Source organism: Pararge aegeria, chromosome 9 (genome assembly GCF_905163445.1).
Source record: "Pararge aegeria chromosome 9, ilParAegt1.1, whole genome shotgun sequence".
Lineage (NCBI taxonomy): Eukaryota > Metazoa > Arthropoda > Insecta > Lepidoptera > Nymphalidae > Pararge > Pararge aegeria.
In genome coordinates this window covers 15311652-15545406 of record NC_053188.1, presented here as the reverse complement: position 1 = coordinate 15545406, position 233755 = coordinate 15311652, and the positions used below count along the sequence as shown (strand labels likewise).

General features: G+C 36.0%; 4 protein-coding genes and 1 non-coding gene across 7 annotated transcripts; all 5 read right to left on the bottom strand.

Annotated features, from left to right (window-relative positions):
• Window positions 1-13949: 13949 nt before the first annotated feature.
• Window positions 13950-144653, bottom strand: LOC120626193. 3 transcript variants are annotated; one of them, XM_039893575.1, is made up of 7 exons: window positions 144367-144653; window positions 22178-22374; window positions 20085-20213; window positions 17266-17385; window positions 16693-16855; window positions 15857-15985; window positions 13950-15206 (listed from the first exon to the last, which is right to left on the bottom strand). In XM_039893575.1, exons 1-7 carry the CDS (start codon window positions 144435-144437, stop codon window positions 14978-14980), a joined length of 1038 nt encoding a protein of 345 aa, XP_039749509.1. In that variant the 5' UTR covers window positions 144438-144653; the 3' UTR covers window positions 13950-14977. The 3 variants fall into 3 exon arrangements, with proteins under 3 accessions (XP_039749509.1, XP_039749510.1, XP_039749511.1); XM_039893576.1 differs by having other exon boundaries at window positions 16693-16846; XM_039893577.1 differs by lacking the exon at window positions 144367-144653 and adding an exon at window positions 110762-110910.
• Window positions 144654-147244: 2591 nt separating this feature from the next.
• LOC120626492 lies at window positions 147245-149351 on the bottom strand. The gene is made up of 2 exons (XM_039894020.1): window positions 149175-149351; window positions 147245-147430 (listed from the first exon to the last, which is right to left on the bottom strand). The coding sequence occupies exons 1-2, from the start codon at window positions 149349-149351 to the stop codon at window positions 147245-147247; spliced, it is 363 nt and encodes a 120-aa protein (XP_039749954.1).
• A 4223-nt stretch (window positions 149352-153574) lies between these two features.
• On the bottom strand, window positions 153575-166066 carry LOC120626341 (sorting nexin-4-like). Its single transcript, XM_039893836.1, has 10 exons — window positions 165906-166066; window positions 165727-165833; window positions 163971-164109; window positions 162367-162544; window positions 160324-160462; window positions 159283-159410; window positions 158105-158267; window positions 157221-157382; window positions 156857-156971; window positions 153575-155828 (listed from the first exon to the last, which is right to left on the bottom strand). Exons 1-10 carry the CDS (start codon window positions 165981-165983, stop codon window positions 155778-155780), a joined length of 1260 nt encoding a protein of 419 aa, XP_039749770.1. The 5' UTR covers window positions 165984-166066; the 3' UTR covers window positions 153575-155777.
• Window positions 166067-215203: 49137 nt separating this feature from the next.
• Window positions 215204-215276, bottom strand: Trnak-cuu. Its single transcript has one exon. It is a non-coding gene; the product is annotated as a tRNA-Lys (tRNA).
• An 11666-nt stretch (window positions 215277-226942) lies between these two features.
• LOC120626491 (cytochrome P450 6B1-like) lies at window positions 226943-229233 on the bottom strand. The gene is made up of 2 exons (XM_039894019.1): window positions 227880-229233; window positions 226943-227139 (listed from the first exon to the last, which is right to left on the bottom strand). The coding sequence occupies exons 1-2, from the start codon at window positions 229231-229233 to the stop codon at window positions 226943-226945; spliced, it is 1551 nt and encodes a 516-aa protein (XP_039749953.1).
• Window positions 229234-233755: the final 4522 nt, after the last annotated feature.

The following is a 233755-nucleotide window of genomic DNA, read 5'->3' as shown; positions in this document are numbered from 1 at the left end:
GGAATTTAGAGCTGGACATTCTTAAAGCTGCAATGAGAATTTGCAAGCTTTATTATCCCATGTTAGTTTTTTATAATAAATGTGCTATACACGGCACAAGGGTGGATAACATCAATTTATTTACTCCGGAGAGGAATTTAGAGCTGGAAATTCTTGACGTTATCTACCTGGATGTAGTCCACCAATTCTCACTGGACCAGCGCTGTGGACTACGCCCTTAACACCTCCTCATTGTGGGAGGAGACCCGTGCTCTGTAGTGGGCCAGTAAATGGGTTGATGTGATGGTGATGATTCCTTTTACCACGTTAGTGATAATAATAAATGTGCTATCTACGGCAAAGCGGTGGACAAAAACAATTGCTTTACTCTGAAGAAGAATTTAAAGCTGGACATTCTTGATGCTGCAAAGACAATATCCCGATTCCAGGATCACAAGGCGGTTGAGCCGAATATATGCAACAAGCTAACAAATAAATAAACGGAAAAACTTTTGCAGTTATAGTTTTAGTTTAGTATAATAATATTCAATATCCTGTTCATTAGTCTAAATTTTGGGATATTGTAAACAGCGTTCATTCAACTCTGGATTACCAGATTTAGGGTTGCCTTGGTTTTACTTTATCTCTTGACAATTCGTCTAATATGTATCACGTTAAATGAGCTCTAGGACTCTTAACTATAGTAATTTGCAAATGAGAGTGGTGTGGCTTAGTTGTTATGGAAAATCAAAAGAGTTAAGTTAAGCAATATTGATCTAAGCTTAAAAAAAATCTCAGCTTATAGAAAATCCCATAAATAAATAAATAAATATAGTACGACAATACACACATCGCCATCTAGCCCCAAAGTAAGCGAAGCTTGTGTTATGGGTACTAAGACGCCTGATGAATATTTTTATGAATTATATACATAAATACTTAGAAAATACATATAAACACCCAGACACTGAAAAACGTTCATGCTCATCACACAAACATTTTCCAGTAGTGGGAATCGAACCCAAAGCTTTGGGCTCAGAAAGCAGGGTCGCTGCAAACTGCGCCAATCGGCCGTCTATTATAATATGAAGGATGACTAAAACGATAAATAATAATTGACTGGGAGATGGTGGTGGGCTCTTCTTAGACCAGGGCGCGTTTGAAACCCTCGTAGCTTTCAGAGAAGTTATCACTATAACCTCACAATTATGTAAACATGTTTGTATGAACGCTTCATAAGAACCTGTGATAGGCCTACATAAAAAAATAATATTTGAATTTGACGGTAACTTGACCGGTGGCCAAGTATGGAGGTCAGAATTCAGCCTTTATTTTGATCATCATTATCTAACCATTACAATCTACAGGCCCACTACAGGGCAAGATTTTCACATACCATGGGCTTGGGCCATAGTCAACCACGGTGACGAAGTGCGATTTGGTAGACTACACGTTTTTTGAGAATAATTTGGAGCACTCTGGGGCATGAAGGTTTCCTTACTATGTTTTCCTTCCCAATGCAATGATGCAAATGTTATTTAACAGCCTTAAAAAATTTCAAACGGGTAATGGGTTTGTGCCGGGGATCAAAGTTAGTGCCTCAGACAAGAAACAGAAGTACCAAACAGTAGACCATCTTCGTTGTTTTCCTACCGCATTTTGGTTAGCATAGGTTTCTGATAGAAAATCTAAGCACCAGCCCATAGTTACGAGTTTGACGGTGTCTACTCAGTGCTCCGTATTCCCGGTATTCCCTCTTGTTCAATATAATGTGTTCGAAAACATTGTTGAAACTTATACTATTGCTAGGTCCAAAACCTTAGGAATCCTAATAATATTATAAAAGAGATAGTTTGTATGGATGGATAGATGTTAAGTTTGTATGGATGGATGGATATTTGTTACTTTTTCACGAAAAAACTACTGAACCAATTTGACTGAGTTTTGGAATGGAGATAGATTATGGATTAACACATAGGCTGCTTTTTATCCCGGAAAAATGTACGGTTTTCCGCAGGATTCAAGGAAAACCAAAAAATAACGTACGATATGCGGATTTTAACCTTCAATAAAATTAATATGAACACGTTCATATTTTAACTTCAGCGCTCTTTTTACGAGACACGTAGTATTCAAGTGTAACTAATGTGTGACGCTGCGCCGGCTTTATCTTGATTCCAGACGCAGACACCGATGACTCGACGCTATAAGTAGGTATGCACTCACGTTTTACAGCGCGCGAGTCCATTGAAGATGGTGAAAACAAATTTCTTTTGTTTTGTATGAACTCCGTATACTCGCACAAAGCATATTAAGTTTATCGTGATTACTGGTGGGTTGGCGACTAGCAGTGTTCGGAGGCTCCCACCTCACATAAACCCTTTATTTAACTCCTTTTTTTTCCTTTTTTTTATACATATGTATTATCCACTTTTACATAATCCATCCATCTCTTCTTTGGTACTTCTCTAATTCTTCGTCGTTTCACAAAGATATTCTAACATTCTTACTTGTATAAAGACGTGTCAAAGTGCAAGTTTTAAATTGTATATCTCTCAACTGTATTTCATCTCTATTCCGAAGCAATCGGATGGCTTTTGTCCATCGGGAGAACGAAATGCTAAATACGTGTAAAATGTAGATTATACACAGCCACTTCAAACAAGAAATTACAATTGTTACGTCTCAGTTCCTGAGGTTATGTTATTTCAATGTTATAAAAACAGGAAAAGGAAGAAATTATTTGTATTATTCAATAACACCCTAATTAACTTTAACTTCCCTCCAATTATAATCATCATCATCATCATCATCAAATTCAAATTCAAATTCAAATTCAATATCTCTATATAGTCTCTCATAGGAGCGGCAAATACGCAACAAAACTTAGTATTGTGATACTGCAAAAATACAAAAAACAGAGCCGTTTTTACATGTAGGACATTATAAAAGATTACATAGGTAGCTAGCATGGGAGGTGTAGATACTTTACCGGGCTGAATTGCGAGCACCGTTGGTTTATACCATCATGTTGACAGCTTCTTTATATGCGTGACAATAAAGCATGGCTCATCTCTGACATGATTTAAAAAAAATTGTAGTGAAACTTCTTTAGGATCGTTGTGACTTGAAGCTCGATGTCATGAAAATGCTTCAGCAAGAAACAAGAAATCTCAGTGAAAGAAAGTTTATGGTTATTATGGAAACTGATCCATATTACATACTATGGTAGGATTTTAGATTAAAATATTAAAAAATTTTAAGCTTGATAATAACAATAAACAACGTTACATTTATCTTAATACTTCTGATACTCACGATCTCTCGATATACATGTCGCTCTTTTGTAGGCTACTTTAAAAAAGTTTCACGTCTGACGTGTTTGAATTGCTCACAGCATTTACTTTTTTTTTCTTCATAATATTAGAGCGGAGCGGAATAACGGGGACTTAACGTGCTCTCCGAGGCAAGGAGGTTAACACCGCCAATTTCCTAACTCCGGGCCTGTACGGAGAAGTAAGTTTTTTTTAACCCTAATTAGGTTTTTGTTCAGTAACGATATAAAATCTGATATTTCTATTTAATTTATTGAATTGCTTAGCAAAGTATAAAATATTTACAACAACTTTTGTTGTAGATTTCAGTTGGACATTTCTTGTTCTGGAAGAACACAGTACATCTCGGTTGCCTAGCAGAAATCGGTTTTAACGATAATGTCACGTGTTTATTTGTTAGTGTCTTGGTGTATCTAAACTCAAGTATATTTTCTTTATTTCAATGTTTGTTACAAATATACTCGAAACAACCATTAAATAAATGGTACCTTAGGTTGTAGGTATTTAGGTTGTAATTTTTTTAACCTAATATGTTAACACGTTTAACCTTTGTTATTATGCCTTATTAAACAATTTAGAAAATTTGTGACGTAGTATTTCATAAAAGGATTTGATTCAATTATAAGTTTTGTATACAATTGATGTTTAATTTGGTTATACAAATGATGTATTAAGATATTTTGAGTAGAAAGAATTAATATATTAATAATATATTTATATTAATAATATATTTATATTAATAATATATTATATTATTAGAATTATATATTATATATTAATAATGTATTATATTTTGAGTAGAAAGAATTAATAATATATTTAGTAAGTTAGTAGGTTTCGGCCATGGCCAGTTACCACCAAACAGACGAAGACGTGCCGCCTAACAGCCAACAGGTAAAAAATATATTTACATAATATATATTCTTAAAAAGTTCAAAGTTTGTATTAAACGTAAGCTTATAGAAAAGTCCTATTATAGTATAAAGGACTACGTAAACGATAAAAAGCTTGGGTGTAAATTATTGCTCTAACCAGGTTGCTCTTCTAATAATTTAAAATGACATTGTGAGATGGTAATAACAAAAAAAAACACCCGGCTAAGTTTGTTGTGGGCTTCTTCTTAGACCAGGACGCGTTTGGAACCCTCGTAGCTTTAGTTTTAAGTTTACGAATGTGGTTATGTGTAGGCCATCATCTCACTACCGTGTAATTCTTATGCACGCATAAAAAGTGCCACCTATGGCCCTACTTGAATAAAGATATTTTGACTTTTGACTTTGACTTTGACTATTCGACAGCCGATTGGCGCAGTGGGCGGCAACCCTGCTTTCTGAGTCCTAGGCCATGGGTTCGATTCCCACAGCTGGAAAATGCTTGTGTGATGAACATGAATGTTTTTCAGTGTCTGGATGTTTATCTGTATATTATAAGTATTTATGTGTATTATATTCATAAAAATATTCATCAGCTATCTCAGTACCCATAACACAAGCTACGCTTACTTTGGGGCTAGATGGCGATGTGTGTATTGTCGTAGTATATTTATTATTATTTATATATAATATAACACATAAAATATACACAAAATTGATGTTTATCTGTATATTGAAACTGAAAAACATTCAGTTTCATCACACAAACATTTTCCAGTTGAGGTTTTAAATTATAGTTCGTTGTTTAAAATAAAAATTACACGTAAATAGATATAATGGTTGTAGGAGCTGGTACTCCAGCTATTAAAAACAACATAGGTACATAACTATATACTACTTGATGTCAATAATTTTAGAACGTTGACGCGCAGCAGAAGTCCGATCCCACAAACAAGTACGTCTTGCCATAAATAAGACCTACCGGCAAATAAACCTGCACGAATTTAGTTATTTCGGAGGAAACATAAATTAAACATAGGTACATCCTGTAAAATCCGGTTGCATTCATTTGTTCTTTCAAACTGAATATATTCTAAAAATCGGAAAAATACCTTTTATGGACTGTAGAAACTAACTGTCTCATTGCATTGTTAAATGGTAATATTTTTTAAGAGATTTTATTTGTTCTGTTACAATTCCATTACAATGTCATATAGCCATAGATCCCTATTCTACTTATATATATTATTATTATTATCATTAATTATAATAATAATAATAAATATATATTACTATTTTTTTTTTTATAATTTTTTAATAGGATTTCTTAATTTATTTTTAAGCATTGTTAATAATAAAATATATAATAATTATGATTATAAATGACAATGTAAGTTTGTTTGTTACGCTTTCACGCAAAAACGACTTAACCGATCCTCATGAAACTTTGTACACATATTCTTGGAAGTGTTAGAAGTAATATAGGATACTTTTTATTCCGACGTTAAGCTCGGTTCCTTTGGGAGACGGTATGAAAGTGTTTGACGAATTTACACCATAACTCCGACAAATTATAACCGATTTAAATAATTATTTTTGAACTATAGAGGTTATAATATGCTTTTAATGTTGTCCAAACTTTGTGTAGATCTGCTGAATGTGGTTGGAGATAGAGGACAGAACTCCTCAGCGGACAACTAAATTGAATGCCTCATCAAAAAACAAAATCAAAAGCAGGCGACGTCGCGGGCAACAGCTAGTAGATAATAAGTTAAGTTGGCGAACTCTATTATTACAACTATGATAACTTTGAAAACACGTAAACCTACAGTGGCGCAGCTCAGTGGGCTCAAAATTCTCTAGTTTATGATAGAGGAGACCCAAGCCCTGTGTGACATTAACTTGCTATAACAAAAGTGCAATGCTACGACACGTACGTTTGTGTTTCTCACCGATTATCCCAACCTTAAACAGTCCACTGTTGTCCTAGAGGACTCTCCCAACGAGAGGGATTGCCACGTTTTCACCAGGTTGGGCAGACGGTTTGGTCATCCGTGTAGATGGTATTACATAGTTTACTGCTGGACTAAAGGCCTCTGTCTCCCAACGGTAGGGGTGCAGTAACAGCACAGAGGACTGTGCTGCCCGTTCTCCATTATATTCCACCAGCGTACCCATCCGCTTCGCCGGGCTAGATTTTGCTTTATTTTATTTAATCAATAAATTTACATCATCAAATTTTTAATTTAAGTCTCATAATATATTAAATCATTAATTTCTCTCCGTATTTTAAACTAAATAAAATCTAAAACGTCTTCGGAGCCACCGCAGCGTGGCACAGTTCCTAAGATGCTGGCGGCATTGCCCCTTTGGATGGCGAAACTAATTCTTTGGCCAAGGTAACTGCCCGCTCTAGGATCACCGGTAGACTCGATAACCCTTTTTGATAATTCTTGAAAAAGATCTCGTGCCTCCGGACCCCACGATCCCAAAGTCTCTATTACAAAAGGCACACTGCTATCCAGGTTTTCATATTTACGCCTCTTGGCCTGCTCGGCACTGGTAGCAGCCGCACCCACATTGCCGAGGTGGCCTGGATGTATGATGCAGCTAGGGTATCGACCACAAAAGGGACCTTCCCAGCCTCCAGGAAATGAGCATTATACCATCAGGTCTCTTGCCAGCGCTCCGCATCAAACCAATAGGTTCTAATACAGCTGCTTATTAAATATTTTAATTTAGAAAATTGTTTATTTTATAGTAAGCAAGTTCAGCAAGTAATGTTTTGACGATTTGTAAATATGTTTACATTTGTGCCACGGATATGGATGTGACGTTCTGGCAATACGATGTGTTCCGGCCTGAAGGACATGCCGGTGTAATTATAGGCCTATGAATCTTAATACCTTTGCTTCAGTATTTACTAGGCAGCACGTTGCGCAAAGAGTTCCTTGCATGTCCGCGAAGTGTTACTCTGTTTACCACGTATCATTTAATTGGCCATCTGATTGATTTTTGAAAATTCCTACCCTAATAGGGTTAAATGGGGTATGTAAGTTTGTATAAAATTCTTCATCTATCAATTTATTTTTCAAGTTACTGATGGATGTAACTTGAAAACTTTGATTTTAGGTGTTCGATTGAAAATAAAGAGCACGTTTTTCACAAATTTTAAAAATTCCAACTCCAAAGGCATCGCATAGGGGATGAAAATTTATATGAAGGTCTCTGTTTTTTTAAGTTATTTACATTCATATTTTTCTATTAGCAGCAAGACATTTTTGTAAGCCTTTGCAGTTAAAATGTACCAAATCAAAAATTGAATTTAACTTGAGCGAAGCCGCGGGCGAAATCTAGTAATAACTATATAAAACACTGCTGTAAGTACAGTAAGCCCCCTGGGCATACTGTCGATAAATTCTAATTTCGCAGGTCAGTTGTCATTCAATGCGCGTTCTAATTGATATTGGTAGTTTCTCAAATGTAGGTTACAATAATAAGCAGTCTCTGATTAAATAGAGCATTCTAGATACCAGAATTTATCTTTGGGTTTGCCTTAGCTCAGTTTATTTTCTTGTCAGCTTCTTCTCGGTAGAATCTGCCTCCAGAACCGGTTGTCGAGTCACTAGAAAACGATACCACAATCGTCGGATGTCTACAAAAGACATATGTCCAGCTGTGGACATCAATTGGGTGAAGTGACGATGATGCCTACTTTTAAAATATGAATTTAGAAATTGCACTAGCTCCATCGATTTATGCCCATTCACTTTTGTTAACCAAAATAATTTTTAGCGTCTTATCTGAGAAATAATCACACAGTAAGATGAAAAAAGATGGATACCTAAGTACGTGCCACAAAAATGATAATGCTTGCTCTATTTTATTTGTGTCGTACTTAACTTTATGGTATCTAGCTAAAATGAATAATAAGTTATACTAGGTATGCTGCCAGAGGTCATGAAGCGATGAGAGAAAAAAATGTTAGTTGGCTAACGACATCCGAAAAGACAAAAAAAGTCCTCTTTGTCATATCAACCCATTACCGAAAGAGCACGGTTCTCCCCCCACAATAAGATAGGTTTACGGCCGTAGTCCACCACGCTGGTCCAGTGGTGGACTTCACACAACTTGGAGAATATTACAGTGAACTCTCAGGCATGCAGGTTTCATCACGATGTTTTCCGTAACCGTTGCAGCAAATGATGTTTACATACATAATACCAAATATGCTTGTTTTTTTATTACAAAAGTAATAAATAAACAAGTATATTTAAAGATTTTCAAAAAACTTTGCAATTTAAAATATTTTGTTTAAAACTGTTGATTTTTTTTTCACTTTGCTATTTACAATTAATCCGTTTGAAAATGTTGGAAATAAATAATCCTTATTGATTATGATATTTGCTACTAGCTGGCGTATAAGTCAAGAAGCTTGGAGTATATGACATATTTATTATTTTTGACGGCCCATTGGCGCAGTGAGCAGCGACTCTGCTTTCTGGTTCTAAGGCCGTGGGTTCAATTCCCACAACTGGAAAATGTTTGTGTGATGAATATTAATGTTTTTGTCTGGGTGTTTATATGTATATTTTAAGTATTTGTGTATATTATTCATAAAAATATTCATCAGTCATCTTAGTACCCATAACACAAGCTACGCTTACTTTGGGGCTTTGGGGCTAGGCGACGCGTGTATTGTCGTAGTACATTTATATTTATTTATTTTAAATAGTGGAAACTAAGCAGACTATATAATAAGCTTTACTTCCGTCAGAAAAAAATTCTTCTTTAGAAGAAGTTCTACTTCAACAAAATAAATAAATTTAATTGTTGTTTATCACGGGCACTTTTTGACTGCTGACATCACTTCTTGTTGATCTATGAACTAAAGACAAGAGTGTAGCTATTTACGCATAGGTACTAGGTGTCTCTATGTGAGATACAGGATATTACATATATATTTTAATAATGATAAAGTAGGGTAGGTGTACCAATACATAAACACATTTTTAAACCAAATTTGTATTTTCATTTCGTTCTTACATCTATAACAATATTAAATAAGCTTAATGTATACAATTCAATAGATTACTTAGGCGTGGCACTTAACTATTTAATTATAAAAATTACGTACCTTAAATATTTTATCCAATAACTCGGCCAGTAAATGCCTTCATCACAAAACGAAAATTTTAATATCTAGCCTACAAAATTTCTAATTATTATATACAGGGAGTAACGGATGCTCTTGTGAGCAAATAATTCCATAACTGTTATAAAATTAATAAAAAATATATAATATAAATCAAATTATATCATAAAATATGTTTATAATATAAAATATCTCAGAAGTTCAGTACACTATCATACGAAAAGAAAACCAAAATTCCATTATTTTAATTTGCGAATGTTCCGCATATGTTACACGTAGAAATAAATGAATTCATTTCATCCCTGTATATACGGATGATCGTCTAACTCTACCTACCTACACACATTCTTATACGATTGTCTTTTCTGAGCACATTTTTTAATGAATAAGAAATAAAACACAAAAAGTACTCATGGACGTGATGAATCGTGCATTTTGGCAACATTTTTGGCTCCTTCCCCAAATTAAATTAGACAAGTGTTTTTCTAACACATACTTAAATTGTTAATATTGAAATATCTATTAATTACGTCATAAATTAAAACGATTCTTTACGATGACATAAACTTATGCAGTAAAGACATATCTCTAATCGGTATTTATGCACTAAGTCGATTGGTGATACGTCTATTTTAGGATATTAAAATTGTTACAGTATGAAACTTGTAACATTTACCCTACTTTCTCCTTATTTGACGTAATTAATCGATGTTTCCAAGTTAATGGATAAGAAAGTTAAAACATTTGAGAAGCAACAACATTGCAAAATTAACAAAAATATCACAATTCGGGTATATAACTATTTTGGAATGAAACACCCAGCATAATTCCTTAAAATCATCAAAAACGAGACAAATCTGTTCTGTGGTATTTATCGTCACCAAACACCCTTCAGCCCCCAGTTTCTTATGCCGAAGGTGATTTCCATCCACGGAACGAACGGATGGAATGATTTCAGACCGTCAGACCCTATGTCACCCAATCGAGTGAGAGAGAGAGTGAATATGTCGCATTCTGATGACATTTACTCCGATTACTTAGAGTTCTAGTGTTTACTTTCTGTCAAAGCATCATTGCTCAAACTAGGTGGGTAATATAGGTTGCAAAGGCGCCATACAAAATGCGTAATTTTATAACACCGGTTGTATTTATACTCAACGTCAATTTTGTATGGAGATGACAGGTCATCACCGGTTTCCAACTGTAGAGAGAGCTTTGTTCACTTAAAACAGTATTTTTTTAAACAGGAAGTTGTCGTATACGGTTTTACCACACAAATTTGTCTAGTTTTTTTTTTGGAATTTAGCAAATTAGGCATTCCTTGGAAATAGGCATTTCCGCAAAATTTTATGAAATTTAACATTGGATTACAATAATTTCCTATGGTAAGACAGACAATTTTATTAGTAATGTTGCCAGATTTCCTATCAATTAACCTTATTTATTACAAATAAAGTTTTCTGTGCACAATTGATTGATTGGTTAATACAACACTGTTTGATGGACAGCACTTTTACAACTCGAGTACGACCATTTTAATTGGCTACTTTTGATAGCGCTCTATGATTCATTTTATTACATGATTAATTAAACATAATTTAGATGAAAATATATTTTTAGAAAACAAAAATTTGCTTGATACGCTTCACAATAATAAACTTTTTTAAAGAAATTACTGAGGTAACTTCAAAATACTCTTTCCTGAATTAAGCATTTAGTTTAATGGTAAAACAATAGTCTGTTAGCTCACCAGACCAGACCAGAGAAAATTCTGAAATAATAAGTTCCCAAATTGTTTCTGCCGGGAATCGAACCCGGAACCTTTTACTTAAGTTCACAGCGCTCACCATTGTGCCAGGGAGGTCGCCAAATATTTTCGGATTTTAGTCCATCCTATCAACAGTTGAGCTATAATTAATATGCTTTGGTAGTATAGTAACTGTGTCTACAATTTTTAGTAAATTATAAAAATTATGCTTCAAGTGTATCCTTCTATACAATTCGTACTTTTGTATGAAAAACCAGACAATTAAATACAAAAACTCTATACTAAATTCTCATATTAAGGTTACTCTAACTGCCACGTAGGTTAGTTTAAAGTCAAAATTAAAAGTTAAAGTCATTGCGTATCAAAAGTGGCTGCCCATTAAAATGGTTAAACTAAGTGTACAAAAAGAGTGAATAAAAAGAAAAACACTAAATATTTACGCCAAATTAGGAGCAATATGTAAACTACTGAGCCAAAAATCGTAAAAGACCACTCGACAAACATTACAATTAACAGTTATAATGATGATTTTATTACACAATTTTACAATTAGATACACACTATGGACTAGATCGACAAATGTTCAATGAAAAATGTATTGTTATAAAAAATAATATATTTTCACTATAAAATTGTGATAATAGAATTAATCAGCACGCCTCAATGTGAGCTTGAATAACGTTTGTGTATCATTAGAAATAAACACACATTGAAAATAATATATAAAATTTGATTTATAAACAAAATAATATTATTATAATCATCGTTGAATTTCTATAAAGAGCACTGCAGTCTACATTCGGTGTTTTACATTCAAAAGGACTATACATGTCAGTCCAAACACCCCACCAGTCCCGACGTCACCCTGAGCAGAAATGCAAGGTGCCACAGTCCCACAATACCTATTTCCACCTGCTGTCTCAGGGACTATTATTAAATCAAACATCTTTTAAATCCAAAAGTCGCTCTAAGAATTTAGAACATACAGAACCCTCATTCAGCCGTTATTGCATGCAGAGCATTGTGTCCCAAAAGAGTGGAAATGCGCTGCGTACCTCTCACTACACAACCCCGGAATGTTGCTGGCTTACAAACTTTTTTCCATTTTCCCCAATTTATAGTAAACCTTTAGAACATTAGAGGTAAAATAATTACTGGCAACTGCTAAATGGTATGAAGTGACTTACCGCCTGTTCGAGAAACGCCACTAAAGTGGAGTGGTTTTTGATGCTTTAATATTAGTCTTGTACACGGTTTCTGTGTGTTCTTAATTCTGTGCGTTAGTATAATGCTGTTCTTTCTTGTAAAAGTTATTAAAGTTCATCAGTTTAATATTACTGTTGTGTTGTTGTGTGGATTTTCTTTTATATATTTGGTGGTATATTTTGTTGTATAAACATTTTATTTTTGAGGTCGGTTAAAATGCATTATCCTGCAACAAAGTTTGATCGACTGTTCCATATTATATTTCGACTAAAAGCCTCTTATGTATAGTTTTGAAAGTAATTATTTTATGATATTTGAATTATGTTGTGTTCACATTAAATTCAAATTCATTTGCAGTCAAATCATGATATTCATAGCCTTATTTAGTTTGCGGCTCATAAGAATGGCTGCAAATAGGTTTACACAGTGACGTCACAGTGTAACGATACTCAAAAACTTTGATTGCGATATCTCGATGGCTTATCCAAAACCTTTCTTCAGAGAGGCAAACTTGGGTGATGCAAAATGTAGTTAGTAATAGATCCATGCGTATATTGTGAATTTCTGAGTGCATATAGTGAGACTTTGTACCTTCGTCTACCATTTCTATCGGTTGAAAGTTTGTATGAAATCGATAAAGCGCCATCTAGTTATAATACCGTTGTTGTTGTGGAATCTTCTCGGCAGGCCGAAGACCGTCAGGGTGCGGTCGAGGCATTGCCTTCTTACCCGGGCTGATAATCAGGGGAAGATTGCTTCCCTGGTATTGGTGTTTAAGCCTAAAAGGCTAAGGCCGGCCATCTTGGGTAATGGTGGTGACAAAACACCTGTCGGTGTGTGGTCAAATCCGTGTTCCCTGCGGTGTGTGCGTAGTGCTCGTCGACACATTGCGAATTTGTTGTCTAATCTGTGTAATTCTCATGTAATGTACGCATCAAAAGTGAATTAAGATATTTTTGCCTATGACTTTGACATCCGCAAGTATTGCTCGCGTCGTCCTGTCGTCATCGCGTGCACCTACGGACTGCCGCGCTGGTGCTCTCGAGCCCCTACAGTCAGGGCGAGGTAGTAGACGCCCTTCCAGCACGGCTAGCATGTACCGGAGACATTTATCTACCCGTGGAATGGATATAAATTTATCTTCTATTAAAGCTTTATCAACTCTCAGAGTACTGGTACACAAGTGACAATAATTTCCAAATAATATATGTGTAATAATAAACTGGGGTGAACTTTCCACGTTCCCTTGCTTTAACAATTGGACACGTTAATTAGATCCCTTTTCATGGGATATAATCGGGGGATATAATTTTTATCTCCTGCCTGTGCTAGCCCTGCAGTGATCTGTTTAATTTCGGTGCTATACCGTGGAGGTGAGAGTGCTACTTTGCAGTATTGTACTATCTCCCAGTTTTATAACTAGATGGCGCTCTTTCGATTTAATACAAATCGTAGTAAACTTTCACACATAAGTAGACGTAGGTAGTAAAACTTACTCTAGTATTAATGTTTTTATGTTTATGTTCGTGCTTTTATATTATAGTAAATTAAAATAGTGTTCGCATTTGACTTGTTATGGTGCTAATTTCATGTTACATAGATCTTTGAACTACATAAAATGGACAGGTAACTAAAGATCAGTAATAAACAGATACGTTTACATACAGGCTTTAAACATAAATGCATGATTTTTATTTTGTAGGTCTATTTTAATAACGTGCAAGAGATAAAATATATTTTAAATTACAGTTTTCCATGTTTTGAGTGTGTAGAATAATAGAAGATAAATACAAAAACAGTTAAAAATTTTGAATTTCGATGTCGGAGTACTATTTTTAGTGTGTGAAGCAAAAGAAGCATAGCGGAAGACCAACGTGATTGAGCAGATTCGAAACGTTTTAGTCCTTTACAGATAATAATTATTATTTTTCTTACTGTAATTAATTATTGATGACAAATAAATATAATTTCATACAGGGTTATATCTTAAATACCGGTATAACAGAGTTTTTTTGGATTAAAATAATCAATTTTCGTTGTGAAACATTTCTGTTCTAAATAAATTTAATTTTTACTAGCAAAACTCTCTCGGTTTTTGATCTATAAGCCTATTAACAACGTCTGCGTGGTATAAAAAATGCGATATTTAAAAAAAAAAAAGCTTATTTCTTTCACAGGCGTAAATACGATTCTATGAAAATGGCGGTATTTCCAAAATAACCCTGTACCATTTCACATCCATGGAATGGTCGATTAGACGACCAGTCAAAATAAAGTCGTCAACACACTTCTTATAATATAATTTCAATACACACAGTAACATAAAAAAGTTCCATTCTATAAGTTGATAACAGACGAACCAATTTGGTCGGACCATGATGGATTATTATGGTAAAAGACCTGACTAAAGTTCGACGCCAACCTTAGTTATTGTAGACGAAATCTATTCTCCACATAAGTTGGATAAAAAATTATGGAATACATTTGTAGAAAGTCAATTATTTCCCAACTATAATTTCCATACTATATTTCCTTGATATACAATTTCAGTTTGTGTGGAAAATTGATTTTGTCAAAGACCTCTGTTAATACTAAAATACAAACAGCCATTCTGTATTTGAACACTGATTTTTATATCTATTATTTTTTGAAACCGACTTATTTAGCCTTTCCCTTCGTTCGGTATAGATATACACACTGTAGCAGGTCTCTGTATGTTATCTGTAAACACCGCAGATGACGGGGCGCTTCGGAATATTTCGTCTGTGGTGGTGAGCTTGCATTCCACCACGCGATAGTTGTAGGTCGTTGACCCGCAGTCGTAGTCCGAATGCGGGGGCACTGCGTTTGGGATGCTGTCGACTTTTGACTCATCCTTGAATGGTGGGCAACTGAAATATAATAAATATATATTTAAACATTTATATCACTATTAGTGATTAGCCCGCCATTTTACCGCCTTTACTTTTGGTGTGTTATAAAGAATTTTATTATAATTAGACCCAAACAAAAAAATATCGGTATTATGAATCATTTTGTTTCGCTGGAACTTTGCACACACAAAAAAGTCTTGAGAGATATTCTCTATAAGTGGTATAAGAATATAGGAATTTAAAGCTACAATGCCTTCTCGCAGTCTTATATTAAGCAAACATCGAGATATAAACAGATTCTCTTAATAGGCCTCAAGCAAAGATTGTTAAATACTTGAGAACCTGTTCTTAGATCGGTGTCGGCCTTAGATGTCCGCATGGTAGGTACATGCGCGAACGTTTAGGAGAGACAACTACAGGCCGAGTGACAACGTTCGGTTTGTAAGTAGAAATATTCTACTTTTTTATTCTGTTGTAGGTATGCTCTATACACTTTTCCACTGGAAGCATTCGTAAAAGGTAGCACCCCTTTAAGACGTGTCGTGTTTAGTTTATGATTTGTGGACAAATATAAAAATAATGCCGGGATCAAATTGCAGAAAGCGATCGGAAAATAAATATTAAATTAATTTAAAGCTTACTTACATAGTTTATTTTTTATCTCTTACCTCATTGGGGGCGGAGTCGGCGACCGAGACAAAGGAAAGCTGGCAACCTCTCTGGAGATTGCCAACGATTTGATCGATCCGAAAGTCTGTTCAGGGCTCAACGGCGCACCCAAAACTGACGCCATGCCTCTGGAAATTAAAAATATACAGGGTGATTCAGATGATCCAACATACTTGCACATAAAATTTATACGAAAGGTTAAACGGGAAAGCAATGACGAATTTCCAAGGAAGTAAAATTATAGAATGACTAAATACTATTAGGTAGTTCCAGAGGAGGGTTCTGCTTTTAATGAGGACAAAATTTAAGATGCCCCTTTGCTCTTTTGAAGTTATACTTTTTTTGGCGCATTAGGGAAAAATTATGAGAGTTAATTTTTACGATGCGCGCGCACATGGTCACAAAAAACCGACACCCTGAAGTTAGCTATAAGGTTTGACAGGTGGCTCATTCCAGTGATTTAATTGATTCAATTGTGCAAAAATCCCAAATTTTAATGTTGAGTAAAACCTGGTAGACTATAGGACACTACACTATATGAGGAGACTATAGACTCACTATAGGACACTATAGTGAGTCTATTAGTATTCCAAATTTAATTATGTTTAGTATGTCTATTTCTTTAATTATGTACGATGACCTACGTCGGTGATTATGCAGAGATATTTTTGTGATATTTAAATAAACTTTATTTAACTAGATAATATAATAAAACTTTCAATGTAAATAAATACCTTTTTTCTATTGCTGGCGTCGTTTTTTCTCTAACCGTAGACAGGTGAAAGATAAAATTTTCGAAAAGATTTTTATCTATAACACTCAAAAAGCCACTCACACAACAGAATCGCTCGGCACGAGAAAAGGTAAAGGAGGCGGACACGGCGCGTCGGCGCGTGCCGGTGAAGCTGGTTCCGTGGAACGCGGGCAACGCGGTGCTTCCCCCTCCTCGATCATGCCAAGCCAGCCACGCAGCCAGCGCCACAAGCCACCTGGGCTACCTGGAAAGTTCTCGAATTATTGAAGTTATATTTCTTTGGCGCGTTATGGAAAAATTATGAGAGGAAAGTACCGTCACAAAAAACCGACACCATGAAGTTAGCTATAAGGTTTGACAGTGTACACTTTCAATTGTTAAAGTCTGCGGACTCATTCCGGTAATTTCATTGATTCCATTGTACAAAATTCTCAAATTTTAATGTTGTGTGAAACATATATTAATATTATATATATTGATATTTGCACATGAAGAAACCTTCTATGATTATGTATTTCCACCGATATGTGTATATGACAAAATTTGTCGCATTTTAGTTTCCTTATCATGTTCTGCAAGGAATACGTCACCAGTGACCCTGTATTCAAGTACAAGGCATGGACTAGCCGAATCTTGGTGGTAAGCTGTACTCACGTGAATATTTTCTGGTGCTCTGCGGACTAAGCGGGTAGAAGTCCCCGTGTATGGGGCAGTGGAACGCTAGCCTGCGCTGGCGACGCTGGGCAGCGCGCATTAACATACATAGGACTATACCTGGAAAGTAAGAACAACCGGTTTTAAAATGTAATAATCCTTACTAAACAAAGCTTCTTAGGAAGTTATGATTGTCTAGTGGGCCGAGTTCAAATCCCAGCACAAACCTCTAACTTTTCCAAGGTATAGTTTAAGCAATTAAAATATTACTTGCTTTAACAGTGAAGGGAAGAAAACATTGCGAAAAAACCTGCATGCCTGAGAGTTCTCCATAATGTTCTCAATGGTGTGTTAGAGTCCATCAATTCACACTGGGCCAGTGTGATGGACTACGGCCTTAACCCTTTCTCTTTGCGGGAGGAAACCTGTGCCCTGAAGCGTAGGTACTATGCGCATGTCGGTCTTTTATCTTCAATAGGGTTGTCATAAGTAACTTAAAATATTTTGAATTAGTTTTTATGGAAAAATTAATATACTTCTTATTTATTTTTACAGGGCGATTTTTTACTAGATATACTTATGCATCCTTCAATATTATTTCTTAATTCAATAAAATCGATAATAGAAAAGAAATTTTTCATGTGATGTTAGGGCTGTATCTGATTTCTTTGGTTTACTCAAAAGCTATAAGCATGTCGGTCTCACAGATAAGTCTAAGTGACGGTAAATAATGCACCTCTGAAGCATGTGAAGTAATATTTCGGTTTTCATTTACACGTTGTGTATGTATATATTTAATCCTCAAGCTAGCCAATGACTGCAATCTCACCTGGTAGTAAGTGATTACCTGGAGTTAACCTGTTAGGGGAGTGGCAGTTTAACCCCCTAATAGGTTTCTACGCGACATCGTACTGGAACGCTAAATAACTTGGCGGCACGCCTTTTTCAGTATGGCGTTGACCACGACCAAAACTTTCACCAAACGAATGTACAAACTACAATGTCATGTGTATCTAATGTTGTTATTATAAAAGGCTGAAAGGCAAAGTTTCTATTATTCAGAAAAAAAAATATTGTGCAGTAAATCTGATGCTTTTGTATCAATTAATAGTAACATTAATGTCTAGGCTTGGCCCATTTTGTCAAAAACCAATCGACTCTTTGTTTCGTGACATAAACTAATTTCATGCGCTTATCTTTTGTTTTTGTTTTATACAGCAAGTTGGTACTTGATTTATATTTATTTCATTCGATCACGAACTATGTCTCTATTAAGAGTATTAACTGCTATGCATTTTTTGAAAAAAAAAAAGAGATCTTTGAGCTATTAAACCAAGTAAAAAACCCAAAAAATCTAGATTATTACGGGTTTTTCATTTATAGACCAATAAAAGCGTGCGATGGACAGAGCTATGCTGGGAGTATCTCTACGTGATCAAACCAGATATGAGGAGATCCGTAGAAGTTATCAATATATCTCAGCGAATCGCGAAGCTGAAGTGGCAATGGACAGGGTACATCGCTCGGAGTGTCGACCCTACACCGGTAAACGCGGCGTTGGACGGCCAAACGTGGCAACAACGTGGACAAACGTCATCAAACGAGTCGCTGGGTGCCGCTGGAATCAAGCGGCCCAGGACTGCGGAGTTTGAAACTCCCTACTAAAGACCTATGTCCAGCAGTAGACGTCAATCGGTGAGGTGATAGTGATATTTTTTTTTTTTTTTAAATGAAAAATATTATTTAGTGATAATGAAAAATAAAAATGTACCAAAAAACTATTACCTAAATTATCTACATTTCTAATCAAAGAAAAAAGTACGATATTACATATTTATATACCTACTCGTAAATCCCTATACCTGACCTTTTCACCCAAGTCATAAGACTACGGTAGCCATTCATCGGGATTTCCCCGGATTTGTCCTAATAAACCTCGGATACTGAAGCTTAAGCTACAAAATCCACGGTATTGGGTTTTCTTTTCCTGGATTTGTATTTTTTGTAGATATCATACGGTCCTTTATTATCTTTTATATATTCTGCGCCTTTACATTTTATTCTCTAGTTTTTGTGCTTTTACCACCATCACATAACATCTTAACATCCCCCTTTACCATCTTAGACTACACTTACGAGCAGGTGAGATTGCAGTCTAGGGCTAACTCGTAGTAGAAAAAAAAGTAAACCTTTATACAAACAAAAATTTATTTGACAGTGGTTTTAGGCGTGAAGCCGAGGTAGTTAATCTCCATTGCTTGATTTTTATACAGGCTATCACTTGACAACAATGCCTGTTGGAGTATTCATGAGGTCTAGGTTTGAGTACGCTCCTTTCTAGTCAGAAAATGCCTATTTAATCTTGCCTTGAAGGCAATCAAGTTATAGGTACATGGCAGGAAATACAGTAACTGGGAGAGCGTTCCACACCTTAGCGGTACGTATGAGAAATGTAGACAAAAAAGTTTCGTGCGAGTAGATTGGATTCCAACCACATAAGAACGAACGAAGAATGGCAACGAATGAACGAGATTGTGAAGTTCTTGAGCACACTTACCGAAGTAGATATTATAAAAACTTATATATAGGCAACATCACGACTTAGTTGGAAATTTGGTATTATTATGATGATAATTCCTTTGTGCATTTCTAGATATTTTGTTGTACACAAATATCTACTTAAACTTAATTAAATAGCCGTAAATTTTAAAAGCAATACTTTTTTAAATACTTCTTAAGACTTAGTTTAAGACCTGTTTATTAAGAGATTTGTTTGAAAGATAACAATCACCATTGTTGCCAAGCTAATTTGAACTTACCAGCTAATGTCATAAGAGCACCGGCAACGATGCACACAGGGCCGAGCACCCGCGAGTTTCCGGTGAAGGCGATCCTGGCCGCATAGTGGTCTGGCTCTTCGTTCTCACCGCAACCTCGGTACGACGCCGCTGGAAAGACAAACATTACGGTATTATGTTACTATCAACTTTATTACAGCGATACACATTAAAATAACAGTATAAAGAGAGATACAGTAAGTTCACCTTTCAGCTCGTGGTAAATGCTGACATCGCAACGACCGCAACAGGGGATCCTTTTTTTTCGGAATGTGTGTAACTGAGATTTTATTAGCGTAACGCGGACTTGATAGCAAGTCTCGGAATGAGGCTCGGCCACAAAGACGCTTCTTTGTCTTCGGACGGTTAATTATTACGCACGCCTCCAAGTCCGTGGTTTCCCGTATTAATGTTATTTACGCAGCAAATTGGCACCGTCTCGGCAGAATCGAAAAAGTTGCAAACCTTTACATTTAGAAAAAAACTACAGTGGAGATTAAACATAAAAGAACCTACATTGATCAACAGACATTTAATTAATATGATTCTATTTATGTTTAATCAGGAATGCTTTCAGAGATTAACGACTATTTTTAGACTGGAAATCAGTGACCCTATCTCAAATTTCAGCTCATAGGTCAACAGGCTTTTCAAATAAATTGGACCGATTTATATATTTCAAAGGAAAAGCTAATGGGCGGCCGGAAAGAGTTATTGGTTCACAAAATCCACATAGAACGAGATGACAAGAAAATTGCTATCGCCCAAAAGGATCTTTGAACGGATAAAGAGCCTTAAGGCTTTAAGCAATATTTCATGCGGCGATATAATATCGATGATCGTTCTTTTGGGGTTTATACCCCAATACGAGATATTTTGATTTATCTTCGTTATACGTGTTCTGTGGTTATTATAATGACCTCTGTCTAGTGACCCTTTACTTTTTAATTTTTTTTACAATCCATTTAAACAAAAAAAATCGCTGTTCAATTGCCACCTATTTGCTATTAGCAAATAGGTGTTTTTATGTGAACTTGATTGTTAGGTACAGAGGAATCGCTGCCAAAATCTAAAAATACTTCGGAAAATCTTTCGGATATCTCAGTTGTTTCCGACGGATATATCTTTCAATCGTTACATCTTATTGTATTTTCTTTTTTTCTTAAAAGTTTTTAAGCGTTTTGTAGATAAGCAGGTTCAACTAGAAATGCTTTAGATCTGTCATCAGTTATCACTGTTTATTTTCCATCATCCTATTACTCAATTAATTGCAGTGTCATACATGTTGTTACTTATTTCATTATTCTGATAATGCTATCTTGTTAGTCTAGTGGTACCAAAACCATTTTATTAAGTTTTTGACCCACCCTGGTAAGAAAGCCCAAGTATTAGCACTATAACACTATGGTGCTGATAGAACAAGGGAGTACCAGAGTGAGTCAAAATTAATTAATTTATTTATTTATTCACTTTATTTGTACACCACAAATAGGAATAAAAAACAATGGACACTACAAAAATAAACCTACAAAAAAGTAGGATACAAAGGGCGGCCTTATCGCTTAGTAGCGATCTCTTCCAGGCAACCTTAGGAAAATTTGGTTTTCCTGTAAAGAAATTCTTGGGCCTCGGAATAAGGTAAGTATTACTGATACGTGGCAATAACCTTTAGTCTCGAACCGTAATGAAAGCAGCGTGAAGCATGGGCGTAACCAGCTTCTGGTCTAGGGGGGGCAAGTGAGATGTTTTTTAGGTCAGAACGTTCCCGGCTGTTTTGTGAAAACTTTTTAAGAAGAGAGCTTAGAGCCCTCTATAATCGACACTGGAGCTAATACTTTTTTATTTTCGCCTGTCTGTCTGTATCTTGGCCGCCATAAATTTTTTAAGAGATTTCATACATTTTCTGAGAGATTTCCAGGAGGTGGGTAGGGTAGAGCAAGCTGGCGCCCATGTTGTGAAGGGTCTACTCCCCTAGACTAGTCTAGTCCCCTTTGCTATGGAAGAGGAGACCTGTGCCCAGTAGTGGGACTTTAATAGGCTGAGATTGATAATGATTACTTAGTTCAGGAGCTTACCTGTGAGAACACACCCAACGAGCATGAACAGAAATCCGAATATCGGCAATATGATCTGGCAGTTCGCCGCAACAACTACTCCTGCAACTGCTAGCCCGCCTTCCACTTTCTCCACTCTCAGCCGTGAGATAGCTGGAGGGCATCTCGGCTTGCCTACCGGAGCACGGACCAAAGGTTCACCAGGTGGAGACGTCGTCCTGTGAAAGAAGTGGCAAGCTTAGTATAGGAGTTGGAATTTATTTTCAATCCTATATGGATTGTAAATAAAAACAGGTCTTAATCAATTTTTTCCCCTTGCTATCTTCTGGCTGATTTTTCCCATTTTATATTTTATAGGACACGTACGTCCAAAGTAAACAGTAATGGAAGACTTTTTTAATTTGTAGATTTTTCCATAAACTTCAGTGCTATATAAAGGTGGAGTTGAAAAACATTTTTACCAAATTGACAGAAGAGCAAAATTAATATACAATGTTCAAAATAAAGATTCTCAATAAGTAACGAAGGAATTAGCGTTCGCAAAACTTCAAAATAGATTTACCTACTATATTTTAATTACTAGACGCATTTAAGTCGGTAAGATGATTCCCAATGCACATAAGAAGTCGTTTTATTACAAGTAGTTTTCACGACCAAATTTTTTGAAAAACCTTTCAAAATGTTTGGTTGTGAAAACTACTGTACCCTATGAATGAACACGGTGGTTGAAATTATAAAGAAAAATTAAAATTCAACAATAGCGCAAGTGATCGTCACAGACTGATAAAATTGACGTGCTTTGGTCACTTAGGTCATATTACCCGACGCCTACGCCTGGATAAGCTTATATTGGTAAGTAAGGCTAAAAAACTACGCGGCCGCACACTTCATCGCATCGCTGGTCTGACCAGGTAAAGTCCCTCACAGGCCGAGTATAGAACAGGAAGGATGGCTGTAATAAAAAACGCTGAATCTGGATACGACCTTTACTAATGGATAAAACGAAGAAGAGATAATATCTGTGGCTTCGGATATTTACTTTGAATAATTTAGCCATCGTGATGGCACTTTTATGTTTTCAAAATCTATAATGAAATAACAAAGTATAGAAAAGCAGAAGACAATTATTTTTGTTCACTGCAGTCGAATGGCAGTAATTACATAAACTACCTAGATACCTTAAAAGTGACAAATATAAGTCAAATCGCTGGGTTCCTTGAAGTAATTCGCAAATAATAAACTAAACAATGGTGTAATAATGCAAACACAATACCACTTATATTCGGTATCAAGCCAAAGTCAGTTCTTTTATCGTACCGCTGTATAACAATAATGTTGTGTTCACAGGATGTTGCATAAAGCGGTAACTGACGGACGGACAATGGCAATGGCGTTCAGACTTATGATAAATTTTAGAGAAACGCGGAAACGCTCATGAACTAAAAAAAACATTTTATACCATTCAATGCCAATTTATCAAACCGTTACGGATCATGTCATGACGTACATAATTACAATAGACAATTTAATTATTTTAATATAATTATTGCAAAATATTTTTAACTAAGATTTTCGTTGTTAATCAACATTTCTTAAATATAGGTCAACGGGTACATACCACGATAAGATTTTGAGATTTGTCGATATTTCGACCCAGTTGCATGGATCGTGTTCATAACGGGTCTATGGATCTCTTTTTGACTGATTCTCAATTCAGTGAAGTTTCAGTGTAGTATGTCGATCATTTCGTGAAATACCAACGAAAAGAACACGAAAGCGGGTAGTCAGATTCTGCCCGTGACATACAACTTGATATCTCGTACCTCCGCAGTCCCGTCGTGACCTCGATCCATGCAACTACCCATATCGACAGATCCCAAAATATTATTGAACTATATTTCAGGAACAATTATTGCCTTCATACATTCATGTTGTGCAATACCAATATAATATGGATGTTCCTATATACACAGCTTGCTGGTACATGCCTATCAACACCAAAAATAAGGACTCTATGAAGTTTTTCTATGTTTTCTGTCTATTTCATCTTTGAGCATGTTAATCTGAGAAACTCATTCCAGCTCAATTTAAAAATATTAAATTTGCGTGTGAGAGCTATACGTTTATCATCATGATTTTGAAAATATAAATTTCAAAATCCTAGGCTATATTTTCGTCTACCAAAAACTATACGCAATTTCGTTTACTTAGATGTAATTTTTTTAATAAATAATAATAATAAATAAATTGGAATAGTAATATTGAAATTAATATTGAAAACCAAAATGTTAAACATATTTGATTAACAGGTAAATCAACCAACCACATTTTTTAATAAAATATAAAGTATACTTACTACGTATTTATAAAATACGGTGTTTTGAGTTAACAATGACTAAAAAAATACAACCGAAGCGAGACCTTTCTCCTTTCTTGAAGATTGGTCAAACCGTGTTCAAATGGCAGCTAAATGATTTGGCACAGTCTCGGACATTCATCAGTGTAGGTGCCGGTATTTTCGTTTCTTCTCACATTGTTTCTTTGCGATTGACACTTTTGTGACTCTTATTTGTTTTGACCACATATTATTTACCCGACTGCGCGACGTAAACGACTGAATAATTCAAATTGATTCGAATTCAGATTCAAAGTTATTTTTTCGTATAGGCCACATTTGAAGCCATTACAGGCACTTATCAAGCGTTCTTACATGTATATTGTATAATGTATATTTCCGTTATTGTGAGGTGATGAAAACCACATTCGTTGACTTAAAACTAGCGCTAGGAGGCTTTCATAAGCACCTTTGTGAAAAATAGAGCCTATAAGAAACTTAACCGGGTATTTTTTTAAGCATCTTACAGACAATAAATATAATTAGCTATGAAGTAAGAGAGAGTATGAGAGATTCTTACCCAAGTTTTTACCGTTTAAGTAATCCTTTATAATAAAACAGAATTTTTCTCTAAGATTACGTGTTATATAAAACCTTTGATTTTTATATATAACCTTTGATTTAGAAGCAAGCATAAAATGAGTAATGCGGTAAAGAATGAATCAAACATTAAGATAATTAGATCAGTAAAGTTAATTGGGGATTATACAAAAAAAAAATAATGCTAAAAGCCCCTTCAAGATTTATTCTGAATGTTCATTGGTTACCCTACTGTTTAATAGTATTTCAGCTGTGGTTTACTACATATTTCAAGAACGTTGGTCTCTTTATACGCTTTGTGAAATAAATATGTACCTGTAAACAAACAATGGCATAATGTTGAGAAAGTATTCTCCTCACGCCGGCGTGTGGAAACCGTTCACGACGTAATTATATAAGTGAGCAATATTATATTATCTTTTGTTTGATAGAATTGTAGATACCTATTAGTTTTAGCTTATTAAGTAAAAGCCTTTCTTCAAAAGAAAATTTTCCTTAACTTGATAGCCGATCCTTGACGAAATTTATAGGCTATTCAAATTATATTTAAAATCACGCTACAAGAACTCAGAGTCAGGCAAACGTGCGCAAAGTGTGGGCGAGCCATGCGATGCGTTAGATCAGGGTTTTAGTAACGCAAAATATTTTCCTCGAAAGCGTAAACTTTTTGAGTACTATTTGTTCTAAACTTATATATAAGGAAGCATTAAACAGACAAATTTTGAAATTCCCTTACAAATCTACAAAGCGGTTTGGCTTCAAAGAAGATTTCAATAAAAAAAAGCATAATTACCTGTAGTTTATAATATTATTCTTTGTGGTATTTTTCACAAAATATGGGAATGTAAACTGATTGAGTGCTTGTTTACCTAAATCTTAATTCTAAATACAATAAATACGCAATAAAATATCAAAGAGATTTCGGCATTCACTTAAAATATATTCGCTTGCATTTAGCCATTCAATTCGGGTTGTTATTTTCTAAAACTATTTATGCCTTCGCTCGGCAACACTACTTTTTCTGGATAAAAGGACGATCCTATTCCTATTGTACTTATATTGCTATCCTTTGCTGTATTACCGAAATGACATGGCGCATAATTTTGATATCGGTTGAGTACCTACTAGAGGCGTGTAATCGTAACAAACGAACGAACTAACAATCTCATTTATATAATTAGTCAGGATTGCGAAAGTTATGTTACGCGATTTTTTTTTAAACAGCGATTGCCACTCTATCCCAGCTTATTATTATAAATGTCAAATGAAATGACGTCATCAAGTAGGAACCTATTGCGTAGCGGTAGGTGAAGTATAGAATGCGTCACAGGGGTGGATCCACGCCACGAAATCAGTCGAATGTATTGAATTTCCTTTTAAAAACCTTAGCTAAAAGGCACGATTAAAGTAAGAAAGAAACCCTAAAATATTGTATTTATCTAATGATATATTATATGATTTAGGTTCATATATTCGAAGTGAGTGCATAATCTTGCGTTACGCCATGACAATTGAAACGCTGAATTCAAATGATGACGTCACGTCTATATAAACATAAATCTTTTTTGTACCGCTTTAGCTTCGAAAATCTTTGCGTATATAATGTATTTTGTGATTTCAAACTATCAGTTGCTAAGTTATCATCAATTATCTTTATCAATGGAATAAGGAATGCCAAAAGCTCTGATTTCGTCAATCAGAATCTCATGTCTTCAAGAGTGCGGCCATGACACGCCGCGAGGGTTTTCGCAGGAAATATTTTTGTATATTATTTGTATTTTATATCAACAAACTTTTCATTATGTATATGGGAAATACATATTAATGATATGAACACATGAGTTAATCAAAGGTAAGGTTTAATTGCGTCGTTGATTTAGAACGTTGATGTTTAGCTAAAGAATTAATTAATATGCTTTTTTACATGCCGCGTGGTGACGACATTGCCGTATGGTTACCGCAGATCAGAATACAGTGGCCACCTAGTACCTAAATGTTGTCGTACGAGGCGACTAAGGTAATGACGTTGTAACAGCTCTTAAAGTGCTTATCAACTACGGTCCTTCCGAAATAAAAGCATATATTCGCATGAAACCACGTCACGAGACACGTCGGTCGTCAGACGTCACGGGGTGATACAAATCATAAGACAAGTTGATTTCACAATCAAATGAAAATCATTTACTCTTTATTGATACATATATTGCTAATTTTACAGTCAACAACAAAACTTACTGTCAATAAAACGTGATTTAACATTACGTAAAAATCTAATACCTAGGTTTATTTTATTTTCTCGTTATTTAATCAGTTCGTTTTTACCTGTCATCCACGCAATGCCATCTAGCATAGACAGAAGGTAAAAAATTTATCTCACGAATATATCCACTCGTGTATATATATATATATATAAGATAATATGCGGTATGGTCGTATATATAATATACGGTATGGATGCGGCAGGAATAAACATGATCCTAGTACTTTCCCAGACGAGCTCTGTCACGGAAATCTTTTCAATTCACTGAACACTTCACTGAACGTGGAAAGAACACTTCGTAGGTCAAGACAGATTAGGTGACAGTTTATTAATAAACAATGAAGATAGCCTATAGCAGTCCACTAAAGGTTTCTCCCAACGAGAGGTCTTGCCCCTAACCACCTGGGCGGACGGGTCAATGATCGCAGTAGTTGGTAGTAGTGGCAAAGAGAACGCAGCAGTCCGTTCCTTGTTACATTATCCGGACATCAGAGAGCGGAGGAGAGAGTTTATCAATGCTATGTAATAAATTCTACTACTAATTTCATTTTATCGTAAGTAGTTATAACATTTACTCTACTTTCCTTAATCATTGATTTTCATCGTTATCATCATATCAACCCATTACCGGCCCACTACAGAGCACGGTCTCCTCCCACAATGAGAAGGGGTTAAAGCCGTAGTCAACCACACCCCCGATTTCTTACGTCACCGGGACGTGGACTCAATCCACGGCCACGGGAACGTGCGGACTAATCACCGTCCGATCAGTCCTCCAAATTCCGACGTCCGCCTAAGCCGAGGTCCGAGTCTCGCCGGAGACGCCCCTAGGTAGACGTCACCCCGATATTTCTCGAGCCCTGGGGCTCAAAAACCTTCATCAGGCGACGCTTCGCGCTCGCCCCGACCCACCGGTGACGCTGTTGAAACCCGTAAGGTTCACAGCTAATAACATTTCGAATTCACACACACGCTGGCTTGCGCATTTTTGAACTCCTAACACATTCGAGAACATTATGGAGAACTCTCAGGAATGCTGGTTTCCTCACGATGTTTTCCTTCACCGTTAAAGCAATTATTACTTAAATTGCAATGAAAATTCTAAACACCAAACCAATGAGATTCTTCAGTCACGATTATACATTTAAGACTCTGCCACTGTTTACCCAGGCAACTACCTACCGAGTAATTATTTGTTAAGGCTCTTACAAAGTAATTTACGTTGCGTAAAGGTTAAGTTCAAGGTCGCCTATTAATTCGCTCGTATTATAATAATTAAGGTTATATTATACTTACGACATAAAAGCGTTATTTATTATTTCCACGCGTATCCAAATTGCGTAATGCAAAATTTAACCCGCGTATTGAAGCAATTTGAATAACACTTGCACAGAGACCTGCATGCTTGAGTCTCCTTATAGTGCTCTAAAAGGCGTGTGAAATCTACCATTCCGCACTGGGCCGACGTGGTGGTGGCTAACACCTTCTCATTGTGGGAGAAGACCCGTGCTTTAGTTGACTAGCGGACCCCCGCGACTTCGTCAGCGTATGAGTCAATCGAAAAGGTAGAATATATCTAATGCTAACATCATAATCGTCGTGGGTAGCTATGTACCTACCATTATTTTACGTGGTATTTTAGTTGATACATACAAACATACATCCATCCTCACAATCTTTCGCATTTATTATATTAGTAGGCATTCGATCGCTGTGCCATACGCCTTGCGACTGACAGTTATTTGTGAAGAATTATGTTCTTTATCTCCGACAATATATATCAGATCCTTATTAAAATAAGACCATACATACTTGATAGTATACACTTTCAAATAAAAAAAGAATGATTAAAATCGGTGCAAATTTAACAGAGATATTAAGTAACATTGATAAAAGTTTTATCCCGTTTCCCGGAGGAAACTTATTGTTTATCGGGATAAAAAGTAGCCTATATATTGACCAGGAAAATATCAACTACCACTATACCAAGTTTTATTTGAATCCGTTCAGTAGTTTTCACGTGATGCCCGGGCAGACAGACAGACGGACAAAAATTAAATAAAAATCTGTTTTGGACTCATTATCGATTAAATGTACAGAAATCTTTCAGTTACAGTTTTATTATAAGTATAGATAATGATGATGATATAAAATAATTGTGAAAGTAGGTAGGAATCCTTTAGAAGGGCATTTGACTTAGCTGTGAACTGCCCCCGTGTCAGGGAGAACACGATACCGGTCATTTAGACTTACATCCATACTACTTCGGCCGTGGCAAGCTATCCTACCGAAACAAAACCAGCCGTCAACGATTTTGAATTCCGCACAACACAGCGTAGAAACCGATGTATGTATAACCTAGGTATGGATATAACTGTCAAACTTTAATAAATAAACATAAATCAATAAACTACGACAATACACACATCGCCATATAGCCCCAAAGTAAACGTAGCTTGTATTATGAGTACCTAATAAGATGACTGATTAATATATTAATAAATTATATATATAAATACTTTTAATGTACATAATATATAAACACCCAGACACTGAAAAATGCAGGTATAATGCAGGGAACCGACTGCCTTGGACTCAGAAAGCAGGGTTGCCCACTACGCCAATCAGCCCTCAAAAAAGCAAAAATTATAGTAAAAAAAAAAAAACAATAATACTGTTTTTCGGAATAATTATGGTACGGGATCTTACTGATAATACATTAAGTTATATTATTTTGTCGTTACCGATGTCTATATATTTAAAAATTAATAAAAAAAACTACAGCTACAATAGAATCGTGCTAACAATTAAATAATATGTGTTGTAAATATTTTTATCGAGTAAAAACCATTAACTGAGGTATCGACACGAGTTTTTTTTAATTGCGAAAAATTGTGTCCCTTACATGATTTTCTCTCGGTATAATTTTGCATAGCTTGCATCCTTCTGACTGTGACATAGGATACTATTTATTTGACATTGTGACATAGTATACATTGTGACATTGTGACCTACAGGTTTACAGTTTACAGGGTTAAAAATAAATGGACATATTAACGTAACGCAAGAGCTTAAATCTCCCTGACGTCATATTGGCACGACTTCATTAAAGAACTGTGAACTTGTTACGTCACAAATTGCGATGACGAGTGTGACACGCAATCAATGTCATTGGGGTCAGCGCACAGGTGACACGTTTTATAATATAATACATGAACAACATACTGACAGCAGTGTAACATACACTGTTGTAACTAGATTCCTACTAAAGTAGAAGATTAACTTTAACTTTGTCACTAAAAAACGTATGATATGACATTTCATAAATTCAAATTCAAAATTTCAGTATCCATCACAGGCACTTAAAAAGCGTTCATACATATATGTTTACATAATAGTAAATGGATGGTGATAACTTCGTTCGCCAATTTAAACCTAAAGGTACGAGGGTTCTAAAAGCGCCCTGGTCTAAGAAGAGCCCACAACAAACTTAGCCGGGTTCATTTTTTTTTATCGCCATATATTATGTCGTTTGAATTAAATATATCTTTATCTTTATCTTTCTTTATTGCTAGATTGTAAGTATACAAGGTGTAGTATAGTCAATTTGAATTGTGCAATTTACAATCAGCCACACAATGGCATGCAATGGTTTACATTAAATTCCACCACAATAAACAATTTTTTTTGTCAAATTTATAACATATAGTCTAGGAATATACATAATCATAATATTTTAAATTTTTATGTCATTATTACCTAATTATACGTCATTATTAAGTTCTAATTCAAAAAATTCTTTGATGTCATAAAAATTGTACACATTAAGCCATTTAAATAATTTAGTTTTAAATTGCTAATGATTTCATATAATTAGATATTTAATGTAGTGTATTTATTAATATAGGTTGACATTATTATCTACTTGTCTTTTTTGAAAAGTCAATAATCAATTAAATATAATTTAATTACGGAATCTGCCCAACTATTAAATTGACTACGACGCAGTGTTAGGCGCTGTGCGTATCGTAAACGTGGGCGGTACAGGATAATTTCCGCAGCAAGGACAATTTAGGAGTTTATTAATTACAAAAATTTCTCTGTCTGGTCTAGTGGAAGGGTTTTGCCGTGGCTGGTCAGCATACAACCGTATGGTGCCTCGTACAAACCGATTACGGTTATGGGTCCAATATAACTGCCATACTCCCAACAAATTAGCCGGCTACCATCTCATACTGCATTACCACTTGCTATCAGGTGAGATTGCAGTCAAGGGCTAACTTGTAATGGAATAAAAAGAAAAAAAATAAAAAATAAAAAAACAGCCCAGACACCAGGCGACGAGTCGAGTTGGAATACCGTGGGATTTCAACCATGAGAATATAAATAAATTTAAAAAAAGTACCTAATAGAACTTCGTAAAACACATACGCTTCAGGTTGGACACAGGACTTTTTTCCATAGAGGTTTAATAATGATGTTTAAAATATTATATTAAGTAATAACAATCGATTAGTTTGCTATGTACCTAATTGTTTTGTTCCAGCTAAAAATAATGCCAGTAAAATCGTGGTTTATTTTTACGAATATGAGAAACATCGTTAGAAACATTAAGATCACTCTTCTTTTGACAGCTGTTTACTTTGTTTTTTGCGCGCAATATTAGTTTAAAATAGACTATGGGCTCCTCATTTCAAGTGGAATATTACAAGAACTGATCGCATATCTGTGAGCGTCAAACTAGTTAATGAAAACTAAAAGGGTTTTTCTCTCACACTCTCGCACGTTTGTATCCAACGGCTATTCGACTTCCTAGCCTCGTCTGTTAACCTAGTACCTAGTAAGTGAGGTCCACCAATCCGCACTAGGCCAGCGTGGTGGACTACGGCATAAACCCTTCTTATTGTCGCAAAGGGTTGATATGATGATGATGACAATGACGAGTGAGGTGAACCGACCTTATTTTTTACACTAAGTAATAATTGTCAGACACTTCACTTCGCAGGGCACATATGTGCTTTTAATTACACAGGCAACCACGCCCTTTGGATGGGAACACAGCAAAGATGCTTGGCGGTAGAAAATGGAGTAGGATAGTACTTCCTCGGACGAGCTCTGTCACAAAAAGCTCGGCTACTCTAAGCCTCTTAGCCTGTAGTCCTTAGAACTGTCTCTCGCCCATTGCCAGCCAATCCAGCTCACATATTCTTGAACTATGTCGATTATTTACATTAAGGGGTTCTCATCTTTAAAGGTGGACCTTTAAAGGCGAAGCTCTTAGTGACCCACTGAGCTATCCTCAGCTTCTCCCGCCCAATGCCTGTCATACCAGCTCACATATTCTTGAACTATGTCAAGAATGGTGGTTTGTTTTTTATTTTTTATTTACTTTAATACATTAAGGGGTTCTCATCTTTCAAGGTGGATCTTTATAGGTGGAGCTTTATAGGTGGAGCTCTTCGGAACCCACTGAGCTATCCTCAGCTTTATTAGGACCCGTTAAGACCAATTGTTTAGACCAATTAAGACAATTTGGTGCAGCTAGTAGTACTATAGCGGACTTTTATAAAAGTGAGAAACATGTGAATGCTCAGTTTTATTCTGTAAACCTAGCAACGGGTTTAGTACGTTTTTATGGGTAGAGATTATCTTATTTTCAGTGTAAAAGATTTATGCTATTCTGTTTTTCACGAGTTTTATGCGTATTGCAGCGACCTACTGCCTTTTTGGTCTAGTAGTTAGCATATTTAACTACGGGGTTGGGCATGGGTTCGCCTCCCGGGTCGGGCCAGATAATTTTTCTGTTAAGTAATTTACAGTACTAGCAGGAGTTAGGAAATCACCGTCATTAGGTATCAAACTATTATTATCACAGACTTGGTACAATAGTAGTTTAAGCCCACCAACCCGCATTGGAGCAGCGTGGTGGGTCTACAGTCTAAAACCACTGGGCCTATGCTCAACAGAGGGACGTTAATACGCTAAGGGATACGACTTCAGTTATATTTAAATGCTGTACCCCAGAAATGGGTGAATGAATGTTCATTTTTTGTCGACAATAAATTAATAAATAAAATATGTACCTACTATTAAGGCCACACGAGACTTCTGATATGTTAACTAACAGTTTAGCTGCTTTTTATAGATATGGTGTAATTCAGATAACAAAAGCTGATTAAAGTGGTCCGTTTGTGCTCATTTGTTTTTTTTTATCACATTTCTGATTACACATATTATTACAATAATGCTTATGAGTAGAATAGTAAAACCTCATTGCTGCAAAACATAAACGATACACAGGAAAAACAGAAATGAATCCCATTATAAAATTAAGGATTATATGATGGAGGATGAGCATGAAAAGATTGGGCGTGAATTCTTCTAACTTCATAGCTAAGTAATTATTCGACTGTGAGATAGTGATAGTGAAAAAAAACCTGCTTAAGTTTGTTGTGCTCTTCCTAGACCAGAATGCGCTTGGAACCCTCCCAACTTTAGTTTTTAACGAATGTAGTTATCACCGTCACCTACCTAGTGGTAACATGTTATATGTATGAACGCTTTATAAGTGCCTGTGATAAGGTCTACATGAATAAATAAATAAATATACTACGACAATACACACATCGCCATCTAGCCCCAAAGTAGATAGAGTTCATCACACAAACATTATCCAGTTGTGGGAATCGAACCCACGACCTTGGACTCAGAAAGCAGGGTCTCTGCCCACTGCACCACTCGGCCGTCAGAATAAAACGTTATTTAATTTGAATTTATCACTATTTTGTGACTAAATGTTTAAATAACGATTTTAAACCAGCGGATTTCCGGGATGATATTATAATTCATTTATTCTTTAAGTTTCGCTTATGACTATGATAGTATATTAGCTCATTAGTAGGGGAGGCGTAAACTCACTAACACAGAAGTGGGATAAAATTAAAATACAATGGCCATTCACATAATATATCGACGTATTAGATTCCATATTTAGCGTCTTAGCGGACGTAATATTTAATTAATGACGCCTTGTATTCCTTACTTAACCCTATTAAGTATTCCTTATTACGCTTATATACTATTTTTAAACTTATTATTAGCTTTTGCCCAATCCTGGACTTATCCATAGGCCGTATGGGCCGCGGCCCGGCACGAGCGTTCTAGGGGACGCAGACTTCAGAGGACGATTACTCGTTTAAAGCGATTAATTTGTTTCAAGCTAGGCCCATATAAATAAAAACCTAAAAAGTATAGGTCCCTGGATAAAAAGTATGTCACTCTACGGCTCTTCAAACTATCTTTTTCGCAAAATATAGCATAGATCCATTGCTTCATGCTGCATGACAGATGGTCAAACCAGCATAATAACTTGTGCATTTATAATGATATCAATATGTATCCCTATCCCTATCCCTACTAATATTATAAATGTGAATGTAAGTTTGTTTGTTACGCTTTCACGCGAAAACTACTGAACTGATCTTCATGAAACTTTTTATACATATTCTTGGAAGTGTTAGAAGTAATATAGGATACTTTTTATCCCGACATTAAGCTCGGTTCCTTTGGGAGAGGGGATGAAAGTGTTTGACGATTTTACACCATAACTCCGACAAATTATAACCGATTTAAATAATTATTTTTGTACTATAGAGTTTATAAGATGTGTTTAATTTTGCCCAAACTGTGTAAATCTGATGAATGTGGTTGGAGATAGAGGACAGAACTTCTCAGCGGACAGCAGCAAACAGGCTCAGCGATACTGAATACTTTAATTTTTTTTAGAACTACAACTAAATTGAATACCACTAAAAAAAACAAAATGAAACGCAGACGAAGTCGTGGGCAACAGCTAGTATAATATAATTTTCCGATAGGAACTTTGATGTTTAATTTTTTTTTTTAATTTATACAAGTGCTTGACTGCAATCACACGTGACGGTAAGTGAATGGTGCAGTCTAAGATGGAGCGCGCTTGCCTAGAAGATGCCTATTCACTCTTGATTTGTACTGAGATTATAGGTATCGGGAAAGACAGGATAATTGACTATTCTAACACAATTGTTTGACTGTTAATGTTGGACTTCGTTCTTTTTTTATTATCTATACTTATGCGATACTTGCATATTAAATCAATGTAATAGACAATATAAACGTCAAATCAAAGAATAGGAGGCCCAGAAAACTACCGCCAGAAAAAGAAAATTTGTGGCAATGTACAATAAACGTGTCGCGTGAAACCAATGTTTTCTGTGCTATAAATGGAAGCTGTGCGTCTACAATGTGACTATTTTAGTAACTAATCCTTTCACCCACTCGGTGTATCATATGTAGCAACATCAGAGCTTAATTCTTTAAGAACGGTAGCGACATTGTGTGGAAACCTTTCCTTTAGACAACGCTATTGTCTGTGATATTAACATAACCGTTAAATGGAACGCTTGAATCTTTGCAAGAAGCTTTTTTTTATATTGTTATTTAGTGGTAATAGTATTTTCTTATTCGACACCGAAGGTATTTAATTCACTCAAATCTATAAGCACGCCACGGGAAATTGTTGACGGTACATAAAACAAATAAAAGCGGCAAGTGCATACTAGCACACCGATGGTTCCAGACCTAGGAAGCAAGATCAGACTGTGTGAGGAAGAATTCGATCGCTTTTAACATACGAAATAATATTGAAGGATGCATAAGTAAGTATATTTCATAAGGACCACCCCGTTAAAATATTAAATCAAAACAAACAAACGAATGCGAAAAATTCTGAGTGTTTACTTATGACACTGAAGATAAAAGACCGACACGCGCATACCACCTACGCTACGCGACGCGTACCTAATAAAGTGCAAGGAGTGACATGATTTAATTTTGCATGTGATTTTAGGGCTCAATTCTTTCAGTAACTAAAATTGGTTGTCTGTAAAGTCGGCTTACTGACTATAGTTGAACATCGTAATAAAATACTGATGGAATGATTGCATTTTTCAAAATAAATTTTTTATTTTATTTGCTTGATAGATATTGTCGTTGCTATAAACAATTGACACCACATTCACTTTTCACTGCACTTCATCCTTGCCGACAACATGTAAATGTATTATTGTATAGAAGCTGTCCACGCGGACGCATCGCTCACTCAAGTAGGAGAGAGACAGATGTCGAACGCGGGGGCCGACTGTGCCTCTTTGTAGCTCGTTCCGCGCTCTCGCTTGCACTTTAAGCCTTGAATGGAATGCCTCAGGGCGAGGTAACGCCGCATACGTCATGTTTTTTCGTGCGTGCAGCCGGCTCCATCGAATTATAAGACGTAGTCACGTCAAAACTATAGCTGTGGTTTAATCAAAAACTATTAGGTTTTCAGTTTCACAGATAAGTCGCAGAAACTGTACATGATGTACCTCTAAAGCCTGAGAAATATTATTTCAGTTTTCATCTACACATTGTATACAACAGAATTTGCAGCACGGTACCTACATAGAGAAAACTTCGCTATGTTTGCAGCATAGCCGGATTCTGCCTTCCTAACGGGTTCTATTCGCACCGATACACCGTACAATTTCCGATCCAATGGCCGTGGCCAACAGTGGCGACCGTATTTTATTCTGTTCAACCTAATCTTGTGTCATTTGTGCGGAAGATGGTCAAGGCTTGAGGCCTGTTATTGTTGTTTGATTAAAGTAAAGAGCGTTAAAGTAAAGAGTTTTTTGAAGTAACACTTCTTTATGCGCAAGTAACTCAGATTTTTTTCTGACGCAAGTAACAATTGCGTCAGACATCTGTGTAGTTTCCGCTTATTTTAAAAATAATAATTTGGATTGGTCGTAAGTATATATGCCATATACTAGCCTGCTAGTGACAAATATCATAATAAATCAGGATTTTTTGTTATCCAATCACAAGTAGTATTTATAGTACTGCGATTTTTACCGATAAAAAATAAGATTTTAGCAGTGTTATATAGCTGTGGAAAGAACTACCGCCATGTTTATATTAAAAGCAAAGCAGCATTGCTGTGCTATGGTCTAAAGGACGTGGTTGCCGGTGTAATATACAGGCACATGGGGTTCAACGCTTCGCCTCAGGTTGATGGACACAGTACGGCACGTAGGCCACAGACAGAGTAGTTCCTTGCATGCCCTGCGAAGTGTTACGCTATTCAAAGGCGATGGTTTTCCGCTTGCTATCAACTTTCTTCGAGTATAGCAAAGTGAGTGAGTGAGTAAGTGAATCCTAGATCTCCAGATAGCAAATAACGTAAGCTTACAGAAAAATCCTATTATAATATTAAGTATTACTTAAACGATAAAAAAGCTTGGGTGTGAGTCGCTCTAGCTTCATAGCTCAATAAAAATTTACTGTGAGATGGGGATAGCAAAAGAAAAATTTACCCGGCTAAGTATGCCGTGGGCTCTCCTTAGACCAGGGCGCGTTTGGAACCCTCGTTTAGGTTTAAGTTGGTGAACGAAGTTATCACCGTCCCCTTACAATTATTTAAATATATATGTATGAACGCTTCATAAGTGCCTGACCTACATGAATAAAGAAATTTTGAATTTGAATTTGATTTAGAATTCTTTTCCAGCCATTCCCTTTAGATAGGATGGTATTCAATTCAATCTGTAATTCTAACAATTAGGATTAGTTTTGTTGTATAACTATAGGATTATTAGCTAAAACCATTAGCCAAGTCCTTCTTTTTCCTTTAGATAAATATAGGGCTACTAAATCTATCAACTTCTGGCGTAAGGCGGTAATTTAAAAGTGACCTGACACTACAATTTTTTAAATATTCGTAACGCTCCACCGTAACAAAATAAAAAGTTCCCAAACTACAGTTAAAGTTTCGTAATTATTCAAAATTACAATACTAACAAATCAATGTTTAAAATGATGTTCGAAAACAGTAACTGCTAATATACTTGCTATTCTTTCTTGTTGACTACTTTTCGGTAAAATCTGCCTTCCGGACTAGAGCTAGTCCCTAGTCTCAGATTTGATGTGTCACTGGATTTTTTTTAATTACGCGCGTACAATCTCAAAAATCTCTTATTTAAAACGCAACAAAACGTCCACCAATCCGCACTGGGCCAGCTAGGCGGACCACGGCCTAAGCCCATCTAATTTGTGGGTTGATATGATGAATAAACTGGCTGGCTACGTTCATTACATAACGGTAAACACATAAAAGATTTGAATATTTAACAGTTCATATTTGATCAACGCAATAATGATTTATAGACTCAAGGATCATGAATAATAAATAACGATTAAAAAGAGTTCAGTTAATATGTTAGCGGGTCCTGTCCAATTTACTAAAGTGCGTTGTTAATGTACCAATTTGTTAATAATTGAAACCTACGCGTTAGTTAGAGTATTAACCGTGACAAGTGTTCCAGAATAATCTATATAGTCGCCAAATAGACTGTAGGAACATGAATAATAAATAGTGACTGTGTGGATACGGTTCAATTCATTATGTCACTGGGTCCTAACCCAAATAACTACGGTGCGCTTAAGATCTATCAGTTATTTACACAACGTGTAAATGAAAACCGAAATATTACTTCAGATTCTTTAGAGATACGTTAATTACTGTTTCTGAGACTTATCTGTGAAACCGAATCGCTAATAGTTTTTGAGTTTACCACTGCCATAGTTTTTACTGAAAGAAAGCTTTTACAGATACATCCCTGTCATCACATTCAAAACTAAAATCAATTGACTCCTGTCTCTTTACTAGGAACGCATTGCGTAGCGTAGGCACTATGCGCGTGTCGGTCTTTTATCTTCAATAGGGTTGTCATAAATAAACACTTAGAATGTTTTGAATTAGTTTGTATGGAAAAATAAATATGCTTCTTTTGATTTAATACTTTTACAAGGTGATTTTTTTGTAAAATAAAACCCTTCAATAGTATTTTGTAATTCTTTGTATAAGAAGGCATTTCTGGATAATTTTTAGTAGGTACTTATTTTCATTTTCAGTAATGACGATATCTAGGCATCATAAAAAATTTGATTCTGAGTTAATTTTTGGAAAACGAGAGAAAAAATGCTTTGTGTGGTCTTGTAAGTTTTTGTGTTTAAAATCATGTAACATAATAATTATTTTGAACAATAACTATAAAAAGTAAGATAAGGTTTTTAAATTATTGATAATCCAACTTCCAACTTACTCGGGGAATCAAAATATCAAGTAAGGGATAGAATCAAGGCTTATTTGCTGTAGATTGACCGCCGAATGGGACAGTATACAGTGACCATGTTTTCTCAGTCCAAGGCTGTGGGTCAGATTCCTACAACTAGAAATTTTTAATTAGTAATCGGAAAATGAATTTTTTTCAGTGTCTGGGTGTTTATCTTTATATTATAAGTATTTACTTAAGTTTATTATTTACTTTGGGTCTAGATGGCGATGTTTATGATGTAGGATACCTACTTCTTGCTTGTCGGGATTAACGGAGCGGATCGTTATCTGAGTTCCACGGGAAATCAAAAATTCAACGCGGACGAAGTAACGGGTATCAGATATTTTTATTATGTAGTGAAAAGAAATCCTACTATTAGCATCACAGTACAATATCAAAGCTGGTGCGCGGATGAACGTGGTTGTTTTCGCAACGTAATTTAGCTTTTAATGCCAGTTCTGTGGCCGACTGAAGTTATATTTTCCAAATGGACAAACCACAAGTTTTACTCGTACAAATTTATAATATAGTGATTTTTTGAACTTGGCCATTTAATTACTATCATCATATCAACCCATTACCGGCCCACAGCTGGGCACGGGTCTCCTCCCACAATAAAAACGTTTAACGCCGCAGTCCACCACGCTGGCCCAGTGCGGAAGCAAGTGTTACAGTAAATTTATAAAGTGGCTAAATAATTAAACTTTTGATGACTATAAATTCATATTGGCTATATTGTTATTGAATTGTATAATATAAAGTAAAAAAAATATATTTGATTAACAACCTATTTTCATGACGTTGAGTTCGTGGGTATTTTGATATAAATACGACTGCATTATCGATACACTTCAGTCCTACATGGACTCGAACGATGCAAAGATACCGCCCGGTGTCGTTCATACTCGTTTATAGTGATATTTCAATTACTTAAAACGCATATAAGTTCGAAAAGTTAGACTTGCGTGTTGGGATTTGAACTCGGCCCCCCGAAAGTGCAGCAAATTTACCTACCGGGCTATCACCGCTTCAATTACAATACGAATGTATAAAGGTTATTCACCTCAGACCGCTTCGCAACGATGCGAGTTCTTTCATGTCGCTATTAAACTACAGTTTGAAGCACATCATTTTAATTAAGATCATCTCTTCGTAAAAAGACTGCACTATTGTAAGCGCAGTCTTCGTCACTCGTCATTGAATCACCCCAGCGCGGTGCTGCGGGAGCCACCTATTAGTTATTCCCGTCTCTGGGGGGACAATTTGCCGTCATTAGCGGGAGAGCAGACGGTACAGAAATAGCGTCCCCCCAATTGACGGTATCCTGTACCGCTGTATCGCTTACGGTGGCACTAGGGCTGGCAGAGTTTTTTTTTTTAATTTATTTTACTTATCATTCACTTCAGCCATTTATGTTACAGCACGGCTAGCATGGACAGTAGACACTTATCTCCCCGGTGAAAGGATAAAAATGTATCTTCTCACCCAGCTTTATCAACTCTCAGAGCACTGGCGCACAAGTGGAAATAATATACAAATAATAGATATATGTGTAATATGTTACAGTAATTTTATAAAGTGGGTAAATAATTAAACTTTTGATAACCATTCATATTGGCCATATATTTAAGGACTTTTACAAATAAGCTTATAATTATTATTTAACTAGCTGTTGCCCGCGACTTCGTCTGCGTTTGATTTTGTTTTTGGATGTGGCATTCCATTTAGTTGTACTTCTAAAAAAATTTAAAGTATTCAGTAACGCTGAGCCTTAAATGAGGGGTTTGCTGCTGTCCGCTGGGGAGTTCTGTCCTCTATCTCCAACCCCATTGGATCAACACAAAGTTTGGGGAAAATTAAATACATATTATAACCTCTATAGTACAAAAATAATTATTTAAATCGGTTATAATTTGTCGGAGTTATGGTGTAAAATCGTGTAACACTTTCATCCCCCTCCCAAAGGAACCGAGCTTAATGACGGGATAAAAAGTAGGTATCTTATATTACTTCTAACACTTCCAAGAATATGTATAAAAAGTTTCATGAAGATCGGTTCAGTAGTTTTCGCGTGAAAGCGTAACAAACAAACTTACATTCACATTTATAATGTCAGTAGGGATAGGGATAGGGATTAATAAAAAGTTTCCAAGAAACAATTAAAATTATATTTGCTTAGCAACCAATGTACATGACATTGAGTTGGTGGGTATTTTGATATGAATACGGGTGCGTTTTCGATACACTCCAGTCCTACATGACTCGAACGATGCAAAGATGGAGGTATCTTTTTATCTTTCATCTGGTGTCTTAGTTATCAAATAATAATGTTGATGAGATGATGATGATGATGATGAAGAGTCTTGACGCACGCTCCAGCCACGCTACTCATATGCGGAATGGCGGGCTTCAACTTTGGCCCATCGTGTCCAATATAACAATGTGCTTAAGGCTGTGTTGAAGAAGCGTCGGCGCTGCAGTGCGTCGGCTATGTTTGTGGATGCCCGTGTGTATGATGCAATGCTGATGATAAAATGCTGCATTTTTTTGTTGATTTAGATCCTATTTTAATCTATTTTAGATGATCAAAATACAAGGATTATATAGCTCTGTTTGAGAACATCGTAACTGGCACAAAGAGTTAACAACAAAAGTTGCAATTCTATTGGGGGCTTCATTATAGCCGCAGACGTACCTATTGGTAATTGTACTAGCCCTGATTCTATAGGGCATTGTAATCTAAACTGCGCACAAATGCATTTAATGACGTGAATATTGACATTTATTTAACAATTCAGCTTCCGTATGGTACTGTCCGCAAAACCGGTCTGCCTAGTTACATCTACGGTGATTCCACTATCACTAACAACGGTATATGTGAGAACGAGATCAAAATACACTGTGCAGTTATTACATCAGCAGTCGAAAAGCAATCGAAGTGTTGGAAAGACAAAAGAATCTAGAAAAATACGAAATTTCTTGTGTTTTCGATCTTTTTATACGAAGCTGACAGACGGATATATCAAAAGAAAATCGACGTTTTAGAGATGTGGGAACAGCATATCTATCTTTTAGGAATCAGATAGATACTCCATCGGACATATCTTTCCGTTGTCTAGGACCCTAAAATAGCAGACCCTAGTCGGTCCAACTGCGACTACTTAAGTACTTTAGCCACATCACAAAGAAGAAAGATATTATTGGACATCTAGTGGTTCCGGGTCCTGTAGAAGGCGTCCACGTGTTGGGCACCTTAAAAGATGGACTAATCCAATCAGATCTGCCATTTGTTCCTCAATACTGAATATTCTCACAATGCCACCAGTAGATGCCGTTTGAAGGGAATCCCAAGAGCCGCTATACGGGTCCGTACTGTCCGTACTGTCTCCGTTGTCAAGGAGTTTAAAATAGAGCAGATTCTCGCAATTTCGAATGCATAAGTTTTTTGGCCACATCACAAAGATACCATAGAATGTCTAGTAATAAGCAGAGCAAGATTGAACGATCTAATGAGTGAACGATTTGGAAGAAGAACGAACCCTGAATTTTTTTGGCACTGTAGATATGTAATATGCGAAAAATGCATTTAATGACGTTAGCTCAAAGAGTATCAATCCGTAAAACTCAAAAAGTACCAATGAATTTAATTAGGTAATCCTACTTAAATTTTTTAAACTACGTTGCTTTCTCTTTAGAAGTATTTGAATATAGCTATTATCTCTTTAGGGGTGTAAGGGGGAGGCTAGTACCAGTCAGCCTCCCAAAATGCCAACCTCACCTGCACGTGGTGCACCCTGCCGTCTAACCGACGAGGCTCTGGCGACCGACAAGTGGCGGTATAACGACTTCAAATTGGCTAGACTGAATAAATGGCACAGACCGGTGTCGGGCAGCAGCGACGCCGGTGCGATCAGTCTAGCCCTGCGATGACCAACCCGCCTGCCCAGCGTGGTCATTACCGGGCAAATCTTTGTACGAATGGAGAAAAGAAAGCCACAGCCCCTAGTCCCCGGCAGCCCCGCTATTCCTGGCTCTGGCAGCGGTTATGGTAACGGCGGGGCAAGGGGTGTCAAGAATCTCCGGAAGAGATTCCGCTGCCAAACCCGACGACTGGACCTGGCAACGTATAACGCACGCACGTTGAGGACCGATGAGAAGTTAGTCGAGCTGGAAGAAGCAGTGAGCAAGTTGCGCTGGAGTATCATGGGTTTATCTGAAGTCCGGCGAGAGGGGGAGGACACGATAATCCTAAAATCCGGCAACTTGTTCTACTACCGGGAGGGCGAACAACAGTCCCAAGGTGGTGTCGGATTCATCGTCCACAAATCCCTTGTAAACAACATTGTTCGAGTCGAAAGCGTGTCGAGCAGGGTAGCGTACCTTATACTCAGAATAACCAAACGGTATTCCCTGAAGGTTATACAGGTCTACGCACCCACAACTGCGCACTCCGACGAGGAAGTAGAGGCACTGTATGAGGATATTTCGAAAGCCATACATACCTCGAAAACCTACTACAGTGTTGTGATGGGGGATTTCAACGCGAGGCTGGGCAAGCGAAGCGGTGCAGAGCTGAGAGTGGGGCAATTTGGATATGGGCAACGGAACGAACGGTGCCAAATGCTGGCCGACTTTATGGAGAAGGAGGGCCTCTTTATGATGAACTCCTTCTTCGAAAAGCGGCCGCACAGGAAATGGACCTGGCTGAGCCCCGATGGTTCGACGAGAAATGAGATCGACTTTATCATGTCGACCAAACGGCATATATTCAATGATGTCTCTGTGATCAACAGGGTGAAAACCGGGAGCGATCACCGTATGGTAAGAGGCACATTGAATATAAATGTAAAGCTGGAAAGGGTCAGACTGGTAAAGTCTACGCTCCGGCCTACTCGTGCTCATATCCTAAACCACGAGAGCTTTCAACTGGAACTGCAAAACCGGTTTGATTGCCTGGACTGCGATTCTGTGGACGATCTTAACAACAGGCTCGTGGAAACTGTCCATACGGTTGGGTCCAAGTTCTTTAAGACCCACCGTAAACATAGAACCAAAAAGTTCTCGGCCCATACACTCGGGCTTATGGAGAAGAGACAAGAAATGAGACTACAGTCTTCAAAAGATGCGTCTGAATATCGGCGTATTAATAGACAGATCTCGAAGTTGCAGACGAAAGACTTGCGACACTTTAACACTGAGAAAATTAAAGTCGCCATTGAGCGCAACAAAGGCTCGAAAGTGTTCGCAAGAGATCTGTCTATCGGACAGAGCCTGTTGACTCGCCTGAAGACTGACAATGGTAGTCTCATTTCTTCTAAACCAGAGATCCTGAGTGAGGTTGAGAAATTCTATGGACAGTTATACACCTCAACACAAAAGCCTGTTGAAAGTTTGGCTAAAGACCCTAGAGCCAAATTGACCCGACACTTCACTGAAGATATCCCGGATGTCAGCCTTTACGAGATTAGTATGGCTCTCAAACAACTTAAGAACAACAAGGCACCGGGTGATGACGGAATTACAGCAGAACTCCTGAAAGCGGGTGGAAAACCGATACTTAAAGTCCTTCAGCGGTTGTTCAATTCCGTCATTCATCAAGGCACAACGCCAGAGGCATGGCACAGGAGCGTGGTGGTTCTGTTCTTCAAAAAAGGTGATAATACCTTGCTGAAGAACTACAGACCTATCTCGTTGTTGAGCCATGTCTACAAGTTGTTCTCGAGAGTCATTACGAATCGTCTCGCGAATAGGTTCGACGACTTCCAGCCTCCCGAACAAGCCGGTTTCCGAAAGGGCTTTAGTACCATAGACCACATACATACGCTGCGGCAGGTTATACAGAAGACTCAAGAGTATAACCGGCCACTTTGCTTAGCGTTTGTGGACTATGAGAAAGCCTTTGATTCGGTGGAAACCTGGGCTGTGTTAAGGTCACTACAGAGATGCCGAATTGACTACCGGTACATCGAAGTTTTGAAGTGTTTGTACAAAAACGCCACTATGTCAGTCCGTATACAGGACCAGACTACGAAACCGATCCAACTGCAGCGAGGAGTGCGACAGGGAGATGTTATCTCCCCGAAGCTGTTTACCGCTGCGTTGGAGGACGTTTTTAAGCTTCTGGATTGGAACGGGCTTGGCATCAACATTAACGGCGAGTACATCACTCAACTTCGGTTTGCCGACGATGTAGTCATAATGGCAGAGACTCTGGAAGACCTTAATGCGATGCTTAATGACCTCAGCAGAGTTTCTCAACAGGTGGGCCTTCGTATGAACATGAGCAACTTATGTCCAACGCTCATGTTCCGCTCCACCCAATAATTATTGGGAGCTCTGCACTCGAAATTGTAGACGAGTATATATACCTAGGACACACGATCCAGTTAGGTAGGTCCAATTTCGAGAAAGAGGTAAACCGCCGAATCCAACTCGGATGGGCAGCGTTCGGGAAACTTCGTGACATCTTCTCGTCCAAAATCCCCCAGTGCCTGAAGACTAAAGTCTTCGAACAGTGCGTGTTGCCAGTGATGACTTACGGATCAGAGACATGGTCGCTAACTATGGGCCTCATAAGAAGGCTCAGAGTCACTCAGCGGGCGATGGAGAGAGCTATGTTAGGAGTATCTCTACGTGATCAAATCAGAAATGAGGAGATCCGTAGAAGAACTAGAGTTACCGACATAGCTCAGCGAGTTGCGAAGCTGAAGTGGCAATGGGCGGGGCACATAGCTCGGAGAACCGATGGACGTTGGGGTCTTAAGGTGCTGGAATGGCGACCCCGCACCGGTAAACGCAGCGTAGGTCGGCCCCTAACGAGGTGGACAGATGACATCAGGCGAGTAGCTGGGAGCCGTTGGAGGCAAGCGGCCCAGGACCGTGCATTGTGGAACTCCCTACAAAAGACCTATGTCCAGCAGTGGACGTCCATTGGTTGAGATGATGATGATGATGATTATCTCTTTGTTTTACATCTAGTGAAGCGTATTTTATCCAACAAAGAAGACCTTACTCGCTTTGAAATTTTTTCTATGGAGAAAATTTTACTGATTAGTGTCAAACGCATCTGTTACGTTTGAAATATGGTCAGGCATCTTTTTTCGCTATGAAGATACCATCGATTGTAAATAGTTTATGTTCTTTCAATCTGACAGAGCAGCACTCAGCACATCCAAATAGGTCTATTAATCTATATATATAACAGAGTAAGTGTGTGGGTATGTTCCGTATAGGCTCCGAAACGGCTGGACCGATTTCAATGAAACTTTCAGGGAATCTCCGGATTGACCTGGCGATACTGTAAAGTTTGGTGACGATCGGAGCACTCCTATTTTTGAACTGTCAAACTGTCAAATACGGCTTTTATTTACTATGATGATATTCTATTGTTGGGTAAACATGGGTGTAGATAATGATCTTCACCCACTCGAGAAGAGAATAGAAGATAATGAATACGAATGTGGAGAGAAATAAATGATTTAATATATTATGAGACTTAAATTAAAAATTTAATGATGTAAGTTTATTGTTTAAATAAAATAAAGCAAAATCTAGCCCGGCGAAGCGGGCTGGGTACGCTAGTTACTAATAACAACACATGTATAGCGATTATAATGTCATAAAAGAAACAATACCCTAGTTACTCTCGTGGTAGCGTAAATGCGTCGCGTGGTGGCAGTTTAAAGCGCAGGCTGGCGTAATGGGAGCAATTCTATACTACTTGGATTGACATCCCTTGCTGAGTTTGCTACAAAAAATATAAGACTGTTGACACCTGATGACAGATTTTTGGCGGCCATTAGGTATATTTGCAATAAGTTAAAATTTAAACATATAGTTACGCCCTTGCCGTCATTATTTTACACTAGCTGTTGTTCGCGTTTATTACGGTTTTTCACAAATCCCGTGGAAACCACTTGTTTTCCAGAAATAAAAAGTAGGCCTAGATGACTCTCCGTCCTTTCAACTAAAATTATGCGTAAAAATTTAGTTGCTTGGTGAGGGCGCTAAGCTAGGATAAACAAACAAACATACACCCTTTCGCATTTATAATATTAGTAAGGATTAGAAAATGACATCATTATCTTGAGACCTTTGCCTTAAACATGAAAGTGTGACAGGTAGCAGATTATAAACGAAGCAATTAGAAACGAAACGATTAAAAACTACTTTTTTTAACAAATCTTTTTTTTTGCGGACTTTTAACCTCGAGGACATGCCAGTTTTTAACCTGGCATGTAGTAGAGTAGAGAGAAGTAAGTAGAATAAATAGAAGAAAAACAATATGGAACTCCCACGTTCTTAACTGACTTCAAAAATTCTGAGTGCGGTCATTTAAATTCTGAGAAGTAGCTATTCCTAAATCACCTCTGCCAAGGTTTAAACCAGAACCATCTCATACCTATGCCAACGAAGTCGTCAAAGAGTATACAATATTGTTTTATATAACAATATTGAAACAATATTGCTTTATGTTATGGTAAGAGTAAAGACAGGATATATTTCTCCCCGACGAAACGACACAATTTAATCTTCTCCTACAGTTTTTTAAGATCTCCGAACATTGGCATAAGTGGAAATAATATTATCCAAATGATAAACGTGTAATAAAAGGGGGTAAACTTCTCTTATTCCCTGTTGTCGTGCTTTGGTAGGTGAACACTTTTATTTTATCTCTTATCAGGGGGTATCATTATATCAACCAATTACCGGCCCACAACGAGAAGGGGTTAGGACTTTAGTCCACCACGCTGGCCCAGTAAGGATTGATGGACTTCACACACCTGTGAGAACATTACGGTGAAGTGTCCGGTATGCAGGTTACCTCACGATGTTTTCCTGCGCTGTTGAAGCAAGTGATATTTTAATTATCAATTATAATATTTGACGGCCGACTGGCGCAGTGGGCAGCGACCCTGCTTTCTGAGTCCAAGGCCGTGGGTTCGATTCCCACAACTGGAAAATGTTTGTGTGATGAGCATAAGTGTTTTTCAGTGTCTGGGTGTTTATATGTATTTTCTAAGTATTTATGTATATATAATTCATTAAAATATTCATCAGTCATCTTTAGTACCCATAACACAAGCTACGCTTACTTTGGGGTTAGGTGGCGATGTGTGTATTGTCGTAGGATATTTATTTATTTATTATAATTGCTTAAAACGCTCTTAAAAGATAGAGGGGCGTGCTGGGATTCCAACTCGCCCAACCAACAGTGAAGTGGGAGTTCTACCACTGGGTTATCACGGCTTCATCATCATCTTCTAGGCTATATGGGCTATCAGGGGATATAATGGAAAGATGAATTTCAATCTCTTGCACCGCATGGGCGGGAGGAAATCTCCCCGGGGAATGGCTAAAACTGTATCTTCGCTCACAGCTTTATCAACTCTCAGAGCACTGGCGATCAAATGGAAATAATATCCAAATAAATATACTTGTTATATTAAACGAGCGTAATCTTCTCCTGTTCATTATTCCCGTGCTTTTTCTCAGGTGGACATGTTAGTTATATTGTCAGGAGATATAATCGGGGGATATAATTTTTGTCTCCTGTTTTTGTTCCTTAACCGTTTGAAAGACTGTCTTTGTTATTACGTTTTTAGATGAAAGACCGTGCAAGCAGCCATTGCAATGTTCTATTATTGTGTCTAGATAAGATGCGTCTGTTCGCTGCAGATGTGGGCCATATGTCATCGTTAGTTTGCGTTGGCCCAATATTCAAATATTGGACAAATATAATTGTTCTGCTATACAGGATATTTTTTTTTCAGTGCGGATATTTTAATATGTCAAACATGAACCAAATTTATGAACATATATTTATTTTTTATTTTTTAGTTAATGATACAGAAAATAACGGTTACTAAAGATTAGTCCCCGTAAAAGATAATTATGGGCTACAATAGCTCTCCTCTGTTAACTTGCGATCAACGTTCTCGCACTCGGTCCTATCGTCGCAGCGGTAATTCCATAAAATAAAGCATAATAATAACTAAAACAATTAAAATTGAAAAATCCATTCCACCTATAGGTACATGCCACACATTACGATGTATTTTTTTTAATCCACTACAAGTTAACCCATGACTGCAATCTCACCTGGTGGTAAGTGATGATGCAGCCTAAGATGGTAGTGGGCTATTATTTATTTACGGAGATACCTATTACGAGTAACCATGATTTGCTTACTTTATGGTCATAAAAATATATGAAAAATTTAGTGGAAATATGTTCTATGACCGATACCGAGCCACCAAAAAAAATCCGCAGTGGTTTCAAAATTATCCTGTATTATTGCTCTTTTAACTATTATTCATGACCTTTATAGCGCAAATTTGGATGTTGCGGACCTTGTCAAAGTCAAAGTCTCTTGTCTCGGCACTTTTAATGCGTACATTACATGAGAAGTACACGGTAGTGAGATTGTGACGATAACCATATTCGTAAACCTAAAACTAAAGCTGCGAGGGTTCAAAACGCGTCCCGGTCTAAGAACATACCCACAACAAACTAAGTCGGGTATTTTTTTTGTTATCACCATCTCACGTTGTCATTTAGAATTATAAGAAGAGCAACCTGGTTAGAGCAATAATTTACACCCAAGCTTTGCAATAAAAGTATATTCATACATTCAATCATTAATTCAATCACTTGATATTCCACGTGTCGTCCGTGTGGTGCGGACATTGTCACTTTACTCAATAACTCGGCCATAATACCGACATTATACAAGTCGCATGATGACTGTAACAAACAACAATGGCCGCCCCATTAGTTGTCACCGTCAATTAGTTCCGCCTAGAGGGCGTTTGATGTTTACTTCTCTTGTTACAAACGAACTGTTAATCTCCTTACAATTTTTACTTTTTATTTAAAGTCAAAGTCGAAGTCAAAGTCAAAAATATCTTTATTCAAGTAGGCCCATAGGTGGCACTTTTGATGCGTACATAAGAATTACACGGCAGTGAGATGATGGCGAACATCACATTCGTAAACTTAAAACTAAAGCTACGAGGGTTCCAAACGCGTCCTGGTCTAAGAAGAAGCCCACAACAAACTTAGCCGGGTGTTTTTTTTTTTTGTTATCACCATCTCACAATGTCATTTTAAATTATTAGAAGAGCAACCTGGTTAGAGCAATAATTTACACCCAAGCCTTTTTATCCATTGCGTAGTCCTTTATACTATAATAGGACTTATAAGCTTACGTTTAATACAAACTTTGAACTTTTTAAGAGACATCTCCAAGATGTCATTTGGTAGTTTATTGTAGAATTGTATGCAATTTCCTTTAAACGAATTATGAATTTTATGTTACCTAGTATATTGCACTGTAAGTTTATTCTTACTTCTAATGTTTAAATTATTGCAGTCACATTTTTTCTTAAATTTAGAAATGTTTTTATGAACGTACATTAAATTTTCAAATATGTACTGACTATACACTGTCATTATCATTATTTTACTAGTATAATTAACGGGCAAAGCAGAAAGCCCACATGGCAAGCATGGACAGGAGACAATTATCTCTCCGGGGAAAGGATAAACATGTATCTTCTCATACAGCTTCATCAACTCTCAGAGCAATGGCGCACAAGTGGAAATAATATTCAAATAATAATGTATAATAATGTTCGATATATATGTGTATATATGTATCTTTATATTTTATTTGTATTTAAAAGTAATATATTTATTTTATTTATATATTTGTATAATTTTAAATCTTATTTATTGCACCACCTACCTCTTTTCTATGTTTTTTGCCTTTGGGTTGCCTGGAGGAAATCGCTATGTAGCGATAAGGCCACGAGTACACACTTGATATGTATTTATATCTCTGTAAATACTTTTTTTTCTTTGGTGTGCAATAAAAGTGTATTCATTCATTCATTCGATATATGAACTCGAGAAAATAGTTCTTTACATGTGTAATACTATACCGGAGTAAACTTCTCCTATTCCAATTTTCCCGTGCTTTAGCTAGTGGACAAGTTAATTATATCCCTTGTCAGGGGATATGATCGGGGGATATAATTTTTATCACCTGATAGTAAGCGGAAACCATCGGCTGCAAACAGAGCAACACTTCGCAGACATAGAATTAAAAACATAGAGAACCCTCATTCAGCCATTATTACGTAAAGCGCGTGTCCTAAAACAGTGAAAACGCCCCGCGCATGTCTGACTTCACACCCGCGTAATGCTGCGAGCTCACAAACTTTTCTCATATAAAAATCGAACGATGGTGTGCAATCTTCTTCAATTCCGAATAGTTATGTCCGGTCTCTTACATCGTCGAACCACTTCTTCCTTGGACTCCCAGGTGCTCTTTTCCCGTTGATTTTCCCTTCAAGGATCAACCTTGGAAACTCGAACAGGGAAACTCGAACAGGGATCCTCTCTGTGGGTGACCGAATACCGCTGCTTGGCGGCCTTAATAAAAAAACAAACTCTCTATTTTACATTGACATTAAATGCTTTTCTTTAGTTATACCGTAACACTAAACAAATTTTGTAGCAATTTATTTCCGTAGAGATACAACATAGTGAAATGCTATTATTATCAGCGTTCTACGTGACTTATCTGCATCTAGCGCTTTAATGCGCCTCGTTCAAAATTCATAGCCTTACCCCCAGTTCATGAAAGGATAATCAAATCAACGGTCAATAGGTTGGCAGGTGCATATCAGCGTACGAGAAATTTCATAATTTTAAAATTTCTGTTCTTTTTTCTAATATAAACGATTTACTATTCACCAAGCAATGTAGTATCAATAGCACAATGTTTTATAAAGTAAGTCGATTGTAAAGACAACATTCACTAAGGATGCTCCAATGTCGGGGTTAAACGTTGAGAGTACGTTTTGGAATATTTTTGTCTTAGTTCTTTATAACATAATATACATCTTTACACAAATACTATTTTAATGCCCTGAGGCATTTTCTTTCAGATGACCTGATATTTGTGGCAAAGGTATTGTGTGTACGTAGTAAGTGTGATGTCTTATGAAGATTGAAGAAAATATGAATTATACCGTGCAGATTCGCCTGGTTTCCGTCGCAAATTAAGCTTTATTTACAATCATTTCTTATTTATTTATTGCATCGCCTGATTACAATTCAACTTTGAAATGATAAACGATAACTAGACTAAATTGATTAATGATCAGTGTTTTAGGAACTGGTGGTTGGATGAGATATTCATGATTTTTGCAAACATGCTAAAAAATGCGCTATTTCGGAAGAATATATCACTGCAAACAACCTGCTTTGGTTTTTTTTTGGATTTCTCAGAAGGGGTGAACTATATTTCTAACAAAGGGCTATGAAAGTTATAAGCCCTCATTTGTGTTCAAAGTGAGTCTTTGTACAGTAAAATGTTCACGACATATTTTACTGTAACATCAAAGGGACTTTTAAATACAATAATGTCTAACCATTTTTATTGATTCACTTTATGAACCCTCATTATAATATTCTTCGTTTTAATAGATTTATTTAGAACTATATCATATCCCACCAAAAACATTGTTTAAAAAACTAGCCAAGTCTCATTGGAGCTGCTTGTTTATCTCTATAAAGTAATGAAGTCTAGACAAAGTCGTGCCAAGTCTAAGGTTCCTTACTGCGATTTCTTTATTATTATAGTTAATGTTGTGTGACTTGGCCGCTGAACGAGTCGCGAAGCTGAAGTGGCGATGGGCCGGGCACATAGTTCGGAGAACGATGGACGTTGGGATCCCAAGGTGCTGGAATGGCAGCCCCGAACTAATAAGCGCAGCGTTGGTCGACCCCTAACAAGGTGGACAGACGACATTAAGTGAGTCGCAGGTAGCCGCGGGATCTAAGCGGCACAGAACCGTGGAATTTGGAACTCCTTACAAAAGATTTTAATCTAAGATTTTCGTGGTTAATCGACTTTTCTTAAATATAGTACAACGGGTACATACCACGATAATATTTTTGATCCAGTTCAACTGGGTCGAAATATCGACAAATCCAAAAATATTATCCCTACAAAAGACAGAGGTCCAGCAGTAGAATTCTATAGGTTGATATGATTCAAATTTAGAACTAAATTGAAATATAACCTCAATTAATAATTAAAAAGTCATGCCTATGGGAAATGGTGCCAAGAATGCTGACTGTATTGCGCTGATCAGCCATGCCTTTTCCCATAAAATGAGGCAGCCCTTCTGTCACCAGATGAGGCAATCAACCGCAGTTTAATGCCTCGCTCATTATCTTGGACATAGACTTCATGACCCCAGTCTCCATGACAAACAGTTATTGTGGAGACATAGGGATTTTTTTAAAGTTTCTATTATATAACTACTATTACGCCAATGGAAAGATTTTGTGACGAAGTAACTTTTTACTTTTTTTTTGAAGTGGTTATAGCCCGGTGGGACTTCGACTTCACTTTCGGGGTGGCGAGTTCGAATCCCTTTAACCTTTAACTTTTATAAGTTACATGCGTTTTGAGCAATTGAAATATCACTTGCTTCACAGTGAAGGAAAACATCGTGAGGCAACCTGCATACCTGAGAGCTCTCCATAATATTCTCAAAGGTGCGTGAAGTCCACCAATCCGCACTGGGCCAGCGTGGCGGACTACGGCTTTAACCCCGTCTCATTGTGGGAGGAGACCCGTGCCCTGTAGTGGGCCGGTAATAGGTTGATATGATGATGATAATGATGTTTTATTGTATACATCTTTTGTTACAACTTACAAGTTGTGTGTATCGATTTATAGTTATTTTTAGCAAGAAAGTTTAAGCAACGAAAAACCGTCCAAGCTCGAGTCGGACTGGGGCACGAAGGGTTCAGTACCATTATGTAAAAAAGCGCCGCGGCGCGGCTGCGTCTACCTGTCACTGTTATCAATATTGAGAAAAAACTACCAAAAAATCACATTTGTGGTATGGGAGCCCTCTTAAATATTTATTTTATTGTTTTTTAGTATTGTTGTTATAGCGGCAACAGAATTACATCATGTGTGAAAGTTTTAACTGTGTAGCTATCGCGGCTTATGAGATACTGCCTGGTGACAGATGGACAAACAGGCATAGGCAGGCAAGCAGGTAGGCATACAGAGAGAGAAACCGAAGGTAGCACTGAGAAACTTAAAAAGGATTGATTTGCGCTCTTATATCCAGGCGTCAGCGTAATCTACAAGTAGGTCACACCACCCTCCACCATTTGGAAGTCGGGTAAAATATAACAGGCAAACTTGCACAAGTTTAAATAAGTTAGAAGGTATCCGTAGATTAAATGTGAAACTATAGGAACGCTTTTAATACAGAGGTTTAAAAAGGTCGTATATTTTGAATCCCGCTTCATTAAAGATAGTCTAAAACGAAGCGGTATTCAAAAGAGAGATAATGTTTTTAAAAGGTAAAGTTTGTGAGTTCGTATGTTTGGGGTAATATCCGCTAATACTGATCCGATTATAAAATTCCTTCACAGTTTGGAAGGTAGGTATCTTTGAGCTCAATAGGCTATATTTTTGTTCGGTAAATATATATTTTCAATAATGAATTGGGATAACTGTAATTGAAGTCGGAATTTTTTTCTATTATATGGATGATTTAACCGAGTTTTATTTTTAACATTCACATAGTAAGACCTCTACCGCATTTCATTGTGGCAGAAAACCCGTGGCCTGCAGTGGGCCGGTAATGGGTCGATATGATTCACATAGTACATGTGCTCTAAAAGTATGAATAGTTTGCAAAAACAGATTTAGAGATCGAAATCATGTAATTAGAGTGTATTATATAAATTAAGCATCAAAAAATGCATTTCACATTCAATGTAGACTAACGAGCCTGTACAATGAACTTGTCTTCTTTCCGCTCTATTGCGACCGTCCATTCTGCACGTTTCTGTCTGCCATGTACCACTCATTACTCTGTGAACGATACAATACAAGTACCAAAATTCAACTTTGTCTATATCCATGAATACAAGTTGACCTTGTTCTGAGATCACCTAAACGAACTAAGAGATAACCTTTGTTAATAGCGTCATAAATAAAAAAACCTAGGTTAAGACGGACACATGGACTTTTTTATTATGTCTTCAGATTTCATTGAATAAATCTAGCGTCACAAGAGTGCATTTCACATTTAACGTGAACGAACACGACCGTCCAATGAACTCGTTGCCTTTTTGTTCCTGTGTGAGCGTCCGTACTGCATTCTTCTGTTCGCCATGAACCACTCATTACTCTGTGAAAGATACAATAGGTACAAGCGAACTATTCATTGATAGTCCGAAGACTAATTGAGTCTTCAATTCATGTGATCTCACTACTAATTGATTTCCACAGATTATTTAGTTAACTGCGATATCAATATTTTGTTTTCAGATTGCGTCGAATAAATCTAGCGTCATAAAAGAGTGCATTTCACATTCAACGTGGACGAACGGGACCGTACAATGAACTCGTTCCCTTTCCGCTCCAGTGCGAGCGTCCGTTCCGCACGCTTTTGTCCGCCATGAACCACTCATTACTCTGTGAACGATACAATACAAAAGAAAACTCTTTGTTGTAAGGATTAACCTACTGAATTATTTATGGTAAAGTTTCCCTTTGAAACAATTATGTTTGTTATTGTATAATGATCGTTGTTCTAGTTTAAACTATAAAAGCGATCGAATTGTAGGGGAGGTTTATGAAGTAAGAGTATTTATATATAATTCACACTATTTTAAAACTGTGTGTGTGTGTGTGTGTGTGTGTGTGTCTGAGTGTGTTTTTTTATGTGTGTGTCAGTGATCAATGGCGATTTTTTTCCCAATTTTCTCAATCTGGGTATTTAATAAAAGGGCTGGATTAGTAGAATACTGTATGTACAATATGGAAAATTACAAATCCAAGACGGTCGCCACCAAAAGATGGCGAGTTACCTTTTTTTTCGCAATCTCTCCCTCCCTGAATATGGTTTTCAAATGAAAAAACTTGACAGTCGGGGGTGTTTTAAACTGCGTCGATTGGGACACAGAAGGATGTTTAATTATTTTAGAAATCGGAGATATTAGTGTTGCAAGCTTGGTATGTTGAAGACGGAAAAAAACTGGTAAACTGTCGCAAACTATTAAGAAACTGTCATATTGTAAAAGAAGAAAGAAGAAAATGAAAAAAGCCAATGGAAATTTTTCAAATAAACTGTTTGTTCCAGGCAGAAATTAAAACAATATAAGGATAACCAATAACTACAAATACATGGATGATTCAGTATAAACACAAAACGTGGGGCGTTGCATTACTTATATCCTTATATACTTATATATATAGGTATACATCCATTGATAATGTGGGAACTATCTCTCAGAGCGAACCAGATGTTTGACGTGACCTATAACCGGCATGCAGGCCGATTCTGCGTCATGGTGTCTGAACTTGCGTTTCTGGTATATCCATATTAAAATTATTAGCGCCAAAGTTTGTGTGTCTGATTATGACGACCTATTAAGACGACGATTGGCGCAGTTTGCAGCGACCCTGCTTTCTGAGTCCAAGGCCGTGGGTTCGATTCCCACTACTGGAAAACGTTTGTGTGATGAGCATAAATGTTTTTCAGCGTTTGGGTTTTTATATGTATATTCTAAGTATTTATGTATATTATTCATAAAAATATTCATCAGTCATCTTAGTACCCATAACACAAGATACGCTTACTTTGGGGATAGATGGTATTGTCGTAGTGTATATGTATTAACTCTCGACACAAAAACTATGGTTTGTTATGTGTGGTATATGTGTGTTCGTCTGTGGAATCGTCGTTTTTTCCGAATGAAACAATTAATTGTTTCATTTTGAAATTTTTTGTTTGAGAGGTGAATAAGTCGTGTGATTGACTATGTTTGATTAAAATCGGTCCAGGATGGCAATGACCATAAAATGGCAGATTATATATTTTTCAAAACTCCCTCTATATGGGTATCAAATGAAAGGGGTTGACTGGTAGACTGCAAGACACTGATCAATTTCACATCCAAGATGACTACCACGAATGGCGAATCACTTTTTTTTTGATGAAATTTTCCTTTATGTAGATTCCAGAACATGTAGTTAAAATTATCAGGTTCTATATAATACAGGTTCTGAATAAAGCCGTCAGGGTTTTTTTTAATATTAATTCAATTTGAATTTAAATTATGAAATACTAGTTATTTCATAAATTAATCTGCCCCGGCGAACTTCGTACCGCGGATCATTTATTTTTTTGATGAATGATATATTTTAATACTTATTATTCTATTCCGGTCTAAGAGGAATCCAAAAAAATCAATTATCATAAAAATTGGTCCAGCCGTTCTTGTGTTATAAATGGTGTAACTAACACAACTTTCTTTTAAATATATAGATTTATTTATTTCTTTGTTAGTTATCTATATTCAGCGTAATCATTTCACCCATCTTGCTGAATTTTGGCACAAATATATAATATGCTAACCTACTAATATTATAAATGCGAAAGTTTGTATGGATGGATGGTTGTTATTCAAGAAAAAACTACTGAACCAACTTGACTGAAATTTGGAATAGAAATTGAATATACCCTTGATTAACATATTATATGCTACTTTTTATCCCGGAAATCTTTATTTCCGAGATCGCCAGCGTTATAGGTATTTAGATATACACCGGCGAATGCAGTATCGTTTGCGAGGGGCTGCCAAGCGATAGATTGTCCAGTGTATGGGACCCTTATGGATTGCGCTGTAAACTAGAACCTACGTGGAACTGAGTAAACAGGCTTATTAAGATAATGATGCTGGCCCACATTCTACCCACATATATGAAACTTTAATTCAGGGCAATTTACTACAATGGCCGCACCGTAGTAATTACTACTTTGTTCTTTATGAAGTAATACGGGATAGGAATAATCCTATCATAGTATATTATACTTAACTAGAGCATGGGTTTTGCAGAAGGTAGTGATTTATTGATCCTTTTTTATCCCATATCAAGCTAGAGGTTGACTGCAATCTCACCTAATGCTAAATGATGATGACGATGAAAAATGGTAGCTAAATAACAATGACCCATCATCATCATGTCAACCAATGAACTCCCACCTCCTACTGCTAGATCTTTTCTAAGGGGCTAGGGTCCAGCGGTTTTCTGCGACTCGCTTAATGTCATCCGTCCAACTCATCGGAGGTCTGCCATCACTGCGTTTATCGATGCGAGAACCTTGGAACAGCCATTGGTTTTCCGTGTGCAGCTGAAGTGGCAATGGGCGGGTCAATTGCCACTTTAGCTTCGGGACTCGTTGAGCTATGTCGTTAACTCCGGCCCTTCTACGGATCTCCTCATCCCCGATTTGACCACGTAGCTATACTGCAACCACAGCTCTCAATTGCCAGCTGAGTGATTCTGAGCCTTCTTATGGGACATGATTAGCGACTACATTTAAAAAAGAAAATCAATAAAAAAAATCAAAATTCATTTATTTCAAGTGGGCCTAATATAAGAACTTTTAAAACGTCAAGTCTGTCTGTTTGTAGTGACTCTACCACCAGTTCGGAAGGCAGACTCTACCGAGAAGAAGCTGGCAAGGAACTCAGCAGTTGCTCTTTTTCAACAGAGTCAAAATTCTCGATCATCGTCGTAAGGTAGCCGGTTTGTTCGTGTTTTATAGGATATATTTTGAGGAGTCTGCTCAGGAACTATTCTATCTTGTTCCCTCCTCATTAGAAAGAAAGAAAGAAAAACTTTATTTGGATATACACACACTAGAATTAAAATAAAACTTAATAGTCTACACAACAATTATTATAGGAACGGTGTGATCCCAAAATGGTCTTCACTCAGCATGTTTGCAGTGCCTGTTAAGACACAGCGCTGATCTTCCGTGAAGCCAGACGTGACGTTTGGACGGTAGGCACTGTCAGAGCGACGCTTAAAAACTATGGGTACAATAATACAATTTAAAAGTAATATAAAATTAAAAAAATAAGAAGTGTAATAATAAATAAAAAATAATATAAAAGATTTGTATACATATATAATATTTTGCGATCGAACCGATAAAAAAAATAAAAAATAAAAATAATAAACACACTTAGGCACCCTTGTTCAAATGTTTTGTTGTTGGAAAAGATATTCTCTTAATTTCTTTTTAAAAGAGAGTTTAGACATGCTAATATCTCTTAATGGCGGAGGTAGGTCGTTCCAACATTTAGTAGCCTTAGTAGCATTAGTGTACCATTGCACAAAGAAAACCGGGCGGGTTTACATCTATTTCGAGTTCTGTGTTTCCTAATTCTTACAACTTGGGTGTATTTAAAACAAGACTGAATAGGCATCTTCTAGGCAAGCACGTCCCATCTTAGGCCACATATGCACTTTCCATCAGGTGTGGTCAAGCGCTATTCAATTACCAGTTTAAAAAAAATAAAAAATTCGTCACTAGCAACACGCACTGTTCGAGGACTTTGGTCTTCAGCTTATTTGTCTTTAGCTCAAACATATTAAAATTAGCTTTGCTTTTTTAGTATGACTCACTTTTCTTTGTCCTATAGCTAGTTTGTAGAGGCGGTCGTATCGCATTCATCATCATCATCATCATCATCATCTCAACCAATGGACGTCCACTGCTGGGCATAGGTCTTTTGTAGGGAGTTCCACAATGCACGGTCCTGGGCCGCTTGCCTTCAACGGCTCCCAGCTACTCGCCTGATGTCATCTGTCCACCTCGTTAGGGGCCGACCTACGCTGCGTTTACCGGTGCGGGGTCGCCATTCCAGCACCTTAAGACCCCAACGTCCATCGGTTCTCCGAGCTATGTGCCCCGCCCATTGCCACTTCAGCTTCGCAACTCGCTTAGCTATGTCGGTAACTCTAGTTCTTCTACGGATCTCCTCATTTCTGATTTGATCACGTAGAGATACTCCTAACATAGCTCTCTCCATCGCCCGCTGAGTGACTCTGAGCCTTCTTATGAGGCCCATAGTTAGCGACCATGTCTCTGATCCGTATCGCATTCGTCACCTTTAAAATCTAGCTCACGTTAAACACGAAAGCCTAGGTCGTGTCACTCTTTTAAAACAATACCCGCTCGTTTTGTCATTCCCGGTGGCATAAAAAGAAATAGGCCACTTTTTGCTCAACTACGACGAGGTAAATGCAGGGTAGTGTATTCAACAGAATTCGTATTTTTGGAGATTATGGAACACATGTAAGGAGTTTGTCAACATAATAACTTATTTAACTGGGTAATAAAATGGTAGAGCTCTTGGTCGTATCAAGACTAATACAAAAAAAAAATACTTTGGGATTTCCCTCGATTCTCGTGGGATCCTTTCATCACATCCTAACGAGGTGATAATGGGACTGATTAAATGTTATATTTCAAACAATTGACGAAGAAATCGAAATAAAATAAAAATGCATACCTACAGACAAACAGAACTTTGTCCTCCTTTGAAGAAGGAAAAAGTATTACCTCGTATATACCTACCTTTTGTTCCAGTTACATATTTCTTTCTATGCGTTGGACACTTACCTGAAAAAAAGAAAGAAAAAAAAAACGTTAGTAACAGTCAACAGTAATGGCTCAATAACGTTATTTAAGAAAACACGTTTTTTTTTCGCACGGTTCTTTTTTGTTTCAACTGTTCCGATGACACCAAATATCCCTGTCCCTACTAATATTATAAATGTGAATGTAAGTTTGTTTGTTACGCTTTCACGCAAAAACTAAATAACCGATCCTCATGAAAATTTGTACACTTATTTTTGGAAGTGTTAGAAGTAATTAAGAATAATTTTTACCCCGACATTAAGCTCGGTTCCTTTGGAAGAGGGGATGAGTGTTTGACGATTTTACACCATAAATCCGACAAATTAAAACCGATTAAAATAATTATTTCTGTACTATAGAGGTTATAATATGGGTTTAATTTTGCCCAAACTGTGGCTGGAGATAGAGGACAGAACTCCTCAGCGGACAGCAGCAAACCCCTCATTTAAGGCTTAGCGATACTACATACTTTAAATTTTTTTAGATCTACAACTCAATTTAATGCCACATCAGAAAACAAAATCAAACGCAGACGAAGTCGCGGGCAACAGCGATAGCGATAATATTTTTTTAAATGTTTAAGTTAATATTTAATAAAATAAAAAATCATTTTGTTGCCGTTATACCGTAACGGCCGCGCGGAAACCTATTTACGGCCTCGAATAAAAATTATAAATACCTCTTTTTTTTTTAATTTTAGAATTATTTACGGAAAATTTCTTCTTCAACAATCTTTTTTCAAATACCTTAAATATTAATAATCTTTGAGATTTTAACAACAACCTAAATAGGTGTCATTCACTAACTTTAATCTTAATTTGTTAATAGAAATTTCATTTTTTTATGTACGAATATATACTTTCGGTACACCTAACCTAACTCGTTTTTGAATAGATTTACAACTACACCATACATCTATGCAAATCATGGATGCTTTGCATAGATGTACTACAACGTGAAAAATGTAATATGTGTTTTGCTTCTGTCAAGTATAGGAACGCTCGCGAATTTATTTCTTGTTCAGTGTTCTATTTTACACTGACACAACTTTCATCTATTCTAATAGGTAAGGATATAGTATATTCAATGTTTTTTTGAAATCACATTATCACATAAGTATTCTGTAATAAGAATATAAATAAATAAAACTGCTATACTCCTAACATGTTAGCCCGCTACCGTCTCATCTACATTGCTCACCACCAGGTAAGATGGCAGTAAAGGTCTAACTTATGATGGAATTTAGTAAAAAGAATGCTTGGTTTGTCAGTTTTTACAATTTTGCAAGTAACGTCCCCAATCGAGTTTCTCCTTAAAGTCACGAAGGGGGTATCGTAATAAAAGTTATAAGTATTTCATAGCGATTGGACTTATCAACGTGGTAAGCTATTGTCGAAAGTTCGACGAGTTCTGAAACTTAGAACAATTCAATCATGCACTAAGATTTATGAACTTTGGGAACAAAATATAGCAAGTTCAGGAAGGACATGTTCAGGAATACAGGAAGTGATAATTTTGTAAAAGAAAGCTTCAACTGTTAAAGTATGTAGACAAAAACCCCATTCATCGAATTATTAATAAATAATAAATAAATAATATACTACGACAATACACACATCGCCTTCTAGCCCCAAAGTAAGCGTAGCTTGTGTTATGGGTACTAAGATGACTGATGAATAGTTTTATTAATAATATACATAAATACTTAGAATATACGTATAAACACCCAGACACTGAAAAACATTCATGCTCATCACACAAACATTTTCCAGTAGTGGGAATCGAACCCACGGCCTTGGGCTCAGAAAGCAGGGTCGCTGCAAACTGCGCCAATCGGCCGTCAAAACTTAATACAGTCAAAGAAAATCAGTTTCCAAAATTACTGAAATTCAAGCTGCTCGAATGCATTATAGAAAAAAAATAGTATTTTCAAAAACCCCGAGCAGAAAATAAACACACTTAATTAAGAACCTCTGCTTTTCTTAGATATTGAATTCAATATTTCCCTTATCCACGTTACAAAGGGTCAGCACAATATGTCATCTTTAAACTTGAAGTGAAGTTGTTTTTGTTTTGGCATATTTTTTACGGCCCGGTCGATCGTGATGCCTCTGACGTGAACCCTCCTAAGCTTTTTGACATGTATATATGCAATAGGTATTTACTATAATTTAAGTTTACAGTTTTGCACTACTTCCTATCGGCGTGTATTAAATTATTAATTAAAGATTAGAGTACACATCATCTTAGTTTACCGGACTAAAGTCATAGACGTTTCCGCAGACTATGACGGGATAGCTTAGCATCCTGGAAATGGACATAGAGTAATTACACTGGAAAATCGTTCGGAGGCGGTCCCCGTGGTGTTCCAAAAAACTGTGTATGCAGCAGCAAACCCAATCTTGACACAATTTTATAGAGTTATATACACCTCGTAGATGGGCATAGGATATTATTCAGCTCGGGAAAATAAACGGTTCCCGTGGTATTCTTAAATGACCCGAAACAAATATGGGCATAGTTGCAACAGTTGGTTGAAATCTAAGAGCATGAAAAGTGAAATTTTATTAAGACCGTATTTTTTTATAGTTTTCAGTGCACCTCTACTTACTATGGAGAGCGAGGACTCGACCCTGGTTTAGAATGTCGCAGGGCGTCACACACGTGCTCACGTGTTGCTAACGGGATTATAGTGAGACACTGCGTAGTACACTTGTAATCCTCGTGACAGAAAGAAAATCGCACCAACAAAACGTGACGAGAAGAGAATACATTTAAATAGGTTTTGTTCTCAATTTATCAACGTCTATGGCGCAGCAAATAAATAAATATACTACGACAATACACACATCGCCATCTAGCCCCAAAGTAAGCGTAGCTTGTGTTATGGGTACTGAGATAGCTGATGAATATTTTTTTATGCAGATAAACACCCAGACACTGAAAAACATTCATGTTCATCACACAAACATTTTCCAGTTGTGGGAATCGAACCCACGACCTTGGACTCAGAAAGCAGGGTCGCTGCTGAATTCAATTCAATTCAAATCGTTTATTTGCAGATTGGTTTAACATTGTTGGTACACAAGATATAGGGACAAACCGCCCTAGATGGCATGCAAAAATATATACGTTCGTACACTAATTGCTACTTACCGTAATAATACTATCCTAAATCAATCGACATTAATAAAATAAGTGGTGGGGCGTGTAAATAGCTCCTCCAGGGGGGTTTGGGTGCGGAAGACAAATTTGAATATGGCGGAGCGATGACGAACGCAATAGAAAGATGCCCAAGTATTTATCTATACCAATTACACACGATAAGTAACGTTGACAGCCACTTACGACTTAACTTATTTACTCGTTCTCGGGGTGATCTTTCTTCAGGGCGAATCACAGCACTAACACCTTCAAAGATTGTCGCGGCGCGGGGTCGTTCTCCTTAATTAGAGAGGGCAGCAATATCAAAGTCAACTGAATTGCCTAAAATGGCGATGCGTAGACGCATAGATCACGGGCATAGTGAGGACCCGTAATTAGCGAAAATGAGTCTTATAAAGTAAGCCGTAAGTACTTATCAAAATTACAAAGCGTTTACGTGTAAATTGCATACAGACAAAATACGAGGGAAACTCGCTGTAACAATAAGAATAAAATTTAAGACTGATATCAAAATTACAAATATCTAATCAATTATTATTCATGTCAAATTATAATCACTGTACATCATTTCGGTAGTACTAAATAAGTAGTGGTAGTTTAACCTAATAAATAATAACATATCCTTACTATTATAAATGCCAACGTGATTTTGTTTGTTTGCCCAACGCTTTAACTAAGCAACCAATTAACTTGGTTTTGGGCATAGAGTTAGCAGAAATAACGGAGAGTAGGTAGGTTACTTTTTATCCCAGGAAAACCACTGTACTGTTTTTTTTTTGTTATTCCATTTTAAGTGACCGCAATCTTTCCTGGTATTAATTAATGATGCAGTCTATGGTAGCGGGTTTACCTGTCGGGGATGTGAAAGTTACGATGAACTGACACCTAATCGGTTTCTACACTGCATCGCTGAATCGCTTACCGGCACGTCTTTGTCGGTAGGCTGGTAACTAGCCACGACCGAAGCATCCCACCAGACAAGAGAAATTTCAGATATTATTCAGAAGTTAGGCCCTGCTCGAGATTGAAACCAGGACCTCCATTTATAAGACCGCAACGCTCGCCATTACGCCAAGGAGTTCGTCAAAATCTTCGTTGATTTCAGTATGCAGGCGCAGTCAAATAAACAGTGTCCTATTCTAAGTATAGGCTTATTATAGGTAAAATAAGCGTTAGTAATACTCGTCGTTTTTAAAGTCGGTTCAGGGTTTCCGATTCAAAAATAGCATCACATCTCATAATGTCAGCTCATCTCGCTTAATGGACGCTTCCGGATCATTAAAATGGACGCGGCGTGTGATGAACATTTACTCTGGTCGTTTAGGATAATCATTGAGAATTGCTGCCGTTTACCTGAATTGGTAACTGACTTATGATCGTTTCACTAAATCTAGGAATCACCTTAATCGGATGTCTAGCGATAGTGGATTTTGACGGCCCCCCTGGCGGAATGAGGAGCGCTGTGAATGTCACTAACGACGGACAAGGCAATGCTAAAGTAATTAACGACCAAACAAAGATGATTCCTAGCCACACATTACCTTACACTAATCCATTTTCACTAGGCAACTCATATAACATAACTTGTCTATGGTTCTTACCAAGTTAGACCGATTCGTGCCCATATCATTTATGCAATCCATTGTGTGATAATAGGACACTTAAGCGCATGTTTTACAAAAAATTTAAGCAATAGCTTAAAACCCAAAACCTGCAGTGCAATAGTATGAAACAGTAGCAGCAAAAAAGCAGCCGCATCCCAGCCCAGCTGTGGGAAACTAAAGAGACTAAGGATTGTGGCATTTTGTGTTTGTATTATCATAATTTTTATTTTTCGGATGTATTTAAAGTTACAAAAAACAAAGACCCAAATTTGTATTTTTTATCTGTCAAGTGTCAGTATACAAGCCATCTAAACATTACGATCCGCCGAATTGGAGTCGTAACGTTAGACGGCGGCTAACGTCGTAAGAAATTTATTCTAATACAAATGAGCCCTTGACTGCAATCTCACCTAGTGGCAAGTGATGATGCAGTCTAAGGTGGTAGCGGGCTAACCTGTTAGGGAGTATGGTAGTACCCCTAATCGGTTTCTGTGCGACATTGGAACACTAAATCGCTTAGCTTTGTCAGTAGGGTGGTAAACCACGGCCAAAGCCTCCCAGACCAGATCAGAGAAAATTTAGAAATTATAAATTCCCAAATTACCTCCTACTTATAGTATAAGTGGAGAGCAGATTTTATTTATTAAATAAACTGCCCCAAAATCATAAAAAAATAGGTCAAGCGTTAAAAAGTTATTAACCCAAATATCTTAGCGAAGTCTCGTCCCATAAGGGATTTTTTTCATCTCGTAAATGTTTTTGCTTTGAAATCGCTTATTTTCCTTTCGAAGGGTCTGTTAATATAATGACCGGTAATCATGGTTTGAATTAAGCGTTTTGGGACTTGATTTAAAATAAATGTACGCTTCTTTCCATTCAACACCGACTCGTTAGGGTTCCAAACCTCATGACGGAAACGGAACTCTTATTGGATCACTTTGGTGTCTATCTGTCTGTTCTTCCATCAAGGCCCAATTTTGAGTTTGTTTAAGATACTATCATATGATTAGATGAGATATTTGGTTTATATATATAAAGAAACCTCTGCTTATGCCGGCTTTTTAGTTGAGTATACATGACAATATGAAGTGGTGATGATGGCGCATTGGTAGGAGCTCGACTTCACGTTCGGGGGGCCGAGTTTGAATCCCAACTCGCACCTCAACTTTTCTTAGTTACGAGTATGTGCGTTTTAAGTTATTCAACGGTGAAGGAAAACATCGTGAGGAAGCCTGCATGACTGAGAGTGCTACATTATGTTCTCAAAGATGTGTAGAGTCCACCAATCCGCACTGGGCCAGCGTGGTGGACTACGGTCTTAACCCCTTCTTATTATAGGAGTAGGGTGTAGGAGACCCGTGCTATATAGTGGGCACATAATGGGTTGATGTGATGATGATGATGATGCATAACAAAAACAAACAGACTTGACTTTTCAACGAATAGTATTTCTAATCTCTATTCAAATAGGCCTATATAGGATTATATAGGCCTATTTGAATAGAGAATCAGAGATTTGATTTGTTTTATATTTAATAAAAAAAGCAATAATTAAATTTATCATATTCACCATAGTTACTTAATTGACTTTAAAATTATTATATGATTTCCAAAATGCACTAAAATGATCATAAAATATTGTGAGGTAATTTTCTCTTTATTCGCTAAAGAATTTTAAAAAATAACCTAACCTAACTAAACCTATACATTTTTTTATTAATGGAGTAATAAAAAGTAATTTTTAGTCAACATTATATACTTATGTACTATACTTTGTATTCGAAATTTGGTCAAATTTTATATTTTGAAGGATGCACTTCAAAAAAGGGTTTTTAATAGAGAATTTAGCTTTCTGTGATTCGTATTTGTAAAAGACATTTCAAGGCTGAGGCAGCCACATGCCACGAGGGCGACCTTCAAGGGTTCACGGCTCCACGCAAAATGGCTAATTTCTGGAGTCGCACATTGTTTAACTTTGCCTTTAGCACGCTAGCGTCTTCACAAATCACCAGGCTATTACAATTTAACATGAAAGCCTTTAGCAGACCTAACCTCGAAAATCGTTGTTAGACCTTTATTCTTGGTGCCTTGGTATTTACTTTGACAATAGTATAAGTCATCTTGGATTCGAGTTTCTAGTTACCTTGGAAATTGTAATGAGTTTATTGGTAACTGCGGTTTCAGTAATATTTATAAGTATTTATTTCAATATCTAGATTTATACTTATATTTTTATGACATTACTTAATTTTATTACTATTTACTAACTAATTTTCATTCTATACTAGCGTACTCAGCTCGTTTCGCCGGGCTAGATTTTGCTTAATTTTATTTAAACAATAAACTTACATCATTAAATTTTTAATTTAAGTCTCATAATATATTAAATAATTTCTCCGTATTCATTCTCTTCTATTCTCTTCTCGAGCGGGTGAAGATCATTATCTACACCCATGTCCACCCAACAATAGAATATCACCATAGTAAATAAAAGCTGTATTTGACAGTTTGACAGATCAAAACTTTACAGGATTACTCGCCAGGTCAATCCGGAGATTCATTGAAATCGGTCCAGCCGTTTCGGAGCCTATACGGAACATACCCACACACTTTCTCTTTTATATATATAGATAGAAGATTTATGTTATACCTACCATTAAACTATCTTATTTTGTTTGTTTTCATGACGCATTTGAAGGCCAAAATTTCCATGTATATCGTTGTTTGTAATGTTCGTTTGCGTGTGTTGTGTTTGTGTGAGAGAGTGTATGTACGTGTTGTGTTTTTCTGTGTATACGTGTGTTATTGTTTCTTAACCCTAATTATAATATAACAGAAAAAGGCTGTTACCTATGTTTATTTTTGACGCAAATGCTCTATTCAAAGACGGATTCATCATATTTATTGGCACGGATAAACTCTAAATTCTACTTCTTGTATTATGCCACAATTTCAATGAAATTCACTTATGACATAAATATAAATAATTTAAATCTTTAATGAAGTACAGCCTTTTCTAAATGGAATCATAATCACTATCCTCATTCTCTTTAGTTTCCCACAGTTGGGCTGGGATGCGGCTGCTGTTTCATACTGGTTCAGTGCAGGCTTTGGGTCTTAAGCTAATGCTTAAGATTTTTATAAAACGTGCGCTTATGTGTCCTACCACAATGGATTGCATAAACGATGTGGGCACGAATCGGTCTTACTTTACTTATTCGATTTATTTATTAATGATCTCTGTGAAATGGTTATAACAAAAGCAAATACCCACTAGGTTAATGGTTAGCCGAATGTTTTTCAACCGACTTAAAAAAATATATATAATATATCGAGAAGCTCAGTATGGCGTTAAGGTAATCTGTGGTTATATGTACACTCAAATAAACATATGAGTGTCACATTTTGTGTGCCAGAGGCCCTTTTTTAACGCCCAGTTAATCAGGTAGCGCTCGGTTCAGTAGAGCATCAACAATATAGTTATTAAAATTGGGAAACGATAAATTTGATATAAAATATATTATGCATCGCTAGTGAGCCAAAGTCTTAAAACGCTTGGGAGCTTGACTTGGTAACCACTTATTTATTTTAACAATTTGAATTTTTAAATGCTAAACCATGTATAACCAATAATATAATCATTTTTAGGAAATCGGACAAATTAGAACGAAGTCACGGGCAACAGCTAATAAAACCAAATTGTCCCACAATAATGACCGCGGGTATTTTGACATGTCATCAAATAAAAAAATTACGCAAAAACCCAAGACGCCAGTTGTTTCCACGTGTGTACAGATTTATTTATGCATGTCGCGTGTCCTAACTATAATTATTACTTCTATTTTCGTCTGCTCATAGTCCGTACGCATTACTTATATGTACACTGAAGATCCAAAACGTATGTACCTACCAATCAATAATTTATTCATAATGTAAGCAAGTGTTTATACACGATTTTGACAATGTTGGCGTAAAATTTGGGGTCAGCTCATTGATTTAATATAAATAAACAAAAAAATATACTACGACAGTACACACATCGCCATCTAGTCCCAAAGTAAGCGTAGCTCGTGTTATGGGTACTAAGATAGCTGTTGAATATTTTTATGAATATAATACACATAAATACTTATAATATACATATAAACACCCAGACACTGAAAAATATTAATGTTCACCGCACAAACATTTTTCCAGTTGTGGGAATCGAACCCACCGCCTTGGACGCAGAAAGCAGGGTCGCTGCTCACTGCACCACTCGGCCGTCACAAATTAAGAAGTAGTATGAGTTATAAAAAACTTAAGCATACATATTTATAACTCGTGTTGGGGATTTTCTTCATTTCATATCATCTGCATACTCAGTGCATACTCTCTGTACTATAACTTCATACATGCACAAAAGCACTGCATACCTAAGTTATTTTATGTAAATATCTATGTATTTTAGGTGTATGTTTAAATAGTAATATGTATTTAAGTTTAAATATTGATATTTATATACAAATATAACAATATATATGTTTTTACTGTATATATGTGGTATTAGTATGTATTGCCACCAAATTGTACTCTCTTGATTTGTATTTATATCTTTGTAACTACTTTTTGTTTCTTTGGTGTACAATAAAAGTGTATTCATTCATTCATTCATTCATTGTATATGTAATGTTTATATTTAGCACAATTTAAGTATTGCACTATCCCGATTTCTCTAATATGTTTCTTTAACCAAAGGTTGTCTGACGGAGATCGCTTCAAGCGATAATGCCTTTGTGCATATGTATATTATCGTATTTTTTTTTTGTTAACCTGGTTTTATATTTGTATGTGCAATAAAGACTTTTTCTTCTTCTTCTTCTTATTTTATATCACTCTTATTGGAGGGGTATTTTTCAATTTTATGCCATGTACCTTTTCTTTTTTTTTTTTGTTGACTGGGGGGAAATCTCCTAATTACGAGATACCCGAATTGTAAATAATTGGGTTATGTGACATTTCTACCCACTAAACCCCCTCGGTGGCCGGCCTCAGCACATGAAGGGAGGCTCCGGGATCTCCTAAGATCGCACCGGTGCCTCCCGTGTACATTTAAATGCGCGGATCTAGCTGGTTGCTATCGTGACCTCGGCGCTTTCTTCTCCGGGCAGGATTCTCTCTAGATGCACATGCCATGTACCTGCTTTATGCATACCCTGGTCAAAAACCCTAGCAGTATGCCCATCAACGTAAGTGTTAAGACTCATATCCCTGTAACCGGCCAAATTGTCGCTCTCTCCGTTCTGAAGATAATCTTATACTAAAAATTCCTTCCCATAGTACTTCTTTCTATTCTAAATCCTTTTCAGTTGAAGCTGCTCGGCTATGGAATTCTCTCCCCTTTCAAATTAGGCGGGCGCAGTCACTACCGATTTTCAAGAGACTCCTTAAAAAACATTTTATGCCACCCTAATTAGTTTTTTTTTTTTTTTGCGTCTGAGTCACTTTTATTTGTGTTGTAGGCTTACAAGCCTTTGTATGATATAATAATTGATATATATATTTACTAGCGGACCCCAGCGCCATTTGTCCGGCTGATTTGTAAATCTAAACCATCCAGGGTGCCACCCAAACGCATACCAAAAAATTCATTCAAATCGGTCCAGCCGTTTAGGAGGAGTTCAGTGACATACACACGCACACAAGAAATATATATATAAGATTTTTAATTTGGTAACTGCTCTGCTCTTGTGTACAACCTAACCCTTAAGTCTGTGTTTCCCTTTCCTTTGTTGGGTTGCCTGGCAGAGATCGCTTTTTAGCGATAAGGCCGCCCATTGTACCTGTGTTTTATTGTGTTTTGTATATAATTTTATTTCTGTTAGGTGTACAATAAAGTGTATTTTCATTTCATTTCACTTCAAACGCATTTCCACCGAAACACGGCAGGTATAAGCAAGGTTATATTACTTCTCCGGACTGGCCCTATCTCAAAAGCCTATAATACTACCTAGTTCTGAAAATAGCCCAACACTGTAGTAGTAATAATTGAATAATTCTCCCGCTACATCGAGTAGCGGGAGAATTATTCACTAGAGGCAATTTACTTACGAGACTTAAACACGAGTGGGGCAAAAGCCGATAAGGGATTCTATTTTCCGGTGGCCGCTTTCGGAGTTTTCTAGGCGTTTGTAATGGCCTGTAATTGAGGGTTGTTTTTGGGTCAGTGTTTTGTGTGTGTGACGTGAGGATACACCATTTTGACACAATAACCTAAAGCGACATATTATCGCCACAGAAAATATGGAAAAAAAGTAATCTTTTTTTTGTATAATTCAAATTAAGTTATTTCAAATAGAACTAGTTTATAAGCACTTTTGAAACGTCAAGTCGGTCTGTTTGTTGTGACTTTAACGTTGGTTCATAAGGCAGATTCCACAGAGGAAAGCCGGCAAGAAACTCAGAAGATTGCTCTTTTTCAATATCATTGAACAATTATAACAAACGTCAGTATGTTTTTGCTCGTTGATAAAGAGTTTGATATGCAAAAAAAAGACTCCTCGATTGTAAGCTATTAAAATTTGTCCTAGAGGTATCGGGACAGGACTACGATCTCGGATATCCGCTGGCGGAGTCGCGGATGTGTGCTAAACAATGACTTATATGTATACTACAAGTCATTGGTGCAAAAGTGTTCTCGTGGTTCCGACGTCAGGTGTTGACTAGGAACACTGTGGGGGTTTAGTCAGTAAGAATTGTCAGATAACCTATGCGCCTCCCCGTGACGCGGAGTCTATAAGCATTTCTCAACGATCGAAAAAAAAGGACGACGACGACAGACGATCCCGTAAAAATAGCGGATGATCGCATTTCCCATTTTATCTGTTTTCTGTGGTGTAAGATCACGAGACCCTGCACGACAAAGGTTTCGGAAGACCCACAAAGTATCGAGGCAACTAAGTAACTGGAGTTCGGTCACTGGAGCGGAACAGCGTTAAGCCAACCGAAGATTTAAATAGCATTCATTATTGTGTTTTACTAGCTGCTTCCCGTGACTTACTCTGCGTATTTAAAAGACTTTTTATTAGGTCTCGGAAAGCATTTTTTTTTGGTTAAAATATATGCTAGTAACTCATAGATTTATCGTCCAGTAGGCGCATTGGGCAGTCAAAGTCAAGGTCAAATATTTTTTAATTCGAGTAAGCACTTTAATTGCACTTTTGAAGCGTTGATTACATACAAAATGTGTACATAGTAGTGAGTAGTGATGGCGATAACTACATTCGTAAACTTTCAAATGACAATGTGAGATGGTGATACCAAACAGCACCCGGCTAAGTTTCTTGTGGGCTTCTTCTTAGACCAGGGCATGCTTGGAACCCTCGTAGCTTTAGTTTTAAGTTGAAAATTTAGTTATCACCGTGAATTCACTTTCATGTCATACATACACGCAATAATAATAATAATAATAATTATCTTTATTGAAAGGTATAAACCCAGTTATTAGAATATAAAAAGATAAATTAAATAACAAAATGCACGCATCAAAAGTGCCATTTGAATAAAGAAATATTTGACTTTGACTTTGTATTCGACTATCCCTAATTCGAAAGCCCTAGTTAGCTAGCAATTTCGCACTAAATTTGTCAATTGGTATGACTTATAAGTGGCATTTATTTTTTTACGTCCTTCAAGTTTTTAGCTGACCGAAGGACATAATTTTAATAAACGTCGTAGGAAAATTAAGTAGCATAAACCCCATTGACTGCCATAACACGGTTTGACCAACTCAATAAAAAAAAATATGACGGACGCTTGAAGGCTACGTACGTTAATAACTTAACCAACCCCTTTACTAACCTTGATTTTATTACGTTACAGTCTCGCTTCGACAAGTAATAGGGTTTTAAAATTTTCAAATATATAATTCAAAAATTATAAACTCCTAAATTGCCCCTGCTAGGAATCGAATCCGGTACCGTCAACTTAAAACCACAGCGCTCACCGTTGCGCCAGAGAAGTCGTTAAAATTATTTGACTTCAGTATCCTGCGTCACTTAAAATGTAGGTATCTAAATAGCAAAACCATAACCAAGGACACTCCAACTCGACAATTTAAAAGAGATTCTGCAGATAGTTCAAGAGTCTGTTATAGTCAGAGACTCAAGGGACTTCAAGTCTGGGACTCGGGGTCTCCGCTTTAGCTTGGCTTGAAGAGTCAGATAATGAATCTAGGTTGAGGGTACTTAGCCAACTTAATAGGAATCTATAATGAATACATCGCTTAGTTTTTTGAGGAATTTTACAGATCATAGCGTACTCTGAGACTTTGTAAAAAACAAACTAGACATTTTACTAATCATAGAACTATCACCATCGGCTCAAAAATAAAAGGAAAAATTCAGAAAGCAAATGGACGGGAAAATCTAATACTTACTTTTACTTTTACGTTTATTTTGGACAGCCCGTGGGTTCAATTCCCACAACTGGAATAATGTTTGTGAGATGAACATGAATGATTTTCAGTGTCTGGGTGTTTATAAGTATTTATGTGTACCCATAGCACAAGCTACGCTTACTTTGGGGCTAGATGGCGATGTGTGAATTGTCGTAGTAGGTATATTTATTTATTTTAGTATTGTGGATCAAATGTGATGATGAAAACATCATCACCTAGGTATGTTTTAATATCACTGTGCTAAACTAAACAGTTTTAGTATAATATAACTTAAAACTTGTAATAATACGTCGATTACGGTTACGAACATTACCTCATGATTATTTCGGTGAAGAGCTATTGCTCTCGAAGTTTTAATCAACGCTTGAATGCAACCCAACTGATTGCATCTTGCATCCCGGACAAAATACTGTAAATTTTTAACTTTAGGTCGGTACTGAGTTCTTTGGCAAAAATTCCCAGTTGGGGCAACAAACCTAGGATTTCATGATACGTCATAAAACACACTGAAAACTCCGATGACATGACTGTATCTAAAATACACAATACAAGTTACCAACTGCTCTGCCTGGTACACTTCTGGTACTATATTAAATTCAGCTTATACAACAATGTCAAATATATGACTTTTCAAATGAACTTGAACTGAATCGATCAAAAGTTTTTGAAAGACCGCTGATTATATGCTTGAAAGTTAGTATTTCTTTTGTGTCACCTAATTCCATTCCAAGCATTTACTTAAAACTGAACTAAATACAGTTTTTATAGTTGCTCGGGTCACTCACGATTACGAATAACTCATATGAACCTTCAGACGGTAAAATATTTATTTTTTAACTGCACAATTAATAACATTTATTGTAAATATTACCTGAGTACCGATACCGATAAAAACGTTTATGCAACGTGTAAATTGTAGCCAAAATATTACTTTAAAAGCTTTAGAGGTACCTTTATTTTCTTTCTCTGATACATATCTGTGTAACCGAAACACTAATAGTTTTTTGAGTAAGCCACTGCCATAGTTTTTATTGGAAGAAATCAGATACAGCCCTAACATCACATGAAAAATTAAAATCTATTGACTCCTGTAAATTTATCAGGTACTTGTCGCATGGCTTAGGTGGTATGCGCGTATCGGTCTTTTATCTTCATGAGTGTTGTCAAAAGTAAACACTAATAATGTTTTGAATTAGTTTCTATGGGTAAATAAATATGCTTCTTTGATTTCATATTGTTACAGGGTGTTTCCTTCAACAGAATTTCGTAATTCGGTTACACGTTGTAAAAAGGCCCATTTGAACTGTTCAAATGTACTTGAACTAAACTAATGTTATTCAAAGAACGAAAGTTAGCATTTGTTTAGTGTTACTTAATTCCATTCTAAGTGCTAACTTAAACTTTCTTTACAGTTTAACAGAGGTTGCTCAGGTCACACACGATTACGAATAATTTATACAAAACTTAAAGCGTGTAAGACTGCACTTACTGGTTAAGTTCCAAAGGCATTCCGACAAAAAAATAACTACCGTAAACCAAAGTTAAGTTAAAGATTTCTTAAATATTATAGTTCAACGGGTACATACCACGATAATATTTTTGGATTTGTCGATATTTCGCCCCAGTTGCATGGATCGTGGTCACGACGGGACAAATCCAAAAATATTATCGTGGTATGTACACGTTGAATTACGAGTATATTTAAGCTAAGTTAAGTTATTTTACACGACTGCGAGTGTTGTTGTTAGGTTTCATGTATATGAGTATGTATGTGAGTTTTTATATTGTTAGTATTTTTTATAATAGGCAAATATAATATTAAAACTTATGATAACAATAATTTTCCAGACATTCCATTCAATATATCAGAATTTTTTACAAATTTGTTACTAATTTTTATTTAATTTATTGAATAAACATCTTTTAAAGCTGATAAGGTAGCGGTGATAGCCCAGTGGGTGGGACTTCGACTTAATTTTCGGCGTGCTGAGTTTGAATCCCAGAACCTGTTTCTTTTCTAAGTTATGTGCGTTTTAATTATAAAAATATGAATGGCTTGAACGGTGAAGGAAAACGCCATGAGGAAACCTGCATGCCTGAGATTTTCCCATAATGTTCTCAAAGGCGTGTGGAGTCCACCAAACAGCACTGGGCCAGCGTGGTGGACTACGGCTTGCTCCTTTCTCATTGTGGGAGGTGACCCGTGCCTTGTAGTGAGCCGGTAATGGGTTGATATTATGATGATGATAAAAGCTTATAAAGAAGGTTTTTCTCTTTTTTTTAATTCATTATTTCTCACAAACAGTCGCTGAATGTTTATATAAAGTTGTGCGGGTGCCTACTTAATAATAGATAATACCGGTAACGAAAATATTGACTTTTACCACGTTTGTTCTAAAACAAAATTTTAAGCAGAAAAGATAAACTAAAGTAAACAGACAGTTAGTTATCTTAAGATAAGATACGTACGTAAACATTGTATATAAGAGTATGACAGTTATAATATTAAACCCATACCGAAAAACTAACAACGACCGAAGCCTCTCTGCTGACCAGACCATAGAACAATTAAACAAATTTGGATTTGGAATTTGGAAAGCCGGTTGGCGCAGTGAGCAGCGACCCTGCTTTCTGCGTCCAAGGCGGTGGGTTCGATTCCCACAACTGGAAAAATGTTTGTCCGGTGAACATTACTGTGTTTCAGTGTCTTGGTGTTTATCTGTATCTGTATATTATAAGTATTTATGTGTAGTATATTCATTAAAAGATTCACCAACTATCTTAGTATGAAAAAAATCGCGTGTGGTTTTTAAAAATAACTTTTTCAAATAAGTTTTGTTTAGGTGTAGCCCTTAAATTTTTTGAACTCGCTGTCACTTCATTAAATTGAATCCAAAAGTATTTTATACTGCTTTATAAATACCCTTGATGATATAACTATTTATTTGAGTATGAAATAACACTGTGATACTAACATAACGTACTTTTTTACTTTTTATTTACTACAACTTTAGAACACAAAAGCTGCCGTCGCAACTTAACTATGATAGTTACGAGTACATACACTCCCACGCTGACTTTTTTGTAGGTAATACTACAAAAAAGTTGAATAATGAATACTTTAATAATGTAACGCATAATTTTTATGTATCATCAATATTTTTCTCAGCGCACACCAAGTAATGAATTTTATAGGAAAAATGTTTCTACTTTGGGTTACATTGTTGCAATTCTCTTAAGGATCTCCAATTTTTTTCAAAATAAATTATAGCCTATGTTACTTTGCGATAGTTTAACTTTCTTTTGGCGATGAAACGGTTCCAACGGTCCTGTACTTTTTGAGTCTATTGAGTACAAAAAAACAAATAAAATAACCTTTCCTCTTTATAATATTATTAAAGTTAATTAAATTGATAGACTTGAGAGGCAGGTTCTGAGATCAGGCCAGGACGTCTATAGGCCACTTATCAAGGAAAGAAAGCGAACATTGCAGGTAGTTATTGCTGTATTAAAATAAATACATGTACCAACAATGAAACGAAATTCGATTTCAAACAAAATAATGACGGCACGATGCATTTTTATTTTAAACCTAGACTATAATTTAGGTCACATTGTGAAATTGTTTGGGTCTGGCCCAGATCCAAATCAAGATAACTTATGTACTGTAATTTATTTTTAATCCAGACCGAGCGTATTATAATTATTTTCAGTGCACATAATTTTTTACTAGCTCATGACTGTTTCTGCGACTTTGTATCGAATTAATTTGTTTTACTCGAACTACAAGTAGCCTATGTTCTTTCGTAAGACTAAAATTATTCTTTCGTCGGACAGCAAACTTTATGATATGAAAGTATGGGATGGTATGGGAGATGCCGTTCTTGACCACTGTTCGGTGGTGTGTATATGTCCAGTTTTTGTTACTTAAAACAGTATTTTCATTACTTGTTCGAATAAATATGTTTTATAAATATAGAAAAATCAAGTGCCTTAAATAAATAAAAACAAACCCAATAAAAGAAATTTTATTTGAGCGCTTTTTCATTATTTTCTTATCACTTAGGTTAATTTGGAAATCAAGACAAGCGTGTCAGCCAAGTTCCAGCCAAAAGTGAGGAACTGTCGTCACAGCGACCTACATTACAATCAATTATAAAAAAATGCTTCTATTGTATAAAGGACTACATAATCGATAAAAAAGTTTCGGTGTTAATTACTATTCTTACCAGGTTGCTCTTTAAATAAATTTAAATGACAATGTGAGATGGTGATAACAAAAAAGAACACCCAGCTAAGTTTGTTGTGGGCTTCTTTTTAGACCAGGACGCTTTCGGAACCCTCGTAGCTTTAGTTCTAATATTAGGAATATGGCTATCGCCATCATCTCACTACCGTTTACCTACACATTTCTCATGTAATGTAATGTGTGCATCAAAAATGCCATCTATAAAGATATTTTTGACTTTGACTTTGAAATTTAGAGCCGCAAAACTCAACATAAACTTTACACTAAGAATAACAAAAATATTGTTTACACTAAAGATATGTTAAAGATAAGTTTATATATTACCTTACGTGTTAGCACTGTTAAGTAACAAACAGACGTATACTTTCGAATGACAGGTATTATATCAGTGCGATTAATGTAAAATGCGACATGAGTTGCGTGTAGACGTTTCTAGACAATTTCACAAAGCGTTAATAAGAAGTGTTCCCATTGTACATCTTCTACATCTAAGCATTCCGAGTACATGCGAATTGAAATTAAATGAATCGTTACGAACGATCTTAAAACGAACGAATCCTTTGAACAATCCCCCTGGCGAGACGTTGTACACCGTGGTATTTAAATGAGGGAGCTGCCGGGGTCGATTCGCGGTAGTGACAATATATATATTTTTTAAAGTTAGGTGGGAGGCTAAGGCCGTAGGCCTAGCTACTACTCTACCGGCACAAAAGTGCTGCCAAGTGAGCGTTTCGATACGATGCCGGATATACTGATTAGGGGTATGCGGTTTTAATGGAACTGCCTTACCCCTTACAGGCTAGCCTGCTAGTCAGCTAGGCACCGACAGCTTAACATGCTCATCCAAAATTCCTAACTCCGGAAATATCCGGGAATCGTACCTAGAACCACGGATCCTCAGTCGAATATGCTACACGTTAAACCAACGGGGCAATTTCTATAAGCCTAGCAAACCCAAATATTACAATATCATGTCGATGATAAGGCCACTGAATTAATTTTATATAGACCATTCAGATTCAGAGAGAGGTCTCCTACAGACTTCTTAGAGAGAAATTACATTATCATACTAGAAAGGGATTAAGAACTTAGACTCTATACGCTCCAATATATCCCCCTATACAATGGGTTGACATTAAGTATGCTATATAGAACACAATAACAGTCATCACAAAGATGTCTCGTCAGTGTCTCGTGAAGAGTTTACTATACAAATGATCCTATGAAGAGAGGTCTAAGATTCGCAAGCAAAAACAAAAGCCTTTCGTGATTAGAGCTTGTCCGGTGTTGGTAGTACTACTGCCGTGTTATTTCTGCCGCTGAGCAGTATGGTTGCAAATTATGTGTTTCGGTCTAGAAGGCGTGGTTGCCAATGTATAGCAGGCACATTAGTCTTAAAACCTACCTACGCCTCAAGTTGATGGACACAGGGCCGCGCGTTGCAGGGCGTTTTTTTGACGTGACAACGTCTTATAATTCGATGGAGCCGGCTGCACGCACGAATAAACGTGACGTACGCGGCGTAACCTCGCTCTGAGGCGTTCCATTCAAGGCTTGAAGTGCAAGCGAGAGCGCGAACGAGCGACAAAGAGGCACAGTCGGCCCCGCGTTCGACATCTGTCTCTCTCCTACTTGAGTGAGCGATGCGTCCGCGTGGACAGCTTCTATACAATAATACATTAACATGTTTTCGGCAAGGATGAAGTGCAGTGAAAAGTGAATGTGGTGTCAATTGTTTATAGCAACGATAATATCTATCAAACAAATAAAATTAAAATTTTCTTTTGAAAAATGCCACCATTCCATCAGTATTTTCTTACGACGTTGTCACGTTCAACTATCGTCAGTAAGCCGACTTTACAGACAACCAATTTTTTTTTTGCACGCCCTGCGAATTCTTGTTATATATATAGGCGATGTTTTTTCACTTACCATCAGGCTTTCTGCTTAGTCTATCAATTATTATCTACTAGGAAAAATTCAAAAAAAAACAAACAGTAATTGTTTAAAAGACGCCATGTTGCTAACCTCTCACGAAAGTAAAAAAGCAAAGATGAGTTACTAATAAATAATATTGAGTAGAATTGAAACGGTTACCCGCAACTTTTTTGCGTATAAAATTTGTTTCGATTCCAATAAATACTCAAGTATCAGATTATTACACGGTCTTTAGAACTTATGACATTTCAAAAGATCTTGAAGAGGGTTTGAGACATTTTAATTGTGCACTCGAGTGAAGTTTGAGGATTTAAGGATTAAAAGATTAGTAACAGACTTCAGAATATATTGCACTTTTTCGGATCAGTTAGAAAATAAACAATAAGCCGAGACGAAAATTGATGGCTAATATAACTGGCATACACATTTTCAGGTCCCATTTTTTACTCTATGACTTGAAAAACTACTGGTTAGTAATAAATAATAAAGGCAGCAACTGAAATTATATAATTATATACAATTAAACTGAAAATTACTGAGTATATATACTCAGTAATTTTCCAATCAGTCAGGTATAAATAATGTAAGTGAAAAAGGTTCTTAATTTAAAAGTTTTAGTGTTGCCAGAACGTTATGTAATTTACCCATTAGCGATAGTAATATTATAATGTAACTGATTAATAATAGTTTTGTGAGTGTTTGAATGACAGACCAGACATTTGACGTAGATTTATTGATGAGTTTAGAGCGACTAAATTTTAGTCGGTAGCTCAAGTACCTACTATTCTTTATTTAAAAAGATTAAGCGTGACACCGTCTGTTTTTTTTTAATCCCGCCGGATTACTTTTATTTATCAGGCTTAAAATAGGTTAGGCTGCTAGGCCATATATTGGTATCTAAGTTTTTTGTAAAAGCCTGTATTATCCTCGGGTGCTTTTCTCATATTAATTAATCTGTTCAAGTATTTAGAAGTTATAGTGGAATACAGAAACTCAGATACATACATATTGGATTGGAACCATTGGATACAAAAGAGGTATACTAAAGAGTAGGAAGAGTTGTGGTTGCTTAAAAGGGACTTATGTCCAGTTGGCCTAGTGCAGATTCGCTAGACTTCACATACCTTTGAGAACATTAGAGTGAGATCTCAGGCATGCAGGTTTCCTCACGATATTTTTCTTTACTGTTAAACCAGTACGCAAAGTGCTCTTACGCATCAAACTTTTTTTAAACAAGATAAAGTAATGTTCATGGATAGGTCCATGAACATTACTTAATTGCTACTATGAGTTTGATAAATAAGTCCTAATGCTCGTTTTCACATTTTGATTAAGGTATTGTCTATAGGAAAAATACGTTTCCCAACTCTTAGGTGATAGCTCTAGGTGAACGGTTGATGTTCGTTTAGGAATCTCCTTAGATTAGGCGTTACTTATTTAGGCATTGCCTTGTTCTACTTGTGAAAACGGGCGTAAGTCACTCGGCGGCCGAAAGAGAGAGCTCTGCTCGGAGAATTTCTCATAATTAAATAAGAAATGTCGAGATCCATACAAGCATTAAAGTTACCGACATAGCTTTACTTGAGTGACAGACAATAGATGGCAGACAAGAACCTATGGTTTTTTAAAACTTTATAAGTACGCGAAAGAGCTAAGTTTGAATTAATTAAATAAACGTATCTTCATAATAATTATAAAACAACAAAAAAACATTATTGCTTGTAAGTACATTTCCATAAACGTTCGGATATGTTAACTTCATGTAACATGAAAAGAATAAAATGGATTTTGTTATTTAACAAATCATTTAACATTAAAACATGAGGAAGTATTGTAGTATTACCTAATTACTCAATGAACTAAGTAAGTACAACAAGAATTTATATTTAATTACCTCAGTTCTCTTCACGAAATTCTTCGTTATGCGTAAAAATAACGGAGTTATATATTGCATGATTTCTTACAAGAATTACTTACCTGAAAATAAAGAAAGAAATCTATTATTATAATCCTATTTTTTTATTGATATTAATTATATAGGTATATATTAATTATTATCACTATCTATATATTTTATTGTAAGTTTATTATATGTATATATTATATTTGTATATATAGGTATATATTATGCATGTTTATTTAAATGCACCACCTTCTTGAGCTGTTTTTAACGCCTTTCGTTGCCAGAAAGAGATCGCTATGTCGCGATAAGGCCGCGATATTGTATACTTTTTGTTAATTTTTACTTATAATTTTAATTTTTACTTATTTTTTTTCTATGTTTATGTGCTGTACAATAAAAGTGTATTCATTCATTCTAAGAAAGTATGTAATTTATTATTTAGAATTATTATTTTAATTATCTATGTATTTTTTTAGTGTCTAAATCTATGTAATTATATGTATTGAATTGCGATTTCCCGAGACTCATTGCCTTATTCCATTAGTTGACGGCAGATTGGCGCAGTTTTAAGCAACCCAGCTTTCTGAGCTCAAGGACGTGGGTTCGATTCCCACTACTGGAAAATGTTTGTGTGATGAGCATGAATGTTTTTCAGTATCTGGGTGTTTATATGTATATTCTAAGTATTTATGTATGTTATTCATAAAAATATTCATCTTAGTACACATAACAAAAGCTATGCTTACTTTGGCGATGTGTGTGTTGTCGTAGTATATTTATTTATATGTATATAAAAAAAACAAGAAATACAAGAAACAAGTTAAGGTACCCTGGAAGAGATCACGTTCACGATCAGATTTTAGAGATAAGAACGCCTTTTGCACATTATTATGTTTAACTAAGTTTTCCTGTGTTTGTTTCCGATATTATGCAATAAAGTTGTTTAAATAAAATTAATCAATAAAAATAATATATATATCACTATTATTAATTCATTACCCCCACTAGGGGCAAAGGGTCTCCTGTCAGAATGAGTAATGTTTGGGCTGTAGTCCGCTTCGCTGGCCATGTGCGGAGGTATAGACTTCAAAAGCCTTTGAAAACGTTATGGAGAACGCCTTTTACAGATGCTTTCCTTTACTCATTAAAGTAAGTGATATTCAATTGCTCAAAACGCACAGAATTCTGATTATTAGAGGTGCGGTACCGTGGGCAAACTCCCCTACAGGAAGGTGTTCTAATTTTATTTATTGTATGTATAGAGTATAAAATGCTTTTACTTTAACTTATTATACCTAAACTAATTTCCTTCTAAATAACTTACGGAACTTTCATAATAATCAGCATACCTCCTTTTATGTAAAAGGCTAGACTAAACTAAACAATCGTGTCAAAATTTTTATTAGTCTAGCATAAAAATACACTCGCGGGCAAAAAACAAACGAGGTATTGACGATGCACAAAAAAGGGAGTTCGATGAACTTTGCGGTCTTTATCTCGTTTTTTGGATCTCGTTTAATATATCGATACAACAGGTTTTGACTGTACTTCCGTTGAACTTGAAATAAAACTATATGTACGAACCAATAGAAGTTTTAAACAGGGGCCGAAAAGATGAGCTTTAAGTTTTGATTTAATCAGCATTTAATTTCCAGCCAGTCAATCTGTACTATTCCTGTAAAAAAATGTAGAGTTCGAAATTCAAAGTCTGTAGATTATGCACTACTTATTTTTTTATTTAATAACACCTTGTTTTTTAGTGTAAGGACATCCTCGACACAACAGTGTTTATATAAAATTTGATATCAAAAAAAAATTCAGAATATACAAGAATTGGGTGATTTTTTTCATCTTTAGCCTGAAGCATTCTACTGCAGCACGGCTAGCACGGGCAGGAGACAAAAATTATGCAATTAACGTGTCCACCTGCTAAAGCACGGGAATATAGAATAGGAAAAGTTTACCCCCGTTTATTATTACACATTTATTATTTGGATTTGGGTAATAGGTTGGAATAGTCCTTACAGAGGACTGATCACCCGTCAATGGCAGGCGTACCCTCAAAATATATATATATAGCGCCGTAGAAAAGCTAAGCGTATTTCAGTGTTTAAAAATATACTTTTTATCTCTGAATAGCTGAATAACAACAAGGTTATTTAATTGGAACCCATCTTAGTATACTGTACGCGTTTTAGAAACGAGGAAGCAAACGTTTCCTGAGTATCACATCTCATTCATCATTCATGAAGGATTGCTTCTTAGTAGATACTTAGTTACTTTGTTTTATTAAAAGTGTAAGAAATGATAGTTGAGGGAGACTGGATCATCATCATATCAACCCATTAACGGTCCAAAATAAGAAGTGTTTAGGCCGTAGTCCATCAGACCACCACACTGGTCCGGATTGGTGGACTTCACACAACAACATTACAGAGAACTTTCAGGCTTGCAGATTTTCTAACGATGATTTTCTTCACCGTTGAAGAAAGATATCATAATTACTCAAAACGCACATAACTTAGAACTTGCTCGCAACTTGCTGCTTTTGAAGTTTTAATTTATGAATTAATTATAATTCAATTGAATTGTTTTTATTATATTATCTTTTTTATTTTTTCCTGTTTCTTTGGTTTGACGGCAAATTGGCGCAGTGGGCAGCGATCCTGCTTTCTGAGTCCAAGGCCGTGGGTTCGATTCCCACAACTGGACAATGTTTGTGTGATAAACATGAATGTTCTTCAGTGTCTGGGTTTTTATCTATATGTTATAAGTATTTATGTGGGTATGTTATTCATAAAATTATTTATCAGTTATCTTAGTACCCATAATACAAGCTACGCTTACTTTGGGACTAGATGGCGATGTGTGTATTGTCGTAGTATATTTATTTATATTATATTTATTTAGGTTCTCAAATAAATGTATTTACTATTGTTTTCCCAATATCTACCGAATAATAATGTAATGTTGGAGATAATAGGCCGAGCTGAAGGCATAAGGTAACGTACGTCCTAGGTACGGGCAGGCAAAATGCCTTTTATAAATCTATACTTTAATGGCGTGGGTTACAAAAACAAGTTTTTTTATAAATTGCAAAATGCAGCTGTAATGGATTCACCCATAAAATGTCAACAGGAGCTCATTGTTTAGAGTGGACCAGCAACAAAAATGTAGCCTTCGAAAAATGTTTCATTATGAAGCGGCAGGTGGTAATAAAAATATCAACAAACTGCAAAGGAATGTTGGCACAAAATATTCAACTGCTCTACGTTTCTTATAGAGTACTATTTTAAATAGGGGTGATTTGAATTCCAAAGCGCTGGTATTCAAAAATTTTGTTCAAATTTTTAAAAGTTGGTTTCGTAATTTTATCGCTTGTAAACTTTGACTGCTAATTGTATTCAATATAACTTTAATGCTAGTTCATATGTGTTACAGATATTTTGTAAAGTGGATTAAAATAATAATTCAACTTTTGATCACTATAATTAATTGATATTTGTCTGATATTTTATTAAATTGAATAGCATTATACAAATGCGATTTTATTTTATGTTTCTGGAAATAATTAAAATTATATTTGATTCACAACGAATTCTCGTAAGTAATGATATTGTGTCGGTGTGGTGTTTAATGTAAAAATAGGTGCGGAACACTTCCGTGTTGTATTGAGCCACAAACGGCACAATACCTCCTGGTATTTTAGTCGTTATTTTAAGTTTTTCGGCGTATGTATCTACTGTCGTGTATCTATTAAATCTGTTTACTATCCTATAGATATTTCAATTGATAGATTCTTTTAAATTGTACTTAGATACGTGTTCATCCGCAGTCTATTAACGTCCCACAGCAAGGCACTGATGGACAGACGGTTTTAGAGCATATACCCACCACTCTGCTCCAATAAGGTTTGGTGGGCAACGTGCGTGTTAAATTACCTTTAGTTTAAATATTTATAAGGATTTAAATATATATTATATCATCACAATATCAACCCTTTACCGGCCCACTACAGGGCACGGGTCTCCTCTCAGAGAGGGAGAATGAGAAGGGTTTAGGTCATGGTCCACCACGCTGATCAAGTGAGGATTGGTGAGCCAATTTTTATCTACACTAGTGGTCCCTCTCGACTTCGACCGCGTATAAGTCGACCTTAAAAGATAGATATGTCATGTTAACATGATTTTAGCAAAGCTTTAATCGTTTGCTACACGCAGCGTAAGCTTTCAATAGGAAATAGATATTGAAACATTCTTCATTGGTGCTATGCTCCTATTGGTCTTTGCGTGATGATATGGTATAGCCTTCCTCGATAAATGCGCTATCCAACACTGAAATATTTTTTTCAAATCGAAACAGTAGTTCCTGAGTTCCACGCCTTCAAGTAAAAAAACAAACAATCTTTTTAGCTTTATATATTAGTATAAGATATGATCTGAACCTAACGCTAAGTCGCTATTTTGAATTAAAGAATTGTTTTTGGTATATAATCGCCCCACAGACGCTCAGCGCTCTTTTTAAGTGACTTCTACTGCTTATTTTAAAAGCCATGCTATTGTTAATCGCGATACAGAAATAGAAAGTGACAGTATGGCACAATGCGGTGAATCTCGATGCGAGTGATCTGCGACGCGACCTAGAAACCGTAGCTGTTTACAAACGAGAAATTCGCTGGCTCCACTTTTCTAGGTCAGCGTTTCTTGGCTGCTAACCTAGGCCTAGGCCTTTAAAGTCCCGGAGATCCCGGAGCCTCCCAATATGTACTGAGCCTGGCTACCGAGGGGAATTAGTGGGTAAGAATCCCTCATATCTCGAATCCTCCCACAGAGAAACGGGTATCTTTTAAGAAAAATTTCCCTCCCCAGTCAACAAAAAAAAACACCTGCTGTTTCATTACACTATCAGTATTATAGAGGATGTTCTTGGATGGGATATGAAAAAAATGCTGATAAGATTTGTTAACCAAATTCACACAATATAGGCAAGCAGTTTTGTTGTGTTCAAACATCTCAGTATCGCTTTTCAATCTGCCTTGCTTTACAAACACCGTTTTTAGCAGACTGAAATCATATTAAGATTAGAAGAAACATTAGAAGTAAGAATAAACCTACAGTGCAATATACTAGGTTACATAAAATTCATAATTCGTTTAAAGGAAATTGCAAACAATTCTACAATAAACTACCCATTGACATCTTGGAGATGTCTCTTAAAAAGTTCAAAGTTTGTATTAAACGTAAGCTTATAGAAAAGTCCTATTATAATATAAAGGACGCAATCGATAAAAAAGCTTGGGTGTGAATTATTGCTCTAACCAGGTTGCTCCTCAAATAATTTTAAATGACATTCTGAGATGGTGATAACAAAAAAAACACACGGCTAAGTTTGTTGTGGGCTTCTTCCTAGACTAGGACGCGTTTGGAACCCTCGTAGCTTTAGTTTTAGTTTTAAGTTTACGAATGTGGTTATCGCCATCATCTCACTACCGTGTAATTCTTATTTACGCATCAAAAGTGCCACCTATGGGCCTACTTGAATAAAGATATTTTTGACTTGACTATTAATGTTAAAATAGCTTTCCAATAGTAACAAAAAATTATAAAAATCGGTAGTAGTTTCAGAGTTTAAAGATTGCAAACAAACAAATCCTTCACATCAAAAAATTAGTAAAGTAGATTAAGAGTATATTGAAAATTATTGCTTATTAACCGAATTAGCTGATGCCCGCGACTTCGACCGCGCTAATAACGGGTTTTTACAAATCTCACGGGAACCGCCATTTTGTTTAGGGATTTTTATAAGTGCTTGAATCATGCACCACATAACTAACATGAATGAATAAATGAATGAAATTTTATTCCACAAAAACACAAAAAAAGAAAAGTTTTACATTAAATATAAACCATCGTCCATCAATGGCTTTCACGCAAAATAATGAACTTTACAGGCAAAATTTTGCTACTTTTAGGCTACATTCTAAGAATTTTGTTACGGATCTCTAATTTTAATAATTTATCTTTTTGTTGATATAAACGTGAAAACCATTAGTTTCGAAGACTATTGGGTAAAAAGAAACTAAATCTTTCCTCTATATAACATTATACATTAATATAGAAGTTCACATAAATTCAAATAATAGGACTACAAATGTTTTTTTTTTTTAATTGTAATGCCCTTTAAGTTAATAATGTACAAAAACGTTTAGTTGGCATAACCGTCACTAGATGTCGCTGTGTCGGAAAAACTACAAGGTATCGTTGTGTTCACTCCAAACGTATAATAGGTCGAACATGCCAAGCGTTAGACAATAATGTCCACTGCTGGACTAAGTGCTATTTTTGAACCCTAAGTAACATGTTAACTAAGGGATTTTATTATATATGGTCCTATAAATGATTTATATATCAATTTTATTGCTATACTCTACGCATTACAGTTATAATTTTACATAAAAGTTCAGTAATATAACCTTCAATAGATGTCGATGCTCTAAAAATACAAGGTATCGTTGTGTTTACTCCAAAATATCAATCACTACTTTTTATTAGTGATCGATCCTCCAAAAGTATGGTCAAACATGCTAACCGATGGACTAAAAAATCATTTGTTTAAATCTTTTGTTTTATTTATGTGCATAAACGTAATTTTGTTATCTAAGGGATAATAATACAATTGCTTATGATTCACAACTACTGAACAATAGGCCTTTATTGACATTGTAAGTATAGGTTTAGTTCTACAGATATTTAATAAGTTCTCAAAGAAGAAAGAAGAAAAGTCCACTCCTGGACTAAGGTGTTATTCCTGTACCCTAAGTTACTATTTCATAACTAAGGGATTATAGTACTACTTATGAGAATGAGTTAAACATTTACATAAAATTTTAATTGACGTTTCTGTCGCTAAATTTTAATAGATGTCGCTGCGACGGACAAAATACAAGGTATCGTTGTGTTCACCTCAAACGTATAATAGGTCGAACATGCCAACCAATCACCAAAGCAACCAAAATTAAACCCACTACAACGACTCCGTGGAAAACTTCTCGCACGAATCACCAAAGAGTTTACTGATGGTGTAAAGATTTACTTTGGTACCCCATGCTATATTCTGCTGGTTGAGGCATAATATTCATCACCATAACCATATCAACCTATTACAGGCCCCATGCAGAGCACGCGTCTTCTCCTACATGTCCGTCAATGAAAATATGTTAAGGCCTTAGTCCACCAAGCTGGCCCCGTGCGGATTGGTGAACTCCACCCTCCTTTGAGGAATAATATGGCTAGTAATGATAAACCATTAGTAGTAATACTATTATCTACTATACTTGAGTCTTAGTTGACAACGTACATGAAAGTTTAGTTGTCATAACCATCAATAGATGTCGCTGTGTCAGAAAAAATACACGGTATCGTTGTGTTCACTCCAAACGTATAATAGTCGAACATGGCAGCCGTCTATCAAAAAAGTCTACTGCTGGACTAAAGTGGTATTTTTGTGCCCTAATCTACAATTTGTGGACTAAGGGGTTATTATACTCATTACTCTATAACAGTAGCTATCCTACTGTCTACTAAGTATCGGCAGAGTGGTTCTATTGCTTTGGAGATATGGGCCGTACTTGTAAAATAGTATAAGTTTCTGTACCAGGGCTTGCAGAAAACGTCCTTCGAAAATTACCAGTGCCAAAAACCAGGGTTCAAATACATCCAAAGTACCTATTATTTCCGGTCACACTAACGTAGAGCATAATCTTTTTTTTTTATATATTTTCATACTAAATCGTACGTTTGGCAATTACAAATAAAAAGTCTTACTAGCAAAAATACTTGTATACTAAATTGTCCCCTTGCCATTTAAAAATATGGCGCATTATCGCACGCAAAATAAAATTCTTCGAAGTCAAGTGGTAGAAGCAATAAAAATATAGAAAATTGACCCGTGACACATTGTGATTAAGGAGTATTATCGTATTTCCAATAACATTAATAAGATAAATATTGTAAAAGTCGGCTCCCTGGTTGCCGTACTTGCAAACAAATACCTAGTGTAAAAACCTGGTATAATAAATACGCACCTTCCCTACTGTGATATTTGTTGTATCTCGTTATATGTATGTCATCATCATCATAATATCAACCCATTAACGTCCCGCTACAGGGCACGGGTCTCCTCCCACAATGAGAAGGGTGTAGGCCGTAGTTCACCACGCTGGCTTAGTGCGGATTGATGGACTTCACACCCTTTGAGAACATTATGGAGAACTCTGAGACTTCTGCAGATTTCCTCACGATGTTTTACTTCACCGGTATGATATTAGAATTGTTCAAAACGCACATAACTCAGAAAAAGTGAAGTCCTGAGAAGTCCTAATGACTACGCTCTCACTGCTTCACGTAAGTCAATATCGGTTGACAAATGACAAAGTTCAGAGGAAGCAAACATAAAATATAATAAAAGTGAATAATTGCGAATCGGTTGACAAATGACAAAGTTCAGAGGAAGCAAACATAAAATATAATAAAAGTGAATAATTGCGAAGCTACTTCTTTTTTTGAATTGGGTTATAAATACAAGTTTTAGTTAGCACTTTTTGGGGCGATATCTCGGTCAAACTTGTAATGTTTACGTTGCAAATAAGCAGTGATTCACATCTGTTTATGTAGACGATTCACCGTTAAATGAACCGTACCTAATTAGAGAGAATGGTTGAATTCTCATTGTTATGAAATTGAGGTCTTTTCGTAGGTACAACATTTTATGACAAAGAAATATAAATTATCCGTCTATAGTTTATCCGTTTATGAATTTAAAATAACACATATATAAAATATATAACAATCCACAGCTGGCGAGGCCTCTCCCAACGGGTCACTGTAAATGTAGGTTTAGATCTAAAGCTATTTACTACCGAGAAGAGCCGGCAAGAAACTCAGCAGATTGCCCTTTTTTTTTATTTCTCATTTATCGTTATCCATTGTGTTCCCAAAGTCGTCTCGAACGACATCCGCGGAAACAGGGTTGACCACTGTATTCTGACCTTCCGTCACGTTTAAAGTTAAGTCAAGTTTAAAACTCTCTACAAAACACCTATGTCCAGCATTGGGCAATGTCCATCCATTGTTTGACTCGATTATGATAATCGCGATGGTTTATAGCTAGTCTAAGGTTAACCGAGTTATAGCTTTTATTGAAATTAGCATTGCGTTCACACTGTTCTAAAAATGTTCGGTCGTTAAATCAGATCGAGTAAATATAAATTCTTTGGAAAGTCTATAAACTGGGAAATTTAGAACGATCGTATTAACACCTACGTTTATTAGTGTTTCAATTTGCATTGTTTTAAAATTGGGGTTTTAAGCGGATCGAGTAAATGTTAGGTATGTTTATTAGATATATTTAGTATTCGCATATCGTATCAGGATGAACGCTGCTGGAGACATATGACTATGGAATAGAGATATACTGAACATACCTTTACGTTACTTAAAGCTTCCTTGGCAACTATAATTATTACATTTGTGATACCAATATTTATACTCTATGTACTTAAATTATGTAAAAGTGAAAGGTTATTGACCGAATGACTGGCTCATTAAACATGAAATCTCACAAACATCTGGAGATGCTTATTTTGAAATAATACACTAAAATAGGGGTTGGAAAATATAGAAACATACACATGAAGATTATCTTAATATATATAAATCTCTTGTCACGATGTTTGTCCGCGATGGACTCCTAAACTACTTAACCGATTTTAAATTAAATTGGCACACCGTGAGCAGTCTGTTCCAACTTAAGAGATAGGATAGTTTAGATTTTTAATTATAGTCGCAATTTTATTTTATTGCAAATGATTTTTCTATAATTAATTGACAGTCACATGTTATATATATATAATACTACTATACTAATTTAAGGCTTAGCGATACTGAATGCTTTAAAAATACAAAATCAAACGCAGACGCAGTCGCGGGCAACAGCTAGTAAATTATATAAAGGATGGGTTCATACCCATCCTTAGGATGTTACCGGGGTGTTAAACTGTTACTTCTACAAAATATTTGTCATGTAAAGGTATTTTCCAATGGATTTCTTGGAAACTTCGCTTCTAAAAATCGACATGAACATATCATTGTAAACGCTAAAGTGTGTCTTACCGTCTGTTTTTGGTAATTTTACCTAAACATTATTTAACTATTGATCTTATAGAAAGGCATCTACATGTAGCTTGATTTATAAAGATCGCCAATGTTATGATGGCGATGATCCAAGTTTTCAGCTTGTTCATTAATATATTTTATACAGTTATCTATATTTTTTATTTCAATTGTCTATGACATTATATTTTGTAGATTATCTTTTATGTTTACGTTGTCCACCCTGAATTTTCTGTATTATACCAATCGGATGTGAGTAAAGTGCGCGCGGTCTATTACGGCGGACATTACAAGTTTTTAAGTTATACAAGAACTACGATGTGAAGGGAATATCTTACTCACAAGTTTAAAATTCTTTAATCCTCTGGTCTCGATTAACCAAGTGCGGTGTGCTCTTGCGGTATAATGCTGAAATGTACCTTTTCGGTAAGTCTAAGTAATATTATATTACGTAACATAAGTGTTAACATTTTAAATGTATGAGCGCTTCATAAGTTCCGGTGATAAGGTCTACACGAACAAATCATTTTTGAATTTGAATTTGATATCTAAACATACGAGCGAATTCGACGAAGCCTGGACAGGATTTACATTAAAGTCAGCGACCTAAATTCCTAAATCTTAAAATAAAGTTCTACACTAAGTATTGCGGGATAACCTTTAAATTTCACCGGAAATTATGAATAATATGCAGTCGCAGGCGTCAGTCTATCCTTAAATTCTTTTCCATAACTTCCACCTTTTGAGAGTCAGTTGTAAATTGAGAAACTTCCACTAGAAATAAACAAGATTATCTTACTGTACTTAGTGAACTTTGGCAAACTACCATTTATTATTTAGCTCATCTTTCTATAAGTTACTGCTTTGGAGTTTGGATGTCTCGAGAGTGAAGATTGATGAGGAAAGTTGATATTAGGTAAGTCTCAATAATGGTTGCAGGTTTTTGTTTATCTCTCTTGCGCAGCAGTGAGCGCTATCTTGTTCTTAAGAGGTCCCAAGTTCGATCCGGCAATTGAAATAATAATTTCAAACTATATTAATAAAGAAAAAAGAAAAAAGAATAAAGAATTGATACTAAACCTTTCAGTTAAAATATTTATAAACAAAAATAACAGTTTACGTACCAAAACAAAACTAATTGAAATCTTTAGAAAACCAAAAAAATCCATCCTCCTCCATTTCTGAACTCGGTTGAAATTATTTAAAATGATGAAATATTCAATTACATAAACGACTCTTCTTGGTAAGACCTCATTGTAGATAATCTTTATTGATATAAATTTCACTTTCAATTGATTTATACAAACAAAAAATTAAGCACATTATATTCTGTATATATAAGTAAGTAGGTAGATAAGTAAGTACCTATGTGATTTCTACACCATGATTCCCTTTGTCGTGGTAAAAAATATGTATATGGTATATATGTCGTGACGTAATGACACGTATATATACATATATATATATATATATATAAATGTATATATATATCCAATGAACCAAATTTGCACACTATTAATTTAGTAGAATGTTATGCTTTCTAAATAACTATATTGTTCACCAACATCTTTATATTGTACAAACGTTCTTGCAAATAAATGATTATTATTATTATTATATATATACTTTATACAGTTATCTTTATTATATATATATATATGTATATATATATATATATATATATATAATATATAGATATGTTATCTATATATGTATAAAAATATAAGACTTTAATCAACTTCAACAATCCATAGCATCCATAGACATTAAAATACTGTATTCACGGCGGCTTAAAAAAAGGCTTTTCGCTTCTCATGCAAACAAAAGCGGAAGGAAGTTCGACGTTGCGGCTCAGCCTCGTGCATTGCATGTTATTAAAATAGCAGTGACGCAGTCATGATCGCATACAGTACATTGCTTTCATATATAATATATTATATATACGTATAAATAAAATAGAAGAATCACTCTGTGATTTTATTTTATACTAGCTGCTGCCAGCGCTTTCCGTTATTTTGTTACGGTTTTCTACAAATCTCGCGGGTACAGTTTGTTTTCATGATAAATAAAGTAGCCTAAATTACTCACCGTCCTTTCAACTATGTTCGTGTCGAACACGTTAATTGGTTGCTTAGTAAGGGCGTGAAGGAGGGACATACAAACAAAAAAACAGAATTTCGCATTTATACAATTCGTAAGGATTTTTTATTCTATTATGTTCTACGAGTATATTGTGATAGCAAAGATATTATGAAAAGTATTTTCTGTTTTAGAAGAAGCGGTGATAGCCTAATCTAGTTTCGGGTGAAGGGGGGGGGAGGTCAAAAGCACTCACACACCTCTAAGTTTTCTAAATTACGTGCGTTTTAACCTATTACATATCACTGGAAAACTGCATGCCTGGGAGTTCTCCTTAATGTTTTCAAAGGTGATCAATCTGCACCAGACGACCTCCCTGGTGCTTCGGTGACCGCTGTGAATTTAAGTAGGAGGTCAGGTCAATTATAAATTCCTTCCCAGCAGGAGGAATTTATGATTTCTGAATTTTCTCTAGTCTGGTCTGGTGGAAGGCTTTGGCCGTGGCTAGTTTCCACTCTACCGACAGCGCAGAAACCGATTAGGGGTCTGGTTACCAACTCCCGAAAAGGTAAGCCCGCTACCATATTAGACAGCCTCATCACTTAACACCAGGTGAGATTGCAGTCAAGGGCTAACGTGTAATGGAATAAGAAAAAGCAGCTGTCCAGCGTGGTGGACTACGGCCTACACCATGTTCATTCAGTCATTCTGTAAGGAGACCCGTACCCTGTAGTGGATTTGTGACAGTTGGTTCAGGCTGACTACAAACTTTCCTTATTTTATTAGTTATCAATAAAATTCCTCTGTAAAGGACAGGGAATACAACAGAGAACGAGCAGCTGCGTCCGACAGCTACTAGTAAAATTAACTACGTGTTAAATCTAACCATGATATTCTTCTCCGGCCAGGCCTTCTTCTGCCTGTCACTTTACCTTGTATTATAAGCTGATGAAGTTCATATTTTTTGGTGTTCCGCATCATGTTATCTCAGTGGACTTTAAAGCAGCAGTGGACTATTATAGGCTATTGATGATGAAGAAAAGGGGTCTTGAATAGGTGATGTGAGTTGCGATGAAAAAATTGACTCATCAGAAATTGTACGTGGACGAAGTCGCGGGAAACTATGGTATAAAACACTTAGTACGAGAGCCGACGCATACAATTTTGTTCAGCCTTATAGAAATAATAGCGTAGACACTTCAAACCTCCCAGCTATTTGAATTTAAACGCAAATGGTAGGTGCTCATAATTTATGAATAAATTTACTTAAAAAACTCGACTACAAAGTCATTGGCCTGCATTTATACATGCTTTAAAGGCTGAACTTACACTGGTATATATTTTTTTATAATACAAGTTAGACTTAGACCGAAATCTCATATGGATTTTAGTGATGATACAGAGATGATACCAGGCTAACTTGTTAAGTATACAAATTGTCTAAATAACTTGACGGTACGTTTTTTATCGTTAGAGCCATAGCCAAAGCTTACTACCAGACCAGAAATTCACCGATAAACAAAGCAACGGCAAAAGCGGGGCATGCAAGGTACACGTCTCGCAACTTGCCACCCTTCTTCTTATCAGTCTGATGCGTAAGTGTTGAGCATTATGTGTCTGTAATTACACCGGCAGCCATGCCCTTTAAACCGAAATACAGCATGGCAACAATACTAAAATTTTAGAAAACGTTTCGTAGGATTTTGAGGCAGCCTCTTAGACTATACATTTTGTTACATCGAGGTAAATAACCTCTTTAGAAGACGCGGTATGAGGTGCCAATGATGTTAATCAAGCGAGATTTTCTCCTTAATTAGAATTCATGGAAAAGTAGGTTGGAAAGGAAAATGTGTGTACAAATTATACCTAAATACCGTTGTACCTTTCTTTTTGATTTGTTTTGCCATCGTAGTTTCTAGAATTAATTTCCTTTGCATATGTGCCGCTTTTAGGCGTGCTTACTAGGTACACAAAAATATGAAGGTCGTTGACCTCCTTAAAATATTTTGTTCGAATAGCTTCTCGAGGAGATATGTCTAGGTAAAATTTTTTATTTGTCTGTATTTTAGTTACATATACATCATTTTTAACCTATGAGCAAGGCCCATTATAGGGCACAAGTCTTCTCTCAGGAAGAAGAGTAAAGTCAAGTGCGGGTTTATAGATTTCACGCGATACATTATGGAGAACTTTCAGGCATGCTCGTGGGGTTTACTAGCGGTGTTTTTCTTTAAGGTTAAAGCAAGCAAGTGATATTTTAATTGCGCAATCAAAAACACACGTAACTCCTAAAACATCTTCAATTTTGCGATCAAATCTTCGTATTTAAGACCGAAGTCTTAACCACTAAACTATGAAACAAATATGTTAATATCGCTTTTAAATTGTATGAAAGTAAAGTAGTATATTTTTATGAAGTCAAGGCATTCAACACACTTTTTGTTGCAATAATATATCTTAAAGAGTGTTTCAAAGCATCAACAGGCAGTGGCGTGCATACAGGGTCTGCACAGGGTATGCTAATGATATAAAATGAAGAAAATATCCAGTACGTGTTATAAAAAAAACTTGAGCATAGGCATTGTAAGAGTTATAAAAAGCCTACCCTAAGTATTTCTAACTCGTACTGGAGATTTTCTTAATTTTATATCATCTGCATACCCTGTGCAGACCCTGTATGCACGCCACTGTCAACAGGGGATGAAATTTTAGCAAATTTTAAGTGGACGCAGTCCCGGGCAACTGCTTGTTATACTGCTATTAAATATTTGTGCCAAGGTTTAATATCTCAACGATATTTATTAAAATTGTGTATAACAGCGCAGTCGTCATTTTCTTTCCATTTTTATGACATGCACTTGTAATCAGCACTGACATCTAGCATCCGAATGGAACTTCGAAAGCTTTCAAATGAATTAAAGTGACGCATCTAGAAATATCCACAATTCACTAAGAGCATTTCTAATTGCAACGGAGCAGTTACGTACAGATATACAATCAAATTAATTTTACAATGTATAAAATACAAAAGTAATAAAATATTCTATATTCGAATTCTCAATTCATATTCTAATAAGATAAAAGTAAATAAAATTGTCTATAGTTAGACAATTAATAGAGAAATCCTAACAATACAATTTAAAAATACCGTTGAAAGCTATTTTCATAAGACTTTCAATACTACAGGAAAGTTTGAAAATAAGAATGGGAGTCAAAGATTTAAAAAAAGTCTGACAGCCATTATTACCTGGTATGTTTAAACTTCGGTCGTAGCCACGACAAGACATGTCGCCAAGCAACTTAGCGTTTTCGTACGATGCGTAGATAGTAATGAATTTACAATAACTGCCATACCTCTATCTAGCCCGCTAACATCCTGGACTGCATCTTCACTTACCCCCAGGTGAGATTACAGCTAACGACGAACTTGTAGTGGTATGTAATACAAGAAGAGAGAAGAGAAACATGTATTGGGAATGAAAGACCAAAATATTAGGACGACTATCAGAATCAGTTGTAGAAATATAGTTTATAGTTTCAAAATAAAATACGTACCTATAGTAATTTTTTTTAATATTAACATTTAATATGATACTACACTATTTCTATAAATATTAATTATTGTAATTAGTTGGCAGGTAAAATTTCAAGAAAGAAATCAACTTTTATATACTTGCTGCAAGAAACAATAAACTGAGAGCTCTATATTCAGACCGCGAGTATTTTTTAATGGATTTCATTTAAAATAAGCAGTAATAATATGATTTAAAGAGGTATATTTGATGATACGTAGTGAGATAATAAAATAAACTTATCATATTGTTGAGGAATGAATTAATTTTTATAGAATAAAAAAATATCGTTTATGGAATATTATGGCGGTGGTGGTGGCAGCAGATCAGAATATAGTGGTCACCATCCCTCCTTTTTTCACCGTGTCGTACGAGGCGACTAATGAATATAACGGAGAACGAACAGAAGCGTCTTTTTATATTTTTTTTTCCACTACAAGTTAGTTTTTGACTAAGATGGTAGCGGGTTAACCTGTTAGGGAGTATGGTAGTCATACCCCTAATTAATTTCCACGCGACATCGCACCGGAACACTAAATCGCTTAGCTGCACTTCTTTGTCTGTGGGTTCTACTGAATTGTGGAATGTACCACCATTGAACATAAGACAGTCGATACAAATAATGTACATTACATAATAAAAATAAAAAAATGATAGAAAATATGTACATTGAATAAATTTGACTTTGACTTATAAATGTAGATAAACAACCTTTGTGTTTGGAGTTAGTGTAGGACGGTTAAAGTCTATTTATAATGTTTAAGAACACTTACACAAACAGAATCTCTATTTTGATCGAGGACGCTATCAAAACATCAGAGACGCGGACTCCGACCTCGCGATGTCTGCTGCTCTTTTTTTTTTAAACCAATTAAAAAAACGGAAAAGTTTCCAGTTCTGCGTCTATTAAGATACTTTTGTGAATTAAACTAAGTATTAATTTCAATAGATGACGCTTTTAGGACGTACGAAATTTACCTCGTGTTAGATTTACAACTATGTATACCGTATGACGAAATTAAGTTAACAATTTTCCTTTTTTTATAAAGATAATCAATATCGAATAATCATGCGGTAATAATTGACAGAAAAAGCAGATGTCCTCAGTCCCACCTGATGTAAAATAGCAAGCGATCACAAATAAAAAGCAATACTTCGTAGGGCATGCAAGTACCACGTTCTCCAAAGTTAAGCCACATGTGCCTTTTTTTTGTCGTGGTGGAAAAAGATTTATGGCTACATCTGTCCTTTTGGGCAGGACAGTGGTTATGTGGGACTCGTTTACCCGAACTAAAAACCACCACGGCATGTCCCTCTCGTTGGCTATATTGGACGTCCGGGGAACCCGTTGTATACTTCCCAGACGTCTACCAACCGCACCAATTGATTTCCAGGGCTACTACGCTAAAGAGGAGGGGATCAGGACAGCTTGACCCCCCCTCAGACAGTAGGGAGACTCATATAGGGACGGGTAGCTAGCCCAATAACTACCCGCCGCCTCCCAGGGCAAGCAGACGTGCGGCATATTCCCGCCTTCTCCTTCCCCCCCGTCTTTGCCGGAGCGGATGTGCGTTTACAGCTTCTTCACGCATCCGCTCCGCGGCCTCCTTCTGCGATATAACTTCTTCGCAGAAAAGCCATTGGAAACACGCCCTTAACACTGGAACACAGCAATGCTAACTTCCGGCAGAACTTAGCATGGGGAAGTACTTTCCCTGAAGTTTTTGATAGCGTCCTCGATCATAATAGATAAGATTATGTATGTGTAAGTGTTCTAAAACATTGTAAATAGACACTGACCGTCCTTTTTTTTCACGTGGGGAAATCCTCATGGATACCGCCACGGCGAGTACGGTGATTATGTCGGACTCGTACCGAGTAAAACCCCACGGTGTTCCTACCGCGTGGTGGCTGAGCCACAGGAACGCTTTCGCACACATCCGCGACAGACTTTAACCGTCCTACACTAACTCTGTCAGAAAAGCGCTACTAATACTAAATTTACTAATGCTTTAAAAAAATACTATTGTACACTTTATTATGAAAATTAACCTTAATTTGCTGTACTTCGCGAAAAGCAGTAGAATTTGTATGGTGTAATTTATAATCGCTTCAATCCTTACATTCTACACGTAGTCAGTTTCTTGTTGGGGTAATAATAATTGTTAACAATTATTCTCGTAAATGAATAAGCTTTAACAATTATTCATTGTAAAGTCAACATCTCCTGAGGATGCTCCGGTTTCGGAGCGAAACGTGCGTAGAGGGTACATTGCCGAAGATCTGATTGGTGAGGAGTATAAGGATATAAGGATAGAAGAAATTATATATATCATGGATTTCCGCAAAGTAACGCCTGCTTCTTTCCACTTTTGTGCACAACATTAAATACGCAAATACCTAATTTAATTAATCATTAGTGACTCTATTATTTTTAATTGTGTGTACTCAAACTCTTACTTAATGACATACTCGTTCATTAAAAATATCATTAAAAACCCCACAGGATTATGGCTTGCACGTGTGCTATAGATGATTAAATATTACATTAGTGATAGATAGGACAATCGTAATTGGGAATCTGAAATGTCAGAGGTCAGGGCACATAACTTTGAGGCCAAATGGAAGTTGGGGTTTTAAGTTGCTCAAGTGGCGACCCGGAACGTCATGAATGTCCAGCGCAAATCATTTAAGCTGGATAAGCAGGGTAAACCAAGTCGATAACTTAGTGGGGTAGTTATTCGATTGACTGAAAAGTTTCGATGGTAAAACTAGAGCAAGTTACTCAACTTGCGGGCTTTAGACCGACTGGACGTTGTCCTTTTTTAGCAATAACTGCCAGACCAAGTATATGCTGATTGTGTTACCTAATAAGTGAAAATCCATTTTGCCTATAACCAGAGCATCATTTCGTAGGGCAAGTAGCACGTCGTACAAAATCCTGTTGGTTCCGAAAATTTTTATATGCATTTTAAAATTTATAAAACTTACTAATAATATTTTTTTTAACATTTTATGCGTTTTTCTGTGTGTGGGTAACTTTATTTTTAGAAGAATAATTGACAGACCAAGCATATAGCCCACCTGATAGTAAGTATTTATTTATGAAGAAAGTGGTAGAGACAACAAACAAAGAGTTTGTCTGGAGGTTTTGGTCGTGGCTACCTACCTTGGGTTGAGGGTACATTGCTGAAATTATAAATTACACCATACAGATTCTCCTACTTTTCGCGGAGCAAATTAAGCTTAATTTTCATAATTTTTGTCTCAATTAGCTATTTCTTCCACAAAATCCGCTCGATTTTAAAGTATAAACTCTTTGACGTGAATATTTAGAACGACTTGCCGTTCCCAAAGGGGAGAAGTATCATTAGTTCATTGATGTTAAAATAATTCAAAATAAATTCAGCTTATCACTTACCGTTGGGAAAACATATTGTCAACTAGTTAAACAATTAACCCCTTTTTTCGATAATGAATTAGTATTTTGTTGGAAGGGGTAACACAGTAGGGTGATCGACCCCGATGTCACCCGATGGTAAAAGATAAAGCCTAAATTCAAGAACCAATAACCTAGAAAAGGTTGGTAATAAGACATATCGTGCCAAATAGTTTTAACCTACAAAGAAACAGTGAGTATAATATTCGATAGGGGCGTGTTGAGTTGGGCGTTTGTTTTAACGTGTATATCTAAAAAAAATTCATCATATCAACCCATTACCGGCCCATTACAGGGCACTGGACTCCGTAGCCCACCACGCTGGCTCAGTGCGGATTGGTGGACGTTACCATTTTTCAAATAAAAAAGTCAGATTTGTTCGTTGTGGCTCTACCTCTTTCTTCTTATCTATAAACATAAATTTCTTTAACTATAAATACTTACAGTATACTTTTATTTATTTCAAGTTTGCTATCTTACAAAAAAGGTCGTTTGGAAAGTCTTTTTGGTGACACTACCATAGTTTTAAATTCCAGCTTCTACGGAGAAAAAACTCACTAACATTATTTATATTTAATCTTACGTTGATACAGATGAAAGTGGAACAGTTTGCTTCCATGAATCTCTGTCGTTACAAAATTAATTAATTTTATAATAGCCTCGACTTGTTAAATGTTTTACACGTTGTTTTAACTTGGTCTAAAACTGGCTTGGGCTATACTCCCCCAAAACGGATTTCTGGCAATTTTATTAACACAGCTAAATCATTAATGGACCTCTTCTACGGATACGCCTCCTCAATCGCAGGAGTGAGGTTATAAAGGTATTAACTAGTATTTAGTGTCTAAGTAGTACGTTTTAAAAAAAAACACACTCATTAAGAAAATTGATTCTTCTTATTTTTTTTCTTTTCAAAGTAATAAGTTTTTTTTAAATATGCTTTGCAATAAAAAGTTCTTAAAAAATAGACACTTTGTGTGTATATCTTCAATATACAAATATCATTAAAAGTAGCACTAGAGTTTTTTCGGACAGAGCTCGTCCGGGAATGTACTACCGCCATGCTTATTTCTGCCGCTAAGCAGCATCGTTGCGATGTTTCCGGTCTGAATGGCGTAGTTGCCGTTGTTATTATAGGCACATGAGGCTAAACACCTACGTCTCAAATTGATGGACACAGGGCGGCATGTTGCAGAACGCTCATTGCATGCCCTGTGCCCCTGCAATAAATACTACTAGCTGACCCGTGCAACTTCTAAAAATGAATCTTTTTATCGCTCCCGAAACCCCCTGTATACTAAATTCCATGAAAATCATTGGCGCGGATTCCGTGATTCCAATTATGTATAACAAGAATTGCTCGTTCTAAGATATCTCTTATGAATTTTTACTCATTGTAATTAGGTCAGGATTTCTCATATTTTAACTAACCTTACGTTTTATATTTTTCTGTGCGTCGTGGCTTAAAATAAATTATAGTGATACACCCACAATTTTAATCAACGTTAACTGGGTTTACCGCAAGCTTAAATGTTTACGATTGCAGAGGATTTAAATTAAGCCTTCCTTATCTTAAATTTAACGGCTCTTGAAATTATCGTTAGTAGCAGTGAGTAAAGTAGGATTTAATTGTTACAATAGTGTCTAGATATTACACAGTAGATATTGTTTGCGCGTTTGTTTCAGAGTATAAAAAATACTGTCTGAGATATATAAGTTTTTTGCTGCCTTTTTTTACAAATCCCGTGATAACCGCTGCCTGGGATGTGTTTTCCTGAATTAAAAGTAGCTTATGTTAATAAGATCCGTCCGACCTCTCAAGTAACTCCTTTATATTATGCTATTATATAAAGTAGTAGTAAAAAATATCAAAGTTACCTATAACTAAAAATTGCAGATACTTAAAATAAAAAATACTATATTATTGATTATTGATTATTTTGGTTAAATCATGTCAGTTATCATAATAATAATCATCAAATAATCAGGTGAAGCGGTGATAGCGCGATGGGCCGGAGCTCGACTTCCTTTTGGAGGGGGCCGAGTTCGAATCCCAGTACGCATCTTAATTAAATATCACTTGTTTCAACGGTGAAGGAAAGATCGTGAGGAAACCTGCATGCCTGAGAGTTCTGCATAATGTTCTCAAAGGTGTGTGGAGTCCACCAATCCGCACTAGGCATGGTGGACAACGGTCTTAAACCCTTCTCATTGTGGTGAGGCGATTGTTAAGTTAAGTGGAAACGCTTATAAATTGTGAACGACTGCATTATTAACAAATCTGCGTCATTTAAATATCGTTTCCGACTTGAGCCCGTATAATATTGACACAATCTCGTAACGTTTGCTGAATTATTTAGGAAACAAGACGGCATTGGAGCGACGTTTGCATTTAACTTTTAAGTACGCGGACAGACGTAATAAATTGCATGTCCATTTGTATGTTTATAGCTCTGTGTTTATTCGAGGGATTTTTATTCGAAGGACTTTATTACCGAAGTAAAACGTCCCTTCTTTAAGTTATGGAGAAGTTTGGTCTAGCTATAAAATAGAAACTTCAGTTTGTGATTCCATAGTAACTCTGTGTTATTAAACCCTCAATATGTGTTACAGTAGATTTATAAAGTGGGTATAATTAAACTAAAGATAACTATAAATTCATATTTTCCAGATATTTTATTAAATTGATGAGAATTTTTACTCAAACGCTAATAAATATTATTTAGAAATTATTAAAGAAATTATATTTGATTGACAACCAATGTTCATGACATTGAGTTGGTGGGTATTGTGATGTAAATACGGGTGCATTTTCGATACGCTTCAGTCCAACATGGACTCGAACGATGCTAAGTCAAAGTCAAAGTCAAATATTTCTTTATTCAAATAGGCATATAGATGGGACTTTTAAAGCTTACATAACATGAAAAATGTGACATAGGAGTGAGTCGATGGCGATAAAAAAATTCGTCAACTTAAAACTAAAGCTACGAGGGTACCAAACGCGCCCGGGTCTTAGAAGAAGCCCACAACAAACTTAGCCGGTTGTTATTTTTTTTTCCGCTATCGCCATCTCACATTGTCATTTAAAAACTATTTAAGAAGCAACCTCCGACGGCCGAGTGGCGCAGTTGGCAGCGACCCTGCTTTCTGAGTCCAAGGTCGTGGGTTCGATTCCCACAACTGGTAAATGTTTGTGTGATGAACATGAATGTTTTTCATTGTCTGAGTGTTTATCTGTATATTATAAGTATTTATGTGTATTATATTCATAAAAAAATATTCTTCAGCTATCTCAGTACCCATAACACAAGCTACGCTTACTTTGGGGCTAGATGGCGATGTGTGTGTTGTCGTAAAACATTTATTTATTTAGTATTTATTTATTTATAACCTGGTTAGAGCAATAATTTACACAAAGATGCCTCCCGTTGTCTTAGTCGTTATCATATGAGTAAAAAAGTTTAATACAACATAATGCTCGTTATAATAACCAGCCAACCAAAATACTAAAGTACTGTAATGTTTTCAATATTCTTTCTGTCTGTTTTTTTGGTCGGGTTGGTCTTCGAACGTTGTTCCACCAACCTCCGGACGATGGCGGAGTGCGTTATGAATAATTTTAAGTGGATCGTGGAGTCACATTCCTATTCTTTATTAATCTAACATAGTGTTGTCGTTAAATAATGTATTGTGCTCGTATTAATTTCAACATCGCGTCACCAACGCGTCTGCCGAGCGTGTTTATCCATAGCCAAATAGTGCCTGGTTTTTTTAAAGCGGTACAAAAAAATAATATTGCTAACAACATATGATAACGACCTTGCCGAAAATAATATATTATAATACGTAAACATTACTATGCCCCGTATATACATATTTTGCTATTGTTGGTATGCGTTAAAGGCATGTCATTAAAACTCAGCGTGGATTAAGATGGGTATAAAACGCACTTCTACTTTAAAAATATGTTACCTAAGTGAGGTATCAAAATAAGAAGAAGATGTTCTTGTTATTAAGAGAACGTCATCAATAGGAATGAAGAAGAAATAAAAAACATCGAAAAAGACTGTCTGTCTTGTAACATCAGATAGGGTACAGGGGCCGGGAGATCAAAATTAATAAACTAACTTTTGGCAAAATCCAATGGACTGTTAGGTATAGGATGTATTAGAGAGACAATACGACTATAAATAAAAAAAAAATACTGTGATAAATACTGTGATAATATCACTACTATGAGATTATCTCTCTGTTCATCAAAATTGTATTATTTGTAGGAATTCGTACTTAAACTTAGTGTTTTTATTTGTACTTTAAACATGACAGATTAGCATTATTTACATCAGCACGCATACCAACAATAGCATAATATGTATATACGGGGCATAGTAATGTTTAGGTATTATAATATATTATTTTCGGCAAGGTCGTTATCATATGTTGTTAGCAATATTATTTTTTTGTACCACTTTAAAAATCAGGCACTATTTGGCTATGGAAAAACATGTTCTTAGAACATTTTCCTAGACAAATAAGGGTTGACATAAAAGGTTTTTTTGTTTTTAATAAAATGTATAAATGGTGAGGCAGAGGCATGTCATTTAAACTCAGCGTGGATTAAGATGGGTATAAAACGCACTTCTACTTTTTAAAAGTCTGTACCCACGTGAGGTATCAAAATGAAGAGAACGTTATCAATAGGAATGAAAAAGAAAAAAAAACAAAACACATTCATTCAAGTTAAGTGTTACAAACAGTACATCCACTATTAACAGACTGTCTGTCTGTAACACCAGACAGGGTACAGGGGCCCGGAGAACAAGGGGTACTTGACTATTTGTGCAATTAAAATTAATAAACTCATTCTACCTTCCGTCTTTCTTACTACCTACAACTTAGATTAACTCCCGGAAGTAACCACGGTTGACTGTCCATTTATGGCTCAACTATTCCAGCGGTCTCCCATATATAGTGGGTACAAGTAACTACAAACTGCGATACAAAGAAAAATATAAGTTAGGAATTGAATTGACTAATCACACGTAACAGTTTATTACACGTGAGAATGTTTTGAGCTTTTATGAAACTCTTGTTAACTGTCTTGCTCAACTACGGCTAGGTTTGATTCCCGAGGTAGGTTAAGATTGTTTTGGTTTTTTTTTTATTAATTCTAAGTACGACCCTGGAGTTAGGAGATCGACCTGTTGGCCCCCGTGCCTCGGAGAACACGCTAAGCAGTCGTTCCCATTTAAAAAAAATTGGTTGCCTGTAAAGTCGGTATACGGGCGAAAGTTTTACGTGACAACGACTTTGAGTGGTAAAATAATTTTAATGTGAATATTCATTCGTATAGTAGGAAGAAGGATGAAATAATAGTAACAATTTAAAACATTTATTTATACAAAGAATTATATTTAAAACATTAATTTATACAAAGAATCTCGCACTGAATTTCATATTAACAAAATTTTATTTTTACCTTTACACATACATACGTATTTATATACAAATATACATACAATAACTTGCAATACATTTGCGTACAATGAAACAGCGTTTACTACAAAGGGACGCGTGCCTTTCACTTTTTATGTCTGTCTCTCTCGCTCTTAGGCGGGCTAACCATGCCCGAGTGGAAGGGACGCGTGCCTCTCACTCGCTCTCATTGTGAGCGCATAACGTGAGCGGAGCGTAACGCAGTTTCTTGAAGTGTCACCCGGCAAACCAATTTATAAGACGTTGTCACGTCAACAATAACATGTGGAAGTTATGGATAAAGCCCGCCAACCTGCACAGAAGCAGCGTGATCAGTCTACGCTCTTAAATCATGTTTCCTATTAGAGAGTAGACCTTTTGGCAAGCAGTGGAAGATTAATAAGCTGATGATGATAACTTATAAATAACACGAAGGAAAAATGAAGAGTAGGACAAGCTCGAAATATTCTTTTATCTTACGGGAAATTATAAATTCATGATTCAGGACTCTTATGATTTATTGAAATAATTGAAAGAGATTATATATAAAAGGCAGGAGGATTCTTAGTTATTTCGGTGTAGACACGAACCCTATAACCCTTTCTATCTTTTTCTTTGCTTAGTTATCTGGTAGAGTTCGCGTTTAAGTTATATGGAAGTATTTTATAAATGTCAATAACATACGTAATTACATTTGTTGCTTTGGATATTGGATAGAAGCAGGCGTTACTTTGCGGAAATCCATATATTATGAAAATTAAGCTTATTTGCTATACTCCGCGAACAACAGCAGAATCTGTATGGTGTAATTTATATTTATATTTATATTTATATATATATATATTATAGTTATATATATATATATATATATATATATATATATATATATATATTTTATTTATATTTATATATTTGTATAATTTTTAAATCTTATTTATTGCACCACCTACCTCTTTTCTATGTTTTTTCCTTTTACGCCATTGGTTGCCTGGAAGAAATCGCTATGTAACGATAAGGCCACCAAATTGTACTCTCTTGATATGTATTTATATCTTTGTAACTACTTTTTTTTTCTTTGGTGTACAATAAAAGTGTATTCATTCATTCATTCATACTTCAATCCGTATACTCCACATCAAACAGATCCTCGGCAATGTACCCTCTACGCACGTTTCGCTCCGAAACCGGAGCATCATCAGGAGATGTTGACGAACGAAATTTGATTGTTGCGAAACGTGCGTAGAGGGTATATTGCCGAAGATCTGTTTGGTGTGGGGTATAAGGATTGAAGAAATTATAAATTACACCACACAGATTCTCCTGCTTTTCGCGGAGTATAGCAAATTAAGCTTAATTTTGATAATGCAAAATAGAATTCCTAAATTATTATTAGAACTTTAGGCATGTTCCGATTTTAATGGCTTTCAATTCCATGTTATGAATTTGAATGAAACGTAATGAAAATGAGTATCATGAAGATCCATATCAATTGATGGATTAGCTAAAATTACTCCCAATTCATCCTCCTACAGTGAATAAGAAAATAAATCCTTAACCTCAAAGTATAAATGGGCTATCCCTACTAATATTATAAATGTGAATGTAAGTTTGTTTGTTGCGCTTTCACGCAAAAACTATCACGATGATCATCACGAAACAAAAATAAACTTGCAGTGCAGTACACTAGACTACACAAAATAAGCAATTCATTTAAAGGAAATTGTATACAATTTTACAATAAATTACCGGTTGATATCTTGGGGATGTCACTAAAGAAGTTCAAAGTTTGTTTTAAGCGAAAGCTTATAGAAAAGTCCTATTATAGTATAAAGGATTACGTAAACGATAAAAAAGCTTGGGTGTAAACAATTGCTCTAACCAGGTTGCTTCTTAAATATTTTCTAATGACAATGTGAGATGGTGATAACAAAAAGAACACCCGGCTAAGTTTGTTGTGGCCTTCTTCTTAGACCAGGGCGCGATTGGAACCCTCGGAGCTTTAGTTTTAAGTTTACGATTGTAGTTATCGCCATCACTACTCACTGCTATGTACACATTTTGTATATAATAACGCATCAAAAGTGCCATCTATGTGCCTATTTGAATAAAGAAATATTTGACTTTGACTTTCACTTTGAAACTTTGTACACATATTCCTGAAGGTATTATAAGTAATGTAGGATGCTTTTTATCCCGAAATTAAGCTCAGTTCTTTTGGGAGAGGGGACGAATGTGTTTGACGGTTTTACTCCATAACGCCGCTAAATAATAACCGATTTTAATAATTACTTTTGTACTTTAGAGGTAATAATATCTGTTTAATTTTGCCCAAATTCCGTGTAGATCTGATGAATGTGATTGGAGATAAAGGACAGAACTCCTCAGCGGACGGTAGCAAGCCCGTCATTTAAGGCTTACTGAATACTGAATACTTTATTTTTTTTTAGAACTACAACTGAATTTAATGCCACATCAAAAAAAAAATCAAACGCAGACGAAGTCGCGGGCAAAAGCTAGCCTACCGCTGCGCTGTCTGAAATTTCGATATTTTATAAGTAGGTATTTTGTTCATTTTTTTTATACACTTCTCTACTACCTCTATCTATTCTATTCTCTAGTGCTCTATAAAATAAATGAAATAAATAAATAAATAAATATACTACGACAATGCACATATCGCCATCTAGCCCCAAAGTAAGCGTAGCTTGTGTTATGAGTACTAAGATAACTGTTGAATATTTTTATGAATAATGTACATATATACTTATAATATACAGATAAACACCCAGACTCTGCAAAACATTCATGTTCATCACACAAACATTTTCCAGTTGTGGGAATCGAACCCACGGCCTTAGACTCAGAAAGCAGGGTCGCTGCCCACTGCGCCACTCGGCCGTCGATAAAAGAGTTAAAATCTAAAAGACAAACTAAAGCAGTGCATTTTTCAAATGTAAGACTCCTTATCAGGAAACAAGGCGAGATTTACGAGATAAAATTTGTAAAAGAAGCGTACGCAAACGATATTCTAATCTAATTATGGGTATATGAATCAGCCAAAACGTATTATACTAACATACAAAGTCTCTTTGATACATACAAACAAAAAATCTCCATATTGCTTATGTGACCGTGACTGATAAACAATATTATGAAAATTAAACTTAATAATACTCCGCGAACAGCAAGAGAATAACAATTCCAGGTAGATAATACCAGTTACTAGATTTAAAAGAATAATTTCTCTACTCTCTTTTCTCATTAATCTTCGTAAGTTTTACTTAATATCTACAAGAAGAACGATGACACAAAGGAAACCTTATGTTTTTGGGTTATTCAAAAAATTTGATTCAATAATCTAAAATATAAAGGACGTAGGTAAATTATGGTCACCGTTTTGTAGAAGTTTTTATTAGACAATAATATAAGATTTTATTTCGGGTCTATTTGGAAGCATTGCAAACAACAGTGCTCTAATCTAATTGTATATGTACATAAATCGGCCTAAAGTTTATAACATAAACGTTCAGAGTGAATTATTCGATACACAAAAAACTTTTCTCCCGCATCCAAGCCGAATGCTTACTTAACATGTTCATAAGTTTAGTAGAAACAAGAATTAGAGCTTTCTAACTCACCAGACTGGTTGTCCCTTCATCGTGATATCCAAACACAAGTGCATCACCCTCTAACACACGAAATATTATCCGCACCGGTCATGATTGGCACAAAACACGATAAAGATTCAATTAAACCACATCACTTTTTACACGTTCTATCACCAAGACAGCCAGCGTTCGACTGGCGTCGAGTCAGTCTACATACCACGCCGTACTACGTCTACGGTACGAAAATGCCTGACGTTAAATCGCTTTATCGAAAACTGAGCTCTAACTTTAGTAGCATAAAGTTGTGTTCTAGTTGAGTTTTAAAAAAGCCTGGAATAAAAGCACTTTATTCGAAAGTCAACTCTGGGTCATATGGCCAAAGTTTCCGTTTTGTGTGAAAGGGGTTGGTGTTTACAACAGTTCGGATCGATCGTGGGTTAAAACTAGATGCGGAGGAAAGTAAGTAGGCGCATTTCCATGGATGCTGCAGGTTAGGTTAGGATTTACGAGGTGCGGTCACTGTCGCATCTGGCGCTTTAATTTGAATAAAATATGCACTGTATACCTACCACCTGTTTCTTCCTGGTGTCCTGGTACCTATGGCGCAATGCATTTCGTGACCTCAATTTGAACTCTTTTTTACAAGAAATGTATTTTGACGCCACAAACAACAAATATGTTACAATTTGAATGTTATTGAGTTATATAGCTCTTTCTTTGAATTTATTTAGCTCTGTATATAAACCTATTTCTAACATACTGGAGTGTCCTGTTTGAATATCCGTGATTAAAGTTCCTAATATAAAAATTTATGAACTTTTATATCTCTATCTGTCAGTGTATTATAGCAACTGTGATATGTTTTGCAGAACTAAGAAGTTATCAGAATAATAAGTGAAAGATATATACCTGAAATCCATTCATTTAAAGAAGTTTAACAAATCATGAATATGAAATTTTGTTCTTTTAATGATTTATTAATGCCGTAAAAAAGAGAAGTGGTTAATTTATGCGCTTATATACATACCTTGCATTAACACGGGTTCTAGACCTTGTGAGCAAGCTTAATTTACTAATGCTTAATTAAATGAATGTATTTCATGATTTAAGTTATTTAAAAGGGATGGTGGATGGAATATGGGATGGTGTAAGACATCCTTGAGTAATTTCCAGTAAATACTGTTTTGTACGAAAAGAAATGTCGAGGATATTTATCCTCTCCGCCTATTTTAAAAAACATATTAATGGAGAAATATGTTCGCCTGTTATTTATTTACGTTACGTACGTATTATTATTATTTTTTTAATTAAACCTCTGAATTCTAAAACCTTAATATTTGCATAATTAAATGAAATCTAAATATAAGCGTAGTTCATTAAAAGTTATTTTTAAATGATCTCGTTTGAAAAGCGCTGCGGGCTTTATGTCATGGCAAAGTGGTTTGAAATGTCACCGCGTCTGCAGTGCCGCGTTCTCAAGATAGATATCCAAATTGCATTTCCGATCCAATCCTAATATATTTGTGATACGCTGATAGATTCCGTTTATAGACGTAGCCGTGAGATAATTTTGACAATGAATGAATGAATATACTTTTATTGCACACCGTAAATAAAAAAGCGCAGTGTGGGACGACCTCCAGCCCGCAAGACAGATGACCTTAAAAAGATGGTTGGAAGCGGCTGGATGAGAAAGGCGGAGGGCCGTGTGTGGTGGTGCGATCTTGGAAAGGCCTATGTTCAGCAGTGGTCGCTTGTAGGCTGTTGATGATGAAAAAAACAACATATTTAATTTGACAATTTGAAGCGATGTTATTGAATTTGTTCGCGTTGTTCAAATGTATAATTCGAAATCGAGAGCTGATCATCCTTACCACAGATAAAATCTATTTGACCGTGTTGTTCATTTTCTTGCAATGTTTTAAATATGTTTAATCTGGATTCTGGAATGAGCCCAATGGATAAGACTTGTACTTCATTTTGGGAATCCCAGCACGCACCTCTAACTTTTGTATGTTATGCGCGTTTTAAGCAATCAAAATATCACTTGCTTCTACGGTGAAGGAAAACATCGTGAAGCAACCTGCATACCTGCGATTTCTGCAAGGTGTGTGGTGGACTACGGCCTGAACCCCTTGTCGTTGTCGGAGGAAACCCGTGCCCTGTAGTGGACCGGTAAAGGGCTACTAAAGAGAGGCTGTAAGTTTGTGGAAAAGTATTTCATTTTTCAGTTTACCCACTGTATGTAAACATATATGTTTGAACGCTTCATAAGTGCCTGTGATAGGCCTACATGAATAAAAAAAATTTGAATTTGAATTTTGTACCTATAGATAGAGTTGGTTGCAAAAGTCTCAACCACAGTATAACATCATTATCCTCAGTCTAGTTTTTTATTTATTTAATCGAAAAATACAAAAAAAGTTTAAAAGGTCTAAAAAATAAACTCTTAAGAGTTTTACCGTTACAGTCTGCGCCATCGAAAATAATTGGTCGTGTATTCTACAAGCAAAATTCTAAAATTATATTTATGCTTAACTAAACAAAATGATCATTAAGTTATGACAAGTGGTGATAAATGATAATAAAGCCATAACTAGACCCACTGCACTACTGCAATATGGTTTAAACTATTAGGTAGGTCACTAAAATAGCTTTTTTTATGCCACTACAAGTTAGCCCTTGATTGCAGTCTAAGATGGTAACAGGCTAACCAGTTAGGGGTATGGCATTATATTAAACCTATATCCCTTAGGGTTTCTAGGCGACATCGTACCTAAACGCTAAATGGCTTAGACGTACGTCTTTGTCGGTAGGGTGGTAACTAGCCACGGCAGAAGCCAGACAAAACTCCTTTCGAGATCAAAACTTAACTAAAACTTCTTTCGAAAGTGTAACCCTATACTCAAATTAACAAAACTACTTTGGCACAATTAGTAAAGAAACTGTTTAATGGAAACAAAAGAAACTTGGTAAATATTTCCAAGTATTTTTCCTGTTTTCCACATTCGTGTTTCCAATTTAATGCTGTTACCAGAACGCTCGAAGATTTCTCAGTAGACCAATCGGTTTAGAGTGCGTATTTCATCGATTCTGTTTGTTTATATACGTGCCTAAAGGGTAACATATGCGATGAGATTTTCCTTAGGTAAACTCCAATACTAGGAACATACACGATATCGTGTGATGACCCCTCTGGCATAGTAGTGAGTAAATTGTATATAGTGATTGAAAGAATGAAGGTTAACTTTGACAATTTATTACTTCTGTTGACCACGTCATTGGTATAACTGTTTAGTTGGTTAGTGCTCAGTATGTTTGACTACAGATCATGAATTCCTGGGTACGATTCCCGGGTCGCATTCAAAAGCTACTTTTTATTCTTTTTTTTTATTGGAATTTGTTATCTCCTTTTTACCCACGATAAAGTGTGACGATATAATAGACGTTTGGCTTAAGAGGATGTTATTGAAATAGTGTGTATTCGAGTTCAGAACATTTGTCTTTTTGTGATACTTTTTCTGAAAAATTCATTTTATTACAGTAGAAATAGAATGGAATTATCGAAAAGGGTTGTCGAGTCTACCGGTGATCCTAGAGCGGGCAGTTACCTTGGCCAACGAATTAGTTTGGCCATCCAAAAGGGCAATGCTGCCAGCATCTTAGGAACTGTGTCTAGCTGCGGTGGTTTCGAAGACGTTTTAGATTTTATTTAGTTTTACATAGCTTATTTCAGGTTATATTTAAAAACAAATGTCAAAGCTATCTAGTTAAATAAAGTTTGAATAGAAATAGAAATAGTATTTATTTGCTTGAATATGTGAAAAAAATGTAATTCACAATAACTTTTCTTAATTTAACATATTCTATCATTTCGGCATGCAAATATACAATATATTATACATTACTTACTTGTTACTTATAGCAATAATTTCAGAATTAAATTAATGCCAAAATAAATAATTCCAAACAAAAATAAGATCTGCGTAAGTTTGATTTTCCAGGTGTGTTTTCTTTTTACTTGTTTAAGTCGAGAGTTAATGATCTTAGGGCCGTATTAAGCTGATATGTTAATTACGAGTTCTCTTGTTAGCTTTTAAGCATAGATTGACCGATACTTGAATGGCTATTGTTATTTGACGGCCGATTAGCGCAGTAGGCAGCGACCCTGTTTTCTGTCCAAGTCCAAGGCCGTGAGTTCAATTCCCACAACTGGACAATGTTTGTGTTATGAACTTAAATGGTTCAGCATCTTGGTGTTTATCTATATGTTATGAATATTTATGTAGGTATATTACTCATCAGTTATCGTAGTACCCATAACACAAGCTACGCTTATTTTTGGACTAGATGGCGATGTATTGTCGTAGTATAGTTATTTATTTATTTCGATGTCTCGGTCATGAGTTCCACAGAAAACTAACTTCATAGATATATATCTGAAAACATAAACAAATAACGTCGTTTAGCTAAACACTTGCCTTAACCTAACCTTCACGTGCTATGATTGGATTTTCAAAACAATCCCATTGTAGTTTTACTTCAGCCTCGATTTATTGAGGTCTTTCATTCAATTAGTATAACAAATAGAGCCAAGAACAGCTTCTCAAGTTCTGTCTCAATCATATATTGAACCTTGAGAACCTCTTTTAAGCTCGATTTCAATTATCCAGAAGAAACAGAAGAAGAAACACTTTAATGCATACAGGAAAAGAAACAGGATAGGAGTATACAGTAAAAAATGGATGCAAAGGCGGCCTTATTGCTGCAAACATTCTCTTACAGACAACCTTTGTAGAGAGGACTTACAGCAAGAGAACGGGATAATGCCAAGGGAAATATATAAATAAATACCAACACATGTATAGATACGAAATTATTATTAATACTACCCTTAGTCCCATGGGAAACGAATTTGAACGATGGGTTCCATAAGATGGTGATACGTCAATGTTGTACGACAAAACCAGCAAATAATAAAGAGAAAAAAAGATAGGTTTCAGAAATCCTATACAGATAATGTGGCAATCGTCTAACATGCCCATTCATATCGACCCATTGCCACTACAGGGTACGGGGCTCCTCCCACAACGAGTGGTAAGGCCTTAGTCCACCACGCTGGCCCAGTACGGATTGGTGGACTGAACATACCTTTTGAGAACATTATTAAGAACTCTCAGGCATGCAGGTTTCCTCACGATTTTTTCCTTCACTATTGAAGCAAGTGATATTTTTTAATTACTCAAAACTCACATAACTTAGAAAAGTTAGAGGTGCTGTGATTCGAACTCGGCCCTCCGAAAGTCGAGCTTCTACCCACTGCGCTATCACTACTTCTCATCTCCATTACCCAGGATGTCTAGCAGTGGCGTGCATAGAGGGTATGCACAGGGTATGCAGATGATATTAAATGAAGAAAATCTTCAGTACAAGTTATAAATACTTAAAGTAGGTTTTTAGGTTTGTTATTATTTAATTATTTATTATAATTATATATTTATATATTAATATTAAAGGTCACACTAGGTAGGTTAGGCTAGGTAGTTTATAGGCTTAAATTTTAAATTTATTAGATTTTTAAGCAGTTTTTGTTATGGTGTCAACAGAAATACATCATTTGTGAAAATTTCTAAATATCATGGTTCATGAGACCTGGCGACGGACGGACAGCGGAGTCTTAGGAGTATGCGATCAACAGAGAAGCGTTCAAGTAGGTAGGTTTTATATAACTCTTACTTAAACTTTTTTTGTAACTCATAATGGAGATTTTCTTCATTTTATATAATCTGCATAAACTGTGCGTACCCAGTACCCTCTAGGCACGCCACTGATGTTTAGTTAACCACGTGTGCCAACTTGACCTTCCCGTACTATGATTGGATTTTCAAAACAATCCCATTGTAGTTTTACTTCAACGACTCGGTTAATTGGGGCGTTTCATTCAATTAGTATGACAAACGTGATGTCCCAAAGTCCTCTAATACAATACAAATATAAATAACTGTTAAGGCTTCACATTACGTATTAGTAATACAACACTGATTTTAGCGAAAATTAGATTAAATTAGTTTAATCCACAGCAATAGCGTAATGGCTGGAATAGCAGCCCGGCACTGGTTAGCGCAGCGTTGGTCGACCCCCAACGAGTTGGACAGACCTAAGCGCGTCACAGGTAACCGCTGGATCCAAGCGCTACAAATCCGTGGCATTTGGAACTCCCTACAAAAGACCTATGTCCAACAGTGGGCGTCTATCGGTTGATATGATGATGATGGTAATAGCGGATGCATGTCTGTTTGTTTGTAACCTACTTCCGGCTAAACTGCATTGTCTTGACAAAATTTCAAATTTCCAATTTCATTACCAACTCGTTATCGGGCCCTCTACAAGGTTCCTTGTAGAGGGCCCGATAACGAGTTGGTCTCCTGTCACAATGATGGTCTCAACCAGTTTTTCGGGGGTACCGAGTTCGATCCCGACGTGCAACTTCAACATTTCGGAGTTATGTGCGTTTTTAGTTCAAGTAATCAAAACATGTTTTAAATAAAACTGACGGAAATAATTAAGGACTACGTCAACGATAAAAATGTTTGGGTGTAAATTATTGCTCTAACCTGGTTGCTTCTTTAATAGTTTTAAATGACAATGTGAGATGGTGATAGCGAAAAAAAAAATACCAACCGGCTTAGTTTGTTGTGGGCTTCTTCTTAGACAAGGGCGCATTTGGAACCCTCGTAGCTTTAGTTTTAAGTTGACGAATTTATTTATCGCCTTCAAGTCACTCCTACGTCATATTTTACATGTAATGTAAACATCAAAAGTGCCATCTATTTGCCTATTTGAATAAAGAAATATTTGACTTTGACTTTGACTTTGACTTTAATCGTGAGGATACCTACGTGCCTGAGAGTTCTCCAGAACATTCTTTAAGACGTGTGAAGTCCACTACGGTCTAAACCCTTATAAATCTGGGAAGAGAGCCGTGCCTTGTGGGCCGGTAAACGGTTGATAATATTACTTAGATACCCTAAACTAACTCCAAAGTAGTGATTGTAGTCACTACTAGTATATCATTTCAAACTACAATCTTATATCTTACTAGCTTCTGCCCGCGACTTCGTCTGCGCGAATTCCAGAATTCGGTCTAAAGCATATCTCGGGACTATTAATAGAGATACCGAGAGAGATCGGTACAGAAAGTATGTCCTTTTCCAAAGCATATAACCAATTTCAAAGCTGTCTGCCCGAGACTTAGCTCGTAAATAATTTTCAGTTTTCCCTCGGGAACTGCTAAAGGAATCGGGATAAAAGGTGACCTATGTTCTTTTATCCCGATTCCTATGTCAAAGCCTACATGCATGCCAGATTTCACCCAAATCCGTTTAGCCGTTTTAGTGTGACTGAGTAACAAACATCCACACTTTCAAATTTATAATGTTAGGAGGGTAATCATATACTTATAACTGAAGAGTTTGTTTGTTTGTTAAGCTAAACGCGATGATCTCAGGAACTACTACTTCAATTTGCAAAAGATATTTCAGTGTTGGATAGCCCATATATTGAAAAAAAGGCTATAATATCGTCACGCTAAGACCAATAACAGCATTGCAAATTCGCGGACGAGTTCGCGAGGGTCCGCTAGTCACTATATAAAAATCCTCTTGCAAGTATCTTGAAGATCTAAAGCTAAGAAAACTATAAAGCTAGTTTTAATTAATACCGTTTTAAAAATTGATTTAAGTGAGTGCGCCATGGAAAGTGGCACAGACATCTACGGTACAGCTATACTACGTAAGTACGATAGATATGATGCGAATTAAGGCGCGTTTCAACACCTACTAGTTGCAAGTTACATGCAGCTTGAGTAGTGAAAATTTAAACTTATATTAAATCTTTTATTTATCGTAGTAACTATACGTTTGGCCGCGTTATGCCCCAATTTATGGTTTTTTACAAATCCCGTGGAAACAGTTTATTTAGGTTGTTTATAAAGTATATGTTACTCTCCGTCCTTACAACTATGCTCACTATCAAGTTGATTGGTTGCTTAGTAAGGGCGCGGCGTGAAGAAAAGACAAAGAAACAAAGAAAAGCATTTACGCATTCATAATATTAGTAAGGATTGACTGAACAAGTAGAAACAAAAACAGAGTATCACTTTGTACAACATGCAAGGAACATTATCCTTCAGCTTGAGGCGTAGATATAAAGCTTCATGTGCCTGTATTTAAACTGGAAACCAGATTAGAATACAGCAATGGCAACTTATTCAAATGTAACTTGCATACAAGTGCTGCAATGTATAACATTCAACACACATACTGCCCCGTACTTGCATGCCAGTCGCGTGTCGCATATTACTTCCGAGTTTTATTTATCGAATTCGAGGTGCAAGCTTAAGAAAACATCGATTCCAATGCATTAACATTAACCTAACTAGCACGCCCGCATGACGTCACACTTGCTTACAGCTACTCGCACAATGCAAACGTGGCTTAAAAGCCACTCAAACCCATACCGAAAGTGGTACACGCAGTAAACACAGCTTAATAGATATAAAACAATATCTATTCGTCTTAAGGCTACGCTACCCGTCGATTCGTGCTTCATAAAAACCTTAACGGTAATTTAATACTTTATAGTTTATTATTCTACATCAAAAAATGTGTAAACCCTAAATAAACTTCATAATAGTATATAAAGAGATATATATTCACATATTTATTTTCACATTATGACAAATTGGAAAAAATATAGTATTTTGGTTTGCCGTCTGTTAATAATATATTATTTAACATAACTTTAAATAACTTCCGATTGTTTCTCAATTATTTTTACTGTGGTATTAAAGTAAGTTATACGCACTGATCTATATATGGTATTAGATAACAAAAGTTTATATGCATATCCGTTGATATAAATATCACACATCTTATTCTACATTACTCGGCCTTGCCACATGCTCTTGCTTACTTGCTCGGGCTGTAAGATGCGTGATGAAATAGCATGCTTTTTATCTAGGAGCAACCGACTAGCGTTCTCTTAATAGTGATTTGCTCAAACCAAAAAGGAAAGTTGATAGACGGGCTAAACGTAATGTACCGGTTACTTAAACATCTCCACATCTAAAACTATACAAATAATTACTTTATTACTAATACTACTAATAAGAATGTTTATTTGTAGTGCTTTAATAAAAACTTTTTAATTAATACATAATTAAAAATGAAATTAATCAACCTACAAATACAGTAAAAATACATTTAAAATAGTTGGGAAATCCAAAAGTGCACGCCTCATAATTTCATTCATTACAATAAAATTCAGATTATTTTTAAATAATAATTAAACTACATCTAATTATAACGTGAAAAGTAATAGGCTTCTATTTCTCAAAATACTGAAGCCTATAAAAAAAACCAACTCGATGAGTGAAGTATTTTGCTCATTATCGTGACCACAAGATACGGGATCCGCACATACAGACACACGGACGTCCAAGACTGAACTTTTTTTTAATAATAAAAAGAGATTTAATAATATCATGAGTGTTAAAAATAGTTTTTTCTCAACTTTGTCTATTTATATTCACTTATAAAAGCAATAAAGAATAAAAAAGTGACATTTTAAGTTGGGGAATCACTCGGTGTAACTGACAGTATTACCCACCTCAACGCTTCGCTTATGAGGCGTGCAATATAATCTGTGTGTTTGTTCCAGCTTATCTCCAAAACAGTTAGATTGATTTTGATAGAACTTCATTGACAAATAGCTGATGTTGTAAGAAATAACCTAGATTATTTTTATTTCAGAAAAATAATTTGTGTGCCGCGCAAAAAACCCAAAGTAGTACACATAATGCAATTTAAAGAGGGAAATATAGAATCTTTAGGCTAAAAGAGATAATGCAATGTTAACATTACGCTTTTTAGTTGCCAAATCAATTTTATCGAGGGTGGGCTATGCGACGGGATGTATTGTGAATAATAGCGTCTGAAATCACCGGTCCACTACAAGGCACGGGTCTTCTTGCGGAGTGAGAAGGCTTTAGGCCGTAGTCCACTACGCTGGTCAAGTGCGGACTATTGCGATAGTTGGTAGTAGTAGCATAGAGAACGCTGCTGCCCTTTCTCCGTTATATTCTCTTAGTGGCCCCTGCTGAGGTGTGGTGACAACGGTATTCTGATCTCACCTGGTGATGTGATAATGCAGTCTAAGATGGTAGATGGAGTAGGGAGTAGGTACCCCTTTTCGGTTTCCACGCGACATCGTACCGGAACACTGAATCGCTTAAAGGCACGTCTTTGTCGGTAGGGTAACTAGCCACGGTCAACGCCTTCCGCCAAACCAGACTAGAGTAAAATCAGATATTATGTATTTCCAAATTTCCCCTGCCCAGGATCACACAAAAAATACATAAAATATAAATATACTACGACAATACACACATCGCCATCTAGTCTCAAAGTAAGCGTAGCTTTTTTATGGGTACTAAGATGACTGATTAACATTTCTGTTATGAATAATAACCCAAAAACTAATAATATACATATAAACATCCAGACACTGAAAAGCATTCATGTTCATCACACAAAAATTTCCCAGTTGTGGGAATCGAACCCACGGCCTTGGACTCATAAAGCTGGGTCACTGCACACTGCGCCAGTCGGCTGTCTATTGAACAATGAATTTGTATATCAACAAACAATCCATAACATTCAATCCGATTCATCAAACGAAGGCAGCTTTCAATACACATCCAAACATGTGAAGAGTAAACGCAGTTGTTTACACTCCACCCGTGCGTTCACGTTCCGTAATCGTTGCGTTACGATTCACTCATGTTGGCTTTTCAATCTAGATGATATAGCATATATGAAGCGGTGATAGCGCATTGGGGGCCGAGTTCGAATCCCAGCTCGCACCTCTAACTTTTCTAATTTGGTATGTGTTTTAAGCAATAAAAATATCACTTGCTTCAACTTTGAAGGTAAACACCGTGAGGAAACCTGCATCCTGAGAGTTCTACATAATGTTCTATAATGTGCGTGGAGTCCACCAATCTGCTCTAAGCCAGCCTGGTGGACTACGGCCTAACCCCTTCTCATTGTAGGTGGAGACACGTGCTCTGTAGTGGGCCGGAAATGGGTTGATTAGATGATAAAGAAAAACATCTGATTCAAGAACCACTTATGTTAGTTCCGTGGGAAAAAACCAGCCTTATTTCTAGCCTACATTATTTAGGAAGCGTTTTATGACGGATTTCGTCGCCAAGCAGCGTTGCTGTGTTCCTGTCTGGTCTGCTCTTCGGGGTGTGGTGGCCGGTACAATTACAGGCACATTTGGCTTAACAATGGCTCAGGTTGATTGACTCAGGGTGGACTTTGTAGGGCGTGCTCCTTACACCATAACAACCTATTACTGGCCCACTACGGGGCACGGGTTGTTGTTTTTCCTTCACCGTTATAGCATATCAAACGCACATAACTTAGAAAATGAAGAGGTTTGTGAGATTCGAACTCGGCCCCCTGAAACTGAAGCCGAAGTCGTAACCACTAGGCTATGATCACTGTTTACAAATGTCCCTCATGACGTAATAGTTGCATAAATACTATTACTCTACTATTATTTATTTATTCATAAAACCTTCTAACATTGTTTGGTAACAACAATTGAACAAAGTAAGAATTAATGATTTTATCTAGTGCCATTAGGACCATCAATCGATTGGGTATGTGTTCGTTTAAATGTCTACACAGACCTGCTACTATTTTATTACTTTGCCAAAAAAGCAACACTTACTTTCATTAAGAAAACTAAATGAAGGCAATTTGAATAAAAAAAAATAATTGCTCGACGCCTGCCCAGTAATATGGATAAGTTAATACTTGTAGGTAAGGTGGAGGGTAAAAGACTACGCAGCCGATCACCTTGTCGCAGGTCTGACTAGGTAAAGTCGCTCACAGACCCTATAACAGAAGCTATCAATAAGGCCGAGGATAGAACAGGATGGAAGGCTTTAGTAAAAATAGCTACGAAGGAACTCGAATCCGGACACGACCTTCAGTAATGAAGTGAACGACGAAGAAGAAGAGAATTTTAGAATAATTTTTTATAGTCATAATTGAACCAAGCGAATGTTCCACCTGATTATATGACGACCGACTGACGACCCTGCTTTCTGAGTCCATGGCCGTGGGTTTGATTCCCACAACTGGAACATGTTTGTGTGATGACCACGAAGGTTTTTCAGTGTCTAGTTGTTTATTTGAATATATTATAAGTATTTATGTAGGTATATTATTAGTATTTATGTATATTATTCATAACAGAAATGTTAATCAGTCATCTCAGTACCCATAACACAAGCTGCGCTTACTTTGGGGCTAGATGGCTATGTGTGTATTGTCGTAGTATATTTATTTATTATTTATTTATATTTTATTATATCACCTATAAACAGAGCGACAATTCGCAGTGAATGCAAGAAGCACGTCGCACCAAATGCCCCATGCCCAACCTGAGGCATAGGGGTTAGGCCAAACGTGCCTGTAATTAGACCAACAGCCACGCTCTTCAGACCATGACACAACAATGCTGCTTGGCAGCAGAAATAAGCATGGCGATAGTACTTCCCCGGATTGTCGCAAAAAATCTACTGCGAATGCTAAATTAGATTTTCACACCAAGATTACATGCGGTTGCTAATACTTCCTGGAAGACAAATATCCGGGTTATATCTCGTGGGAGTGCGTTTACAACGAACACTTTTAAATCAACTCTTCATCACCCCCACTTCTCATAATAAACTGGGATGAGATGAAGTAGGTATCACGGTGAATTAGGCGTGAAACGTACCACGCGACATTTCAAATCGAGTGGGAACTAGCCTTGGCATCGTATCTATTTAACGAGCTAAAAGGTGTTAACAACCCTGATATCCTGCCGGATGGGAAGTTGCGCACGCGCACGCGCCTGCTGCGGCAAGCGCTACTCACGCGCTACGTTCACTCTCAACACGGTCGCAGTAAGCGCCACCGACGCGCGACGTTCACTCTCAAAACAGCTTAACAAATGGATCTATTCAGTTGTTCATGCGGCAAAGGCAACTACGTATTTAATTATGCTCATTATAAGTTTTAGTTTTCTTTGTTTTTACAATTAGGTACGAGTAGCTTATTTAACTCATTAGGTTAGGACTGTAATGGTAACTGTAAATTAGGTTTTGTAAACAAATACATAATAATAAGTATATCATATTTTGACGATTATTTAAGAAATAAATGCTGGATTGTATGTCATGTAACGCGCAATTACTTAAATTGCAAGAAGATAAAAAGTATTTTATGTAGTCACGACCTTAACTCGATTCTCGGTATTGATGATTTGTATAAGCTCGCTTTTCACTAATTTTATACACTTTAATTTTTTGTGTGTGCAAGCTGAGATTGTAAGTTACAATGAAAATATAAAAAAGATATATAAAAGACTAGCTGTTGCCCGTGACTTCGTTCGCATCTGTTACGGTTTTTTAATCAAAATCTCGTGTGTCCTTTATCCGTAACCAGGATGTAAATTTAAAACCCGCTATTACCTACTTTTAAACTAAACGTCCGATTAGAATAAATTAAAAAGTATTTTATTGCTATATAAATATAAATGTTAAAGTTATTAAGAAACCTATGTTCAGCGGGATTTTTTCTTTTAATACATTTACGATTTTTTCAAGTTAGACTTTTTTTCGCGCGTTACGAAAAATGGTGTGAGTAAATTTATACGATGCGCGCGCACACCGCCACAAAAAACTAACACCATGAAGTTAACTAGTCAACATTTTAGTTTTTCTGAAAAAGGTTTGACAGTTCAAATTTTTTTAAAGATTTTTATCTTGTTACGCCAAAGAAGTATTACTTCTAACGCGTGTCCATAAGTACACACACGTTTTTTTTAAGAATAGACCTATTACGTTAGCGTTACCATAGTTACGGTACTCCTTTACATAAATAAATAAATACCCTGGCGTTGAAATAGACACAGATAGAATCTTTGTGGGAGACATTTAAGCTGATATAAATTACATGTCATCTCCTTACACACTACAGGCTACTCAATATTTATATTAAACTAGCTTTTGCCCGCAACTTCGTCCGCTTTTGTTTAAGTTTTTCAGGAATCGCGAAGGAAATTTTGAAGAAACCGGGCTTAATATATGCAATGTCTTTTTACAGAATGCAAGCTATATCTATGTAAAGTTTATCAACATCCGTTTTGTTGCTAAGAAATTAAAAAAAAATTAACCACCTGGAAACTGTCTCAAATCCCTGTGAATTTTCAGGATACAAAGTAAACTAAGTATATCCTTATCCTATCCTTGTGGCTAATATAATCTAGATCGGTGAACCAAACAAAGATATAAAACAATAAGACTTTAGCGTACGTGGATTTCATCTTCTTAACCAAAGACGAATAACCCGTTTTATTAGAATTCAAAAGCATACTCTTAGTTGATTCGAGAGTAACCAAGAAAATTCCTACCATTTTAGTATGAAGTGTTAGCGGTGAATTCTTCATATTATATGTGGCATATAAAGCGACGTAAAGTCTATAGTCAGTGGGTTTCTGCTGTCTGCTGAAGAGTCCTTTTCTCCGTCTCTAATGATATTTAATAGATCTTCACCATATTTGGGTAGAGCTAAACTAATGATCCCCTCCTCCTAAGTCGTTCACTCTTGCCGTTAAACTAATGATACAGCCTTGCCAATTCCAATCGATTTAACTAAGAAAATCGGTTATTATATAATGGAGCTAGGGTATAAAATCGTCTGAATCTTTCATCCCTTATCCTACAGAATCCATATTGTTTTTGAGATCAAAATAGTCTAAATGTTAACTCGGAGTGTAACCAATATGTATACTAAATTGCCCTCGAATTGCCGTTAGGGAGTTTCCGGGTAATGTCTTTTAAAAGTAATATAGCCTAAAGCCTTCTCTAGGAATTGTACTATCAAACTTAAGTAAGTTTTTTTTTATCTGACTGTTATTTCCAGAGATTAATGCGTACCAACAAACAAAAGAAAGCCCTTAAACTTTATTATTAGTATAGATTAGTGACGTACCGTACAAACAATAAACCTCACGTGTTGAGTATAACAACATTTATTATGTATAGCACCCAAGACTGAAATAGATTTTCAATACAATCGTGGTGTCGATTATCACCCGCTGGCGGGTTGAACGACCTCAGATATCAGAATTACTACCACGCAGACAACGCAGCTTTTATTTATACCTTCATACTAAGGATTTTGAGGACGTAATAAGTGGCGTAATATGGAAATTCTGGCAGAGCTCAAATAAAAAATGGATAAGTATTTTGCGGATTTGGGAAGTTAATCGAGTGTACGATAGAAGTGATGACCATGTATATAGTTGAGAGAAAATAGAGGGAATGAACTCCTTAGGTAGGATTAGATAGGATTTATTGGGAACGAAAAAAATAATAATTTGAGACAGGGACTTAAAGATAGGTGAACGAAAGACCTACGTTGTCGAAGGGCTAGACCGGCTGAGAGCAGAAGAAAATCCCGACGTGGAAAGAAGCAGGAAGTTTACAATTCAAGTGACGATATTCTGACGTAACTGATTTGGAAAATACTCCCATAGAAATATTATCGAATTCGGTTTTTGTAGCACGATAACTAGAAGAAATTATTTAATTATTTATTAGTGTCTATTTTCAGGGCAGATTAAATATCGAAATAAAGACGATCTGTTGAAAGAGGTTGGTACAGTTAGTACAATTTGTCCTTTGAGACTTTTGAGACTCTGGGCCCATGGTCTTCGGACACGAAAAATGTTGTTAACATCGCGTCCCAAAATTGGTCATGACGTCTGTCCAGTCCTGTCCTGTCTGGTCCAAAAGCTGACGCTTATTTAGCCCAACGGCTAAGTCTAGCAAATCAAAGGGACAATAGCGTTAGCATTTTGGGTACCATGCCCATTATGAACAGTTAGACCGGTTATATTTTTAATAAATATTAATGTTAGTTTTTAATTATTATTATGTGTTTTCTAGTTTGACGTTGAATTCGGTTATAGCTATTCCCGAGGAACGAATTTAAGAAAAACATTCATAGTTGAGAGCACCTTTGCATCGCTGTCAAAAAAACATTCATAAAAAGAATACACATCGAGCACACGATAGTAACACATAAAGTCAATGAGGATACAGAAGAGGCTAAATCGGAAACATTATTTTAAATTTAAGTTCCTCAATTCAAAAGTTCTCTCATGGCTTTGGCAGACAGACAAAGATAAACCTACAATGCGCAAATTCATCCGAGTAAAGTCTAAGACCTTGCTTTTTAAATATAGAGTTACATACGAAGAGGTTTCATTCTTTGCTATGCCTTGGCTAACCATTTTATTTTTAGCACAGAGGAACAAAACCTCAGCGGCTTGAAAGACGTGGAAAATCTTTTGAATCCAAGAAAACATTGAATCTTACTATACTCATATACAAACTCATGTATTTTTACGTGACCCGGATCTTTTGAATGCGTTCTTCCCAAATATAAATATACTTTATCTGGAACATTAGTAACGAGATGAAATAACTTTTCATTTATGTGTGTTGTTTGTATAGAGTTTGATTTCCTTCTCTATGAAAGTGGGTGATAAAGCTATTCTGAGGATATTTATGTTATTTGATATCAGTATGCGGAAGCGTATTGAACTTATATCTATCGTCATCATCATCATATCAACCCATTATCGGCCCACTACAGGGCGCAGGTCTTCTCCCACAATGGGAATGGGTTAAGGCCTTAGTCTACCACTGGCTGTTCCTGCGCGGATTGATGGACACCACATACCTTTGAGAACATTACGGAGAACTCTCAGGCATGCAGGTTTCCTCACGATGTTTTCCTTCACCGTTGAAGCAAGTGATGTTTTAATTTTTAGAGTTGCGAGCTGGAATTCGAACTCGGCCCTCCGATAGTGAAGTCGAAGTCCTACCCACTGGGCAATCACTGCTTATATCTTTAATGAACTAAATATGCATTCCTATCTATATCTACGAGTATCTATACTAATCAGTGGCGTGCACTTCATACAAGCACAAAAGCACTGCATACCCTAAAAATTTTGTATTACTCATAAAGGGGAAAGATTTTTCCATTTTATGCCATTTTCCTTCTTTACGCATACCCAGGTCAAAAACCCTGTGCACGCCACTGCTATACTTACAATAAAACTGTAACTGGAAGATTACTGTGCATTCAATATATTTTGAAAATTTTGATCGGGGGATGATTTATAATCCAATACAGATTTTTATTTAATCTGTCTGTCTGTCCGGGCATATCGTGAAAACTACTGAACGGATTTAAATAAAAATTGGTATAGTGGTAGCTGGTATTCCGGGTCAACATATAGGCTAGTTTGTATCCCGATAAACAGTAAGTTTCCTCCGGGAAACGGGATGAAATTTTGTATCAATTTGACTTTATAGCTCCGTTAAATTTGAACCGATATTAATAATTCTTAATAATTTTCTTTGAAAGTGTATACTAACAAGTATGTATTGTCTAATTTTAATGGAGGTCTACAACGATCTAATGCATGCTTACCATCCTACTGATATTATAAATGAGAAAGTTTGTGATGATGGATAGTTTTAAAACAAGCCATCGTTTCAACTTGCATTGGCATTCATACTGTTAAGCACGCCTTGTCTGTCCGTATATCACCTATCTCAATAACGCATTGCGAAAAGTGTTTTTCTTATTCCTCTTCTGTATTTTTATTTGTTTGCAAATAAAGAGTATAAATACAAAGCACTGCATACCCAAATTATTTTAAATAACTCGTATTGGAGGGGAATTTTTCCATTTTATGCGATGCACCTGCTTTATGCATACCCTGGTCCAAAACCCTGTGCACGCCAGTGTGTACACGACTAATGAAGCATTAAAAACCACTCCACTTTCGATTGGTTTCTCAAATTAACGGTAAGTCATTTCATCCATCTAAGCGTTCAACATAAAATGGGAAAATGGGAAAACAATTTTGTGCTAGAAACATTCCGCGAGTGGACAATGCTCTGCATCCAATAATGGCTGAATAGAGGATTTTGTGAGTTCTTAATTCAATTCATAGCCTTTATTGGCCTTATTATGAAAATTAAGAAATTTAAGCTTAATTTGCTATACTTAGTCCGCAAAAAGCAGGAGAATCTGTATGGTGTAATTCATAATTTTTCAATCCTTATACTTCACACCAAACAGATATTAGGCAATCTACCGTCTAAGGTATAAAAGGCGAAACATTTGGCTAATTTTTCACTTAACAATTATTCTTGTAAAGTCAACATCTCCTGAGGATGCTCCGGTTTCGGAGCGAAATGTGCGTTAATTACACCATGCAAATTCTCCTGCTTTTCGCGGACTATAGCAAATTAAGCTTAATTTTCATAATATATCATGGATTTCCGCAAAGTAACGCCTGCTTCTATCCAATATTTATTGGCCTTATCGTAATACACAAATACGTAGATACTAATAATAAGTGTGTTGATAATTACATTTTTCGTTACTCATAAGTCATAACGCGTGGAAATCGGTAAGCTTCCACTGAAAATCGGTTATTCACATTAAGAGTTTAACAATTTTGGCTCGCGACCAAAAGCTCGTCTTCTGAGAGCTATTGTGACTCAGATTGGCGTTCTAACATCGGCGCAATGTAATCGCCTGGCAATGTCAAACGACATTCAGAGTTGGTCGGTTTCCGTAAATATGAACAGTCTTCTTTTAGGAGGTACACGGTATGTCACGTCAGTTTGAGAGACTAATCAAACGAGCAAATCGGTTTTAATCAGTCGAAGAAACGCTAAACCGCTTGGCGGCATGTCTTTGTTACTACGGTGGTAACCTAAAGTCAAAGTCAAATATTTTATTATTAAATTTTAGTGACATGATAGCGATAATTACGTTCGTAAACTTAAAGCTGCGAGGCTTCTAAACACACCCTCGTCTAAGAAAAAGCTTGCACGAGAAATTTAGCTGGGTGTTGATTTTGTTAAAAAATAGCAAGCACCTGTACCACCAAATTGTACTCTCTTGCTATGTGTTTATATTTCTGTAACAACTTTTTTTCTTTGGTGGACAATAAAAGTGCATTCATTCATTCATTTATTCATTCACCTGCACCTGGTTAGAGCAAAACTCACGCCCGAGGTTTTTTGTCGTTTACGTTATCCTAGCTAGTTATGGCCGGAGATATCAGAGAATATAGAAATTATAAATTCTCGAATTGCCCCAGTCTGGGATAATATAAGGGGCCTCCCTATTTATTATAAGGGCACAGCGTGCACCACTGCAGTCTAGGGAGGTCGTGTATATATTTTAACATTTCGAGTCTGCACTACATACCTATGTATATATAAAGCTCATCGCCAGTGTAAAGGCCTCTTTCAATGGGAGGTTTTGTCCATAAGTACAGGTAAATTGGTGATCGTATTAGGTGCTAGAATGGTAGTACAGAGGACGCCTCGTACGACACTTGTATTCTGGTCAGCCGTCCCCACATGGCACTCGTTTCAACTTAAAAATCTTTAAATGTAGCATCGATTTTCTCCCATCTAATCAGACATTCTTGTGACGATTATACCAATCTGAGAATTGATCCAAATTCCAACATTATTTTTTTCACGAATATGCGTGATGCGTCATGCATAATACCAAATGAAAATTCCATTCGACGGTTTCTTGAAAAGTAAAGTATTTTTGAAAACGAGTCACTCTCGGTTTTCAGTAACAGTTCATTTTCTCTTCAGCCTATTAATGATTACTTCTTGATATATTTACACCTTGTTTGGGATACGGTGATAGCCTAGTGGTTAAGGATTCTGCTTCACTTACGGAGAGCAGAGTTGGAAACCCAGCACAGCACCTACAACTCTTCTAAGCGCGCGCTGTAAGCAATTAAAATATCACTTGCTTAAACGGTGAAGGAAAATATCGTGAGGAAACCTGCATGCCCTATCCGCAGGTTTATTATCCCCCTATTACCGGCTTACTACACGGGTCTTCGGCACATAGTCCACCACGCTGGCCAAGTGCGGATTGGTGGACACACGCCTGAGAAAATTAAAGAGAACTCGTGCAAGAGAACTCATAGAAGTGATGCAGTTCCTCCATCCGTTAAAGCAAGTGATATTTGAATTACTTAAATTAAAAACGCACATAACAACAAGTTTTATTACGACCCGGGACTCGAACTCAGAATCCCGTGATCAGTAGTCAAGCTCGATAACCACTCAACACAAGACTAGTTTTATTTGGTTCAGACATCGTACGTAAAAACATACCTACCTTTTAATCTCATTGCATTTAAAGGGTTTCTGAAAAGTATACTAATCCGTTAATCTCCTTTCGTACAGCAATCAACTGTGAATAATTACGATCACAAAGGTATGTGATGTTCTTTTGGTTAGTCTGGGAGGTGTTGGGTTCTATTCTTAAATTGGCACCTTAATAAAACCCAAATAAAGAGTTAAATAATTAAAACAGTTTTTTTAGAGGTACACTTAACTTAAAAACTTCATCCGATTTTAATAATAAGTACCTATTTAAAATATTTGTAGAAAATTCTACGGATAGTTTCCCCTTAATTGACGGCCACACATCTCCCAAATAAACTGAAAAAAAACGCGGACCAAGTCGTGGGCAACAGCTAGATATATTATAAAAGCATACTCGAGATAAGAAGATCCTATTTATTTATTATTTATACTCTTAATTTATAAAAAAACAGAAGGAGAATGAAATAAAAACGGACAGAAGCAGATCCTGTTTAATTTTTCCTCATTATTTTATTTACTACATTAATATGAGTGGGACGAATTGAAAAAAATTAAAGGTATGCAATAATATAGCGAAGAACAAGGTTCACCTGAAACTCTGGAAAATTTATGGAAAGCTTTTCTGAATAAATAATTGCGTACCAGCGCTCCTTCCGTGACATCATTAGAAAGTTTCGCCAACATAATTATTTTAATAACGTGTACCTATAGAAGTGATGGTATATTATATATATTTTGTTTTCAGTTCAACATAAATTTTCAGTATAATGATGCTGGCAGGAGTTTTAAGTCAGGAAGGTTTTATAATATGTTTTGTCTCAAACATTCGGCCGGACCATTAGAGAGACAAAATATTTATAATTGAAAATAAAATTCATTGTATCAAAAGTTAGGCTTAGTACGCTTCTAAAACGTTTAAAATGAACAGATTAGAATACCAGTCTTCAACACCCCTGGGGACTCTCCTCGTACGAGGTGACTCAGGGAATGTAATTGAGAATTCGTCTTCTGTGCTACTACTAGTATGCAATGCGATCACAAACCCAGCCCAGCGTGGTGATTATGGGCAAACATCCCCCCCCGGATAGGCCTTCAGTCCAGCGTTGGACTCTTTTATGTTCACAGCTATACCTACTGGCGACGAAAATCAAATAAAGATACAGACACACGTATGCATTTAATATTAGTTTATGTATGTACACTTACTTGTTTCTTATCGGTCGTTCTGCTGTAGGGCATATTATTATTTCGACGTCATCTGTAGGAACATGTGTACTACATTTATCTCACTAAGAATAGCTCATTATCATCATAATTAGTGCTCATATCATAAAAAGGAACGGTTTGTCTGTTCGCCTTTTAAAATAAATTGTTCATTTAGTGCACTTGTGTAAATTCTCAGTAAAAATGCCTGAGTTCGGAAATTTGAGTTTAACAACCCAAAGGGTTGTAAAATTCAAATTTCCTAATTGTGATACTTTGGAGTCCACCAAGTTGCGTCGGAGCAGCGTGGTGTGTCTATGCTCTAAAACCTTTACTCGATAAGCTATATATTGGCCCAGCTGTGGGACAATAGGATGATAAGGACAAACCACGGACAAAGACGTGCCGCTATGCGATTTAGCGATTACGACGTCACCTAGAAACCAAAATTCAAAATTCAAAATTCAAAATTCATTTATTTCAAGTAGGCCTAATATAAGCACTTTTGAAACGTCAAGTCTGTCTGTTTGTAGTGATTCTACCACCGGTTCGGAAGGCAGATTCTACCGAGAAGAAGCCGGCAAGAAACTCAGCAGTTGCTCTTTTCAAACATCAACAATTTACATTTTGTATTTTAACATTCATTTTTCTATCTTGTGAGAGCTGAAAGCGGAGCCGGATGCTTCCAAGCAACCTTGTCATTAAAAAAATCATCAATTGTATAGTAACCTCGCTCTAATAAATGTGTTTTAACAAATTCTTTAAACTTGTGCATTGGCAGGTCCAAAATCACCTTAGGAATCATATTATAAAAGCGTATACTCAATCCCACAAATGATCCCTGTACCTTACGCAGACGATATGCAGATGACACTAATTTATGACCATTTCTTGTAAGTCGACTGTTTATGTCCACTTTTTGTTTATAAAGACTTATATGTTGTCTTACAAATACTATATTGTTATAAATATATTGTGAAGCTACAGTAAGTATGCCTATTTCTTTAAACTTCTCACGGAGGGATTCGCGTGATTTAAGTTTATATATTGACCGTACAGCTCTTTTCTGCAATATAAATATAGTTTCGATATCAGCTGCTTTACCCCATAACAAGATTCCATAGGACATAACACTATGAAAGTACGCAAAATAAACTAGCCTAGCTATTTCAACGTCAGTAATCTGTCTAATTTTTCTGACTGCGTAGGCAGCCGAGCTTAGTTTACCCGCTAGTGAATCTATATGGGCACCCCACTGCAGCTTAGTATCCAAGGTCACGCCCAGAAAAACTGTGGAAGTCTCTATTTTTAGTGATTCACCATTTATTATTAAGATATCCGATAAGAGAATATGTGTTTATTATAACTCCCTTACAGGTTAGCCCGCTACCATGTTAGACTGCATCAACACTGACTACCTGCAGGGTTAGCACGGGCAGGAGATAAAAATTATATCCCCCGATTATATCCCCTGAAAAGGAATATAATTAACGTATCCACCTGCTAAAGCGCGGTAACATGGAATAGGAGAAGTGCACTCCCGTACATTGTGTATATAGTGCATTTCTACACATATGTTATTTGAATATTATTTCCACTTGTGCGCGAGTGCTCTGAGATTTGATGAAGCTGTGGGAGAAGATAAATTGTTATCCTTTTCATGGAGATATGATTGTCTACTGCCCATGCTAGCCGTGCAGGTAAGATTGCAGTCGGGGTCACTTGTAGTGGTATAAAAATAAAATGAAAAAAAAAACCGCTCAAATCTAGGGAATGCTTGTGACCTAGTAACAGTGGGCAAAAAGCTCTACTCGCGATAACAGTTCGTCTGTGTGTAAGTACTGGGCGAGTTCATTGGACACAATGTTTAAGCAGTTAATGGATGGATATCACGTGTCAGTTTATCTTTACCTAATTGATACCTAATCAAAATGTTATAATATGGTATGCCTACATAAAGCCTGTATCACTAAAATAAATATTACCCTACACGGAAAGTACATTTCTAAACTATGAAGGAAATATTTAGGTACTAGCTGTTGCCCGCGACTTCGTCTGCGTTTGATTTTGTTTATTGATGTGGCATTCACTTTAGTTGTCGTTCTAAATAAATTTAAAGTATTCAGTATCGCTAAGCCATAAATGAGGGGTTTGCTGCTGTCCGCTGAGGAGTTCTGTCCTCTATCTCCAACCACATTCATCAGATCTACACAAAGTTTGGTCAAATTAAATACATATTATAACCTCTTTAGTACAAACATAATTATTTAAATTGGTTATTATTTGTCGCAGTTATGGTGTAAAATCGTCAAACACTTTTATCTTTCACTCCTTAATGTCGAGATAAAAAGTATCCTATATAACTTCTAACACTTCCAAGAATATGTGTACAAAGTTTCATGAGGATCGGTTAAGTAGTTTTTCCGTGAAAGCGTAACAAACAAACTTACATTGACATTTATAATATTAAGTAGGGAAGTAGGGATAGGGATAGGGATTGTTAAACGATGAAATATAATCACTCTTAGAGTAGGTACCTACCATGATAACGATTGCTTTTGCTAGAAATATGATTTTAGTTACAATTTACTAAATAGTTTAATTGAATTTATCATCATCATCATCATTTAAACTCACTGTCTCACTCACCCGGCCCACTACAGGGCACGGGTGTCCTCGCACAATGAGAAGAGGTTTAGGCCGTAGTCCAGCACGCTGGCCCAGTGCGGATTGGTGGACTTTTTTTCAAACAATTTAAAATAACAACAAATTAAACAATTAAAAACAATTTAAACTAGCTTATACTGTATGAAGACAAATAGTAAATTGTGCTTCACAAGCCTTTGAGAACATTGTGGAGAACTCTCACGCACGCTGGTTTTTGCACGATGTTTTCCTTCACCGTTGAAGCGAGTAATATTTTAATTGCTAAAAGCGCACACTTAGAAAAGTTATAAGTGCGAGCTTGGATTCGAACTCGCCCGCTCGAAAGTGAAGTCGAAGTCGTATGACCGCTTTAGTTATATTATTTAGCTTTAAATATTCTGCCAAAAGATAAATAAATAAGCGTAGCCAAACCAAAGTACCACTAGATTTCCTATCAAAACAACCAGTGACCTCAAAATGTAGGTCACGCCCAATATATATTAAGATAAGATAGTATATGTTATACATTCTGCGCTCCTCATAATATGTACTATGGCTTAGACTGGTATCGATTCTCGTTCCAGTGGGAGATCAGGAATATAAATGAATTGTAACCAGGGCCCTAAAAAAAAAAAACAACCAGAATGCAATCCACGTAGCATATTTGAGTACCAAACTAGAATAGTCTTCGAACTTCCTTGAAATTAAAATTGTACAAACTGCACCCCGTGGTGTTTCCCGCGGTGTACAAGTCTGTAACAGTAATTGCAATAAAAAAAAATTATGTGAACAGACTTATTTACATCGGTAGCTTATAAGTATACTTACGCGGACAAAGTTGCTAGAAACTACTAAGTACTAAATAAATAAATAAATAAATATACTACGGCAATACAAACATCGCCATCTAGTCCCAAAGTAAGCGTAGTGTTATGGGTACTATGATGACTGATGAATAGTTTTATGAAAAATATACATAAATACTTAGAAAATACAGATAAACACCCAGGCACTGAAAAACATTCGTGAACAAACATTTTCCGGTTGTGGGAATTGGCACGGCAGAAAGCAGGGTCGCTGCCCACCGCGCCAAACGACCGTCAAATAACTAAATACAATATAGACTTATAAATAAATACAATATAGAGTACGTATTCCAAGGGCATGGCAATGATTTAACAAAATTTGATTGAGCTGCAACGAGATAAGATAGGGTGTAAAAACATAGAGCTGTCCCAATCGGATTTGTAGATAACTTTTGTTTGAATTTCATTACATTTTATTGCAAACAAAATATGTACAGTACATTACATCATAGCCCGTCTCCCACAGTGAGAAGGGGGTAGGGCAGTTATCCAGTAAGCTGGCCTATTTCGGATTTCTGGACTCCACACACCTTTGAGAATTTTCTGTAGAATTCTCAGGCATGCAGGTTTCCTCACGCTGTTTTTCTTTCACCGTTAGAGCAAGTGGTATTTGAATTAGAAACAAAACTTATTAAAGTAAGAAGTGCGTGCTGGGATTCGAACGAAATTTTTATATATATAGATGTTAATTCCTGATAATTTGGCTTTCCTGCAGTTACGGCGCGTATTCGTTACAAAACACAAACAAACAAAAACCATCCTTCAATATTAGTACCTACAGTACCTATTGAAGTATAGATAAATCATAAATCTCCGCTATGAATGAAGCTCCACTATCTGATAACGGTGTGATTTGATGGTGACGTGTTCAACGAGCTTTCCATTCCCGATACAAGTGTAGAATATATCGGGACTGAGTTGCACGATACCCGTTGAAATGGAAACTAGAGATACGGAAAATACTGAGAGTTTTAAAAGTAGACGGCTAAGTTGTAATGGAATGAAGATAAACCAACAATGGTTTTTGAAATGTGAGAATATGGTTGTTTTTCAGTTCTTGGCAGTCCACGGTATGCCACGCATACCGTGGACTGCACACACAAATGCATCAATTCTTTCACAACTCAAAATTAAAACACGTCTTTCTACCATCTGCCTTCAGCGCATCCTTAGTTATTTTGGACATATCACACGACGCGGAAACGAGAGCATTGATAAGTTGATAGTGGTGGGAAATGTAGAAGGCAAAGAAACTGGTGCCCGTACCTTCTATAACGCAATAGAAATGGCCAAAGACAGGACCCGATGGAGAGAGATCTTTTACGACATGTTTACTCGCCATAGCAGTGATCACGACTCGACTAAACACGATCCGACTAAAGAGAGAGAGAACCCTCCACTCGTGAGTCGTGGATGAAGACTTCTCGAAATTGATTTTTGAGAGTTTTTAAAATGCTACTGAGGGCCTTGCAACAACGTTATACTAACAATGATATTGACGGCCGATTGGCGCCGTGGGTTCGATTCCCACAACTGGAAGATGTTTGTGTGAAGAACATGAATGTTTTTCAGTGTCTGGGTGTCTTATAATATACATATAGTATATTTTAAGAATTTATGTATATAATTCATAAAAATATTCATCAGTTATCTTAGTACCCATAACACAAGCTACGCTTACTTTGGGACTAGATGGCGGTGTGTGTATTGTCGTAGTTTATTTATTTATTATTTATTTAATGATATACTAACCTCTGTAACAACAAGGTAGAGAACATTCGTAAATTTACGTCGTCGAAATTATCGAAGACAAATAAGTAAGTACCTACGATAATTTCGATTTGAATACATTTTGTATTGCTAGTCAACTTATTCAGATGTACGACGACGAAACGTTATTGAATATTCCTTCTTAGTAAATATTTAAAAGATTTCCAGCTATTGTGTTATGTTAGAGGTATAGAGAGATCATTGATCTAACCTCGGGTGTTAGACGTACCTTAATTTTGATAGATGTTCGGAAAAGTGTACACTCACGAGCGTGGGTTGGGTTACAGGTCGTTGTGCGAAAAGAATGGACTTTTACTGGTGACAGTATAAATCCGAAGATATAGAGGCTTGAAGCGTCAAACTTATAATAGACGATGACAACAAAGGATCCTGGACAGACCATTATTTAAAGGATCGCATTACGACCTATTTAAGTGGTAAAACTTTCGTTTTGCAATAATAACAATAAGCGAATACCATTTATAAAATTTGATGGCCGATTGGCCCAGTGGGCAGCGACCCTGCTTTCTGAGTCTAAAGCCGTGGTTTCGATTCCCATTACTGGAAAATGTTTGTGTGATGAACATGACTGTTTTTCAGTGTCTGGGTGTTTATTATAAGTATTTTTGTATATTTTTCATTAAAAAATATTCATCAGTCAACTTAGTGCGTAGTGTTTTCGACCAGGGTATGCAAAAAGCAGGTAGATGGCATAAATTGGGAAAAATCCCCTCCAATACGAGTTATATAAAAAAATTTGGGTATGCAGTGCTTTTGTGCATGTATGAAGTGCACGCCACTGAACACAAGCTACGATTACCTAGGGCCTGGATGGCGATGTGTGCATTTTTTTTTATTCCTCTACAAGTTAGCCCTTGACAGCAATTTCGCCTGGTGGTAAGTGATGATGCAGTCCTAGATATTAGCGGGCTAACCTGTTACGGAGTATGGTAGTCATACTCCTAATCGGTTACTACGCGACATCGCACCCGAACACTAAATCGCTTAGCGGCACGTCTTTGTTTGTAGGGTGGTAACTAGCCACGGCCAAAGCCTCCCACCAGACCAAACCAGAGAAAATTCAGAAATTATGAATTCCCTAATTGCCCCTGTCGGGAACCGAATCCGGGACCTCCTACTTAAATTCACAGCAACATTCGTTGCGCCACGGAGATCGTCATATAGTATATATTATTATAGTATAAAATATATATATTATATTATTGTTTATCAGGCATCAATAATATAATGTATCATTCAGCCTCATGACTGGTTTTTATTAATTTCTCTATTCAAAGAATAAACAAAAACTATATTATCTTTATTATTTCTTAACATAATATAAAAGGAAAACACGTGTTGTAAGACAGCTTATCTCTAAAGATAATGCTCTGGAACAATCTGCCTGCTGAAATCCGTGGAAGTAATTCCCTTAAGATATTTAGAAGTCGTCTGAAGGAATACTACCTCTCCTTTAGCGGTGTCATTTAAAGTAGATTTCTTATTATTGTTTTAAATTATGTTTTTTTTCCATAAGCATCGCGAAAATCATTAGGCATACGATTTAGCCTAGGTTTGGTGAAAACGGGCATTAACTGCATACTTACGGCCTGATTACCACCTTCTGACAAGTGGCGTATTGCCTTAACGCTAGTTTTGTCACTTTCTTACTTTATGTCTTAAGACAAAGACAAAAATATATTTATAAGCTATTTTACTATTATCAAAAGGTAACGAAACTGGCCTTTATGCGAGGAACAAGGCAATGCCTAAATAAGTAGCGCCTATTCAAGGAGATTCCTATACATACATCGACCGTTCACCAATAGTTATCACCTAAATGTTGGTGTAACGTTTTTTTCTAGAGACATCGCCTAAATCATTAGGCATTAGACTAAGACGTTGCTTAGGTTTGGTGAAAACGGGCATTAATAATATAACACCAATGAATGTATCAAAACGGACTGCATACTGAGGGCCTGATTACTTTCCGCCAAGTGACGTATTTCCTAAACGTTAGTTTTGTCACTTTCTTACTATATGTCTTAAGACGAAGACAATTTTTTTTTTTTTTTTTGTTTATATAATATCCAACTATTATCAGGAGAGAGCGAAACTGGCCTTTATGCCCGTTTTCACTAAAGACGATCAAAGCAATGCCTAATTAAGGAGCGCTTACTAAAGGAGATTCCTATACATACATTGACGACATTGACATTGGTGAAAACGGGCATTAATATTAAAAAACAAATGAAGATACCAAAACGGACTGCTTACTTAGGCCCTGATTATCTTTCGACAAGTGACGTATTGAATAAACGTTAATTTTGTCACTTACTAATTTGTCTAAAGATAAAGACAAAAATATGTTTATATACTATCCTACTATTATCAGGAGAGAGCGAAACAGGCCTTTATACCCGTTTTCACTAAAGACGAACTATTTTCCTAGGCATACATCAGGTTATTCGCGGAGTTTCCTAGGCTTACATAAACCGTTCACTAATAGTTATCACCTAAAAGTTAGTGTAACGTTCTTTTTCTATAGACCTCGCCAAAATCATTAGACAATGCCTAAAGCATTCGATGTTCACACATGTTCAACCTAAAGCTGCAGGACACAGATCTATGTAGACTCTGTAAGGAGGCTGCGGAGACGCCGCTGCATTTGATCTGTTCCTGCCCCGCGCTGATGCATAAACGCAGCATTCTTTTGGGGAAACACATAATGCAACCAGAGGATGCTAAATTTCTTCCAGCAAGAAAAGTGCTGCTTTTCCTGAAGGCGACCAACGCTTGCTGGGAGATCTAGACAGCGGCGTCACAATAGATCGTAGCCGGTCGACGTGACACCAGGGACCAGACGAACCTGAGCCGCAAGCAGAAGAAGAAGAACAAAGGCATTCGATATAGAGTTTAGTGAAGACGGGCATTAATATTATAACACCAATTATATACCAAGAGCTTTTATCTACTCGGCGAATATATTTTTAAAGGTCAAGCAGTAATCACGCTTAGCCGTGACCTGTGCTATCGGAGATTTATTATTCCCGCTATTCCATGGCATTCTGCCAACTTTAAAGAAAATTCATGCAACAATGTATTTATTAAGCTTCGCTTCCCTATCGATTTACTTTCCGCTGGGCCACGACCTTGCCGTTTAAGCGGGGCTTTTTATAGTGCGGTGAGGCTGGTGACACGCGCATTCGAATTGTTTCGCGACGAGGGGTGAATTATTGAGACCTCAATAGTGCCCTGACAGTATTCCGTCGGTTATAAATTTTGTGCAGTGGCGTGAATAGAGGGTATGCACAGGGTAGGCAGATGAAACAAAATGTAGAAAATCTCCAGTAAGAATAATGAAAAACTTAAGAATTATTCTTACTGGAGATTATTAACTTAAGAATCACTTGCTCGTTTCGTTTTATCTCAGTTCCATCTCAGATCGAGTTTTGAAGAAAAGTACCGAATTACTTTTGAATTTCGCTTGAAAAACTAGTCAAGTTATGCTACATACGGGTATCCCGTATCCATCCAATCATAAAAAGAAATAACTGCAGGTGACAGGCGACCAAGCCAGTTTGTATCAAAACAGGAAACTTGACTCGACACTCCGAGCCACGTAGAGTATTGAACTTTGTAGATATTATTAAAATTTAATCACAGAGTTGAGAACATACAGAATCCTCATTCAGTAATAATCGCATGCAGTGCATTGTGTTCAAAAACAGAGAAACGTCGGAATGTTGCTAGCTCACGAACTTTTAAAATTTTCCCCATTTTATGGTAAACGTTTAGAACATTTGAGGTAAGATTATTACTGTCAACTGCTAAATCAATGAAGTAAATAACGGCCTTTTCGGGAAACACTAAAAGTGTTGTGGATTTCGATGCTTCAATATTAGTCGTGTACACGGTTTCTGTATGTTCTTGATTCTGTGTATTTAATGATATTTCTTAGTCGTAAATTTATGTTACGAGTATAAATAGGCTATCCAACACTGAAATATTTTTTTAATCGATTCAGTAGTTCCTGAGACCATCGCGTACAAGTTAAGAAACAAAAAACTCTTCAGCTTTATACATTAGTATAAGACGACTATATTATCATCATCCTTACCCACAGCTTATTACAGTCCATTGCTGGGCACAGCACAGGCCTTCCCTCTTATAGGAGAGATGGTTTTAGAGCATAAAACCACCACACTACTCCAACACGTTATGCGGCTTGGTTGACTATTGTCACGAGTCAGTGATAATATCTGGGACAGCTTAACGTGCTCTCCGAGGCACATGGGTTGACACCGAGAATCCTAACTCCGAGCTGGTAATTTTTCAACAGAAAAAACATTACCTTACAACTTTGGACCTCGTAATCCGTTGTTAAACAGGCTAACTACTAGACAAATGTGGCAATATCTATATATATAAAAGATAAAGTGTGTGGGTATGTTCCGTATAGGCTCCGAAACGGCTGGACCTATTTCAATGAAACTTTCAGTGAATCTCCGGATTGACCTGGCGAGTAATCCTGTAAAGTTTGGTGACGATCGGAGCACTCCTATTTTTGAACCGTCAGACTGTCAAATACAGCTTTAATTTACTATGATGATATTCTATTGTTGGGTGTACATGGGTGTAGATAATGATCCTCACCCGCTCGAGAAGAGAATAGAAGAGAATGAATACGGAGAGAAATAAATGATTTCATATATTATGAGACTTAAATTAAAAAATTAATAATGTCAGTTTATTGTTTAAATAAAATAAAGCAAATTACGCTAGTATATTATAAATGCGTCAGTTTGGATGGATGTTGGTTGATCAATTACGCCAGAACGGCTGAAATAGTTGAACCACAGAGATAGATTAGAGTTTGTGCTAGAAGCTTTCCAAACAAGCTTGAGTGTATTCTCTAGAATAGCACACAAGCTTGTTTTTATCCCGAAAAATGAACTGTCCTGTGATAGACTTGTTTTTGTTTTTCACAGAGCAAGAGGTCGATAAGTTTTTTACATAGCGGTAGGTCGCGGACACACAAAAATAATTGAGTCACAAATCAAAATTTCCACACAAACGAAGTTTAATAATTTTTTTGGAAAAACTAACATGTACGAGTATATCTTCCTAGGAAAATATTCTTTTGAGGCGAAAACGACTGCTCTTTAATTTTCCCCAGTCTAATTTATAACTGCCTCTGTAGTTACTACCTTAGAGAGCACGGTAAGCCGTCGGTCAAATTTTTTATCACTAACGTGATAAGCCTTGACTAAATTAGCGTGGGGGTTCTAAGCTACATATTTCTAACATGCCCTCCCATTCTTTTACACGACAGAAGAGTCTTTGCTCAACAGTAAAATATTAATAGCCTGAAATTGATGATAATAATGGTAAAGAGAAAAGTGGTCTGGAACGATGTAATGATGGAAGAGAATAATAAAAAAACATTTACTTATAATTCTATACATCAGTGGCGTGCACTTAATACATGCACAAAAGCACTGCCTACCCTTAAATTGATATATATATATATACGTAGAGGAGGAGGATTTTTGCCATTTTATGCATTTTTCGCGAGAAATGTACCAAGATTAAAAAGAAAAGGCTCAAAAAGAAAACGGGGTAGACAAAAAAATGGCTGGTTTGATGATATCAAGCAGACGGCAGGCAAACTATGGCCAAGGAAAGCTAGGATACATGGCAACAACTGGAGGAGGTCTATGCGTCAGGAGACGCGCTGATCACAATAAACTGAAGTGCGAGATATTAGTGATAATAATGTAAATTTATAATTGTACACACTATGTTCAATTTAATTTTACAGTTGAAATTTAATTTATTCTAATTTTTAATTCTAGATTTTAATTAATTACTGTTTTCTTTTTCTTTATTTATTTCTTTTTAAAATCAGTCTTTTATATTTATTTGGTGTTAACCTCTAAATTTTGTATATGGGTCCCCGAACTGAAATAAAATGATTTTATTTTATTTTATTTTTATTTATTTAATTTATGTATTTGCATTAAAGGCTTTATTTATTTATTTATTTTATACATTATACAGTAGCTTATGATGATATTTTTTCAGGTGATGCTTGATCCCATTTGTAGGTGATAGTTTGTCATACTTGGGATAGATGGTTGGTCCCAATCGAATTTGGTGAAAAGGTGATCAAGATCTTCGGGGATGGAGAACGGAATTGCTTAACGTAAATCCTTCAAACTCTTCAAATCCCTTGCAATCAGAGCTATAGTTAGTTAGCTAGCCATGAGTTTACTTAAAACCTTTATTTACTTTCTAACTCTTAAATAGCTACGTAAAGTTGTTTTTAAGGACTGTATCTCTTATGTTTGCCCTCCAGCCACTGTAATTGCTCTCTAACTTATCTCTATCGACCAATCCTAAAATGTCATCCTGTCTGTGGTTATAAACAAAAGCGGTAGGTATGATAAAGAAACACCTACCTACAGAAATGCAGTAGGTATTAGATTACTAAATAGCATATAATAAGTTAATTACAAATACCTATTCCATAACGAATGTATCTCTACATACGTAAGTACCTTACATTGCGATAAAAACAAAGCAGTACAAAGTTTAATTTTAATAATTAACGAATAAAACAGGCTATTGGTAGGTATGAACTTTTATTTGAAATTTTAGCTAACTTAATGAAATATTAAAAAAATATTGGCTTTCCGTTCTGATCATCTAAACACTCAGAAACCTTTACGCAGTTATCTTAATCACGTAACCCTTAGGTACAGTAGATATAGTTAACTCACCCAAGCTCCTGATTCTCCAAGGAATTGTTGGAGGATCGTGGCACCAGAGGCCGGTAACTCGACCTGGTCATCTTGTCAACACCTTCACACTAACCACTCGGCATTTCATTCATAAGTCAATATTAATTCAGCACGTCTATTGTGTGACAATACGCAATAACAACTGGCTTTGTTTACGACTTGATAACTGGTTCGTACCTATCTATTTTATCAACGACATATGCATCGCAATATCGGTACGCGGTGTGATAAGAGCGCCGAAATACGATTGTGTTGTAACAGAATGTAACTAAAGTGTTTTGTACGCGCTCTGTACGGGGCGATCAATAAAATTAAAGCCGGTAAGGGTGAAAGCTAGGTGACCACGCCTCCGTCGCCCGGTCGGACGGGCTCCCGTTCTATAGGTTTGAGACTGCAGCGCCATCTCTTGGTAGCTCGATGTATTTAAGGCACCCCATGGCGCTTTATGTGAGACAAGTCGAGAGGTACTAACCGCGATTCGATTATTACATAATAATAATGAAATATACGCCGTGCGGTGTGACGGCCTGTATTACGACTGACGAAGTAAGGAAGTTCAAAGGCGAATGGGCAGCAGCGTCATCTGTACTACTACTATTATCTGCTGCCCGTTTTCCCGGCGTCGTGATAACACGCAAACTCTCCCGTTGGGGAGGACAGTCCATCAGTGGACTGTTGTAGGCTATTTCTTAAATCATCATCACCTCAACCAATTGACGTGCACTGCTGGACATAGGTCTTTTTTTGGGAGTTCTACAATACACGGTACTGAGCCGCTTGCCTCGAGCGGCTCCCAGCTACTCGCCTGATGACATCTGTCCAACTCGGTTGGGGGCCGACCCACGCTGCGTTTACCGGATTTCTTAAATAATTAAATAGCTGTTTTGGAAACGAGGCAGGACGATGGAATAGTTATGCAATGCATTTATTGCTCCTTCACGGTGAAAGAAAACATCGCGACGTAAACGGCGTGGTAGACTGTGGCTTAAACCTTCTTCTCAGTGGCCCTTATTAGTGACTTGGCCCTAAAGTGGCCTGGTAGTGGTTTGATGATGGTGAAAAAGTTCTTATTTGGATACTTACCAGGCTGGCTGAATTGAAAAGCTGACATGAAATCTTAACTACTGAACTACTTCTTTCACGCAGTAACAAAAATCACATCACATCAAATCCCTATGATTTGATGTGATTTTTTTTAAATACATTTTTCAGTTTAGTTCAGTATAGAGATACCTACTTTAATAGAATTGGCAACAATGGCTACCTTTTTACATGGATTAAATGCTTTTAAGATACACCTCATGCAATAATACTGTACTACGTAATATACAGGTTATTTGTATATATAGGTTTATGCATGTTTATTTAAATGCACCACCTACCTCTCTTCTTGAGCTGTTTTTAAGCTCCTTTGGTTGCCTGGAAGAGATCGCTATATAGCGATAAGGCCGCCAAATTGTAAACTTTTTGTTAAATTTTTACTTATAATTTGTTATGTTTATGTGGTGTACAATAAAAGTGTATTCATTCATTCATTCATTCATACAGTTCAGGAGCGATGTGCGTTTTAATCTTTTATATATCACTTGCTAAAAACGGTGAAGGAAAACATCGTATGGAAACCTGCATGCCTGAGAGTTATACGCAGTATTCTTAAAGGCGTTTGATGTCTACCACTCCGCTCTTGGCCGGCATGGTGAATTACAACCTAAGCCCGTTTCTGAGAGGAGCCTTGCAAGGCTAGGATAATATCCAAGGGAGTAAACTTCTCCCATTCCATGTTCCCGTGGTTTAGCATATGGACACGTTAATTATATCCCTTATCGGGGGATATAATCGGGGGATATAATTTATGTCCCCTATGTTGCCTTTGCTAGCTTGATTTAGTTGACCGGTACCGGGTTAATTATAATAACTACGTTGTTATTAAACCCACTGTCAACTAACCAACTCAAGACGTCATAAACTCTTTCTTTCGACGGCCAAATTTAATTACACGCGAAAAGTACGAGCAGGCGTAGCTGCAGGCAGAGCTAGCACAGACTATAAAGCTATTAACATAAAAGATCTAGTTAAATATAATATAGGTACAGGCTACAGCGTATAACTGAGGTATAGGGTAGACCGGGGGCAATTGTTACAACAAAAATTTTTCCTTATAAGTTAAATTCTGATCTCAATAAAGTTACTACTTTAAGATACTTAGATCACTTGGCTAGATTTTTGCGTAAGGTTTATTTACAGTATACAACCAATACCAGATCAAATAATTAACTTTAAAAGCATCAGATAAATTGGTACTTTTTTCTCCTACTGGTCAGTTAGTACCTACCAGAGATTTCATATAATAGCTGGTAATAAATATCAATAAAATGCAATCAAAATATTTTGCCAGCTTTGAGCTGCGTTTAAGAGAAACTAGCTGTTAGTTATCATAGGTTTCAGGAGGCGCCCATTGCAAAACATACTACGCGAGACGTAAACAAAAACAGTGACCCTGCTATCTGAGATCAAGGCTGTGTAGCAAGGTTGATACCCACAACTGGAAAATGTTTGTGTGATGAACATGAATATGTTTTAGTGTCTGGGCATTTATCTGTATATTATAAGTATTTATGTATATTATTTAAAAATATATTCATCAGTCATTATCTTAGTACCCATAACACGAGCTACGCTTACTTTGGGGCTAGATAGCGATGTGTGTACTGTCCTAACATATTTACATGTATTTAATGATCCTGCCTTACATTGTTATCATTTTGAACCCAGTCTACCCTAACTTATCTATTTCATAATGTGTCGTATTATTTTATGTGCCAGCATTTTAGAGTCGTGTTTCTACCGTTATCTTTCACTAATTATCTTTTTTGGTTTCTTCGGTTTCTTCAGTAGGTTCAACGATTTCTGGTATATTATATTTCTGGTTTGAGTTTTCCGTAGAACTTCCCGCCTTTGCTTCGCACTCCATCGCGAATTCTTCGAATTCTTTTTCAGCTTCCACCAAGTCTTCTTCCGTTAAATTGAGATCCGGGTATCGTCCCTAGAAAAAATACCATTGTTTTATTTATTATTTTCTATTTTAACGACCTCCCTGTCAGGCAACAGAGAGATCGCGGAGAAATTATCGGCACCTTAGAGGTGGAAGGTCCCGATAATTTCAGAATTTTCTCTGCTCTGGTATGATGGGAAGGCTTTTGCCGTGGTTAGTTACAACCAGTTGCGTACACAGGGTCGACCAGGGTATGCATAAAGAAGAAAGATGGCATAAAATAAGATAGTCCTACGGCTTTATGAGTTAAACAAAAATTGTAGGGTAGGCAGTGCTTCTGTGCATGTATGAAGTGCACACCACTGGTTACAAGCCTATCGATAAAGACGAGCTGCGAAGCGATTTCGCGATACAATACCGCGTGGAAATCGACTAAGGATAGGAAGGTAGGGACTAATAGATTCATTGAAACTGCCATACCCCAAACAATCCGCTGTTAGCCCGCTGCAATCTTAAACTGCATCATCATATACCACCATGTGGGATTGCGGTCAAGGAAAATCTTGTAGTGATTAGAAAAATGTTAGTAGGGCATATTTGTAACAGTAGGTACCTATGTATATTCCGAATCCCTATGTGTATGTGTAAATAAGTGATTAACTACGGTTTTTATCATCATCATCGAATGAACCCATCCCTCACAACGGGGTTAAGTCGCACTAGTCAAGTGCGGATTGGTGGACTCCACACGCCTTTTTGAGTACCTACATCATGGAGGCATGCAGGTTTCTTTACGAGATTTTTCTTCGCCATTGAAGCAAGTGATATTTTGATTGCTTACACATAACTTAGAAAAGTAAAAGGTTCGTGCTGGTATTTGAACTTGGCCCCTCGAAAGTGAAGTCGAAGTCCTATCCTTTTTATCAATTAAGTCATAAATCGATTATCACTATAACATTGACTTCAGTCACCTACAGTGGAGGAAAAATCTGGAAACAAGTGGTAAGCAAATGTTTATTAATAACACATTATGTATATAAATACCTGCGATAAGATACCATTGTTTCGATTATCATTATCGCTACTATGCGTTATTACATATTTCTTTGTTTTAAATTGGTTGAGGACTGAAAATTCGGAATGTGAATGTCGTAGGAAAAGAACAACAAGTCGGCGACTTCTCTATAGAATCTGCCTTCCGTACCAGTGGTAGAGTCACTACAAACGGGCGTTACGTTGGATAGAAGTAGGTGGAATTATATAAAATACAATGTTATTGGCCGGTTTCTTCTTGGTAGAATCTCTTTCCGAACCGGTGGTAAAGTTAGTACAAACTGATTTTACGTTGTAATTTATATAAATATAGCTTAGCAAATCAATTAGCTAATACAATGGGCAAGGCACATAATCTCATGACAATACATTCGCGGGATAACACAATCAAGAAATATCTATTGAAAAGGTTTTAACTCTTAATACTTTTTTATGTAAGTATTTAGTTATACACGCCTTTTTTTAAATTTTGAATAGGTATACGTTTTAATATAAATGAACACATAAACTGTATATACTTATAAATATTTTGTTACTTCCTTATCTTTTTTGTTATAACCCACGCTCGTTTTTTTCGCATGTCCCAAGCTTGGCTGGTAGAAAATGCTTTAGCATTAAGTCCGCCATTTGCAATAGAGTAAATAAAAAAAATTCAAAAATGGAATGCAGCTCTACTTTTTTAGGTCACGCTGATGGATGCCACATTCTAAATAAGACTTAATAGTAGTATGAATGTTCAAACCTGCAGATCCTTCAGCGTGTTTTGAATGCTTTCCTGCTGCGATCGTAACCGCCTTGGCAGCGTGAACACAGTGTGAAAAAGACGAAGCATTATCCAGCACAGTGCTGCCAAAGCGCCGTACGTGAACATCGTCTTCAACATGGTCCAGTAATCCACGGAAACCTCTTGGTGCTTCATTTCAGATAATATCCTCAACGGAACAGGTTGACAATGTGAAAATTTCCGCAGCTACCGAATAAATACACGGAACTTTTGAACGAATATAATTTTTATCAATAAAGCCTTTTTAGGTAGGTATTTGTTACTAAGTAGGTACAACAGATTCATGAAACTGTTTATTGCAAAAAAACTTTTTTTTAATAATTTTTAGGTTGCCAAAGTTACAAAAAGTCTAACTCTTGCCAGTAGAAAAATCATCGGAAAGGATACGTACAATACAATTTTTTAGATTGCGGCTAAATAAACGCAATTTTTTATCATTTACTTTCTTCATATTCAACGTTTTGTTGAAAAAAATAAATAATTTTATGTCGCAATTCTTGAAGTAACGTCCTCCTTTAGGTACTTAAATACTTATAAGTACGCGAGAATTTTGTATGGAGAGACCAATATCGAATAAAAGAAAGAACATCTGTATTTACCTACCAAAATTTATCAATATTACATAGGTAATATATACTTAGTAAGAATATAATTATGTATCGTTCCTATAGCAAAGACTTTATTGAAGCTGTTAAAGGTTTAGAAATTTTACTGAGAATAAAATTTACTAAAAGCAAGCAGTATGGTACGAGTTAATGGATACGATGTTCTCTAGGCAATGACAGTTGGTGATAGTAGTGACCCACTTCCTATCGATTCATGGTGGACACGGCAGAGAAATTATTCACGTTGCAGTGGTTACAAACTGTTTTTTAAATGAAAATATTATTTTGAAAAAAAATATAAAACAGTCTTCGTTGTAAGTATTGCAATAAAGTAGTCTTATAGCGACTGTAGCGTCATCTAGTAGGAAACGTTGCAGTTTCGATCTACTTTTTCAAAGGTCCATATTACAATGAGACACGTTTGAATCAAGAGATGACACATTGCTATTTTATTATTTTTATAATTTTTATAAGTGTTCTAGACTGATGTGAAAGGCATATACTAATTTCGGCATCGACGGTAGGAGAGCCGTAGCTTAATTGGAGAAAGCGCTCAGGCCGCGATTGCCAGCGAGTCGCAGGTTCAAATCCTATCATTTCCAAAATTTTTTATATGCATTTAAAATTTATAAAATTGATAATCCCGCCAAGTGTAGGTAGTGTTTTGTAGACAAGTAGCGAATTATTTGAAGTCACATAATCTATGCACATTAAATATATTGTAATGTCCTTAATAAGTTAACTAAAAATTTTTATTTTTAGTTAACTTATCTTCTTCTGTGTAACATGTCTATTACTTCGAATATCATCACAAATTAAAAATAAAAACATCACATTGTTCTGCTAGTATACCTACAGTCTTTTTAATGTTAAAGTATTTCTTTTTATGGAAAAACGGCACAGTAATATTACTCTTCAAAGAAGACTCCAGCCATTAATTTTTATCACCCAAGTCATCAATTTTTATTTGTTATTTTTTTTACATAAAAACGTTCTGACGTCATTAAAGTAGAAAAAAAACCAACAGTTTGCAATGTATGAGATCAATAAAGAAGCAGGTGGGTAGGTTATTAAGTAAAATAATATCGTGTGACCCTTGCAAATGTTAGAAGGCGGTAAATTATTAATTATGATAGAAAAATAGATACCTAGTTTATGTTTAATTTGTATTATCGATTATATGAATACTTACAGTAAGTTCACACCCTTAGTTCGCAGTAGGTATTCGCAAGCGGAAAAATATTTTGACATTTTGATTATTGGTATATATATGGCTATATAGCGCTTGACCACAATCTGGACCTGATGGAAAGTGCAGATGTGGCCTACGATGGGACGCGCTTGCCTAGAAGATGCCCATTCACTCTTATTTTAAAGATAGGTTGAGGTTATGCTCTAAAAACTTTATTTTGTTTAATTATTTATTTATTTATAATGACCAACCAACAGTAGATACATTACGTGCTCATTTTTTTTTGGAATGAGTCACATAGTAAATATTCGCCTATTTACAGCCTACAGGTTATCACAGCATTGCATTAAAATGTAAAAAGTCATTCCTATAAATTATTTAAGTATCTACTGTTAATTATTAGTCTGTTAATATAAACCTTTTAAAGTATAAACATAAAATTGTTTAAAGCTAAGTTACAATGAATAATTTAATTTAATCAATTATTAGGAAACAAAACAATAAATTAATCACAAAATAAATAAATCGGATTTGCTTAAATATTCCTTTATTTATTAAATATTATATTTGCTTAAATATTATAAGGGACAAAGAACCGGAACGCTAATCGCTTGGCGGCTCGTCTTTGTCAGGGTTTGCTACAGCCGAAGCCTACGACTCAACCAAAGACAATTCATACCGGCCAAGGCAACACTTTTGGTATTCAGAATCGATGAGTCTTAAGTGACAGGTTTGCTACTGTCTGCTCAGGAATTCTTTTCTCTATCTCCCGCACCTATAATTCTGGTCATTATTGATCGTACCCAAGAAATAACACGATCTAACCCTAAGTTAGGTCTGACCTAATCTGACAGTGAATGAGAATTTACGTCATAAAATGCATTTCGCTGCGAGGCTGTTCGATGCTACAGAAAAAAGAGCTCACTGCCCTTGTAATAAGGATTTTCGTGTTCGGAATCATGGAGCTGTTATGATTGTCGTAGTATAACAGACCTAATACCCATTGTTTTAGAGTTGAAATTTTGATTTTTATTTTACTAGTGTTCCCGCCAAGATGGCTGCCTGTTTGAGCTTTAAACATACCGATAAGTTCCATTTACAAATCTGTCATTGACTAGAAACTAGACTAGAATTGTAAACACAGTAGAACTAGATTAAAAAAGCTATAGAGTATACGCTGTAATGTCAGAATAAAATAGGTCTTATCTTCATCGCTTTAAAGATCAAGTTTGCCAATTGCAGAGGTACGATACCGCGTAGAAACCGATTAAGGCAAAAGCTTAATGTAACTGCCATAACCCTTATAGGTTAGTCCTCTACTATCCTGGACTGCATCGTCACTTACCACCAGGTGACCAGGTGCGATCACTCAAGTGCTCGCTTGTAGGTGAGTAAAGAAAAGGTGTTAAAAGAGTCTTCAAGGTATAGAGAAACAAAATTATTATATTTAAATAGTTTTATAATATAAAAATTTACAAGTTTTAACTGTACAGTGTAGGTAAAAGAGCTGGTACTAATAAATAATAGTAAGACATCGCTAATAGTGACAAACCTGGCCTCTGATTGGCTACTTTTCAATTTATTTTTCCACCAATGACGTCTTTTTGTAAAATTGAGTTCCATTTTCAAATGTTGACAATGAGTTATAACTTACTAGAGACGACATTGTACAAAGTTTTTTCACTAAGCTTTATATGGTCCACTGGGCTACAACTGACAAGTATATAAATGACAGTACGATCGATTTAAGTTGCAAGACTCGCCAATTAGATAAATCTAAAAATGCATGCGTACTCAGTGATTGTACCAGTCACTAAAAAAACCGAATTAACTGTTATAGATTAACTTATTATGAGCATAGATTTCATACCATATATAAGATACGCAAAACAGAGCAAAGAATAGCCGCTCAATTTATACCGTGACAAGTTTACTTTTTTTTTATTCCACTACAAATTAGCCCTTGATTGCAATCTCACCTGGTGGTAAGTGATGATGCAGTCTAATATGGTAGCGGGCTACCCTGTTAGAGTATGGTGGTCATACCCCTAATTGGTTTCTACGCGACATCGCACCGGATCACTAAATCGCTTAGCGGCACGTCTGTATCGGTAACGTGGTAACTAGCCGCGGCCGAAGCCTCCCGACAGACCAGACCAGAGAAAATTCAGAGATTATGAATTCCCAAATCGAACCTCCTACTTAAATTCACAGCGCTCACCGTTGTGCCAGGAGGTCGTCGAAACTTACTATATTTTGCTCGTTAAACTGGTACTCATGTTTAATATAATTTTCCATGACTCTGAAGTTAAATTTGGGATTACCAAATGTATTGAGCATTGTTTATTTTGTCATAGTTACATCAAGACTAAATACCCATATACAATTGATTGTATCCTTAATGATATAAATGGTAGCATATATATATAATAGAATAGTTTTATTAAATTAGCAAAATAGCAACTGCTGAGTTTCTTGCCGGCTCTCAGATAAAATCTGCCGTCACTACAAACAGACAAACTTACAGTTGAAATGTTTTTATTAATTAGGCATACTTAAAATATATAATTTTCAATTTTGTAATTTACATAAAGGGTAATCCAATTTGATTAAAGTAAGGTACAAAAATAGCTGTCACTACCCTACGTTAAATTTTTTTATGACGTCATTTACAGCGTCATCTTAAGCTGGGTCTACATCGACAAAAAATTATGTATATGAATACTACACGTGGTATAAATGTTTCGCTGAATAATGAAATATTTTTACTTGGAATATTATTTTAATTCTTGAGATCATTCATTAAAAATCTGAACTTTTGAGGACGCACTCGCGTGCATTAGCTTGTAATCTATTAGTTATTTACAAGATCAGCAATGCGTAAAAACTGTTTCTAATTATACATCATCATTCCACTTTTATAAGATAAAAACAATTGCAAATGTATTAACAATTTTATATAACGCAATGGATCATTTGAAGCGAGTGCGTTAAGTTATTACCGTGACCTTGGAAGAGTTTATCTTAAGTGCAACCTCGATATAAAGAATCGGAAAGATACTAGTTAATATTCGATACATCAAGTTTCGGTTTGTTATATTGAGATAAAAAAAAAATACTTTTATTCACCTCAACATTGTTTTGACAAGACAAGATTTTAGGTTAACAAGATTCCTTGATAGTTATTATATATTATGCATAAGAAAGAGTTCGTTCGCAATGTTACGGAAATTTTTTATTGACTATGGGCCTCATAAGAAGTCTCAGAGTCATTCAACGGGCGATGAAGAAAGCTATGCTCAGAGTATCTCAACGTGATCAAATCAGAAATGGAGGAGATCCGTAGAAAACCAGAGCTACCGACATTGCTCAACGAGTCGCGGAGTAGAAAGGATAAATGTTGGGGTCCCAAGGTGCTGGAATGGCAGCCCAGCACTGGTGACCGCAGCGTTGGTCCCAATGAGGTCGAAACCGTGGAATTTGGAACTCCTTACAAAAGACCTATGCCCAGCAGTGGACGTCTTCTAGTTGATATGATGATGATGATAACTATACACAATTCAAGTATTTACGAAGAATTTGTTAAATCAAGAAAGTTGTTATATTGAGGAACACTATGTACTGCTGTCAATTAATTTGATACCCAAATAAGTGACATAAATATATGGAAGAAAAGTCGTGCACGTGTACGTATCTCCATAAGATCTCTACGAGTGGGAGAGTCGGATGCAATAAAGCCTACATTATTAGCATTAATACAAGAAAAATATCATGTTCGTCAAAAAACCGCCAGTGATTTGTGTGCGTTGAATATGACAAAAATAATAGGCGAGAAACGTTACGCTAGGTTATGACGACAAAATCGACGACATTTTTTATTGATGCACACCCAGCTTTAGCTAAAATATAGATCTAATTATTCAAATTGGTTCATGATTCTACTTAATATAGCCAAAACGATATTGTTTAAAAACTCCATAATATATTAGTTTCTATTTAAAAAGGTGATAATATAAAATTTTTTGATAGGTTTAGCAGGTAGTAATAATCATTGATATAAAAAACCCGAAGATATATAGTTGCGTCTGACATGTATTTGTCGAAAGTGACATACTCTATATTACAAAATATACAAGTTCAGTTTGCAGGGCCCAGTTTTTTAGGACTTTGTGTCTGCAATAATAATAATCTGTACAATCACGTCAACTTTCTCAATTTTTCATAATATTTTTCACTTCTAAATTTAAACTTTAACAATAATAAAAAATGCTATAATTTATGACTGTGATTTAGGTGGCGTAACGAATGTTAAAACTGTAGTAGTATTTGATTTAAAAGTATTTTCTGAGTAGCGGTTCGAGGAATAAACATTCCTGCGCATAATTACAATGCGCAGGTAAGATGTAAGATTCCCCATCAATTTTTATAAATAGGTGTTTTCGCATCTTGAATGTTTTAAACCCTAATGTATTTCCTAGTACCCAATAAAAATTGGTATTGGCCTTCAACAAATCGCCAACACCCCGAACGCATCCTAAGAAAATCGCGCAACTAATAAATAAAAGCCACAGATTAATGCGATGCAATAGCCGACTAAACAAATATACACAAACGAAGGCTTCCCACATCGCTATAAACCATGGTCCTAGGATTATTTTTATTTTCGGAAACTCTAAATGTAATAAATCTAGGGTTTTGTATATCAATGGTAATTATACAAATAGTTTGCAGGTAATTTGGTGTTCAGCCATTTTGTGCCACCGCTCAGGGCATGTTCTGAAGGCATTCTTTGATTTGTGTCCACGCTTGCAGGTTCTGAAAAAGAGATCATAACTGATTAAGTTTGAAATTTGATTTGATAAACAATATAGTAGATATGTGGTCCCATAGAAATGCAGCAGAAAAAAAGTAACCGGAAGCGGTGATCCTTGTGTTGTGTTTTTTTTAATTTATTTTCATTCCAATACAAGATATCTAGAAGCGGTGATGGCCCAGTGGGTAAGAGCTCGACCTCACTCTCCGGGGACCGAGTTCGGATCCCAGCACGCACCACCAACTTTTCTAAGCTATGTGCGTTTTAAGTAATTCAAATATCACTTGCTTCAACTGTGAAGAAAAACATAGTGAGGAAACCCGCATGCCTGAGAGTTCTTCTACATAATGTTCTCAAAGGTGTTTGGAGTCCACCAATCCGCACTGGGCCAGCGTAGCGGACTACGGCTTTAACCCCTTCTCATTGTGGGAGGAGACCCATGCCCTGTAGTGGGCCGGTAATGGGTTGATATGATGATGTATACATATGTATGTCATTACGTAAAAAAAGAAGATTCATTAGTACTTTTGATTTTTTAAACCTTAAATCTTGTATACAAATATATATAGTTTACTTGATCGCGTTGATCTCAGGAACTAATGATCCAATTTGAAAAATTATTTCAGTATTGGATAGGCCATTTATCGAGGAAGGCTATTGGCTATATACTAATACGCTAAGGCCAATAGCAGCATAGCACCAATGAAGAATGTTTCAAAATCGGGTAAGTTTTAATTTTACGCTGTGTCCGTGCGTAAACGGTTATGGTTTCGGTTAAATCGTGTATGAAAAAGATGTTCCTCTTAAAGTTATACAAAGAGATCTTCTGCGTTATCCCCTTAACATTGTCGAAGATCTGTTTGGTGTGGAGTATAAAGATTGAAGAAATTATAAATAACATCATACAGATTCTCCCATTTCTCGCGGAGTATAGCAAATTAAGCTTCATTTTCATAATATATCATGGAATTCCGCAAAGTAACGCCAACTTCTATCCAATATTAAAATCGGTAGTCAGCTTAAAATTTACCTTCTTCGCCGCTTTGACCTGTAGTGTTATAAAACCGACTAGTGATTCGTGCAAATCTTTGTCCTTTTGCTTTTGGAAATACTCAATTTCGACTGAGGTCTTTTTCGTGAAGTCCCTGGAACGAAGACATACGTAATTACTATTTAGATTTGAATACATGTTAGCGCTCATTATCAAGTATAAAGAGATTTAGTATAAAAGTATTTGTACTTTTGAAAAGTCAAGTCAGTCTGTTTGTAGTGACTCTACCACCGGTTCGAGAAAATATCTCGTGATTGTTTGATTATTATTTTGATGTTTTCTACTTTAAAATATCCAAATAAACATCATACATGTGGGGGTAAAAAGGTTTCAGACAACTCACTCTAAATCTCTCTTAGCTTTCTCGATGGCCTCTCTGTCGGCGAGGATCTTAGCATCAAGCGCGCGCGTGCTTTGGTCCCGAACGATGTCCGGGTCGGTAGTGCCGAATATACGGGACATGATCCCGGACTTGCCTGCCGCGGCTCGGTTTCGCTCTGCTATCCTGGAACATAGAACCAATTTAGAAATAGACGATCTTCGTGATTGGTACTTTATCACAATCATCATTAATTCAATAGATAGACATCGACTGGAGGACATATTTCTTCTGTGAGGAATAGTTTCAGTTAGGTCCGTTTGTGTTTTGAATCAATAATAGTACGTAAATATAACCATACAGAACATTTTTTTTACAGCGTTTAATGTACCCAACATCAAGTTTAATGTATTTTTAAAATTGTCGCGTAAACGGTTCGACCAAACCGCGTGACGTCACCTGTGTGTAAATAAAGCGATCGTGTTAAAGGATTGCTTTTTTAAATCTTCTAACAGATCCGCTTCTTCGTTACTTTCTTAACAGATGGAAAGAAAGAGATGCACATAATATAATTACGCTTTAGTATTGGTCAATAACTCAGTCAATGTGGAACAGAAACAAGTGGTTAGAACTTCGGCTGCACTTTCGAAGGGCCGAGCTCGTATCCCAGAACGCACCTCAAACTAAAATATTATTTTCTTCAACAGTAAAGAAAAAACCTCATGAGGAAATCTGCATGCTTCAATGTTCTCCATATTGTTCTCAAAGGCGTTTTAAGTCCACTAACCCGCAGAGTGCCAGAGTGGTAGACTACGGGTTAAACCTTTCCTATTGTGGGAGGAGACTCGTGCCCTGGACTGGGCCCGTAATGGGTTGATATGAATGATGGTGATTGGTCGATAACTTACCGATTGTTAAGGGCGTCGTGTGCATTTTCTAACGCCCGCTGCAATGCTTCATGATTTGCGCACAATTGCTGTAAAGCGGCCGCGTAGAAGAAATACTCTTTGAGTTGATCGGCTAACTGCTCCTCGTCTTCAGCCACCGATTCAATCGAATCTGCTATTGAATCTGCGATAATAGATTGTTTAACAAGGCAATTTGTTACGTTACGGGCGCCGGATAAAGTCCCTAGCAAACGAGAAAAAACTATTATAATATTAACAGAAAAATCCTATTATAATATTAAGGATTACTTAAACGATAAAAAAGCTTGGATGTGAATTGATCTAGCTTCATAGCTTAATATAAATTTACCCGGCTAAGTTTGTTTTGGGCTCTTCTTAGACCAGGGCGCGTTTGGAACCCTCGTAGCTTTAGATTTAAGTTGGCGAACGAAGTTATCACCATCCCCTTACAATTATGTAAACAAATATGTATGAACGCTTCATAAGTGCCTGTGATAGGCCTACATGAATACAGAAATTTTGAATTTGAATTTGAATTCGAGGGATTTCAGATTAACTCCCGAGCGTAGCGACGCTGTTGCAACTACAAGCCTGATTGTAGCTACGTTTGTTACTACAATCCGGTTTTAAGGGCGCCCAAAATGAAAGCAGTTTTAACTCTAAGTTGAATCCTGTATTTTTCGCACCTTGCGAGTCTCGGGTCGAGTTTAAATATTATATTATGTGTTATTGTCCCTTTTTATGATTGTTTCGTTATTGATATAAAAGTAGTGTATAATTACTTTTACATACACTGTGCATACTCGAGGATTTAATATATATTGCAAAGCCCAGCTAAAATAGCTAGTTAATATATAAAATTAATTTAGCTAACTGTACTAAATGTTGGCAGACACAATTGCGCAATGATATGAAATGATTTTATTTGTGTGAATATGTGATAATTATTATATATATATATATATCCAGACAGGCAACCATACAAAATTCTTGACAATTAACGTAAAATAAGTTAAATAATCTAATTCTGAGGATTAAATTGCAGAAATTCATCAATTGAATAAAATACATTGCTCAATAAATTTATTTATTTATGTATAATTGTGATGAAAAATGTGAAAAAACAAAATTAATAAAAAAAAAACAAATAAAAATAATAGACTATTAAATATATTTACCAAAATAATGTCCGGCTTTCTGCAGTCCATCGCCCATTTCTTTCTCGATAACACTCCATTCGCTGAACAGCTTTCCATAGTTGGCGTGCAATTTACACAGTGCATAGTTCTTCTCTATAATTTTTGATCTGAAATATTTAGAAAACCTTCTTTACCTGTCATCTCTTGTGTGATAATTTATAGAGCCTTTAAAACGGGACCCAATACATTATTTAATCCCCATTTTTACATTCCATTGCTTGGCCTTCTCCCTCTAGGGGAGAGAGGGATAGAACTATCTCCAAGCTGCAGTTATTTGGGTTTTTATACTTGACGGCGCGTCAAAGTTTAGAGTGAATACGGCCTGTCAAAGTCACTCTAGCGGAGCGTCGCGTTTATGGTAGCGGGGAAAAGGATCGCCATCTTGTTTTTTTTTCGAGAGGCGGGAAGAACTTTCGGTCTATATACGGATCATAACGACTTGAGTAGTTGGTGAGTGGGGATAATGAACAATGCGCCAGGTGGCGAGAGCGGTGCACGTGTTGTTTACAGATTTCTTGCCGGCGCCGTCAAATTCATTTTCTTTAATTTTTTTTTAATTCAATTTTTAAAATAAACTACACTAGAAATTAATGACAAGATTGTTTACATTATAAAGCGAGTAAGAAAAAAAAAAACAGTTTTAAGCTAACCTATTAAATCTATACTAATGTCTGCTAATCTATACATTAGTATAGATTAGCAGGTCTGTTTGTTTATTACCTTTGTACTCAAACATTAAACCGATCATGATAATATTTATGCCGGAAAAGCTGCTAGTAAAACTTAAAAGAAACCATTTAAAAAATAAATAAATAGCACTCGCTACCTATGCATGGCTTAACCATTTAACTTATCCTGATATCATTTTAAATTGGCCATAGTCTGCCTCCCGGCTTCTATGGCCGTCATAGGATACATTTTATGCTGGAAAAAAAAAAGTTCCTCGGGGCTTTTAAAAAAAAACCCAAAAGAGACGCGGACGAACAGCTAGTAAAGTAAAATTAAATTAAAAATTTGTACCTTGTATACAGAAAATTTCCTAAATTCGTTTCCAGCTGTTTGCCATAATTTTTAACGCCTTCGATTTCTGGATCCGGTTTTTTCAGTCTTATTGATACTGATAATGATTTTAATTTGTTCTCTGCTTGTAGTATATATCCTGGAATAAATAGTAACAGTATATAATAGTACATATTAGAAGAAGTAGTTTTTTTTTTGCATTACCATTTCATAGTCAAATTAATCTTTAGCTATGAAGTTTTAGCTAGAAGCTTTTCTATCATAAATGTAATATTATTATAGGATTTTTCGATAAGCTTACGTTTATATAAGCTTTGAACTTATTAAAAGATATCCTTAAGATTTCATCTGGTAATCTGTTAGAAAATAATACAGAATTTGCCTTGACGAAAATAGTTATCTATTTATTTATAATCTTTATTTGTACACCACTCAGAAAAAACGAGAAAAAAAAGAACAAACACAAGAAGAATGAAGCAGGATACCAAAAGGCGGCCTTATCGCTAAGTAGCAATATCTGCCAGGCATCCTTAGGATTAGGAAAACTTAAAAGAAAAATGAATAGGTGGGGTACTACTTAGTACATACATACAAATATCTACATACTAATACATAAACCAGACTACACAAATACAACAATACTATTGATAAATATAAAAAATGAATATACTATAGTCGTAAAAATGTAATAGGCCCGTTTTGACATTTGTCATTGCGACGTAACTAGTTATGGAACCATAAGACTGTACTCGATACTCACGATAAATCAATTCAAGTTTGTATCAGTACTTGATTGATATTATTATGTATTGTAAAGTGTTCGTTCGTTCAAAGTATTCCTTTAACTTCACAACCAATACGCGTGAAACACAACATGTTGAAACAGAGTTAGTACTATATAACAACAAACACAAAAATCGAGTCAAATCACTATGTTTAAATTAATGTCCAAAATAGAAGAGCCATAGTTAACGTAATAGTAAACAATATATATCAAACTTAAACGAGCGCACAGTCAACTTTACAAGATGAGGAACGAAAAACTGCGCAGTGCGCGCGGGGACGCTTCAGTCATGTGCCGCTTGGTCAGATACATTATCTCAGACTCATTATTTAGAACCCATTTTGAGAACCAAGCTCATTCTTTGCAGTAAAGATAACTACACAATATTTAATTTCGATATTCAGTAAAAAAATGGTTACAGCTCTAGTATAAAAAAAAAAAGACTGAGAACGTAACTGTTTTCGGAACGTTTTGCAACAATTATAAATTGCATGCTACTATGAAGTAAGCGCAAAAAGAATACTCGCGATATATTCTTTCATATTATTTAACGTCCCAAAAAAATTTACGTATTTTTTAAAACACTGTATCTAATTGATTTTTATTTTTTTGTTTCTTTCAGTTTCGTTCCAAGTTACATTCTATGGTCTTGCACAAATGTCAAAACGGGCCTATTACATTTTTCTACTATAATACATATTTTAACATACCATTAATACTTAAATATGTGTTTGAGTAGATAAATAAATAATAATAGTCGTCTTTACTGAGCGAGATAATAAGCCTTAACATCATTTTGAAATATGCCCAGTGACTTCGACTGTCTTATGTTTAATGGGAGTGCTTTCCACAATTCAGAACTCTGAACAAATGCTTATAAAACGTCGTTTTGTGGAATAGTTCTAACACTGATAAACGTTAAAGTTTGTTAGAGTATGATAAGATAGTTGTTAGTTGTTCACGCCATAGTGACTGAACATTGATTTTCTGATTTGACTGAATATTTTAACTACCGTCTGCTATTTTTAGTTTTTCCAAAAAAGCGAATTCTTGTAAATCAATAGCATCAATGAAAAGAAATACAAACTAAAATAAATAAATAGAATGACACATGACACATATGAAGGCTAAACATTTTAAGCATCTCATCTCAAATCCCATGAAATTTGGCTCCCACTTAAACTTCCACCCAGGGGATAATTCGGTAGGCCTTCCACCTCCCCCTTTATATCAGGTGCTGCAAGTTAAATCGAACTCACCACTATCAGTGATAGTTTCTCGCCAGCCATGTTCCTGCTGAAGAAAATTAATGAATTGATCATCAAAGCATAGACGCGGGTGTGATGCGACACGTAGGAGGAAGTTCTCAAGACCAGCCCGTCTTCTCTCTATGAACTCTGGATCAGTTGTGTCTGATTTGCGCCATGCATATAGCACCTGGAAAACACAATAATAAAATAATTAACTTTATCTATTTATTTATTTTACATCTTGTTAGTATGGCAGGGCCACTTATACTAACTAGGTGGAACTACATAACTAAAGATGACTTAAACAATAAAAAAGACATTATTTTAAATAATTTTTTTTAAATAAATAAATATACTACGACAAAACACACATCGCCATCTAGCCCCAAAGTAAGCGAAGCTTGTGTTTATGGTACCAAGATGACTGATGAATATTTTTATGAATAATATACATAAATACTTTGAATATACATATAAACACCCAGTCTCTGAAAAACATTCATGCTCATTACACAAACATTTTCCAGTAGTGGGAATCGAACCCACGGCCTTGGGCTCAGAAAGCAGGGTCGCTGCAAACTACGCCAATCGGCCGTCAAACTATAAACTATAGTGGTACTCTGTGAACAGTGGCGTGCATCGATGGTATACCCAGGGGATGCAGATGATATAAATTTAAGAAAATCTTCAGTACAAGTTATAAAAACTTGAGGGTAGGCTTTTTATAATTCTTACCATGCCTATCCTTAAGTTTTTTATAACTCGGACTACTTTTTTTTTTTATTTCATCTGCCCGCTTAGTGCATACCATGTGCATACCCTGTATCCACGCCACCGTCTGCGAATATTGTCAGACAATAAGTAAAGGTCATTCAATATTCTCAGAGCACCTCAACAATTCACGGAACAATGCTGTCCACCCATCATGGAACAGATCTCATTGAGCATTGAAGAGCGCAATGAATCTATATTATCTGTATCCTTATTTCTATATCTAGTTAGTGTTAATAAAGCTGAAGATTTTGTTTTTTGTGTTCATTTGAACAATGTAAAGACTGTACAGACTGATAGTACCAACATACTATCAGTCTGATATGAAAAATATTTTTTGTATATGACAGCCTATTCCTTGAGAAAACTTATTATTGGGTGTTATTATTTATATTATAGTTTAGAGATACTACCGTTACAAATAGAGCAATGTGGTAAGCTCTGCACTGGTGCCCTGGTACTGAGAATTCTTTGACAAATAACTGTCAATTTTAGCCCAACCTGGGAATCGAACCCAAAGACCTCATGACTTATAGATCATGCCAAACCAACCACTAGATAACGCAGATCCATTCAGATACAAAGTTTGAATTGATGTTTTTTACTCAATCATGCCAAAACACATAGGCTACTTTTTATGCTGGGAAAACTAAAGGTTAATAATTTTTACATACTTAATTTTTTTTTTTATTCCTCTATGGGTTAGCCCTTGACTACAATCTCACCTGGTGGTAAGTGATGCTGCAGTCCAAGATGTAAGCGGGTTTACCTGTTTGGGAGTATGGTAGTCCTGGTCCCCACCCCTGGTCTGATTTTTATGTGAATTAAAAAAACACAATTACCCTTTTCTCTGGCAGTGGTGGAATCACAACATGTGAATATGTGACCTGCAGGTAATCATGTATCTGTTCAAACTCTGTATAACGTCTCCATATTGTACTTATCTTGGACTGAACAATTTTATAATCTGGATCTGTCACTCTGGAACAAATAATTTTAGATCTAGCAATTGTAGCAAATACCCCAAAAATATAAGTACTAATGAAGAAAATATAAAATTAAATAATGTTTATTAAGAATAAATGCAATTTCCATTGATTCTGTTGGCACTAGGTAAGCCTGTATTGTCAGTGCCTTTTAAAAATGTTAATCCAATTTGTCTAATATATGATTGTTGTTGAGTGATTTTTAATAATAAATTTTATTTTGAATAATAAATTAATAAAGGCTTTGTAAATATTGACTTTAATAGGATTCTAGTAAAACCATGCAGTTTTAGTACTAAAAACTAAGCTAATTTTATCAAGCAAGACAATAAAACCCACTGAGTAATGAGTATTACTCAAACCAACTATGTGAATGTAATGGAACTTCCTTGAATGACTATTCTGGTAGCACATATTTTGCCTGTATCTAAACTTTTACTCTGAACAACTTTATGGTAACATTTTATACTAAAGACTTCAGGGAATAGTGTTTTTAAAAATTGTATTGGGGACTTCTTAATTTTATCAATGTTAGTTACAGCATCAATAACGATTATTGTCTGTGGACTTCAAAGATTTCCCATTTAACTATGTTCAATGTACACGTCTGTCCATTGAACATAGTATTTATGTGAAGCAGCTTCACATTCACACATTGACAGTCTCAGTGCACATGTAATCTATGTACCAGAAATAAATATCTTTCATACATGCCAATCAATCTAAATTAATTTACACTCTTAATCTTTTTTCAGTCCTCTTGACTCATGTATATACAGCAGAATATAAAAAAAAATACAGGAGGAACATTAAGGTTTTTGTCTGGTGGGAGGCTGTGGCCAGTTCCCACTCTACCAACAAAGATGTGGTGCTAAGTTATTCAGTGTTCAAAATTCAAATTCAAAATGTTTTTAATCATGTAGGCCTATCACAGGCACTTATGAAGCGTTCATACATAATTGTAAGGGGATGGTGATAACTTCGTCCGCCAACTTAAATCTAAAGCTATGAGGGTTCCAAACGCGCCCTGGTCTAAGAAGAGCCCACAATAAACTTAGCCGGGTAAATTTTTTTTTGTTATCACCATCTTCCAGTAAATTTATATTAAGCTATGAAGCTAGAGCAATTCACACCCAAGCTTTTTTATCGTTTAAGTAATCCTTAATATTATAATAGGATCGAGTTTGAGTATGATGTTGTGTAGAAATTGATTAGGCGTATGAAAGAGGAGGAGGTGGAATTTAGGAGGAGTATGGCTAAAAGATTAGCCAGTAACCTTCAAGACTGAATCAGTGAGATTATAGTCAAGAGCTAACTTTTAGAGGAATAAAAAAATGGAACATTCATTAAGAGCGACTGGAAGGTATGACAGATATTTATTCATGTGTTTTATTTTTTTTTCCTGTGGGGAATAGGAGCAAATTTAGTTTAAGCTAAATATTTAAAAGTATTGGAGTTGTTAGAAGTATAGGACTCTTTTTGTCTATATACATTCAAAACATGTGCGAGTGACGTTTAATAGTCGTACTACTTGTATGGGCCCGCTTGTAATTTTCTAATTTCTCTTTTTGTGGGTAAGTAGTTTAAAGTAGTAACCAAGAAAAAGTCTTACTTCAAGTCAATCAAGTAAACAGTGTAATGGTCTCGTACATGCAACGTGCCGTTAGCTCGCTTCTCAGACTCCACAATTGATATATCAACATGTTTTAATAGCGTATCCTAAAATAAAACGTTCATGTTTTGATAATGTTAAGAACAAAAGTAGGCGGTGAGAAAACAACAAATAGGTACTTGGTTCTCAAAGTCCTCCACAGTATCTATTTTGGTTAGGGACCTCGACGACTTTATCAGCGAATCCTCTGCCGACATTTTCACAAAAATTTAGTTTATTTACAGTAGAAAAAGAAAAGGAAATATTAGAATTAATATCTATTCAGCAAATTTGCAAACTGTCAACACAGATCACTGACCAGTTAATGTCAGCTGTCAGGTGTCTACGAGGTGACAGTTACAGCTAATATTAGAACAGAATGCAAAACGTTGCCTGGTGCCAAACAATATGAAAAAACTATTTCTCGTTCACTTTGTCTTGACGCATGCCGTAATTTGCTTTAATTTTGGTCCATTCAATAAATATGAATTATTGCAGTCTCAAAATTAGCTCACTGATTTCATTATGAATTTAGTAAATAACATTCAGCTGCAGCACTATAGAAGACAAAACTGCCCAGGATAGCAATGGAAAATTGAATTGAATTACACCTACGAGATACCAGTACTTAAGAACCTACCAACGAACATAGCGGCGCTCGGGACCGGACTTAGACAACATTTTACTGTCAATATTATTGAAGGTATTGAAGAGTTGAAGTATTAATAAAAAATATTGTCGATAAATAAATACCTATACTACGATAATAACACATCGCCATCTAGCCCCATAGAAAGCGTAGTCTACATTATGGGACTAAGACGATTGATAGATTTATATGATTTGTAGGTATTGATTATAAACGTAATAAAGGTAATTCGATTAAAATCTTCGGTATATACCTACCTACGTCGGTAGGTATGTAGTTATGAACTTACCTCTACATCCGGCAACGATAATAGTACCGTCTCAACTAACTAATGCCATACCTACACCTAATCAGTTTTACCGCGACATCGTACCGGAACGCCAAAACGCTAAACGCTAATCGACGGAAGCCTGGGAACCAGACCAGGCCAGAGGAAAATCTATAATTATTAATTCTCTAATTGCCTTTGCCAGGATAAAACCCGGGACCTGGACTCATAAAACAGAAAACTCACCACTGCGTCAGCGAGGGCCTCAAAAGTCTCTGTTTAAGATAGATAGGGTGGTACGTTTTTGTATCCTTATGAAAAATCATCTATCAATATTATTTAAATGACATTCAATTTAGCACATTTGTTAGTAGGGCAAATACGATGAATTAAAATATTTTGATCGTAAATTCACCACAACTTTAAACTTTTATCGTTCATTCACTCAAGCTGTCAGTGACGCATACTTTCAAAGACCTCACTTTGTAAATGTTGCAAATTTTAATATAAGGAACGAGAATGCCAACATTCACAGACTAATTAGTACCTATTGACTTTTTGAATCGAGTTCGAACTCCGGCCTCTAATTTTTCGTAGTAATATTTTGAATTAAAAGAAAAAGGAAACTTGCATGCGTGAGTGATATTCATAGTGTTCTCTAAGGCATGTGAAGTCTACCAATCCGCACTTTGCAAGCGATGTACCTAGACTACGAACTAAACCCATCTTATGCTAATATCGAGACCAGTGCCCTATGGTCGACCGCCACTGGGTTGATCATGAAAACTGACTTTTTAATAGTAAAGAGATAATTAAATAAGAGAGCCTACCTACAAATGATGAAAAAAGTCTGATAGGAACCCAATCGAGTGTAAGTTCGGGAAAGGTGAGAGACGGGTGACAGCCCTGACAGGTGTCAGCCGATAAGATATTAACGATGCCCCTTGCTCTTGAGAGCCTTCCAGAACATTCCCGGGACTGGCAGATTGACGTCAGTTAAATTCTTAAGCTACTTTTAACTTGTCCATTAGATTAACCTTGGCGTTTGTTTCCAGTTTCACTTGCATTAAAGTTGTTAAAATAGGTCCTTGAAATAACTTATGTGCCGTATGAAATCTGAAATCTGCATATGTTTCCAAGAAAATATATAATTCTTATATAAAACAATTAGTTTTCTTCTAAAAATCGATATCACGAATTAAATATTTTCTGAATTTTACTGAAAACTGGAATAAATATATAATACAGTTTATGTCAAACGTAGTAGTAACTAATGAAATGTTCAAAAGTATGAAATAATGAAAAACGTATTTACATTCAATTGTGATTTATTTTATCTAAAAACTTTATCCTACATTTTTAACTAACTTAAATAGTATCTAGGGATGAAAAACAAAATGATCACATTGAAATTACTTACCAAAATTTTATACGCGGTCCCTCGCGACTTATCGGTCATACACTTGCTTACTTAAAAGATAGTTATATCTTTTCATATTTACTTCTGTCGTTTTGGCGTAATAGTATAGGAGCTAGCAACGTTTTCGAGAAAGAATCAGTCTTACTGAAAGCAGCCCTCTTTTGCTTGCCGATACAAGAACCCCTGTTAGCTACAGCTTTTAAATTTTAGCAAGGGTCCCCCCTTGAACAAACGCAGAAATGCCATTTTTATAAGTTTTTGCGAATCGTTATACCAGGAGTGCAGAAATAGGAAGAGATTGCTCTGATAGAATAACGCCTCATTATTAAACTGATTTGGAATTATATGAACAATTTATATTTTATGTTGCTGATATTGAAACTAAATGCCTACTCAGCTCTTTTGATAGGATACTTGCCAGAAAATTTGGGAGTTTGAGTTTCGAGCTTGTGTTTATAAAAATGTCTGCAGGCTGGCTTGAAATCGTGCAGTCTTACTGAAAGCAGCCTTCTTTGGCTTGCCGATACAATAACCCCTGTTAGCTACAACTTTTTAATTTTAACAATGGTCCCCCCTTGAACAAACGCAGAAATGCCATTTTTATAAGTTTTTGCGAATCGTTATACCAGGAGTGCAGAAATAGGAAGAGATTGATGAGATGAAAGTGCAAGAAGGACGACATATCACAAAATCAGCTGACCTAAAATTCATACTTTTCAAACGTTGCTAGCTCCCGTACCATAACGTTTGCCGTCTACGCATTGCACTTAAACTTCTCTATATGCTATATTTGATGTAATGTTATTATTTGGTACCAAAATATTATGCGGTCTTTCAGGAGTTTTTTACGTAGGCAGAATGCAGAAATACAGAATAGCCATAGCATGCCTGATAACCAAGACGCGGCCGTATCGCATTATGTTCAAGTTACGTCGGCGCAGCGAATTCCGGAGGCTAGCTTTGAATCGTGATGCGATACCTTTTCTATCAAGCTTCCCATGAATTAATTGTAAGACCTAGTTTAGGGAGCTCGTTCCACAAATCGGCAGAGTACCTATAGTTAATGACTATAGTTTTAATATTATAATATTTTTTAATGTAATTCTTAGACTAATAAATTTATATTAGTCTTAACATCTTTTTATTCTGCACCTAATAAGAAGTTTCAACACTATATAAGCCAATATATATTATTTATAAATATATTGACATGTTGAAAATATAAAAAAGTCGTCTAATTGAATTAATATCACTCAAAAGATACAATACAATACTCCATACACGTTTCGTATTATCTCTTTAACTATTCGTCCAAATTATTTGCAGGGAAAGGAAAAGTTTTTTGTTTTAAATACCTGAGACGATAAGTTTACTTATTTTGATAAGAATTCATATTTTTTATAACATGACCAATAAACATAATTTAATATATTTTTTTTATTTAAAAAGTGCTTTTTGTTTCTTACATATAATAGTTATACATACTAAATTTCTAAACATATATTTTTTTATTTTACTTAACGATACAGAAATTAACGGTTACGAAAGATTAGTAAAAATATAATTATGTACCCTACAGCTCTCATCTGTTAACTTGCGATCAACGTTCTCGCAGTCGGTCCTATCGTCGCAGCGGTAATCACATAAAATAAAGCATAATAATAACTAAAACAATTAAAATTGAAAACCCATTACTTACTTATGCATGCCACACATTACGATGTTTTTTTTTTAATACACTACAAGTTGGCACATGACTGCCATCTCACCTGGTGGTATTTGATGATGCAGTCTAGATGGTAGTGGGCTATTATTTATTTACTGGTAGCCATGATTTACTTATTTATGCTCGGCTTTGGTAAAAAAAAAATATGATTGAGGGGAAATATGTTCTATTACTGGTGGTGCTGGAATGGCAGCCCCGAACTAGTTAGCGCAGCGTTGGTCGACCCCAACGAGGTGGACAGACGACATTAAGCGCGTCGCAGGTAGCCGCTGGATCCAAGCGGCACAGAACCGTGGAATTTGTAACTCCCTACAAAAGACCTATGTCCAGCAGTGGAAGTCTATCTTATTGTCGTATACGTCTACTTATATATATACCGATACCGAACCACAAAAAAAAAAAATACGCAGTGGTTTCAAAATTATCCAGTATTGGAAAAAAATATTTCAAAATCGGTTAAGTAGATCCAGATATTACCCCGGACACGTTATGCACTAGACCGAAAGTCATTTCCCCCTAAAATGTTTTTAATGTTGATATAAACATCCTAGGTTCCCCTATTATCAAATTTCACTTTATTTCAAAATCAATTTCTTGTAACACGTCACATTTTCTATTAATTATCGGATGATTGTACCCTTTGTCGCTGGAAACACCTATTTTCCACATAATCCAAGATAATATTAATAGCCTGCAGTGGAATGTCATATAAATCACAGCTATATAACAAGATTCCTAGGATTTCTCTTATGCATTTCAGAAATTTCCTGAACGGTGCGATGCTCCTGGCAATTTATTTGTATCTTTATGACGGAAAACTTTTCTTGTGGCGATTATTCTTTAATAAATAATACAAAGAAATAATTACTTTTACACGAATTTTAAATTTATTTAGACAGGATAATTTTTTCTTAAATATAGTTCAACGGGTATATACCCCGATAATATCCATCCAGTTGCATGGATCGTCGTCAAGACAGTCCCGTCCTGACCACGAGCCATGCAACTGGGTCGGAATATCGACAAATTCAAAAATATTATCGTGGCATGTACCCGTTGAACTATATTTAAGAAATGTTGATTAGCCACGAAAATATTAGTTTTGAATCTTTAATTACGATAAGTTTTTTCTCGACGTGCAACAGAAACCCAGTTTATCTGTCCAATTTCTACCTACTATTGCACAGCTATAGGTACTGAGCTAACTCCTTGGTTACACATTTTTATTTTAAACAAATTTTTGACACAAATGTAACTTCTATCTTCCTTTCTTATAATTTCTTTCTTTCTTTTTTTCTTTCTTTCTTATCGGTGGAAATAAGAATGGCCCCGGACGAGCTGCATATACATCTCTGCTTCTACTAACTAAAACACCAACTCTTTGGTGTGATTATTAGTACGTATTCACCCACTATATCAGGCCATAAAAAGACAAGTACCAGAAGGCAGCGGCAATCTTTAATTCATGACCAAAGTTTTAGGAGAAAAATGAGTTAGAACAACAGCTGAGGCTAATGATATCTGGTAGATTTAAAAACTCATTATTACAAGTACCTACTGCTAAGAAAAAAAGTACTTAGATGGAATTATTGACTAGCTCTTTACTTGGTTTCGCACGCTGTTTATATTCGCGTGTACACAATTCCTAGTGTAAGATTTTATCTACCTGCTCGATCGCGTGAAAGTTACGAGTAAATAAGATTCGTTTGAAATTAACCGAGCGTCCGACAATACTAGGAAATAGTATCGTCAATACACACTCGATCGAAAGTTGTAGCGACTTACTGACTGATCTGTCAACCCTGATCTGAAAACCCAAAGTAAGGCGATTACGACTTAGCCAAGATTGATTGAACTTGTAAAATACAACGGTACAACGGTCTCCACATTACCGAACTAGATGGCGTCACAAAAATCCTGCATCGCGCTAGCGAAGTGTTTACAAAAATTGTCTATATAAGTATGTATATATATATATATATATATATATATATATACTTATATACAACTTCCAAAGATGAATGTTCGGACCTCGGTGCCCAATGGTGCACGATCACCCGCTCGGGGGAAGATCTTCCTATTATTACGGTCGAGCGCAGAACCATAGCTCCTGTACCGTGAAAGTTATAAAATTTCATACCTGGCACCCGAATCTCTATTTCAGTATATTACAAATCAACAAACTGACTCCGACATTCATAACATAGCATGTATTACGCTTTTGTTAGCGCTCTTACCTAGAAGATGCCTATTCACTCTTGATTTGAAGGTACTTATATACTTAGGTACTGGGGAAAATTACTACCAACAGTATGGCGTCTAACTCCTAATAGCGTGATGCCTGTATATATTTATGTATAATATATACCTGATACCTGGTACAAAGATTGGACTATCAAATACTAAAACTGGATAGCCCAATTTGATTTTTTTTTATTCCGCCTGCTAGTTCCAGAGATTAGCGCGTTCAAATGAACTAACGAAAAAACAAACTCTTCATCTTTATTTTTAGAATAGGGCATATATAGATAGATAACTTCTTGTCGAAGTCGTATCAAAGTAGTATTAAAAAACTTACCCATGCCCTCACAAGAACTTTGCCCCATCTGCTTCGCTTGGTAAAACTTGTAACAAGGAACTTACAGAGTTGAGAACTTTTAGTTTGTATTAATAGGCTCTTAGAGTTTAAATTGTCGTGAGTAAAATTCATTTGATCCTATTTAAATAAAGGCTGGACTTACGTTTATTTTCGTAGGAATATGCCCGGTTAGTTCCGAAGTTCAGATCCATCATGCCCCCATCTTAGTCATGAGTGTTTTTCATGCGATTTTAATGTCATTTAACTTTTTTATTGTTATACTTTTACCAAGATCAATTATTATTGAATGAATGAATTAAAACAATTTTATTGTACACAACATAAAAATACAGCAAAATTTATAAATAACTGGTTTACACGATGTAACACAATTGGGCGGCCTTTATCGCTACATATCGATCTCTTCCAGGCAACCCATGGCGTAAAACACAGTGACGAGTTGTAGGTGGTGCATATAAATATATTTATAAATAAATACACATATATACCTAAATAATAAATTTCGTAGTGTATTTATTATCAAAATTTATTTATACATTAATACTATATATATAATAAACTTATACATAATCATAACTAATCTTTATATATATATATATTTCTTTTGTGCGTGTGGACCGATTTGAATGAATTATTTGGTATACGTTTGGGTGGCACCCTGGATGGTTTAGATTCACAAATTAGCCCGACAGATGGCGGATTCCAGATTCTGCTCTAGGAGATATGACAAGTGAGATTTTTAGGTCAGATCGTCCGCGGCTGTTTTGAACAAATTTTATTTAGTTGGTCGTCTTCAATCGATACTGAAGTCAAAACTGTACTTCTTCATTTCTGTCTGTATCTTGGCCTTTTTAAGAGAATTCATATGTTTTCTGCGAGATCACCAGGGGGAGCTGCGACCCTTTCATCCTCGGATCCTAAAAAAACTATTTTATCGATATTACAACTTCCAAGACACAGTAATAAAATTACCAAGTATGACCCGTATAAATAATATTATAGTATCAATAAAGGTTGATTTTCTGAATTTTAGGCGAGGTGTCCGAGTAAGAACCTTGCATAATAAGTAGTGCGTTTTGATACTTTACACACCAGTGGCAACATTGTGGAAAACTCTCACTCGCTTCGTTTGTGTTCATACTTTTGAGCGGTGCATTAGGGAAACTGTAGGTACTCGGGACAGTAACGTTTAATTACAATTTACGCGGTTTGATAAACTTATTTGCATATAAATCATTACACATAACACTAAATTTCTGTTATCAAAACATTTCTATCGAATAGCTACAATGAAATACAAGAAATAGCTTTTAGTCACGGAATGACACTGTTTTACTCGTGGTGAACAGGAAAAAATTCTTTAATAAACAAATGACAAAAAAATTCAACGTAAAAGGTCCAATGATTTACCTACGGCATAAAAATTTTATGATGATGTTATAGTACTAGACTTTTTGAAGTAAAAGTTCTTTAGAATTGTTGTGATTAAAAACTTAATGAAACGAAAAAATAAGTCCATAGAGACACAAACACATAAATGTATAGGTTTCAACCGGCGAGAGAATGAGATAGAACACATTACACATTTTGTTTCCTATTTAGATTACCAAGGAAACCGAATAGTATCTAGATAAAGAAACAAACACATAAATATATAGGACAGAGTGAGATAGAAAACATTATATTTTTTTTCCCTATTCTATTAATTTACTTCCTTTTTCTTATCCTAATAGTTCTGATACTCTACATCCCCCTCAATCTATCGTAGGCTACTTTTCAGAAGTTACACTTCTGCCGTGTGTAAATAAATTACACAGGAATTTTTTTGACAGAGCTCGTCCGGGGAAAGACTGCCGCCATGCTTATTTGTGCCGCTAAGCAGCATTTTTGCAATGCTGTGCTCCGATTTCAGATCGAGTTTGGTTGCCGGTGTAATTACAGCCTTTTCCCACACTGAGAAGGGGCTAAGGCCATAGTCCACCACGCTGGCCCAGTGAGGATTGGCGGACTCCACACCCCTTTGAGAATATTATGGAGAACTCTCAAGCATGTAGGTTTCCACACGATGTTTCCGTTACCGTTGAAGCAAGTGATATTTAATAATATAAGTTCGAAAAGTTAGGGGTGCGTACTGGGATTCGAACTCTGACCCCCGAAAGTGAAGTCGAAGTCCTACCCACTGCGCTATCAACACCCTGTACCTGTACTTACTCCTTTTTGTACTTGCCGTCAATTTTACAACTGAAGAACAATGCCTTTTTTTTCAATTAGGATGCCTTTAAAAGGTTACATAAGTTAAAAAATTACCTATACATAGCATTTTAAAAGTATTTGTTGTATTTTTACTATTACTTTGTTTTTTATTACCATAAAGTTAATCTATTATCTTACCTCTGCAATCTATATATATATATAATAGAAAGTGTGTGGGTATGTTGCGCATAGGCTCCGAAACGGCTGGACCGATTTCAATGAAACTTTCAGGGAATCTCCGGATTGCCCTGGCGAGTAATCCTGTAAAGTTTGGCGACGATCGGAGCACTGCTATTTTTGAACTGTCAAACTGTCAAATACAGCTTTTATTTACTATGATGATATTCTATTGTTGAGTGTACATGGGTGTAGATGGGAAAGAATGATCTTCACCCGCTCGAGAAGAGAATAGAAGAGAATGAATACGGAGAGGAATAAATGGTTTAATATATTTTGAGACTTAAAATACAAATTTAATGATGTAGTTTATTGTTTAAATAAAATAAAGCAAAATCTAGCTCGGCTACACGGAATCTACGCTAGTTTAATATAAATATGGCTGAGAGTATTATCATCTTCTGGTCGGAGGCTTCGGCCGTGGCTAGTTACCACCAAAGACGTGCCGCTAAGCGATTTAGCGTCCCGGTAATAATACCGGTCGCGTAGAAACTGGTTAGGGAGATGGGTTAAATATAGCTGCCATACTTATAACAAGTTAGCCCGCTACCATCTTACAATGCATCATCACTTACCACCAGGCGAGATTGCAGTCAAGGGCTAACTTGTAGTGTAATAAAAAAAAAAAAGAAATGCTGTAGGTAGTCTGTAATCATACTCTCAAAGCACTTTCAAAGTGTCAGGTCAAAGGACACTTTTGCATGCTAACGATTTGCGACAAAGAATACCGAAATAAAGGCTTGAAAAAAACTTTTCAGCTCTGAAAAATGTAAATAGGCTTCCTGTGCTTTCATTTTCTCTTACAATATTTTCTATTTTTCATGAAATCCGAAGAGAATCCTTTACAAGTTACTTTAGTGAACTTGTTGCTCGGAATGAAATTTTACGTTATGCGCAAAAAGCTGCGATGAACTCTCTTGTTCAGTGGTGAGCACTGTGGTTTTATAACTCGGAGGTCCCGGGTTCAATCCCCGGCCTGGATAATTTGGGAAATTATAATTTCTGAACTTTTACAAAGCGCGCAACAACTAAATATATCTGGGGTAAAAAATAGCCTATGTGTTAATCTAAAGTACTCGTATATCTCAAGTCCCAAGTTTGAGTAAAATTTGTTCAGTTATTGGGGCATGAAGGTGTGACAAACATACACACTTACATACAACATTTCGCCTTTATAATATTATAATCGGATGTGAAGTGTAATTATTCAGTATGGTTGATTGATAGAAATTTCATCAAGTTCTAAATGTAGTTTAATTTAAGAGTCCGACCGAAGAAGAATGTTAGAGAAATGTCCAAGAAATAAATATTTTCTACGACATTTTTAAGTCGTTGCCAAATTAAACGTAAAATTTGTAGTAGTAGTACTAATTTAATATCATGAATTGTCAGTTCCTCTTGTCCATATGGTGCACGAGAAGATGCATGAGTTCTTTTCAAAAATACTGAAATTACGGCTTACCTTTAATATTTGAAGAGTTCCGTCGATTTTTCCAACCCTCCAATTAATTTTCACCAAATTAAATTGGGACCACCTCTGCGGTATAACGTACCAAACAAAAAAGAATCAACAAAATAATTGGTTTACAATTAGAGTAATCGAGTAACAAATATACAAATAACGTGTGTGTACTTATCCACGCGTTAGAAGTTATACTTCTTTGGCGTAAAAATTTAAAAATCTTTTCGAAATGTTTTTAGTGAAGAAAGTTTGTAGAGAAAACGACACTAACAATAGATAAAAGGTATTTAATACATTGTTTACTATAACGCATTATCTAGTTATCTGATTATCCGCCAAATTTCACTAAACATAAAAATTTTAGATTTTAGTACTATTGAATCAATTAAATCACCGGAATGAGCCCGCAGACTTTGACAATTGAAAGTGTACACTGTTAAACCTTATACCAAATTTTAAGGTGCCGGTTTTTTGTGACGGTGTGCGTGCGCATCGTAAAAAGTGAACTGGTGGACGACGTATTCTCCTCTCACTCGGTTTCGGTACCTTCATCCTGTTAAAACCGTGTAAAAATGTGCGCGCTGATTTCGTTACATCGTATAATTTCACTCCCATGAGTTTTTCATAACGCTGCTAAAGAAGTATAGCTTCAAAAAACACAGTCGAGAGATAACAGTTGCTAAAGAAGTATAGCTTCAAAAAAACACAGTCGAGAGATAACAGGGTCGCCTCAATTCCATAGTGTAGCACTTTGTGGTAGGGAGGCTTAAAGTTTCATCAAGTTGTAGGTTAGGGGTCAGTTATTAGACCAAAGTGATTTTAGTTGTACCTTTAAGTAAGATAGACTGTGGGAAACTTGCTAAATATTATAACTGAACAACAGTCGTAAATTATAAACAAATTAAGGACATTATCGCAACCGGAAAGTTATCTTTATTTGCGAAGTCATGCTTTTGTTCTACTTCAAGATAAAAATTTTTCGTTAAGTAGGTAGGTTATTCGAATTATTGTCACGATTATTTTGAAAGCCTCACTTCTTTAACCAATCTCAGTTCAAAGCATAGATAATTAAACTATTAAATTCCAAAATTATTTTTATTTATTTTTTCACGTGAAACAGCACGTGAATAGTTACGGATGCCTAAGCAATCTTAGCCTTCTAATTTTTTTTTAATGTATTTAAATCTATATAAATTTGTCGATATTTCGATTCAGTTACTTGTATCTTCAGCGGGCGATGGTGAGAGATATGCCCGGAGTATCTCTACGTGGTCAAATCAGAAATTAGGAGATCCGTCGGAGAACGAATAGAAGTTAGATAGACGCTGAAATGGCAATGGGCGGGGCACTTGCTCGAAGAACGGTTCTTCGAATGGGAGGCTTAGCCATTATCACCACGCTAGGCGCATGGATCGCAGTAAATGGTAGTAATAGCTGTTTCAAGTTCTGCGTTATTTTCACTAAGTCGCCTCGTGCGACAACCGCGGGAAGAGTAGGAGATCTGCCGTCACTACATGGCACAATTTCACACACGACAGATTAAAATAAATTTCATAATAACCGACACAACACGACAGATTAAAATAAATCTCATAATACCAGCTATTAATTCAATCCATTTAACTGTAAATTGTATTGTATAAGGACACTGTTCTTGTCCTCGGAAAGTTAGCACAATTGGCAATATTGAAGCAAAGCGGGCAATCGCACGAGGACGTCTAGAAAGCTAGAAACGATTGGATTGCACTGATTAATCCAATAAAGCCTTGTGTTAAGAAAAAGCTTTTTTTATGTTTATTTTATAGACGGTTCTTTTCAGACAGATACCAGCGCGAGTCGTGAGCAGAAACTTTATAGGTCTCTTTGTGATAATTATCTACTATATCAAAGTGAAACGTTCAGCTTTTTAAATTTAAATATGTTTATTAAAGTTGGTGAAGCATTTATTTAAGTAGATAGAATTCGCTTAAGTTTAAAGACTCACGCCCTCGGAGAAGAAATACCTTTAGTGTTTGACGGCATATCTTAGTTCGTATCGTAGTACTGCCAGCTAAAACAACACCTAACGTGTTTTCAAACTAACTCCCCATTGAAGTATATATTAGATCAAAATCAGCCAGCTGTTTAGGAGAGGTTAGGTTACAATACTTACAGAAATATTATGTTTATTATATATGTAAGCAAAACTGCCTTTGTATGTACATTTAGTTAAAGATAAAAGGTATCTTCGTTCAGACTGATCAAAATTATGCATAATCTGTGGTCGGTATAAGTTGGAGTAGGAATTCAAAATGACAGGAACCCAGATCAAAAAGGCGTAACCCAGATCATATAAAATGGCGAGCAAATAGGTACAGGGGAATATAGACAGGAGTGTCAAGGGAAGGCGGAAGAAGTTATCTCTTTGTAGTTAATTAACAATGTGCTTTAAGTTCAGATAGGTTGTTGTTTGAGTTTATAATTTGCTATGTTGTAGTTAGAGATACTAAAACGATTAAACGTTGTAAGATATGAATATATGAATTTCTTTTATAAATAATGATTTCTAAGAAACCTGGTAGCGCTGACTTCTTTGTGGAACTAACAATTCGGTAAATTGTCCACGTTTTTAATCAACTACCCTTCTAGTCCTTATCTACATATCATATTTTTTTTAATAATTTATTTTAGTAGCATGTACTTAAGTGTTTAAATTTATGTATGGTTTATTGTAATTGCGATTTCCTTCTCTCATGTATTATTTGTACTATCGTTAAGGTTACCTGGCAGAGATCACTTTTAGTGATAAGGTCGCCTTTTGCTTTTAATTTTTTTTAAGTATATTTGTAATTTCTCCTTTACTACGCAATAAAGATGTTTAAATAAAAATAAATAAATCCATATATCGATTATATCCACGGTGTGACATGAACGCAGCTTTGAGTTGGTAATGGACCGCTTTGTAAATTGATGTATGACGATTCTATTTGTCTGCTCATTAATGAACCTGGATTGTAATGACGTCACGAATGCAGGTGCAGTGCAGATCTTGCGAGGTGTCTTCGAGTTGTTGATGAATGTATGGTGTGACGGTGAACTGTCGCGGGCCAAATCAAAATGGTGCATGATTCCGGTTTCCTTGTACCTCCTGTGCTTAAACCATCGACGCTTTAATGCGAAATTAATCTAGCTCTATAGTCCACTAGCTTTAGCGTTTCAAAGGACAGTGGCAGCAGTTTCGGCATAATAAAATCACAGACATTCAGATTTTTGTCTCTTATGTAAAACACAAAGGGTATTTTTGCTCCGGGTGCTATTTTACCCCACCTGAGGCAATCCTCATTTGAAGTAAAATATTACTCTCAGGCATTCCTTCTAAACCTGCATGACTGAGAGTTCTCCATAAAGATCTCAATGGTGTGTGGAGTCCACCACACAGCACTGGGCCAGCGTGTTGGACTAAGGCCTTAACCCCTTCTCATTGTGGGAGGAGAACCGTGCCCAGTAGTTGAATAGGTTGATATGATGAGGATTCGATAAGTATGTCGGAAAATATTACCTAAATTTTATATTCTATCATTTATGGATTTACATTTTTTTTTTAAATTCTTAACAATGCTTACGAAAACAAAAAACACTATTAAAAATTTATAAGAAAAAAAAACACCCTCCGCTTGCGGGGCTTTACCTAATATTATTGTAAAATTCGAATTTCGGTAATCGAAACTTCGAACTACAAGTTACGATAACAATACCGCAGACCACTTACAACGTAATAGGTAAATACGTAAATAACGTCTACACCGAGCCTACGTAACTATGACTATGTTTATTTATTCCAACTTTGCGCATATTATGTAATAAATAGCTTCGTGAAGTAAGATAAATAATTGCTTTATAGGCAACACGATGGCTCTTTTTCGTGTTCGCCAAAATGTTGGCAATTTTTAGATACTCCAGGGTTGAATTACTTTGTTGGGCTCTTGGGTTCACTTTGTTGGAGTCAGTTTGTTGAGTCACTTTGTTAGGGTCACTTTTTTGGTGTCACTTTGTTGGGGTAACTTTGTTGGGTCACTTTGTTGGGGTCACTTTGTTGGGGTCACTTTGTTGAGTCACTTTGTTAGGGTCACTTTTTTGGTGTCACTTTGTTGGGGTAACTTTGTTGGGTTCACTTTGTTGGAGTCAGTTTGTTGAGTCACTTTGTTAGGGTCACTTTTTTGGTGTCACTTTGTTGGGGTAACTTTGTTGGGTCACTTTGTTGGGGTCACTTTGTTGGGGTCACTTTGTTGAGTCACTTTGTTAGGGTCACTTTTTTGGTGTCACTTTGTTGGGGTAACTTTGTTGGGTCACTTTGTTGGGGTCACTTTGTTGGGGTCACTTTGTTGGGGTCACTTTGTTGAGTCACTTTGTTAGGGTCACTTTTTTGGTGTCACTTTGTTGGGGTAACTTTGTTGGGTTCACTTTGTTGAGTCACTTTGTTAGGGTCACTTTTTTGGTGTCACTTTGTTGGGGTAACTTTGTTGGGTTCACTTTGTTGGAGTCAGTTTGTTGAGTCACTTTGTTAGGGTCACTTTTTTGGTGTCACTTTGTTGGGGTAACTTTGTTGGGTCACTTTGTTGGGGTCACTTTGTTGGGGTCACTTTGTTGGGGTCACTTTGTTGAGTCACTTTGTTAGGGTCACTTTTTTGGTGTCACTTTGTTGGGGTAACTTTGTTGGGTTCACTTTGTTGGAGTCAGTTTGTTGAGTCACTTTGTTAGGGTCACTTTTTTGGTGTCACTTTGTTGGGGTAACTTTGTTGGGTCACTTTGTTGGGGTCACTTTGTTGGGGTCACTTTGTTGAGTCACTTTGTTAGGGTCACTTTTTTGGTGTCACTTTGTTGGGGTAACTTTGTTGGGTCACTTTGTTGGGGTCACTTTGTTGGGGTCACTTTGTTGGGGTCACTTTGTTGAGTCACTTTGTTAGGGTCACTTTTTTGGTGTCACTTTGTTGGGGTAACTTTGTTGGGTTCACTTTGTTGAGTCACTTTGTTAGGGTCACTTTTTTTGGTGTCACTTTGTTGGGGTAACTTTGTTGGGTTCACTTTGTTGGAGTCAGTTTGTTGAGTCACTTTGTTAGGGTCACTTTTTTGGTGTCACTTTGTTGGGGTAACTTTGTTGGGTCACTTTGTTGGGGTCACTTTGTTGGGGTCACTTTGTTGGGGTCACTTTGTTGAGTCACTTTGTTAGGGTCACTTTTTTGGTGTCACTTTGTTGGGGTAACTTCGTTGGGTCACTTTGTTGGGGCAACTTTGTTGGGTCACTTTGTTCGGGTCACTTTGTTGGGGTCACTTTGTTGGGGTCACTTTGTTGAGTCACTTTGTTAGGGTCACTTTTTTGGTGTCACTTTGTTGGGGTAACTTTGTTGGGTCACTTTGTTGGGGTCACTTTGTTGGGGTCACTTTGTTGAGTCACTTTGTTAGGGTCACTTTTTTGGTGTCACTTTGTTGGGGTAACTTTGTTTGGTCACTTTGTTGGGGTAACTTTGTTGGGTCTCTTTGTTGGGGTCACTTTGTTTGGGTCACTTTGTTGGAGTCAGTTTGTTGAGTCACTTTGTTAGGGCCACTTTTTTGGTGTCACTATGTTGGGGTAACTTTGTTGGGTCACTTTGTTGGGGTCACTTTTCTGGGGTCACTTTGTTGGGGTTACTTTGTTGGAGTCAGTTTGTTGAGTCACTTTGTTAGGGTCACTTTTTTGGTGTCACTTTGTTGGGGACACTTTGTTGGGGTTACTTTGTTGGGGACACTTTGTAATGTTTTTGGGGTATGGAGATGGTTGACAACATGTTCAAGAGAATTCCTGAAGGAAACAATTTTTTAAAACAGATCAAAGAGTTTGGTCAGGATACTAGTATAATAATGGTCGCTGCGTTCGTACAACTAGTAACAGTATATTTTCATAGTCTTTTTCTATTTAGATTTTTCAGGATCCACACAAACTCATCGGCAGTTCTTTTGACGGCCGATTGGTGCAGTGGGCAGCGACCCTGCTATCTAAGCCAAGGCCGTGGGTTCTATTCCCACAACTGGACAATGTTTGTGTGATGAACATGAATGTTTTTCAGTGTCTGGGTGTTTATATATATATTATTATAAGTATTTATGTAAATTATTCATATAATTATTCTTCAGTACCCATAACACAAGCTATGCTTACTTTGGGGCTAGATGGCGATGTGTGTATTGTCGTAGTATATTTATTTATTTATTTACTATTTTTAATTACCCACTGAGGTTCTGAGTACTTTTTCAACGTGTAAATAAAAACCGAAATATTACTTCAGAAGGGCTTGCACAGGCATGAGGCAAAAATGATATCCCCCGATTATGCCACAATAATAGGCTACAGAGCTATAGCCACAGTAAATATATACGCTTATGCTTATGCACCCGCGGGCGCGTGGTAAAAGATCACCTTTAATATTTTTTGAATTGGGAAATATCAACTTGTAAAAATACCAGTAAGTACTTTTCCATTCATATCACTACATTGTGAATTATTCCAGGTAAATCCCTACTAATATCATACTCGTAAATGTCAATGTAAGTTTGTTTGTTACGCTTTCACGCAAAAACTTCTTAACCGATCCTCATGAAACTTTGTATACATATTCTTGGAAGTGTTAGAAGTAATATAGGATACTTTTTATCCCGACATTAAGCTCGGTTCCTTTGGGAAAGGCAATGAGTGTTTGACGATTTTACACCATAACTCCGACAAATTATAACCGATTTAAATATTTTATGTTTTATGGAGGGTTTGTTCAAACTATAGAGGTTATAATATGTATTTAATTTAGCCCAAACTGAGGATGGTGATCCAGGACAGAACTCCTTAGTGGACAGCGGCAAACCCCTCATTTAAGGCTTAGCGATACTGAATACTTGATTTTTTTTAGATCTACAACTAAATTTAATGCCACATCAAAAAACACAATAAAACGCAGACGAAGTCGCGGGCAACAGCTAATATATTCGAGCCAATATAAAAACATTATGTAAATTAAATTAGGTAGATACTAACATAGCTCTGTGGTAAATCTAGGCCTGCAACTCATTTCATTAAAAATAAAACACTCTCACGAGATTTTTTCAAGGCCTAGTTATAATAGTGGTTTGTATAAATTCGGCACACAGTACCTACAAATATCAGCAAACAATTTTATCAACGAAATCGGTAGAAGTAGACAAAAGTAAAACGAACGTACTTACTTAGTAACAATATAATTTATGGCCTAGCAATTAAAGCCTAGGGCTTTTACTTTATAAAATACTAGCTGACCCTCGCAACTTCGTCTGCACCGAATCGGTTATTAGAGGTTTCAATATCTTGAAAAACCTAGAAACGAATTGCAACGCTACTAGGTCCAGTTTTATTTCAAAACTATGTTATTCGCGGCCTGGCGGCCCGCTGCATTTTGTGACTTAAAAGTCGGTATGACATCTTTAGAAAACATCGTTATATTTCAGCCAATTTACAGAAAATCGTAAAATATAAATTAAATCCATCCATACTTACATGCATCCTCACAAACTTTCGCATTTATAATATCAGTAGGATGGTACGCATGCACTCAATCGTTGTGCCATATGCCTTGCGACTTGCTAGTATCTGTGAAGAGTTATGTCCTTTATATCCAACAATATTAATCAGATCTTGATTAAAGTTACACAATACATGCTTGTTAGTATACACTTTCAAATAAAAATAGAATTATTAAAATCGGTTCAAATTTAACATTTAATTTTTATGAAGTAAAATTGATAAAAATTTTCATCCCGTTTCCCGGAGGAAACTTGCTGTTTATCGGGATAAAAAGTATTCTATATGTATCCCGTACAAAAAATACTCAATTCAAAAGTTATCCGTGCCGCTCGAGTCATAAACTCAAAGTAGTTTTCATAAACTTGCGAACATAAGTTATCAGTACAACTTAGTTAGGAGTTCTTATTAAATGTCATTAGGTTCTTATATGGCTGTATTTTGTAGGTGCCTGACATAAAGATAAATTTACTAAGCAACTACCAGCTACCACTATAACAAATTTTATTTGAATCCGTTTAGTAGTTTTCACGTGCTGCCCGTACAGACAGACAGACAGACGGACAAAAATGAAATAAAAATCTGTTTAGGACTCAGTATCGGTTATAAAGCATCCCCCAATCAAAATTTTCAAAATATATTAAATGTACAGAAATCTTCCAGTTACAGTTTTATTATAAGTATAGATTTGATTAGCTCGTAAAGAAATTTCGAGAAAATAGTATTTTTCAATAAACAGGCGATTTAACGCTATATTGTTTTTCATACTGTTTTATTTGATTTTCGGTTGATCCTTCGAAATTTTCTTAAATAAATTCAAATCGCTCTAGCCATTTTTTTCAGTTTTTGTGAGACATACACTTTTATTGAATACTTACAAGTTTCTGTGGCAGTCTCCACGTAACAATCTACATACATCGCGCTTTCGTAATTTTCGAAAACGAAATCCAAGTTATAAACTTATATGTATATATAATATCTTCCAAAGAACGTGGTCAATGTAATGGGCGGACCTCGGTCCCCGAGCAAAACATCAGCTCGGAGGAAGATCTTCCTATAAGTGTGGTAGAGCGCGTCATCATATTATCTCTCCCTGTACATTGGTGACCCCGTTGTGATCATCGAAGCTCGCAACCTACACGCGCCCGCACATCTGACGCGACGCAACGCACGCATGCACGCACGTACGCTCGCAGATCTATCCGCATTCCGGAAAGACCAAATGATTCGCTGCGCATTATTCTTAGTTTATTTAGTGTTATCGCGTTACAGAAACCTTTGCCTACGTGCATTAACCTCTACATAATTTATCTCTTCGTTTTATCAGCCATGAAGTCTTTGAACGCTTTTATTCCTATTATGTGGTCGGCGTAAATACGAGACATAAAAGCTCAGCGCTACAGCGAGCCCATAAATAAAGATAAGCTTGTGCACCTTAACAATTCACTAGACACTACTATATAGGTACTTTTTATCTTTCATTTCGTGGCCATAGCCACTTGGTAAGTACTAAGTGGGGTGTACAAATTTTAACACCGATATTCACAAAGATAAAAGATTTAGAAATTATTTAAATAACCTTGCTAAGTTTGTTGTGGGCTCTTCTTAGACCAGGGCGCGTTTGGATCCCTCCTAGCTTTAGTTTTAAGTTAACGTTAATGCAGTTATCATATAATTTATACGAAATGGCGTCAAGATAGTTTTTGTGATTTTTTATCTCTGAACAGTTTCCGGGTGCTTTTTTCCCTAGAAAACCAATGCTTCGCAACCAGTTTCTTACAAAGATTATGTTGTCTTACTATGAAAAAAGGTGCGTACGAAGACATTTTATTCTTTTTACGAAACCAACTAACTCGTGCTACATAACTGGTATCGTACAAAGATTATTTTTTTTCACTTCTAACGTAGGTATGGCCATTCCCTTAACAGGTTAGACCATCACCTTCTGCAACACTTACAGGTGAGATTGCAGATAAAAAGTATATCATTTTCACAACTAATTCGCCGTTTCGACAAAAACATTAATAACAAAGTGATTTATTTATTCCCATTTTTAATTTTCAACTTAATAAAAAATGAACTTTGATTAGTTTTATACACAAAGAATTTCACATTATAATATAAAGTGCCATCATGATCATTTCGACTTCGACCGATTGACATCCACCGCTGGGCCTTTGTAAGGAGTTCCCAAATCCACGGTCCTGGGCCGCTTGCATCTAGCGGCGCCCAGCGACTCGTTTAACAACGCAGAGTCGCATTTCCAGCACCTTGGGTCCCTAATGTCCGTCGGTTCTCAGACCTTTGTGCACAGCCCATTGCCACTTTAAATAAATAAATAAATATCCTACGCCAATACACACATCGCCACCTAGCCCCAAAGTAAGCGTAGCTTGTGTTATGGGTACTAAAGATGACTGATGAATATTTTAATGAATTATATATACATAAATACTTAGAAAATACATATAAACACCCAGACACTGAAAAACACTTATGCTCATCACACAAACATTTTCCAGTTGTGGGAATCGAACCCACGGCCTTGGACTCATTGCCACTTTAAATAAATAAATAAATAAATAAATATCCTACGACAATACACACATCGCCACCTAGCCCCAAAGTAAGCGTAGCTTGTGTTATGGGTACTAAAGATGACTGATGAATATTTTAATGAATTATATATACATAAATACTTAGAAAATACATATAAACACCCAGACACTGAAAAACAATTATGCTCATCACACAAACATTTTCCAGTTGTGGGAATCGAACCCACGGCCTTGGACTCAGAAAGCAGGGTCGCTGCCCACTGCGCCAGTCGGCTGTCTAAACTTTAGCTTCGCGACTCGCTGAGCTATAACAGAAACTGGAGTTCTTTCGCGGATCTTCCCATTTTTTATTTGATGACGTAGAGATACTCCCATCTCCATCGCCCGTAGAGCGACTCTGTGCCTTCTTATTAAGCTAATAGTAAGCGACCACGTTTCAGATTACGGATCTGACATAACTGGCAACACGCACTGCCCAAAGACTTTGGCCTTCAGGCACTGAGAGATTTTTGACGTAAAGACGCCCCGAAATACTGAAAAAGATATTTCAGTATTTCGGGACGTCTTACATAACAACAGCATTTCAGAGAGCAGTATTTATTGGTGCTTTTTATTAGCAAGCCGGCAGCGTGGTTCGCATCGAATAAAATAGGCATCGCTTCACACAAGTTTATGCGCCGTCCCACAGGACTTTACAATCGAAACCAATAGAATCGAGCACGTTTACGATCCCCAGTGTAGTACGCGTCAAAACGATCGCTATGCCAATTGAAGATTATAGGATGGTATCCAGTTTCAAACCCATTAAAAATACTTCCTTAAAAATGTAGTTATATTTAATAGTTTTGATGTTCACTACCGTTTTATTGTTTTTATTATTCGTTATACTAATAGAAAAACGTTTAATTTAGTTTAGTTTATTTATTACTTCACACAGAATTCCAGAATCTAATCTAGTACCAAAGGTTGACCAGTAGTGATTCTGTGTGCTAAACTAAAGGCATTGGCGGCCGAACTGCTTGAAACACTGTCAAAGCGCAGTAAAACTCAAGTGTGGGCTATGTTTTTTTTCAGTTTATTGGTCTTAGTTGGCCAATATAAAAATAAATGAAATTTGCCGGCGGGAATTCTTAACATTTACACTTAGTCCTGCTAGTGGCCAACACGGTGCCTGGTCAACTGTAGGGTCAACAACTTTTTATCTCCATATTGTTTTTTATTCTACTATAAGTTATCCCTTGACTGCAATTTCACCTGATGGTAAGTAATGATGCCGTCTAGGAGCATTGCGGACTACCCATAATCACTCATAGATAGATAAGATTCAAGGGCTATCTTGTAGTGGAATAAAATAGCCTATGAGAATTTCTCTTGAGAAATGCGATAGATGAATTTTTGATAGTTATGTATGCATTTACTCCCCTAGAGTAGGGGATTGCTGTTTGGCTCTATATATCCTACTTTAGTACAATTTATTGCCATCTTAAGATGAAACTTCATAGCCATTCTGTTTATGACTTTCCACGATACAGAATTGTCCGTGTCAGTTTCATTGCTTCACAAAAGACTCTTAGTTATGGCTTCTTTCATAAGTATGCTTCTTTCATACTGCTTTAAATGAATCAACGTTTTCTTAAAAATATAAATGGTATTAAACAAAAGATTTCTGCGGATTTGTATAACGAAAAAAACAAGGATTCCATAAAAATATTAGCAATTATACCTTCAATTAAAAACAAGTCCCTTTCAATGTTCCCATCAAATCATCGCATATCAAATGCAAAAAAGATTGTTAAATTACGAACGATATCTCCTAAGTTTTATTATTCCAGAGTTCTGTGTTTCCTAACTCTTACAACCTGAGTAAGTTACCCAGATTGTAAGCTGGTAAAACAAGAGTGAATAGGATCTCCTTGGCAAGCGCGACCCATCTTAGGTCACAGCTGCACTTTCTATCAAGTGAGATTGTGGTCAAGCGCTATTCTATTACCAATAAAAAGGAATAATTGGCCGATTGGCGCAGTGGGCAGCGACCCTGCTTTCCGAGTCCAAGGCCGTGGGTTCGATTCCCACAACTGGAAAATGTTTGTGTGATGAACATGATTGTTTTTCAGTGTCTGGGTATTTATCTGTATATTATAAGTATTTATATGTATTATATTCATAAAGATATTCAACAGCTATCTTAGTACCCATAACACAAGCTACGCTTACTTTGGGGCTAGATGGTGATGTGTGTATTGTCGTAGTATATTTATTTATTTATTTATCAAGGAGATGGTCGACCTAATCATAAGTGGAAAACTAGCCCCTCAACATTCCTAGGGCATGCAAAGAACATGTCCTTGAATCGCCTCCCGGTGTCCATCAATCAGTCTATAATGATCTTACTCGCGCAAATAACAATATTGATCTATTTTGTCAAAGGCCAAAGGTTTTTAAACGTATTATTTCTGCTTTGAAAAGCAATCCGGACTGCACTTTTGGATTGTAATTTTTAGTTTTCATTTGTTATTTTTCTTATAGTAATATTAGTTTTGTTTAACTTTTCGTATTTTTATTATAGTTTGTAGTGTTAATTATGTAGTAAATGTAGTAAATGCTGTGCACACCTTTAAGTGGCTTGTTACACTGATTAGAAACAAAATATTTGTAATTTCTCTTTATTGTGAACAAGCTATGTATTGTGAACAAGCTGTTGGTGTTCCTTTAATAAATAAATAAAATCACATTAACCCATTACCAGCCCACTTCAGAGCACGGGTCTCCTCCCACAATGAGAAGAGGGGAAGGCCACCACTCTGGCCCAGTGCGGATTGGTCGACTCCACACACCTTTGAGAACATTATGTAGAACTCTCATGCAGGTTTCCTTCACGATGTTTTCCTTCAGCGTTGAGTAGAAGTTAATTTTAAATCCTCTAAACGCAACGCAACGCAAACGTTTCGGCCTCCCTTTCGGGGTTATAATATCTATACCAATCATTTAATATTATAAGAGTAGATAAAACTGAAGTGTCTGTATTTGTTTGAACGTACTAATCTCTAGAACAACCAATAAAATTTCAAAAAAAAATTGTTGGTGTCCACTGGTCCGCACTGGGCCAGCGTGGTGCACGACGGCCGTTTCATCGTGAGAGGGGCCCGTGCCCTGTAGTTGATCGGTAATAGGTTGATATGATAGTGATGAGGATAATAGATATTATGCATTCGAAACCAAACGTGGTAGAGTCACTACAAACAGATAAAATGGACGATTAAAAAATGCTTCGTCTGCTTTCGTCTACTGTAATTAAATGAATTTTGTAACAAACAATTTTTGTACTTACAATTGTATGGATTCCATTTAAATTATGAAACTTTGAATAAGCTTCTGATGAGTTAAAACTATTCGACAATAAACTTTATATGCATAGATCCTATTCCTAAGAGTCAGCGGTAAAATAACTCCGCTAACTTACTTAGTTTATCACATCTCTAACTCCGTTACTTAGGAAGATTCAAGCCAACAGTCTAACTATTGATAACTCGATTACTTCGAGTAAAACTGTTAATCCAATACTAGATGGCGGTCATAATCGTACTAGTTCAGAGTTCTTCTTGTTTATCAATATACTCTGGATTTTGTTCTCTGTTAACAATTGTTAATCCTACCACGGGAACTATTTGAGATATCGGTATAGAAAATACATTTCCTTCTCCATAGCGTAGGTGACATGCATGCCAAATTTCAAAGCTGTCGGCCCGCGGCTTGGTAAACAATTTTCAAGTTTACCTCGGGAACTTCTTAAGGAATCAGGATAAAAGGTGGCCTATGTTCTTTTCCACGTCAAAGGCTATATGCATGCTAAATTAAATCCAAATCCGTTCAGCCGTTCCTGTGTGATTGAGTAACAAACATCTACATTCACATTCACATTTATAATATCAGTGGGATTTATTTTATATTCCGGAAAAATTAGGGACTACAGTTACATAAATTAGAAACATTTCGTTAAACTAAAACTTAAAATAACGTAGTGATATTTTTTTTATGTACTACGACAATACACACATCGCCATCTAGCCCCAAAGTAAGCGTAGCTTGTGTCTATGGATACTAAGATAGCTGATGAATATTTTTTTATGAATATAAATATATGAATACACTGAAAAACATTCATGTTCATCACACAAACATTTTCTAGTTGTGAGAATCGAACCCACTACCTTGGACTCAGAAAGCAGGGTCGCTGCGTCACTGCCCACTGCGCCACTCGGCCGTCTATTATTTCTTAGATACTTGCCAGTCTTCTTGTTCCGTGGTTTTTTACAAATCCCGTGGGACCCGTATGTTTTCTTGTTATAAAAAGCCTATGTTACTCACTGTCCTTTAAACTAAATCTGTGCCAGAAATCAAGTTGATTGCTCAATAAGGGCGTTAATGACGGATAAACAAACAAACACACTTCGTTTTTATACTATTATTACCCTTACTAGATAATGTAGCTGCTGGAAACAAGCGGCCCAGGACCGTGGATTTTGGAACTCTCTACAAAAGACCTATGCCCAGCAGTGGACTTTAATTTCGACTGATAAGAAAGTAGGTAGTATAGGTAGGTAGTACATATATAAATACAAGTGATGCTGAATAGGTATATAGGCAACCGACTACGCCTTCTTGTGAAATTAAAGATCTTTGTGATATAATTTCCTAAAAAACACGTGAGTAGTACTTTGTTGCTTCGTAATTAATATAAAAACTGACAAACACACTTTTACACATATATATATAATAATACTAGCAGACCCCAGCGCCATCTGTCGAACTGATTTGTAAATCTAGACCATCCAGGGTGCCACCCAAACGACCCGGAATAGCCCCAGCGCTGGACAGACCTGTAACAGGGGGTCCACTACCTCGAGAGCTCCTCCAATCACCCCCGCCAGCGCGACAACGCGGAGTCACAAATGGTGACATCGATGACGCGAGGCCCATCGGAATTAATAACATCTCCGCGCGCACCAACGACGACTTCGCTGACAGTGAAGCGGGGTCATTTCACGGACACGACAAACCAAAAGGCCAAAAAAGCCAATGATGGCGGGCCCTAGCCCCTAGACAGGGGCTAAAACAAAAAATCCCAGGGCAGCATAGCTGCCCTGCGAATATGACCCGGGTAAGGAGGAGTTGCCTCGAGGCCCGTACCCCCGACCGGCCTATTGGCCGCTTGGAGATGACCAACACGCACGCCACCCAAACGCATACCGAAAATTCATTCAAATCGGTCCAGCCGTCTAGGAGCAGTTCAGTGACGCACACGACAAATATAAATATAAAGATATATTAGCGAGCATTTAAATTAATCAAAATTTTCCATACTGTTACTTTATGTTCTTGTAATCGATAGCATGTTTAAATAAACACAAGACGTGCGTGGGTTTCATTTCATTACCTAACTTAAATAGGCTGGATGAGCGTTCACTTTCTGTTAAGGTCCTTACACATGGTGCGTTCTTTAGGTGCGATTTAAGATCTTTTTATCAGAGTGCGTTTTGAAACTTGACATAAGAGATATTAAAACAAGGTAATTGCTCGACATTGTTATGCGATTTGCGTCTTCTTCGCTGTTCCTTGGTATGAGAGAGAGACAGGTTATACAACGTGTAATCGTGTGTGCGTGTATGATCATGTTAAAAATGAAATGGCGTAAGCAACATTACTAGAAGCAAAAAGAAAATAAAAACTTTTAAGTTGAGAGCACCATCGCAAGGTCGCCTGTGCATCGATATTTTACAAGATATTTTCAGAGAGTGCTAAAGGATTATTTCACCTTTTGCTATCGAATTGCAAGGCATCAAAGTCAATATTAAATAGTCAAATAATTATTTATTCAAGTAGGCACACAGACAAATCTGAATAATAATAAATAAATAAATAAATATACGACGTCAATACACACATTGCCATCTACCCCAATTTAAGCCTAGCTTGTGTTATGGGTACTAATATGACTGATACATATATTTTTTATAAATAAAATACATAAATACTTAGAATATACATATAAACACCCAGACACTGAAAAACATTCATGCTCATCACACAAAACATTTTCCAGTAGTGGGAATCGAACCCACGGCCTTGGTCTCAGAAAGCAGGGTCGCTACAAACTGCGCCAATCGGTCGTCACAAATCTGAAATAACCTTCCGGCTTCCATTTTGTCAACTATTTATAATAGGTAGTCAAAGTCAAGACAGAGACATGGAGGGCATTAATGCGCAAATTACTTATAAAATATGTAATGACGATAACTTTCATTTTTTATTTATTTATTTTTTATTTAATTTTATTTTAATTCTATTTTATTTTTTAACATTATAACCTTATTAATTAGTAAAATGTTTTTAGGTATTTATTTTGTAATGCAGTTATATTTAAAATGTAATTAATGTTGAAATTATTTGTAATCGTTGTGAAAACCTGTAATATAATATAATATGGACTAACATTTGGAATAAATATAAATAAATAAAACATCCTAACAAACAAATTGTAATAAACAGCACTAAGAATCAGTTAGAATTCCCGATTCCGGAACGAAAACTGTAGGTCTTGGTAGGCGGAATGTCAATGTCAGGGGCAAAAAAGGGGCAATTAACCGGTGATGGTGGAAAAACAAGCATGGTTAAAACTAAAAAAACACGGTTGGTAGAAGTTTAAAAGGTCACTCTGTTCTCTTTCACCTAATTATGAGAAGAAGTAATTGCTAATAAAGGAAAGTAAAACGAACGACCACTTTAATTGCGAGTCATTGAAACGTACTTTCTTACAAACCACAAGTTGCTGACGAGATTGGAGATGAGTATTAACACATTTACATTAAACCTAGTTGCTAGAAGCCGTTATAAGCACCATTGTGACAAAATAATAATCGGTTAAAGTTTAAGCATGATAATTAACTTTATAAAACTATTTAAACTATTAAGTCGGAAGTTACTATGATAAATTATAAGTACCTGCTTTAAATAAAGCGAAAGTAAAGTATTAGTATGAAAAATGTTTACCTAGTAGTTAACTAAAATAAATCTCGAAGTACAAAGTAAATAAATAACTCTTAAATATGTGCACTGTATTTTATTTATGAGAGCCTAACCCAATGTTTCTAACAAATAAGCTGAACATTCACTTAGCTCACAACGTAGAAACGTGAACATGAAAAATATTTTAGCTGTTTTTTTTCTAAATAAATAAATAAACTGTATTCGTAAACGTAAAACTACTACAAAGTTCCAAATGCCTTATCTATGCCTTATATATGTCTTTCAAATCAAGAGTCAATAAGCGCGTTACGCTTTAAGCTGATTCGTTATCTACCATCGAAAAACTAATATTCATCCCGTCTTAATAAATGGCCGCCGTGTGTACAGACCCTTACATTCAATTCCCAGGAAAGTTAGGTTAAACTACGGGTCAAAGCAAATATGTTCCGTCGAAATTAGGCGAACCATTCGTAACGTATCGTGTTTTCTAATGACGGGATGATGCCATTTTCATGTTTGTTGTTTGCACAATAATTAATGAGGTTGAAGTGTCAACCGAGGAGTGCGTGTTGCCAGTGATGACGTATGGTTCCGAAACATGGTCGCTAACTATGGGCCTCATAAAGGCTCAGAGTCACTCAGCGGGCGAGGGAGAGAGCTATGCTCGGAGTATATCTACGTGATCAAGTGAGAAATGAGGAGACCCGTAGAAGAGCCAGAGTTACCGACATAGCACAACAAGTCGCGAAGCAGAAGTGGCAATGGGCGGGGCACATAGCTCTGAAAACGGATGGACGTTATGGTCCCAAGGTGCTAGTTTGGCAGCCTCGCACTGGCAAGCGCAGCGTTGGTTGACCCCCAACGAGGTGGACAGACGAAATTAAGCCCGTCGTAGGCGGCTGGAACCCCCAACAAAAGACCTATGTCCAACAGTAGATGTTTTTACGGCCTCGTTGACTTATGGGCTAGCATGTTCGAATAGCGATTAAAAAGTCAAAGATTCTATTTCCGCATCATGACGGCCGATTGGCGCAGTGGGCAGCGACCCTGCTTTCTGAGCCAAGACCGTGGGTTCGATTCCCACAACTCGACAACGTTTGTGTGATATACATGAATGTTTTTCAGTGTCTGGGTGTTTATCTATATGTTATAAGTATTAACGTGTATTCACCTTAGTACCCATACTTACCTTAGTACCATACTTACTTTGGGGCTAGATGGCGATGTGTGTATTGTCGTAGCATATTTATTTATTTATTTATCATCAATTGTTGGGTATTGGGTTACTCTATCTAGAAGTTTCCAGTAACGGACCGCAGCTTGGAAATTTGCGCCGTGCCTCTGAAAACACGTTAAGCCTTCGTGGGTACCAGTAATCCCGGCTGTAGTACCGCTAAACATAATATTATCTACACATACAACGCCTGAAGTAATCTTAGATCGAAATCAATTAGCCTACAAGCAAATTCAGCAATTGCTTAGGGACTTAAGGCATCACGCCTCGGGCACCTTAAACAGCGCCGCACAAATATTAACTAGAACAGGGCACGGCTGTTTAAAAAGCCGACTCTAAAACGACTCTAACTCCGTTGTAATACAAACGTTGAAAAGATGTAAAGACCAATGTGAATCCTAACTCACTAGTAAGTTCACGAGTGAGTTAGGATTCGAACATAGTTAAGGGGCTTACAGGCGTAGATTGCTAGGGGCATCAAGTAGTGTTTATCCGGCACTGTCCGCATCATATATCAGCCATAATATAACTCAACCTGCCAAATATCGGTTGAGCATAATTCTTCTTTATAGCAATAATTGTTGAGCCAAGCAGATGAGCCTGTAATTTCACCGGAAACCACGCCCTTCAGACTGGAACACAGCAATGTTGCTTGGGTGCAGAAATAAGCATGGCGGTACTGAGTACTTACCCGGACGAGCTGTCACAAACAGTTAAATTAAATATGTACCTACTATTGTTTCATCAATATTATCTTACTTAACTTTTATTTATACTAAAATTATTTTCGAGCATAATGGACTTTCTTATGCGTCTCCCGAAGTCCTTTTAATTAAAATAATATCCAATCATATTTTCATACCTGCTATTAAGGTCATAAGTTTTTAATTAATATACGAAATTGTATGTCAAAAAAATACCGAGATAATTAATGTTAAATAAAACAACCTGCTACCGATATTTCTGTTCCGCTGCCAGCCGCAATAAGTCAATTAAGATTTTAATTGAAGTTCTTCAAAGATTTTGCCGAAAAATTCTTTCCCGCGGACTAAAATCTTTGAGTAGATATAGATAAGACATTGTACCGACGATATATGAAGTTTTGCAATTTTTATTCAATTCGGTAAATTATTATCAACGAGCGGATTCCCGCAACTTCGCCTGCGTAGAAATTCGGATATCTCGAGAGTTTTAATTTTTTCCCGTCTTTCCTTTGCCATTCTAAGGCGAGATAGGTTCTTTTGTAGCATCTCATGTAGGATTTCAATAAAAAAATAATTCATAAATGTATTATGACAATACACACATCGCCATCTAGCCCTCAAGTAAGCGTAGCTTGTGTTATGGTTACTAAGTTGACTGCTGAATATTTTTATGAATAACTAGCTGTGCCGGTGAACTTCGTGCCGCGGATCTTTTTTTTTTTTTGATGAATGTTATATTTTAATACTTATTATCCTATTCCGGAATAAGAGAAATCCAAAAAATCTTATATCATAAAAATTGGTCCAGCCATTCTTTAGTTATAAATGGTGTAACTAACACAACTTCCTTTTATATATCATATATACCATATATATATATATATATATATACATAAATACTTATAATATACAGATAACACTGAAAAACATTCATGTTCATCACACAAACATTTTTGCTTTTGACATATTTATTGTAGTTGTGTTGTACTTTTAAATGCAAAATTCATATCTTTATTAGTTCATACGCTTCCAAGCAAGCATACTGAATTAAATAGCCTCACTGCGGGGCGTGCGGCGTTTTTCAAAGTTGGAGCATACTAAATTAAATGAGTTTTGTTTACGATCTGCATTCGAGCCTCGGTTTCAAAATCCCTTTCTTAAGCATTTATAACTACAAAAGTAGTTGCAATGTTTTTGACTATGAAATATATAGTAAAGCCATAGGTAAGTAAACATATAGGTAAATATTGGATAGAAGCAGGCGTTACTTTGCGGAAATCCATGATATATTATGAAAATTAAGCTTAATTTGCTATAGTCCACGAATACCAGGAGAATCTGTACGTATTTATAATTTCTTCAACCCTTATACTCCACACCAAACAGATCTTCGCCAATGTACCCTCTACACACGTTACGCTCCGAAACCGGAGCATCCTCAGGAGATGTTGCATTTACAATGAATAATTGTTAATTTCTTAACAATTTTTTATTGTAAAGTGAAACGCCTAACCAAAGAAAGTTCCTAGACATACATTTACCTTTCACCAATGCATTTTGGCGAGGCAAATCGTATACTCTGACTTAACCTAACTTGTCTATGGTTCTTGCCACAAGGTGTGGTATATTGTGTTTGTATTATCATATTTTTCATTTCTTATCTATATATAAGGTTATTAAAAAGGCCGAAGTAATATTTTTTTCATCTGTCATGTGTCAGTTTAGTCCCCTAAACTTTACGGACCCGAATCGGCGTCGTCACTTTAGATGGTACCTAACGTTGTTAGTCAATAATAAGAGTTCGTGAAACGTTTTTTTTCTTTAGGTATCACCAAAATCATTAGGTATCCACTATCCGCCTAAGGCTATTCCTAGGTTAAGTTGAAAACAGGCATAAAAGCTGTTAATTTTGTTGTTTCTACTATACTTTTTAATGTGATTTTTGATATTTGTTTTTCGAGTCCATTGTATTCAGGATCGGATACATGAAAAGAACTTCTAATAAATTCACGTGCATGTTAAGGCAATAGGAGTACAATTTTCCCGTATGTAAGGGAATACTGAATTGCTCATTCTTGCCAGAACGGTTCGCTATTGTCTATGTAGTAGCGGAGTATATACCTACGTCGCGGGAAAATGATGACGCCAGTGATTTCACGAAATCCCAGAATAAAGTAAAAAAAACAATTCCAATAAACGAATTGTAAAAAGTTACTAGCAAAAAAAAATATTGTGCTCAGAAAAGTGTGTGTGTGTGGTCTCTTTACGCGCGATTGAAGTAAAACTTTTATTATTATTTATTGAGGAATGAGTAAAATGTTCCTGGGACTCCGCCATTTCATTTAATATTCTATTGAAAATTCATTAATATCACTTTCATATTTTATTAATTTTTTCATTTGTTAAATAGAACAATTGACAGTAGAAATTTGAAGGTTAGATCAGTGTCATATTCACATGTCAATATAACCTTGACATTGAATATTATAGAATTTTGCAATCGCCTGAAATAATATTAATAATTTATTTATTACAAAAGTAATAAATAAACAAGTATACTTAGAGATTTTCAAAAAACTTTGCAATTTAAAATATTTGTTTTTAAAACTGTTAAATTTTTATTCACTTTGCTATTCACAATTGATCCGTTTGAAAATATTGGAAATAAATAATCCTAATTGATTACGATATTTGTCAATAGCTGGCGTATAAGTCAAGAAGCGTGGAGTATATGACATATACTTACGACTAATCCATATTACTGTTTTTAAAAAGCGGAAACTACACAGACGTCTGAGAGTTACTTACGTCAAAAAAAAATCTGAGTTACTCCCTAGTTGCGCCTAAAGAAGTTTTACTTAAACAAGAGGCCTCGAATTAGAAAAGGTTTTTGCTATAAAATGCCAGGTCTGCCGTCAAAATTACCTTTTCGTTATTTCCAGAATGTTCAGTTTAAAGTTTTGAGTTGTTCCATGATAAGTGATCGAACGAATTCGTTGTAAGGAATTTTATTAAAATCAAATCAAGTTACTAGTGGTCGTCCACTGGTCGAATGCAACTATTATTAATTTTAATTATAACTTTGACTTTAGTCACAGTATGTATTCGCCAAGGCTACACTGTTCATTTGCCTATTTTTATTTCAATCCAATTATCAAACAACGTGTGTGTGTAAAATACATGATGATGTGTGCATATTTTATGTATAATTTTAAACCAATATTAGCATTTTGCACTACTTCTCTATATAAACTATTAGTGTAGGAAATGGTCCGCGCAATTTTCTTAAAAAGTGGTGCAAAGATTTTCTTCACGTATTAATACATTAATATATAGTTTATGAAATATAACGGTCGGAAAATCATGGATGATTGAAGAGTATTTAACAAATAACTGCATTTGTTGCCTCCGCCTCTGCCTCTAGGGATTTGACGAAATACCTGATATCCTCATATTCCTGCAACTTAAATGAAGCTTCACAATGAGGCATGTTTGTATATTAATGAACTTAGTGTGCTAGAGACTGTGTGAGTGTGGAATGCACAATGTGTGTGCTCAAGAAGTAGGCACTTAAAACAAGGGTAGTTAGAATATACCCCCTGTATATGTCGATTAGGTATTATAGTAAGTACCTATTCTTGATAATGAATCAAAAATATAATACTTTCACCATGAATCCATAATTTTAAAGACACAGAATGATTTTATTTATGGTCTTGGAAGATGTGTGTGTGTCAGCTCCGACGCACGACTGGAGTTTACTCCTTAAGTACGATTGTCGAAACGTACACAAAAAGAGTTTATTTAGCTGAATAAAGATTAATACCATATGAAAGGGTAAATTAAAAATCCTGTGTAATTTATTCACACACGGCGGAAGTGTAACTTCTTAAAAGTAGCCTACGAGAGATTGAGGTGGATGTAGAGTATCAGAACTATTAGGACAAATGTAATGTTTATTATTTAGTTTCCATGGTAACAAGAATAGGGATAAAAATATATAATGTTTTCTATCTCACTCTGTCCCATATATTTATGTGTTTGTTTCTTTACCTAGATAATATTCGGTTTCCTTGGTAACTTAAATAGGAAAAATAAGTTAATTAAACGCAAAGCGAAAACGTAACGAGGTCATTCATCAGTAGATTTCACTCCTCACATTTTTCTCATACCCTTATATATGAAAATCGATTCTTAAGGAGTAAACTCCAAAAATAACCGTTTACCTAACTGACGCGGATGCTACTGAAATTTAAGGAGACACAAACTAATAACTTTTTTTTGCGAGTACTTTTTAGTTAGAGTTTGACTGCAATCTTACCTGGTGGTACCTAAGTGGTCATGTTAGAGGGGTATGACAGTTATGTTCAACTCAGATTCCTAATCGGTTTCTATGTGATATCTTATTTGGACCCTAATTTGCTTAGCAGCACGTCCGACTCGGTAGTGTGTTAACAAGCCACGGAAAATGCCTTTCCAGAGCAGATCAGAGAAAGTTCCTAAGTTTTTTTTTTAGGGACCGAATCCGGGACTTCCTACTTAAAACCACAGCACTCGCAAGTTCGTCCAGGAAGTCGTCAAAATAACTGGTACTTACAGGCAGCATAAGGATGTCCAAAATCCATACTAAAAATATGTCTATCATTGGACGCCTAATCGTTTATATTATGATGATGTCAGACATAATGATCGAATTTCAAGCCCTAGTTCAATTTAATCTCCTGCCGAGTGGGTCAAAGTCAACATACTGCTCGGCGTGAGTTTAATACATATCAAGTGCCAATAAATTAAGTAGCCCAATTGGATAAAGTAGGCTTTCTGACGTCATAGTCTGTGTTTGCATTTGCATTAGTGGGCGTGGGTAGTCTTTAAAATAACCGAATACCTCGCGGTGGACAAACGTTTATCGACCAATCAACTTCAAAAGAATTTAATAAATTCCAATTGAATTGTTTTCAGGACAACGTGTCTTCGAATTCATATTCAAAAATGTTTTTATTCGTGTAGAACTCATCAAAGGCATAATAGTAATAATAATAATAACGTTCAATTCAGATAAAAATCCATACCTACAAGAATAACAATTATCTTATTTACTATATTATTATAAATTAAAATTGGCCAAACCTATTAATAATAAATAATTAGGAACCTCCTAACTAAGGTAAGTATTCAACTACGAACGCTTAATTCTTGTATATATATATTAACTAGCTGTTGCCCGCGACTTCGTCTGCGTTTTTTTTTAAAGTATTCAGTATCGCTAAGCCTTAAATGAGTATAGTAGTATATAGATATATATATATATATACATATAACATGTGACTGTCAATTAATTAAAGACAAATAATTTGCAATAAAATAAAATTGCGACTATAATTAAAGATATAAGCTATCCTATCTCTTAAGTTGGACCAGACTGCTGACGGTATGCCAATTTAAATTTGACGGCCGAGTGGCGCAGTGGGCAGCGACCCTGCTTTCTGAGTCCAAGGCCGTGGGTTCGATTCCCACAACTGGAGAGTGTTTGTGTGATGAACATGAGTGTTATTCAGTGTCTGGGTGTTTATCTGTATATTATAAGTATTTATGTGTAGTATATTCATAAAAAAAAAAATATTCATCAGCTATCACAGTACCCATAACACAAGCTACGCTTACTGTGGGGCTAGATAGCGATGTGTGTATTGTCGTCGTATATTTATTTATTTTAATTTAAAATCGGTTAAGTAGTTAAGGAGTCCATCGCGGACAAACATCGTGACAGGAGATTTATATATATTAAGATTTAAACGCGTAATTCTTGTACGCGTATAATTGGAATCTCGGAATCGGCTCCAACGATTTTCATGAAATTTTATATACAGGGGGTTTCGGGGGCGATAAATCGATCTAGCTAGGATTCATTTCTAGAAAATGTCATTTTATTCGTGTTTTCCGGTAATAACCGATTTGGTGCAGACGAAGTTGCACGGGTCAGCTAGTTAAACTAATATTAGGTTATGGCGATAACTTCATTCGTTAACTTAAAATTGAAGCTAGGAGGGTTTCAAACGCGCCAGATCTAAGAAGAGCCAACAACAAGCTTAGCCCGGTTTTTTTTGTTATCATTATCTCACAGACAAATTAATATTTAGCTATGAAGTAAGAGCAATTTTTACATAAGCTTTTTTATCATACAAGTAATCTTAAATATTATAATATGATTTTTCTATAAGCTTACGTTTTATATAAACTTTGAAGTTAGTCAGAGGCGTCTTTCAATATTACTCTTAAATTAATTACTAAACTTGTAAAAAGTTGTAAAAAGTTCTATGGTGTTTTGTTATTGCTCTACGGAATGTAGCTACGACAGGACACTGGATCTGTTTCCTTAACTTACTATATATTTTCGTCGTACCTAGACGGATCTCACAACCTTTGGTTGATGAAACATATTATATACATTACATATACTATACATACTAATACTACATATATATAGGGAGCTATGGTGATGTTCTCGACAGTAACAAAAGTCCTCCGAGCGGGTGTTCGCGCTCGGGGTCCGAAAGCTATATACAACGTGTAATTATTATTATTACAATTGACCCTTATTTGCTGTACCTTGATTTATTTTTTAGTGTGTGAGAGATGTTGTTATTATATTCTCATTCACGATACCTTTTGTTTTCATGTTATGGTGTTATTGTATATTTTCATATGCTGTGTTTACTTTTAAGAAAACATTACACTTAAATAGAATAGTTAAAATTTTAAATCGGTTGTATTAGTGTAAGTGTTTGTAAGTAAACCTAATAAATAAAATAAAATAAAAAAATTGGTTGCCTGTAAAGTCGGTATACGGGCGAAAGTTTTACGTGACAACGACTTTGAGTGGTAAAATAATTTTAATGTGAATATTCATTCGTATAGTAGGAAGAAGGATGAAATAATAGTAACAATTTAAAACATTTATTTATACAAAGAATTATATTTAAAACATTAATTTATACAAAGAATCTCGCACTGAATTTCATATTAACAAAATTTTATTTTTACCTTTACACATACATACGTATTTATATACAAATATACATACAATAACTTGCAATACATTTGCGTACAATGAAACAGCGTTTACTACAAAGGGACGCGTGCCTTTCACTTTTTATGTCTGTCTCTCTCGCTCTTAGGCGGGCTAACCATGCCCGAGTGGAAGGGACGCGTGCCTCTCACTCGCTCTCATTGTGAGCGCATAACGTGAGCGGAGCGTAACGCAGTTTCTTGAAGTGTCACCCGGCAAACCAATTTATAAGACGTTGTCACGTCAATAAATAAATTGCTTTTTTTTTCGGTGTGGGTAGGTTGAATAGTAAACATCTAAAGTATTAGTGTCCTCTGTTTTTAAGCATTTTTAAGTATTTTTACAGTAATTAAACACTTATTTCACCTCTAAATGCTTTAATAATTACCTGCATCATTCGGCACAATTATTTCCCCTCACTTTTAACATCAAATAACAATAATAATGGATTTACACAGTCAACTAGCAAAAGGCATGGATGACATTGCAAAAATGGTTGAAGAGAGAATGAACCGTTTTGACAAAGCACTAGCACAACAATCTGGAGCAAAACCCACTGGTAATGTGAACAATTTCAATGATCTTGCTTCATTGGCCGCCGACTATGCTGATTTTAAGTCCATGGTATGCAACTCTCTATCAATGCTGCAACAGCAATTGAAGCTCCTTCTGCTGGGGTTTGACAACCATGAAGCGGACTCACGCAGAAAGATTCTTCTATTTCATGGCATCCCTGAAGACAACAGCGAGCAGTTGGATAACAAGATAATCTCTATACTCAGAGACCAATTAAAGTTAACCAGTGTGGATCACATGTGTGTTGATGTTTGTCATCGTTTAGGCATGAAGAAAGATAAGCCCAGGCCCATTCTTGTTCGATTTACTGGTTTAAAGAGCAGAAATGCTGTGTGGATCTCTAAGACGGCTCTTAAGGGTTCAGGTATAACGATTTCAGAGTTTCTAACTAAGCCGAGGCAAGAAGTATTCATCTCTGCCAGGAAACACTTCGGCTTGAGAAGTTGCTGGACTGCTGATGGCACCATCATTATAGCGTTGCCAGATAAAACTCGGGCGAAAATCGTTTCCATGTCGGAGCTGGACTTGCTGAGAGTTAAATATCCCTCTGTTCTGCAATCTTCACAGGAACAGAAGACCACAAGAGTGCGTCGTAATGTTAAAACATTGGCTAAGTGAAGTTTTTGCCTGTGATTGTTAGTGATATTTTAACTCAGCCGGGTTATCGCCACTAGGCATCGGCATCCACTTTTTTGTATTGACTATGATTTTGACGGTATTTTAATTATTAATAGTGTTAGTTTAATTGTTGTTGCCACTTTTATAAAAATAGTTTACTCTGACATTGTTCCACAATTGGTTGTCAGTGTCGCTGTCGCGAATCGTCTGTCATCTGTCAGTTATTTAATAATATTGTCAAGCAGTGTTCAGCATGTTTTCCAATGAGGATATAAACACTGATGATTCTTACATGTTGCGTTACGGATTGTTACTTGCTGTGTTAGTTGTAATTAAAAGTATTATTGTTTTCCTTGATGATCTCCTTCTAAATGTGCCAGTGAATGTGGGTAAGTTGTTTTTGATAAAGTTTGTTTTATTATTATTGTATTTATTTTTGATATTAACTGGTTTACTTATAATTATATTTTTTATTAGAGTATTTTGATAATAATATATATCTTTATATATTTATTTTTATTATTAATATTATTATTACTTTTCTTTTATTTAGCATCTTACTATGTGTGATATACTGTCGGCCTATGATGACGAATATTTTTCATGCTCTTCCTCTGATGAGTTCCAAAGTGTCACGAGCAATTTATCTTCTGATGATAGCTTCTCCCTTGATCGTAAACTAAACTCAATTTTTATTTCTGATTCACGCTGTCTTAATTTTGTTCATATAAATGCACAAAGCATTCCAGCTCATTACTCTGATTTTCTGGCATCTTTTAGCGGCGTCCTGGTTGATGGCATTCTCGTCTCGGAGTCCTGGTTGAAACCATCTCTTTCCTCTGAACTTTTTACTCTACCCGATTTTACACTGATACGCAACGATCGAACTGGCAAAGGAGGTGGCGGTGTTTGCATCTATCTCCGAAACAATCTACCTTTTAAAGTTATTAGTCGATCCCCATCTGCTTACTCTGGTAGTCTAGAGCATCTTTTTCTCGAAATCTGTGTTCATAACTCCAATCTTCTTCTAGGTGTGGTATATATCCCTTCTTCTACTATCAACTATTTCGTTTCGTTTGAACAGCTCCTAGAAAATCTTACTCCTTCGTACACTGACATTATCATAATGGGTGACTTTAATACGTGTCTCCTAAAGAATGATAGTAGGTCTCAAAAATTAAGATCGTTAGTGTCTTCTATCAACTTAGATATCCTTCCTCTCTCAGAAACTCACTTCCCACCTAACTTTGATCCCTCTCTTCTTGATCTGATAATTAGCTCCAACCCTCAGAAGGTTCTTGCACACGGACAGCTCACCGCACCTTTCTCCTATCATGATCTTCTGTTTCTTCGCTATAATTTGCATTCTCCAAAACGAAAGCATAAGGTTATTTTGCAGCGTAATTTCAAGAAAATCAATATTGAACAGCTAAATAAAGATGCGTCGAATATTGATTGGACTAGTGTATACGAGGCTACAGATATCAATGTCAAAGTCAAACTTTTTGCTTCAATTCTTATCGGTTTATTTGACAGTCATGCTCCAGTTAGACCTGTTTCTATTAAGCACTTACCAGCACCCTGGCTCACTGACACAATCAAGAAGTTGATGGCTAAGCGTAATAAAGCTAAGGCAAAATGCAAGAAAGATCCGACGGTTGAGAACGTTGCTTCCTATAAAAGGTTGCGTAATCTATGCAACAGGATGTGTAGAGATGCAAAGCGCCGCTATATTCACTCTTCAATTGAAAACTCTTCTACTACTGAGAAATGGAGATTTCTTAAGTCCTTAGGTGTGGGTAAATTTCGAAACACGTCTAATATTCCATTTGACCTAAATGCACTAAATACTCATTTTTCTACTCCTCCTGTTACGCTTTCTGATTCAAAAAAAAATTTAACTCTACAGAAATTATCCAATTTCACCCCATCTTTGTGCGAATCTTTTAGTTTCCATGAAATCACAGAGAGCGTCGTTAAGAAGAGCATTCTTTCTATCTCAACTAAAGCTATTGGAAGCGATGGCCTGAGCCGTGACATGTTAGTTCTTGTGGTGGATCATATAGTGCCTATAATCTCCCACATTCTAAATTTCTCCCTGGCCTATGAGATCTTCCCTACTGACTGGAAAATGGCTCATGTCATTCCTTTACCAAAATCTCCTAATCCAAATTCTTTTTCACAGTTTCGGCCTATTTCAATTCTACCTATACTTTCAAAAGTCATTGAGAATGCTGTATTTATACAACTGTCTTCTTTCCTTTTCACTAATAATCTTTTAAGTCCCTTTCAATCAGGTTTCCGTCCTTCCCATAGTACAGTTACTGCACTACTTAAAGTCACTGACGACATTCGGTTTGCTATGGACAACAAACAGCTTACTGTTATTACGTTGTTGGATTTTAGTAATGCGTTTAACTCAGTGGACTTTGATATACTCCTTGGTATTCTTCGCTCTCTTAACATATCGCCTTCTGTGATTAACTGGTTTCACTCTTATCTTCATGGACGCCAGCAGAGAATTCGCACGGAAGAGGCATTTTCTGACTGGGCTGACCTCTCCGCTGGTGTTCCTCAAGGTGGCGTGCTTTCTCCTCTTCTTTTCACAGTCTTCATTAACGAAATTACAAAAATTCTTACTTCTCACTACCATCTTTACGCTGATGATTTGCAGCTTTATAGGCATGCAACTTTAACGGATCTGGACGCTGCAATTTTTGCTATTAACGAGGATCTGAATGCAATTAAAGACTGGGCCGAATCGTTCGGCCTACTAGTTAACCCTAATAAGTCACAGGCTATGATCATTGGTAGTAGACAGCTAAGGAGTCGTGTGACTTTTAATGATTTGCCTCCGATTTCTTATAACGGTATACCAATTGTGTATTCGTGCACTTCAAAAAATCTAGGACTTATAATTGACAGTAATTTAACTTGGTCAGCTCATATAAACCAGGTAAGTAAACGTATGCACTATGTCGTTCACTCATTGAGGAGGCTGCAGAATTTTCTTCCGCTTCATACCAAAATTATGTTGGCCCAATCTTTATTGCTACCAATACTTGATTACGCCGACGTCTGCTATTTGGATGCCACTGAAGAGCTACTTGACAAACTTGAAAGACTTCAGAATTTGTGCATTCGCTTTATCTTCGGATTGCGCAAATTCGATCACGTTTCTGATTTTCGTCGTCAATTAAAGTGGCTGCCAATTCGTTTTCGCCGGAATGTGCATATTTTAACTGTCCTTTACAACATCCTATATAATTCTTCTTCTCCTGGATATTTGTGTGAGCGTATAAAGCTATGTCTTCCGCCTACGAGACCCTTGCGGTCTTGCGTGTCAAAAAATCCTCTTGATGTCCCCTCATATAATACTATTTTCTTCCAGAAATCTTTCTCCGTCCACGCTACACACCTTTGGAACTTACTACCAGAACATATTAGACACTGCCGATCGGTGCACTCTTTTAAACACAATGTAAAGGAGCATTATCTATCGTTGTCATAGTATATTTATAGTATATTTATCACTGTTTACTTATTATAGATATATATTTATATTTATATTATATAAATATTTATTATATTATTTTTATGTATTTTGTATATATAGTATATTCGAATGTTATTGTATTAGTATGTAGAATTTTGTTATTATTTAGATATATTAAATATACTTAGTAGTTATGAAATATATTGTACCTTTATTTGACCTATACCACAATTAAATCATCTTACTCACATCCTGGGGTAGCTGGAAGAGATCTCTTATAGAGATAAGCTTTCCTTTGTACACTTCATGTATCTTATGTTCACAATCACAATTTATGGTACATAAATAATAAATAAATAAATAAATAAATAAATAAAATAATCTAATTATGAAATACTGTCGAAGGGTGAATATCTCATATGTATATTTCATAAGGAATCACCCTGTAATCAAAAATTAAATCAAAACAAGCATATTTATTGTTCAAACTAATTCAAAATATAAATATTTAGTTATTGGATTGGAAATTTTTAAGCCAATTTGAACTGTGCTCTAAAAAGTGACGTGAAGTGTAATTAAACCCTTACTGATATTTATGGTGACATGCTTCCGTGGTATTATGCATTTTTTCATTTGTTCGTTTTAACGCGCTAATCTCTGGAACTTCAACTTCAATTTAAAAAAATCTTGCATTTGATGGCCCCAAGGAAGCTTAACGATAACCCAGCGTAGGAAGAAAAATAGCGGCTGGGCGACGTGACCTGGTAGCAGTGGCCAGTGGCGTGCACTTTATACATGCACAAAAGCATTGCATACCCTAAAATTGATATATTACTCGTATAAAAGGAGGATTTTTGCCGTTTTATGCAATTTTCCTACTGTATGCATACCCTGATAAGAAACCTAGTGCACGCCACTAGAATAGCAATGAAGTATCTTAACAGGTTTCTGGCCTATTGCTTGCATAGATTAAGTAGTATATTTCCATTCCTTGCTATAGTTGAAAAATACCTACTTAATTTCTTGACGTTTCCGGCATTGAATCCATAACTGCGAAAGTTCACGCTCATAAATCATTATTAGGTATATCCTTATCTTTCCGCGATAAGACAGTCGACATAATAAGAGTTCTTTGTGCTAGGAGAAAGACACATCTGACATGTTGTTAAGGAGTAATTAATTAAACGAGAAATCTATCATATTGCGTAAAAGTAAGTTTCTGAAGCCATAATAGCTTTTTCTAGCTTGACATATATATAAAAAGGCTATAGTACCTATATAAAAAGGTCAACAATCAAGGGGGGATAAAGTAGAAAATGGACAAACCAACAGGTTGGCTTTTTCTACTTTGTCGTTTAAAATATTTTAGAAAAATTGTATAGGATGATAACAATTATTGGTGCTGACTCTGTTGCTCCCAAATACCTATACGAAACTAAACTGACAGGTACTTATTTCAAGTAGTGTTACAGTCATTTTGTAAAGTTCGTAAATTCATTTGAGAACCAGTTATATGTGCCAGATAATGTATTAAATGTATTAAGCATTTACATAAGCATTTTAACAAATGTGCTAACAAAATAATTCTTATTTGATAAATAAATAGTTTTCAAGAAATAATTAGTTTCATATTGGATTCACAGCCTATGTTCAAGGACGCAAAAAACGACGGGGTGTTACAGATAGTATAGTTTGACGTTTCGTTTGTATGAGACTCAGACGATGAAAGATCTATCCTTTTTGTATTATTTCCCGTGGATAAAAATAGAAGACTTTTTGAAGACCAGTTAGTTTAGTTTCAGCTTAGAGATTTTGTACAGCAAAATCGGCACAAATATGGGTGTTTTATTAACTGACTTCAAAAAAGCAGGACGTACGTATTTATAACCGTAACCTAATTAAGGTTACGGTTATAAATAATAAAAATGGTCCCTACTAATATTATAAATGTCAATGTAAGTTTGTTTGTTACGCTTTCACGCAAAAACTACTTAACCGATCCTCATGAACCTTTAACGTACACATATTCTTGGAAGTGTTAGAAGTAATATAGGATACTTTTTATCCCGACATTAAGCTCGGCCTTTGGGAGAGGGGATGAGTGTTTGACGATTTTACACCATAACTTCGACAAATTATAACCGATTAAAATAATTAAGTGTTTAATTTTGCCCGAACTGTGGATGGAGATAGAGGACGGAATTCTTCAGCGGACAGGATCCAACCTCTCATTTAAGGCTAGAACTAAATTTAATGCCACGTAAAAAAACAAAATCAAACGAAGTCGCGGGCAACAGCTAGTTTTGTAATAATTATTCTATCTTTCAATTTAGATATGAAAATGGGGCACGATAACTATGACAGATTTAAGTTAAACTTAGAATATCTTGACGTACGTTTGCTATCAATATTTAATTAATCTTGATATTCGAAGGTAAACGGTCGGTAGGCGAAAATATTTCACTTCAAGCTCGGTCATTTATTATGCTCGGGGAATGAATGCCCCGTATTTGTCCCGTTAGAGATAAACGGCACAAATACCTCCCTTAAGTGTATAGGCTCATTTGTCGACAGATAGCTTCCTCCTTAATCCTTAAGCTATAGTGACCATCAAAGTAAACCCAATTAGCAGCATCTGTAAGCTAATAGGATGGACATAGATAGAACTCTTAGTTCATTACATAGTGACTTCATACATTTTGACGGCCGACTAGCGCAGTGGGCAGCGACCCTGCTTTCTGAGTCCAAGGCCGTGGGTTCGATTCCCACAACTGGATAATATGTTTGTGTTATGAGCATAAGTGTTTTTCAGTGTCTGGGTGTTTATATGTATTTTCTAAGTATTTATGTATATATAATTCATAAAAATATTCATCAGTCATCTTAGTACCCATAACACAAGCTACGCTTACTTTCGAGCCAGGTGGCGATGTGTGTATTGTCGTAGTATAAAAAAAAGTACTAAGTTGTTCTATGGTTGTTTTTTTATTTTTTTATTCCACTACAAGTCAGCCCTTGACTGCAATCTCACCAGAAGGGCTAACACTGGTAGGAGACCAAAATTATATCCCCTGTAATATACCCTCACAAGGGATATAACTAACGTGTCCACCTGCTAAAGCAAGGAGACAGGGATTAGGAGAAGTTTACCCCCGTTTATAATTACACATATATTATTTCGATATTATTTCCACTTGTTCGCAAGTGCTCTGAGAATTGATAAAGCTGTGGGAGAAGATAAAAACCCATGCTGGCCGTACTGGTGGTAAATGATGATGCAGTCCAAAAAGTTAGCGGGCTAACCTGTTAGGGAGTATGGAAGTTATACCACTAATTCTACGCGACATCGCACCGTAACACTAAATCGCTTAGCGGCACGTCTTGTATATCCCTACTAATCCCTATCCCTATTTGTTTGTTACGTTTTCACGCAAAAACTACTTAACCGTTCCTCATGAAACTTTGTACACATATTCTTGGAAGTGTTAGAAGTAATATAGGATACTTTTTATCCCGACATTAAGCTCGGTTCCTTTGGGAGAGGGGATGAGTGTTTGACGATTTTACACCATAGCTCCGACAAATTATAACCGATTGAAATAATTATTTTTGTACTATAGAAGTTATAATATGTGATTAATTTGCCCACACTTTAGGTAGATCGGATGAATGCGGTTGGAGTTAGAAGACAGAACTCCTCAGCGGACAGCAGCAAACCCCTCATTTAAGGCTTAGCGATACTGAATACTTAAATTATTTTTTAGAACTACAACTAAATTTAATGCCACATCAAAAAACAAACGCAGACGAAGTCGCGGGCAATAGCTAGTATTTATATATTTATTTAAGTAATGAAATATGTATATCAATACTGGCATGTGTAGCTATACATGCACCACCGACCAATATTCGATATATTTATGTTATTATACGCCATTGGTTGCCTGGAAGAGATTTCTGTTTAATGTTGCGATAAGGCCGCCCAATTGCATACGCAGATTTTTGACGACCTCCCCGGCGCAGCGGTTAGCGCTGTGGTTCTATGTGGCAGGTCCCGGGTTCGATCCCGGACCGGGGCAATTTTGGAATTTTTAATTCTGGTTATTTTCTGGTCACACCGACAAAGACGTGCCGCTAAGGGTTAGCGCAGACAGAACGGAGCGCAGCGGAGAGGATTTTGTTACCGCACTTGAAAATAAACCTTACAATTATTACAATAAAGTGCAAAAATGCTTGAATCTGACAAAAAATGCTCGCGCGTCCTCGAGGATGCGCGGGAATCCCCGCGCGGCGTCGAGTCGGCGCCCGCGTCGGAACGGGTACTTTCAGTGTTACCACTGAGTTTAAAGAGAGTGGACGTCATTTTTTAATCCGAAGTACCTACATAACGAACAGTAAAATGGACGAAGAAAAATTAATATGTTTGGTATCATTGCATGAATGTTTATTTAATGTATCGAACAGAACATATAGTGACAAAGTAGTAAAGATGAATGCGTGGGAAAAAATATCCGAAGAAATGGGAAAACCAGGTAGGTACCTATTAAGTGTAATTGTTTTATGCAGGTATAGTACAGCGGAGCGGAGCATCGGTGGCCTAGTGGCTAGAGCATCGGACTTCCATTCAGAAGGTCCGAGGTTCGAATGAAATGAATGATAAAATAATAATTAAAACATATTTTACTATGAATTAACAACGTCGATTTATTATATTGTCTTGCCAATGAACAGACCCAGCTTCTGAACTAAAATATTTTTTGAATTCATCTCGTATCTTCATACTTTCAGTTACATTACTTCCGTCTTCTTCTTCTTCGTTTAGCTGTTCAAAATCTTGAAATATAATTTCAGATTGATTCGACTCGTGAGATTGAGTATGAATATATTTTTCATCAATAAGAAAATTGTGTAAACAAGTACAAGCAAGTATGATCTTGTCTAGATGATGAGGTTGCACTTTTAGTGGTCTTTGAAAAACTTCATACTTCTGTACCATTATTCCAAATGCACTCTCCACCATGCGTCGGGCTCGGCTCAGTCTATAATTGAATATTTTTTTCTGCTCGTCACCTCTAATGACATTTCCAGGGAAAGGTCTCATTATATTATTGGTTAACGGAAATGCTTCATCAGCTACGAATACGTGTGGTATTTCTTTATTGGTAAACACTTATTCTGAGGTATATGAAGTGTATTATTTAATTTTTGTCCTAACTTAGAATTTGACAATATACCGCCATCACTATTGCGGCCGTATGCACCAACATCAACTATAACAAATTTGTAATTTGCGTCTACAACGGCTAACAATACGTACCGTATTGTTAGCCGTTGTAGACGTAGCCGTAAATGATTTCTTGTAGTTGTAAAACTGACTTCCACTGTTATGGGGCGATCGTATTTGTACATGCTTGCCATCCAGTGCTCCAATGCAGTTCGGGAATTGCCAAATATTTTTGAACCCTTCTTCAATTTGCGACCAAGTCTCCTCTGTTGGCTTCGGCATGACAATAGGCTGCAATACTTTCCAAATTGCAGCACAAGTTTCATACACTATTGACCGAACTGTGCTGTAACCCACGCGGTAGTTGAAAGCCAAGGATTTGAAACTACTGCCTACAGTCAAAAATCTGAAAAAAAAGTAAAATTATCTTTATCATGTTTTTGACCTATTAGGGTAGCTAAAAGTAAGTATAATACAAGTAAATTTATTGTTCATTTTATTAGTTTCAGATTGTCAAAAACATTGGAAATCAATACGGGACAATTTTAGAAAGGCTGTAAATTTAAGAAAGTACAAGAGTGGTGCTGCTGGTGGAAAGCATCGGCCAATAAAGTATGAAAGGCAGTTGGAGTTCCTCAAACCACATTTGCAGCATAGACAACCAACGTCGAATTTAGATTCATCGCCAGAAGAAGACACACAAACATCAAATACTTTGAGCCTGGACAATGACAATAACTCCCCACGACCATCATCCCAAATGTCTAGTTACTCGTATTCACAACCGAAGGAGAATCGGGGACGTGCATCAGATATTCTAGAAAAATATCTCCTTAGTAAAGAATCCGAAGATCCTGTAGATATCTTTTTTAAGACAATGGCTTCCACTGTAAAAAAACTTCCAGAGCAAATTCAGGCCGAAATAAAGAAAGACGTATTTAAAATAGTTAATGATGCGGAATTAAAATTTTACGCTAAGCATGATATTAATCGAACTCTACCTTTTGATGAATCACGTTCTTCAATTGAAAATCCTACTACAGTATATACTGTAGATAATACTAAAGACACAACGTATGTACCATCATCAGTCGCTCCGAGTACATCATTTCAATTTCAAGAAAGTCCGCCAGTTGAATTTATAACAAAGTCCTATACTACTAAAAATATAACTACGAATGCAGACAATCCAACTATGCAAAGTTACTATACGTCCTTAGATACAAGTAACTCATATTTGTTAAGGCAAACGAACTATTCGACTGAAGATTCTGATAATGCACATAATTTTTAATAAGTATTACTTACTATTAGATCTAAACTAAAAATAGTACGCGCTTAATCCAGTTGTATTTTTAGTTTTAACAAAGTATTAGCTTTTTCCAGATATAAAGGATAGAACTTTAAGAAAAATAATTCTTTTTCACCTATATTTTGTCTGATTTATACGATTGTGGTTTTGAAAGAGTTAACAACAACGCTATTTTATCTAAACATCACCGTATACCCTTTGTATCTGAAAAATATTAGTACTTAATTTCTTTTCCAACATGAGAAATCTCTCGTATCTAAAAAATGTTCTGATTTTTAAATACTTAATTCAATAAATAAAAAACAAATGACCTTACATTTGATATTTTACTTACCTTAAACAAATGGTTAAGCGTTCCTCAATAGAAATGGTTGAACGATAATTAGTGGTCTTCTTTTAAATATATGGACGTAAAATTTCCACAAGCATTCGAAATTTTTCATAATCCATTTTATAGTAATCATAAAACAAAACTCCTTTCGATGGTAAAGTTGTACAAAGTGTATTAAATTCACCATAACTACACCTTTCCTGCCAACATTCCTCGACCCATATTCTTCGTCTGACTTTCTGGCGCCTTATTTTATTAATATGTTCTTCCATTTCTTCTTCTTCCGCCAAAAGCGCAATTATAATCATATCCCAGTCCACCATCGTTGACGAACTTTCGCGACAAACTGGCGTGAGGTAACCCAGAACGGTTTACTCGCGCAGGCTCGCGCGGTCGCACGCATGCTCGAGCATACACGATCCGTAAAAAAATGCCCGAGACCGCGCGAGGATTATTCCTCTCTGTCTGCGCTGACCCTAAGCGTTCCAGAACGATGGCGGACGTAGAATCGGATTAGGAGAATTGAAGTAATATGGAGTAAATACAACTGTTATTCCACTAAAAACTTAGAAAGCATTATCACTTACCATCTTACTACAAGAGTGAAATAAAAAAAAACGCTGTTTTATGATTTCTTTTCCGTTAAATGTACTTTTTGTGCCTACATATTATATTATCAGAACTAAAATATTATCTTACTAACTTATTGCACCGCTCCGCTTTCTTTCATTAACTTGATTCTTCCACAAAGGAGATCGCCTTGAACGATAAGACCGCCTTAAAGCATTATTTTAAAACTTATTTCATTTTAATTTTGGGCAATAAATGATATTTATGTATGTATCCATCTTTCTATCTAAATTAATAAAAGCCGTTTCGGTAGTAGGAAGTTTACTGCATGGTACAAATAAAAAAACAACAACATAAAAACAAAAAAAAATATAAAACGTTTGGCAATTCAGACTTCTCTTTTTGAAGTAATAAGGTGTTACCCAACCTCAGTTTAGATAAAGAACGCCAATTTTCCGAACTCAGATACAGTAGATATCAAGCGGAGCCTATCCAGACCAGCTGGCTAAGGACAGAGGGAATATCGCTGTGAATACGTAAAAAAAACAATAAAAACGTCTTAATCCTATTAATATAAGTAAAAATAATATTTTAATAAAATAAAAAAAGAGTTTCGCCCAACGTGGGGCTCGAACCCACGACCCTGAGATTAAGAGTCTCATGCTCTACCGACTGAGCTAGCCGGGCACTTTTTAGTTAATAATAAAAACTGAACTATATCTAAAAAGTAGAAACGGTTTATGTTCGTTGCTTTCGTTATTTTGCGTTAGTTGCGTACACTCTTCACGCTCGGACGAGGCCCTCGTGCGAGCCACTCCACCGAAGCAAGAGGTCGCTCTCCACAAGCTCGGATAACAAAGTTGTCGACAAACCATTACACGTGATGCAAGTTGGTTTTACGCTGATAAATGAGATTAACCTATCAACAGTGACTCCATTGTTTATCAAATGTTCATTGTTAATAAAAAAAAATTACGAAAGTCAATACATTTTACCCAATTTTTTTTAATCACTTAATTTTTTAGTGAAATGATATCACCTTTCATGGTTCTGTAAGCGGCATTGACTTTCTGAATAATTTATCTTTACGAAAGTGTGATTCTAAGAAGCTGGAGTTTAAAATCAATTATATAAAAACGAAAAGAATGCTTCAACAATAGCGACACACTTACCTATGCCCGTCTTCACTAAGGGTAGACAAGGCAATGCCTAAGTAAGTAACGCCTAATCAATAAAAATTCCTAGGCATACATTTACCGTTCACCGATAAATTTTCACTAGGCAACTCATATTGTAACCTAACGTGCCTATAGCTCCTGCCAAAAGGTGTGGTATTTTGTGTTTATCTTATATTTTTTTGTAAAGATTTCAGGTTATTAAAAAAAGCCGCGTGACGTATGTACACGCGTAAGAAGTTATACTTCTTTGGCGTAACAAGATCTTATAACTTCAAAAACGAGTTTCGAGTCCCCTTTCCTTTACGATCCGCCTAATCGGTGTCGTAACTTTAGACGGCGCATATCGACGTTAGACATCACATAAGAGTTCGTGAAACGTTTTTTATCTGTAGGAATCACCTAAATCACTAAGTATCCGATTAAGGCGATACCTAAGTTGACTGAAAACGGAAATTAATCTCCCAGTTGAATTTAGAAACGGTTTCTTGTGACTTTTAACCCGTGTTTTTTAAATACTACTTCGTGCTATTTTCAGAATCATACTTAATAACTGTGCAATTGTTGTTCCGCGTATTTGCTTCCCATTTCAATCATGTTCCACTCAATTTGTTCAGAAATCACATAATAATGGCTAAAACGGGCTAAACCACGCGGACATAGTAATATAATAATCCAAAATCCGCCATCTAGACTATCGCGCAGCTTCATTCTAATTGACGGCCGATTGGCGCAGTGGGCAGCGACCCTGCTTTCTGAGTCCAAGGCCGTGGGTTCGATTCCCACAACTGGAAAATGTTTTTGTGATGAACATGAATGTCTTTTCAGTGTCTGGGTATTTATATGTATATTATAAGTATTTATGTATACTATTCATAAAAATATTCATCAGTTATCTTAGTACCCATAACACAAGCTACGCTTACTTCGGGACTAGAAAATATACTACGACTAAATATACTTCTAGTATATTTATTTATTTTTATTTATTTTATTCGCGTGCGATACAGAAAAAAACTATGTAACCACTGCATAATTTTGGCTTTTAGTACATCTAAATTAAATTACCAAAAATCACATATCTGTGTATGTGTAAACATTTAATTATAGATTTCTTTGTATATAAAACCTGATATATGGGTTTATATGCTTCTAATGAAAAACTGTATTATTATTATTGAAGTGAAACTTCTTTAGAATCGTTGTGTTTTCAAACTCGATGAAACTAAAAAATAAGTCCATAGATAATAGAGACACAAACACATAAATGAGACAGAGTGGGATAGAAAACATTATACATTTTTTTATCTATTCTAGTTACCATGGAAACTAAACAATCAACCGTACATTTATCCTAATAGTTCTGATATTCTACATTCACCTCAATCTCTCGTAGGCTACTTTTCAGAAGTTAAACTTCTGCCGTATGTGAATAAATTGCCCAGGATTTTTTATTATATTATATAGACTACAATAACGCAGAATATCAAAAATAATTCAAAAATTAAAGAGTTTTAATAGGCATTATTAGGCGTTAAATATAAAGTTACATTTTGATTCTGTACCTAAGTTCACGCGGGAATGGGAATTAATAAAAGACTTAGCGAAGCGAGGCCAGATGCGTCAGCCATATTGTTACTATTTAAAATAAAAAAGTTAACAGAGTTCCGTACACAACACGTCAAATTGACAAACGGGAAGTCAATTGGATAACATTTTTAATTACAAAAGAGGGATTTAACGATTCTCGCCATTTAGACTGTTTTCAATTCCAAGCTTTCCATTATTCGACAGTTTTGCCAGTTCAAACATTTTGCAACTACAATTCTCATTAAAACTAGCAATACTCATAACGCTGGACCGGAACGCGCCGTATTTGTCGTTAACAAAAGTAAATAGAACAGAAATGAATAGAACACAGCATGCGGCCTGCGGCTCTTTAGGCTGCCTTTCCAGCGATCCATCCGTCCATGTGCAATCCATAAAATAATCATCCGTCATAATCCAATAACAACGTATAATGGATCCATTGATGTGTCATCCACCTGCGAGCAAGCGTATTTAGCATTGTATGTAGACTCCAAAAATAACATGATTGCATTGCATAATTCGTACGAGTATTCTATAATTTGACAGGGATACATTCTTTTTTTTTTCCACTACAGCACGGCTAGCATGGGACAGGAGACAATTATATCCCCGGGTAAAGGATAAACATGTATCTTCTCCCACAACTCTCAGAACACTGGCGCACAAGTGGAAATAATAACCAAATAATAAATGTGTAAATTCTATCTAGACTGTTTATTAGGTTTAGGAGGAATTATTTATTCTGTTTTTAGCTCTACTCTTACAGTACTAATCTACATTACATACACGGTCCGCTTCTGGATTATGAATGACGTTGGAGCATTGAGGAATGTGTTTATGCCCCGATAATGGGACCGCTTCATTTAGCTAACCTATCCTTATACATAGTATTCATATTTTTATATCGTTTTCTTTTCATTATTAAATGCTAAACTGAGTCGCAAATCCTATACCTACATCTGATTTTTGTTTTACAGACGCTCGCTAGTCTTAGTACAAGATTTGCTTTTCCTCGCTCGCAAGATTTATAGGCAGATTTTTACTGCATAGTACTTTTTCCATTTCATGAATGAAACAAACTGTTTTGGTGCAAAAGGACCCATCGCTTAGTTGCTTATAGCTTCCCTAGCCCGCACTCGGTGGAGATTTAACTTTACTTTCGTCGATTCCATAATAAGTAAAAATTCTGTGTCCATCCATCCATTGTACTGAAAAGTACAAAGTTTAAAATTGGTGTATCCATATTTTAAGCAGCCTCAGGCCGAGCAGACTCGACTGAGGAGTGTCTAAGCGGACCCTGAGACAAAGGCGAGACACGTTGTGAATCACGGTGAAGTGACGCGAACCAGTTTAGAGCAAAAACGCGATGGCATTAAACGCGCATATATTATTCGATCTCCATTTCGAGGCGAGTCCAGAGGCAGCAAGCCCAGTTTCGCTGAACGCATCAAAAACCGTCATAATATGCCTCGGCTGGCAGCGATGCATTTTTCCTGACGGCGCGTTATGGCTCACATTAAATTTTATTGAAGGTTTTTTTCTATTCTATTTTTTTCTATTATAAGATTAAGGATTATTTAAACGATAAAAAAACTTGGTTGTGAATTGCTCTAGCTTCATAGCTTAATTTAAATTTACTGGAAGATGGTGATAACAAAAAAATAAATTTACCCGGCTAAGTTTGTTGTGGGCTCTTCTTAGACCAGGGCGCGTTTGGATTTAAGTTGGCGAACGAAGTTATAACCATCCCGTTACAATTATTTAAAAAAATATGTATGAACGCTTCATAAGTGCCTGTGATAGGCCTACATGAATAAAGAAATTTTGAATTTGAATTTGAATTTATTCTGAACATGACACCCTCATCGGAGCTACTTAAAAGATCTACAATACTGCCGACGCTAAAAGGCCATTTATAGATATCATAAAGTTTTCTAGCCTTCCACCCAATGACATCAAATTCTCTTAAATCACTATTGAAGTGAGCCCTGTGCGGAAAACCATCGCCTATAAACGAAGCACCACTTCGCAAAGCATGTAAGGAACACGCCCTGCTACGTGTCGCCCAGTATCTATCATCCTGAGGCATAGATGTGCCTGTAATTATACCGGCAACAACTCCCCTCAGACTGGAACACAGCATCACACAATGCTGCTTTGCGGCAAAAATAAGCTGGTGGTGATACTTCCCCGAACGATACTCTACTATATACCACTGAAAGCACATTTAAATAGCATACAGTTTTTGAAGTTATACTTCTTTTTGCGCGTTAGGGAAATATTATGAGAGTAAATTTCACGATGCGCACGCACACCGTCACAAAAAACCGACACCCTGAAGTTAGCTATAAGGTTTGACAGTGTACACTTTCAATTGTCAAAGTCTGCGGCCGCATTCCGGTGTTTCTTTTTTATTTATTTATTTGGGTTCACAAACAACAACACCATTGCACATTACACAATGGTATACATAGTACAAATAATTACTCACTGCGGCGTCAACTGCGTTAACCACATATTACAATTGAGTCAATTGTACATTAATCTAAATTTTTATGTTGGTTGTCCGATAATGAGTCTAACAGTATTCCAAATTGAATTATATTTATTATGTACATTTCTTTTATTATATAGAAATATTTTATTTTTTGTAATATTTAAATAAACTTTATAAAACTTTCAATGTATTAAATACCTTTTTCAAAAACGTTAAAACATAAAATTTTTGAAACATTTTTAAATTTTTATCTCGTTACGCCAAAGTATAACTTCTAACGTAAACATAAGTACACATACGTTTTTTTTGTTTTATAAATACTCCAGCAAATCGTATCGGAATTGAGTCCTTCGATTACTTAATTTCCTGTATTCGTGACAAGAAAATACAGTCAAATATAAAAGCAAACTCATTGCTATCGGATATTACTGACTTCCCTTTACGACCATGCTAAATAAGCATCGTGTTATCAAACTTCGTGGTATCAGCATGATTAGTTGTCCAGTGAACCGATTAACAAAACGGCTTTTTTTGACAAATGACGTGTATTATTTAACTCGATGCCACACGGGGAAATTGTGTGGGGTTCGATATAATATATTATGTTCCTAGGTAATTCCTAACTATTTAGATTTAAGTAAAAATTTCTGTAGGCGTGAACTCGCGTTTAGGCGTCACTGTTTGGGTGAACAAAAATAATGGAGCTTTTATCATCGTCACTGAACGCTTTCAATAAACTGTTTCATCAGGTAAGCTATATAACTAGTTATTTTACTGTAAAGTTGCTTAACCTATGGAAATATCTTTAAATCGCGGTTAAAAGACTATTTTCTGTCTAGTTTTTAGTAAATGGTGTTATTTTTTTTATATATTGATGTATATATAATATTGGATATTTATACACATATATATCTATAAATATAAATTTTTTTTACTATATATATATATGTAGTTTTAGTGTGAATTGTATAAGTAATGTATATAATTAGCAAATTAATATTTTATTGTTATACATTAAACGGGATATTGCACTATCCCGTTTAATGTAATATATTTCTTAAACCAAAGGTTGTCTTGAGGAAATCGCTTCAAGCGATATGGCCGCCTTTGTTTCGTATTATCGTTAATTTTGTTAACCTGGCTTTCTATTTGTATGTGCAATAAAGACTTTTTCTAAATTACTGAGAGGCGGTCTCTGTCGGTAGGGTATCTATCCACAGTAGGGTATCTAGAAAACAGTGAAAATTTCAGAAATTAAAAAAAAAACAACACAAAATTGGCTAACGAGATAAGTACCTTATTGCAAAACTAACATTACCTCGTACGTATTTAAGTAGAAACATGCTGGTAACTTTTTAATTTAATGGACTTTGAATGTCGGATGTTCCTTCATAGCATTTACAGAATTAAACCTAATTTGTTTCTGCCATTGAATTAGGAATATTAGTGCTGCTTTCCCATCTGTAATGCTTCATAAGGAAGTCTCAAATTATTTTAATGTTATTCAAAATGATGTTTTAAGTTGTACTGCATAACACTTTAAATCTATCAGAGGATTTCCAGTGGTTCGCCGACGACTACAAAAAAAGTACACTCCATTTTGTCTCACTTGTCTTATAATGTAAACAATTTTTCATTATTTTTTGAAGTATGTTAAAGTGGGTTTAGTAATATATACAACAAGTGTGATAAGATAAGTAGAAATAAACAAAAGGATTTTTTTTTTTATGCAAGTGTGTTTTTATTATTTTTTTAACAATTTACGACAAGATTGTTGTTATACAAACACATAGCAGAGACCGATAAGATACAATAGACTTGAACTTCATAATCATCATTATAAATGTAACTTCCACGTTTGTCTAGTAGTAAACAAAATTAAAAAAAATACTGAGTGTTTTGAACGTTATCATTTTCTTTATTGCCATTTTGTAGTGTAGGTAAAACAAGAACACTTAAATAAAATATTAAATTTAATTCATTATGTACTCAAGGACTCCAAGAAATCATAAAAAATAAAAAAAAACAAAAAAAAAGCAAATGCAAATTGCTTCTCGAATGGTAGCGGCAAATGTCTCTCCCAAAAACCCTGATGTTACATTTAATATCATAGAATAAAGAAAATAAAGAACCCTCATTCAGCCATTATTGCATGATGCGCAGTATCCTAAAAAAGTGAAAACGCCCCGCGCACATCTGACTTCACTCCCGCGTAATGTTGCCAGCTCACAAACTTTTCTCATTTTCCCCATTTTATGGTAAAACTTTAGCACAAAATAAATAATTAAATAATTACCTACTGTTTATTGCTAAGCGAAATGAAGTGATGACCCGTCATTTCGAGAAACACTACTAAAGCGGAGTGGTTTTTAATGCTTCTATATTAGTCGTGTGCCCGGTTTGATGTTCTTAATTCTGTAAAAGTGTATGGAATAGAGCATAATATTATTAAAAATGCGCAGCGTTAGTTCCCGACGAGGACAAACAAGTCGCAAGGACCAAAGCAGCACAAGACCAATGACCATGGTATTACTTAGGAACTCCCTACAAAAGTCCTATGTCCAGCAGTGGACACCTATTGGTCGACGTGATCATGATGATGACTTAAAATAAGCACAAAAAAAAACAGAAGTGAGTATGAGAATGAAGGTAATATTAATGTTGAAATTAAAATAAACGTTTAGAAGAAATATTTGTTATCTTTAAATTCGACATTTAGGTGCTCTATAAAATCGAAATCTCGCAATTCTCCCAAGTGTTTGTATATCTGAGCACAACATTACGTATTTATTTAGCAGTCTTATGGTAAACCTTTTGCGAAATCCGCAGAAAATTTTCTTTTATCTCCCAGCGCTTTTATTTTTTTAGCTTTCGTATTTTTATAGCTTGATTGTCTTATATATTTATCCGTATTAAGAACACAAACAATATTATCGGATTTATAAAAACGTTTCTCTGTTCGCTTTGTACTAGGAGGATTTACTTTACCCTGCGTAAAGTAAACGTAAACTCCTGAGCTCCTACCACTACATACTTATGGACGTTCTGTTTTGGAAATGGCGCCATGCTATTAAGCTTTTAATCACCTTGCTAGATTTAGCTTTTCAGCATATAATCTATAGAGTGTATATAGTAAGACTTATCTCTTTCTTATACTAGAGTGGTTATAGTCCTTACACCATAGATTTTTTCTCCCAAGCGATTCCCAGCGACCGTGCACAACAACTGACCAGTTCCTTACAAACTTTTATCCGCTGTTATACGCTTGTCCGCCTTTGCTATTCAGTTTCACTAGGCATTTTGTTTGCTTTTTTAAAAAGGCAGAGAGAGAGTCGGAGCATGATGTTAAATAGCCTATAACCTTCTCAATTTGTTTTTGAGTCTGAGGCAAAATTTGTATGTGCAAAATTAATTTATCAGAAGTACGCGGAAGACGTCAAAGGCCTAATCAACAAATACCTGGTTCTTCCATTGTTTTAAAAAATACCTAAATTTTAAGTGTCTTTACCAAAAGATAGAAATTAATGTTTCAAATCACGAAACCGAAATGTATAATGATTCTCCACTTTAACACTTTTGTTAAAGCAGTAGTGGAAGGCAAAATTTTGAAACTGCTGTAGAAAATTTACGTTTATTTTAGCCAGTATCAACCGTCACGACCCCAAACCTAGTTACTTCGGGAAAGATGCAATTAATTGCCTAGCTTCCCGGACGGTATTGCTTGACAAAAAAGCGTGAGAGTACCTATTTATTTATGGACAGAAATAACCACTAAATTTTAATTTTTTTATTTAGTTAATAGAAATACTTTAATTCTTTTTCTTCTCCGCGTTCAACAAGGTTTCTGGTTAAAAAAGTCATGTCAATAAACTTTACGATCAATCATCTTACCTACCAAATACCTATACATAAAAATAATGGTAAAATCAGTCAGGCCCTGTCGGAGGAGTTCTACCACACACACAGTGGCACGATACTTTTATATAGATAATTGGATATTAAATATTTTGTTACTACAGTATTAGTGAGGCGTTAATTTTAAAAAATAATATTGTTTTTAGCATTATGTTTGTTGACCTTGGCCACGTGTACCCAGCAAACAAAAACAAATAATAAAATTTAGTTATAGCTGTTGCCCGCAGCTTCGTCCACGTTTGTTTTTGTTTTAAAAGCATAGGTATACATGTGAAAAAATTGGGTGTAGTTTTTCAATTTAGTCCTTAATTTTTTTAAACTAGCGATAACTTTTACGTTTAATGTGCGATTGGAATAAATTAAAGTATTTTACTGCTGTATAAATTCCCTTGATGGTAATACTGTTCATTTAAATAAAAACGCTCTTTGTCTTTTATACTCTATTTTATTTTATCCTCAGACGCCAGCTACCATATTTAAAAGAGGATCCAACTTTCTTGGTAGCAATGTTCTGTGCTATTTGAGGGCTAAGGATGACAACAGGTTGCACGTTCCTGCCAGTCACTCGATAGCGTATGCCAATTCATTAACAGACAAAGTGGTTAGACTCTGGAATGGATTGCCAAGGGACATTAGACAGTGTAAATCATTAAGCATCTTCAAAAGTCGTTTAAAAGAATATTATTTATCTACGCAGTCATAAAGTTATATATGTGCTTTGTTTGTAATTTGTTTTATAAATATAACCTAAAATAAACTATATAAAACAAAATAAATTTTAAAACGTCTTGGAAACCACCGCATCGAGGAACAGTGCCTAAGATGCTGGCAGCATTGCCCCTTTGGATGGCAAAACTAATTCGTTGGCCAAGGTCCGCTCTAGGAGTTGTAAATTGTTTGTATTTGTATTGAGAAATAAATACATACATATATATATGTGTATTTATTATTGCAATATGTTGTTGATGTAGTTTATGTTGTAACATATTTTAAAAAAATAGCACCACCCCGTTTTCATAATCATTTATTTTCTGTAGGCGACAAGACCGCCTTTGCGCACTTTAATTTTTCTTGTATTTCTGTTTCCAATATTTATTATTTTTATTCCTTAATTATGTGCAATAAAGAATTTATCTAACTATTAATACCTCAGTTACAGTATTGCAATTTTCTTAAGGATCTCGGAAGGAAATAAATTTTGAAATGGTTGAAATCGGTCCAGTACTTTCAAAGCCTATCGGGTACAAAGTAACAAACAAACAATAAAATATTTCCTCTTTGTAATGTATTAGTATAGACATAATTAGCCAGTTACCTACGTGACAAAACTATATAGAATATGTTTCGGCCGAATTTTTTTTCTATAAAAAACGTTGCTATGAATAACTAGTACTACTTACTACTACTACTACTACTTACTTACTTATTTTGTCCCGTTTCAAAATAATTATATATAAGAATAGGTACTGGGCTGAATTTGTTGTGATTTGTACTTAGACACCTGGCGTGCTTTAGTTTGAATGTCACAAAAAAAAAGTAAGTGGACATCTTTAAAAACCAGTAAAATGGCAAGAATGTACGGCGACACATAAAAAAAAATAAAAAGCACATAATAATAAAAAATAAATTGACTTTTTATGTTAATTTAACCAATATTCGCTTAGCTCTGCTATAAATTGCTTTATGTTGTTTGCTGGTGTCATGGAATGTGGCCATTTAGAAAATATCAGGCATATTTAAGAAATATTTTTGTTGTTGTTTTTATTTTTGCGCTGTTTTAATAACCAGTTTCTTGAGGAAGGTTAAGGACTTTATGATAAGGGTACCTGCAGGACACACCGTAGTTCTAATATTAAAAATGCGAGTGTCTTTGTTTGTGGTTTTGTCCTTCCTTTAAGACCTAATCAAACAAACATGATTTTGGCATAGTGTTAGTGTTTTGGGCCTCATAAAAAGGCTCAGAGTCACTCAGCGAGCGATAAAAAGAGCTGTGTTAGGAGTATCTATACGTGATCAAATCATAAATGAGGAGATCCGTAGAAGAACTAGAATTCCCGACATAGCTCAACGAGTCGCGAAGCTGAAGTGGGCGGGGCACATAGCACGGAGAACCGATGGACGTTGGGGTTCCAAGGTGTTGGAGTAGCAACCCCGCACCTGTAAACGCAGCGTTGACCCCCATCTAGGTGGTCATCAAACGAGTCGCTGGGAGCCGCTGGATACATGAGGCCCAGAATCCTGGAGATTGGAACGCCCTACAAGAGACCTGTGTCCAGCAGTGGACGTCAATCGGTTAACTGATGATGACGATGTTCAAAGGACGGAGAGGAGCTTATACTACGAAGACAGATACTTTCTACTTATAACAGATAATACAAAGAAGGCGGGCAACAGTAACTTTGTATTTATATACGTTTTCTAACGTGTTAATCTCTCTCTCTCTCACTACCTATCCAACACAAAAAACATTTTGACGTCAGATATGTACTAAGGTAAAAGAAAAAACTGTCTGGATAACAGAATGTCATGGTGGTTTTTTTAAATCTTATTCTTATAAACCTCGTGTCTCGTATTTGAATACCTAATTCATTTTAGCAACTGCGTAGGTAAGTGTACACGGAATCATTTTAGTTGCGTGAGCCAATTCAATTGGCCAATGACATCATCGACCTTATAAAGAATTGAACAGTTACTACTCCAGGATTGATCATCATTTGAAGACATTAATTCATAAGTACCGTGGTCCTGTTTTTTGACTTTATTATTTGATAACGTGCATCTTTTTCTAATAAGTAGTCTTATTAGTCAAATATGGTGTTTACATAATATTTTTAATATACCACTTTACGGCAGACTTATTGCGCGGTTACAGCTGCGTGCTTTATTAATTTAGGAAATCGTAATATAATCAATCCATACTTTATTACTTAGCGAAATTTTATTTTATATTAAACAATTGACACGACTATTGTCATAAAGTTTGTTGAAAATACGGAAATTAAAATAGGCAGTAATCACAGGAATATTTGTATTTTTACACCAAATATTGTCCAAACAAAGCAACCAATCGACTTTTTCACCGCGGGTAACACCGCGGGCCGCAGCTATTATTTTTATTGGTCTCAGTCTTTATTATAAGTCCTTTTTTTTTCAAGGCACTTGCAAGTGGAACTTTGTTATTTGTCTTTGGTAAGAGAACCATTTCGTGACTTTCTGGTGATGAGATTCAAATGTATTCCTCCCTTCGGTGCAGAAACAATACGTTGTGGGTCGATTTCGATGGTTGTTGGTGTACTCATAGATGTCTCGACGCGAAAATTGGACAGTAGTTTCATCAGACATACACGGCTCTGGATTTTAGCAAAAAGCATACCTGCAACAATATCACATTGCTCGTGTTCAGTTTCAATCGAAATGTTTTGATAAAAACTGAAGTGTTAAATTTTGTTAGGTTTTACAATACGAAAGTATGTAGGTAATATTAGTATATAAGATCTTAATCAGATCTTAGATTCTACTCAACCGATCACTAATATAATTATAACTATCCCTCTCAACAGGTCAAACACAGGCAGGGGACCAAAACGATATTCCCCGATTATATCCCCATGACAAGGGATATAACTAACGTGTCCACCTGCTTAAGTACGGGAACAGGGAATAGGAGAAATTTACCCCGGTTTATAATTACACATATATTATTTTGAATAAGTATTATTTCCACTTGTGCGCGACAGTGCTCTGAGAATTAATAAAGCCGTGGGAGAAGATAGATTTTTATCCTTGTCCCGGGGATATAATGGTCCCCTGCATAAGCCCGGCGGGAAAATATGCAGGTTTTCTCACGATATTTTCCATCACCGTTAAAGCAAGTGATATTAAAATGGAAAAAACGCACTTCATTCCAAAGGTAGAGGTGCGTGCCGGGGATCCAACTCGGTTCTTCCAAAAGTGAGTCTGAAATAATACTCACTAGGCTATCACCGCTTTTACGATTAATGAACAGATAAGCGCATTTACTTAACTATCAGTAGGTATCCTTTTATAAAAGTAAGAGAAATATATAATGGGCGAGCAGGATTTTTTATGGCAAATTAATATCAGATCACTTACCAATACAGTACCGAGGGCCGGCACCAAAAGGAGTAAATGCACAAGAATGCCTTTTACTCTCATTTTCGGGGGAAAACCTCTCTGGATCAAATTTTGTGGGATTTGGGAAATACTTTTCGTCGTAATTTATCCCGAGTGTTGGCACAAATATAATCGTCCCCTTCTCAATAGTTATGTCTGTGCCAGGTATATTATAATTTGTATTGGCACGCCGTTGTAAATCTGCTACTGGGTATTTTCGGAGAGTTTCGTTTAATACTTTATCCATGTAAGGCAATTCACTTGTTATCATCTCATACGTTATCTTCCCATTGTGTCGGTCTAGAACTTCATCAACTTCAGCAATTAATTTTTCTTGTATTTGCGGATTCCTGGCTAGTTCATACATCATGTAAGCCAGAGTAGATGCATTGGTTTCATACCCGGCTGCATAAAAAATAAATGCTTGAGCAGCTATCACATCATTAGTTAAACTAACACCCTCAATTGCATTTACTCCATCTTCTGTTTTATTTGTGTCTACTATGTTGCCTTGATTTTTTAGTTCCAAAATTAAATCTATGAAGTCTTTCCTATCAGAAGGTACACCATTCCTAGCTGTCATTATATCGCTAACCAACCCAAGAAAAAAAATAGATAGTTGTTTGGTGAAAAATGAAGCATTTAATTTTTTAAGCACACCAGGGTATATTAAGTCTAAATCTTGCGCAATATTTCTCGCAAAAGACAAACGATCTATTTTGATCAATTTTCCTAAAAATGAGTTGTTATCTACACTGATATTAAGTCCAAAAGCACAAGCCACTATAGATGACATTGTGAATTTCTGAATGAGTGAGTATACTTCTTGATCTGGATTTGCTTCAGTTATTTTCTTCACGTAGTCCATAAATTTATCACTTCTCTCAGTGATTAACTGGATCATATTTTTTAATTTACCAGTTGTAAACAAAGGTGAAAATATATTTCTTAATGGCCGCCATATATCCGAATTAGCATTGAAAAGATTAGCTCCCAAACCTTCTTTACCAAGTTCCATGCCTCGGTCATCGAAATAGTTGAAATCTTTTATCAAAACTTTTTTTATCACATCCAAGTCTCTTATTATTAAAGTGGGTGACGTCAATCTATAAATACCAACAACTTTCGTGTTTGGATACTCATCGTAAAATTGTTTGTTTAATTTAGCGGCATTCGATTTTCTAAAAACAAAATCTTTGATATTACCGAAAAATGGTAATGGTTTCGGACCTGGGATATTTCTCGATTGCCAGTATTTAAAAGTCCTCGTGAAATAATAGTACACAAAACAACCGGATATCAAAAACACTATAAACGCGTTAGTAAACAACATTTTGCACAGCCGTCCTGATGATTCGACATTAAGAAATAAAGAACCCACATTGTGTTTCGTAGTTTTATAGGTTGACGTATCGCCTGCCTAACGGAGTAAAGCACAAAGCGTTTTGAACCGACCTCAATATAGTAAATAGTTCATTTGTATGTATGTTTTTATGTTTGTTTTATGACTTACCCGCCAATAATACGACGCTAATGACCGCCGATGGGCACAGTGGTGACCCAGCTTCCAAAGAATAAGGCTGTGGGTTAGATTCCCACAATTGGAAAATGTGTGTGTGATGAACTTTATTTATTTTAATTATTTTCGGTGTCTCCCCCGCTGATCTGTATATATATAAAAAGTATTAATTTATTAATTACTCTTACTTTGCACACTACAAGTTAAAAAAACATAGGCAGAAGTAGTATACAAAAGGCGGGTTTAGCCGCCGTTTTGAAATAAAACAAATTTGAATAGTTTAACTATAAATAATAAAACATACCAAACCCAAAAATAAAATATAATGAATGTCAAAATATGTTTGTTTCTGTATTTGTCCTTCCTTAACGTCCGAACTAATCAACTAAATAACTTGATTTTTGGCATAGAGTTAGTTGAAAGAATGCACAGTAACATGGTTTCGCTCCCTGAAAACAAACGTTTCCTACGGAATTTGTAAAAAACCGTAATAAACTTAGGCGAAGAACGAAGCAACAGCTAGTAGGTAAACAGTAAACAGCAATACATAAATTTTTTATAAAATGATTGACACAAGAGAGTGATAACAATAGACGGATATACATCACTTGACATCAAGTTTTTTTTTAAGTTTTAATTTACGAGTATCAAAGCTAATAATTCACGAGATTGTTTTTTTTTGTATGTTTGAACGTGATCATCTTCGGAACTTTGAAAAAAATATTTGAAATATCTTTTTGTATTTGATACTCAGATTCCAAAGATGTATAATAACTCTTTTAACTATAATTCCTAACAGGGAGGGAAACAGAACATGAAAATATGTATTAAAGCCTGTTATTTACTATGTCATATCGATGAAAATTGGTATTTAGGTTGGAAAAAAGAGGCAATATACACGTATTAAAAATTCGAACCTTTATTGTGCTAACTTTTTTTAACCATTGCCCAATTTTTAAGGGGGGGGGGGGTTAAGGCTATTTAATATCACGCTAGAACCCTAAGGCAGCTGGGCTATCGGGGTACAAAATATGAATTGTATGGGAAACTTTTGAGAAATTTTACGTTGACGATTACGCGGACTGATTTAGCGTAACTAGAGGTTAGTTACGCTAAATCAGTTCAATATTTCTATTTTCCTTTCTACTAAATGCATAATTGTGCCTTAACTATGTTTGAGGTAAACAACAGCACACATCTTAATAAAAACACTTGAAACACTTTTAACAAGACGAAGCTAATAATAACATAATGAAGAAGACTCAAAACAAAATTGAAAATATATAAAATTTAATTCATTGAGTGCTATTATCGGACAGGTAACACTGTAATGACATTGGATAATACTTCATCGGTTTGAGTGGGTTCAGTGCACTCTAACTGATATAATTCAGACAAAAGTCAGTGTTTATTTAGAGGTCGGAAGGTAATTCTGGTAATGTAAATGTTACAGCTCTAACTCATTTTATCGCTTGTAGGTATGTAGTATGGATTTTGCGAACCTATAATTATTCATTCTACACACACTATCGACGACGGCCGATTGGCGCACTTTGCAGCGATCTTGCTTTCTGAGCCCAAGGCCGTGGGTTCGATTCCCACTACTGGAAATTGTTGTGTGATGAGCATGAATGTTTTTCAGTGTCTGGGTGTTTATATGTATATATTCTAAGTATTTATGTATATAATTCATAAAAATATTCATCAGGCATCTTAGTACCCATAACACAAGCTACGCTTACTTTGAGGCTATATGGCGATGTGTGTATTGTCGTAGTAAAAAAAAAAAAACTATGAATAGCGAATGAATTGTATGGGAAACTTTTGAGAAATTTTACGTTGACGATTACGCGGACTGAATAAATCAGAATAAATCAGTTCAAAATTTCTATTTTTCTTTCTACTAAATGCATAATATGCCTAAAACAGGAAAGACACAATCTTTCCTATGTTTAAGGTAAACATATATATATAATTTAATATATAATTTATATATGAAAATATATATATTTTGATTCATTGAGTGCTATTATCGGACAGGTAATACTGTAATGACATTGGATAATACTTCATAGGTTTGAGTGGGTTCAGTGCACTCTAACTGATATAATTCAGATAGAAGTCATCGTTACAACTCTAACTCATTTTTATCGCTTGTAGGTATGTAAAACGAATTTTGCGTATATATATTATTCTTTATCATCAACATTTCAACCCATTACCGGTCCACTACAGGGCACAAGTCTCCTCCCACAATGAGCAAGTTTAGGCCGCAGTCCACCACGCTGGCCCGTTGCGGATTGGTGGATATTATGGAAAACTGTCAGGCGTGCAGGCATCCTCACAATGTTTTTCCTAACCGTTGAAGCAAGAAATATTTTAATTGCTTAACACGCACAAAAGTTTTATGTGCGTGCTGGGATTCGAACTCGATTCCCCGAAAGTGAAACCGAAGTCCTTACCACTAGGCCAAACCCAGATCAGTAAGTACAAGTTAGCCCTTGACTTTAACTTTTTAGGCATTGGCCGACTAACCTGTTAGCAGTGTGGTTCCTTAGACAAAGGTATAAATACCCACATAAGCCACAAGGCTACCTCGGCTTCCACGCAACATCGTACCAGAACGCTAAATCCTTGGCAGTACGTCTTGAAAGGCACCAAACAGACCATACCAGAGAAAATTCTGAAATTATAATTAAAGGTAATTGAAATCTAAGGTCATTTTGGACCTACCAGTGCATAAGTTTAAAGAATATGTTAAAACGTATTTATTGATGATTTTTTTAATTACAAGGTTGCCTGGAAGCTTGCAGCTCAGCTTTCTTTTCTCAGAAGATAGATTAGATTACATCTCATAAAATGAATGTTAAAATGTAAAATCTAATTTGCTGATGTTGGCTTCTTCTCGGTAGAATTTGCCTTCCGAACCGGTGGTAGAGTCACTAAAAACAGACAGACTTGACGTTTCAAAAGTGCTAATATTAGGCTGCACCAGGGGGGTCGTCAAATAAGTACCGATCTTCATTTATGGGAATATACTTTCACGGTCTTGCGAATAAACAGTAAGTAAATCTATGCAATAATAATATATTATAATAAATATATTATAATAATAAAAAAACTTTAAACCATTATCATTTTCAACCTATTTATTTACATATTTATACTCTTTATTTGCACACAAAAAAAATACAGAAGAACAATAAAAATAAATAAAAACAGACCGAAGCAGTATACAAAAGGCGGCCTTATCGCTTCGTATCGATCTCTTCCAGGCAACCTTAGGATAAGGAAAACAAAAGGATAACAGACTCCAAGTTGTGCATATTAAAAAAAAAATACATACCTACTAATAACTGCATACTAATACTTGAACTAGACGACACCAATAAAATAAAACATAATATAATAAAATATAATACATAATATAATAATTCTTTTTAGAGATATTTTATGTACGACAGAATATTATTTAAATACTTATGATAGTTAATAAAGGTATATCAATTAATGTTTCACTCAGGTCTGCTACTTCCATAGGAAAGAGGAATTCCTGACATAAAACTGACAACTTTACTTGATTCCAAGGGAGACTAAAGACACAATCGAATACCTATTCGCAATTTGAATGCATAGAATTCTTTTTTCGAATGAGTACGACAGTCAGTGTTATTAAATCGATGAGATACGTACTTTATCGGTCTGAGTGGATTCACTTCACTCAGACCGATAAAATACGTATCTCTGTAACTCTACTGTAACTCATATAGAAGGCGGTGCCTTTTTAGCTGTCGGGAGGTTATCCTAGTGCCACAGAAAAAAGAAAATACAGAAACCTCATTCAGCCGTTATTGCATGTGTACAAAAACAGTACAAACGCCCCGTAAACGAATCACTTGACCCGCGGAATGTTGGTAGCTCACATGCTTTTATTTTCCCATTTTATGATAAACGTTTAGAACAATAGAGTTAAAATAATTACTATGAAATGCTAAATGGAATAAAATGACTATCCACCTGTTCAAGGAAAGGTTTTTGAAAGAGGAGTGGTTTTTGATGCTTCAATGTTAGTCGTGTACACGGTTTCTGTATGTTCCTCATTCTGCGCCCAGTGATATAAATGTAAATATTACGGCGTTGCCTTTTCTTATCGCGTACGACTTTTACATGCCTACATCGACTGTTTATCAACACCCTCAACATATTATTGTCCAACTGCTGGAAGCAGAACTCAAGAACGGAGAGGGAAATATTAAGCGTATACTCTCCACACTGTTTCAATGCAGGGTGGCGGGCTTGCATTGGTTATCATAATCACAAAGTTTAGGTTATAGTT

Excerpts from the sequence above, each read along its gene's own strand:
- LOC120626492 (XM_039894020.1), bottom strand. The coding sequence starts at position 149,351 with ATGAAGCACCAAGAGGTTTCCGTGGATTACTGGACCATGTTGAAGACG. Across the intron at positions 147,431-149,174 it reads ACACGCTGAAGGATCTGCAG|GGACGATACCCGGATCTCAA; the intron begins GTTTGAACATTC and ends TATTTTTTCTAG.
- LOC120626193 (XM_039893575.1), bottom strand. The coding sequence starts at position 144,437 with ATGACCAGGTCGAGTTACCGGCCTCTGGTGCCACGATCCTCCAACAAT. Across the intron at positions 22,375-144,366 it reads TTGGAGAATCAGGAGCTTGG|GACGACGTCTCCACCTGGTG; the intron begins GTGAGTTAACTA and ends CTTCTTTCACAG. Across the intron at positions 20,214-22,177 it reads CGTTGGGTGTGTTCTCACAG|CGGCGTCGTACCGAGGTTGC; the intron begins GTAAGCTCCTGA and ends TTGTCTTTCCAG.
- LOC120626491 (XM_039894019.1), bottom strand. The coding sequence starts at position 229,233 with ATGTTGTTTACTAACGCGTTTATAGTGTTTTTGATATCCGGTTGTTTT. Across the intron at positions 227,140-227,879 it reads CGGCCCTCGGTACTGTATTG|GTATGCTTTTTGCTAAAATC; the intron begins GTAAGTGATCTG and ends ATATTGTTGCAG.
- LOC120626341 (XM_039893836.1), bottom strand. The coding sequence starts at position 165,983 with ATGTCGGCAGAGGATTCGCTGATAAAGTCGTCGAGGTCCCTAACCAAA. Across the intron at positions 164,110-165,726 it reads GTTTACTTGATTGACTTGAA|AGTGACAGATCCAGATTATA; the intron begins GTAAGACTTTTT and ends TATTTGTTCCAG. Across the intron at positions 155,829-156,856 it reads AGGTCAAAGCGGCGAAGAAG|AACCTGCAAGCGTGGACACA; the intron begins GTAAATTTTAAG and ends TCTCTTTTTCAG.